Source organism: Dromaius novaehollandiae, chromosome 14 (genome assembly GCF_036370855.1).
Source record: "Dromaius novaehollandiae isolate bDroNov1 chromosome 14, bDroNov1.hap1, whole genome shotgun sequence".
Classification (NCBI taxonomy): domain Eukaryota; kingdom Metazoa; phylum Chordata; class Aves; order Casuariiformes; family Dromaiidae; genus Dromaius; species Dromaius novaehollandiae.
The window spans coordinates 8,437,433-8,686,088 of record NC_088111.1 but is presented as its reverse complement, the minus strand read 5'-3'; the positions used below and the strand labels follow the sequence as shown (position 1 = coordinate 8,686,088).

Below are 248,656 nucleotides of genomic sequence, written 5' to 3'. Positions count from 1 at the left end.
TTTGCTTTTTGTTAAAAGGTAAAATAATTATATTTTTTGCTGTGGTTATAGAAACTGACTGTCATTTTAAAATGCAAAGGACTTTAGTAGAGTAAAAAAACTAAGAGAGGAAAGGCAGTAATGGAGAAAAAAATACTTATGTTAGCACAAACTGTTCTTTTTATATAGTTTTTTTTCAGTGCTCCTCCATCTGATTCTTTTGGGATCGACTGTTTTGCATTGTCAAAAAATAAGTTAAAGCACAGGGTATGCTTTGAACAGGTTTCAAATTGATTATTTAATTGGGTATATAAAGACTAACACTATAAAATATCTACATACATATTCTCTGTTAGCACCTAAAAACAATATTACAATTTGGATAGATGATGATGATGGTGATGATGATAGATGCACCCAGTTTTGTTTCCACGTGTTTGCAAAACTTTATTCCCTCAAATATGATATGAAGAAACCTTTTGGAATCGTTCAAAACTTTGCATTTGGAATCCTAGTTGATACCTCTCTTAAGGTAAAATGCTTTGCAAGACAAATTGTTAGTTATGTGTACTTAGAGTACACTATGCCTTAATTATTTGTTTATTAATTAATTTTAGTATATTTCAGCTACATTTTGCTGCTTCTTTTTTGCTAACTAGTATGTAGTATACTTGGTTTTAAAGAGAAACAAATAACTTACATAGTGCTACAAATGTGTAACACTATTTGCAGACATTTATTTACCTGAGAATGTGAGAAGAGATGGACACAGGGAACAGGTTGAAACAGTGGTTTGTCAAAAGATAAGGAGCTTAGAATCAGAGAACAGTATGAAAGGCAGGGCAAAGGAGTGAAAGTTAAAAACAAACAATTTCACAGAGAAATATCTACTGGATAGATATGATTGCGCTGCTGAGTAGTATATAGAATACAGTTAAAAAGGCAGTACACAGAGGAGTTTGTAAAAAGAAAAGAAATGAATGGCAGTAATTGTAACCAATCTTTCCATAATTCTGATAAGATCATGAATCATAAACTTGAAGCTTAGATCAGTCCTAATTTTGATCCATAATCTATCACCCTATCTTTTCTTATCCACTACATTTTTTTTTCTTAGACACTGCGAGGAAATCATGATTGAATATTGTTTCAGACACTGCCTGAGCATGTGCATTGTGTGTGTGCTGGCACCGAGGGAGGGTTACGATCCTTTGTGGATGGGGAGTGGCAGAGTAATCACGCTGATGCAATGCTGGAAAGTTTTACTCACCATGACACAGACTATCAGGATTACAGAGACAATAATAATTTGCATTTTTATAGCATCTCTCATCCCAAACTGTTACTGTATTCTTTCACATGTTAGTTAATTAATAAAGCCACACAAATCGCTGAGAAATGGAGACACAAAGTACTATGCCTATTGTACATGCGGGAAAACACATCAGTGAAAGACAACACAACACCTAAGCGTGATTCAGAGATCTGTTCCCTTACACTGAGCTGACACTTCCTGCTGGCAGCAGCTCTGTTCAGTTGCTTTCAGCAAACAATGTTTTACGGCAGCTAAGTCAAAAGCAAAAGCCTGTCTTTGTTGATAGTGTAAAAACTGTTTTGGGGCAAAAAGCTGTATCCGTAGTTCACAGCAACTTGAAATTAAGGGTTGGGCTGAAGAAATGCAGGAGCCAAATTTGCACAAACCAAAGGTGAATTACAAAGTGTTAGAGGGTGGAATGAAGTTTTTAGCCTATGCACTCTTGCATCTTCAGATATTTGTAATAAAATCAAGAAAAAAACTTAGAAATATTTATCTTAAAAACTGTTAAAACTCTTTCTCTTAAATAGGATTTCCAAATGCTTTTTCATCTTATGATAGCTAAAAGAATTGTCTTACTTAAAAAAATGTACTGAAGACTTGATTTTATGCCCATTTGAGTTGTTGGTGAAAGGCACATGATTACTAATGTAGCAGTGGGGCTATAGTAACTGATGGAAAGAAACATGTAAGCACAACACTGGGCATCAGAAATTCCTTCCTGTATTCTACTTAGCAAAGTGACGCTATCTCTCATTGTAGAGGAAATTCAGAGCATCTTCACCAAAGTTGGGGAGATACAATGACAACAAAAATCATGTTAGAAAAGAATATAATCCACAAAAAAAGGTCTACGATTTTAAATATTCCAGGCAGACATTTTTGGCATGATTAGTTTCCGGAATCTTGAAAAAAGACCTGTACTAGCATGTGGTATGTGCGCTGTTCAAATATAGTACACAGTCTGCTCTAGAGGAACCAAAGCCAACAGTAAAAAAGGAACCACAACTTTTAAATGTCAGCATTTGCTGCATTAGGGAGAAGAGATTAAAGGAGAATGCAAATAAAATGCTAGTATAAAAAAAATCTAAATTAATAATGAAGCACTGTAAAATAAATGCATCACATTCATGTGATATTAGCATAGATGGTTTAGCTGGTATACATACATATACAAAAGAAACAAGTCCTTTATTTTCTTTAGGTAGCTTCTGATAAACACCTATTCTGTGAATAATTTCAGTTATAAAAACCACATGAATGTGGTTTTTATAAATGAGGGTAGACGTGTCTACCCTCAGGTTTAGCAAGCAGTAACTAACTGACATAGTGCTCACTGCTGTGAGAGCTGTTGTTCAGGACAGCGGGACTATACAGTAAGCGCTGTATATGGCTGTAAGCTTTTTGGATTAGGGACATGATGATATATTTATAAACAAGGAACTGAAACTTCTCTGTGTCACTTCTCTTTTTTATCGCTGTAACTCTCAGCAAAAATAAGGGAATAAGCCTTTTGCCAACTGTAAGCATCTCATCATGTCCTGAGGTGACAGATTGCCGAAGCGCAGAGATGTATAAGGAACAGATTCCCCTCAGCCTCTACCTATCTTGAAATCCAGCATTTCGCAGAAGAGGGTTTTAAAATGCTATGGGAAAGGATAAAGGTTTAACCATTACATAAGCCCATTCAGTATTGCTGGGTTTACTACCTTGCACTGGCCGATCATTTTTCAATGGAGTCATGTGAGCTACAGCTTGGACCTGGCGACCTGATTTGTTCAGAAAGACTGAGTGGGTTTTTTGCTCCAAGCTTATGGACTTGCTTATGGACTTAACAGGACTAGGACCTGAAATGGACCAAGTCTCCTGTGGTCAGTCTGATGGAGGGTAGGTGGAGCGATGAGAAGCCTAGTGCCCTCTTTCATGCTGCACAGCTGTAACTCACGTAACAACTAGCAACTTCTCTTGGACTGGAAGGCGAGCAATAAACAGTCATTGCTTCAAAAACCACATTAGATCAAACCCAGAAATTAAAATCAACGATTCCTCTTGTAACACAATGAGGATTCAGAACATAAAGGTATATTTATTACAGAAATAAGACAACTTTCAGAAAGTGATTATATATTCTGGATTCTATTTCTCCTTGGAACTGCTTGTAGAAATTATGAAGAACTTAAGAGAGAAATAAATAGCACAAATAACGATACAATAGCTTAATTTAGCATAAGTAGAATATAGAGCCTGTATGAAAAACTTCAAATTTTAAAATTATTTTATGCTGCTAAGCTGCTAAGCAACTATTTCTGAGGAGTACTTCAGAAAGAAGCTGTTTGATTTATTCTCCAGTTCCTAAAGATTACAAAATTGTTCTCTTTGCAGAACAGTGGTGACATCTAGTTTAATGACAACATAGGTTAATGACCTTCTTTACATTTTACCAAGAGATGCAATTGGGTGACTAGTATTTTAACTTACTTTTGGCAGCCAGTTATTCTGATTTAATGGTAGGCCCCACCTTTATTAAACTGATGAAAAATACCTCTTCAAATGTGATCTTGCATCTTTTTAATATTGCATATGTTGAAGTACTAACACTATTTAGGGCAAGCTGTATGCAACACTAAATGTGCTATAACACAGTAGCTTCTGCAAGAGTTGTTCATAGTATCAGTAGCCTAAAATATCTCTAATTATAACTTGACAACACTGTGTTGTTAGAAACCAAGATGTGTTTTACATCTAATTTTCTGAAAGATTTTGGAGGGGGGGCCTGTAAGATAGACAACATCAAAAACAAAAGAATAACCCGAATGCTTTTGTCACCAAGGACAATAAGGTCTCTGAGGGACGCCTGGTATTCCTAGACAGGCCACTGCTGGGGAAGGAAAATTCGACGTCAGCAGACAGGCTACCACAGCTGGTGACAAGTTTCTTTCAGTCCTAAAAAAACTACTCACAAGAAGAGGTTTGTTAGGGAACATCTTTTAGTCCAGAAGAGTACAGAAGACTGCAGGAACTGAAGAAAACAAAATAGCTTATTGTCTTAAATATCTGACTTTTCCCTTTCTGTATTTTTTGTTATGACCTCATTCTCTTATCAATCATTGTATGCAGTCATTTCTGCATACATAGCAATTGATATAAAAAGGCACCAGGAAGAAAGTACTCTAAGTTTAAATAACCCTAAACTCTGTCTCATTTGAAATATCAAGTGTTCATACTTTTTTATGCTATTATTATTTCATAGTTGTTTTTACAGAGAACTTTGGAGACCTGAGAGATGGGTCTGCCATTTAAAACCATATATATATATATGTATTCTACCCCTCCTGATCTCACAGCACAGGATTGTCCTGTGCCTCACACCGGAGGAAAGGGATGTCCCCTCCTAAAAGAGAGGACAGACAGATATAGTTAAATAGGGCAATACTATTAGATAACATTGGTCTATATGGTAGGCACATCAAAAGTGTAATTTGCTATTCTTTTGGAAATGTGGTAACAAAAGAGCCTTGAAGGAGAACAGAGGCACCTTTGCATATGCCTGTGAGGAGCCGCTCCTAAATACAATGGATATAAGTAGAGAAGCTTAAGAGTGCATTTTGAAAAAGTAACAAGTCAGTAATGTTGGCTACTGAGATTTTTTGATTGGATATAGGAATAAATATTTAAATACCTGAGAAGACATTTTAGGTAGAATGAAATAAAACATCAACGGACCTGAAAGATAAGGGTGTGCTCATCTGATGCAACCGAGAAAGGGGAGGCAGCTGTAGGAAGCAAGAACAGGGCACGATGGGATTAACAGGATAGAAAATGATCTCTGCTGAGATGATTACAGTGAACTGCAGCAGTCCCAAGTTCAAGAACCAGCCGTGAAGGAAGTGGATGATGGATTTCCGCACTAAGAGGAGGACATCTAAAGGCCTGAGATCCAAATGGGTTCCTCCAGGACTGTTCAGAGGTTGAATAAGGTTAAAAATTGAGTTACGACAGCTCCACTCCCTGGGTCTGCCATTTAAAACCATATACATACATATATATATATATATATATATTCTACCCCTCCTGATCTCACAGCAAGCACAGGTCAGGCTGGACCAGTCAGCTTGGTACCTTGCAGAGCTTTTTCAAACAGGCAGTACCTCCTCACCCCTCTAATACAACAATCCCTTAAAACACTGTATCCTCAAAATATCCTAACTCCTGGGAACACAAGCTAGCCCCTGTAGTTTCCTCAGTTTAATTTGTCCTGTTTACAGTTTCCAGGCGCATTGAGTTTTCTAGGTGTTTTCTGCTCTATTATGTAACTAATGGACAGGGCAAAACAGCATTATAATCAAAGGAATTGTGTATCGGCCTGGGAATACGCCCAGTCTTGTTCTGGGATTACTCTTTCTCTGTGCACCAGAGTGATTCTGTAGCAATAAAATAGTATTTTACAAGGAGTTTAGATCAAGAGATTGATTTTTGTTTCATTATACAGTTATTAGAAGTTAATTGAATGCAAACAGCAAAGACTACTGGGAGAAAGCTGGGGCTGTTTTATTCTTGTGTTTCATCGTCTTCATAAATGATGTTAGTCATCTATTAATTATTATTAATTGCTTGAGTCTGTTCCCTCTACCTTCAAGGTGAGCATCATGATACTGATTTATTTGGAAGAGCTTCCTAAGAAACGTTTGCAAACTGTTTTGGAAGTTTAAAGTATAACCTGTTCTTAAACAACAGGTTGTAATTGCAGAATAACTGAGATAGTGGCTTCAAAAAGCATAGAAAATACCCCCTTGTGGAAACAGCAAGCCTGTAGAACTGATCATCTAACTGCATAAAGAATAAACCAAAAAACCCCCCAACAAAGCAAGAAAACTGTTATCAACATTGACGGTCCCTGCATATTTTATTGAGACGGTTCAGAGGGCACACCTGGGTCAAGCCTTCAGGCTTCTCCTCCCCAGCTGAGAGGTGCTAACTCCACAGGCAACAGGTCTTATAAAGGGTCACAGCCGCCCTCCAGGGCTTGCCGCACGCTTGTGACGCCCGCGGGAGAGAAACGTGGCCAAGGAGAGAAGACGACCAGCACGCAGCAGAGAGGAGCGAGCTGAGGGGCGCAGGGGGCACGACGCCTCGCCTCAGGGCGCCTCACGGCGGAGAGGCAGCACCCGCGCGCGCCTTCCGACGGCCGCCCTTCCCGCGCTGCGCGCGCCCCGCCCCCTCGCAGCGCCCCGCCCCCGCCCAGCAGGTGGGCGGAGCCCCGCCCCGCCGCGGGCATGCGCAGCGCGGAGAGCCCGGCGGGCCGTTCCGGCGCGTCAGCGCGCTGCGGCGTCACAGCGGCGGCGCTCTGAGGCGGCGGCGGCTCCTCCCCGCCGGCGACACCCACCTGCGGGCGCGCGGCAGGGGGCGGCGGGCGGCCGGGGCGGCGCGGCGGGGCCGCGGCGGGCGGGCGCGGGTATATGGCGGCGGCTCTGTCCGCCCTGGCTGCCAGGCTCTCGCAGACGGCCGCCGCCAGGTCCTACGGGGTCTTCTGCAAGGGGCTGACCAGGACCCTCCTCATCTTCTTCGACCTGGCCTGGAAGCTCCGCATCAACTTCCCCTACCTCTACATCGTCGCCTCCATGATGCTCAACGTGCGGCTGCAGGTGGGTGGCGGCGGGGCCTGGCCGGGCGGCGCCCCCGGGGCGGAGCAGCGCAGGCTCTGCACGGCGACTCTGCGGGCAACGGCGCCGCCAGACGCGGCCCTGGCCGGCCGCGCTGTGCCCCGGGGGGAGCGGCCTCCGTGGCGCCCAGCGCCGGTTGGCCCCGCGATACGGCTGTGTGCGGCCGTGTCTGCTGCCGTGAGGGCGCAGCTGCACCGCTCGCTCTGTAAGTGCCTCATATACGGCGTCAGGTGAGGGTTAGTGCTTGTCACCAGGTCACAGTTAACTATAATTTTATCTTCAAGTTCACTTAATGTATGTGTTTCGATACCATATTCTTGAGACTTTCTGCAGAGCTAACAAAATCGTTGCCTGAGTTTTTCTTTTTTTTTTAATTAAGAACAATTATAGCAGGGAAAATATGTTTTCCAATGATAATGCCACTGCATGAAAAAACATCAGTTCCAATTTAACTTGCATCTCTTCCATCTTGAGCCCGCTTCCCCAAAACGGGCACTCCCTAAGCTAGCTGGCCACAGCACATCGAGAGTGCTCACCCTTGGCAGAGTTGGCATTCTGCTGGTTTTGTGATGAAATGAAAGCTTCGCTTTTAACTTGCAACAGAAGCAGGCTACAGGTCATCATATCTTACCAAAGAGTGGTCGCTTTCCTTTGGCTCGGATTGTAGCTTTAATGATGGTTTTGACATCTGGCTAGTGGCTGAGTGTTAAAGGACAAGCCTGGTCACAGGTTGTGTTTTATACAAGATAAGAGGGGCACTCCACATTTTAACTTCTTCCCATTTCATCTTATTTTTGGGACCCATTTATCCTGCAACTGTGAGGTTTAAAATTGAGCCATGCTGTTAAGAATTATCCATGCAGCATAATAACCTTGGTGGCTAAAAAGGCCTTCCTATTCCTTGTTATCTGTGTTGGCTTGTAATAATTCTCTTCTAACGACATCAGCTTGTCATTTGACTACAATATAAATGCTAACCCTCTGATTACGCTGGTGCAGCCAGTCTGACTGGTTCTCTTTGGGAAGCTCTGAACAATATATACTTGGTTTCTGGTGTTCTGTCTTTGATTTCAGCAGGTATTTTTGTTTACAGGAAAATGACTTTAACATTTGCCTTTCATGTTTAACCAATAAAAATGCAGGCTTTTAGTAAATGAGGTTAAAGAAAATTGTACTGTTACGCGGTGTATCTTTCTAGCTGCTGATTTGCTGACTCACTTTGCTTGTTATCAAAACAGAGTTCCTAACAGACTAAACTGAAACTACAGAAGAAAGCTTATATGAATATACCTTTTTTCCCCCCCTCCTCTTCCTTTGGATGTGCTCAAGCAGCTTGTAGGAAAACCTGTCTGTTGGCACTATTGCTGCTTTCTGGAGTTGGATTACTCTTTTTCCTTTGTTTAAGAAATTATTTTTCCATATGCTGGTCACAAAAGGAATTGGGATCTAGAAGAGAATTTGAGCTCTCTTTGAGATGAGTTTAAAAAAAAAACAAAACTGGGGTGGGAAATTAATGTGTTAACTTTCTGTATTCTTTCTTTTTAGGTCCATATTGAGATCCACTGACTTGTGGCTTGGTATGCTGCTTGTGTTCTATGTTGGGACTAAAGTCAGTCATGCTCTTCAAACTCGGCCTGCTGTGAAACAGCAAAGCTGTGCTTGTCTCCTGTAGGAATATGGAGAAAGAAGACTTAAACCAGAAACAAGTATATGAAAGTGGCCCGGGTCATTGCAAGGCGGCAACTCTCCTTACACACATACGTTCTTTCTTGAACAACTCTCAAAATTGTAGTAGCAGTTTACAAAAAGAATTACTTTATTTTAAGATCAGGAATTGTTCAGTCTTTAATACTATACCTCTGCGTTATATCGGCAAGGAAATGCTTCTGAGTTTGAGTGAATCAGCAGGGAGAAACTCAAGTACAGCTGCTTCTTCAAAGGATTCATTTTGTCTGCATTTTTCTTCTGAGAAAGACAGACTTGATAAGGTTTCTTTCTGCATCAACAGTACTTCAGTAGAGGGCTGGATGGAGAAAGCTTCTTGTTTTGCTAGAGACTTGAGTAGCTGGTGCTGTCCAGGAGACAACATTTTATGTTTTGCACGCTTCTGGCTGTCAAAGTTGCAGTATAATCAAAATCTGCAGTTTCTGGAATTGGAAATGAGTGGCAGCATACAGAATGAATTGCAGCTTCCATTTCCTAAAGAGTTGGAATTTGGTGTACTTTCTGATCTTTATTCTATTCCAGTTGCCTCACTGAGTGAATATATTATGGGACTCTTAAAAACACCGTTTCTGGTTGTTTTTCTTTGTTACTTAGGCCTTGTATCTTCAGAGCAAACAACTGGATGTAAGAAAATGCTTTCAAACATAAAATATGTGACAAATAATTTTCATATCATACAGCTAGTAATTTCTGTGCTAACTTTTGCACTAGCAGGTCTCTGGTGTGCAGTAGCAAGCATAAAGTACTAAAATTTTAATTACTGTTTTTAACATTAATAGAAATTTAACTGATTAAATCACAGAGACAAGGTTATAGTTAAGGTTTTAGTGAGAAGTAGACAGCTAAAGTAAAATTATACTTGTGTAATTGCTAGTAAAACTGGCTGTTGAATAACAGGGATTATTTTTAATATGGAATATCTGCCTCTGAGTGGAAAGAACTTAATCTTAAAACTGTGTGGGACTTCTACAGGTCTCCCATTAACACTAGACTAGAACTCACTTTGACTCTTTAACATGGATCCTTGGTTTGTTTTTGTATTTGCTGAGTGCTCTGGCTACTGTTTACAGTCATTTCTAATGAAACTTTCTTGTGGAACGGAACTCCCGCCTTGTGAACCCAACAGCAACTACTGGTCATTAAAACACTTTGAATTGGAAAGCTATTAGAAAAGATTGGGAGGGTGTGTCTTCAACATAGCATAATTCTCAGCAGTGCTTTTTTTTCAAATATGGTACTGCTCTGATTTAAACAATATCTCATGAACTTCATTGGGCTGCAATTAAATGGGCACACTATAAATTTTCTAAGGGAACATTTCCTTTTCTTGAAAAAGAGATTGTTATTGCTGAAGCCTAGTAATCATTTCTGGGTCTGACTTTGGCTTTGGGACAGATTTCCGCAGTGTTTGGCAAAGAATGGAGCAAGCCTGTTGAAATCAATAGAATTACTTGTGAATAAGAATTTGCAGGAGTATGTTCCTTTGGGCACTTAGATGGGGAAACTTAATGTGCAGTAGGTCAAACTTGGTGCCTGAAATTCTCAACAAAGGGAGTTAGTATAGATGGGCTTAATGTGCTCTGTGGACTTCCTGAAGAGGGAAGTATTGATATGGTGAGTTAGGATGCATTTCAGCCCACTCTTCACTGTGAATTAAAAGTGAGGACTTGATGCTGAGTAAACTTATGCTAGTGATCCATACACTAAGTATCCCTTTTGCTGTCTAGCTTACTTCACTCTGGAAACAGAATAAGCAATGTTGTATTGTCTGAATTGTGTTCACCTGGAAAGCCAGTAGTTTCTAGTGTAGTGTTTCTTTGTGTGTTAGCTCACTGCACAAAAGCCTTCTTTTGTAAGAAGCCCAGCGTTATGAAGATGAGATGCCAGTTATCAGTGTTATGGGGAGAAATGTTAGCATTTTTTTAAGCATAGATAAGTGCTGAAAGTAAGGTATGCAAGTTCTTGTGTTAAATGGTATTTTGTGTTTTTATTATCCCCATTGGTTGACTATTTCTTCTGGATGTTAGAAGAGATAAGCCATTTGTTTTAATTTAGACAATAACTTTTTCATGGGTATATGGCTCTCAGTTGTTTAACTTCTAGACTTTTGACCACGTGATTACTAGTCACAAAATTACCAGAAACCTCAGTGTAATAATGGATTATATAAGTAATTATTTTGATAGCAGGTTTCCTTGCAGTCAAGCTGTTATGCTGTTCCTTCCCCTCTCCACTGCTGCAGTTTATCATCCTTGAAGTGGTATTAACACAAGTGCTTGTATATCAAGATTGCTGAAGTAATGTGGATTTAAAACCCCAAAATGCCAGAAACAAAGACATTTCCAACAAAGTTTGTGGCTTATTTGAGTTATGGTGTTAAATTGTCCCTGTATACAGCCTGACCTTAAAAACAGCTGGCACAGCTGAAGGCACAGGAATGAAGGTGGGGAGGGACTGAAACCTATCTAAGCTGTCTTGATTGCTAAAGAAATCATTGTGCAACTGCATCTTAATCTCTGTAATTAACTATGCAGGTAAAGGAAAAGCTCTCTTCCTGTATAGTGTGCTTTTTTACCTTTGTACTTAAACATAACCCTGCCACCATAATTGATTTCTTGCATTTCCTCTCTAAAGAATCTGTTGGTGCAGCTGTACCTCTAGTTACTACTTGAGAGCTGCTCCATTCAGCTGAACAGCTTGGCCTAGAGTGCCCTCTTCCCTGATGTACATCATTTGGGAACTGTGTGCTTATGGAACCACAGTTATAGACAAAAGAAAGGCTGTAAGTAATATTGTTAGATTAATAAGAAGAGTAGCTGAAGGCATAAAAGCATTAATCCTGTTTTTATGCACTTATTGTTGGTGGTGATTTAAAAAAAAAAGGGGAGGAGGAAAGATAAGAGAAACAACCTGTAAATTAGAATTTAAATATATGTACAGTGGGATGTCAGGAGTTTTTTTATGGATAATAAGCCTTTTCAGGAGGGGATCTTGGAATGTCGGATTGTATTATGTATCACAGTCCAGATAATATAGTCCTGCCATAAGCAAAACTTGCATTGAGTGAGTGGCCTTTAATCACTATTACAGGATCACTTTAAATAGCTACAATACAGATAAGTAACACGATGGGTATTTGTGTATTATATGTATAATGAACATAGGTTTTAAAGACTATATCTCAAGTGAGTGGATTTAATCCATTTTAACATAGTTTATGTACTTTGCCTTGGATTTTATTGCTTAAAACCTAAAAGGTAACTTTCTAACTTGAACATTCCATGTGAAATTGAAATAAAGGATAGTTTAGTATGCTAAAATCTCACATAATATGTTGCACTTTAGCTTGGGAAGGTCGTAAATTGAAAGCAGTATTCTTGCACTAATGAAACTATTAACCTGGTAGAGACAACACTCAAATGACAGCTTTTTCCTCTTTAAGGGGAGAATAATGAACCAAAATGATGGCAATCCTTTGAAACTATATATAAATCAAACACAATATAGTTAGGCCACTACTCTCTTTATACAAATGGCTTGATGTTAACCATCTCAAAGGATGGAAAATGTCTCGGCTAAGAATCAGTTTGTAGGGAGTTTCATGGCTTCTGTAAGTGAGATATGAAACCAGCTTTTCTGAGTAAATGTGTCGTTAGGGTTGAGACTGACTTGGACAACTTACAGTGCAGAACAATAACATTTTTAATGGAGATAAGGGGCCTTTAAAATTAGCCAGGATTTGCCTTCTTTCTTCTAGTCCTTCTCTAATCATGCTGTTTTTATTAGTGTTGAAAAGAGGAGTTTCTAAGCAAAATCTAAGGGTTCTTCTAATCAACTCTAATGCTTTTTAAAATGTCATTCATCAGTGTCCAGATTCCTCCTGAGTTTGATTTCTGCCACTAGAAAACAAACAAAATTGAGTAAGAAAATATTCAGTATCTATAGAGAATTGCCTGTCAGTTTCCCATAAACATACATTGGAGCGTTACTATATGGTGTACTGCTTTACAAAAGAAAAGTGATTTTCAGTGTGTGTACACAGAGTCTGCATGGGGGTAAAACCCATACTATCACAGTATGATGTTGGAATGCTTATGCAAACTCTTACTTTCTGGCATTACAATGCAAAATGCAGTAGAGATGGTGGTGTGCTTCTCAATGTGGTACTAGATAGTGCAGTCTTAATCATCTGTGTACATCATCATGCATCATGAAGCAGTTATCTGTAGACCTTTTTTGGCCTCTTGCTTTTTCAGAATGTCTTTCTTTTTTTTGACTGTAAAGACTGCACTTAAACTCTTACAAAGCTTGCTTTTTTTCTTTCATCCTCCCTTGGTCCTCGTTGTAGGTACATACACTTAATTTTTGGAAGGAACAAGCCCATAGTTTCCATACCAACTAATACAACAACTTATTGTCAAGTGTATGTTTTTCTGTCCCCGTCCTTCCCCCTCACCCCCCCAAATTATGGCTTGGGTCCTACCTATTTTATTTCCCTTCTCTTCCCTTCCCACTATTTCTCAGCATGTGCTGGTGGTCTGTTCCCTTTCAGAAACGCTCCACAGTAATTCCATACAACACATTGACAGAAAACAGAGATACAAGAATCCTTACTTTGTCAGATATACCATTTGTCATACACCCTAATGACAGAGTGGTTGGTAGCCAATGTGACACATGTTCTGCTTTCCCTCTTCACAGCAGCTGCTTTGATTAAAATTTAATATTTAGTAATCCAAACTTGTCATGTGTCCGTCAGCTGAGAATTCCAGCTAGAACTTGGGACTTACCAAATACAATGGAGTCAAATTTAAGATATTAGAGTTATGCTAGCTTCTGGACTGTTTAGATTTTTAAGTCATTAACTTTGAAAATTTCTTATAAATATACTCTTAATATTTTAAAATCATTTTTCCAAGAATGCATTGAATAAGATGTTCTGACACTTCTGCATGTTTTCTGTGCTGCAGTCAATTGAACGAAAAAAAAATTTTAGTTAAAATATTTATGATGATTCCCCTTTTGAAATTTGAGACTACAAAGCCTCTAATCTTCAATAAAGAACTTTGATAGAACTTTCAAATAAACAATTTGTTGAAAATAAAAATATTAATAGATCACATGACTAGATATAAGGACACATACCAATCTGCTGACAGTTGGTGTGAAAATAAGAATATGGAAATGAGCTAACATCATGCTATCCTCTACCACCATCCACTAAGTACACTCTACTGGTGTGTACTTTGATGTTAATCCTGTATTGCATCCTTTTGGAATTTGTGATACAAGATTCAAGCCTGTACAGATGGTTGTTTCATTGTTAATGACAAAATCCATCTGAAATCTAATCCATTTCAGAAGATGGCCTGAGGGACTTCCAGAAAGAAAATCTGCCTTGAAAGGATTCTGTTTATTTTGTTGGTCTTGATATATTTTGTTTTGAAAAATCTCTTCCTTCTTTGTGGGAGGTCAATACAGATATAGACTGACTGCAAGAATGGTAAATCTTCTAAAAGCAGCACTGTTCTTTAATCTTCTGGTTGTAGTCAATTTATCTATTATCAAATATAAAAATATCTGGATGTAATTCAATCTTTCATTCTTTAAAGTAGGTAAATCTAAAGCTTTAGTGTCTGATTCATCAGTTGAAGTTCATGAGTAGTCCATGAACTTGAAAATGGGTTCTACACCCTACTGGTGACTAACACTAATTTAAAATGCTGACATATATAATAGTTTCTGTGAACTGTGATGTTATCCATACAAAACAATTTTAGTCGACAGTCTTGGGCCCTAAGTGTGTGACTTGTTATTGTTTTTTTGTTGTTTGTTTTTTGTTTTAATTGTGAGAGATTGAGAAGTCTGGCACAAACCATCTCTGTTGCAGAGAAAGATGTTTACAACTTTGTATGTATTTTAGAACTTTATAATAACACTTTTTAACTTGTGAGAAGAGTTTCCATAGTAAACTTGAAATTTGTTGCCCTAATGAGGTTAATACAGACTTTTGAATAATATAGAATGCTATCTAAGTTTCTGGAAGCTGTCGATGAATTGTGATGCTGCTTGCTTATACCACAGGAGGGAGTTAAACATCAGTCTTTTGAATATTTTCAGTTATGGCATAGGTTCTTCTTAGTGCATTTCAGTTTACAAATACGCTGAATTTGACTTGTCTTATGGTTTGTCACTGCAATAGCGTAATGTACAAAATCAATACACAATGGTAACTTATTGTAACTGTTTACAATTGAACTCTGAATACCAGTTGATGGGTTTTATCAAGTTATTTAAAAATAGAAATAAAAGCCTTTTAAAAAAACGATCTGGCTGTGCTGAACAAAAGAGCTAGTTTTGGTGCTTCTCAATCCAATTTTTCATTCTACAAATTGCACAAATGAGATGTACAAATAACAAAGCTCCTGTTTTCCTGCCATATAAAGTCACAGGTAGACAGTGACTGGCTTTTTCAGAGATAAAATTTGGGAAAATGTGCATTTACCAAATCCTGTCTTACCAAACAAATCTGTGCAAGAATAAAAGTGCGGTTATGCTTAGCCTTGAAAATTTGGTATCTGAGCAATAGGCTAGCTCAATAGTATTAGCCACCAATGTTTATAGGCATGCTTCTTACACTCTTATGCCACATCTTAATAAACCAGCAAAACTTAATATAATTCCAAGGTATTTCCCAACAAAGTAGGTCTAATCTTGTACTGCAGTCTCATTGAGAAGGGGAAAGCAAATCACGCTAACTGTGCAGAAAAGGACACAGCAAACTTTAGATAACATTGCTGAGTATTTCTTTTGAGGGTTAAAATCACCTTAGTATTAACAGATATGCCAGAGTGGCGGTGGTGGGTGTTGTTTTTTTTTTTTTTTTTTTTTCTGAATAAGAATTCACATTAAAGGAATGAAATAAACATTTATTTTCTGCTTAACATTGAGCATGAAAAACAAACAAAAAAGCCCCAAACCCCTTAACCTTCAGCTCTCTCTTCTGAAAGCTGCTATCAGCTGATTTTTTGATTCTAGACTCAAAAGATGATTAACTTACTTTTTTTGTTCTGAGGGCCTTGATGCCACAAGTGATAAATGCTGAGGAAGTATGCTATTGTTGTTTTATGTGCTGTATTTATTCCGTAGAGAGATGGTGTTGACAACTCTGAAGCAAAGGCTGACATCCTGAATACAAATTAACATGTACTCTTTTTCTTAATGATAAAAGCTGAGTGTCATTTCCCTCAAAACACAATCTTAACAGAAACAAAGAAGGGGGGGAGAGGAAAATGAATAACAATCTAATAAGTACTATGAGGTTTTGGCATATGCTTAGACATCCACAGTTTATGAAGTGCATCAACTCTCTCTCTCCACTGTAGATTCCTTATTGCTTCTGGAATTTGCACGGTACATACTAAAGCAATATTTTGGCTGGATAGGACATTACAGCTAATTCACTGTCACAGTGATGTGACCTAGCCCTCATTATTAATTTTGCTATCACTTTCAGATGGATTATCAGTAGTTTTGTGTGTGTGTGTATATATATATATAGGCATGATACCTGCAGCACACAGGTAACTTCAAGGCGTTCAGAATACACTGGCAGATAAACTTGGGAAAAGACATGCTAAAGCAGGTGTGTCAAAATCTTCTCCTATTAGGCTCTGAAGTCAGATGCAAGGTGGTGGTCTTTGGCTTTGAGATCATCTATGACAGGCCATAAAAAACAAAGATTCTGCTGAAAACATCCACATCTCTTAAGAAAAAGATTGAAAAAAATACAAAGAATGCCTTACATGTCATTTAAAAAAAATGGATAGAGGTCTAATTATCAAGCACTGTGCTGTGCTTGTAAAAGCACACTGTAAGTCTTCTGTTGATGCTACTTCTATTTATTATCATAAATATTTTCTATGCATATCAAAATACTCCTTTATGTATTTTTAACCTCACAGTTCAAAGACAAAAATACATACAGGTATTCACATTTTGTAATTCTTTCAAATTTTATGCATTCTGTTGAAACTATCCCTAAGGACAAAGGAACAAAAAGTTAAAGTCAAATGCTCACTTCTTGCTCACTGAACAAAAAAAACCCAGCAGCAGTGACAAACTTTTTTGTGACAAGCTTTTTTTTTTTTTTTTTTTAAAAAAAACCCTCTCTTTTGGGCTAGGAGCTGGAGCCCATAATCACTTCATCTGTGAGTTATTCACAAATAACCCTTCTGAGCACAGTGATGCTGTCTGGCCACTTGTAATCAAAAAAATCTGCTCTACAGCAGAGGTTCTCAAATCCTTTCAAATCTTACCCTTGCATTCCAAGTATTGCACATTGACTGCATGCATGTATGACTTGCTCCAGAGTTAGAGCAGTTGCAACATTTCTAACTTCTGGTTTTTGCTCACAGTAAGAATTCCCTAGAATGAAAAAAGCAAACTGTGAGTACTATGTATTTTTTGCCATTCTAAAATGTAATCATTCTGATGTAGTTCAGAGAAGATCAAGTAGGTTCCTTCTGATTTCAATATAAATAAAAAGCCCAAAACAGAAGATAAACAGGTGTATTAATTTGTATTTCCCCCCTCTTTACATATTTAATAGAAATACTTTTTATGATACTGTATAAGACCGTTCTAAGGACTTGCTTGTGCATCTTTAGATATTTGTCATTTTAAGTCAGATTTGTAGATGATGAATTTTGTATCAAATCGGGCTGAAAATAGGAGACTACCACAGAAACTAGACTGTTCCCTAGACTACAAACTGTCCCCACCTAGTCAAGAAAGACTGAAAACTTTAACTTTTCAGAGTTAGACAGCCTTCTTCTGTTCCCCTCCAGCTGCCTTCTGAGTGATACTATCTGTACAGCAGGTTTCCAGTCCTTCACTTTGGTATGTGGCATGTTCCCTACAATCTGTTGGTTAAAATAAAAGCTGTCTGGTTTGTGTTGTCACTGTCAAACATGAGTTTCAGAGCTCTTCCTCACATTTTATTTCTGTGTTTATAATCATTAACTTGCAATTGCTAATTCCACTTTCTGTTTTCTTTCTATTTAGCTAAACTCCTTAGCTGCTAATGTCAACGATCTAGAAGTCTGTAGAGATTTTCATCATTGGATTTTTATGATGGTCACTTCATCAAGCTTCTTTGGCACTTGCTCAATTTCAAGTTTATTCTAATGTATTTTCATACAGTATCCATAAGGCACTGTAGCCTCTCCTGAATGGACTATTTTAGCAGTGTCCTTTTCTTCCTCATAGGAAATGCTTTTTTGTAGGCCATATTGAAATAGCATTGGCCAAAGCTTTAATTCCATGTTTGTATATACAGTTACTATAAAAGAATGCTTTCTCAGTGAAAATACCTCTGGTAAAGTCTTTGTTACTGATACATACTTGTCAAACCCAGCAGCTGATCTGCCTGGGAAGGAACTGAACTTCTACCTCCTAACAGATATTCCAGCTGTGATAAGTAATGACATATACAAGATGACCCTTTTCAAACTAACATGCAAAAGCTTGAAAGGTAAGGAATAAACTATATGCTGCTATATTTGGCATTCAAATGCTATTAATAGAGGCCCCACTTTTTTTTTTTTTAAGAAGTAACAGTATCTGAAATTGGCAGATAGAAAGCCTAAAATCAGAAACTGAACCAGTCTAATGAATTTAAAGTCAGCTCTTTATTAGAAAGTTTTTTTATATCCATATAGTTTTTTTAGATAGGCTTTAATGTCTTAATTTTTCCCCTGATACTAGCTGATGCTTTACTTAGAAAAAAAGACGAACCAAGAAAAAAAATTACTTTGAGCACGTTCTTTGTTTAGTTTTGATAGATCATTTTGCCAGCAAAATAGGATGAGAAGATGTGAATTACACCATGAGACAAAAGACAATGTAGATACAATCTGATCTTCGTTTATGACAGGAACTCTGTCAAAAAGCTCAGGCTCCCACTTTTTTTTTTTTTTGAGGTGGGGTTAAATAAGTATTAGAAAAGGGCTTAGAGGGAATAAAAAGAAAGAAGTATTTTGCATCAGTTTTACAGGAAAGGGAAATTATACTTTTACTATTTTTTCCTCAGTTGTTATTTCTGTTATCTCTTCAGTCCTCCTACACACACCTTATCAAAATCCAGAACTAGGAGGTGAAGTAGTCCATTCAAAATTTGAAGAAAGCAGGCAAGTTGATCTTTTTTGCATTTCAGAAAGTATAGTCAACAAGAAATCTGATACTAGGATTTATCTGTTTAAGTAAATTAAAGTGGTTTTAGGAGGGCAAATCACAGCTTCAATCCTGTAATCCAATCACACAAGATCAGTACTGATGCCTTGCCTTGTTGACTTAATTGGAGCCCTGTAAGCATGAGGATCTTCCTATGTGAACCAAATTGCAAGGTCAGGGCTTGTGCATTTTATGGGAGTGCCTTTAAATTTAGACTAGGTTTAAAGTCCAGGCCCACTGATAGTACAGTCAATGTGAATCTTCCCAATGATCCAAGGAAAGCATAGTCACCTCCTAGATAAATATTACATGGGAATACTAAAGGGCACAAAGAAAACAAAGCCACGTGTTATAACATTACTTAGCTACTTAGCATGATAAAGTGGTTTGCCAATCACAGCAACTTAAACTACTTACTGTTTCTGGTCTTAGTCTATTTTGTTGCCAGTAATGATAAATCAACTTCCCAGTACTGTAACATATACTAAAAATTCAGAATTCTACTAAAATACTGTATTTGCCAATATTTTAGTACATACTCACCTGATAATACTTCTGTTCCTATGTACACAATAAAGGAAAGAATGAGCGATTTAACAGTTAGAGCACAGGACTTGTAGTTATATTCTCATCTCTCCAGTGACTCATTAGGTGATCCTGGACCAAATACTTTTCATTTTGCTAAACAGGGATGATATCTTCCTGAAATGCTCTGAAATTCATTGCATACACTCCAAATATTGTGATTCTAGCAAAAAACAAAATACAATTATATTATTCTGAAACAAATAGTCAACTTTTAGCAGCTGAGAAGTAATAAAAATAAAATAAACAATGTCCAAAGTTACAGCACACCCCATGGCCTTCTACAACTCCTAGGAATCCTGTTTTATTAAATGGTATAATTTGCTACTTTTTTTAATGATTAAATTGATAACAGTTTTTGCTAACAATGTTTATATACCTTTAGTGCCTGGTGTTTTTTGATCACAAATTATCTCTCGGAACTGCAAGCAGTCATTGATAATAAGGCTATTACTGCCTTTTATGCAAAGTATGTGTTACCATTTTGTATTCCTTCCCTGGAATATTATGTTTTCTTTTTTTCCTCAACAACATATTGTTCATCTGGGATATGCTGGTATCTTGCTAGTTGTCTGACACTGATGCAACAGTTAAAAAATAAAGTTACTATTTTTAGCAACTATTAATGATCGAGAAAATATACTGGACTATTTTCTTGGAATGTTGGAATAATAAAGTTACACCAAATTATATTTATTAGCAAGTCCTTACAAAAAATTAGGATTGTTACAGAAATGAGTATGAAAAGTATTTTCAGGGCTGTTTTTCTTTCGATAGTTTAAAGCACAGCAAATTTTGCTTTCAAATTAATCTGATAAATATTGTCATTAAAAATTTTTTTTCTTCTCTTTACCAAATTGTTCTTACTGTATGGAAGAATCACATAGTCATTCTCTCCTTGTTATCCTATAGGGCTTTGTGACTGAGACATGCACATGCATATGCAGAGTAGAACTAAAGCCCTTTTCTGCAGTTTTCAGTTACAACAGGAGGCACCCTGGCTAGCAGTAAACTCAGTAATTCAGGTAGAATTTTACCTAAGTTGATGACATCTTTTTAGTTTGCTCTTATTAGCTGTGGGTTTACTAAAGAAGTACTGTAACAACTGCTGATTGTTAGCAGAAGGGGAAGAGAAATTGTTTTACTCGGCCAGACTCTACACTCCAAAGGGACAGTCTTGTCTCCAAACTTTTTGTTAATAGCCTCTGTAAAGGTGTCAAGAAAGAGTTCCAAGTAGAACTGATTATTGAAAGTGAGTGGCCATGTCTTGGTTCAAAACTGGACTGAAACCAATGTAGTATATCCACACCAGCTTGGTAGCAGCCTTCAGAGTGTCTTTTGCTCATTATACTCCTAGGATGCCTCTAATCTTGGGACCTTGAGATAAAAGACTCATTTGCATAAGACATGAAATGGTGTTTTTCTGACTGCATGTATACAAACATATAAATATTTACATGTATATGCACATACATACATATTTTTGCTTGTTTAGCTTGAGAATATTCTTCTGCTTAAGTTTTAATTGTTTTCCATAATGTATATGCACATACATACATATTTTTGCTTGTTTAGCTTGAGAATATTCTTCTGCTTAAATTTTAATTGTTTTCCATAAATGATAAAAATCAAGTAGCAAGGATCCATGCTACGTTAAGCACGGTAAAAACATACCTTTCTTTTCTGTTGCATTATTCTGGAATTAATATGGATCTTCCAAATTCCCAGTATGATGAAGCTACTGCTCTACTTGTTCCTACTGCATATTTTAAGCATTCTGACACAGTCTATAGTTAGAAGTTCACATTTCCTAGAAGACTGCTTTATATACATTTATCTGCCATTATCTGCAGTTTCCTAATCTAAGAAAAACAGAATATTCTCTCCCTTTTTAACAGTTTCAATATTTTAGCTAAAAAATATGAAGAATTTATCTCAGAATTTATCTCTTTAAAGAATATCTGTACATCACAGCATTACTAAACCAGAGTGAAATACAACATTTACAGAAAGGAGAGTTTTGTATAAGTTATGCAGAAAGTCCACACCATTTGATGGAAAAAGCAGTAGCCAGAAAAGGAACTGCTAGGCTACTGTTCTTTTCAAAGGATGGACCAGCAAATTTCATAGGAGCAATCAGGACACTGAGGATTTAGATACAAAATACATCTAAAAATATTTCACGGATGGATTTAATATATGAAGGAGATAACAGTTCTTGTCAACAAGTTACAGATGTTTATCACTGTGAGAGAGAGACATTATTTAAGAAAATAAATAGTACTCAGCAGTCTATCAGCAGTCTTGAAAATCTGATCAAGATGTTGAAATTATTAGCTTTATCTGCCACCTTGTTTTTCAGGTTTGGAGTCCTGTATACATGCAGAGTTCGGGAAAGACCTTAGAGATGGGCACAGAGAGTAAAGGCATGGTTTTGTTAATCATGAGAATTTAGCTGTGCTTATTATGCATCCTCTACTGAAATAATTTCTCTTCTAGCAGGAATTAAACCAGAATGGAGGCCTTACCAGGCCAGAGAGAAGAAAACGTCCTTGCAGAAGAGAACTAATTTAATTCCCCATAACTGAACTAGCCCCCTCCCTTAGATTTTCATGTGAAAAGTCTTTCAGGAGCAACTGTCTGTCATTTGCTAAAGCTCTGGATTTTTCCCCACAGAAATATTTAAGCAAATGGAGAAGTTACTCAGCATGAAAAAGCATTCTTTATGCAGTATGAAAATGTTTAGCAGTCCGCATTTACTTCAGTAGCTTTGTGGATTAAAATTGTGCAGTAGATGTCTAACATAGTTGAATCATTTTTCTATAAAACATGCTTAAATAGTTTTGATAGTGACAAAAAAAATGCTCTCAAATATATTTTCAGCATCTTTGTTTAATTTTGAATACTTGGAAATCTGCTGAATGCTGCTGAATTACAAACCTGATGCAGATATCCTCAGAGCAGAGCTAGCATCTATACAACTACAATTTCTGTGTTTGAAAATATAATCAAGCTCATAAAGAGGCACATAAGAAAGGAAACTCAAAAATAAAATGCTTTCTTGAATTACTTTGTAGGACATTAGTTTTTCAAACACATACACTTGGCCAAAATTTTTTTGCTTGTTTTATCTGAAGCATGGCAATCTGCCAACCTTGGCTTTTAGTGATAAATTCTGCTATTCAGAGCAGAAGTTTTATATCTGAGGCCACTTCCTTCTGCTATTTTATCATCTTCCTGGTTTTGTCTGTTTTCAATAAATGCCTTTGTATTTTCACATCTTTTATATGCATGTATACACAGATCCTTTCCTCTGTATCAAAACTGACAGTTGCAAGTTTAAAGGATAAAAATCAGACTGTTGACTTCAATTTCATTGCACTAATGCACTGAATAGCTGTTTTTAAATTACACCATTAAAAGATCTTAATATGTTAATTTTAAAAGTATTTTCTGAATTGGGGGGGAACTGATGTTTCATAGCAAGGTTTTAAAATGAAAAGAATCACTGGTATAGCTGTATTTGAGTACTCAGTTTGACATATGAAGGCTGGGTTCTCAGAGTGAAAATGAGTTATTTTAAAGCATCTCAAATTTAAGCATACTGAAATTTAAAATCTAAAAAGAAATTATGGTGAAGTCCAATCATCTCTCCTTCCTCTGTCCAAAGCAGTTGAGTTTTTGCCTGAAGAGAAGAACCTAGAAAACTCAGAAGTAAGGAGAAACCAGAGGAGTAAGGAGAAAGACAGATCAGAGATCTCTGCACACAGTGCAGCCAAAAGACTTGGGAAACTTGAAGGAAAGAACAACGGAATTAGAGGTGGTCAGAGGAGGAGAACGAGATTGGAAGAAAAAGTTAAAGATGCAATAAAGCAAACTGGAGAAAAGCTTTTGGCACAAGAATAGGAAGCTATCCCTGATCTTACTGCCCATTCTAACAATCTGTCATGAATTCTTTCCCACAAAAAACTGTTGCTGAGGATGTAAGCTGAAAATCATCATGCACCAATCTTTTTATAAAGCCCTTTTTTGTTGTTGTTCTCTGAACCTATTGTTCTTTTACAGTTATATTAACAGACTAAAAATAACGAGAGCAGTTCTATTAGGCTTAAATTACAATTTTGTTTCTTAAGGATGATTATTTTATACTTTGTTGATTGAGATCACAGGAATCTTTTTCTGACCGCAGAGGAACTATAAGGTACCAAATTCATTCTTTGTGTAACTACACTGAGGTAAATGGAATTACATCAGGAATTAATTTGACGAGTCTTATCCATTTCCTTGGGAAAATTCTTTGTTTTAGTGCTTGCCAAGTTTTAACTTTGGCTTTCCCTTGCTTAACATCTTTATTTTCTTTAAGACCGTAAAGAGAAATACAGCATTAGAAAGACAGTTAAGGTGAAGATCTGTTTTTTTTAAATTAAAAGTACATTTCTTATGATAAAAAAATACCAAGACATTTTTGTTTGTCAAGGAAGTGTATGGGATTACCTTATTCTTACATCTATAAGGATATGAAAGGAATAAAATATTTGGTGTAATCATGGGAAGGAAAGGATTTAAATGATGTTTTTCTCCTTCAGATCCTGTCTGTTTTTTTTCTAACTATACCGGTTAGAATATACTAGGGACATTTCTTAATTAGAGACAGTAGGAACTTAAAGTATTACACATCACATTAACAAGAAAGCACTTTCCCTTTTGCACCTGAATTCAACAGGAACTATATATTTAAAAATTAACCTACAAGAGAAGCTGAAGACAAGCTCTCACCAGAATACAACTGCGATTCCATGACTTTCATAAATTCAGTTTTAGGGTCATCACATGGCACAAAATACTTAGTACAAACTAAATCCACCAGTTCGAATTTGTTGAAGAAAAAAACACAATTCTGAAGGGTGGTTTTACCCCTGACAATTTAATGGTAGAGTTGGTATCATCTGTCTCCCTACTGACAGTATAAAGCCAGGATAAAACCTGGTCTAAATATCGTAATTCATAGTTGGCTAATCTTGACAGGAATGCAACTACATGCTCATATCTAAACTGGATCAATTCAGTACCATTAAGTGATATGGTACTGCACAGATCACATATTAATAAACATATAAACCTGGCTATAGGCACAGTTTAAGACAGGCTGAGCATGAGGGATCAGTGAAACTGATGGAGAGCCCCTGAGATGGTCTGCAGCTCAGAATAAGACTAGGGTTGCACAGGGATCTCATCTCCACTGACAAAATTTAAGAACTCATCCACCGCCCTCCCTTCCTTCTTCCCGTGTCATCTTTGTGTAACAGTCTACCAATGCTGCAATTGTGCCAATGCAACTGTTTGTGGAACCAAGATGTAAACTTAATCAATGGATTAATTCAAGTTAAAAATGATTATTTTAGGATTTTTTAATCTGTGTTGATCTGATTTACAGCATGGCTCCACAAACAGTTACATCAACATGATTGAGAGGGCACTTAGAGTCACAGTCATTAGTTGCCAGTTCCTACTCCTGTCTAAATTTATGGTCCAATATTTATTAAGTCCAGATTTATGCATTCCTGACTAGCCAGCAGCACAGATTTGAGCCAGCTCATGTGGAGATATGCAATTGTATTTCAGATGCTCACTGCTGAATCAACAAGAGCACCTGATCTAACCCTTCTAACACTATGGTATGAGCGAGCCCGGCTTGTCACTTGGATGCCAGATGTACTGTGGGATGCCAGCCCAGGCAGCTGCCAGCCCTTGACTGGACCAGAGAGAGTGACATGTAATAATGCGTTTACACACTCCAAGCTGGAGTTAGCCAGAAGATGTGAAATCACATGCTACAGCTATTTCTCAGGGCAGGAACAGAGTATAGTCTTGGGTAGTGCTTTCTCTTTTGGAGAACAGGCTTCCACTTACTTTACATCAAACTCTTTTGTTTTCCTTAGTTAGGAAAAACCCTCTCAAACTCAATACAAAATCCAACTGATGATTGGTTTCATTCCTTGCCCTTTGAATCCAAGTTCTCCTTTTCTGTTATTTTAGGTACAGCTCTCATACTGGAAATCATCCTGTTTGTGTCTGGCAGTATGCGTAATGAATACAGGCAGAGCAAGCTCTAATGCAAAATGTATTTCAGATCACAGTGTAACAGAGCTGGTGGACCTCCACATTTTTTTGTGTGTTTCGTTTTTCTCTCTGGGACACTCTCGTGTTCTTTACTCAGTGACTCACCAGCAGCCCCTCTCAGTGTTACACAATGGAAACCAGCACTGATGTCCAAAACCGGTAATATTTGATGCTACAAGTAAATTATGTCCGTTTAGAAGTCTCAAAAAAACCTTAAAATATGTCAAGAATTGTAATTTGAAATAAGCTGCAAATAAAATCCAGGACATGATTTAGAAATTAATCTGGAAAAAAAAAGTGCAAGATTCTTAGAGGAGAGGCATATTTAACTTTGTTTCTTTGACTATTTTAAGGGCAAGGGCTTCTTATCCACATGAAGAAGCACCATTCATAAAAGATGTTTGACTTGCTAAGCTTGAACTTTGATGTTCCCCCAAGCAATACAAAATACTTGCACGTAAAATTTATTTGGACTAAATGGAAGGTGCAAACTCTTTTGGAACTGGTAAGACAACCCGCAAACAGGATTTTCTATAAATGTATTTTTCCAGCAGAGATAAATATGATGTGTGTGACAGCATAAAAATTTTAAGAAACAATACATGGCTAAAACTCATCTGCCAGACAGAGGAAGTCAAAGAGTTTGCCTTAGGGGTTCAAGAAAGTCAGATTATTCAAGTACTGATAAATAAAAAATGAGGGCAAAAAGACATGATGATGGACTAAGACTTTCCTGCCTGGAAACTATCAGGCAATGCTTCTGAAGATATAAAAGTGTTTTAATTGTCTAGATCTGAAACAAAGCTATTCTTTAATACAAATACAATGGCTGAGTTTCAGTGACAGCCACTCTGATTATCAACAGGACATTGTCTTGGGAAATGAAATACTTGCATCATTTTTCTAAACACGTGAGTATCTAAATGAACAAGTAATATAATCAAACAAATAATTCTCATTTACAAAATACTGCAGAACATCTGTATTTCCTTTAAGATGTATCTTGTTTTTAAGATATATCTATATTCTTTAAGAATATTCTTACACAGAATAATATTTTATATTCCTTTTTTTTAATATTTAATTGTATTCTTATAAAATACATATAGATGTTTTTCATATGAATTGGTCTCCTTACAGATAACAATAAAATCCTTCTTATCAAATCTAATGCAAGTGTCAATAAACCAGACTTGCAAACGAGCAGTGTGTTGACTGAGGACATATGAAAGGGCACTACCTGCATATGGGACGACTACCACCTTAACTAAGATCTGAATGATTCTTTCTTCCTTTCAACAGCAAGACACATTACTCCATCTCCCTGTGTCTGATGTCTACACCCAGTCTGATGGCACAAAGGCAATTACTTGATTTCTTTCTGTGTTACGAAATGCAATTATGAATTTTCTCACATCTTTTAATAAAATGTTACCATCTAATTCCCTACTACTGTCAATGTAATGAACATCACCATAGCTCATGCTTTTGATTAGAATTATAAAGTTTACAAAACCTATCATCATAAAACGAAGTTTTACATTAATGAAACATTTACATTACCAAAAGAAGAAACTTATCAAAGTAAGATTAAGCTTATTTCTTTCTACAAGTAAACTGAAGATGATATCAAGATGATTTCCAAAATTTTCATTAACTGATAAAGAGCTATACAGAGAAAAGGGAAGCCACTCTTGTCAAAGAAAGGATGTGATAACCAGGGGGGCTTTTCCACTCCTAAATTCTTTGATTATTAAAAAAAGCGGGGGAGAGTAATTTTCATTCACTATTTCTTGCTATCCAGTTTAAAATGCAATCTATAGCAATCTTGCTAGCTCAAGATTTAATGAGACCCCTAAACCCTGAAAATATCATGTGAGGGATGTAGTTGTCTTTACTGACCTTTTGTGTAGGGACAAATATCATAATAGATAAGCTCCTAACCCTTTAAAATGAAAAATCACATGATAAATTACTACTCAGTGGAAACTTAATCAAAAGAGACACCAAGCTAAAGAGGAAAATAAAGAAAGTGTATGACCTGAAAATTCAGCAGATAGCACCATTATCATTATGTAATCAACAGCAGTTTTTGAAGAATCTCTTATTTTTCCCTAAAAATAATTTAAATAGACCAGCTATTAGAATATCATTCACAGGAATGAGAGCCTATTCAGTTCTTCGAACACAAACGCTTAGATTTGCAAATCTAAAACTGACAAAACATACTTGTAGTAAAATTAGAGCTATGACGAGAGAAGAGACTGCAGGAAAGAAAAAAAGATCAATCGTTAGAAAACTGTTGACTGAAACCTTTATTAATACGGAGAGAGGAAAATCTGTATGTATTTTAAAACATAAGAATGGTGACAGTTCCCAAAGACAAAGTAGATGCAAGAGAATTACTCACGAGAAGAAAATAGTTCAGTGGAGCACGTCCAAAAATGTGTTGAGATTATAACCTGCCCTGCATCTGCTCCTTTTCTTGTAAGGAGCTTCCTAGTAAATAATAATAGTGGCATTGAATTAGCAAAATCTACAGAGTAGTTCTGGTATAGTAGAACTACTACAGTTACACAGTAGAACTATCACTGTAATTCTTTAGTTGATTTTGTACATTTACAAAAATCTATTCCTGTCCTAGTTAGGTTTATAGCCAGGCACATGAAACCTATTTTACACACAGGAAAATGAGGCAAAAAGGTAAAAGGTTTGATCTTACAAGTTTCTATCACACCTACATCTCACCTAAAGATTAAACAGCTCTATCCAGTAAGCACCTTATACGCAAAACTAAGTGTTACGATCTAGAACACTTACAGGATCAGATTCTTACAAAACTATGCATATTTACAAAATACACAATATGTATGAAAAGTTCAAATGTGTTAAGAAATTCCTGCCATCATTCTGGTGTCATACAACCTCAAATAAGACACTGTAAGTTTAACACTCTCTTGTATTTCATGTAATTAATAAGCGATCCTAATACAACAGGACAGAAAAGAATAGCTTTCATTGAGTGGGTACAGAATGATACATACTTCAAAGCTGCAACAGCATGAGCTACATATTCAACTATGCCAAATACTGAAAAATTAACTGTTTGTTCAAGTTATTAATTTAGGAAATTAATAAAGTTAGAATAAAAAACTTTTTTTATATTGCAAGTTTGGAATTGTCTGATTTTAGCATTGCATTTATGAAAAATAGCCCAACTGATCACTTCTTATAATAGGACAGTCATTTTTTCATATCTTGCATCCCTGAATCATTTTTATCTTGCTATTAATTATGAGAATTTTAAAGCCTAGTACCGCTCCTACTCAAGTCAATAGGAGTTTTGCCATTGAACTGGTGGGAGCAGGACTGTTTGCCATGGCTTACTGTCTCTGTAATTAGAATCAGTGATTAGGATATCATTTATTTTGCGCTAGAGTTTTCCTTACAGCAAAAGTATATTAAATTATACTGAAATTGTCTGAAGGAACAAAAAGAAACTGTCAAACAAAAGCAACAAAATAAATAAATAATATTTATATAAAGGCACAAAACAGTAGAGATTAAATGAAAAACAATCTGCAATTATAAAAATACAACTTTTCTCACAAACCCGATACCCATCTAATGTAAATTAAGTTCACTCAGTGTGCAAAATATTCAAAGCCCACTGTCAATTCATCTCTGCATTCAAACTTGTTTTAAAGCCATCCTGTAATTGACACACATTTCAAAATAAATCTCTTACCAAGGTAATGCTTCTGTTCTGGGTAATCATCTCCTTTTTGTACACAAACTTACTAGAATAATAACAAAGCTGATTTAAAATTTAAAATACGAAGCACAGAGGAGTATTTTAAAGGCTTGTGATGTTTATACAGTTTCTAGATGAGTTAAAATGCTTTATCGGCAGAGCAGCCGTCAAAGCCGAACCTCAGCTCCCCGCGAAACGGACTGAAGTAACCCCGAGGAGCAGCGGCGCGGAGGTGAGCGCGTCTGACACGGCCTCCCAGGCCGCGTGCTGTCCCATGCCAGCCTACAACAGGAAAATGAAAAAACCGATACTTTCCTGTTGGCTGACCCTTTCCTCCCACAGTTTCCTTTCTGAACAACATTTTGACACCAAAGGTTTTTAAAAAGCCCAGCGAGGGGGTGGCGCCTGGGAAGGCCGCTGCGTGCCAGCACAGCCCCGCTCACCTTCGGAGACTCCGCAGGCCGCCGCCGTCGGGGCTCCCGCGGTGTCTCACCGAAGGGCCTCCCTGAGGAGTCAGGAAATAGTATTTTGAGTCTCAAGACAGTGAGCAGGCAAAGCCTTCCCGTCACCGACCAGGGAACATGCCCCCCCCCCGGGCTATGTACAGAGACAGCCCCGCCTATGTGGGAGATTCCCGGACCCCCGTGCTGGGGAGGCGACCGGCACCACGCCAGGGCCGGCGACCCGCGCCTCGCGCCCCCTTCTCGACGCTTCGACCCACCCCGGCGCCCTCCCCGCCGCCGCGGCCTCGCCCGCCGCCCGCCTCCCGCCCTCTCTCCCGCTCTCCCCCCTTGAGGCAGTTTCAAAGTACGCAGCGGCTCCGCGGGGCTGCCCGGTCACCGCACGCCGCCCTCGGTGCCGCCGTTTCAGCGGCCTCGACGCCGCCAGGCCGCGCCGCGCGGCCAGGGAGCGCCGCCAGGGGAGGCGGGAGCGAAGGAGGCGCCCGCCCGCGGCGCGGCCTGCCCCGGGGGCGAGGAGGCGGCGCGGCGCTGACCCGCGACCCGGCGGCGGCGGGCGAGGCGAGGCGAGGCGAAGCGGCGGTGCGGGGCCGGCCGCGCCTGCCTACCCCCCTCCGCCCCTGGGCGGGTCACATGAGAGGGGCGGGCGGCTGGGCCGAGGCGGCGGTGCCGCCGGGGCTGAGGCAGGGCTGGGCGCAGAGGGACGGGGCAGGGCAGCGCGGCGGCGGCGGCGTGGAAGCGGCGCCGAGCGGCTGGAGCGAGCGCCGGGCCTCCCCCAGCCGCGGCCGTTGCGGAGCGCGCTGCCTGCGGCCCCGACATGGACGAGGAGGGCGGCGGAGGCGGTGAGTGGCGGGGCCGCCGCGGAGCCGGGGCGAGGCGGGCGCGGCGCGGGACCAGCCCTGCCCAGGCCGCGGCGTCGCCGGGAGGCTTCGCCCGCTGGCAACAATAGGGGCTCTGTGCCCGCGGCGGCCCCCTCCCCCGGGCCGGGCGCTGCCCCGCTCGGCGCTTTGCGAAACTCCCCGGAGAGGCGGAGTCCGGGGCGCGGAAGGCGCCTGAGCCGCCCCGGCGCCGCGGTGACAGCCCGCGGGGCGCTCGCCGGGCTCGCTGCGCTCCCCGTGCGGCCGCGCCGGGGGGGGGGGGCGGGAGGAAAGGGCGTTTGTGGCAGCGTGCGAGCAGTGGGAAGAGTCATTATGTCCGGCAGCAGCTTTCTGCGTGCGTTGTCTTAATGGAGGTCGGTGATAACCCGGGGCGGCTCGTCCCGCGTGGGCAAGGCGAGCCGTGTCCGAGGGCCGGTTAGCGCTGCGCTCGGGAAATCCGGGCTCGCGCCTCGCCGGAGCTCCCCTTCCCCGGCCGGAGGCTGGTTGCGCAGCAGCCCGAGCCGCGGCTTCGCGCGGGCTCTGCTCGCTTAATCCGTGCTCCGAGTTACCCGTTCTTCCGTGCCACCGGCGCCGGGGAGCGGCCGGTCCCGGCCCCTGCGGGTCCCGAGCACGCCGTGTTGGGACGCGGTGGCTTCTCGGCTGGGCAAAGCGACGGCTGAACCGCGCGTGATTAAGCGCGGCGGCTGCTAATTCCCAGGGTAATTGCCCGCAACTGGGAAGTGGAGTGGGTGCGGTGTTTGTTTTGACAACTTGAAAGAAAAATACCCAGGTGAATCAGAAAAATAGGTCTTCCAGCAGCCGTGTGCGAGCGGGGCCATTTCGCAGCAGTCACTTCTCCCGCTTGTTTTGCCAGCGATAGATTTAGCTCTAACAAAAATCTGAAAAGGGAAAACTGTGGCAAAACAGGCCAGTCTTCCTTTAAAAATTATCATCAGAAACAGTTCAGCGTTGTGAAGAGCAGAAAACTCATTCATACCTGAATTAATGTTATTTTTACTGTACCATGGACTTGTGTCCGCAGTAAAAGGAAGTTACCGTGCTGCTTGTTGGCACTAACCCGGTGTAAGGTAGTGCTTTTTCACATGTGAGACTTTAGACTTTAAAGTGGACCTGTTGCAGGATCAACCTTTCGTAAGGTGCTAAGTGTTTCAAAGTTGAGTTTTCATGGGAGAAGAAATACCCACAACCTCAGGAGGAATTGGTCTAGATTTAGCAAGACTAGTTGTGTTCCCGAAGAAGTCAGATTTTTATATACCACATCGTGTGTAAGTGAAACTTTTCCCTAGATTCAGGCCCATTCTTTCCCTTTTCTTTATAACTTCATATCACATTAATAAACATGTTGCTTTTTTTGTCAAATTACAGTATAATTTCTGTTGCTCCTTACTTGGCTTTGTAGTGAAACAGTCGCAGACTAATGAGACTAGTTTTTTTGCAGTCAGTGTATCTGGACTTTTACATTAGGTTCTTGTGAGTATTACATTTCTCTCAAAATAGAGATCTGGTCTGGCTTTCTCCTATAGCACACTATCAATCTGGAACACCAGGATTAGTTAGATCACTTCCAGGTAATGAACTGTTATTTTAAATTAGGAGGGTTTTTTTTCTTCTTTTTAAGCAGTACAGTGCATGTGGAAAGTGTTGATTTGACAGCCAGGCAGTTTTAAAATGCTTTAGTGCTGCTGCTGAGTCCTGGGATATGACATAAGTGAACCTGACCAGGGCTGTCAGTATTTTGAAACTTGATAGGACATTTGCAGGGCTCCCGAGATTCCCATTACTGAGTGGGAAACTCCTGGGGCTAAGCCTGCCAGTGTGTGCAGGTGCCTAGGAAGTGTACAGAATTATTTGAGAACTGCATAGAATCACCCTAATGAGAGACTTGAACTAGATAAGCATCTAAATAGCTAGGACATTAAACTGTGATTCAGGAGGTAAACTTCTGTTTCCAGGTCAGTTCTGCCTGCTGCTCTTCACTTTAGCTCACGTCTTATGTTCAGTTTCCTTATTTATCAAATGGGGTCAGTTATTTTACCACCTTTCGTAAAACCTGTGAATGAAAGCAGAGCTATGTGAAGTTAGCTGTTATCATTTTAGAAACATTTAATGGGAGAGAAATGTTAATTCAGGGAATTGTTCTTAGTACTGCTTTCTCTTTTGTGTGTGGAGCCTGAATGGGGGCATGCATTTGTATTATACAATCCATTTATGCACAGACCTCCCATTGATTGCAGTGGAGGCTCTGTGCATGGATTATCGATGTGATATGATCCAAGTCAATTAGTGTTTGTTTCAGCCTGCTTTTGTGTTCTGATTAAAATATCTCTGTGGTTCACTTAGTTCAGGAAATTTCTCCTCCTCCCTCTCCTCACTTGGTTGAATATCATGTCTTTTGTGATCTGACTGAGGTTTTTCTTATATGCGTGCTGTTAATGTAGGGATGGTACCATTGAACTGAGATGTTTACATTGAACGTTAATGTTGGCAGTAGGTGGTATGATTGTGTACTGCTAAATAGTAAGCAACCTTCTGTATCATTAAAGAATATATAAATAGTCTATGTGGGTCACTATATAGAAGACATGGCAGAATAGGGCTCTTCACTGTGAATTTTTTTTTTCCTTCTCTGAATTTGAGTCTAGTCATGCAGTGGCTTCAGAGTCCCCCCGGTTCAACTCGGTGGCCTTCCACTCAGAAACATCGCAAGATCAATCACTGATCAACTTTTGCGTGTATGCTTGTTTTAAACTAACTCTGTGAAGGGCTCTGAACGGACATGCAAAGAAATTAAAATCCTGCCTCTGCCTGAAGAATAAACAATGTTGTAGTGCTAATTATGGCAGTGCGTTTCTCTACTGCTCCCCAAACTCCATGCTTTCCTGCTGAATCCCGAAGCTCATCTGGGGGTGAGAGAGCGGTTGAGTTGCTGTGCGCTGCTAGTCCTTGGCTGTGCTTCCCGGCAGTGGTGCCAGGTAGGATGCTGGTTTCTGTTATAGAGGCAGCCATTTACTGGGAACTAGACTGCGAGACCAGCTCGTCTTGCAGAAGATTCAGAAGAACAGATTTGCTGCCAAAGCAAATTAAGCAATCTGACTTCTGTTCTGTCTGTGTAGCAAAGCCAGTTATCCATTTATAGGTAAAAGCTGGTAAGTGTAATAAACCCCACAAACTATCTTAATCAACTTTTAAAATTTTTTCTAAAAAGATATATCACCTGTAGACATGAGTAGCCTCTGGAGCTCTTCTGTTCTTTACATTGTAGCCTTTCAAAGATAGATGATAGAGTCCATATGGCTTTCTCATGGTTATATACATTTGCTTTGCATTTAAGTCTAAAATTGCATGTTTTGTTCATTGTGAAAGATAACATACATATCCTATTTAACATTCCTGTGTGTGAGCTCTTAACATATGTTTCACTACGTACTCATTAAAGTGGATAACTCGTACTCATATTTTTAAAGAGTTGTCCCAAAAGGTCTTTGGAGGAGGGCTTGTGGTTTTACAAAACATCCGAGGGAAGTGTCAGGAATAAAAGAGCACACCCGACTGTTAGACTAACCACCTGCGCTGGTTTTAGGGAGAAAGCAAAATAGCTGATATGAGACACAGTTAAAACAAACAAGTAAATGACAGAATCAGCAGAGTTTCGCACTAAATCTTTTTTTGCTAAATAAATACTTCTTCATGCTAAATGGGATATCTTGTATTTTTTTTGTAAAGATAACCTGTCAATTCAATAGTATCACAATTTTAGCCCAAATTGCAGTTAATATCTTATCACTCTAAGGGAAAAATGCCATAGTAAAACATTAATAATTACATTTTAAAATGATAACTATTTTTAGTGGTATCATATATGTTTTATTATGGAAACATTAATATTTTTCTCAGCCTAATGTTCAATATTTTTAGCAGTGACCTGGAGGAAGACATTAAAGTATTGCCTATAAAATTTCTAGAGGTTGCCAAATCTGTCATCTTGTGAAATAATGATATGCGGTCCCTTGTGCACAGCGATACAAACGGCATACCATGAATTGCAATACGACGATAGCATAGCATTTGTCTGTACTACTACATCTAGGAGGGGAGTTAAAAAAAAAAAAAAAAAGCTGTGGGATTTACTTACGGGAACAGTGTGTGCTTTGCAGAGCAATCTCGGCATCGTAGTAATGGCCACCTGAATGTGGGCTCCCTGTGTGCTGCTGTTGCTGAATGGATGTTGCAATCTTTTAACATCAGTGGAGCTATAGGATTCTTTACCATTTGAGGGGCCGTGCATCTTGAGGCAACACGCTGTTTTCCAAGACATGTTCTGCCGTTAAAATTGAATTTCTCAATCTCATCATGTTTATTGTATCCCCTTCTTTCTTTATTGGGTTTTGCATGTTTTTTTCAAGAGAAAACTGATGAAATACAGTATGAATTTCCTCCCGTTTCTTCTACTTGCCTTCTGCTTGTCCAGTAGGTCTCTCCTTTCCTACTACAACAGACAAGTTTTATCTCTTGCCTTTTAAATTGCTTCGCTTATACTGTAGCTCTCTTATCTGCTGCTATCTCTTGCTCGCTTCCTTTCCCTCCCAATACAAACATACTTTAGTCTCTTTATACCCCGTCTTGGCCCCAGTTACTTTATGAACTGCTGCCCCATCTCCCTTTCATGTCGAAAGTCGTCGAGGGAGCTGCTCGCAGTCGCTGTCTAGAAGAGTAGCTCCTCCAGGTTCATCCTAGGTCCTTTCCACACTTGTCCTGACCCCTTGTACTCCATACATTCCCTTCCTCCTCTTTGTCCTGCCAGCTGCCTCTGGTAATGTTTACTATACTTCTTATTTTTGAAATCTTGCTCTTTCTTGGCTTCTTTGACTGTTCTCTCCTCATTCCCCTTCTATCTAGTTAATCGTTTTTTCATTTGGAAGATGATCATTCTCCTTCCAACTTTTTGTGAGGATTTGCAGGACCCTACCCTTGGTTTTCTGCTCCTTTCTCCTCTACATCTTGTTTCTGGATAATCACATTTGCAAATAATAATTTGAAATATCGTGTTTAAGCTGATGACTCACAGCGTGTACTGTCTGCTCTGGATCCAGTACCATCTCTCCCAGCTAAAATGTTGGCTTGTTTGACATCTTAAGAGTGCATAATTGTCATCCTAAGCTTAATGAGTCTAAACCAGAGCTCCTAATGTTGTTTCCAGCCACTGCCTTTCTTGATGTCTGTGGACACACACTGACATCCTGGTTGGTTATTGACAAGTAAATAATTTGATGTTATAATTTATTCTTTCTTAAAAAAATAGTCTGCAGAAAAGTCATAGAAAAATGACATTAACAGAGAACACTTGCAATGCAAAAGTGTTGGAGTGGAACACTTTTGCAATCTCAAAGTTATGAAATAAGTTCTCTTTTCCTACGCAATATTAATTTTCCTGCTTGAATGCATAGATAGATTTAATCTGATTTTCTGTAAGTTTCATGGGGCTAGCCGGCAGGTAGGATAGTGTTTTGTGGTGATTGAGTGAATCTGTATTATATGATTTCTTTTTCCACCTCCCTTTTTTGATAAAGCGATAGTGAATAACGTGCTTCACTCTTTCGTTCTGTAGTTCTTGAGTACTTAAGCATGTACTGTCAGATTGCGCTCATTTTAGTGAAGAGTTTGGACACGTTGACCGTGGGCTTCATTCACGGAGAATAAAAATAAGTTCTTGGCAGCTACCTCACTGGGAAAGCCTGTCAACTTATACATTTGTAAGGCAGGAATCCTGTGGAAGTGAAGAACACATGATATTTTACTTCAATCTGTACAGAAGCAAAGACAGAATTGTGTGAACAGCCATGGCTGGCGTTCCTGAGTTCTTCGCTGTGTGTTCTCTTAAGCGGTATGTTGTACAGGAAAGGCATGTGACTTAGATATTAAAAGTGTATTTAATTATGCCATTTGTGTAACTTTAACATCTAACAAACTTTTTTAATTGCATGTGACTTCCTTCTTTTAATTCCAACAATTTCATGGGAAAACTTAATATTGCAAATTTTTTGGACAGCAGTGTTTCCTCTTAGTGGGATAGACGCACAAAATCCACTAGAAAACCATGTGTTTTGTGGTCCTCTGAGATTTGCCTGAAGAAGGAAATGGCTTGACCTATTTGGTTGCTATGAAGTAAAAACATTCTTTTTCTTTTTTTTCCTGTTTTTTTTTGGTCAACATCTGTGTCACATTTATTTCATTACTTTCTGAGGTTCTTTAAACCCATTATTTGATAATATAAAGTCTTATTAAAAGAAAATAAAGTGATACATAGCTGTTTCCACGATTTAATTGAAGTTCTGATATCTGTTTATACATAGGTGTGATATCAGTAGGCAGTTTTTCCCATAAAAATTAACGTGTAAAAAGGCAAACATATAAATGTTTTCTCAATATTTCCCAGAAAAAAAGTGTATTTGTTGGATCTCTCTTTCTCATGGGCTCCAGGTTATATTGATTAATTTCTTGTCTGGTCATCTTTTATTTGTCAAATTCAATAGGAACTTATGGAGCTAACAGGAAATGTAGCATGCTAGAAGCTTGTGAAAGCTAAATCTGAATCTCATATAGGATATGGACTGCTAAAGATCTCTGATCTGGTTTGTCACCAGGTCAGCTTTCTTTGCGCGATTTTACTAATTAGCCTCTTTTTCAGATGTTCTATTTTTTCTTATTATAGAAAGAAATAGTTACCTAATGCCAGAAGTATGGAAGAATTGTGAAATCGATACTGTCATTTAACAACCAAATGGAAATTGTACGAGCAAGGGTATGTTTTGCTGCAAGACTATTAACTAATAGTTCTTCTTAATTGCATATGAGTATTCTCCTGTTCAAAACAAGAATCGGGGATCAGTTCAATTGTGCAGGTTGAATCTGATTTCAAATCTGACTTTGTCCTGTCTAAGGGCTCAGATGGATTTTGAGCTGATGAGGGTGCGGTCTGTGGGTGTGGGTCTTTTACACAAAAGAAGAGATCAGTTGTTGATTTTTAAATGAAATACTTTTGAGTCTCAAACAAATGAAAATACCTGTGAAAAATGAAAATGATGAAACGCAAGTCGGTGGAAGCTGTCTGATGTCCTCGAGTCCTTGCCTTCTCCCATAGTAGTCCCGAAGCTTTTGTATGTCCCTGGCGACATACCACACATCTCTTTCTTCGCGGTATTCTATTTCTGGCTCCCCATCCCCTACGCATTTGCCTGAATAAGTAATGTTACTTTATGTGGCTGGATGGGAGCCGTGCTCGCGCTCATTGGCCAGGTAGGGTGTACGCGTGCGGATTAACCGCCTGGCTGCTGCCTCGCGGGATGCGGACGGGGCTGAACAGTAACTGTGGGAATTAATTTTAGAGTCTCTTCTCTGCCCAGCTACCGGTTCTCACAGTGCTTGTCGGCATATCTGCTCTGCAGTCAAATTAGATTGAATTTGACTGATACGTTTAAAGTACTTCGGGGGAAGAAGTAGATGGGTAGGAAATTAAGTTTATTCTGTCTTGCTCTCTTACTTGCTCTCTCGCTCTCACACACGTACAAACGCACAAAAAAGGCTGAAAAAATTGGCACGTGCAAGTAGGGAAATTGCTCCTTACCGTTTTTTCTGAGAGGAGCTGTGAGATGTAATCATTTAATGAGTCACGTCTACGTTTTTATACAACCACCTCATTAAGAGTCGGTGTAACTTCTAGCATGAAGGTGTGTATTTTGTACTATCTGATTCGCATTACAGAGCACTCCTCAGGTTGCTTTCTTGTTTAAGACCAAGTTCTCAAAAGTCTTTATTTGGTGTTACATTTTTTGCTTCCATATACTGTAAATATTGTGTTCCTTACTAATGATCTTTGTTTGGCTCATAAGCAATATTGTCTGTCTGTAGGGTCAAATTATGGCATAAACAGTTCCTGTTGCCTTACTAGGAACCTGCATAAGAGGGGGGGGAGCAGCCCAAAGGGGGCACTTGTAATTTAATAGCTAACTGCACTGCATATTACAAAATAAGGAATTGTCATCTCTTGAAGTAGTATAATTCGGTGGTCAGGTTCTGAGTACAATTTCCCTTATTTATTTATTTATTTATTCACTCCTCTTTCTCTGTTGCTCGGGGAAGTTTGGACTAATGAACTTCCTGCCTAGTCACTCGAATACAGCGACGAGGAATTTTCCCACCAGGATGCATGCTCTCCCTGGGTACAGTTGTGACCACTCGCAGATGCAATTTTTCAATTTGTAAAGCTGCTGCATGTTTTTCTTTCTGTATCTCACAACTGGCCAGCCAAGGGATGTGGAGCAAAGTCCCCCCCAGGAAACTGAGGTTAAACCAAGTGGCTGCTAGAGGAGATGGTGGCTCTCGAGCAGAGAAACTCTGCTCCTGTGGGAAGAATCCCGCAGGTTAAATGCGTTCTCTGACCATGAAGCTCCGAATGCAAACAGGATGGGCTTGGGTCTGCATAGGACCTTTCTGAGTCCAGCTTGAGAAGACCAAATGAACCTGACCCCTTTCTTAAACATATAAAGTGCTCAGTCATTTGTGATTACCGACACAGGGAACTACTGTGTGCAAACCTGATGATCCAGGTACTGCTCCAGATCCTTGCACTGCGTACGAGGCTGATGAGCCGTTGTAATACATTTATGGAGTTTATTCCTTGGGGCAGATGAATATGAGTCTATATATTGTTTTGTGGTTCTCTCTTTCCTTTTCTCTTTTTCTTATTTGTGGTTCCTTTATTTCTTATTTGTGTATTTATTTATTTTTAACTGAAAGATTTCTGCTTGGGACCCACCCAGAACCAGTACTTTAATATTTCAGGAATATACCTTCAAGAGTCTCTGTTAGGCTGAAGCAAACCTTTGTTTTGTCTTGTATTCCTAACCACAATATATGCTAGTTGGGGAAAACTCATTTTTCACTGGTTATTAGTCGCATAAATGCAGAAACGGGTAGTTGGCATTGTGCAAGTATGAGTTTATAGTCTCAAAATAACACTTTTACTTTGAAGAACCTTGTGGTTTAACTCACTCTTCTGCAAGTCAGTTTTGACGCATCACTTGTTTAGTTATCCAACTTACCATATTATGTACCTGCAACATTTTTTAAGTTGCATCCAACATTCATCTGGGGACAAGGAGAACATCTGGGCTTGTTTTCCCACAGTCTCCTGTGACTCGTGCTGCTATTCCTGAATTGCTGTTCGTACAGAAACTGCTTCTGAAGTGGAAGTTGAAACTAGTAGCCAACATTAGTCAGATGCACAGTTTAGAGAAATGACTATGGTGTCTAGGAAACCGATTGCAACCGCAGAAGGGAGAGATTAAAGGGTTTCAGGTATTTGACTGGTTTGTTGTTCCTCAGCGTGGGGGACCCTGACCGGTTCTGTAATCGGGGAATCTCAGATTGACTTTTAAGGCTATCTCCTGTTTATTACCTGAGATCATTTAGATCATAGGGCTTTTCTAAGCAGTTTGTGACATTTCAGCTTGCTGTGGATGTTTTAGTAAGGAGAGATAAATGAAGCATATGGCGTTGATTTCTTTTTGGCTATAGGAAGTGGATTTTTGTGCATTAAACACAGTAACTTAAAAAATATCTGAGAGGAAGCTTTCTTCCCCTGAAGTGATTTTTTTTTTTTGTCTCTTTTTTTAAAATCAAAATACTTCTAACTCTCTTCACTCTCATTTTGTGCAATGTAAGTTGGAAAAGCTACAATGTTTAGTCTTGGTCTTGTACCAATAAATGACTTAGTCTCACATGAATGTTTTAAAAGATTAGGTGATATTTTATAAGAGCAAACATAAAAAGAAGACTAGTTTAAATCCTTCCGCCTGTGAATTCACTGATATCCTAAGTATAAAGAGGACACATGGTGTCGTTGTTTTTATTTTGCTTAAAACTTATTTTCCCTTTGCATCTTCTACCTGTGTTGGAAGCCTGAAAAGGTAACTTGTATTATGAAGGGGAAAGGTTGGATGAAATTGGTAATCCAAATTAAATACAAATAATACTCTGAAGTTTATGGAGCCTGTGGGTGGGTGGACTTGGCAGATATATCCATTGTGGTATGTTAGACTTGAAAGACCATATGGAGCTGATTATTTTCTGGCATTCTGTAGTAAAGGTTTTGAAAGAGAAAAAAATGGCTTTTTTTTTCTTCTGGGGGGGAAAAGGGATGAAAAATTGGAAGTGCAAATTCAGTTTGCGTTGAATAGTTTGTTGATGTAGCATATGGAAAAGCAGTATATTCAAAATCAAGCTACCAAAAGAAGTTCTCCTACTGTTTTCCTATTGGCTCTCTCGTTCTGTGAACGTAGCCAAAGATCCTATGCAGCTGGGACTAATACAGGATCCAGCTGTAACTTTTTTATTGTTGTTCAGATGTCCGGTGATGGTCAAATCTAAGTTATTGTGTGGAAATTCAGTAAAGGAAAAGGGTAGGGTGGGAAAAAAGTGACTCTCTGTAAAAATATTCCAGTAAAAGCAACAGGAACTAGGAGTATCCATTTCAGAACTCTGCCATAAATCCCATCCTGAAACATTTAAGCGCCTTTGGATTTTGTTCTAGACTTTAAGTCATACAAGAGTTTTTGTTTTTTTTATTTTTTTTTTAACAGGAATGAAGTTGACTAATTGGAAAGGGAAAGCGGCCATGCTTTTAGATTATGGAAGAAGATATCCACTGATCATTCATAGTATGAGATTGTAATTAAAATGAAATTCTTTACTCTTTTTAAGGTATTGGTACAGTATGTAGTACTGCAAAGTGGAATCCATAGAACAGTTTTGACTTTGAGCTTAACTTATACTCTGTTTCAGTAAGTGAGTAGGTAAGGGAGGGGAGAGACCTAGTGTTTTTTTCCCTCGGAGTTTGGTCTGCCTTGGGTGTATTTTGTCCTCCCATCTCCGTAGAGGATGGTTTGGATTGAGATTGAACATTCTGAGTTCAACTAATTCACATTTAGATATGCTGAATGTGAGAACATCTAATGACAACTGAAATAACGGATCCTTTTTTTGTTTTGTTTCAAAACTTTTTTTTCCCCCTATGTTAAAAAGGTCAGATTTCTCAGTTTTCTTTACAATTATAGCCAGTTATCCTGTTTCTTAGTTACTTGAGACCAGTGGTGTGAAAGTAGAAATGCACTGTCCTTTAAGGCTCTGCTTCTTTTCTAAATCTTCCTTTCCATTGTAATTTGCGGATGGAATCCATCAGGTGACTGCCTGAATGTCACAGTTCTATTACGGAGTCTTTAATTTTCAATGCAGTACTCATGAATTTGTGATTATGCTAGTCAAAGTAATATAATAAGATTAAAAGTAATAGTATACAAATTATAGGTCTTAAGTGACTGGAAGAGCTAGCTTGAAATAACATAAGCTATTTATATTTATCAATTATAGTTAAAGGAATATTGTAACTACTGTCCAGAGCACAGTCCTGGGAAGTGTTAATGTATTCATTTACACACGCCTTCATTCATTGTTGATATTACCTTTTGTATTAGGGGAAAAAAAAAGAATAGAAAAAAGATTTGTGGCCAGTCTGTTGGCTTGGCAGACAGCCTGGTGTTTTGCCCCACAGAACTAAAACTTAAGAGGAGCAGCAATTTATTTTCCTTCCTGAGCTAGTACGAGCTGATCTGTGACTTCAAAGTGGAAGTGGACAAAACAGTATGCTTCGTAGGCATGACACTTCTAACATGAATTAATTAGAATATAAAAACTTCTGCGGTTGGTGTAGCTGTGTGAAATGTAATTTCAGTGAGAGTTCTTGAACTTGGTCACCAATGTGAACCGTAAGAACGGGGAAGTTTTGTTGCAGTGATAGGACTGCTGCAGTCTACGGATGAGTGATAATTAGTACAGTTGATTTATTTGCATCATGACTGAATTAATTTCCTATCAATATGTGTCTTGTGAACCTGCAACCAAATTTTTTTTTTTTTTAATTGGCATTTTCCTCTAGGCCTCCTCTTAGTGCGGCTTTTTTCCCCCCTTCTGTTTAATGAAGGAAATGACAACACTTATTTTGCTATGTTGCCCCATCGACCATGTATATTGTGTAGCTATGTTCTGTCTTGATAATGTTTCCTCTCCCAAACAGCCCTATACTTGTTTTTTACTACATTATTATAAATTATTACAAGGCAAATAGTTTACTTTTCCTCTTTTTTTTGACATTGCAGCAATTAAATAAGCAGCTACTTCATTTTATCTTTGTTTTCCAAGAATGGTATTTTAAGTCCTTTCTTCCAGTTTTTAAGGGTTCTGATCTTTGCTTGAAATGTTCAAGAGCATAAAGGAATCATTTTCAATATGACCGTCGTCTTGAAGTGCAGGTCAGGAATCTAACTTAAAGTGTGTTTTGCAAAATTGGTTTTACGTGGACTCTGCCTATGTCAAAGGCCATTAAACTACAACAACTAGAATAAGAAACTTTGTTTGCAAATTTACTTTAAGATGGTTAGCTTCATTCATGATCTATTTAAAGGAAATTCAGAAAATATGTGGTGCCTAGGGAATAAAATCTATGAGCTAAATAGAAGAAAGTAATATGATAATGTCTTGAATCACTGAGACAGATGCCGCCATGCTATTTAACTGTTACCATATTATGTTCTTTTCTGGCGCTCAAATGGATTTATGAGATATTTGCTAATATGAAGGGATAAACATCAAAAGGTCCTTGTCACATTTGAGAAATAAAAGCATGATAACTCTAGCAACGTTTTAGCTTTTCACAGCCTTTATTTTGCATTATGAAGGAAAGGTTTCATTCTGAACAAATACTTGTTAGCCTGAAAGCATTTTCTTGTATCTGAATTTTGAATAGTCAAATGACTCAATGAAAGTGGCTTCATCTGTGTTATAGCAGACATAGAGTAACATAGAATATGTGCATACAATAAACGTATTCAACTAATCAGTCCTCTTCCTTTCCCCTCCGCTCCCTCGTGGCTGCAAGTTCATCAGCTTCTGCTGCGGTATGTGACTTCCTCTCGAGCCTTTCTGGAGCAGAGTAAACACAGTGGTGGCATGCATTAATGAACAATGTGGTGATTATTTTCTGCGGGGCTGTGTAAGTTGTCATTTTCCATAGCCATTAATTCCTATGGCAACTATGTCATCTACTTAGTGTGCACACATTGTGTGCACCATGCAAAGTTGCATGCTCCAGTATTTAATGAAAATGTTGACATCACCATTAGATCAGTAGAAAATATTTTTGGATCTCATTAATGACCAAGTTGGTATTTAAAACAGAAAGCTTGTGATGAGGTTTTATTTGCATGGGTTCTTAGCTAGGACAGTAAGGGATAGCTAGGCTTCCGTTTGTAGTTGGCTTATAATTAATTACATTTTGTGGTTCTTTTGCATATATATATATTTTAAATACAACTGCAGAAGAATTCAGGCAAAAATAAAAATAACGAGGAGCTTCAATTTGTCTTAGCAGTTGTAAGCCTTCACAATAAAATATTTTTAGTCAGATCTAATGGAATCTAGCAGCCTGATGTAAATCTGTCTGACATAGCAATTTTTGACCTTTTTTTCTTTTAGGGATCAAAATACAGTCTTTCAGAACTAATTTATGAACATTTAGAGGTATTGGCTAAACATCTGTAGCTTCAGTTGGATATGGCACTCAGATGTTGCGGTCAAACTTCAAAAACTTCAAAGTTTAAGGTCTGATTTGTTAAGACATTGAAGAGATGGTAGGACAGATGCTGCAACTGGAAAATTATATAGAACTATTTTTTGTATAGAGCAGACTGTAGACCGCTTTCTATCTAGATGCACGCTGTCATTCTCAGTTTGCCTTTGTAAATGAGAACGTTTACAGTAACGAATAAGGAAAGCTTGTGCCAGGTAGAGCGCTGGCTCCGAAGAGCGAGATTAGCTCTGCAGAAACTTGCTTAGCGGAGGCTAAATATAACTGTGTTGTCCTGCGGAGCCGGCATCTGCACTTAAAGAAGCCGTGATTTGCTGTAGGTTTTACCCCTTTAGAAAAAGTGGTATTATTGTTACCTTTCGTGTAGTGTTGAGGGATAAGAGAACTAAAGCATTTGGTCCCACTCAGTTGTTTCCCAATCAACAAAAATGTTTGCTATTTGAGCATGGCTGAAGGATATAGAAATCGGAGTAAGGTTTGTAAATAGGGCCAGCAGGAGCTGGTGGATTTGGAAAGAGTTTTCGGGTGAGAGTTGAATGCCAGTTAATTACTTGGAGATTTTAAATCTTTCTCCCTTCAGTTTCAGGGGAAATGCTGAATTTTGCATGCTGTAAGTATGAGGCACTGAGAGTAATATTGCTTATATCTTTTTAGGTAGAAGTTGTAATGAGAAGCAAATTATTTCTTGTTCAGTACTTAACTGAGAAAATGATCAGATTATTTGAAACTAAAGAACAGAAAATGATAGTGCGTGCTCAGGTTATTTTTTTTCATTGATCTCTGGAAGGAGTGCAGTGATTTTTGCCAGTGACTGGGAAGGGACAAAACAGCTTACAAAGGGTATTGAAACATTTTAGCACATCTAAGTGGAATTATTAGGAAAACTTTAAATAGGGAGAATGTATTTATTCAAATTTAGATTTTGATTAAAATGCTGGTGGGAGTACTTAAAATATGCATTTTTTTCTTTTTGTAATATGGAACTTATTTCCATACTTAAACAAAGGATCCAAGCATATGTTCTGTCTGCTTTATTTTGAAAGTATGGTGAGCCAGACTGGGTATATGGGTATTTGGCCAAGGAAAGAACAGAAGACCAGAGTGTTAATCGCAAAACAAGTGCATCCATCCAGGGAACTTCTAGTCAGTGGTCCAAGTAAAAGGCTCTCTTCTGTCTGCCTTTGAGACCTGACAAACTACTTGTTTAGTGGTATGATGACAAACAACATTTCACAAGTGGTAAAGATGCCCTTTTATAAGGAATCTAGAAATGCTTTACAGGCTTAAACTAAGCCTTACTGTTCCTTCGCTAAGAAAACTGAGAATAAATTCCTGACATCTTTTAGTGCCTTGGGCTGCAGGGCACTTTGCCCATAGGGCTGTTGATGCAGTATCAAGAAGCTGGTACAGTTCAAGTCTAAGTTGACCAAGAGAGCAAAACATCTACAGTGCATTTCTCCCCCAGTGTTGTCATCCGCTGGTGAACAGTTTCCCCAGCAGGTATCAGGGTTACTTTTTTGGATGGGGCTTCAGGACCGACTTCGATGGCTTCCGTGCCCTAGGGCCACTGTGCATTCTGGCGTTCATCTTCCTGAGCTAAAACTGATTCAGAGGAAGGTAAATGCCACTGTTTCCAAGCAGTGATTTGATAGATGAGGAGTGCTAGTGTGGCATTGCGTAGGTGCCGTTTGGAAACTCTTAGGCGTAGATCAGAGAATGATTACTTTCAAAGCGAGCTTTGACTCTACCTGCGTTAGCATGTAGCTGATCTTGGAAACTGTATAAATGGAAAGCTTCTGCAATAAATACTGCGTCTGAAATCCAGCTCCAAAGCCAGGTCAGGCAGGAATGGGGGGAAGGGGAAAGATGAACTTTCCCTTGCATGTTGTGAAAATTGGATTAGTAGCCTTCAGAAAGGGCCAGCAATCATAAGTAACCGACTACTGCTCTCCACTAATGAGCGAAGCACAGAGAGCGGCTCCCTTACTGCCAAGAATAGATGTTACTGGAAATTTGTGACAGAAAGGCTTGCTGTGCACTGAACGTTTTGCAGGGAACGTGGTGGGTCTGACGAGCTGTGCCTGAATCTAAAGCAGGAGTCGAAGGTATTGCTGGCAAGCGGCTGCGGGCCTGGGCCCTGGCACCCCCGTGCAGCTGCTCGGGGACATTCCTGTCAGTTTTCCATACTGCTACTAGAAGTGGATCTGACAGGAATGCCTGATACTACACTGGGGTGTTTGCTTTTCAAGTCTTTTTCCAGGGTCTATCCCAGGAAAAAATGTAGGAGCAAGCCAACCAGCCATTTCTTCTCCCCAGTAACTGGGGATGCTGTGGGAAGCACAGCCCAAAGTGCAAAGCTGAAACACATTGCTGTAAAATCTGTTCTTCTCGTAACATCATTTCAAAACACCGAAGGGATCAGTGTGATCTTGTTTGCGTCTTCCTCGCCCAGGAGAAGTTGGAATAAGCTCTGTTTTCAGAGGGAGTTGTCCCACCCTTGGTCCAAGAAGCTTGGCTCCTGGAGCTGAAAGCTGCCTAGATTGGAAGCAAGACGTTTATGATTAGTCCAGTCACTCGGAGGAATTACTGGGAGTTGTGTGCCAGTGGGAGATGGAGTACAGCCAAATTAACTTCTGAAATAGAAGCTTCTGTCTTTGATGCCTTGAATATCCACGGCATTCAAGACCTCTCCCTGCTTTCCTTTTCATGCGTACGTACTCTGTGGCGTTGCTGGTGGAGAGAAGGGGCCCTGTTCCTGGTTAATGAAGGAAAAGGAGCTGACAGAGGAGGATGTGCTTTAGTCTCAGTAGCTTATACTTCTTCGCCTCACTGTCTTCTCTGCAGAGTTGCTAGGAGTCATCCCGTATGCTCTGAAGCGTGCATACAGCCAAAGTCTGCTCAGTGGTAGCAGTAGCTCAAGGCACCCAGCTCCCCGCTGCGTGCTGTCTCCCGTTGGCTTGACCTGTTTTCCCTCGGTGCCGTGTGCTGGTCGCTGGAGAGCATGCGCCGGATCACGTCTGCGCCCTTAGGGCAGGGGGACTGTGGTGATGGTTGATGACCTGGAGATGGTCAAGTTGCAAAGTGAAAACTCTCCATCATGCATAAAATGGCAATTACAGTTAGAGATGGGCATAAAAAGCAGATCCTTGCTTTAGAGGTAGAGATTTACAACCTTTGCTATCTGAATTCTTTGGGCAGAACCTGTTTTGAGTTTAAATGTTACAGCTTGATATTTTGATTGTGGAGGGGGAAAGGAATTTGTGTTTTTGAAGCAAGTACTAGTGTAAAGTAATTTGTTGTAAGCTCACTTCTGTGTTCTTATTATTTCCAGTAACACTATTTATTAATTTTACAGCTGTTTTCAGATGATCATCACTAACTGCCCTGTTACCTACATAAAGGCCGTTCAGAGGCCCAAAGATCAGTTAATACCGCAGAAATACAGCCACTTACGTCACAAACTCTAAAATTGTTAACAATTTCCCATTTTGCATGAAACAAGAATACAATACAACTCACAAAGGCAGGTATTCTTTGCTAAGTTTCTGATCGGGATTTAAACTAGATAATGTTTTCATGCTATATAGTCTAATACCAGTCTGCTGAAGACTTACTGGAAGTTTGTTAAGCCTTGCTGACCTGAAGATTTATATTCTTGCAGTCATTTTAAACTAAGGTGTTTTTGGTTTTTTAATTGTTGTCAGCATTGCCTGCCTACCTCGATCAGAAGTGAATGGCATCGTCAGAGAGATTAGACATGGGAAGAGGCTCAGTAGATCATCCAGTTTTCCTTGTAGAATTCTATATGGTAATACGTACTGTAATAAAATACACTGATTTATTAGGCAAAATGCTAAATGCCCCAAGTTAAAAGGTACATGGCATTTCTGTTCTGCAGTTTAAAAGAGCTTGCTCTTGGAAAGCCATTCAGTCTATGTTTTTTTTTATTTTCAGAATTTTCTCTTGCTGTGTTAGCCAAGTCTTATCCACTGATCTTTCATTGCCCTTTCTTTGCACTGTAATGAATGAACTGTTTCAATTAAATATGTGATATTTATCATGTGTCACTTAACTATGCTGTGCATACGTGGCATGGTGGTCTGTTCCTTTCACCTCCTAGGTAATGTTGAGGGGGAACCCTGATTTCCTTCCCAAGACTTGTTTTTAAGTGCCTGTTGTTCTGCATTGCAAGTGAATATGTGATTTGCTATCAGCTGTCGTCCATGGTTTCTCCTGGCATTATTGCTTGATCATTCTCTCACTCTAGGGTGCTAAGATAAGAGCCAAAATGACAAAATTTGTTGTGGTCTGAATCTTGCTATGAAAGTCATCAAAAGAATTTCAGAATTATCTCAGGCTTTTATTCTATAAAGGCCAAGTTTTGTGCTAACACATTATATCGTAATATGCTGAAAACAAAGGCTTTCAAGTGCAAGCATTAGAGAGAATGTGTTTGATTTCGGCTGTAACATTAAGCAACCTAGTTGTTTCCCCAGTCTTGCACATACAAATGCCCCATAGGGAGGAAAATATTACTGAGTTCTCCTTCCAGAATTATTTATCTGTGAGCTTCTGCCATGAATCCTACATATTGGGGGGAGGAAATCATTTGATTCTGTTTGACAGCATTTTGTTGATCCGACGCAGCGTAAAGGGAAGGCTTGAGGCCTTCTATTTTTGGCATGGTAGTATCTGCTGTATTTACACTGGTCGTGTTACAACTCCAAGCTGCTTCTGGTATTGCTAGTATTTTTTTCACCCCTTCCCATTATTTGTTGTGGGAAAAATAAACACAGTCATTTAGCTTAAAAGCCGAAAGCTGAGGAAGAAGATTTTAAGGTAATATGAATGTACCACTGTGCCTAAAACAGAATGGCAATGTGTGTTTTTGCTTTTAGTGCTTGCTCTGCAAGGTATTACATTTGTCCCACATTACTCTGATATTATGATTTGCTCTTCTAAAAGAGCAATATAATGTTAAGATGATAGTATAAGTAACAGTACACAGCTATAACACTGTAATCAGAAGGGTGATTCACAAGATTTCCTAAACTGTGGAATTTGGTAATGGATACTAATGGAGGTATGTAGTATTTCTTGTAGCCGTGCTAATAACTTTACAACCCTACCCTGAAATGTGTAGCTGCTGTATTGTAACCAGCTTCCCCCTTTATAGTTTTCACATTAGTCAGTGTAAAATTTTTCTGCTCTTCTTAAAAAATTCATGTCCATGCATATTTTAATGCTTAACATTATTAATGCCAGTATTAATTTATTTGGGTAAGAGACTTTGAATGTTAAGTTAACTCAGCTTTCTTTTCATATTCAGTAATTTGTATTTACATATTTTAAAAAGAAAAGTTGGCCTAGAAGCATCTTCTGATCTTGAAGCAAGAGTAGAGTGACTTCAAAAGAAAAATGCTCCTAAAAGGAATTCCACACTTATCTATTTTTAATATCAGGTTGAACTACTTTTAGGATTTAGAGAATCTGCCCTTTTAGGGAGGCGTTTCAGGGCTGAGCTAAGCCAGTTTTGCGGCTGGCTAACATTGAGGGGGTTCCTGCTCCCCGTACCTTCCTGCTGCCCAGGGCGTCCTAGTGCGTTGGCTTGGGCGCTTCTGCCGTCCCTCCGTGAAATGATTTGGCCTGCTAAACTGGCAGGCGACGAACCCGGGGAAGAGGGATCCAGGCAGGATCGTGTATCCAGGAGCAGCAAGCGGCAATGCGATGCCGGGACGCGAAGGGAGCAGGTAGGAGCGTGCTGTTTGCCAGGCTACCCCACTATCACAGTGTTGCTTGGAGCTGGTTGCTGGTTTTCTTCTTTCTTCCCAGTGCTCTTCTGTTTGCTTGGAGGTAGTTCTTTTTACTCTGTTTTTGCAGAACACTTGGTTTCCTAATGGAAATACATCTAAAGAATGGAATAAGATACATTGCTGAATAGAAGGTGTAAAGGAGATAAACGTAAGGCTACTGCCTGTTTGTAAAAGTAAGAGCATGCGTGGCAAAAGGAAATGCTCAATAACTTAAACACACAGTTTTCAAATAGCACATATCTGTGTCAATGGCATAATTAGGAACTAGAAAGTAATATGTCTCTTAAGTTGTGTCTGAGGGTATATCTGTATAGCAAGATGAAGATCTGATATCCGACGTAAAGTTGGGCCCACTTGTGCTTTAGTGCAGCAAAGCAGGGTAACTAATAGCAGCAAGGGCCAGTAGTTTGGATGCGAGACCTGTGGCAAGCCTTTATACTCTTTTCTTCCACTTCTTTACAACTTCTTATTATCTACTTACGTAGTTTGTAAAGATATAAATGCTACAGCTGCAATTTTGCTGCATATTCCTGTTGCATTACAGTCAAGAAATGCATTTATCATGGTTTATGCTTTATAGCCATAAGCGTATTTATGGACAACTTGCCACATCCGTTAAATGCATGCATTTCATCACAAGTTTCATTTTGGGGCAGGCTCACCTTTTGTCTGAAGTTGTGCTTTACAAATCTTTGCTAGTAGTTCCGTTTTTTTTTTCCCCCCCTTCATCTGCCATTTTTGAACAGGTCAAAAGAAATCCTCTTGATTGAAGTATAAACATTATGTCTTAATACTAACACATTCTTTAATGGCTTTCACTGTGAGCTTTATTTAGAGGGTCTTAATGAGACCAAGCCTATGGTACATCTACTGTTGTGTTCTAGTTTTGGCTTTAAACAATTTCTAAAATTACTTAGTGTTTAGAAAATGTGGAGAAAAAAAATCGTAGGTTAAGGATAATAGCATTTTGAAATCAAAGCAAGGCAGCACTCTTTTGTGTGTGACAGGTGAAACCAAATGCTGATTTTTGGAGGGCAGGTAGGTTTCAGAAATTAGATTTCCCCCCACCCTCCTCACCCCCTGAATAAGTCTTATCTAGACCCTCATTATGCCAGGCTCTGGAATTGCCTACTTTCTGCTTGACTAGGAATGTTAATAGAAATTAAATCTTTTCTTTTTTCCCAGCCAGAAATAGCCATTTACTCTTGCCTATTTGAAATCACTTTACAAAAAATGATTTTGCATTTGGCAGTACTGTTACCTGTCTGTCTCTTTTGTGGATAGAAAAGAAAGATATTCATTTTTTCCCACTTTTGTTCTTTAGATAAAAATGTGTTGAATGTGAATCACTGGTGTAATTAAATGTTTTCATGTAGTAGTAGAATTAATATTAACTTAGGCTTCCTTTTCTTTTTAACATATTATTAGAAGACCAAAAGGACAGGTATTTGTAAAATGTCTTCTTGTCCTAGAGTGAAAAGTGTGTTCAGCATCAACATCTGGCAATGGTGAGTTATCCCGTGGTTAAACAATTAGAGCAATGGATGAGAGTCTGAGGTTCTCCTGTGGGTTTTGCCACTAATGTGCTGCCTGGTCATGCAGCGTCCCTCATGACGGAAGAGTCTCAAAATAACTTTGCAAGCCGTGGACCTAGTCCTAAACTCCTCATTCCACTAACTTGTAATTTTATATTTGAAAGGATATTGGCTACAGAATTATTTTCACTCTTAACTGAAATGTGTTTGCTACTGTGCTAGAGCATGTTCAGCAGTATCTGAATATCATAGTATAAGTAAGTATATGTAAGTAAGGTAGTTAAGAGAGCAATGAAATCTTGCTAGTTTTCCGAGATGAACTTAATGCAATTATGTTTTGTTTTCACACAGTGAAATAAATCCCTTCAAGAGGATGTCTTCCTACAAAAACTTCTGTGGCATTTTCAGTAGCCACAAGTGGTCACAGCTTTGTTTATATGTCTTGTCTAAAAGCTGGAAACTATTCCTATGGTTAAGTTTAAAAAAGGGAGCGTGTAGGGGGAGAGGAAGAGAGACTGGCCTGAGAATATCCGTTGAGACAAATGTCCTGAGACAGTCAGATTTGTTCTCAGAGATGAATGTGTATTTTTAAAGGCCTGAAGAATTTAGTGTGCTGATTCTGTATATGGGCAAGGATAGATTTGTTTTCTTTTAAACTTTGCGTTGTGTAAATGTCTTCACGCTTCTAAGAAGTTTCAATTGCAGCTAAATTAAATCCCATGTTAATTGTTCTTTGCTTGAAATGGAAACGCTTCTAGCCCCAATTTGAGGCTGACATGGCGTAAGGAAAATATTTGTCTTTATGAAACCGAAAAGTTAGTTGAGTTAATAAGCGTCATGTTGCTTCATGAATGGGGTTAGAGAATTAATGTTTTATCTGTTGTTAGATATCGTTAGATACTTTCTTTCTGCTGGTTATGAATTGTTTTACTGTCATCTTGAGAGACTTAACTCTGGGATCAGTTGAAGTGGTGGAGTGAGATTGCGTTATGTCTTGGCCACTGAACGCAAATTGAAAAGCTAATAAGTAAGAGTTGTTAAACGTAGGAGTTGAGTTTTGTTGGTTCATATAGCATAATTGGAGAGGTGGAAATGCTTTAATTTTTACTACTGAAGAAGGGATTGGAGATTTGGACTTGGAAGGTACTGGATTTCCCTTCTTTAATTTTGGGATTTGCTCCTAATTTTCACTAACCTGTGGGACTTTCTTTCCACATTGGTCTGTTGCGGTTCTTTCCTGATCTGCAAAAGACTTTTGCTTACTTTTTTGGTGCCTGCTTGCTCAAAAATGCAGCATTTGGATTAATGCCTTTTACATAACGCCGAATTTATTTGCTTAATCCTTAACAAATAAATATGAAGAAAAAACAGTGAAGCAGAGTAAAACAAAACAATTGATGGTGTGAAGGAATTGTCAGGAAACATTGCATTTTGCAGCTGAATTTGTTTCCCCACTTTTTTTTTCTTTTTTTTTTTTTTTTTTTGCTATACCTTAAATGTCAGCACCGAAGAAGCTAATTGATTCCAGTGCTTTTTAGTGGAACTTATAGAGAGAAATAGATACTTACTGTGTGTTCATAAACTTTAAGGGGTTTTGGTTAATGTTCTCGTTTGGACACTGTGCTTGTGTTGTCAGTGGTGGCAAGCTTATTTGAGAAAGTGACATCACAGCTGAAGGAAAAAACACTAATTACTCTGGCAAAGTACATTGTTTGTTTGTTTTTTATTTTCTTGGTAACCCATTTACTGTTAAAAAAAACAACAAAAAACTATTAAATGTGCATATTCCAATAAGTGTTTGTTTAGAAGAAGTACGTTTAAATGCATGTAGACCAGTTACAGTAATTGAACAAAGATGGACCAAATTGGGAATATCTATTCAAATTTCTCTAACTTTTAGTAGTAGCAAAATATATATGAATAAAATATATATGCTGTTGTGTGTCTTCCGTTTTACTACTTGGCCAAGAATAGAATTTGTACTTGCAATAACTTTGTTCCTCTTTTATTAAAGATCAGTAATTAAATTGACTTCCTATTTAGTAGTAGCCGAAACGCTTTCCCTGTAAGCTACAAGGTTTGTCACATGAATGAGTCGCCTTAGAAACAGAACATTGTTTTTATTTAAAGACTAGAAGACATTATGAAAGCACGGTGCAGCCACAGCTTGTTCACTGTGCTGAAATACTTTTCCATCCAGATGATCTTCTTTTTTATTATTTAAATGTTACTGCTAACTCCTCCCATCCTGTCTACTTCATGTTAGAGCTGGTGAACCACAAAAAGCTTGGAAAAGACTCAGAGGAGGAAGCTAGAAAACTTGTCTTACAGACCAAATGTGTAATGTGCACTCTAGGAGCATTTCTGTGTGAAGGGTTATGTGGACACAAGGTTAAAAAAAGTTTATGTGCTTTAACTACTGAAGAGTCAAAAAAGTTGCTTAATGGGAGCAGTCTTGTCAGAGTAGATGCTCATTTATGTCATGCACCTGCAATGTTTGCTTATGACTAAGAACATTTTAACACTCTGCTGTTATATTTTTGGCCATATTTTATCTTATATTTGCTTCCAGTGGGTGTAAAATAAGCCTTCATATCAAACATCTCAATTTGTGGTTTTCAAGTTTTTTCGAATAAATACAATGAATACTTTTTGAATTGGAAATATTGGAAGTGCTTATTCCATTTCTGCTGGATACCTGAGCGCTGCAATTCCCCAGGTTTCCTCTCCGAAGAAACTGCTTTTCTGGCGCTCGCGGCGGTGCCTGCGCAGCGGGTTGCGGAAGGCACCTCAAACTGCCGCTGGACTGACTGATTGCCACATGGCTCTGGAACAGGCCTAATATCGCCGAAGCAATGTTTTATTTCTTTAGAAGTAGGACAAAGGGTTTTTTCTGTTTCCTGTGCATTTTTGGATCACTAGGGATCATTGAAAAGCAAAGAATAATTGAAGTGAAAAATGCAGCGTAGCTTCCTGTGGGCAAAACGCAGGACTACTGGTGCCCTTCTTGCACGAGTCGTTTTTAAGCTGCAGCTGAGTATCTTCTACTGTTCCTTTCCTTCCAGGTAAGGCAAGAATACCTTACAGTGCTGATGCTCGAAAACCCTTCACCGAAATAGAGAAACCCTGCTGTCGCATTTGAGCAGGGGAATTGAAACGGAGGGAGGCGGCAGCAGTGGCCGGGCTCGCCCAGCCTCCTGGGGCAGAACGCCGCGGCCCCTGAAGCCGCCGGCTGCACCGCCGCCCGGGCTGCTAAGAAACTTTTTTTTTGGCGAGTTCCTTTTCTGATCGCTCCGTTTCCTCGGGAAAGTGCTGGAGAAGGGAGGCGGTGATGGGAGGAGAGGGACGGGCACGCAGCAAACCGCTGCCATTGGGTGCCGCGTGCGGGCCGGCGGCAGGAGCTGCACGTCCCGTCGAGGAAGCGATCCGCGCTGTGGCTGCGGGGAGGCAAAACCCGACTCCACCACTGGCTTCTGGAACCCGAGCACTCCCCTGGCACTTCATCCTTATCAAGGGATATTAGTATTTTTTGGCTTTGCTGTTAAGACTGCAGCGTGAAGATGTCGTGCGGACGTGGAGCCGTCTCTCGGCGCTCTCTTCAGAAGCGGCGTCGCGGGAGACAGCACTCGTCCCGCTCCTGGCCGATAGAGCCTCGCTGCAGCTCCCTTCAGTTTGCTTGCTTTCTGTGCAACAGCATCGCTAATCGTATCGGGGGGTTGTGTCTCTGCTGCCGCTGTGAACTACCGGAGGAAATGAAAAAACCCAAGAGAGAGTCTGCGGGTGCTGCAGGAAAAGGGCTGGAGGGTTTTATTTGTGTTTGTCAGTGGACAGCTGGAGCACAGGCTGCCGTGGTGCCACTGGGGTTGATTCCCAGGAGAAGCTGAGCTTGTTCGAGGTGTCCCGCGCCTACCCCGATGGGCGCTAGCTGCCAAGCGACGTGGGGAAGAGAAACCGTGGTGGCGTCGAGCGGTGTCCCGCTGCGCAGAGAGCTGGTGACGGCAGCTGAGGCAAACGGCTTGTACCTTGAAGTAAAAATCAAGCACCATCTATGGTTTCAGAATCTCTAACACTTAAACATTATTGTCTGTTTAGGTTTTAATTTCCAATTGTGAATGACGGTGAGATTTGCCCAAATATCTGCTGTGACAAAACATTAAAAACCATCCCCACCCCCAAAAACAAGCAAACCCCCAAGCACTTCCTAGTACTGATACTGCAAAGTGTCATCTAATTTCACCTGCGGGTCTGGTGCTGCAGAAGTGCTTTAGGGATCCTTGAGTGTGCTTGCCGGCTAAGGGACTGATTGATTATACGCATCCTGGCATTTTAATAATCGGCGTTGGGTAACAGACTTCAGATTTTGGTGCCAGTTTTCAGTTAACTAACTGGAACGTCTTTGGGTATCTGTATATGCGTGGTGTGTGTATTGTCATAAAATCTCTTGAGTTTTGTCGGTTTAAAATCTTGGGGTGTACATGTAGGACAGCTGTGATGTCTTGTGTAGGCAAATATACCTGCAAGTTTTGCAAAACGAGTCTGTTAGTATTTGCGTGAAAGAAATGTTTGGAAATGGGTGAGGTGCTGGTGGGATGAAGGGAAGAAGCAGGTAAACGTATTGAAGTCTTGTATTCTTTCAACAAAAGACTTTGTCATTTCCTAGGCTGGCAGTAATGTAATCATGTTGGTATCTGGAATAGTTAAATTAGATCATTTGCCATAATTACTTTGTGTCTAACGAGCTGTGTTGCCGTTTCAATTTTTATATTTTGCTTAGACTCCTAGAAGGAAAGGAGGTTAATCATTAGATGTCAGAGTGAATCATTATATTTCGTTATTAAGGTTTGAACAGAGAATACGTTTCAAATGCGTCTTAAAATCCACTAAAACCTAAATCTTTGCTCCTGATCCTGTTGCTGGAGGCTGCTAAGTACATGCACATGAGATAAAGAAACAGCTTTGGCCTTTTCAAATGACTGTGGTTGTTGCATGTTTCTGTTGGTACAGAATCACTTAAGTATTTTAATTAATTTAGTTGTTCCATTTAGCTGATCTTGAAGGAAAAGCTGATCTATAACTATGGAGCAATTTCCAAGAAAGTGGGTAGCATTAAAACTATTATACTATAGGTTCATTGCAAAGCAGGTGATTATTTTTGGTTCATGTGCCAGTGCTGCATGAGTGAGTGAGTGTAGCCTCTCTCCTAGGAAGCTTCTTGTTAGGGAAAATGTAATCGCTCAGTAAAAGCTGAGGTTTTGCTGGAGCAACTTTTCATGCTTGCTGCTTGTCGGATACAGACAGCATGGTAAGGGAGCTGCTGCTAGGGTGAGTTACAGCCATAGCCATGTACAGAAATACGTTTGCATCTTCAATAGCAAGTATTTTTTTATCAACAGGGTGACATATTTGTTTTAGCATAGCCAAGAAGATATCTACAATTGACCTAAATACATCAGACTTATTTAAATGAAATTATACAAAAATATAAGCTCATGAGATACTGTGTTAAACAACTGATTGCAACTGTTTATTTGTAATGAATAAAGATGTCTGTCCTACTGATGGAAAGTAATTGCTGTTAAAGATGTTAGTGGTATTGTATTTATCTGCTGCACAAAGCAATCAAATAAAAGGGTACTCCTGAAAATGTGCTGTTGTCTGAAATCAGTACCAGGATACACATCTTTGTAATGAGCTTTATGTAACTTTGTTTTTTTTCCTGAAAAGATAATTGGGTGAATATATTTTGAATCATAATTAATTTACATGAAGAATTTTGGTCTGTTACTGAAACAATTGGAATGATACCAGACATGAATTTGGCAGTTTAACTGTAGAGCCAAATCTTATGACCCATTGTATGATGACAAGTTCCCTTAAATTGTCTGGCTTTCGTATGTCTGGCTAACTTTATGATTTCTACAGTAGAATTTCAATAAGTTGCATATTCCCCCCCCCCCCCCCCCCCCGAGTAATCTTGGCTAAGAAAATGCTAGGAAGTTTATTGTAAGCTTGCTTTTCTTAATTGACATAATCCAATATTCTGTTATAAAGTGTGTTTGCAAATGCTGAAAGACAATACGTTTTGCTGTATTTCAGTGCCCGATGACCTCTCCATAGAAGAAAGAGAGGAACTTTTAAATATTCGTCGCAGGAAAAAAGAACTGATTGATGATATTGAGGTAATTGATTTATTTGTGAAGATCCTAGAGGCCTGCTTCAGTAGATTAAGTTACAGTACACTGCAACATTTCCCTCTACCTAGTTATGAACTACAAGTAATGTTTTCAAAGCATTTAAATGGCTTAACCTAAATCTTCAGTAGGATCAATAGGGTTTATGCAGCATTTGTGTGTGTTTAAAAATGCTAATATCTGTATTTATGTAATATAGCATGTGCATATGTACACATTCTTGATTTGTATAATTAATAACATATACAGTAGATTTGTATAGAAGATAGCAATGAATGAGAAATTTGGGCAAAAAAAAAAATCTTGTATTGAAACTCATGAAAGAATGTGACATTGAAGGTAAGCAGTTGAATAATAAGTTTAAATCTACATTCAGAACAGACTCTGAAAGCAGCTTTTTGGAGGAGGATTCTTGGTCCTGATGTTCTGACCTGGGCACACACTGGGAGTTAAGATCTATGTGTTTAACAGTGATTCAGTGGTGATAAAATCTTTAAACTAAAAATCTAAGGGAGGTGCAAGATTCACTGCTTTTCTTCAGATGACTAGTAAATATTTTTTAAAAAAACAAACCCAAAACTAATTGATCATATTCATATATGCTAGCCAATTTCAAAAAGCGCTTTGATGTTGGTTAACTTACTTTACTTTCCTCTTTTGGCAGAGATTAAAATTTGAGATAGCTGAAGTTATGACAGAAATCGATAATCTGACTAGCGCAGAAGAAAGGTAAGTAATGCTAACAATATGGGTATGCTTCAGTAAGATGTTGGAACAGGTCTTTCAGGAACAGCAAACAAAAATAGCTTTATTATATTAAAGAAACATTTGGTCACCTTTTTTCAGTCTGTTATAGGGTCTTACCCCATTCAGGTGTGTCTTTCCTTTGGATAGGAAATGGTATGTTGGATAGAATGTGATACTTTCAGCTATTCTGTTGATAATGACACAGCTCTCTAAAGCTGTGATCACTTAAAATTGTGACATATTTTCCCCTTGTAAAAACTAAATGTCTCCCTTTCGTAACGGATATTACGAAAGTAGCCAAAGTACAAGTTAAAAGAGGTTAATCCAGGAACTGTTGTGTTGTATACAAGCAACTGGTAATCTTTTTGTTTCTTCCTTCTTTTTCTCCATATGTAGCAAAGCTACACAAAGAAATAAACAAATAGCTATGGGAAGAAAGAAATTCAACATGGATCCTAAGAAGGTAGAGTATTTTTTTTGCTTGTCAGTACTTGGGTTCCTGCTAGTATTGTGATTTATGGCAAATACAGACTGTTTTCTTTAAGAAAACATTTCTGATACTGTTAAATTCATATGCCTTATTTGTCTATCCTTTAACACACTAAGCAGGGGGTTAAATTAGGCATAATCATTTAGTCATTTGTCAGTCATGTATACTTTTTTCGCTCAAGCAGATTTTTTTTTGATAACAGAAAATATTTATCAACAATCAAATATTGAGCAAGCTTGCAGAAAGATTATTTGCACCTGATAGAGGTGTTCTATGTTGATACGCAAAATGTAATTTTAAAAATATTTTGAAGTTTGGTTACTAGTTAGGCCATACATATTGTATGCCCCTTTTTTCTGTTCTTTCAACATATCTATAATGTTTTTTGCTTTGTTCTCACATGGACTTTTATATTTGCATGTCTAAATTCTGTTTGTGAAAAATGCATGTATCTATATTTGAATGCTTATATATACACACATACACATATACATACCTACACCACTGGTACCCACCTGCAGGTATCAATTTCAAGAAGGCTAATATGTATTTAGCTGAACGGTAAAGTAGTTCATTTCCCTGCCGTACCTTTACTTTTCTTAATTGTGGTTTTACCTTGAGAAATCCGTGACCTTCTCATTCTCTTGTAGACTTCCTTCTGATACATTAAAAAGAAGTGTTCCATTGATATATTTGACTTTATTTCATAGATTTTTCCCTTTAACCTTTACTTTTCATTTTGCAGCTTTCTTGCTTTATGTTTTACTGCCTTCTGTTGTCTTCATTAGGATTCCCTTTTGAATTTTTGAAGGATCTTTAACAACTCTTTCAAAAATTTTTAATAAAGCTTTATTTTTCTGTGTTAATTCTTGACATGTTTTCTTTCCAGTCATATTGAATTCAGTTGTGTTTTGGTGGCTTTTCTGTAATGTTCCAAGTACATTTTTGGGGGGGCTATTTTCAGCTTACTGTAAACACTCAAGTGTTTTGTGATATGGAACTTTTTTTAAGCCATTGACCATACCTTTTATTTTTCTTCTCTGTTTTGGTGACTGTCTGACTTTGGTTCTTCTGAGGGCAGAATATCCTCAAATATCCTCCTGTTATGTTGTTCCCTCTAGCTCCTTTGCCTTGTAGAAGTTTGTGGTAAAAATCACAGAGTGATGTCAAATACTTGCATTGCAATGTTAGCTGGTTTCTATTGGTGGGCAAAATTATTTCTATAAATAGATGCTGTGGCCACATTGCTGCTGTAATATAATTTAAATGTGGTAAATAGACTTACAGTAGTAATTCCTTAATAATGTCTGTGAAACAGTGGTGGCCTGCAATAGCTGGCTGCTCTAAAGCTGGATCATATCTTTGTTAGCAGCTGCTACTTTGAATTACAGTCGGCTAAAATATATGTCCTTCTAACGTTGTTTGAGAGAATTAACTTGGGGTCATTGTGAAAAGGACATTTTTCTTTCCTAAATGGGAGAGAAGATGGTCTCCACAGTCAGGAATATGAACAAAATGGGATAACAATACATGCGTTGAATTCCCCAAATTATCTTCTTTAAAAATGAATGATTAAAAAGAGATCTAACTTGTTCTTATTGGCAAGAACATACAGAGCTAAAAAAACCCCTCCTCATTCAAAGTAGTTGTGTTTAATGTAGTTATGTGATGTAACATTGTGTAACTAGTTGTTTGCATTTGGATAGCTGGTGTGGAGAGAGATATAATGACAAAGTGTAAAATGCTTCAAGGATCCCTGTGCAGGGAACATGAAGTTGTGCTTGAAATTCACAGCGCTGGAAGCCAGTACTGTCTGGAAGTGAATTCTCTATGATAAAGATGGGATTTAAACAACAGTAACATTTCTAATTAAGTTACCGTAAAAACTATGAAATTCAAAGCATATTTCACTGCACTGACTCTCAGAAAATCTATGCAATATTTTAAGTGAATATTAAATATTGCTGTAAGCATGTATTTTGTGTGGGAGGTCAAACCAACACAGATATCTCCCATCTAATATCCGTCTACAGAAAAAATTTACACAGAGTCAAAAGATAGTGTAGGAGTAGAGGGTGTTTTGGCTAGCCTGTTTTACCGTTTATTCCAGACAGTACAGTTGTCCCAGACAAATTTCCTTTTCCTATCTATTTGCCTTGTGGTTCCTTAACGTTCTAAGAAGGAGGAAAAAAAAAAAGAAATTTAGTTTGTAGCATGATAAGGTGTCTGCTTCTGTGCAAAGAAATGTGTTTTTCCATGCAGCTAGTCATTTCCATCATCCGTTTCATTATATATCTTTATACTTTGAAAAAACTATTCTAGTCAATCTGCTTACATTAGACATGAGTAATGTGGTCCAGGTGTTGAACACGGCAACCTGCAACTGCTATTTCTGATGTTTGTTGGAAGGAACGTTTTCTGTCAGTTGATAGAGCTGAGAAAACTTTTTGAATAACTTACTGTTGGAAAAAAAGTTAAATTTCACTGTCAAATGAATTTTTTGGTGCGAGTGTTCAGTTATGAAGTAAATTTTGAAGTGATCATTTCTGAGGAAGGCTCAGCTATTTCTGCTTCACGATAACACTGATATTTTCTTTGCAACAACTTCATGTCTATTCTATAATGACATATAAGAGTATTAGGTTGCGAGAGTAAGAATGCCAGCCTGGCATTGAAATAAGTTTTCAGATGATGATAAAATTGTTTTGAGAAGATTATATTCTAGTTTTTTTTTTACAATTTTTTTTAATGCTTCAAGACTGGTAACATCACAGTTTGTTTTCTCTGCCAAAGTAGGTCAGAAAACTGACTTTTTTTGTCAGGCAGATGGTAATTATAAAAGAACAGAACGAACCGACCAGAAGGATAATTACTTTTTTGAGGGTTACAACAGGCCCTCATGTTTGCTGTGTCCAAAAATAATGGAAGTTTTCAAAGTTGGAATGAAATAAAAAATAAACATATTCCATTTGCAGAAAGTGAAAAATTTATCATTTCTAAAATTATCAAATGTTCTAATAGGAAAGATTTGGAATAACTTATTAAGCTTTTCTGTGAGTATTCTGAATCCAAGAAATTAATTTTGCTTATAGCTACCATTTCTGCTTTGTATTAGCATGCCCCTGACACTTTAGTGGAATCGGCAGGAATATTAACATCTTTGTTGGGGTATGGGGTGGAAGAAAAGGAAGACGTCTGTTCATGACCTGCTGAGTATTGGAATACCCTCCTTTCCATCCTTTTTAAAATCTTTTTATAACTCTTAGCCTCCTTTCTTTAGTGCTTTGCAGCAAGCTGTCTGGGCATCCCTAGGCCGTGCAAGTTGCAGGGTCAGTGATTCATGGCAGGGCAGGATTACAGGGGCTTGATCAAACACCCTCTGAATGATGGGGAAGCCTCTCCTCCTTGCTTCAGCAGAAGCTCCGTGGCAAAAGCTCGACTGGTTTCGGGGAGAGTCCTTTGCAAATAGCTCAGTTCAAGCACAGCCAGAAATCGGCGACAATCTCAGTGTCAGCAGTAACCATAGTCTCTTTAAACCAGTTTCAGTATCTTCAGCCACAACTTACTGCAAGTAGGGGCTTGATGTATTGGGTTGCTGATTGCAAATTATAACAGATGCTTAATTTTGTGTCATGGAGGTAATTAAGTTATTCCTGTATACCTCTTCATTATAAGATTTTAGATTATGGCTCAGCACACATTTGTGCAATAGGGTGAACAGACTAATTTGCACATTAACTCTAGAGAGCAATGTGAAATCATTATTCAATTAAAATAATATTTGTTATTTCTATAGTTGAGACATCTTAATTGCCACATAGTATTTCTAGCGTTAAAAATGCATTTTTTAAATCTATAAATTAATAGTGAATATTGCTTATGTAACTGAAAACATTCTTTTGTTTACTACTTTTTCTTAGTTTATAGACTGTATGTGGAATGTATGTCTGTGTCAATATATTTGTGCCAAATGTCATGAGCAATATTTATACAAATGTTTGTGGAAGAAAATGTAACGTTCCTTTTCCTCTGGATTTGCTCTTCCTAGGGAATACAGTTTCTGATAGAAAATGACCTCCTGCAGAACACTGCAGAAGACATAGCACAATTCCTATATAAAGGAGAAGGATTAAATAAAACGGTAATTGGAGATTACCTCGGTGAAAGGTAAATAAAAATATTTAAAATTTGTTTTTGTGTTTACAAAATACACCTAGGGATTTTTGAAAGTTACCCTCCCCTTCAAAGTATGCCTTTATCCTTGCTAAGTGAACAGTTTACTTGATTCTCTGGGATGGCAGTATACAGTAACCTTGGCATCTCCTCCTCTTCTGGTAGAAACCCATGATAAATCCAGCAAAGTTACCCTCTCCTCCTCCGTTTCAGGAGCTGGCTAGCACTCGGAGATCTATAAAAGCTATATTGGGAAGTGAAACTACTACCCTGTTATGATAGTTTTTGTTTCTGTTTGGTAGTTGTTTGTTTTAAATGGATACATTGTGGAATAATTTATTGTTTAATTCACTGTAACTTGCTGTTTTGAGAAAATACACTTAAATTTGGCTATAGCGAAGAATTTAATACCAAAAGCTTTTGGAATGTCCAAGAGTTGTATTACAATGTTTCCGGTAGCTCCTGATGCTCTGTCCAGACAAGGAGTGCCTTACAAGTGCTCATAATCAGAGAGTAAATAAATTACTTAATAAAATTGGTAGCACTGTGGAGGTGGTTGTAAGCAGGTATAGTGTTGCCTTCTTCCCTGCACACACATTTCCCGTAATGTTCCTGGGCAGTAGGTAGGCATCTCGCAGGGCAGCCGCACCGTACCTTTATCAGTTCTAGTGCAATTTTCCTTCCGTGGCTGTGCAGCTCAGGAGCTGATCTTGAAAACGGCTGTGGAAAGCGACAGAAGTGAAGAGTGAGTTGGAGTACGTGTGTATACATGCTTGTACGTGTTCAGGTTCGGATGCCAGTTGTGGAGGTTTAAAGCTGACTCATTTAGGATCCACTCCTGTAGTGATATGTTCTGGTAGCTCCCTTTTGAGACATCCATAATCTGCTTACAGGATCAGGGGCTTAATTTGTGCACAGCAATTTTCTCCTGAAATTGATACGTTTAATGAAAGTTTTCACTGTAATGTGTATATTTTGAAAATATATTTTCACTGTAAAGTTTCTCTACCATATACGTAGACATTTCAACAATTTTTATATGAAGCATTATGAAGTTTCTCTTGAATATTTGGGCTAACAGTACTGTACAATTACTTATGAATAGCTATATATTAATGTTCATACTTATGAAACTGTAAGAGAGCTTGTATAAAGCTGTCTCTGCTCATTTTTAAGAGAGCTGCATTATGTCATGGTATTGTGTCCTGAAATAATTCCAGTTTTTCTAGCCCTAACCCTCCAACCCCTTTATTCATGCAGAAAGAGGTCTTATCATACATCCAGTCCCACTGGAGTTATCATGAATAGTCATGTCACTATTTATAGGTTCACATTTAAAATTCAAAAATTTGTTGCTAGTTCTTCTGCATTCCAGACTGGACAGGACTGTGCTCTTCATCCACACTCTGAAAGCGAAACTTGAATATCTCCCTTTTATCAGTTCAAAAGTAAACTGAAAATACAGGGCAACCTTTGGTAATATTGATTAGGTATACTGATAAATATGCAATTCAATGATGTCTCTCCGATTTTTTTTTTCCCCCAAGACTTAACTACAGGCAAATATAGAGACTAGCACTGAATAGCAAATTCGACCTGGGGAATTTCCTATAAATCTATCAAGTGGGTGATAAAATCTTGGGAGAAGTGAGAAAATGAACATACTGCTGCTATTCTGCCACAAGACAGAAGCAGCGTATCCATTTTAAGGAGCAGTTGAAGTAAAAAAGGAATTTAAGATTTTTTTTGTTTGTTTTAAAAGAAGCTTTTTTTCAATGTATCTAGTCACTTCCATTGTTTTTGTTTTTTTTTTTCATTTCTATAAGTGATGCAATATTAATATAGTAATGGGAAAGCAAATAGTTTTTTTTTTTGCCTACTTTTTTGTATTAAAATAATATGAAATAGCAAGGGAGGTACAGCTGAAGAGACAGGGCAATTTGGTTTTCAGGAATGTACACAGATACATTTTAAATTACTAGATTATACTAATATATAGTATTACAGCACTCTGTAAATTAGGAAAAACTGAATGGCAAAATGAAACAAGAGAGTACATAAAAAAGTACAATAAATAAAAGATGAATTATGTCTTATAAAAGATTAAAGAGTTCTTCAGACGTGGATAATTCTTCGCTTAAAAATAAGTGGCTTTCTAGACCTTTTGTGGTATTTGGGCTTCAGTCTTTGGAGCTGTGCCCAGCACAAGTATCACCATTAATCCAGCCTACATTAAAACCTAAAAAAGCAAAAATTGGAAAAAAAGGCTAACGTTTGTTCTGAATTACTGCAGTTTTATGCACAAGTAAGCAAGATCAATATTTGGTTTATAGTAACAAAGTACCCCTATTGAGTGCTGTGTTTAGTTACACTGTTATGATAGGTTATTTCACTGCATTGAAAAATAGTCACACAACTAAACTGTGCATTACTAAATTTCATGAGTGTTGCTTTTCGCTTCACAGAGCTCATGTGTTTTTTCTGTAAAAAATATGGGGACATCCTAATGAATGAGTGGTTGGTTGTGAAATATTTCCGTGTGGATGTTACAGGTTGGTTACACGGAGTTAGTCAGTAATGCAGGAGATAATTTGTGGTGGATGCATAGCTGCCTGCTTTTGGGTGGAGGCTGATACGCAGCATTCTGTTTTGGTGATGTGTTTAAAGTACTCCCTAAGGATTATAAACCTTTTATGCAGATGAACTCGTTGATGGTGCAGACTAAATCCGTCTGCATCCAAATCCTTTTGGGTTCATTAATATTTAAATATTAGTTTTGCATTTAAACACCTTTGTGTCAGACAAAGTGTACTTTGACTCATGCTTTATATAGTAATTTAAAAGATAGGTGAGAGGAGGCCCAGTCAAAACATACTCTGCTGTTAGTAAACTTCTGTTTTAACAATGTCCATTGCAAAAATGGGCAAAACATTTGCATTAAATCTTAAAAAAAAAAAAAAAAAAAAAAAAAAGACCAAACCCACAAATGTGTGAAATATATCTGGTGATTTGATTCGATCAGTATTACTGAGTATTTGCTTGCTTGTTCTCAGGACAAAAAAATGGAGATAACAAAAAACCTGTCTGTTTCCATTTCTGTCTTTCATAGAGATGAATTTAATATTAAAGTTCTTCAGGCTTTTGTTGAACTCCATGAGTTCGCTGATCTCAATCTTGTACAAGCCTTAAGGTGGGTAAAATCTTTCTTTTTTTTTTTGACTTAAGCTGCCTTTATCATATTGCACGTTTGTATGAGTCACGGTGCTGACTTACTCATCATAAAGCTGATCTATAGCTCAGCATGATTATATGCTTTACTGTGCAAGTTAGCAGAGAAGACTCTGTGTTAATCTTTTCCAGTTGTTTTCATGTATGTGCCCTTGGAAGTGAAAACTAATTATTTTAGACAAATACAGGCAACTAAAATGTAGCCAGGGCACTTCAGTGTGCCTGCCAAACGTGGATATTTGAAGATCCATTTTATAGCTTAAGGTAGAGATAGGATTAAAAACGAACAAAACCCAAAGCCAAACAAATCATTTTCTTTGCTGCTCTCTCCTTTCTCCTCTCTTCCTGCCTCAACTTGTTCCTTCTGAGAGAAAAAAGTCCAGCTCACTGTGATCAGTGACTACGTTCAGTTGCAAAGAGCTGAACTCCAGAACGAGTAATTTCCTTCCGCTTTCCTCATCGTTTCCCTCTTTTCACCTAAAAAGTTTGGTATCTTAGTATACCTTTATCCTTGCTAAGTGAACAGTCTGCTTGATTGGCTGGGATGACAGTATACAGTGACCTTGGCATCTCCTCTTCTCCTGGTAGAAATCCATGATAAATCCAGCAAATTCAGTAGGTTTAGAGAGTTCTGCCGCTTTCATTGCCGCAAGCGGCTCCCTCCTGACACCAGGGAGATGGAAGTGCTCGTGCGAGCTGCGTCTCCAGCGCCGTGCCTCGAGACGTGCAGTCCAACAGCTTTGCTGTGGCGGAGCTACGGGGTGGTGGTAACTTGCGCGGCCCGAGGCTTCAGCTAGGGAAGCCTTTCCCTCTGGCTCCTGAAGCTTGCCTGGGATGCTTCGTTTTCCTACCTCCTTTACCCACTTTAACATTAGGCTTGACTTTATTCTTCCTTAGCAGCCGCTACTGTTAAATGTTTGTATTTTGGTAGCTTACCAAATTCCTGTTCTGGATTGGGACCTCGCACAAGGCAAGTAAAAGAGACAAACAAAAGAAGGCCTGTGGCAAGTTGATAGTGTCCTAAAATGAAAACTGATGAGGACAGGAGTAAATGGTTATTTTATTGGCACCCTGTGTGCAGAGAAATGGGGATCTTATTTTGCATGGCAGAGCATGTAACTTTGCTGTTTCGGATTCTGTTTTAATTTAGGTAATTCTCTTGCTAAAAAAGAAAAGAATAAGTGATTCTAGCTTATTCTAGCATTTTAGCTTTTTAGCTCCACAGTGTGCCAGAAAGTAGATTTAAGACATTTGTCCTGTATGCATTCCAGTGTACTTCTATGCAGAAATAGTAACCTGTGAAAGCCAAACCTCCTTTTTCAGTTCATGTTGCTAAACAGGAGCAAGGATCTTCTGCATAAACTAGAAAATTACTGAAATTATATCATAGGTCTTTCTTTTTAAGATCTGGGCAGAGTTTAGTGTAGGATGAACATATACTAGACAGGCAGAGCTTCTCTCAAAGCACTTTTTTTATGTTCAAGGAGTTCAAGTAATGTTGCTGTTTTTGTCTTCCTTGCTTCTATCCCCCACCTAAAACATTTTATGTAATGTTATCTTTTTACATTGTAAGTAAACTCTAGCAAAGTGTATGTTACTTTGAGTAGCTAGGAAGCCCTGGTAGTATTGAATTGTTTGTTTCCCCCTGTCATTATCATGAACAAAATGGGATGCATACAGAAGATTGTTTTCTAATATGGAAAGAAAGAGAGAGCCTCTGAATTCGAACGAACGTATTATCTTGCCTGATAGCACGCAGTGTTGCTGGCTGAGTTACTGGGCTAGCCATCTGTGCATGTTGCTTTATGATAGCTCCTGACTTGTGTTTTGAGAGATTGAGAACATATTTTTAAGACATTTTATATACATGTTGTTGATTTCTGTTTCTGATTATTAGCAATATATACTTAGTATATAAATATTGGAATGAGTCTAACAATTATTCTTCCCTTCTGTAGGCAGTTTCTGTGGAGCTTCAGGCTCCCAGGGGAGGCTCAAAAAATTGACCGGATGATGGAAGCTTTTGCTTCACGCTACTGTCTTTGTAACCCAGGAGTCTTTCAGTCTACAGGTTAGTCACAAAAAGCAAAAGCAGTTCTTATTTTTTTTTATATATACATATGCACACACACGCAGATTTTTTTTTTTTTTGGTCAGATTATATATCTTGTATATCTGGTGCAAGGAGAAGATGACCATTTTGGAAGTTCAGGATAAAATATGTGAAATGAGAAATAAGAAATTTCTAAGAACTGAGAAAATGCAACTGTCCAGTCCTACACTTTATTTTTCAGGAGGTGCAAGTTTATGTTCAGAATGCCTTTCCAGTTTTTTAAACTTTACTATATATCTAAGCCAATTGCATAGAACACGTCTGAGAAATATCACTGTAGATTTTTGGCTAGAATTTGGAAGAGTAAGATTCTAGTGTTGGACATCTTGCTACATCCCAGTAACATGGGATATTTCTAAGGAGCAGTTCCAGTGGTAGCCCAAGAAGATCTTGACCCTTTGACATTTTTCAGAATATTGTCTGTTATGTGTGCTGCAAGAAATGTAAAAGGAAAAGCCAATCAAAAGTAATACATGGTTGATGTTGGACAAACTGGGAAAGTTGGGAAGAATAACCAGACGGGAAACATGAATGCTTTAAAACAGGCATGCAGACCAGCAGCATTGGCAGGGCAACCTGTAGGAAGAAGGTTTGTTTGAAGATATTTAATGGTGTACAGACTTGGGCTTACAGGTGGAAGGGACCAATAGGTTGGGAAGTCTCTTCTGTCAATCATAAGCACTTTACATGTAATTATCTCTGTATCAAATCCAGTTAATATGTGACTGTAGTATATTACCTAGAAAGTCATCCTTTTTTTTTTTTATGCAGACTCTATCATTTCTTTACCGCTCTGCTCAGCAGTAAATTATCTCAGTTAGAAATGCGCCTCAGTTTTCCATTGAATTACTTGTTTTAAAATTACCCAGGTCATAAAAAGCAAATAAAACTTTGTGATACTGCATAGAATGTTGTGGCATAGGATACTTTTAAGATTTCATCTGTAAGTGGTGCTCTGCGGTGTTTAATAATCAAACTGACACCTTTAATGTCATTAAAGTTCCTAATTCAGAAGAGTTGAAGCCTGTTGGTCTGCTTAGCTATATACACACATAGCTTACTGTTGATCACTTTAATTAGAGGAACAAATAGGCCAAGAAAAGGATAACATACAACAGATCTGCCACAGCTGGAAGGGAGAATAGTTATTGAAAACAGAACGCTGAAGTTGCAAACATGTTTTTCCCCTACATAGTACAGAGATTTTTATCCTGCTTTCCCTTACCCAGGGTCTTGTACTTGAATTCTCAATTCTGAGAGAATCTACTAAACCGTAGCAAGAGGCATGAGAAGATCTCTTTTGTCATCCTTTGGTATTAACCAGCTAGCCACCTCATATAGGCCAAGAGGTTATGAGCCAATGTCATTTTCTGTCTTTTTAAATGCAGTTTAAATACTATTTTGAAGAGACTTTTCTTTCTCTGGATGATTCTGATAAAGCTTTTGAGGTGCTTTGAGTAGGAGTCTAACCATCCAAGTCTATTATAGGATCTACCAAGTTTGTTATAGGGTCGAGGTAGAATGTCTGTGTGCAGAAAACATAAATGACAGCTCTCTTAAATTTTGGCCAAGAACATTTCAGCATTTCAAGTGAAGTGTTGATTCAGAGCGATAGCAATTATTTGAAAGAGTTTAAAAAGCTTTTGCGTTTTCTTTTTGTATTGTTTTTTCCACTGGCTTTTGATTTGGATTGTTAGATGTTTTTTCTTCTTAGACTTATGTCTATAGTTCAGAGAAACATTTCAGGCTTTGCTTTCATGTATAATATTTGGGGGTTTTTTTGATTACCCGTCTCTCTTTCTTTATCAGTCAGGATAAGGTACATATTTGTTTCACAGGTTTCTGCAGTACCGCAGTACACAGAAGGATAAATCTTCTTTTTAATGATTCTTCTCAAATCTTATTTCAGATACATGCTATGTGCTATCATTTGCGATCATTATGCTAAACACCAGTCTGCACAACCACAATGTAAGAGATAAACCAACAGTAGAGAGATTTATTTCTATGAATCGTGGAATTAATGAAGGCGGAGACCTTCCAGAAGAGTTGCTACGGGTAAGTTGGATTGGGCAAGAAAAGGCATTGCTTTGTATTTTTAGTGGGAAACTTAGAAGCATATATAACAGTTCTCAAACTAATTTGTCAAGGGAAGTGAGAAGATCATTTTCTGGCGTGCATAACCATCCGAATAAGTGAAAGAAGCGCTTTGTGGTATTTGCAGCTTCTTTGATTTAATTCTCTCCTTATTCAGTGTTGCACGGAGCAGAGGAGAGTCTATGTATCTCTTAGTTTTGCTTATGGCAAAATTTTCATGGAACTGGCTTCTTATGAAAAAGGTAGTATCTCTGGCTAAGTCAGAGAAAGCAGGGGAAAAAATAGTAGAAATCATTGTGTGTCATTATTTAATTTCTCTCTCTTCCATGAATTTGTGGAAATTTTTCTCCTGTCCCTTGAAATATCAGTAAAAATATTTCTCTCTCTATATACAATATATCTATCTATAACACTGTGATAGTCTAAAGTATTTTCCAAGAACCCAGATTTGTTTGACAACACTTGTACTAATTGAGAACTGTGTGAGAAACTGAAACCTTTGAAATATTGACACCAGATTTGGAGAAAGAGGCGTCTTTGCTGAGAAGTGCATATAAAAACTGTAAAAAGAGACACTTGTTTATAGATAAAATAATTTGAAAGTAAACTTACTCAAAGGAGTAAACAATGATTGGGAAGAGATGGTACAAAATTATATGGATGATATTTCCTATAGTTTTTACATAAACCACCTGAGAAGCAGTAGGATATCCAGGATGCATTGCTGATAGACACTTGTTAATGAGGTCTTTTTCCTCTTTTTTTTATTCTTCTAGAATTTATATGAAAGTATTAAGAATGAGCCGTTTAAAATTCCAGAAGATGATGGAAATGATCTAACGCATACCTTTTTTAATCCAGATAGAGAAGGTTGGCTGCTGAAATTAGGTTAGTTATATGGGCAGTTTTGCTGCTGTATGTTTTGTTCGTTTGTAGCATGTATGCTGCTTCCCTGTCTGACTGCTTTGTTGTAAATCTAATAGGATTAACCTTGTAATTTATATTTTAAAATGTACAAACTAATAATAAGTAATTTCTTTCACGACTGTAGGTTGTTGTTTCTTATGTTACGTCTTCAAATTAGCAATCTTACAGACTTTGGAGTGGAGTTTTGTTTCTGATGCTTGAGAAATGAATACTCAGCAACAGAAAGGAAACTCCATGCGGTATTTACCGCGTGCTGTGACTGATAAATAACAACCAAGGCTCCATAAAGTCATTTCAGAAAACTGTGTGATATTTCAACTCAGTTTTCTGTATACAAAAAAGGATTTCTGTTCAACTAGTTATTTTTGTATGTCTTTATTTTTCCATATTATTTGTGAGTTTCTCTTGGTTTGGTTTTGGCTATGATTTTTTAATGAGTGGTTTAAATGTGCCTTCTTGTTTTCCTTATGGCCTATGACCTATCACCTTTCTGTTCTGTGACTGGCTGTCTCTGCTTATTCTGCATTAGGAGGTACGTATCTGATTGCTTTCCAGTCCCCTCTTGTTCTGTTGCTCATTCTTTTATTTTCTTCCTCCTTCTTCCTGTTTTCTTTTTCTTTGATTTTTTTTTTAAATCAAATTTATTGTAGCATTTTACTTTTTCACTCAGTGTCACTAACAGTATCATCAGTGGTACCGTCTCTACAAAAGACTGGCCTCTCACTCTTTAACTCACATGCAAGTATTTTCTGCAAAAGAAGAAAGTGTTTGTTTGTAGAACAGAAAAATAAAGGTGACTTTGTCAGCATACTTTTCACATTCATTGAAGATCATAACAAGGGGCGAGTAATTTCTGCTGAGAGTAGAACAGTTGTCTTATTCTTGCAATGACGGTCCAGAGCATATTTTGATACTTGTACATAAAACTTGTTAGTAAGTTGAAAGACTGATTACAGTTGAACTATGCATATATGAAGTCATTCTTTTTCTTATTTTCCTTTTTAAATATGTATTTAGCTTATTTTAATAGAATCTAAAATGAGCACCAAGTTTAGGGTTGCTGGAACCTTTGGTATTTACAGCCTTCTGGCACGGCAAGATGCTAGATATTCTACCTTCACTTGTGTAAAGACTCCTTTACAGTTGATGGGCTTTTTTTTTACTATATAAAATGGTCTCTGAAATTTTAAAATAACCTTCAGTACACGTTCCATTAGAACCAGTTGTTGTCAACTTCAAAGTGTAACCGCGTTGTAAAGTAGTGGGAACTTTGCCCTTCGTCTCTGGCACATGAGGTCAATAAAAATGATCTTTCATTGCATACAGTGTAAAGAAGACGTTACGCTGAAAACCCCACAGTACAGGTACACGTGAAAGCGCGTGGCGTTGCGCACGAAACTCCCACAGCGTCAGGGCTATTGCAATAAGGAAGTGCAACATGTCCGGAATCCTCCTGTGAATCAGGCTGCAAATATGTGAAGCTGCTCTGCCTTGAGGACTGAGTTTTCTTAGTAGACACAGACTGGTACAGACAAATATGTTTTGCTAGTTTAGATGCAATGACCAGAAATAAACCTGGTGGGTTTTTTTTTCCTTTCTTTTCTCTCCCTTGAGTTTTCTAGTTGCTAGGAGGCTTAAGCTCAGTATTAGTATGTTAGAGAGTGCTGTCTTGATCCACCTTGTTCCCAGTGGTACAGCCTTTCCGTTGGGAAACAATTATTCTGAAAGCGGCAGGGCTTTCTTTAAGTGCAGGAAAATGTGGATATTAAAAGTTCCAGTATTGCTGAAAAGCTAAGGAGTTTCTATTCCTGCATAAGACTTTAAGTGATCAGTTGTATTAATACTTGCTTGAATGTTGAAATAGGAAGTTATATATAAAACTATAAATACAACTAAAACAACCACTCAACCCTGAATATTTCAAGATAGTATTTTGTTTTTGGTGTTTCTTAGTCATTTCTTCCCTTTGGCTTCCCATTGCCCTCTATTTTGTATTACTGCTCACTTTATTGATTGCTCTGTAGGCTGGACTTTTTCAATATTGTGGAACTTTCATATATTGTAAAATTCACCCGTCCTAAAGACTTTCCCATCTATCACCATGCATTGTCAAATTGTCTTGGAGGACTCGTGGGTGCAAAATCTTGCTTTTGTGAAGTTTGCTGCTTTGAATCCTTCAGAGGTGACTTGGTGCAAGTCAGGCTTGCAAAGCCCAAGTGCCAAAACTGGCAGCCATACAAAAATTCTGGTTTTATCTATCTAGATTCAGTGAATGCATTTATATAGATGTCTCTGTCTTCATCTCAGTAAACCTGAATTAGCATTCAGTTTTACATCTTTTAAAGCATGGTATAATGAAAATTAATGCTGTAAGTAAAAACATTAAGGTTGCTGACAGCTAACGAATCCTCATTTACATCAGCTCAAGACATTATTAGCTTTTGGCTTTTTCTGCATTGTAATTATTAGTGTTGTTGGTACCGTGACATTTCGTACCAGCCACCGTAAGGACTGAAGTTTTGGACTAAGTGCTCCATGTCCTAATGCCTCAGAAACAATCATTTTGCAGAAGGAGGCGTTTGCTTGTCTAAAACAGCTTCTCTTGGCAAGTGCCTTGGTTGGTGTAATATTTCCTTCTAGCTAGAGGGAAACTGTGACGCTATTCTACTGAACCGGAGAGGAAATGATTCAAGCTAGACACATGATTGTGTCAGTTTTTTTTTTTTTTCCGCCAGTCAGGCGGTTGCTCTGAGTGTAGAGATTTGCTTCCAGGCCTGTTCTCTCAGTGGTGCTTATTCCAAGTCATCGGTCCTTGAGAGGACGTCGTTTCCGCTCCCCAATGCGGGACAAAAGAGCAGCGGTCGATGATGGGGAACCTGACGTGTGCTTTCCTCTGCCTGTCTAGGTCTCTTGGTAGCTGATGCTGTTCTAGCTTGGAGCAGTTAATGCAGTTAAGACAAGCTTCTCTTGCAAAGAAACCTAAACTTTGATCTAATCATCCATGCTAACTGCATATGTGTGCAGCTTGAGTCGTTCCACCCAGTGGTATCTAAACGAACTGAGAAGAGAAAGCGTTCTCGATGTCTCTCTCCTTATTGTTTTCCTGTTCTTCTAAAACTTCACTGTAAACGTGCTGAAGATTTGGGTAGGATTGTCTACCTTTTGGCTCCTAGTTGCGTTGCTAGTTTTAAGACTCTTCTTACTGGAGTCCTTTCCAGTTCTTTTTTGCCTTTAATAAGCCTTTCTTTTACTTTGTTCTCTAGTTTGTACTTTGTCAAGAGTTGGAAAAAAAATGCCTATAATTGGGCTACATAGCTGAAGAAGATTTATATTGCCCTTTCCATAAGTTTTCCCTTTTTGTGACTTTTCCTTACAGTTTCTTTGTATTTCCACCTACCAATGTTATGCTTCTTTATTTTGTTGAGATGTCCTTTTGTTTTAATTAATTAGCTGGATTATGAGAAATACATCATGTACATCTCTCTTCATTTCTGTAAATGCATATGGGTTCATATTCTGACTTTTCCCAATCCTCTTCTGATAACTTAATTCCTTTAAATTTTAATCTTGAAAAGATTGACAGCCGGAATAGGATATGGAGCCCAGTTCCAAACCCTTTGTCATTATTTTGTGATCCTACCGTGTTCTTGGCCAAGGAAAAGAGTGTTTTGCTGTTGCTAGGTCTTACTCGTTAATCTTAAATGCAGTTTTTATGGCCCCCAAAGTCCTGTCAGCCAGCTTCTTGCTTTGTAACCCATTGTCAAGGCATATTAAGTGCACGTTACGTGGTAGGTGCTGTTGACCCCTGCAAGCTTGCTGAGTCCAGAACACCTTTTAAGCTTTATTAGAGTTTTTGTGCTGTTGACAGCTACAACTAAGTAATGTGTGTATTTGGGTGAGGGTATAGAGATTTATGTATGAGAAAATTCCTTATCATGCCAACCCTCCCCCACTACTCTTCCCCCCCGTAAGAGTAATTCGTAGCTTGGTAGAACAGGGACTGGAAGGTCTATCTCCATAACTCACGTGTGTGCCATAACCCAGCAAGCTACTGGCTGTTTTAGGGAGAAGGAAGCAGGGAGAGGGATGTCATCAGAGATATTTAACCTTCTTTCTGGCTTCAACATCAAACCTATCCTGGAGCTGGGAGATGTTTCATGACAAAAGCTTCATCAAAACTGCAGCATGATTACAAAAAGGTTTCAGGTTTGAGAAATCTGCCTCTTCCAAAGAGGGGGTTTTATGAGAAAATTTTCAACAAACTCTACTATCATTTGCTAGCTGGTGTTTCATACTGTTTTAGGAATTTTGTGTTTACGTCCATTGTTTCTGCCTTAAATTACAAGCAGGCCTTCTTTTAAATATATGGTTCTTACCTGATTTTTATCGTATTTTGCCATGATATAACAATTTATGAAATATTCCTTTGTTCAGTTTAAGCTGCCTCTGCAGTAGTAACCAATTTGCCTATTTGTTTTTTCTGAACCTTAGTATTTTTCTGCCCATTTCGCCATACCATCCTCTCTCCTACTGGGTTGTCTAGAACAGGACAAGCCACGAAATTTGATGTTAGTGGATATTACCCATTAGCCTTTAAAACATACATACAAAAAGCCTTATAGGGCAGACCATGATTTAAAATCATTGTAATGAATGTTGCGTTATATGAAAAATAGGTCATGTTACGGTGATAGGAAGGTAGAACTGCCCTGGCAGTCATCTTGACTTGGCTGCTGCTTATTCATTGATCCGGAAGTGAGTCAAGCTAAAGTTTATTGGCTTTTCCATTCCTAGCCCGATCCCTCCCCTGATAACTGAACCAGCTTTCAGTCAACGTGGTGGGAATTTTTCTAGTGACTTATGTGCAAGTTTGAATTTTTTTTAATCTACAGTGCTACATTACTATCTGTCACAGTGCTTATACTAAAACACCACTGGTTCTTCCCTCACTGTTCACTCAACCCTTCATTCTGCCATGGCTTCTGCACCTTGCACTACCTTGCCTTCTCCTTTTACTTCACCATATCTGCTTGCAGAGTCAATTTTTCTTAAGATGAGTGTGTGCATAGTGGAAATGTAAAATTTGAGTACGTTGAACATGTGTGTTAGCACTGTGTTATCATGTAGGTCATAAAACCAAATTAAAGGAAGATGCGAAAGGACTTGGTCTATAATGCAAACATTTAGTGGTCCAATGTCAAAAACCTTCGTGATATTCTGAGAATTGTCCTTTAACTTAATACGGTTTGGACCTCTGTATTAGACAAAAGCCCACTTATCTCAAGAAAAGCAGAAAGATTTAAAAAAAAAAAAAAAAAAAAAAAAGCTGTGGTTATGTTTTAGATTTGGTTATGTGACTGATTTGGGGGTTTTGTGTATATTAATGCACTCCTTTTATGCAAAAGTGTTCAATAATGATCAAGTCTTTTGAGACGTTGGGTTAATGAGATTGAATCACTGCTGAATGGATGATGCACAGTTGGTGACCTAATCCTGAAATCACGTAACTATTGTGGAACTAAGCCCATATATTAATAACATGTGAATTCTTTATCTACAATTGTCTTTCCTGGAAATGAGTTTTAAAAATAATGTAATTGTGAGAGATTAGAGACACTCTAATGCACTGCAGAACAATAGCTAAAAGGGCTGAGACAATAACGGGTGTTTCTAAAAGGAACAGTTTCCTCCAGTGTGACCTTAACAGTTGTAAGAAAGAGGGGCTCTGTGGTTTTTCTGTTTTCTAAACTGTTAATGCAGGAAAAACTGGCATTTTTGGACTAGCAGATATTTCTGTTCTCAGATGTACTCAGTGATAGATTACCCCATAAAGGGAAAATGTTTAAAAAATACTAAATTATGTAAAGTGATGGAAAAATGATGCATTTTGGCTTAGGCATTTCTAATTTGCTCCTTATTGATGAGGCATCAGAGTTGTTCTGCTTGCAAGTAATAATGTTTGTTAAGTATCTTACGCACTTGGCCTTAAATCTGAAGTTAGAGAGAGGTTCTTGACGATGTGTATGGTTACCAGTGGAATGAAAGGAAGGTCATAAAATGCCTTTAATTATATATATTTTATATATATGATATATATGATCATATACGATATGATATATCTATGATCATATACGATATGACCATATCATATATAGTATATATGATAATATATCCTATTTTATATATATATATGATGAGCTACTTCCTTGTACCGGACAGACTGAGGACAGGGTTGGTCCTGCTGTTGGGACCCAGTTAACAGTTTTGCTGGTGATCCACCTCCCTTTCCCATAGCAGCACTGACTCTGTGTTGCTGATGGCTATATAAATATTAATATTCTTGATGCAGTGAACAGATGAGACTGCTTAGACACAGGGAACAGATCTGACTTAAGAAACTCTTGTGTTCATGTGAACTGGTAAGAGAGAAGACATTTACAGTTTCAGAGCATAAAACTTTTGTGATTGGTCAGCAACACCATAGTTAATGTTGTCTCAAGAGTTTGATCTTAGTACAAGAAGAGTTACGGGAGCATATTCCTTAAATCTCAGCTCATCTGTGCCTGATCCATTTGCAATTCAGTTCTTAAGCCGTATTTTGAAAAAACAGCACAACTAAATTATTTTCTTGCCCATTTTTGAAGCCTTGACAGCAACACAAGTATAACTAAGCAAAACCTTTTAATTACAGGGGGAAGAGTAAAAACGTGGAAACGAAGATGGTTTATTCTGACTGATAATTGCCTGTATTATTTTGAATACACGACAGTGAGTATATATGACAGTGATCTTTTTTTGTAATCAAGGAATTTAAGTGGCTAGTAATGTCATTTTTTAAAAGTTTTTATTTATTTATTTATTTATTTAATTTATTTATTTATTTATTTTTAGGACAAAGAACCTAGAGGAATTATTCCTTTGGAAAATCTTAGTATAAGAGAAGTTGAAGACCCTCGAAAACCAGTAAGATATTTTCTTCATCATCATTTTTTATTTTTCTTAACAAGTATAATAAGTAAACCCTCTGGAACTTAGATTTAGTATCGAATGAAAATATTGGTCATTTTTTTTGATTCATTTCTTAATTTCTACCCTCCAGAACTGCTTTGAGCTCTATAACCCCAGTCATAAAGGTCAAGTAATTAAAGCCTGTAAAACTGAAGCTGATGGTAGAGTGGTAGAAGGCAACCATGTAGTCTATAGGATATCTGCTCCAACCCCAGAAGAAAAGGAAGAGTGGATTAAATCCATCAAGTGAGTTCAGAGTCTTAAATGTCTTTCAAAAATGAAGTGTAAACTTCTTTCTGAATAAGATATTAAAAAAAATTATGTTGAAACTTGTTTGAACAATTTTGGTGTGGCAATGTCCTATTCTTAGGATTAATGACAAGCTGCACAGGGCTGTTGGATCAGGATTTCATAAATCTCCTGTTAGTATGTGGCCCTAAGGAAATAGTGCTATCAACTCAAATAAGGAGAATGTGGAGGGGTTTTTTTGGGTTTTTTTGTTTTTTTTTTAAGCAAATGTAAAGCCTTGTGTGAATCACCTTTAACCTTAATTTTATGAGATTAATTCTTAGTTAACTTTAATAATTAAACTTCAGTGACATTTATCTTTAGTATGTTCATAGTGCATCTTTGAGCTTTCACAGCTTGACTTATCTTGTAAGTTATGTAAGGGTAAGCCCACACTTAAAGGAATAAATAGTGTTCAAGGTGAATATACGGAACTGTTACAAATCACAGCTGAGCAGCTATCATGTTTCTTTAAAGAAACGCTTCTGATGCTTACAGATCAACAATCCATTACCCTATTAAAGATTGGAGTCGTCCAGAAGGAAAAGAGAACAAAATAGTTCTAGTTTTCAAAACCAGATATTTGTTAAGCAAACTAATGACTCCTTTTCTCTCTTCTAGAGCAAGTATCAGCAGGGATCCCTTCTATGATATGCTGGCAACAAGGAAACGAAGAATTGCAAATAAGAAATAGAACTTGATCAGCAACTACTATACCTGCATCAGCCTATAAATGAGCATACAGTTGAGTGGTAAAGTAAAGTAAAAATTGGATAAACCAAATGACGATTATTGTAAATTGTATATATACACACACTTTACTACAGCATAAAAAACTTGGCAAGACCTTTCAAATTATATGCCAATAACTATTTACTCTGAAGTAAGCTTCAAATCCCAGAGGATGATTTTGTTGAGACTTAATTCAATTGAAAACATGAAAGCCTTGTTTTCACTTGTATTAGTTACAACTCCACTGTACTTGGGTTGGAGAAAAGGGAAGAAAGTACAGGCTACCATTAAAATATCTCATACCTGTTCCTCGAGCACATTGCCTATAAAGGAGAAGTGATTATAAGTACTTTCATCTCTCACTAAAATGCAGCACTAAGAAGTTGAGTACAGAATGATCTAGCACTTAATTTTTCTGTAAGAAAAAAACCAAAATATTAATACGAGCTTACAAATCTTGTGTGTTTTGTGGTAAATGAACAGCTGAGTGAAGCTTTCACTTAGAATTCTCTCTCCTATCTTATATGGAAATAGCTTTTCTTCTTCTTCAGAAGTGCAACTCAATGGTAAACTGGCAGCTACATTGTTAACTAGTTGTGCCAAAGGGTTTGGTTGATATGCACTGAAAAATACGCAGCTCCCAACAGCAAAGGTTTGAGTCTGTAGACATGACAGCGAATACAGATGTGTTTTAATACTTGCCAGTAGGCTAAAACTCGTTCCTGTCTGCTCATACACTCACAGTAAGCGGTAAGATTTAATGACTGGTTTAATCTGCTTTTTATATAATAACATCCTTCTTATTTTTTAGATATATTATAGTTTAATTAACATTAAGTTACTACTAAAGGAAAAAGATGACAGGGCTTGCATTGGTTATAAGGGTCTAGGTTTTGCATGTGAAAACATCTCCAGAAATTTCATATGCATTTAACTTTTTAAAAGTGGGGTGAAGAAGGTGTAATCTTCCTGTAAAATACAGCCCTAGTTAAGCAAGCAGGATTCATTCCTTTGCTTGATAACAAACTTTGGATGTACAGAAAAGTTCACTATTTTCATTATATTCTTAAAGGCGATTTTTCAGATCTGTGCTTCAGTAGTTGAAATTGAAAAACTGAATGGACATCCTTATTTTTACTTTAAGAACAAAGTCTTACACAATTACCTGATGCAACTATACTTTTCCCCTGCCCTTCTCTGTTGTAAATTGCTGAATGGCTTTCTGGGGGCCTCCTCCGAGAGTCTTCCAGTAACACGCGTAAGCTACTGCTGTGACAGATTTCACTGCAACACTTTTCCACTCATAGTGCACGTAAGTAGGTCTGCTATTAAGTTAACACCCCCCGCCCTCAATTCCACAGCGGGGGCAGAAGTGTTTTTGGACCCTACTGCTTCTGTTAGTACTCAGTTTTCCAGAAACTTGTTGAACCTGAGCCGTGCCTACTGTGCCAGTGAATGCTTTGGAGGCCTGATACTTTGTCAAAGCGATTTTGCTTCTCAGTTACAGATGCATCTCTGAATACATTTTAGGGAATTGTGCTGCACTGACAAAAATATAGATTAATTTGATCTATTTCAAATCTTATTTTAAGGGAAAGTCTGTTTCATGGTTCTTGTCTTACTAATTTGCCTTATTTTGCATGAGATATCAGCCTGTGTTATTATGTGTTTCTCAAGAGGCTGAGAGAAAAGAACGGAGTAAACTTTTTCCACAATTTAAACTTTCTCTAGTGTGTGTGGAACTGTAGTTGACTTAGATAAATTTTTGGATCTGAATGTTTATAAGGAATAAAATTCAGCCAAAGGGGTTAGAACCCTTTAATAATCAGTATGGGGAAGCTGTTGCTTAATGGAACCTACTTAAACTCTTCATAGACACTAATTAAGTTGTATGTCCTACGTGCATGAAGCAGTATGACTATACAGCTGCTAAAATAATGAGTTGTTTTGATTCTTCTGTTCTGCAACTTTAAAAAGTTTTGATTTCAAGCAAAGCATCCATCAGTTTTAGCCTTGACAAATAGATTTGTAATGCAAGTAGTGATAAACCAGAATCAGTGGTACTAATGAGTGTAAAGCTGAAATGCAGCGATTAAAGTATTTCTGGAGAAATGTGAGATTACAAAAGCATTAATAAGCCATGAAGCACTTTTGTATCCATTCTTATCTTCTGAAATATCACCTTCAAGAAAATCTATTTATTTAACCAGATGAGAATGTTTGTCTATAAGCATGAAGGAAATGCCTTGAGAGTTCATTTGCTATATTTAGTTTGAAGTTTTTATATCCTGCAGAAATAATACTTAGAGTAACATGTAACTGAGGATATTATAGCAGGAAATATATTATTTCTTAGCATTAAAAAGCGCCATCTTAAACAGTTATTTGTGGTGTTCAATGTATCTATTTACTACCAAAGCTAATGGAATAGCATTCTTGTGTGTGATAATATTTGATTTCAAATGTTCTTTGTAACAGTATTAACAGGGAATGAAATTGGCCCAAAATTTCCACTGGCCACGAGGCCAGTAAAACGAAGTGGCTTGTGAAAATTTTGGCCGAATCAGGTACTATCCGTGAGGGTGAAAAAAAAATCTCTCAACTTTTTGTTTGTTTGTTTGTTGTTGGGCTTAAAGTCTGGGTGTAGTTACTAAGACTAGCTGCCCTGGGGCCTAAAGCAATACTTGTTACAGTTTGGCCATGCTGAGGAAAAGTCCTCTGGGGACAACAGACTTCTCCCTTCCCATTGCACTGAAAAGTTCGTGTAGTTCTTCAGCTCTTTAACGTTGCCCTTTGACACTACAGGGGCCAGCAAGAGCCACTGCTGCTTCTGCCACGTGTACGGCTTTGCGATAGCTAAACCATTTGGCCACTAACGTCAGTCTTGTCGCCAGTGCAGTCAAGGGAGAAAACTGTACATAATACTTAAGCTCAGCTGGACTGACTTAAACTTTACAATATTCTGACAAAATAAGCTCTACGTCACTTAACATTTTGAACAGTTTTAAACTGGTACAAAACCGAACCTTTATAAACTGAGCAGCATTTATAATGCTTCATATATAAAAACAATGCATATTTTTTAAAATTTAATACATATCTATGTAGATATGCTTGCTGGAAAAGCTGGGTCTGTTGTAGACCAAATGCTACAAATGAAGACTTGTGGCTTACCAGTTTCATTTCTATATTTTCTTGGAAAATGTTTCTAGTTAGAGTTTAAATATAAAATGTAAATACTGTACAGATCTGTATTGATATAAGTATTACTTGGTGTACACAAGTGATCTGCATGACACATTCTGTATCAATCACTGTTAAAAATGTGATGTTCTATGTAAATCCACTGCGATATTAATGTTTTCATTTATCATTAAGACATGTTGCTTAAATCTGGAGATTTTCTCAAAAATAAAGTATAAACTATACTATTGTACAGCTTGTCTTTTACCAATAATAAATGTGAGTTAACTGCTCAAATTTTTCATAGGGATTAGGAATCAGTTTTACAGCATTGATTATAACTACTCTTTTAAGTAAAAATTTCCCTAATTTCCGTACATCTAAGCAGCACAGTAACTTAAATTACTAGGTTAAAGAGGAAAACCTTCAGCTGCAAACCAGACCGTTTCAGTAAAGTACGCTACTGGTACGAGCGTATACTTGCAGCTCTTGCTCCATTAAGAGCTGTTGTCCCTTAAGGACCACCCCAAATAGAGCAAACACTTTGTTAGTTCCCTTCCCTGAGTCTCAATCAAATATGAGTGACAAAAAATCCAATCTCTGCTCCTCAGGTAGCTGCAGTCGACCTCCCCCCGCCCTGTTAGGAATAGCCATCACCCAGCCAGCTTCTCCAGAGCTTTACCTGCCCTCCCTCCACTTGCTGCTCATTAGCTAGGTTATGCGGTTGTTGCTTCTGGAGCTCCGAAGTGACTAAGCACAGCACTCTACAGCTGAAGTCCTTTTATACATGTAGCCCAGAGTTATTCATTAGACAAGAGACGAGATACAAAATCTTGGAGCCAAAGGACAAAAGAGAAAAAAAAGCCAGATACAGGAAAGGTGTGTGTTTTCTTTGTCATGTTACTTTATGTAACGTCACATAACTGTTGCCATAGGAACATTATGCAGGGTACACTTATGGTTTGGCTTTACGGTGTTCTCCATGTACCAAAATATTACTTTAAGTAGTTAGTAAAACATTAACCTTGCTCCTTTCTTAGTGTCACATACAGTGGAAAGCTACAGCTGAGCTTTCAACCTTTTTGGAAGCTTTTAACTTCAAAGGAGAAAGACTTCTGCATTCTCGTCTAGGCAGTTGAAGTCCCAAGTTTACTTATCTTCTCTGGGTCACACCAACAGCATCTTCTCACCTACCACTGAAAGGAAGATCTGATTTCTTGATTATCAAACACACTCTGAAAGCTGTCAATTCACATGACATATTGCATGTTAAATAACTCAAGTAAAACTCAAGTAAAACCCATTTTAACTTTGCTGTATTTATATACTATATAAATTTTACATGCTATATATTTACAGTGGGGCAAGTGCTTTTTATCTTTAAAAAAACAAAGATCAAAGTTTAGACATCTCTGAACAACACAGCTTGTATAAACCAGACAGATTATTCAGATGAACTGTATTTAATACAGGTTCCCCACTCATCTCCTGATGCAGGACCAGTGAATAATAAGTGCATCACAGTTTGATAGCATTTAATAATAAAAATAAAAATCACAGTATGAATTTGTCTGTAACTAGAAACTTTAGCGGGACAAAACAGACAACTGAGACTAAGTCAAGACAAGTGACACTATATAAAAAAAAAAGTAATAAAAACATATGGGAGAGTATACAAATAGTCTGAGATACATTCAGAACAGTATATTCTGATCAGTATGTTTCACACTGTTGAAAACCAGAACATTTTCTTCAGATCTTGAATATAACTAAATATGTGAAGTAAATTAGTTTCTAGTGTCAGACATCACAGAAAAAAGATGAAGCTCTTGCAAAACTCTAGTTATTTGAGAGCTTGTGAAATTTTAAATAAGTCTTTAAATTAAATATACAGACTGTCAGTTGCAATTTTTATAATTCCGTGGTTTCCTGGTCTCTCTTGCACCAGATGTCTAACTTGGAGTAACATTACATGAATAACACACAATCAACCTGAGTCTGTAATTAAGCAGCATTTGAGATGTTCTATTCCAGGGCATTATTTTCAGTGAGATATTTACATGGTAATTTACAATGTTCAGCAGTTGTAGAAAGTTTCCACCCTTTTGGATTACAAGTACATTTTAAAAAAGAAAGTCTCAAGTTAAAAACTAAAAAAAAGTTCTTTCATGGTAAAATTCTGTACAGAAATCTGAAGCACCACTTATGATTGGGTTTTGCTTTGATGGTAATTTTATTGTTCTGATAATTTTTACGTTTTGATGGTTAGTATTGTTTTGATGATGTTTATTTGTTGGTTTTGATGGTAGGTTGTTGGTTTTGATGGTAAATAAGTTGTTGGGTTTGATGGTAAATAAGTTGTTGGGTTTGATGGTAGATTTAGTTTGAGTATTGAAGGCTTCCATCAGTAAGCTCTGCATCTGAAAAACAAAAGGCAGCAATGTCATTCCGTGTCGTGTTGTTCGATATAAAACTGGCTGGCTCAGTGGCTTCATTTCCAGACAGTGAAGACTTGAACCTGCACACAGCTTGATCTGCTCTGTGACTACAGGACTGAACTGACTCCAGAGGAAGGCTTCCAAAACCCTTGCATTAAAGCTGACTGCATTTCAGTAAGACTGGTGCACTGTACAGAAGATTCGGACAAAGCTACCTGCTTGAGCAGCAGCTGGTAGACCTTAGGTAATTTAAATATGGTTGAAGCTGTGCCTAGAGGTTTAACGCGTCAGCATTCTTGTTTTACTAATGATCTTGTGGTCAAGCTGACCAAATCTTATCCACAAAACCAGAAGCCTTTAGTAACTTGTTAGGAAAAACATGCAAGAATGCAGGAAATTAACTGCTTTAAAGCTGCTCCTTCTTTCATCTATCTGGATTTTCCTTAAATCAAAAGTTATCACTAGGCAATTTCATCCTTGTTAATTTATTCAAAGTAACATGAGTCCAGGTGAAAAGGCACAACCTCACAATTCCTTCTCAGCTGCTCCTAGTCTGTCCCTAGCTTAGCTGGGAGGTTCAGTACCCCCTAAAAACACACAGCCCAAGCAGCTTTTTTTGGGGGATTCGATCCCATCATTCATAAAATCCTATTTAAGAGACCCATTTTTTTTTTAAGACTCACCTTCCACAAGATGAATAAAGCTAATTAACATCCTCAGATCTGATGAAATACTAAGATTCTTATACTTACCATAATTGCCTTGCACAGCCCCCAGTTCTATCCTGCTTGTGTTGCAAGGGGGGGGGGGTATTACTGTTCATACGGAACATTTTGTTCACCTACACAGCCCAGTGATCTCAATGCACCTGACTTGTGTTACTGGATGTAAAACGCTTGCTTTCTTCCTACACTTCTGACTGTTTTTAAAAAAAACAAGTTTGCCATCTGCTGGTCAGAGAATTTATTAAAGCCAAAATAGTATTAGACCAGATGCATTTTTGTCTGTGCTGTTCCTGATTTATCATCTAGAACAGAGATACTTAAAATTTAGAACAATCAGGATTCTTTCTACAGCCTTATCCTTAAAAATGTCTGTATTTACAATACAAGTATTTGACAGACTTCATTTCACAAATGCCCTGCAATACAATTGTGCTGTTTTTTCAACAACTGCGCTTCCTCTTCGTCCTGAGCAAACTTTCCAGTGCAAGAATCTATGGTCTGACTGTGGCAATTTACCTCAACATGGGAACCACAAGGAATTTTTGAAAATGAAAATTTATTCTAAGATTGAACTTCTCAAATGTTGAAATGAATTCAGCTGTAATGCAAGAAGATGAAGTTCCTACGTTCTCTATGCTCGAATGAGCTGGACCATTAATAAACAGGATGGTCACTGGCAGTTAAACCAATTGTTAAATTCTGGGTAGGTATAAAACATAGCAAATCTAAGAATAAAACTTGCCTTTGGATAGTGAGCTGTCTTCTTCAGGGATTACTTCAGTTATCTATAAGAGGAAAATAGATCGTTGGGGGGGGTCTTCTTTGTTTTTAAGAACTGCAGTGTTGCCAATAATTTAGCTGATATTTTACAGAGTAGTGATATGCTATACAGGCAAATAAATATCTGGATTGTATATTAATATTATATTCAAAAGATATTGAGCTTTTAAAAACTCAACAGCTTTGTTGAATCTGTACATCTCTGTAACCCTATAAGTAAATCAAATAATGTTAAAAGATTGAGCAATTTATCTTCTTCTTATAAATGTTTATTAAAACATCTGATTAACTGGGACTGTGTCTTCATGTCAGCTAACAGGCATCTAATCTAAGAAGTCATTTTATAATACACACTTCTGTTTAGAAAAATTCCCCGGGAAAATGTTGTCAAACTTGATTTTAGATATTGAATTTATTACAGTGTGCAGTCTTCTTCATTGCCTAATTCTAAAAATAATAAATTTAAACTGTATTATCTACTGAGAGTCCAAGTCAGAACTATGACAAGCAACAGCAAAGAGTTCAGCATGAATTCAGTTAGGCACGCAAGCTTGTATTTAGTCCTTCTATAAAGAGATGTACCGAACTGATTTTTTTATATTAAAAACTGGGAAAGAGCTGTTTCATCAGCCCATTTCTCTGAATTTTTAAGCCTATACTACCAGAAAAAAGCACAAGTAAATAAAACAGTAGCAGGAATTTAACATACTCTCCAGGTGTTAAATTGCAAAGCGTCCTCTGGAGGGTTAATAACTGCAAATTCAGTGTGCTTAGGAGAAGGCAGATCTATATCTGAAACAAAAATATTTCAGTATTATCACCAACTTATGTTACTCTGAATAAGCAGTCACCACTGTTTCTATGTTATGAAATAGCTGAGCATAGCATTTTAATGAAATCATTTATTCTAGCGGTCTTTTTTGGAAGATGGTGTTTTGATATAACATTACTAGTCTGGGAGTCTCATGTCACCATCTCCCATGTTGACTACGGAACCTCCTGTCTACCTACTATATTCATTTTCAAGATACAGCTGCCTAAAATTAACCAGTTAATCAGACCAACGGCATCTTGCATCTCTCCTGCTGGTTCCCCACTTAACCATCACATCAAATTAAAATTACTTGCCCTTCAGCCCTTTGCAGTTGTATTTCAGACTTTCTTTCCTAGCAGTCATTCAAAAATGGAAAAAAAAGATAGCCTATCAGCTATTTTTAATTAATGCAGACTATTCGGAAGGCATGATATACTGTGCAGCTTGCATCACACAAGCTTTTAAAAACAATTTGAAATATTCTCTGTTTGAGTTAAAAAGAACCCTGTAAACTTCCTGTGGCCCCTTACCTTTCATATACTCGCTGGATGTGATGGAACTGTATTTCTTGCTTTCACCTGCACTGGAAGGCTTCCCTTCCTTGTGGAGTTGTTTACTGCCCTGGTTTCTGTATTGCTCACATAAATAGCCATCTGGAGGACGGGATTCTTCCTTCTTCTCCCGTGTTTTTTTCTGGAAACGAGGATCTAAGTATTCCAAGAAGCCTTTCAGTTTCCTGATGTGTTTCTTCTTTTTCTTCTTTTTCTTACGTTTGCGATTGTCATTGTCAAAGTGGAGCACAGAGAAATCCAAATCATAAAGTCTGAAGGAAACATGCAAGTTAATAATAGCAAAACAGATGTGGCACTTGATGCATATATGAAACTTTATTTATTTTACCACAGGTGACGATTTGCAGCGTGTCAGCTACTCTGTGGTAATTTCTGCACATCTAGCTTACTTTAGGTGTAGCAAACTTATGCCCTCAGAGATTGAAGGACAATAGGTCCTGGTGTGTACACAAATCATTACCCAGGGCTAGTTCTGGAATATATGCAATTAAAAAAAAAATTGTTGTAACCTAATCAAGAACTGCGTGCAGATGTGGTTCTAACTATGTGGTCCAGTTCTAACATTCTAACAGTTCGGCCATATCTTTCCTATCTTCACGTGATTGACCTAATGACATGATCCCCAGCCAGATTCTGCCATATAAATAATTTAGAAACAATGAAAAAGGGGAAGACATGAGAAATAACCAGAAAAGAATTAGGAAAAAATTGCTGATTATGCTGTAATCCTTGCTTACTTGTAATCCTTCTCTCGATGTTTATCTTTGGACTTCTTTTTCTTCTTGACCTTCTTGTATTTTTTCAATTTTTGATCACCTGAAAGCTCTTTTTCTATCTTTCTGCGTTTCTTTTCTATTTCGCTTTCACTCCCCTCTGCACGGGAATATTTTCTTTTTCTGTTTCTTTCTTTTTCATCATTCTGGGAGGAGTCCTCAAAATTTGAATGAACTGACATGGGTGGAAGTGCATGTCTTTCACGAGAATATTTTTCAGATTGCTGCTGAGGTACTGAACAATGATGCGAGTCTGCTCTGTGACTGCTAAAGTGATGCACATCTTCCTCTCGAGAGAGTGAATTGTGAAGCCATCTGCTTTTGTAATGATAATCCTTATGTGACCTGTTGTTGTAAGCTTGACTCGATTTGTCAAAGTCTTTATCACAATGAGAGAACTTTCTCTCTCTACCATCTCTCGTTGCATGAGAGGAATAGTAATCGTTGTAGTATCTACATTTTTCCCATCTCCGTGGTTCATCCTGATAGTATCTTTCTCTGCTCCAAGTTCGCTCCCCTTTGGAATGATAATACCTATTTCTGTCTTGTTCTGTTCTCCCTCTGCTTCGGGATCTGTAGCGAGGATATTTTCCTGAGCTTCTGCCATTATCAGGGCTGTTTCTTTCATTATGGGAAGATCTGTACTTGCTTCCGTTGCAGTACTCCTGCTTATGACGATTTTGCTTATTTGTTTCCACACTGCGAGAGCACCTCCTCTTGTGAGAATGACCATCTGTTTTGCTTCTGTTTTGCTTCTCCCTCTCTTCAGTGTCAGAGTGTTCTCTCTTCCTTCGGTAGTGCTCTTTGTCAGTTTTTTTAGAGTCATATATTTTTTTCTTATATTTTTTCCTATGCTTGTATTCTTCACATTTTTTATTACTCAGTCCCTCGCTTTCTCTAGAAAATTGACTCTCCAAAACTTTATCCAGCTTTGTAATTGAAGAGTCATTAACAGGCGGTACTTCTATATAGTTATTAGAAATGTCTTTTGTATCTTGGCATTTGTCTGTAATATCTAGAGATGCAAGTTTTTTAGAACTACATTCAATGTCAGACTTTATAGAGGAAGTTTGCCCTAATTTCTCTTCAGTCACAGGAGACCCTTTGATGTACAAAGGATTTTCTTTTGAAATGAGTTCAGATTCTTTTGATCTTCTTGGTTTGTCTTTGTCTGCACTCTCTTCAGACACACACTGCCCAAGGAATTCATCCTCAGCGTCCAAGGATCTTTTCCGGACCTTGTGCTGGCCATTGATATTGGGATGTGCATTATCAGCTTTTGTTACAATACTTTCAGCAACTTCTTCTTTGGTAGAAACGGTTTCAGAATCTGATTGAACAAAAAGATTCTCGACCTCACAGTTAAAGTCAGAAGGAACCTTCCTGGATTCTTCATAAACAAACAGTGCTTCCATCACTACAGTTTCCATAAGAGCATCATTCTCAGAAGATTTTTGAGGTCCAGGGACACTGCACCAAAAAAAAAAAAAGCATTTGTCACTTTGGCCAAAAAAGTCAATCTACAAGATGAACATTAAGAGTAAACTCCTGTTAAGTAAAGAACTGACAGCTACTGGAAAACTCTGAAAGACATTCCCTTTAGAAATCTATCTTCTGATTATTACACCTTCCTCAGCTCCCAGAAAAGAGGGTTTTTTTTCCTTACTTCTGAAAGTATTGCATTGAAAAACTATCTGTCTCTCTCCACTTGCTGCTCTGAGTCACATCAATAGCCAAACCCACCATATCTGCTCCTCCGTCACCTAAAAAACAAATAAGTGATTACATAGGTTTCCCTCTCTCTCCCAAACACAAGGGAAGGCAGATGGCAGAAATTTATACTTTACATTTTACATTCATGCATGCATCTACAGAAGTGAAAAAAAGGGAAAGAGGAATACAGACAGTATTACAGACAATACAACAAAACTGAAAAACATTCTGTGTGGAAACCAAGGTTTTCCATGAGGCATCAACATGTTTTTAATATCAGAATAATAAGCACGGTGCTGATCACTGGTTCTGTTCATAGCAGTGTATATGCAGTGTGGAATTCTCTCTATTGATTTAAATCTTTCAATTAAATGGTACTGGTAAATAGGTAAACCCATGATAAACTTGTATAAAATCTTATTTTAATCAAAGCATACTCATTTTACCTTATTTCCTCTGACAAGCTGTTCAACTGGCTGTATGTGAGGGATTCTAAGATGATTTCTTGAGGGACTGGAGGCAAAGCTATAGGCATCTACAATTAAAATACAGAAGTTAGCAGATAGATAGACAGTATCTGTAGCAGAAAACTACTGCTCGTAAAATTTCTATATTAGATGTTGAAGAAAGATTGCTTTGAGTGATATGCATTAGCCACATTTTAAACATAACCCCACCCATCCCCCCCAAATAGACCTTATGAAACTCTTATGAAGTATCATCTCAGATAAAGTTGTCTTCAGTTGACATGTTCTAATATATCAGCTCAGCTCTGCAAATTCTAATGGGATAATAGCACAGTAAGTGCTATGGCTAAATTTGTGCCAGTTATTTTCCTCAGCCTTTCACCTGAATTAGGAACATTACAATATTCCTGAATACATCATACGTGAGAAATTCCGGATGAAACAAACACAACTCACTGTTTCAAGCAATCCATTTGTTTTAGAAAAGAAAATCTCTGAAGGTTTAACAGGTTGTACTTGGCAAGTGGAATCATCAAGTTTCAGTCCATTTTCTTTAGATTCATTATCTAAACTAATAGCACCATTTAATGAATCATTTTTTGGCAGCTCATGCTGGGATCTTTCTTCTTCAGCATTCTGACAGGAAGAATGGGAATTCTGCAATGTACGGACTACCTTTCCAATCAAAATTCCATTAGAAGATACTACGTTGCAATTCCTTTTAAATAAGCCCTTCGACTCCTCCTCAGATTTTCCTGAAGATTCTGCACCGTAAGGGACTGTGTTATCAGAGCTGAGTTTAGGATTTCCATTCACTGCTGGCTCGACAAAAATTTCATCAGGAACTTCTTGTTTGGAAATGTTAGTAGCAACTGACATTGTAGATGCATTTGAGGTAGACTCTGCTGCAGAAGAATTTGTAATTGTGGATGAAGGAACAGGCTTGCTTAGATCCTCATCCTCCACAGCACTGCTAAGAGAGTCAGGCTGCGACACAGTCTGACGTGCAGGCAATTTATTGTGAATACTGATAGTGATCTTCTGTTTTTTTGAGGGATCAGTAATTGAAGGCCTGGTAATTGCCCAGTTTTGAACGCAAGCTGTTGGGGGAGCTGAAGATGGCCTTTTCAGGGTGACACCAACGGTATTGGGATCCTCTTTTAGAGATCCATTTCCATTTAAACGACTTGAATTCTGTATTTAAAAAGAAGAGATTGCGAGATAGGTATATGCAAACACACGGCATTTAAAATTCCAGAACATAAAACTCTCCCACTAAATAATTCTAAATTGCCTCAACACCTACATAGAAAAAACACTTCACTTTAATTATATATGCAAGTCCAACAAGTGGGTTTAATTCCTACTTTTGGTTTTCTGCAGATTTGCAGCAAATGAGTATCATTTTTAATATCCCATCCAAACAACTTAACGCTGATTACAGCTACTCCCAAATATATATGTGTATATATATAAATTTTCCCCTGAAAACATTCCCTGAAAACCCTGGAATAGTTGTTCCAGTGCTCAGGAGCAAGCCAATTTAATTTCACTGTATCAGCTAAAGTGACACTGCAAGAAAAAAAAAAATCTTTTTTTTTTCTTTTAAAATGATTTAAGCATTAGTAGGGTCTACCTAAATTGTCTCAGGCTTTAGGAATTTCTCGGAGCTTTAGGAAGCTGAGTTGAAAGAAAAAAGTAATGAAGTAGCATGGCTGCACAGCTTAGTATTAGCCACTATTTGAATGATTCTGGCTGAAATATGAGGGCTGTGAAGAAAGCTGCAGCGTGGGAGCAAAAATAAAACTCGGATGCTTTAGAAAGAAAACAAAAAAACCCAACAAACCACTATCAATTTGGAACGGTTATCTGCCCACCAAAAATTACCTTAATCATGTGAGGAGGAAGCCGTGGTCCCATAAATCCGGTCTGCTTATTGTTAGTCCCCCGCTGACCAAGGAATGAACGAGGGTAAGACGGTGCTGGTAAGTAAAAAGCACGTTCTCCAAGCGTCAAATCATAGCGCCTTGGGAAACAACAGTGATTGCAGTTTAGAGATGTTCTTTCAGCCTACTCTTGTGTTAAATCCCATCCTATAATTTTATAGGAGCAGTTTATATGACACAGAAGACTTGTATACAGAAGACTTAACCAACGCTACAAACTGAAAACTAGTTAATGGTCTTACTACAATGTCTGTCCCTTTTAGAGCAGTAACTCATCCTTACACTTTTCTTCTCTTTTCTAAATCAGCCAGCTACAGATAGCAGATAGGTAGCAATTTACACAAGTGCAGCAGTTTAAGACCAAGCAATGAAAGATAATAAATGACATGGGGAATTTCAGATTAGGTAGAACTGAATTATGAAAATAGTAATTTTTTTTTCCTAGCACAGTAAGAAAAACACTTAAGAGGAAGAAAAATATCAATAACAGGATCGTAAAGGTATTCTAAACACATTTTAATACTTGTTATTACCTGATATAAAAAAGCAAATAAGCTTGCTGACTGAGAACTGTTTTGATGTCACAAAGGACTACAGAGGCATCATTCATCTGGTACCAAAGTCCATTACCAGCCTGCAAATAAAGGCAGATGAATTGCACGTTTTCTAAATGAAATCAGATAGAACACTATGGAACAAAGAACACGCCAAAACAAATCAAACAAAATTTGCAACAAAACCTTTTCCCCTAAAACTGGTGGTTAACAAAAACATTTTAATGAAAGTTTGTCTTTCTCAGTACAGATTTTACCCTGTTAGAGATGAAGTTGATATTTACCTTTATGTAGCAGAAATAGTGTCCTGCATGACAGTTAACACCACTATGTACCAGGACTGCATATAAGGCATAGAGCAGTGGTTCTCCAATTGACTGAGACATATATGCTCGAAGATCCAAATATTCAGGATATTTTACATCCTAAAGAGAGACCAAAAGGATTCAAAGACTATCCTGAAATACCTTATGAAATAGCCTGAGAAAAACACTTCTAAAAAACACAGACTAGAAGTATATATTTTATGGCCCATTAAAAATAGGCCTTCCCATTAATAACATTTAGCAATTTAAATTGCGAAAACTGTTTTCTGTGAAGTCAGCTCTTTAAGAGTAGAGTATATGCTTACTGGCACACAGGAACTTTACTGGCACCCCAACACTAAAAATAAGACATAGTAGTTGTATTGATTTTTCTTAGACATCTACAGTCTATAGCTATTGTTTGCTGACATTAGCAAATTTTAAATGAGTATTCTGCTTTAGGAAATCTCCCATTCCAAGAAGATGAGGTTGCATTACAGTTGTATATATACCTTGTTGATCTTTCCACCAGTGAAATTTGCAAATCTTTTCAGGGATATTGTGAGAACATTGGAAGAACGATGTATTGTAAACCGCTTTGATGCAGGAACCATCTTTTTACACCTTAAAAACAAGCACAGACAATTGTTTAAAAGTGTCTTTCTTTTCCCCAAAAAAGTCAAACAAGTTTTCATGTCTCACACATGCTTATGCTATTTGAATGATATTTACTTGCATAATATGTTTTTTCTTTTCATAAATCCATACACTGCATTTCAGGTTTGCTAATACAGAGAAGATAGCAGGATATAAGAGGACAGCTCTACAGAACAAAGAATAAAGGATTTAGAACATTATCTTTTGATAGCCAAACAAATGTCTGAACATGTATCTTTGTTATGCCAAAAAGGAAGGCTCGCCAACAACTCATAACGCAGCAGGAACGTGAATCTCTCACGAGAGCACATTAGCATGTAACCCAAGGTGCACTTATAGTTACGCAAAAGTGGCTATGTCCAACTCATGTCCTGGATACATTCTTTCAGCTTTCTGCTGGAATACAAATGCTAAAAGAACTGTAAAAATGGAGCCTCAGCGCTCAGGACTAGAAACTGCAAAGCATTTCCAAAATGGATCATTTATCAATGTCAAAAAAACAATAGAAGCAAACAGTCATTCTACAGGAGGAAGACGTTTGACAGTAATAAGTCTTCATGTACTGAGGTTGCCTGGAAAGAGACCGAACCATCTGAAATCCTTTGAAACTAACAGTTAATTGTAAATATGTTACGTGGTCCACTCAAAGGTAGGATATACAGGGTAAGCAGGGAAATTCAACTACTACCACAGAGAAAGACAGACAAACACTGAAATATGTCAGTTTACACCATCAAGAAAAATACTGTTGATAGTTAAAATAAGTGGAAAGAATTAAATAGTCTCTTTTCAAATTCTGATGTCAAAATACAAGGCAGAAAACTCCAAACCCAGGGATAATGTCAAGAACAAAACAAAACAAAGACCAGGAACAACAAAAAAAAAAAGAAGTGTTTTATAATATTCTATTAAACTTATAATTAGATACAAAGTTTTGAGATGGCAATCTTTATTAGAAAAATTCATGGTAGAAAACAGGAGGAGAACGTCAATAATGTCAATCAGGAAAAAAATTAAAGTAACAGGATAGTTTACCAGAAATAGAAAAGATACTGCATATGTGCAAGACCTTTCTTTTTAAGCTCACTGAAAAGAAACAGAAACCTGTGGCTTGAAGTATGACTATACTGACCATACCCCAGAGATCACGCAATTCAGATGAGCTGGATGAAGTTCATACAGATCAGCACGTAAGATATCTTAACTCCATATGCTTTCACTGATGGTAGGTTAGGTTTACAGTGGCTCATTTCAGACAACAGTAGTCCACAGTTTTTACGATTCAGGAATGATGGCAGGATACTGTGTAGTGAGCCAGCAGAGACATTCAGTGTTAACTATCACTGAGCCTGTTCAGGTTCACCTAGACTCAGTCTAACTTTGTTCCACAGTGACAACTTCAGGAAGCTGTTATTGCCTCCCACTCCAAATCACTGTCCATAGCTCCCTGCTTCAGCTCACCACTACATATAGGATATGTCCTTAACTTCTGGCCGTATGAATATTGCAGTGTGCAGCTTCACAGTTTGGAAGATTGACCGCTCCCAGTGGAGACAATATTAGAAACAGAATTCTAATGTGACTCAATGTCTGCACTTCTTATCAAACAATTTCAGATATTCAAACAGAATGACAAAAATCACTGTCTTGGAAACAAATGTATTATTTTCCAAGTTTTGGATTATTTCAGCATATTCATTGGATATAAAAAAAAAAAAAGCTGTGTCTCATTACTGTGTTTCTAAATTAAGTCAAAAGATAACTTCTGCTCTAAGACATACAATACTTTAAATCAATATCCAGTATTAAGACGTAATTAGTAATAATCTTACTTGCTACATTTATAGCAATTTTCACCATCCAGCTGTTCAGGTTTCACAAATTGTTCTAGAGCTCTGGTGACAGATGAAGCTGCCTGTATGAGTAAGAAAGTAGAGCACTAAGTTACTGGAAATTCAAAACTGCAAACACTTACTAGTGGTTTACAAGAGGACCTTGCTAGCTCACACTTAAGAGACCTACTGCAAGCCAGTGAAGACTGTGAAGAAGGCAGAGCAGAGTACATTGAACATTTACCTCATTTTAAAATGATTTTACTTTCATAAAAATAACTTAATTGTGCGATACCACAGACAGTTAGCAAATCTGTCACATGCATTGTCATAAATAAAGAGAAAAACCATCGGTATAACAATTAGATGTACATTGAGGTAGTACAAAACAGTGAAGTATAATAGTATCATGTGTGTAGATATGATAATAATTATTTGTCCAGCTTAAAATCAATACATACATGGGAACCATTACATGGCTTCCACAGAAAGACAGACTTCACTCCACTTCCCATCCACCACTAAGCTGTTTTGTGTTAACAGCATACATTCTTAAGTAAATGGAGTTTATATTAGAAAGCTACAGATGCCTTTAAAATCTTGAACCATAGTGACAGAACATCTTACCTTAATATCCAAAGTAATATCAAGGAATGCCTCATAGGTATCCGAAACTGCTTTGCAGTTCAAGCACTTTACTGGAATCAAAATACAAATGCTTAACAATACGTGAAATAGATTAATGGTGCAAATTTAAATTATTAACACATTTTATTTTAGTCGCACTATAAGCTGCTTTACTACAAACAGACAAAAAGGCACAGATCAATTCTAAGGATAATAATATTTTTAAAAAGTACCTCTGGATCTTAGAAATCCTCCAAATATTTGATGAATGACTGTGGTAGCTTGAGAAGATCTGTCTAATCTGAAAATAAATTATAATCAGAGCTCAGAAGACTTGAGGCAGAGAGTTAACTCTTCAAAGAGTTTTTCTTTTAATGAAAACCATGGACATAGATTTTCATTTATAATAATAAACGAAGGAGTAAAAAGGTCTAGAAAACATTTAATGATAAATTTGTTTACACTTACTTGGTACTTCCATTCAAACACGCTTTCTGCATAGCATCAACGGTGTAGCGTAAGAATTCATGTGCATCTTCCTGACTGCCAAAACGGAAATGTTTTCCTATTCCTAATAAATAAGAAGTTTATGATATTTATCTCATGTAAAAGTGAAAGAAAACTTGTATTTCTAAATTCTCTCTTCCTTAAAATTAGACTATGAAAACTGTTTACGCACATTAAATAATCTTGGAAAATAAATAAATAAGTAAAAATAAAACCATCTGAAATGACTTACGTCTAAGGTCATTGATGACAGGTGTAGGTTTGATGGCATCATCAGAGCAACACAGGACCTGGTTAATGTGAGTTTCCATTGTGCACATCATGCAGAAGCCTTGCTCACGACCTGAAGAGTGAAGGAAGAAAGCATCTCAGTCTAGCAAATATAAATAGCTATGGAAAACCTTACAAAATCAAATCTTTAGGTTATAGGTACAATCTCCATTCTCCATTCTCTTCTCTTAAAGTGCCAATACTCCAAGATTCTTGTGATATTTTATTGCACAACACTACGTAGAATAAAAATATCCATTAACTCTGTATTAGAATGCATTTTCTGATGAGAAATCTAAATGACTATTGTAAAGTCATTATTTGCAAGCTGACAAGAATTTGAATTCTACAGATTGCCGAACGTATGAGGAACAATATTTGACATTGATGATGCAGCATTAAAAAAGAACATGTGTTATTTTCAGCTCACTGTCAGGTGAGCTACGTGATACAGAGATAAGAATCCTTTGGGAGAAAAGAAAGGTTAATAATGTATCTACAAGTATTTCTACTTTCCTTTATTCCAAAGGATGCTTAACTTAAAGAATTTTTCTATACAATGAGCATATGATGTTAAATTTCTGGGAATACATACTAAAATACTAGACTAGAAAAATTAAAACGTGCACAGATGCCTTTGTCAAAGAATCCATATATGGATACAAGAAGAGGCTACTAGGTTGAAATAAATTCAAGTACAAAAACAAAATTCAAAAAACATGAATTCAAGGGTGGAAAAATAAGGAATTTTATTTATGATAAAAATCAGTCTCAATTTTAATACAGTCCCACAGAAATTTCTATTTGATTCCATATGAGACTAGCTCATATGTTTTTTTTTAAATGGTTCGACAGTGAACATATAATTTATCACAGTACTAGTGCATTATACGGAAACTAGGCTGTGAAGGAACACTAAGAATCCATGATGCTAGCAGCCTAAATTTTATCACCTTCTTACCAGCAGGAAGCCCAAATGTCAAATATTCATTAAATGCATTACTTTCCAATGCACTTCATTATTCACATGAAGTAAGAAACGATCTTTCTTTGAAGTTTTAGGATGGTGCATTAAATGAACGAATGCACTACATAAGCTATTCTGAGCCCAACGTTAACACAACATTCAAAGCCATCTGCTACAAGTAAAATAGGAAAATTAAGAGTTTCTTTCACAGAATCACCAATGTTCTTTCACCTTCAGAGCTGTCCAGCAGATTTAAAATAAAGTTAAAAAGTACTCACATGATTGGGTGTGCTCAAGAGAAAGCATGTAATTGGCGAGAGGGGGTGTGTAAGTCAAACATTGTAAAGCAGAATTGAGGAAACAGGTATTGCCAAGGTTGTAGAGTCCAACTCCAACACTTTGTGTTTGCTGCCAATCCATACAAATCTTCTCAGGCGGAAAAAGAATCCTTTGCGGCGGAGCAATTCCGTCATTAACGACTACAAGAGAATCACATTTTAAAAGAGATTGTGTTATTTTGTTTTAAAAAGGGGTATTTTAAAAGTAGCGTTCCGTATCTAAGCACTCGGAAGAACCAGCTGTAATTTATAACACAAAAACACAATAGAGACGGCCTTAATACTGCCATTCAAATTTGCCGGTCAACATACAGTTTTGGAAAATAGTTTATTCATCTGTTTTAATTATTCTAATGTGCAAACTGTTACTCTATTTTCAGTAACTCTTGCCATGTTTCTTTCCATCTAGATTCATCAATCTGATTATTAACTTGATTATTGCTTTTTCCTTATTGTAACTTAAACCACTAGTTATAGTTGTAATTACATGGTAATAAGTGTAAGAACAAAGACAGAGAAATAGGCAAGTAACTAGCACAGATGGTAACCCTATCAATATCAGATCTTTTTCCAAGCAATGTTATCTTTCATAGACTTGTGATTAATGGAAACCACAAACAGCAATGATAAAATGCCTTTGTCCCCCGTGCAATAGAAAATACCTGGTTGAGTCTGAGTATTATAAAGAAAAACTCCCCATAATGCACTGTAGACTGTAAACACACCAAAATTAACTTTTGCAACACTAGTCACTTCAGTTGTCATAGGGGATTCAGAAAATTAAACTCTACTGTTGAGGTCTTTATTCACAGGTGTAGTTCCATTTTATACCAGTTCAACAAGAATGCAGGATAGGCCTGACATTTACTGTTTTTCCTTTTTAAAAGGGGGGGGGGGGGGGCCAGGAAGGCAGGATGAAAGATACAGTTACCTAGATCTCTTTGGGCAAAAGGTTTAGATTTTTCAGATGATCTACAATAAATAGCACCTCCAGGTCCTTGGTCCACGGAGACTTGGTTTGGATCTTCTGCAGGTGGTACCCGACCCCAACTGGCGGTGCGTGACTTCATTTTTTTAGTACGGGGTTTCTTTGATTTGCCAGACCGTCTGGAGGACGACTTTTTAGATTTTGAAGATTTTGGCTTGTTAACTATGGTCATTGTTCATATCTGCAACAGAGGAGAAAGTTCTGGTTGATGTAAGAATGTGAAGAAGCATTCCAGAAAGAAAAGAATAGTAGAAATCCTGTGACTTAATCTCAAAGGAATAATTTTAAGAACTGAACAGCTGATCTGAATGATTAAAAAACCCAAAAAAACAGAAACTAAACACACAGTCTTCCCTCAAAATTGGAGCAGTTACTTTTAACTACTGTAGAGCTGGAGACCGATGACATTTCTTTCAAAGGGCTTTAATCCATAATAACTTTGAAGTAATTTTTTACTACACAAAAATACACACGGCATTCTCTGAAGGGGATCAATAGTTTATCCACTGCCAGTGTTAGTAACAGAACACTCTTAATTTACAGCCATCGCTACTCTGTTTAGTACGGACAAAGTTACCTGCATTCGGCCGGTACTTTAATCACTTTCTTTCCAATGTTCCTTTTCTATCTCGCTTTCTACTGCATCAGTTGCAATGGGTTCCTTGTCATTCTATAACGTGCACAATTTTTAAACACAATTTTAATATCAGTTTGTGATACTGAGTTAATCTGGGAGGGCTATTGAACCTGTACCATGAGGTCCCTTCTTCCCGGCCCAGGGACGCTGCAAGCAGTGGCCCATGCAAGCCCGGTTCGGTGAGGTCCTGAAGGAGCAGCGTGGCCCAGCTTTGCACTCCCGGGAACCACGTACCTCAGGGATTCAGCGGATGGGGTATATCTCAGAGAAATCTTGGGAAAGGAGAGCAAGTAAAGGGTTGAAAACTTATTTCTGCCTGGGTTTCTTCTGCCCTTCCAACAAATATTTGTTTGGATACAATTTTTGGCAGTAATACTGGTGATATTTTTGCACCTGTCATACTTACAACTCTTACTATAAACTGAAAGATTAGACTGAAAAGCATCTCTATTTTTCAGTTCTACTTAGTGCAAATGCACTTTTTTCCCTCTAAAAAGCAACCGAGGAATGTAAGTTACAGAAAGGAAACAGTGGATGTAACCCCCCCCCCAAAGAAACCCCCTCCCAAAAAAACTCAACCCTCAAGGACAAAGACAACATTTGAAACTAAGTCCTTTTTAACTGGTTTATTAGATTTCAAGATGCTCCCTCTTTAAATAGGTGTAATTCTTAGAAGTTGAATAATGAAACAATATATTATCAATTTCTGCAGGTAAATTTTTGACAGAAGATTGTGCACTACTTGGCTGTACCATAAAGGGCCTTTTTTTCTAACACCCTAACCGAGAGCTTAAAGGAAGAGCTACAGTTTATTCTACTGAAATGACTGAGACAACAAAGCATAAACTGGTTTCAGATTTATGATGTAATGACTGATAAAAGTTAAGACAGGTTAAACAAAGCACAGTAAATTAGAGCACTTAGTCCCACCAATGACAAATTGTGTGCTCTTTAATTAGAGCTTTCTTCCTTTAAAATTTCTATTTAAAATCCCTTTAAAATCCATTTTATTAACAGATTATCAAACAGGTCCACTATGCTACATAAGGGCTCATCTGTTCCACTTCTTGGGTGATTTTTCCTTGTACTTGTTGACAGATTTAAGACAGTATTTGTAAATAGTTTCCCATTTCTGAGAAAATAATACACAAAACTGAGAACTTCTCTCTCATTTAACTGAGAAGTGAAGATATCCTTGTCCAAATGGAAGATTAAAGATGACACTTCTTGGGCTCAGTGAGTTTCAGATAACATCCAATCTTCAAATTGCAGCTACTAGTCAAGTGACATCTCCTTTTTTTAAAGGAAAGTGTTCAAAAAACTTTTTAAAAAACATATCTGAGGAGGGAAGAAGAAAGAATCCACACTGCAGTGGAAAGGAAAACAGAAGAACATTATCACACAAAAGCTTGAGTGTTATGTTGACCAACAAAGTAAGTTAATTTTTTGTAAAATTTATTTTTGACGATCGATACATCACCAGATAACCAGTACTATACAACAGCAATAAATCAGATCCAGCACTTTTTCAAAATATGTAGGTTCTTATGTTAAGGTAATGCCTAAGTTGGATATATCGTCTCTTTGACAAACAGGCGTAAAACTACAAGCACTGGTAGCGGTTCCCATCCCGCTGCCGGTCACACACACACACACACACACACTCCGTGTTCCTGTACCACCTTGAACGTGGCACCCGGGACGTACACCCAGGTGAGTTTACTTCCCTGCACACTTGTCCTTATACACTTTTCCTGGTATAATGATGAAAAGGAAAATAAGATTTCAGTAAAACAGATAAAAGTTACTTTCCTCCCAAAGAACTTTGGAGTTTTGCATCAAAACTATTTAGCCTTTATCTGCCGTTTCATCGCAAACCACTGCTCTAACCTGCAGCTAAATGCTCATGCTTGGCTTATCGCCCGCGAGGCGGAGGCCGGAGCCCAGGACCGTTTGCGGAGGCCGGAGCCCAGGACCGCTTCACACCCGATCGCTTCCACAGGGCTGAGTCCAGTAACGGCGCAGACATGGAGCAGGTATCTTCTTACAAAACAAAGATTTTCAGCAGCGATAGTAAAAAATAAAACACACACACACGCAAAAAACAAAGGAGCAACAGAAAGCTGCTGTGGTGTATGTATTAAGAGTATGTACATGTTTACACTGCTAAATTACAAACTGTGGCTACGTACTACAAAGCAAGAGTAAGCCAAAAAAAAGAAAAAAGGCAACACACTAGTTTTAGTTTAGTTAAAAAAAAAAAAATCCAGCGACCGAGCCAGGAAACACAGGATTAATTATCCCTTTACCCCTAACGGGCAGCCGGTCACGCCGAGCACAGCGCGGCGCTCACAGCCCGCCGGGCGTCCCGCACCGCGGCTCCGGGCGGCCCCGCGCCGCCAGCTCGGCCCGGCCCGGCCCGGCCCGGCCCGGCCCGGCCCGGCCCGGCCCGGCCCGGCGCTCCGGACTGCGGCGCCGCTCTCGCCCGCGCCGCTTCGCCGCCCTCCATTGTGCGCGCGCGGCACTGCCCCGGCGCCCCGCCGCACACAAGGGCTCCGCTCCGCTCCGCTCCGCCGCACGCCCGCTCCTCAGCGCGTTTTTGACACGGGAAGATAAAAGGCTGCTTCGCGGGCAAGACGCCAGGCGCCTGCACGCAAGATGTCTGCGCTCGGCAGCAGCCGCTCCGTAACGGGGCCCCAAGACACGCGCGGCGCAAAACCGGCCCCGCGCGGGCCGCGAAACGGCTGCGGGGGCGCCCGCCGCCTCCCCCTCCCCTCACCCGGCGCCCCGCCGCGCTAACGGCGCCCTCCGGCGCGGCGCGGGGCGGCCCGGGCCGGGGGCAGGCGCGGCGCGGGGCGTGCCGCCTCAGCGCCCGCCCTCCCCGCCGCCTCCCGCCTTCCCGCGCCTTCCCGGGCCCGGCCGGGGGCAGCGGCGCCGGGGGCATGGCCCATCCGAGCGGCCGTGGCCATGGCAACCGGGCGGGGAGGGCGGGCGGGACGGGCCTCCCCGGTGCCCCAGTGCCGGGGGCGGGGGGGGCGAGGCGAGCCGGGACCCCCGCGCGCGAGGCGGCGGGCCCTGGCGGCAGCCCCCTCCCCGCGCCGGGGCACGCGGGGGGCACGGCCGGGGCGCCCGCCCGCCCGCCGGGAAGCGCCGCCCGCTCCCCGCGCCGGCATGAGGAGGCGCGGCGGGAGCCCGGCGCCTAACGGAGGCGGCGGGCTGCGCGCGGCCGCCCCCCGCCGCGCCGGGAGGGGGCCGGTCCCGCCGGCCCAGGGGGTGGCGGCGGCGGCGGGGCCGGGTGCCTCCGCCGTGTGCTGGGGGCGGCGCCCCGCCCCGCCCGGGGGTCCCACCCCCTCCGGCTGCCCGCCAGCCAGGAGGGCAGCGGCCGAGTGCCCGGCCGGCGCCCCGGCGGGGTGGGCAGGGCCGGGCTGGGCTGAGCCGGCTGCTCCCGCCGGTCGCTTTCCCTTCCCTTTCCCGGGCCGGCCCCTCCCCCCCGCCCATTGATTTCCAGGGAGGGAGACGCACGCGGCGCTGCCGGGCGCTGCCAGGCCGCCGCCAGGCCCGACTCTCCCCCCAGCCCCATTACCTGGCTCGGCCCCGCTTGACTCGGCGCTGCCGGGTCCCCCTCGCCGCAGCCCCCGCCTCAGCCCGGCCCGCTCCGCCTCCTGTTACAGCCCGTCGGGGAACAATGACGTCCCTCCGCCGGCCTCTTGCATCCGGGGCCCGGCGCCGGCCGGGCAGGCGGGCGGGGGGAGGAAAGGAGGCGGCGGCGGCGGCGGGGGGGAGAAGCGAGCTCCTCCGGGTCAGACGGGGACCAGCACCGCCCCTGTGCCGCTGCCGGGAGCCGCTAGAGGGGGCTCGGCGACCCCCGGTCAGGGCGAGGGGCCGCGCCACCGCCCTCAGGGCGGCCGTCGGGCTTGGCGCAGCGGCAGCCGCGGCGCCCTTGCGCCGCTTCCCGGGGCGCGGCGACCGCAGGCCCGGCGGAGGTGAGGGTCTGCCGGACCCGCCGCGCGGGGCGACGCCGCTGCCTCCCGCCGCGACGCTTCACCACGAGCCCCCTCCGCGGCCGGAGCCCGTCCCTCCCGCCGCCTCTGCCCTCGGGCGCCCGCACGTCCCCGCCACCCCCCCCCAACGCTTTATTGCTCCGCGCCCAAGGAGCGGCCGTAACGCGGTGGCTCGGCCCCCCGGCCCGCCCCCGGGGAGGCGGGCAGCCGCGGGCACGGCCGGCCGCGCGGCGCCGAACGCCGGCATGTGGCGGGGCGGGGGCCGCGCCGCGGGGGCGCCCCGCGCCTCACCGCCCGCCATCGAGTTCCCTGAGGAGGGCCCGGAGCCGCGCTTTGACGGTGAGCGAGGCCGGCGGGGGGCCGGTGGGAAGGGGGCAGCGGCCGGTCCGTGAGGGGGAAGCAGGGTGAACCTGCCCTTGCCCGCGCCCTGAGGAAGCGGCGGCCGCGGGGCGGGGTGATGCAAGAGCGGGCGCCGTGCCCCGCCCCCGCGGGCGCAGCCTGAGGTAACCCCCCCCCCCCGGGTAGTCCTGGCCTCCCGCTTCACGTATTTACATACGCACTTATATAAATATCAGCCACATTGGGGACCGATTAGCGTCTTAAGCTCATGCTGAGCTGCTCGTGTGGTGCCAGGGGCGCGCGGGTGCGGAAGGGCGGTGCGGTGCTGCCGAGCGGGCGTGCGGGGAGGTGGGAGCTCGCCCTCTCGCCTTTCCCCGCAGAGTCGGACGTGCCCGCCGAGCTGCGCGTGGCCAACGGCTCGCAGAGGTTCGTGAACTTCACCTCCACCATCCAGAACCAGCTGCTGCTGGTGTCCCTGCTGGAGCACCTCTGCCACATGTACACGCACAACCCCGTGCACTCCCGCTGCCTCTTCCGCAGTGAGTACGGGCCGCGCTGCCCCCCGAGCTGCCTGGCTGGCCGGTCACCCGCGGCCGCCTGAGCAGAGCTGCCCTGCAGGGCCGTGAAAACGTTACGGGTCCATCCCCTGCGGCGAGCGTAGCTCTAAGGAGAGGGTGAATGCCCCTCATCGGCCTGGCTGGGGACGAGGGGCTGTGTTACTCTGCAAAATAGCAACTAAATGCTGTGGTAGATCCAGGGCAGGGCCGGTTCTGTTCCGGCTAAATCGCAGCAGATGCGTCACAGGAAGGGTAAAAGGTTAATCTGGGTAAAAGACTGCACTCACTCAGCGGATACGTTAAATCTGACCTAAAAGTACACATGAAAGAGAGGAATCTAACCAAAGTGTTTTTCAAGAAATAGCTGTAGCATAGTTTTCAACACATCTTTCAGAAGTATGTTGCATGGCCATCAGAGCAGATACTTCTGAAAGTCCTTTATTTCCAGGAAAATCTTTTGACATATCACTGTGAGCCTGCTTTCCTAGGTGTGAGGTGTTTCTTTGGAAATCTGTCTTTGGGTATGGGACTTATTCTAGGTGTTTTGTTTGATTAAGTGCATACTTAATGCATTTGGGAAATTACCTTTTTTCTTTCTTGGTATACATAATTCTAGATAATAAAAGTAGATCTAAGGTATTATTTGTACAAGTGAACCCTGTATAGTATCCAGTAAGAGCAGTGCAGACAACTGTCATCTCTTCCTTCTTGAGGAAATCTGATGTAGATGTTCTGCCTTGAGTCTTACTGTATCTCTCTATAAGTGATCATGTAAGTGTATAAATGACAATTTAAGTGTAAGTCACCCTATAAAGGCCTAAGCTGGCCTACACCCGTAAAGGTATGAGACAACCTATAGCCCTATCCTTATACCTGTCTACTTCATGATGGATCAAGAGATGTAAAATATTAAAAAGGAAAAATTGGATTGGGGAAGTTGGATTTTTACCCTATAAATTACAGTTTGCTCTAGAAAGGTAATGTTGACCTATACTGATAGACTGACACTTGCCTACTTTATCATAGATCAAGGAAATAAATAAAAAAAAATGGATTGGAGGAAGGGGCACTGGATATTTACCCTATAGAAACACTATAGTGATGTCCTAACACTTACCTGCTTTGATATGTTAAATAAATAGTATTTGGGGAGAAAAAAATTAATTCTGTAAAGTTATAGGCTGACCTGTACTGGTATCCTGTATCTAGCCACTCTATGTCAAAAAGTAAAACAGTCAAATAAAAAAGGAATTCGAGGGGAGCAGAAAAAATTTTGGATTGGGGAGGATGCTATATTTTTACCATACAGAAACACTGTACAGATATCCCTATATTTACTTACATTATGATATGTTAAATAAATAATAATTAGAAAAAGAAGTCTTGATTTTTTTTTTAACCTGATAAATTGAGTAAACTTGGCCTATACTGATATCCTATATCTAGCTACTCTATAAAGGTATAGAATGACCTATACTGATACCCTATATCTCTATATTAAATGTCCAAAAAGCAGAATAATAATAAAAGATTTGGGGAAGAAGGAGGGAATGGAAGGGAAAAAAAGGAATTGGGGAGGGAAAAAAGAAAAATTGGAAATAAAATTTTAAAAGAAATGAGCTTAATTACCCAGCAGGCTAGCCTAGCCCGAATTTGCTTTTGCGAGCGTGATCGCAAGCACCCTGGTAGAGCGTCGAGCGCAAGAGCTGCCGCTCCATTGCCACCTGTGCTGCAGCGTGACCAAGGGCTTGTGTGCGTAGTCTTACAACAACTCGGCCAATGAGAAGGCTTGTAGCATCCTAAAATTGTTTTTTTTGTTGTTTTATTTAGCCTATTTAGCAATAGGATTTTTGCTTCACCCAGGCACCTTCCATGCTGTGCAGCTGCTTGGCTGCCCGGTTTACTTCTGTAGAAGATGTTGTTTCTCCATTGGCATAACTTCAATCAGTTTCCCAAGCAGAATAAACCACACGATTAATAAAAATATATATATTGATGTAACCATGTCGGTTTTGTAGTTTTGGCTAGCGTATTTATGTTGGTGTGAGGTTTTTTCCCATCTGCAACAATCCTTACAAGTAAGTCTGTTTTAAGACCTTAGAACTCCTAAAAGCTTTTAAGTACATTTTTGTAGCATCTTCACAATTTCACCTGTTTTCAGTATTTGTTATTTTTCTATTTGCCATAGCTTTGTTTTCCTCAAGCTGAGAATGATGTGCTCCTTTGAGGGGAAAAAAAAAGCTGTCTTTATTCTTTATGGCAAGTATGTGCACAAATGTGTGAGTTCATATGTAAATTAACAAAAAAAAAAAAAAAGAAAAAAGGACACTGCTGCTTTTTGTTAGACGCATGTGTCTTCATAACTGTGCACATGTTTTGAACTTCTCTTTTCAATGAGCAAAATTAGTCCAAGGGAAACAAGTAGGTGAATGGGTGGTTATTTGTGTATTTTATCTGCCAAGATAAGGAAAAAGAGATACACTTTGGACTATGAAGAAGGTAGCAAATAACTGTATTCTGCAGAAGTAAAGGAGATTCCCACAAGAGTGGCTCTAGTTTGGATTTAATTAGTTTTGATTTAAAGGAGTGTGGGAAAAGGTGTTGGAGTAGAAGTGACTGAATGCGCGGTTTTCCAGACATGCTATCAAATAAAGTTTTCTCATTTAAAAAGAACACTTGTTTGCAAGGTCTTAGTGGCAGACTTTCTTTAAAGTGACCTTTTTCTATTCCTTTGTACAGTACTTCGTCAGGCTTTCACAAGAACAGGGTTGCTCTCTCCTTTTGCTTTCTGTGATGAATTTAGTACTGTAAGATTGCAGCATAATAGAGCCATTACTGAACTAATGAAAGCAGCTAATCGACAAATACTTAATGGGGTAAGCTTTAAATTTCTTTGGCAAGTTTTGTGTTAAGGAATTAACACATCAGTGTGTCCAAAGCAGCTTTTGCTTTGGGATTTGTTTAATATTGGATTGGGTATTTCAATGATTATACCAAATGGTACTTCAATTCTAACTTGGCTTTTGGGGCCAGTGTGAGGGAAAGTTCTGTATGGGAAGATGCAAACCAAAGCTTTAAAACCAGCAGTGTTTTATTCCTTATTAAATTAAAATATGCATTTATACATTTAAAACACAGGCAAAATGTTTTAAATATTGCAACAGTTTTTAAGACAATGGACATGCATCCTTTTCCAACTCTAACTGTTCCAGTTGATTGTATTAACACCCTGGTATTTATATTAGTGAAGGGCATAATTTGTGTACTGCATAATGTGCTTCAGGCTGAATCAGACCAGTTTGCTCATCAACTGTTTGAGCTAAGCTAGTTAATTTTGTCTTAAGCACATTTTAGTGCTCTCATATCTGTTCACCAACAGAACTCTAAAGGGCCATAATCTCTCCAGTAGAGAGATGTTAACAGATTGCTGGTGGGATAATAATACTTCAATTTGGTGGAGCTCTGTGCAGAGTGAATCTGTAACCTCATTTTCTTTAGGAACACAGTTGTAGTTTCTGTTTTGATTGTTTTGATTAAGCTGTTCGTGCTAATGTTCATAGTTATGGCATTGTAGAACTATTACTCTGTGGCATGTTTTTATGTTGGATTTTGTTGTTTCTTAGGAGCTTGATAATGGAGATTCTCATGCATTTGGGTATGTATTTGAAGTGTTTAGTGGGTATAAAAGTTAACTCCCTCTCTGAAGTTCTGTGCTCCATAAATAATCGGTTCTACCTACTCTGAATTAAATTAAGACTGCATTTCATATTTTGTCTACAAAACAGAACAAAAATGAGAATTTCTCTGAACTCTGTCAGTATGATCAGGGGAAAAGTTCTTCTTGAATATGAATTTCATAGTGGGACCATGCAAGAAAATTATCAGGCATAAACGTAAACATGTCATTTTAACATTTAGATTGACTTGGGACATGGATTTGTAGCACATAAATTACTCTCACAGTAACTATCCATGTGCGTGCTGTTGCTGAATCTGCTGGTTTTCACTATTCACTACAGCACTGTCAAAATATTTTTCTTCTTTTTATAATGTAATAAATATTTCTAGATTGTCTACACCTGTAGCTTATATAGTACCTTACTTATAAGTTGTAATTTGGTTTAATGTAGCCTAATTTTTTTGATTAGGGGAAAAGAAGTTCTCTTTGAATCACAGGCTTCACGATACTTGAATGAATTTGATGAGATTGCAAGGCTAGGAAAAGGAGGATATGGTAAAGTATACAAGGTATTCTTTACCCTCCATTTATAACTGATCTGTTAGTAGCTAGTTTTTCTTTAAATTTAGGATTATTGATTTGACTGGTTTTTTTTTCCTAATAGAAAAATAAAAATATGCATTGTCCAATAGAACAGGTACAAACCTGTACATCTAAGGGATGCTGGATTTTTGTTTCAAGAGATGCTTGGTGATGGTTTCTGTTTTCTGTTTATAAGTAGCAGGAGATAGAGCATATTTTACTTTTGTGTAATTTGACCCTTAACAATGAATTAAAACTCTTATTTCTCATATGGAATATTCTGATATATTGACCTAAAACAGTGACAGAAACTGATTAGTCCCCACACTCCCACATTCTGGTTGTGGCTGCTTAAAAAGAAAGCAGCATTAATTTGAATGTAAACTGTCCAACGCAATGATGAATTGTACCAAATACTTACACTATAGGGCCAATTTAAGGTTCCCCATGTGGTAAGTGCCATATGTAAATGGCAGCTCTTGTCTCACAGATGTATTGAGAACCTGATTAAGCAGTTACCAGGACCTATTAGCATTAGATGAGTGTGGGGGTGATTATTAGGACTTTCTTTTCAGAAGAAGGAAGCTAACTTTTTTTTTAATCAACCATGTTATTATAGTGAATGTATGTTTTATATCTCTAAAATATTAGAATATGTCAGATTACTCAAATCTGGGTCATAAAGCATGTACTTGGATTGTTTACTGGTGTTTTAAAACATTTGGGGGTGATGTTGAATTTGTCAACTTATTGCTAGTCAGGATATTTGGACTGATCTATGAATTAGAGCTGGAAATCAATATGGACAGCATTTTTTTAATTGATGGGAGGATAGGTGTAGATTTTTGTATTTCATGTAGATTGGATTAGATGATTACACTCCTGAAATGAGGCAAAAGCAGAGCGTCCATCTCTGGGACAGCTAGGGTCTAATCCCAGATCCCTTCTCTGATATAGGTGAAAGGTTACCTGAACAGAGAGCAGAATTTAATTTTTAGAAAATAGTTGGTTCTAAAGGATTTAATAACACATTAATTTAAATGCATTAAATTCTGATTTTGTCCTTTTACAATTGTGTTCAGGTCAGAAACAAATTAGATGGTCAGTTCTATGCTATTAAAAGAATTAACATTAAGAAGGCTACAAGAAGAGACTGCATGAAGGTATTATTTTTCCTGTCAATCATCTCTAACTCCCTGCGTGCTGTAACTGATTCTGATCTAATTTAGTAATGCAGTTAATGTTTCCCAAAATATTAAATGCAACAACTGTTTTACATAAGGTGTATTCTAAGTTTCTAAATATTTGACCCTAACTGCATCTAGTAGAAAAGAGTAATTGAGAGATATTTAAGTCCATTAAAAGAAGCAGATCATTAACTTGAATTTGATCATCCTTGCAGTTAAAAAACCGTAATTTGTCTTACATCTTCCAAATTTCCTCCTTTTTTGTAGTGATTGTATCTGTTCTTTCTCTCCAGGAAACGACTATGTTTTGTTAGCTCCTGGGTTTACCAAGCACTCAGAATAAAGGACAATCATATTCTTTCTTCTTGGTCGTTTTTTTTAGGTTCTACGAGAAGTTAAAGTGCTGGCTAGGCTGCAGCACCCTAATATTGTAGGCTATCACACTGCTTGGATGGAACATGTTCAAACAGTATGTCCAAAAGGGAAGTACAGCATATTGTATAATTCTTGCATCTGGCTTATAATATCTGTACTATTAATTTGCAGGAGAATATTAGCTTCTTTGATAAAATAACTATTTTTTCCTCCTTAAAACATGCAAACAAAAAACAAAGCTAGAAACAAACACCAGGTCTTGCTGTCCCTCTGTGTACATCAATCTCTAGTTTTTATAACTTACTTGTTATGTAATGATGAACTTGAAAGTGTGAAAGCGTTAGCTTCACTTTACTAATATTTGAAGAGGATTTTAAAATTGTGTGAAATTCAGTGGAATACAACAAAAAACTTTTAATGCACGAAGTAGTGAGTTGACTAGGAGAAGAATGAATCCTGGGGAACAAACTACTTCAGACATACGGGGAGAAAGTGCTATATAATGAATAGTAGAGGGAAAAAAATCCACAAATTTGCTAAGAGGTTTTGAAATCTTAAAGCTGTGGTAGAGCTAGGATAGACCTCCCACTATGCTCCTCTTCTTATCTGTCTCAGAACATTTTAGAAAGCAGTTTAGAAAAACTGAAAGAACCTGGACATAACTTAATGGCAAAAAAATAGAATGCCCTCCTATTTTGTTTTCCACAAGAGAGTTTTTTTTTTTTTTTTAAATGATAAATTCAGTTTCATAGTTCTGCAGTGGTAGAGCAATCTTTTTTTTTTGGATATCAGCTACTGCCTGAAACTGTTCAGAATTCATCTACTTTAATTTTCATTGTGTATCTTCTTTCCTGCTCCACTTCTCTCTCTTCAGTTTCTCTTTTCTTAGCCCTTCCCACACTTTGTCCTTTGGTCTCTTTCTAATCCTAATCCGTTGGTCCCTTTCTTTCTTGTACTCTTCTAGAAGTCTTTAGCATTTAAATCTTTTATCCTGTCTTAGTGGGAGGTTTGCTTATCCTGTATATGACTTCATTGCTTTCCAAGTGATTAACTTGACTCCCCCAGACTGCTATGAGCACAAAAGGAAATGCATAGGAAGTTGGTAATACAGTAAACAGACATGGCTTTTATGCTGATATTGAGAATGTTGAAGGATATAACTTAGTTCTAGGAGTAATTCACAGGCATTTAATGCTGATAATATCTGTACCTAACTAGATATATAGTTAGGTCCTGTGGTACTTATGGTTTCCTTTAGCTTACAAAATGGGTTATTTCATCTTTGCTTCTGAAATCTGTGTGCGCTAAACCAAACTGCTGTCTTTTTCGCATAAATATGCAATTCTAATGAAAATTATTTCCAAAATATCAGGTATGTCCAAAATAGTGGCAGGGTGACATCAAGGATCGTGCCTTACGTAGCTGCTTCTTTAACTCTGTATCATTATGTACATTATAAGCCCTGACTTTGAACTGGCTGACTTCTTAAAAGTGAAATCTGGATAAATGTATAAAAGAGCCCAGGACAATCCTTTCAGTGATCTCTTAACATTTATTTTCTTATTATTTCATGAAAAAGATATGAAAAATGAATGAGGCAGGGTTGTTGCTCAGTAGAATAAGGAATGCCTTTTGCAGCAGCAAAAATAGAGGAAGAGATATTTGCAGATAATGAAGTTGTAAGTTCAGTAAGATACTATAGCTTAAATGTTAATTTGTAGTAAATGTATGCGTGCTTTGATTTATAAAATACCATGTTTATCTTTTCATCCAATAGATAAAGCAATAATGAGCTTGCAGTCATTGTCTTTGGAACAAGAGAGTGGCAAGTAAGTATTATAAACCTCAATGATAATGTTTATTTGGCCTCGACATGAGGCTTGTTTTTAAATAACAGTAAAAGATTACAAAATGCAGCATGTATTTACAAAAGTGCTATTTACTTCCAAATTATAACCACATAAGTGTTAATTATCCTTGCCATTGTTTTCCCTTTCAGTTGCATGAGCTGAAGAATATTGTCTGATACTTCTGTGTTGCTTAGCTCTTTGGATTTCTGGGTGCCTGACTGTAGTACTGGGCTTCAAGTTTATTTCAAAAATTTTGTGCTATTTACCAACATTTGTTAATAACTCTGGAGTTTTATGAGATGGAGTCTCTTATTAGAAAGAGGCAGGGGGTTGTTTTTCAGAAAAATGTAGATTAGCTCCTTCAATAAGGAGATTGAGTGCAATAGGCAATTACAGTGTTACTAGCGGGAAGGGAAAGGAGATGCATCATCCTTCTGCCCAGTGAATACTGTGACCTAGGCTTGTACGTATCTATGAACTGTGTCAGATGTCAAAAATCTGTGCTGGGGGAAGGTATTAGAAAGGCTGGAGCCTACGCTGCTGATTATGTAATCAAAGTTTTATATGGAGTGGCAGCTGAACTCTTTCTCTGGAATGCATTTTGCAATTTAAAAAAAAAGTTTTGAGAACCCCATATCATAAATAGATGGTATAAAACTGTACATATTTTGATTTCTCTCCCTTACTTTATTCTTTTCAGTGATCACTGTCACATTCAGAGTGTGGAAAGTGATAGTTCGATTATCTTTGCTGACCATACCTCACAAGAAAAGGAGTCCCATGATAGTACCTGTCTTAAAAATCTGAATAATGAATCAGTGCAGAATATGGATGTAAGGAATGACTTTACTAACAGCAATAATGAAGTATGTACAGAACCAAATAAATGTGAGTTATCCATAGAATTACAGGAAGACTCTACAAGTGATGTTGACAGTACATCAAGTGAATTTAAAAATCATTCATCGCGTGGACCTTGTTCTAGTCTGGATAAAGAAAGTAGCACTGGAAGTAAGTCCTGCATTGAAGAAAGCTCTCGGACAGATGTAGCTCTATGTGGAGAGTTTGAGGTAAATGGAATCCTCTTTAAATATATTTACTGCTGTCTTACGATGTATGCAAAGTAGAATTAGGTAGACATAGGAATGATTTATAATAACAAACTTTATAAATGAAATGTCTGGGATTAGAGCCAAAAATATAGAAAATTCTTGCATTACAAGGAAGCTGACCAGAGGACCTAACAAAATTCAGCATGCAAGAATGGTCCCTGTATATCTAACATCCTGGGTCCTTTCAAAGTACCTATATGAATAGAAAAATACTACTCTTGCATAAAATATCATCAGACTTGAAAATCTTCCACATTTGGTAATAATGGTTAACCCAGATATTATTAAAGCATCTAGGTATGTAACGTGGTACTTATACAGTGTAGGATTAAACTTTTATCAGTTGGTGTTACTTGTGAAAGAGAGGGAAGCAGGAACAGGCCAGGGAATCACCACTCCGCTTATGCTTCTAAGATTTTGTTGGTATTCATACCACTGAATTGTTTTGTGTAACATAGCCAGCTCTGGAATGTTTCAAGCTTTTGCTATCATTTGGAGTTTGCTCTTGCAGAAATCCCAGATTTCAAAGATGTTTGCTTGAGTTGTCCGATTATCAAATGAACCAATGCATTATCATAAACAAAGTCACATATTCATGCTAATAAATCATAAAATTCATGTCAAGAGGTTGAAATAATTTTTTAGTCTTTTGTATTATTTACCTTATCTGTTCAGTATGTCTAGAAAAAAAGAACAAAAATAGTCTTCAGCTCTCATTTGAATCTTAAAGTATCTATCAGGCTGTTTCATTAGCTTTAGCTTTTATCAGAAGCTTTATAAACAGTTGTTAATATTTGAGGAGAAAGCAGAAAGCTAAAACAAGGTAGCAGTGTTGCACCTGCTTCTTAAATGCAGTAGATTAGTAATACTGTATTTGCTGTCCATTTGGTAGCTAATTATTAGTTTAAAAACTGAATTTTGTTTTTGCTAGCTTTAAAGAAAATGAGTAAGGAAATATTGTTTATACTACAGTGGCAAAATCATGGACCAGTATTTCTCTGTTAGGTGGAGTATCGTTTGATGCTTTATATTCAAATGCAACTGTGTGAAATCTCCTTGTGGGACTGGATTGTTGACCGCAATAAGAGATGCAGCGAGAGAACAGAGGAAACTTCCAGTAAGATTCATCACTGTTTTTAAAATTTACGAATTCAATATAAAGCAAATACTTTTTTTCCCCCCTAATTGTAAGTCCACTTACCTGATTTTGTATTTTTACTGCAGCAGTTTATCATATGGACCTTGATAATTATATTCTTCTTTCACTTAAACAAATAGCTGCTAGAGTGAAGAGTATGGAATCCTTATATAGTAAGTGTTGGTAAAAAGAGATTTAAGTTCACACATTTTAGACAACTCTTCAAAAAAGAAAGACTATATGCCTGCAGCATTGGTATTACCTGAAAGGCTCTGTACCTGGGTGATACTACTTATTTGGAGTATAATTTTAATTGAGAAGATCTGCTTTTTCTCAGTAAGCTGTTCAGATATTTGAGATTTTGTTTTGGTAGTAGTCTAGCTGCTGTAAAATAGAACTCAGCACAGGCTAATCTGGGGAAAACATAAACACATCCTCTGTTCCAGGGAGGCTACAACATGCTTAAAAGCCTTTAAGTTTGTTCCTGAGACTCAGAACCGCTACCCAGGCTTATTTGCATTGGTGTGAAGGACCTAACTTTTACTTTGAGTGGCCAGAGGAGTTCTTAGGTCTTGAGGTACCAAGCCATCTTCAGTAATTGTTGACATCTAGAAGAACAGGTCTACTGAAGCATTAGAGATATATTCCTTTCTCTATGACACTTTTATAAAAATGTATATGCTTAATGGATTGTAAGATGTAAAGTGTAACACAAAGATATTTCTTTAATATTTAATCATTATTAAGATGAAACTATTGTTCCACTCAGTCATGGAATGAGGTTTGCCAGCTAACTGGTTTCTCCCATCAGATGGCTTCCGTTCATCTCTCCTGTACTCCTAGTCTTTTTGGTTTTCATAAACTAAGAGATGATGTGCCCGGTCAGGGAATGATGGAACTAGTAGGGCATTTGACTTTACAAAATGCCATTTTCAAATACTTTCTACATAGGCATCATGAGAGGAAATGTAAATACTATATTAAACATTAAGAAAACCAAGTAGGAGTGAATGAGGAATGTTCAAACTGGCAACAAACTATGGTAGGTCTGAGTCTTTAGAGTGAAAAGTAGTATAGTTTAATAAAATAGTAGTTTGGGAAATGGTAAAAACAATGAAATGGTAAGTTTGCAGGTAAATTTAATTAAGACAGCTAGAGAAGATTTGGAAATTTCAGAGGGTAGCACAACAGTGGAAGGATTAGTATTCAAAAAAAGGGTGCAAATTAATACAGAAAGCATGACATCATGCAAACTAGTGTGGTTTTGTCTGGAATTGTATTTTCCCTTCCAATCCAACACTTTTATATAAGTAAAGAGTTCAAGAAAAGACAGTAGAAAGAGATTAAATGGAAAACCAATTTTTGAATGAGAAACAGCAGAAAAGATTGAGATTATTTTGGTAAGAAAGGAGAGAGGTAGAAGTAGATCTAGAGGTGTACAGTGAATACTAATCAGATGATAGTCATCTCTGACACTGTGCTCAGACACAGATGGTAATAAGAAGAGTCCATCAGTGTTTCACAGCATGCAAGACATTTATTTGTGTTTTTTTCATGATTTTTAAACTCATTTATTTTATAAGACAGAAAATAACCTGATGTCTTCTTGCTTTTAGTTTTTATATACCATTGTGATCCCATGAGACTGACAGGAATAGCTTTTATTTATTTATTTTTAATTAAATTCACAGGCTCTCTGAATTGGACAGAAATAATACAGTTTTACAAAAGGTGTGATTAGTTTATGGAAACCACTACCGTTGGTTACCATTGGTGCCTAGCAGGATTGAAGAGAGTCAAACATACAGATAGTGAGGGTAGTTATTTTAGAGTCTGTGATTGTTAAAGTCATAATCAAATAACTATCTTGACAGAGGGTTGAAGGAATCTTTCAGGCAGATGTGTGTTCGTGTCCCATAACTGTCCTCTTCTGAGTTTTGAGCTTAGTGACTCTTTGCTGTTTCAAAGTACTCTGTTAGGAGAACCATGGGAAGTTCCAGTTTTTGAACTATACTCATTCTGTTAAAAATTGCTTCCAGTTCATAGATAAACTGAATCCAACAAGACATACCACCGTAAACATATAAAGCAACTCAGCAAAATCAGCTGAAATAATTTAGTTTTCAAATTGTTTTAAGGTCCGTACCATCTGGTGGATGTCAGCTGGACCATGAAAATTTTTCAGGAGTTGTTAGAAGGAGTATACTATATCCACAGCATGGGAGTGATGCATCGAGACATTAAAGTAAGTTCATCAAATTATCACTTGAGGTTAAAGAAAGCAAAGATAACTTGAATTATGGGAGAATGAAAGCAATGTCTCAGTTAAATTTGAGATGACCTATGCACTTAGCATTTAGCTACATTATGTACAAAAAATATGCTCTCTCCTCTACAGAAGTACCATACTTACCTTACTATAAACAAATTACTTGATTACATTGAATTAAATGTAAATTCTGATTGAGCTCTGGCAGTGTCTCCTCCCTTGTCAAGCCATTTTTTTTGTCCTAAAGAGGAATGAACAGATTTTTTTTTTTTAAGGTAATTGTAAAAATAATCAGAAAGCCCCCTGAATACTCTTCAGTTTGCTAATAGTGAATCAGTTAGCTGTTGAAAATATGTTGAAATTGTGATTATTATCTTCCCCCCCCCCAGTTGCAAATAATTGCTCTCTTTCAGAATGGTTGCTCTCTCTCTAAGGAACTGAAATTGTAGGTGTCTTTCAGTGAAGGAATGAAAAGTGGTTTCATTCCTATTAAAAGTAATGAAGCGCAAACTTAGAAAAATACATTTGGAATGGATAAGAACAGGATGCCTTTATGTGTTCCTGTATGTTTTTTTCAATACTCTAATCATAAGAATAGTTTTGACTTGCTGCTGGCTTGAATTATTATTCATATCTTGCTTTTTCTTTACCTACTTCAACTGATAGACTCAAATAGCAAGGAATTAAATGTCTGTTTTCCTACTCTACTTTCTACAGAGGTTCTCTGGATCTGATATAATAGCTATATGAGGAAATTAGGGTAAAAAATAATCTTTTTATTATTATTATTATTCTTTTTAAAAACTCCACATGTGAAAATTTGGAATTACTTCAAAACACACAGTATTAGTATGCATTCTGGATTAATTTTAATTTTTTTACAGACTGTTTCAGGGTTAACATTTTTTTAGTTTGCTCTCCCGTTTATAGTGTCATCATGGCCTTATTTTCCAAAGTTTTGAGAAGTCCTGGTAGTTGTATAAAGAATTCCATACAATTACTGGAAGTCTGTTTTTGAGCCAGTACTTGTTCTTTTCACCATATATTCTTCTAATAGTGAAGATGCAGATGTCCTGCAGAGACAGTAGTTTCTTTGATAAAGTTGTAAGAAAGTCTTTCAGCATTTGAAATTCTGAGAACAGAAGTCCAGGGGGTAGACGTCCTTGATTATCTCTTAACCTCAATGGGTATGAGAGTCCTAGCAACTTGTTCAGCAGTGCTGTATATTTTAGGTTTGATCTGTGCTGAAGAAATGAAAAGAGCGGAGATTGTCCATCTCTTGTTAAACTGTTCACATCTGCTTTATACTCTAATAGTAGATCAACTATGTCCTTTCTGCCACCTGAGCAAGCATCATGAATAGCTGTGCGTCCTTCATGATCTTGGATATTCACTTTGGCTCCATTATTTAATAGTAAATGGATGCAATCTGTGTTGATACCTAAAATTCTGCTTGCTTTAAATGATGCTGTGCACACTGCAAGATGGAGGGCAGTTCTTCCACAATTTGGATTGGCAAAATTAACGTTTGCTCCATAGGCAATTAGAGTTGCTGTTACCTGTTCATCTAGTGACCCTGCAGCTATGTGAAGAGCTGTCCTGCCAAACTTGTCTGTCTCATCTATCTTGGCACCATGCTCAATAAGAATGGATATAGCTTGAAAGCCTTCAGACTGTTGGCCTAAATGTAGAAGACTGTCATTTTTGTGATTACTCATTTCAGGATTTATATGGTGTTTTACCTTGTGCAAGGTACAGAGACACTCTTCTGTATTATGTTGTAAAGTTGGCTGATTTCTCTGGTGTTTGCCTGGGATGGATGTCCCAACTGTGGAAGTCCTAGGCAAATTTAGTAGGAGAAGGTGAAGTGCTGTGTAGCCTCCGTTATTTCTGTAATATAAAGCGTTGTTTTAAGTTAAGATCTTTTTGTTAGGTAAACAGAATGTCTTATATGTAGTAAGTGTTTTCAGGGGAATATTTTGAAGGCTAGAGATGACTTAGATTAAACCTTCTGAACTGGTAGGGCATAACATAGTAACAGGTCCCCAAGGTTCAGTTCTTAGAACAAATTTTATGAGTTGCCATGACCTAGCCAAAGCGAGGTCATTAAATTATTTTTGCTAACCATAGCCCCTCTGTGTCCAGCAGGAGTGCATAAGGTGTTCGGCCTCCAGACCCTCTATTTCCCAGTTTTATAGCGTGAAAAATAAGACTTCATAGTTCAGCTCCAGGTGAGTGAAGGTCACCAAAGGAGTGTAAGAACTACATGAGGCAGGCAGAAGGTCCATCACAGCTGTGATGTGATCTGGCAACACTCGGGGGTCTAGATGAATGGATTATAGTGTGTTATGGGACAAATCTGTAGCCAGATTTGTGTTGCAAATCAGCAAAGTTTAGCAAATGCTAGGATTAATTATTGCCCTTTTTACTCTATTTTCAGTTTAGCTTTTTTTTTTTTTTTAATTATTGTAACAAGGCAGTTTGCAGCAAAAGAAATGTATTCAACAGCGATTACTGTTATGTGGCTGCATTAACATACAGTTTCTGATGGTGGTTCCTGTTTATATTAATCGAATAAAACAAAATTAAACTTTAAATTCAAAATGATGACTAGTGATTCCACCATATTAACTCGGGTGTATTATAGTTTGAGGAAAATAGTCTTAATAATCAAATGAGCCTATTACATGCATAGTACCATTCAAAATGAATGTATGTATATTCTTGATAGAGTGCAGCGTAAGTGTGTTTGTGGGCCCTACCTTATTTTTGGATCAGCACCTGATTCCAGCAAACATTGCAAACTTCTTTCTCTTCTGTACTTAGCAGCTAAGTGAATTGGAGAGCTAGCATGATCCTGCACAAAATGAAACAAGTTGTGGATATTGGTTGTTGTATTTCTGATGTACTTTTTTCTATTTCATGCTTGATTTTGAAGGTGATTTTTGCAGCCATTTTTATAGTGGTTATTTTAAGGTAAAGGCTCCTAATTTCCTCATTCAGCATGGGATTAAGGAAGGTTGATAAAAATGTAACTATTTGGTGTCTTCCACAAATTGTACTGGAAATCAAGTCAGAGGAAGGATCTGGTGCAATATTCCCTCTCTGATAGGGGCCAATACTGAATGTCTCAGGAACCATAAGAGCATGAGGAGCAGGTAGTGATCCAAAATATTTTGCCACCCTTCAGCCATTTGTTGCTAATAGACTTCTTGAACTACATGTACCATCTCATTTAACAGCCATTTATGGATATTTCTAGAATTTGTCATTTTTCTAACTCATGTGGACTTTAAGCAGCCATCCTGTGGCAATGTCTCCACAGTTTAACTATGCAGTGAGTGAGGATGCATAGTGAATTAGTTTTGAGTTGCCAGCAATAATTTGATATTTCATTTTTGGAAGAGACAGTGAACAGTGTTCCCTGGTTACCTTTTCCATTCCATTTAATAGATCTTTATCAAACCTAACAGTTTGTCTTACGTTTTATATTTATATGATCCCTTGAATAGAAGCCCTTCCAAATTTGAAACATTCATGTCACCCATCTCTGTACCTTTTTCCAGGTCTCTTATATCCTTTTTGAGATAGGAGGCTCAGAACTGCACGCAGTATTGAAGATGGCAGTGTATGAATTCGTATAGTGTCATAATGATGTTTTCTGTGTTATCTCTTTTCCCCCCTACAGATTGCTAACATTCAGTATGCTTTTTGGATCAGTATTGAGCGTTGACATTTTTAGAACTGTCCACCACTGTTGAGCAGTAACAGTCAATTCAGAGACAGTTGTTATACATTTAAAATTGGGATTGTTTTTCCCTTCGTGGATCATCTACATTTTCATGTTTATTTGCAATGATTTCTTTTGTCATTAAACTGCCTGCTTGCTAAATGCTGCAGGATCCTTCTGCAATTCTTTACATTCAGACCTCATCTTTCTTGCTATGAGTAATACAGTATTATCAGCAAACTTTGTCATCTCACTATTCACCCTCCCTTTCCTAAATCATTTATAAATACGTAGATCAGCGTGGTTCCCAGATCCATACCATAATCAGTTGATGATACCCTTCACTGCGAAAGCTGACCATTTATTCCTGTCCTTTCTTTTGTGTCTTTAAACCCATTTCTTATCCAGGCGGGGACCTTCCCTCTTACTGCATTTGAGTTTACTTGGTGAGGATCTTGTCAAATGTCGTTTTGAAATCCAAGTAAACGGATTGTCCATTGACCTCTTCAAAGAAGTATGAGATATTTAAGGCTTCTGTACTGCTCTGTTGGAGATCCATGTTGGATTTTCCACAGAGTGATATTTCTTTGTGCTGGCAAGCTCAGTGACTTCTTTTATGTTTTACTAAGATTTAGGAGTCTGATTTCAGGCCCTCATTTTTAGGAATTGCAACCACTTCATGATTTTCTTTCATTTTAAATAAATGTAGTAAATGTCTTAATCTAAAAGTATTCTTAATCACATAAATGATAATCTTGATAGTTACCTGGAAGGAGAGCAGATCTATGATGTAAGGGTCCTTCCAAGCACTCAGTGGTTCATTGATAGGATAATCAGCAAGTAGAGCCTTAATAGTGCTACTGTCATCTTCCATTATGGCTTCATATAGCTGTTCAAGGTGTGAATTGTTCCTCTGCCCACAGGAAAACAGAGAGCAAACAAAGGGAGTGGCATGTCTACTGGCTCCCTTGGTTATGTTGCCCATAGGCAAGGGAATTGTAGTTTTTGTGATGAAAATATGTACTCAGAAATAACAGATTTGGAATCTGCCACCTGAACAGAGCTGCTCTTTGTGATGTTGTGGAGTGTCAGGTTCTAGAACAGCTTTGAAATTACTTCATTATTCAGTGCAACATTTAAAAAGTACTATAAAACCAGCAAAAGCTTAAGAACGGAAAAAAAGACTTAGGCTCCCTTTGTTTTATTGCTAGTGCTAATTTGTATTTAGTGGAAAAATTGTACTATGAAATACAGCTTTCACTTCTCATCCAGGTGTAAATTTCAGCAACTTTGTGATATACAGACGTAAGTAAAAATAGTAATTTCATATTATTTTTTCTTCTACCTAGCAAGTATTTCTTTTTTCTAGATACATAAGGCTAACATTTCTTGTCCTGGTAGTCATACAGCCAAAATACAGAGATAAAACTATTTCAGTTTTTCCTCGGTCAGTGCTCTCATCAATTTGGTCTTTTTTCATAACAAGTTTCCCAGAACCAAGGAACATGTTGTGGCTGTGCTCATGCTATAGAAAAGTATATTTTGTTTTACATTATGCCTAGGCCACAAATACTATTTAGTCCTTCCTCCTGTTATATCAGTTGGTCTGATTTGCTGTCCTCTCTTGCATTATGTCTGTCTTGACTTTACTGTTCTGCAAATTTCCACTTCCTGCTGAGGAGAAAAAAGGTACTTTGTTTATCTTTCCACCGTCTGTTATGTTGCTCCTGTTCTGCTTTTCCTGCTTTTCTAGCTCCTTCATACGTGGTCTTTTTGCCCAAATGGTGTTGCTAACACTGAATTTGATATTGTCTATGAATTTATTTTTATCTCGCTAATGAAAATGTTAAATAATTATTGATTGCCTTATACCTCTGGAACACTGGATGGTATAGATTTTGAAACAGCCGAATGAAATTTTATAATCCTTTATATAGATATATTTAAGATTTATACTGTTTCTTTTTGTAGCCAAGAAATATCTTTCTATATGGATCTGATCGTCATGTCAAAATAGGAGACTTTGGATTAGCCTGCAAAGACCTTCTTTGGGATGATGCAGACCAGTGGCTTAAGACAAAAAGGATAAATGGTAAGTGAAAAAAGTTTAGTAGGTTTCAGTGTTTAAGTTTTTATGATATTAAAAACATTAATATTTATTTCATAAGTAAAATGGGAATACTAGTTGAGTAACTGAACTGACTTTTTAAAGGACTGACACACACTTCAGGAGTGGGTACTTGCCTCTATGCCTCGCCAGAACAATTGCAGGGATCTCACTATGATTTCAAGGTAGGGATTTTTTTTTTCCTTTAAACACATTTAAATGCTATTAAATATTATCTGATTAGGCACTGATATTCACATATAGTCTAGAGTAACATGCCATGTCTATCTGTGAAACTTCAAATGTAGTATTTCAGAAATGACCTGCTTAAGTTTAATAGCACTATTCCTCTACAAAGAAAGACTGAAAGTAAAACTGAAATGTAACAATTACTTGTTTCTATAGGGCATATTTATGATAGATTATAGGAATGAAACACAAGTCTTTCAGTAAGGAAATATATCACAGTTGGTAAATATTCCTCCTGCTGTTACTTCTATTTTTTTTCTGAAATGTGGATTTCAGCTTTGCCTTCTAGTTTGCTACTAATGCAAAAATTACTCATGTTTCCAAGATCATTTTGAGGAAACTATAGAGATTTGAATTTGAGTAGCTGTATCATTATATGTTTAGGAGAAAAAGAAATCTAAAAGAAATTTAACGTATCAGTTATCTCATAACTTCTTCTTCACCCTTTTTCTAGTCAGACATGTATAGTATGGGTGTTATTCTGCTAGAACTATTCCAACCATTTGGAACAGAAATGGAAAGGACAGAAGTTCTCATGCATTTAAGGAATGACCACATTCCTAATACTTTCTACAAAAAATGGCCTACTCAAGCCAAATATGTTAAACTCCTAACCAGTAAGATACCTTCACAAAGACCAACTGCTGCTCAGCTTCGTGAAAGTGAACTGTTTCACACTACGGAACATGTAAGTTATGCCCATAACCTCACCTCTTACAGGATGAAGAGAACTCTTTGAACTGATCTCCTTAGCTTCCCTGCCTCTATTATGCCCTCACTGCTTTTGTTTTTGTTTTTTTTTAAATAACTTAAGAAGATTATGTGATTGAGAGACTATATTTTTCTGGTCATTATGTTTGGGCAACTATATTACTGTTTCTGGCCTCTTAAAGCAGGTAAATGGCCATTAAGTATAGATAAATCAAGTGTCTAGTCTTACTTAGTGTTACAAACAGCTTGAGGGTGTGGGGTTTTTTTGTTACATTTGTCATAAAAGCTTTTGAAGCTTTTTGTCAACTTTGCAGGATCTTTTTATGATTTTCAGTTTCCTTGCTATGCGTTTTTGTTTGTGGATTATGTATGTAGTAACATGAAATACCTAGAATAACTGTGGTGCTGAAGAACAAATCTTGTTTGCGCTTTATTAACAAGGCTTTATGCATGTCTGTATATAAATGAAGTAAACTGACTCTCACTTTCAGGTTATTTGTAATCTACAGCAAAAGGTGAGACAGCAAGAGGAAGAAATTGAAAAACTGAAGGAAAAAATAAGATTGCTTTCTGAAGAACAAGATGAACATGAGAGACTTGGTTCTCCAGTTTAACTGTCAGTCAGTGTGTAAGAGGAAGTAACCTCTCTTGTACATTATATAATATAAAATTTTTACATAAAAATATTCCCATACATGTTGTCCTGTCTATTCTTCAAAGACATTCTTCTTTTTGTCTCAGGGCAAAGGTGTCCAGCCGCTAGAAAGGAGTCACGTGTTATGGAAATTAGGCTTGTCGGCCACCATAACGGGGCTCGACCCTAGGTTCCCGCAAGTAAAGTTCAGAGCCAAATCAAAACAAATTAAATTTTAATCACGTGCTTGCCGTAATTACAGCTCGAGCTGGGTGCCTGCAAAGAGGGACCCTAACATAAACAAATCCTGGGCAATTATAGTTTTTCCAACTTACATTTCCCACCCCTCATGCGGTAGTTAGACCAATAGTAATTTTTTGGCCGGGGGTCTCCTGCTCCTCGTTGGGTCTCATCGTCATTCTGAGGTAAGCTGTTTTTCTCCTTATTTTTGTTTTTTTGCCATCTCTGATGACGGTTGTACCTCTGTTTTTGTTGGGTCTTACTGTTGTGTCTCAAGGTCCGGAGGAGGAGGAGATTCTAAATCATAACAATTAACACTGCCCCAGCAGTGAGCTAAGGCTTTGTCCCTCAAGGTCCTAATACCCTGCACTGGTCTTTCAAAGCCTTGACACCCTCCCGTTCGGAGTGTGAGACGCATTCCTGCAGACACCCTCCCTTTTGGAGTGTGAGACACAGGAATGCAGACTGCTTGTAACTTCCTTATCTTCCTAGCTGGAACCAGCTCTGAGGCCCTTTTCTTACTGGACTAAGTAAAAGTTCATTATTTTATCTAAGTGCGGCCTAAGGCTTCAGCAAATTTAGCTACTCATGCTAAGCAAATTTTATATAAGTTGTGCTAAGCGGCTACCTCTAGACAGTTTCAGTTCACTATTCTTTAACATCACGTTGTACTTTAACTTGTGTAAATAAGCAAATTTTACCAAAGGTTTAAGTTACAGAGAAGACTATAGTAAGGAAAAGGTTCAAAATACAACTTTATTTGCATAGGACTGCTTTAGATACCTCTTAATCATTAGAATAAGCACGTTTGTCACACTTCAGTTACAAAAAAGGAAGATCACACCCCAAAGACAATTGTAATGTTTTTATTGGTTTAAGAATTCTGTCCAGTTGTAGAACGCGAATGCATCTCAGAAAGGACTCAACCGACAACAGCAGGCACAAGGTGGAATAATATTAAAACTACACCATTAAAAAGAGGACATGCTTACTTTAATAGCTTCATAACAGAGTTGAAAGGTGCCAAGTTCTCACATGACTTCATCCATTTTTGCACATTGGCTGGAGCAGCATTGGCGCTACCTGTCTGCTGAAGCGCACACCACGCAACAATGTCTGCTACGGTGAGTTCATTTCCCACCAACCAAGGTGCCTTGCCAAGGGCAGCATTCATAGAGCGTAAGACTGCTCCTTTTTCTTTGCTGCTACCTTCTTTTAGCTGGAAGATGGCTGTATCAACCCAACTGTCAATCAGAGTTGAAGTAACTGCATTGTACTTCTGGCCAAGCAGGGAAAAGAGAAATCTAGCAATGTTCCCCTCTCCTTCAATAGGGCACATTGTTTGAATGCTAAATTTCATCTGGGGCTTCAGAACTGAAATTAAGAAAAAAAAATATTAAGAACAAGGGATACCACAAAACCATAATCAGCATGGTAGAGAAGTCAGAAATAATGATAATATAGTGAGGCATTTGTAATGCCAGCAACATCATTAACCTCATTAACCTGATGACCTGTTCTCAGTTTTCTTAGTCTAAATACTTAGACTAAGGCAGGCACCTGGCACAAAAAGCTCATTTCTTGCAAACTTCAGCCCAAACACCCACCTAATTTCTATTCTAGTAAGCTCAGTTATTTGCAGAAACTGTACCCACAGGTTTTTGTATAGAAGTGTTTTTCAAGCAACCATCTTTCAAATACTATGTTTATTCTAAGAGCAGTGATCCATAAACAAGAATTTTCCTCCTTTATGTCCACAGCACTGTTCACAGCTATAAAAATTAAATTTCATGCTTGCAAGAAGAGCAAGAGTGTTATATCTACAGTACGTGTTCATCATGTGTCAGCAGAAAAATACTAAGGCATCTTTTTTTTCAAGGTTTTATAGCACAAGTTTCATTTTCTTAACTATTTTAAAGTATTCACCTATAATCTAAGATAACTTCATACTTACCATCCTTCCAAATTAGAGTAAAGCCCAACTGATATTCTTGACGTGGTTGCTGCTTAGTCTGCTCACCAAAGCATTTCAAGAGGTTTTCTGGCACACTCTTCACCGATGAGTGTGTATGAACAGCTGATAACATTTTATAGCGTTCGCAAAGCAGACTGTGTAGTACTAATAATGACAACGGAGGCAGAGAAGGATTTGCATTGATTACGATATCTTTCAGGGCACCATAATCCTGCAAGCAAAGTAAAACTTTCAGCAGATAAGACAAATACACAGATGAAACAGAAACATTCAAGAATTGGGTTTTTTTATTTCACACCAATATGTATATAACCATGCCTGTGTGTATCTGAAATTCTAATGATCAAGTTTTGACATTTAAGATTTACTTAGACATCTTCCTTCCTCAACAGTAATATAATTTTAGAATATAGAATGTGATTGGCTTAAATTCTAGTCCAATTTGAAGTCAAAGAAAAATCTCCAGTAAGTAACAAACAAGAAATCAACTGTCGTAATTTCAAAGTTAGCTATTCTATCTTGGATTTATAATCTGGATGCCCAAAATAAAAGAGTAGTTATAGGTTATCTGTAAGAATATAAGACTTGTATATTGAGTCTGAATGTCCCAAGTTTTAATGCAACCCTTTCACCCCTGAAGATCTGAGGCCAAAACAAATATCTACTGATCTATATGCTAAACTAAACTTACCTTTCCAAGCATCAAATCTAAATCTGCATTTGCTGTCAAAGGAGAACATTCATCAGTTTGAATGATATTAGTTACATCAAAGTCAGCATCTGGAGTTTGTATCATCTTTGAGAGACCATCAACAGCACTCTTCAGTTCATACAAGCGTTTTAGAATCTCTTCTTGGCGAGATTCAAGTGCTTGAAGTGATGGGTCAACTTCTTCCTATATGGGGGGAAAAAATGACACATTCTACTGTTCACTCAACTCAATGTCAAAATAGTGCACAGATCACTTGACAATAAGTTTTGAAAGAATTTAAATGTTATTCAAATCACAAGCCCACATCAGGGGATATCATGGTCTTATCAGTTATCTTATTAGTATCGTGGTCTGTTAGTTGTCCCTCTTCTTTCTCTGTATGAACATGGTGAAAGATAGGTTATGGCTCATTTAAACAAACTTCCAAAATCTTTCTGCTTACATTATCTTAAAAAAAAAACAAAAACAAAAAACCCCACACATAAAAGTGACTCCAAAACGTACTAAAAATCAGACCGCAAACACAGAACTACACAGTTTTAAAGTTAGCACCGAAGAGCTAATCAAAAACCTAACAGGCCAAGTTAGCTTGTCAGAACTCTTTTTAACCAAATAAGAGAAGATTGTACGTTGAGGCTGCAAAACACAAACTTTTTTGGCAACTCTGATATTTAATATAAGTCAAAAAAATCTGCAAGTTTAGATGGGTAGTATATTGTATGAGATTACTCCGTAGAGTCATTCTTTGTTTCAGAGAATAGAACTTTCAGAGAAAAAAGACCATTGATTTTGGGGCATTGTTTCCTGGAAAGAAATTAATTTTACCATGTGAGTGGCTTTGTCTATAATTGTTACATGCTAATACCAATGTATCTTTTTGTTATCTCAGTTTTCCACTTAAAAGTCTCCTATCTTACAATGATACCTCTTTAAAAGATGGAAAATACATTTTTGTGGAAGGTTTTAGGTGCATGAACTTATACTAAAGTTAAAAATCTTTTAATCAATTTCCAAGCATCCTAAGTAAGGCCATTAAAGAAAAACCCACCCAACCAAACTTCCTTCTTTTTGTCTAATGGATAAAGAGATAACAAGTAAGGTATCTTAAGCAAAACTGTGATACTAGCTTATGCAATATTCTTATAGATAGGCTACGGAAACGCTTCCTAAGTGAACGCTATTTGTCAAATACACAATTACGTGAAATAAAAGCCACTCGCAAAGGAGAGTGGCGGTTGACGTTTTGCTGTTGCCAGTGGGAGAGCAGCAGCGTAAGCGTTCCCTATGAAGTCCTGCCCCACGTCTAGTCCTACTCAGTATTTTCACTGACAACTTAGATGATGGCATTTTTTGAGTGCACACTCAAAAACACATGATGGCACAAAGCCAAAAAGGCCCCGGAGCACTCTGGGAGAGAAAAAACAGAATTCAAAGCCTCCCTGACATCCGCGTGAGAGACTAAAGTCACCTAGATTAACGTAATGGACTATTCTGCATTTTTGACCTCTTATTTTTTATTTTTTAAAGAGAAAAGAGGACTCGGGGCTACAGCCGGAAGGTGCGCAGCTGGCTAGTCCCTATCTCCACAGGGGAGGAGAAGCAAAGCAGACCCGCGCCACGGGGTGATGATGCAGCAGAAAGGGCCGGCGCCTGCCGGGAGGCCGCAGCGAGGCGCGCAGCTCCGACGCAGGCCGCTTAGAGGTGCGTGTGGAGAGAGACGAACCGCCGCGAGCGCGGAGAAGCTAAATGGCAGTTATAGAAAGCTGTAAAATAACATTAAGAAAACTCTGGAACAACAGAGCTTATTTAGCCGTTAAACGGGCCGCTAATGAGCGGCTGCGAAAGGAAGAAGCGGCGAACGCGGGTCCCCCTCGCCGGTGGCTCCTCTGGGCCTCCCCGCGCGGGCCGGGCCGGGCCCGGCGGTCACCCGGCCCAGGCCGCCAGGGGAGCGCTGCGGCGAGCCCGGTGCTCCTACCTGGTGCGGGGCCGCGGCGGGCGGCGGGCTGCGGTGCAGGTTGGGCAGCCGGTACATGCAGGCGGGCAGCTGCTCGGCCAGCACCGCGCCGGGGGCCCCGTGCAGCGGCCGCACCTTGTACATGGGCATGGCGGCACCGGCCCGCCGCGGCGCCCCAGCCGCTCAGCCAGCCGCCGCGCCCGCCCCCCGGCCGCTTCCTATTGGAGCGCGGTGCAGTGCGGCTCCTGACTGACTCTTCGGTTACCCAATCCAAAGCCGTGTCTCCTAACCGTCGCCTTGTCTTCTTTCTATTGGCCAGCGTGAGCCATTGATTCGTTAAGCGAATCCCCATAGGGCAAGAGGTTGCAAATCCTAATCCTGAGTGGGTAGTCCTATAGGCTAATCGTGAGCCAGGAAGATGAAAGCTTGCTGAGGATTGGTCGGAGCTTTTCTCCAGGGACCAATGACTGAGTGAGAGCGGCGCTGGCAGAAGAGGGGTGTCTGAGGGGAGAGCGGCGCTGGGGAGGCGTTGGGCCCGCCGGGCGCGGGCCGCTGCCGCCGGGAGCCCCATGGAGGCGGCCGCGCCCTGGTGAGCGCCTCTCGCGGCGGCGGCGGTGGTGGCGGGGGGAGCCCACCCTCGGGCTCCTACACCGGGGCCGCCGCCCCCTCCGGCCGGTCCTCACGGGAAGCCTCAGGCCTCGCTCCGCTGCGCCGGGCCTCTCCGCCGGGTCGCGGCCGCCGCTGGGCGCTCGGCTCTCCCGCGGCAGGGCCGGGGGGGCTTCTTGGAGGCTCCCCCCCCCCCCCCCCCCAGTGTCAGTTGAGAGGAAAGGACGAGCGCGAGTGGCGGCCGGGACCGCCTGCTTCTCACGCCTTGTTTTTTGCTTCCTCTGCCCTCTTCCAAGCTTGGAGCCTGCCAAAGCCATCCGGGCCATAGACCGCAAGTCCGTGCATCAGATCTGCTCGGGGCAGGTTGTCCTGAACCTGGGTACTGCCGTGAAAGAGTTGGTGGAAAACAGCCTGGATGCTGGAGCTACCAATGTTGGTAAGCTTCTTTTCACCATAATGTCATCAGAACGATGCTTGATATACTTAAACATATATATATTTTTAAAAATACATATTTTTAAAGTATGGAGCACATATTAACAAAACTGTGTAAATATTTTGCATTTGGGCCATGCGATTTTGTCATAATTTTACAGCTCAGGTAAATACAACACTTAGTTTCCCAGGCTCCAGCTGAGCTCTTAAAAGCATGCGATTTTTGTCTGCATTACTTTATTTGTAGCTCGTTTAGTAGTGGAAAAGGGTAATGTGGCCTACACAGCTAGGACGATTGGGCATGGCTACCGCCAGTGCTGGCCTCAGGCTAGCAGACCATTAAGGTAAGGTTTTAGTTTCCAGAGCTGCCCTGATGATAACTATTATAATCGGAAAACTTCCTTTAAGGCAAAAATATAATGAAGCCCAACAATTTGAAAGTGCAGCCTGATTTGTGTTAGGTTGCCCTAACTTGCGAAAAAGTTTTTGTATTCAAGCTTGATGCGGAAAGTGGTTGTTGAATAAAGTTATTTGAATTATGAACTTAATAGTGAACGTTGTTTATGAACATACAGAATTAAAAGGCTTTTTATTAATACAATTTGTAGATATAAAACTTAAAGATTATGGAGCAGAACTGATAGAAGTTTCAGATAATGGAAGTGGAGTGGAAGAGGAAAACTTTGAAGGCTTGAGTAAGTTGAACCTTTTTCATAATCTGTATTTGGACATTCTGAAAGTACTCACATATATATATATATATATATTTTTTACAAACTGCCTAATTTTAATAGATATTTGACCTTTATATAATGCCAAAAACACCAGCATGACTTGGACAAAACTAGACTTGACTTTTGTAGTGTTTGTGTGGTCACAGTACTTGTAGTTTAGAAGTCTTTGATTTGATTGCATATTTAAGTGGAGCAAAGAATAGCCATAATTTTGGAAGAGAAGGTCCTAAATGTTCTTTTAGATTGACTCATGTTGAGTTATCAATCAGTCAGTCACTGAAGGTGTCAAACTATAAAAGTAACTGATTTTGAGGAGTGTATTAGAAGCTTGAAGATGTGCTGGAAGTGAGCTTGGCATTGCATGCTTACCTGGCAAATATTCCATTTGTTTACTTAAAGTCGTGCAAAATCTGGGAGCAGAAGCAATGTTGTATGACAAATGTAACCAGCCATTGCAACAAAAATACCGGTGTTTCTTTTGTTCATTTAATGATTAGGGATCATTTCAGCACAATGTACTTATTCTATAACTTTATGTAGTCACGGTGTTTGTATGATATGTGATAAACTCATTGTCTCTGTGTTCCAGCACAGTGCAAGTTCAGGGGTGCTGTTCCTAGCTCTGTGACCGCGCTGTGCTGAGGCACCCGCGGAGCTTGGTGGCTAGTGCTGTGCTGATGGTGTCAAATGAGTCTTTGTTAACTGTGAATGTGGTGGAATAAACTTACACCTGTCTGCCGTACACCACGCGCAGCAGGAGACGGCAATTGTTTTCTTGCATGGCAGCATCTGTGACAGGTACATCGCTGTCTGGGGCAGCTACCCTATACTGCTCTATCATAATACTATCTGCTTTGTTAGTTTCTGGTGTCAGTATGGGATGCATACCAAATCTACTTGCATAAATCAGCATCATTGTAGGCAGAAGTGAAATTATATATTTTAAATATCTTTTTCCAGCTCTGAAACATTATACATCAAAGATACAAGATTTTTCTGATCTAATACATGTTGAAACATTTGGGTTTCGAGGTGAAGCTCTGAGTTCGCTGTGTGCATTAAGGTAATAGTATTAAATTTCTTATTAGTAGAAAGTTACTATAAGCACGGAAATAACTGAAGCCAACTTTTCAGTTTACCATTATTGATAAAATGAGGCTTCCAGTTCTTTGTTAGCTGTGTTTTGAGCAGTAGGTTGCATGATGTTCTTTCCAGCATAAATTATGCCACAATTCTAAGCATCTGATTAGTCCTTTTATATATGAAATCCAGCATTACTTGTGTATGTAAGTCTCTGCAGAATGGGACTCTTGTACACACAAAAGTCTCTGATCCTCAGATGTAAAGCACTGTAACACTGAAGTGCTGTTTACTAGTCTGTAATTCATTAAAACTGTATTTAATATCCTCCCACCCAAACTCTATATTTGAAATAGTACAGCTTTTGTACACAGTCCTGTGCATCAAGAATATTCTAGTGTAATGTATTAATATGAAGAATGTAGTGTCCAAAAAAAGCCAGACTTTAACGTTGCATTTTACATCAGAAAAATGAAAGAGATATAAATAGCATTTTTTTCCATTTTAGCTAGGAAAATTAGACTGTTACCTAAAAGCATACCTGGAGAGTACTGTATCTTTATGGTGAAGAATTAGCTTTTATTAAAGATGCATAGTATTGGTGTAATTTCTATGGCTGATTGGGTCATGAGGAGTGGAAGAGAAAATACAATGTTCAGTGAGTAATTCTGTTCCCTCTTTTCCCTCCATCAGTGATGTTACTGTTTTTACCTGTCATAAGTCTGCAAAGGTTGGGACTCGTTTGGTATTTGATCATAATGGTAAAATTACTCAGAAAACTCCTTATCCACGACAACAAGGAACAACTGTTAGCATACAACAGTTATTCTATACTTTGCCAGTGCGGCATAAGGAATTTCAAAGAAACATTAAAAAGGTAGGTTAGATCAGAAGTTATTATTTTAAAGGAGTGTGATATCCCAGATTTTTTTTCATTACTGAATGATACATGTTCTCTGTGGAAGAAATTGATAATATTTTTATGTCAGACTATTTCATGCCTATTTTGTAGCTTTGTAAAACAAAACCAGTCTTCCCATGTGCTCTCCTTTTCTATTTTGCAAATGATCTGGTTTAGAGGGGCAATCTCAAATCTTCAAATGTTGAAAAGATTTAAGATCCTGATCACCTTTGCACATTCTTAAATTGGGGAATGCTGTGTTGTAAACTACTTAATGTTAATCTTGTAAAAAAGTTGTTTGCTTTTAAAGAGAGTATTTTTCACATACAATTTTTTTTTCTAATCTGGTTTGTAAAGGTTTTGAAAAGATGAGTCCCTTTTGGAGACAAAGCTTGTGTTGCATGAAAAGACAGAATGTCCTGTTCAGACTTTTTTTTAAAGAAACATTTCATATAGATGTGAACATTTTTGTTTCTTTAATAGGAATACGCAAAAATGGTCCAGATATTGCAAGCATATTGCGTTGTTTCAAAAGGAGTTCGCATTAACTGCACTAATCAAGTTGGCCAGGGGAAAAAAAGCTCTGTGGTATCCACTGCTGGAAGTCCTAGCTTAAAGGAAAACATCGGAGCAGTATTTGGGCAAAAACAGGTATTACTTACTATTGAAAACAGAAATAACGTAGCTGGAGAGAAATACTTTTAAGATCTATTTAAACAGAGAGGATGCAGGAAACTGTTAGAAGCAGAGGAGGCTGGAGTATGTGTTGTATTCCAGCACACCCTACAGGTTGGAAAAGGAGAGACAGTGTAGTCTCTCTGTGTTCCCCTGGCATTTCTGAATCTGCTTAGAGGAAACATGTTCTAACGGAAGAGAAATGATACAAGAGATAGGGGTAATGCTTAATATCTCTCTGAAGCCAGTTTTATAAATTCTTATCGTGGTCTTTGAGAAGCGAAGGTCCTTTGTCTGTGCTTTTGAAGATCAGGATGAGCACAGTCTGTATGGCATGAAAACAAACAATTTAAAAAATCCTAAAAATGTTGTGATGCAAAAGTCTTAAGTAGGGGATAGAGAACAGAGGTTTCTGGCTTTTGCAACCCTTTCCTGTGAAACTAAGTTCTTCTAGTGTTCTGGTTAACCTTTAAATGGGAATTGCAGACAGTCCTACTAGAGGTATGGACTGTGATGCTTTCTAAATTATAGCTTTAAAAATAATTGTTATTCTCTAGAAGAATGCAGAGGAGTAAGAGCAGTAAAAACACCCTTCCTACAACCAGATAGTACAGCCATCAAGCTTATTGAGTGGTTGGTGGCTACCTGCTGGTAGTTAATAAGAGTTCCTCCCTTTGCAGTGCCCATGTAGTGATTTCAAAGCCTATTCAGGCTGGGGCTGAAACACTAGATGGAAGATGCAACTTTGTATTGCCTAACAGTGACAAGCATTGCTGAAAATTCAGGATTATCTGAATAAAATACTTAGTTTATACCCTGTTTATATAATATAAAATACTTGCCAAACCAGTAGAAGGTGCTCTAATGACAGAAAAATTAATACTGGTGTGATTGGGAAAATACAGTAAACACATCTATGCTTGGATAACTTGTAATTCAAATAGCATATCTTTACTAATAGTATTAATGTTATTTCAAAATAAACTTGTATCACTCTTCTTGCCTTTTGGTATTGCATAAAACTTGATTGGGTCATATGTAGCTGGAGAGTCCAGACTGAACTGATCATCTAATTTTTCTGTCTAAGTACATTTTAGAATAAGGGTCTGTGTGAAATAATTAAGCTGGAAAAAGTGATATCAAAGGATGAGAAGAGGCATTCATTAAGGCTTTGTTTCTGTGGAGGCTCTTCAGCAGGGTAACTGTCTTCTGGTAGGTTAGATTTGAGTATTGGATAATTTGATTTACTCAGCTAACCTAACTTAAAAATACATGGTTACTGCTGTATCATATTAAACATTTATATATATTTTTCTGTTCTGTATTATCTTTAAAAATAATTGCTTCACTGTGGGTGAATAAAATTTGAACCATGGAGAAGAATAAATGGAAAGCCTATTGTTTAAATGTACCTGATTCTAATCTTCTTATATTAGTTGGAGTGACTATTGATGGTGTGTGTGCTTTTTTCTTTTTTCTTTTTTTCCCCCCCTCTCCAGTTGCAGAGCCTCATTCCTTTTGTTCAGCTACCTCCTAGTGAAACTGTTTGTGAAGAATATGGACTCAACACTACTGACATGCCACAAAACTATTATAGGTAATTAGAAAAGTACAAACCATGCTTGCCAGTGATATTTTAACATAACTCAGCATGTAAAAATATATGAAAAGTATGGTGGTTAGTAGTAATAAAAATAATGGAGAACAGCATAGTGGATAATCAGTATGCAGTTTGGAAAAGAATATCACTTGGAAAAAAAAATCAATTCAGAACTAAAATGTTGCTAGTTAGATCAGAAGGCATAGCAGAACTGGTATTCTGTATGTCCTAGCTAGTTTTAGCTTCCTGTAATCTTCTGCTGAGTTAGTCACCTCTATTAGTGCTCTCAGTAACTGTAATTCATGAATGAATCCTTGGTTTATACTTGTATTTCATCAGTTGTGTTATTGGGAAATGATGTGAGATAAATGTGAATCACTTTGTGTAAATACCTTTCACTTTCACGTAGTGCGTGTCTGTCTTTTTTTTTTTTTAACTCACTGTACAGGAGATTTGCAAATAGATGCATCAATATCTGGCCTCTCCCTCTTTAGAGGAGAAAAACTATGAATGCAGCTTCTTTTTAAATCAGACACCTTTTTTTCTACTGCCTGATGGCCTGTTAGAGCTGAACACTAGCCTTTGTTAGCCAAGGAATTGGGCTGGGGGATACGTATGCATGCTTGCTGATGCTGTGTAATAGTGTTGCTTTTAGCCTGTATAAAGTACCCTTCCCTAAAATATACTCTGCCTCAGAAAAGTTTATCTTTTGCCTTCCTCCTCCATTTTATCTTACCCTTATTATACTATTATTCAACAGTATCTCGGGTTTCGTTTCTCGTTGTGATCATGGTGTTGGAAGGAGTGCAACAGACAGACAGTTTTTCTTTATCAACCAACGTCCGTGTGATCCTGCAAAGGTGCAATTTATTTGTTTTACAATAGCAGCACTGACCTGTTTGATATCCTCTAGAAATCACTGGATTAGTAGCTGAGGTACATGTTTTTGGCTTGATGCTGCTAGTTACTGTACTTAAAGTTTTTGTCTTTGTTGGATTCATTGGGTGAAGAAAAGCTGAATCATATAAGTTAGGATTTAGTAGATTAATTGTTTTATTGAGGGTTAGATAACACATACCGGTGGGAAGTAGAAGATAGTAACTTTTATGTATGTATGTATGTATGTATTTATTTATTTATTCCCACTTTCTCTACAGGTTGCCAAGCTTGTGAATGAAGTTTATCACTTATACAATAAGCACCAGTATCCATTTGTTGTTCTTAACATTTGTGTAGATTCTGGTGAGTTGTGAATAATTTTTAATAACTTCTGGAAAGGCCAAAACTTAGTATGAGTAATATTGATGTTAAAGGTATTCTTGAGAATGTCGCAACCTTTATTTATATGAATGCTTACTTATTGCAATGTGATTTTGGGGTTTTTTTGTTTAATCTACAGTTGGTGATGGGGAGACAGGGTCTGGCTGTGGTTTCACTTTTTCTGTACTCAGGAGTAACTAGCGAGAAAAAGACATTCTTGTGGTTAGCTTAAATACAAGAAAATGAAAAATCATGTTATTGCATTGAATTAAATTCTCTTTTGTTTGCCGGAATGTTGAATATGCAGAGATACTGTGAAAGTTAACTGTGGCTTTATTTTTAATCTTGTGAAATAAAAATGGAGGGCGATTGAGCAGAAAACGTTGATCCAAGGGTGGAAGAAGCAATTTTATTTATACGTATGTATGTATATGTACATGTATATTAAAAAAAATTAATCTCTAATGTAGATGATTTTCTTTTGATTTTAGAGTGTGTTGACATCAATGTAACTCCAGACAAAAGGCAAATTTTACTGCAGGAGGAGAAACTTCTATTAGCAATTTTAAAAACTTCTCTGATAGAGATGTTTGGTAGTGATGTTAACAAACTGGATGTCAATCAGAAACTTCTGGATGTTGCAGGTAGGATTAATGCAAAATGTGAAAGTCTTTTTTGTATGGTATATGCTAGAGAATTTGGAATGGAAAAATGTTTTAAAAACATATGAAGAAATTAGGAAAAATATCTGGCTGTTAATTGGCACATCTGTCAAGGCAGATTTCTCATGTGTTGCTTACATGCTGGTTGTTATGTTATTATCAGCATTAAATAATAACAGAGGACTGTAAGTGATTTACAGTCAAATTTAGAGGGAAAAGCTAACACAAAATTAATTGATGATGTTTGGAAAAGAGATTCTTCTGAAGATATTGGGAAAAGACCTGTGTTTCAGAGGAGGGAGTGGGGAGTTGTAAACAGTATTTTCCCCTGTCCCCTCCACACTCTTGCTGTGTTCTGTTTTTGGCCATAGAAGTATCTTGAATGTCACACGTGACTTGTTTTTTTTTTTTTTTTTTTCTTTCTTAAAAGGATGCCCTTTTGTGTGGTGGGGGATGTCAGGATGCTTACTAAGAGCTCATGAGCTGACTAAAAAAGCTAGAGTGAGGAATATTGGACAGAAACATTGTTTATTTAAATGTCCTTCTGGCAGAATGGTTAAAGTCTCATCAACAAAACAAATAAAACTTCAGATTTTTAAGTACAAGTTTCTTCTTCATTTTTCAAATTTCATTGTTTTATGCTAACTACAGAAATCACTGATTCTCACATCAGTGTATTATTTTCCAAGATGTGTATAATACTTTGTAATGACCCATCATCCTCATCCTGCTTTTCTTTGAACAAAGGTTTCTCTAGTTTCCTCTTTTACTGATGATGTATAAAATGAATGCAGCCTGATTCTTACTATTATTTTAAATTTGCCTTTAGTAAAATTAAGTGTTGGATTCATAGTCTTTAACTGAAGTTGCCAAATTATCTACAAATCACGTGTACCACAGGTATCTATTGTGCCAGCTCTTTGATTCCTTCCAATGGACTTTTATAGTGACCATTAAAGTGTAAGAGCAATTCACCTTTCATTGTCATTCCATCATTAAACTCTTTAGAAAATATAATTAAGAGTTCTGATTGGATTTATTGCATTTCCAATTTAAGATGAGACTTCAAATTCATTCACACAAATACCATAACGATGATCACAACTTCAGTAGTTTTAGTTGCTAAGAGACTAGTTGCCCGTTTGACAGTAGAAACTTGATTTTTTTTATTTTACTTTCTGGAAGATGTAACTGCTCATCCATCAGATAGTAATGTATTTCAGTCCCACACTCAGTCGTGGTCTGAAGCTTAAGAGCTCATTTGAGGAGTTGGTTATTTTTCTACATCTCCTCTTGTTCCTTTTACAAAAACACATCATTCAATTCAATTGTTTTCTCCAGTTATACTGAAGTTAAAATCTTAAAATATTCTTCATTCTGTTTTTATTAGGCAACTTGAAGAGGACTCTTCATGAAGAGACAGAAAAGGCTCAGGTAGAAATGCTGCCTGACTCTGAAACTGAAAATCCAAGCAGTGAAGGAAACAGAATGATGACTTTAGCCAGATTAAGGGAGTCATTTTCTCTCCATCAAATGACAGAGAGTAATTTTCAAAGCCCTAAAAAGGTAAAACGGCAGCACAGCTCCCCCAGACAAATTCCATCAGTTGATACCACTTTGAGTCCTGTAAACGCTCAAAAGGCTGTCTTGAGCGAGGAGTCTGAGAGTGGTTGTGAAATGGAGTCAAAGGTGTCAATTACAAGCAGACATTTGAGAAAATTAGATGATGATACAGATTCCGGATTCTGTAGCACCTCTGCTGAATCAGATGTTGGGTATAATATGCCAAAAGCTGGGAGCTGCATCAGCAGTGAAAGAGTGACTAATTCTCCTGAAGAATTCTGTAACTCAAAAGAGGAGCTTCAAAATGAATGTCTTGAAACTGTTGGACAGAGTGAGAAATCACTGGAATGTGATGTTCAGTTCTTGGGCACTGTGCATGAGTTAAACCGAGTGAATGACTGGAATAATCCAAATAAGTTATCTCAAGTAGCCAGTAGTTCTTCCCCACGCAAGAAGTGTTTCAAAAGTCAAGCAGATGATTTAAAGGCAGATACATGTCCTGAAGAGAAGAATACTAAGAACTGTGTGGCAAATGTTGATGTACTGGTGGAGGTTAAAAAGAAAACTGTACCACTTGCATTTTCTATGAAGGTTTTAGCAGAAAAGGTAAAAAAGGTAATACAGCAGCAACAGAAAAGGACAGAAACACAGAATTATAGAAGATTTAAAGCAAAAATTAGTCCTGGAGAAAATAAAGTAGCAGAAGATGAATTAAGAAAAGAGATCAGGTATTTTCACCTTCTTAACTTGTTATATTAACCAACCAATTACTAAAAATAGTTGAGGAAAAATATAGGAACTGTCATGAGGTGGTGGGGAGGAAAGGCTTATGTCTACTTGTTAATTTCGGATACATCTTCTATGTAATATATACCATTAAAACATAATTTTGGCAACTTCTTTCACCTGACAAAGGTCTGCAGCTGATTGAACTAAACAGAATGTGATAAAAGACAATAAAAAGAAGGCCCCAAACATCACTGATTTGGTTTAGTTAACACTTGTAATATGGTGTGTGGTCAGAGAAACATCAAATTTCATGACAGATAAGAACATGCTGAATAGTTTTTATAACTTGTATTTCTCCCTTGTGTGAAATTGAAGTTTGGTGAGATGTGGCTGTGAAAATACATTACATTCAGATGGTTAGTGGACAGTAAAGGTGTATGACTCATGAATCTTGCTAATAAAATGAGTGCTGTGAAAGGTGCCTTTTTGCAAAAAGAAAGCGTGTCAGCTGCCTTAATTTAAAACCATGATGCTGCCTTCAGCGTTATTCGTTTGGACTATCGCCATATTGCCCATTCCTAATTTTATCATCACCAGTGGCTGGGTGAAAAATGAGAGAATGCTGAACAAGTCCTGTCTTTATGATGGGTCTGTTCAGTTGGAAATGGCATCATCAGTGATCTGGAATCTGGTGCTGCCTGTTCTTTTCCATGTTCATACCCTGCTTAAAGGAGTCCTTTCTCTTTTATACAAAGTGTTTTCAGCAGGGGAGAGAAAGATGTTTTAAAGTTTTGTACTGTCTAATATGGTAACTCATGAGGTATAGCTTGTATTCTGCTTGTATTTCCTGTATACAGTAAAGAAATGTTTGCAAAAATGGAAATCATCGGCCAATTCAACTTAGGGTTTATAATAGCAAAGTTGAATTCTGATCTCTTCATAATTGACCAACATGCTACTGATGAGAAATACAACTTTGAGATGTTACAACAGCACACTGTTCTCCAAGGTCAGAAGCTGATTGTGTAAGTATTTTGAGTGTGTCAACAATAATAACTTTCTAAGTTTAATTCAATGTTTCAGAAAGATATTTATGATTATGTAGCACTTCACACATTCAAAACACTTAAATATATATAAAAAATCTTGTATTTGTCTTATACCTAATGTTTCTAAGAGTCAACCTTCACATAAATCATAGATAAATTACAGAGCTATAGTCATAGCTATGCAAGAAGTCAGTCATCAAACAGATTTCATGTTGGGTTTTTATGTTAATTGCAATTTGTTAAGCATGGAAAAACATAGTTTGGAGACCAACTATATATAGATTGGAGACAGCTGTGGCAGCAGGGAGTGCTGTTTACTCTGCTGAGTATCACTTAGAAGCCAAGTGATCTGTTTAGTAGTGAGTGTTTGTTTGTTTTTCACAACCAATGAAGTGAAATGTTCCCACAGAGAGCTCTGTATTATTGTCGCTGGATTGCTTCTGATACCTAGCTTAAGTGGTATGTACTATATACCTGTGCAATACCATATTTTTTCCTCCCTCTTTTAGGCCTCAAAATCTTAATTTAACTGCTGTAAATGAAACAGTATTGATTGAAAACCTGGAAATATTCAGGAAAAATGGGTTTGATTTTGTCATAAATGAAAATGGTGAGTTTGGACCAGAACTACTGGAAGTAAGAAAGTCCGTAGGTTTCCTCCTCTCTCTCATGTAAAAATTCATTATGGTAGTTCTCAGAAATTTTGAAATAATATGCACTTAATATAGTATAATGATTTTGTGACCTGTTACACATTGATATTGTAAACTAAGAATTTCTATCAAACCAGTTTGATTAACGAAGTTGATGTAGACTCTTTGCATCACTATATGACTCAATAGTATTTTTTGGATACATTACATTAAAATCCTTTTGCTGTATTAGTAAAATACTTGCTGGTCCCAGCAGTGTTAGAGGTAAGCAAATGATAAATCTAGTAATTTTAAACTAATAGATACTGCTAATAACTTAATGTCCTTTAGCTTTCTTTATGGTTTAGCATTGACTTACTACATACTCTTGAGCAAATTGCATAACCTGAAAGCTCCTCACTGTGTCTCTTACAAAGTAGGAACAATACTTGTTTAACCCACAGAGCTTTATAGGAAGGGATTGTGAAAATACTGTGTGTTACCGCTTTGGCATTTGGGAAGTCATGATGGATTTTTCCATATTACTTTTTAATTTCAGAATTTCTACTTTTTTGCTTAAAATGTTATTAGGTATCAACAAAAAGTCCAAATCATTTTGTAGTCAGCATAACCTCAAAATATCTTTAGCTGTTTGAAATTGAACAGTTTGTCAAAAGTTGGATCCATCTGCTTTTAAGTTTGCAAGTCATTTCTTCTGTATCAAAGTAGCTTCTCAATTTTTCTCTCAAAACAAAAGGTCATTTCTTATGATCCTCTGTTTGCTAATCTTTCAGCTCCTGTAACTCAAAGAGTTAAATTGCTTTCCTTGCCAACAAGCAAAAATTGGACTTTTGGTCCACAAGACATAGATGAACTGATTTTCATGTTAAGTGACTGCCCGGGAGTCATGTGTAGGCCCTCCAGGGTCAGACAGATGTTTGCTTCTCGAGCTTGCAGAAAGTCTGTAAGTACTGTGCTTGACGTTTATTTTCAAATAAATACAGCCTATTCCATTGAACTATTTGCTGTTGTATCTGTATATACATATTGCAGGGGAAACATTTACTGTTTGGTGTCAGTAGCTAATATTCTCCTTCCTTGTGTTTTCGTCTAATATAAATTGGGGACAATTTCTGGTAGTTTTTATCCTATTTGTTTCAAATTGGTGCACTTACAAAGATAACTATTTATATTTTGTCTTCTGATCATCTTGTAAGTCTTCCTACTTTTAATGCCTTGCACATTATTTATTGGCTGTAGTAGTTGAAGCGTAGCTCCTGTCTGTGCAACAGATGTCAAAATGGGGAAAGCAAACACTCATTGGGGTTTTTTTTTGTCTTTATTTGCAGGTGATGATTGGGACTGCACTGAATATACAGGAGATGAGGAAACTGGTCACCCATATGGGTGAGATTGAACATCCCTGGAACTGCCCCCATGGAAGGCCTACGATGAGACACATAGCCAGTCTGGATTTGATTTCACCAGAGTAACAGTCAGCTTGTGCTTATTAGCACTCCCAATTTTAGTTGCTTGGCAATACTTCGAGATTTTATCATGACTGTTTTACATTGACTAAAAAATTTTAGCCGCTATATTTTGTACTTGAAGATGGGAACAATTGAAGACATTCAGCAAGCTTTTGCTGTTACTTCTATCAAGCCAACAATTTGGATGTACTGAAATGTATGTGTAAATAACATTTATTATGGTTTACCTTGTGTATTACTTACTTTGCAGTCAAGATATTTTTTAAATAAATCTTTATATATAAAGATCAAGGCTAGGTGAACCTCATTTGTGGCAAATACACTGCTTCTTAAAACTAAGTGAAATGTGGATGGGGAAGTCTTTAGTAATGCTATAAAGCAGACATTAACTTTCTGTGGTTATACACCCTGAATACCATCTTTCTGAAGAAAGTGTAAATTGTATATAAGTGAAAGTACTGTTTTTTTCCTTATTACTGAAGTTGCATTATATTTTATAATTACTTCAAGCATTAATACTGCCTTTAATGATCAACTCCTGGGCAGCTGTGCTTCATGCGTGAATTGAATAGAAGAATTTATCTGCCATGGTTACTTTTTAATTATCAATGTTTATATTCTTACCCGAAACACTTTTCTTTTAAGAGTGGGGCTTCCTTTTCGGAGAAGGAATGGAAAAAGGGGGCAGGGGCTGCTCAAGGTCAGGGCAAAGCCTCTTTCGGTGGGGCCGGGGGGGGCCGTGGTACCGTCTCGGGACTGAAGTGAACCGACCCAAGGCCCGGCCCCGCCGCCGCTGCTGGGGAGCCGCGCGCCGCGGTTGCTATGGTGACGGCGGCGGGCGCGGGACTGCGGCTGCGCGGGAGGGCGCGGCGCGGGCGGTCCGGGCGGCAGCAGCCCCTCTCGCGTTGCCCTTTCCCGCCGCCCCGCGCAGGTGCTGAGTGCCGCTGGGCGCCGCTGTCCTCATCGGCTCGGCGCGGAGGAGCGCGCGCTGCTGTCGCCGCGTGACGCGGGGCTCTGAGCCGCCGTTGGGGGGGGGGGGGTCGCGCCGCGTCGTCGTCGTCGTCGTCGTCGTCGTCGTCGTCGTGGTGTCTGGGCAGAGGTGCGATGGCGGCCGGGCCTTCGGGCTGTTCTGTCACTCTTGTCGCACTTGTAATGGCCTTATTTCTTGTAAGCGGTAATACTGGGCAGCAGACGTCCCAGGTGCATCTGCAACTTGTAACTTTAAAGGCAACTTAAAATCCAAAATACTTCTGCGGCTGTGACTTCCAGGACCCTCATCAAACTCAAGTTTTCCTCATCTGAGAGAAATGGCTTTCAACTTTTCTACATCATTATTTCTAGACCCCCAAAAATGCTCACGTAAAGATGCAGACTGCTGAATAGCAAAACTAAGATATCTGACAGCAGCCTTCCCTGTTTTAGTGCTTTTCGTGGATTTCTTAGTAATTCACGGGTGTCTCTTCTGCCTAAGCCTAGGGATTACGCAGTACCAGCCAAAAGCATTTTATTGGGGAGTTGTTGCTGCTGTCAAAGCAATAATTTAAAGTACTTATATGCACTGTAATTAAGAAAAAGAATTGAAAATCTTCACATCTGTTTTATTTTTTATCAAATATATTTAGATCGTGGGGAAAAAAGTCTTTACATAAGAAGACAGTAGATATTCAGGAGAAAAACACAGGTTGAGACAATTCAATAATTATGGCAAAGGATAAGAAGAAAGATGGCAAGAAATCAGAAAAATTTGTGCGTTCTTCTGCTCCTGCACAAGACGCTGCAGTTGAGAGCAGCTCGGTGAAGCCGGCAAGTCTGCCAACCTTGGATGGAGGAGAAGACCCACAAGCGAATCCTTTGGTACCGGACGAAGAGCCGGAGGCAGTGGAAGAACCTCCAGTCCAACATGTTCTTCCACACCCCGAGGAGCCTCTTCTTGCTCGAATTATTGTAGAAAGGTATGTTTGTTACAGCCACATCCATTAAGGCATCAACTATCTGGTATACCACGAGGCATCACAGAGGCGGCCCTTAGGCTGTTTAAGGTAGGAGTAAGAACTGCGTGTACATGTCTTTGCTGACAATATCCTTTTCTCAAGACCTGCTGTCCAGTTGCACACAAGCTGGCTGTACAAAATGTGGTTGGTGCAAGGTGATAAAAAGGATGGCAGTAGGAACTGGGAGTTAGATTTTTGTGGTTACTCACACCTAGTAGCCATAATAACGTGTTAGTGATACGCATGGAATTCTGCCTTTCTGCACCCAAGAATGTGCTGGTACTCTCTGTACCCCTGCCAAACCCCCCATTCCTTTGGCTTTGCTCTGGTAGGGTGAAATTTAGTCTTAAGCAGACAGATAGTTTGTGGAGCAAATAGATCTGTGCCATTTTCAGTTGTTGCTGCCCTTTAGTGTTTCGGGCCGCTGGTATCTGCACGAGTGTGCAGACTGCAGTAAATTGAAGGTCCTTTATTCTGTGTTTGTCATGACTTAATTTTACTGATAGCGACTTGAAGTGTTCATCTTTAGTTTGTCATCTTTGTAGGTATGAAGGAGAAAAAGTCCATGGACTGTATGAGGGTGAAGGTGTCGCATATTTTGAGGGCGGGAATACATACAAGGTGAGTGTATAAATTTAAACAAAAAAAAAGTGGATCAAGTTCTAGAACTCTTTTAGGTGTAGGTGGAGGCTGAGCAGTTAAAATGTGAAAGCTCTATTGGTTTCTGGCATTAAAACTCGTCTTTTGAAACTAGTAGTTGAAGGAGATTTAATACATTATTTCAAAATCTTACAGTCACTATAGGCTTAGTTGTGGTAGGAATAAATTTGAGAACAATACTGTTTTCTTCATTTTGAAGGGCATGTTTTCTGAGGGACTTATGCATGGACAAGGGACTTACACATGGGCTGATGGAGTGAAGTACAAGGTAAAGTGCAATAAAGCTTATGAGCGAACACTGCTGCAGCCAATAAGATGTGCAAATTCAAGGAAAGTAGGTAAGTGACAATAATTGGCATAATGCAGTGGCAACTGCAGAACTATGGCAGTAATTTCAATCAAGCCTGGGTTCTTCCAGACAGTTGGTCTTACCTCCTTTGCGTTAAGCAGGAACATTGAGTCACATGCCTTAGTTTTTCTAAATGTTGCAATTTATTCTTTTAGGGGACTTTTGTTAAGAACGTACAGATGTATAATGGCTGTTATACATGGAGTGATGGCAGCACGTATGAAGGATCAATCAGCAATGGCGTTAGGCATGGATTTGGACTGTTCAGAAGTGGTACACGTCCAGTTTCTTACGCTGGCTGCTGGTGTAAAGGCAAAAGACAAGGAAAGGTAAATAGAAACATCAAATGAGAGCGTTGTCTTGGGTGAGTAGTATCCAGAACAAAAAGCACTCTTGTACAAACATTTAGCCAAAAAGTTTTGTATTGTTGCATTGGTCTTTTTTTCCTAAGGATATCCTTTTTTTCCTAAGGATCTTCTCTGCAGTAGTGTATGCTGATTAAAACTAGTGAGGTGGGATGTTTTCTGTAGTAAAAGGGCTGAACGGTATGCCAAGAGTAATTGGTAACTTGTGTGTCTTGTCTTTGTTGCTGCAATTAGAGGATGACAGAGTCAAAACTGGCAACAGCATCAGTAGCCACATTTAGTACATTTCTGACAGAACGATTAGCTTATCACTAATGACAGAGTGATCCCACCTCCCAAATGTGGAACACAGACCAAGTATGATAATAGCCAAGACTGTCCTATGTACTATAAGTAACATGTTCCCCTTTTTAAAGGGAGCTAGCTTTTATCTGTCTCAATTTTGTGCATCCAACCTGAGACACTCTACTGGGCCTGACATTTTGAAGGCCAATGCTCGGCATGTGAGGAAGATCAGTTCTAATTACATGTTGTGAGTTTTGTGTCGCTAATGGGACACTAAAATTACGCAGGCTGCTGTGGATGGTCACCAGTGGAATAGTCTGTCTGATTCATTGTCAGAGGAAGCAATGAGAGAGGGAAAAACGGAACAATTAATGCTGTACGCTAGTTGCATGATTGCCTTCTGAAAGAGGTAACGGCAGACTTAATGTTGAAAATTGAATTCTGGATGAGTCAGAACTCTGAAGGGTAACTGTGCTTAAGTTGATGAAGTTAAAATCTGTGAAAGTATTTCCAGCTGGGTTGAGAAATGTGGTAGACTTTGACATTATGTAATATGCTTTGTTTTTCTTTCAACACTTGGTCTTTTTTAAGGTCTTAACTAGCATCTGTAGAAAGAGGTTGTGTTTATATTTAATTTTAGCTCTTCAGTATTTTTAGCATTCTGTTTATATCAAAGTGACTGTAGGTAAGAGTGTGATCATGTCTGGTATAATTTATATGGAATGTTTTATTAAATGTAGATGAATATTTAGCTATTGATTTAAATTGACTACACTATTTGTTGCAGGGTACCATTTACTATAACCAGGAACATACCTCTTGGTATTCAGGTGACTGGGTAAATAATAACAAAGAAGGATGGGGAATTAGATGGTAAGTGTGATAACATTTTTGTTCTTATCTTCAGAATTCTTATTTTGCATGTATTATCATACAGATTCTCCTATTATTTAAAATGGGTAAAGATGCTACCATTTCATTATAGTATGTATTTTCTGTAGTGGAATAAATAATTCTACAAAGTGCTCGATACTAATAAAATAGACCTTCTATATGACTTAAATTTTTATGTTGGTATGTTTTTCCTGATCGTTCCCACAAAGAAAGTCATCTAAAGACAAAATAATCAAAAATGTAATTTGGTAAACCACAAATTGTCATGTTAAATCAACTGAATTGATTTGAATAAATGAAGCTTCTTTCATGAATTAATGAATTATTTGATGGAATTATATATGAAAGAATATTTTGACTAGCTATGACAAAGATTCTTTGGACAAAAAGAACTGGTTTATGTTTTACAATGGTTTGTCAGTTAAAAATGTGAGGTAAACAATGAGTACAATCAAGCCAGTGTATCCATGTCACAGTGAGCCAGCTTTCAAATGAATGCTGATATCCACTGAGGTTTTACTGTAAACCTTGTTTTCATAAGATCCAGTCAGAATTCAGTTTACATATACTGAATTATATAAGTGAATAATTCAGACAGTTGATCAGCAAAGTTGTACATGTTATAACTGGGATTTCTTGATCCAAAGTACAGACATAAAAATCTATTGGTTATCTGTCAGTTACAAAAAACATGTCAATTTACTAAGGACTTGTCAGAAAATTGATATGTTGCCGCATTGTTTTAATATCTCATGGACATGGTTCTCAAATCATGCTGAGCTTGTTTGTACTTGTGCTCTAAGAACTTTGAATTTATTTGTATCTTAAGATAATTACTTTATCTGAGATGGGTAAATGGCCGACTGGGAATCTTTTCCTTGTAGATAGTCTATCTTTTGAAGCAATGCATGAGTCAGAATTTAGCTATCCTAATACAGAATCTCTCTCCTAATGTGTTTCTCTTGCCATCCCTCAGCAAAAGACACCTAAGTCTCACTGATGACCAGTGAGAGACAAACACTTGTTTATCATTTTTTGTTTGTGAGAGCCTGTTTTACTATTTTCTTATAGTGGCTAAATCGTTAACTTTCTTACTGTTTTCCTGCAGCTATAAGTCTGGAAATATCTATGAAGGTCAGTGGGAGAAAAATGTACGTCATGGAAAAGGAAGAATGAGGTGGTTGACAGCTAATCAAGAGTATATAGGACAGTGGGAACATGGCATACAGGTATTAATTCCTTTTCCAACAACGTCTTCACTTTGATATCTGCTCATTACTGTGGTACAACTAGATAGAGAACTTTGTGCAGTATCAAAGAAGCTTTATATGATTTGTCAGTTGAGATAGTGGGAATGTGCTGTTTAGTCCTAAGTTGATTCTCATGTTGTTAGCTATATTCCAGTTTTTAAAAGTTAGCTGTATTCATTTGTAGTCTTACAAAATGGTAATTTAATTCTCTAATGGGAAATATAAACCTTTTCATAATAAAACATTAAACGTTTGCAGCTATGCTTAGTTTGAGATATGACTTCAGTAGTGAGACTAAGTGGCATTTTACTTCTTTGCCATCTGTAAAATATTAAACCGCACTGTTCCCTCTGGTAAAGATTTATGAGGCAAGGAGATTTCTGGCATTTTCTGTTCCTTGCCTTTATTATTCTGTTGAAAAAGAAATGAGAGCTACATCCACAATCTTTTCACTCTACATAAAATTGTCAAGGAGTCCGGCTTCTGGAACACCATGGGTCTCCATCTGGCATGGCGTTCCTTGGGTGGCTGTTCAGCATTACAGTCAAAAGGATTCAGACAGGAAGGGCTTCTTTAGGCCAGTCCTGTTGGTAGAGCCTGCTTATGTACATATTGATTCAGTGTATCGTCTAAATGCTGCTCCCATCCGTGCGTCTTGGTAGAATAGTTGTACATTCAGTTTGAACTACTGCAGCCAAGCGCTGGTGCTCTTGTTTGAGAGATTTATCAACAGTGACTCTTAGAGATACGTAGGCACATCCTCTCCTTTTTTTAAATCTGGACCTGTAGCAATGGTATCTCTTTTGGTGACGTCTCTTTTTCTTTTTTTAAAAAAACATTTCTTTTTCAGCACGGGTTTGGCACCCACATATGGTTTCTGAGGAGGATGCCTTTGTCTCAGTATCCTTTAAGGAATAAATACATAGGTGATTTTGTAAATGGGGATCGTCATGGACATGGGAGGTTCATATACGCCAGTGGAGCAGTGTACGATGGAGAATGGGTTTGCAATAAGAAGCATGGCAGGGTGAGTGCTGACAAATAGCGAGAGAGCATTAAAGACGACATGAGAAGAGGCTTTAATTCTGTTCTGTATAGTACATCTCTAGATTTCTGTACTGAAAACTACATTAAATTTACATTGTATCCCAACATAAAGTACACATTCCCCTGAAAGCAGTAGGACTTCTTCCAAGGACCTTGCTGGGCAACAGATTTGATGGGGGTTAGGGATGTGTGTGTGTATGGAAATATATTTTACAATGACATTTCAGTACAGTAGGTGCGTCCTGGGTTGTTTTTTTTTTTCTACTGTTGGTTAGTGCTTTCACTGTATATCATCATATGAGCTAGTGGATTTCACACAGAGTAAACACAGAAATGTCCTTACATTAACAGACTGTTTTTAACACTGTGCCCCCAGAGGTTTTTTTAAAGTATTAGGAAAGACTGTGGACAGTCCTATGTGAGGGAAAGATGTTTATTTCTCAAATTATGTTTCAAAGTAAGATATTTAGAAGTTCTTCATCCCAGCAAGGTAATTAATTAACAAGTGACAAAGTAATGTGTAAAAAAGGGTAAGAAAAATTCTTTGCTTTGTGTTATCTCATATATTGCATTTTAACAGAGATTCTTATAAGGAAAATTAATTGAGAGCATTTGTGTTGTTTTTGCTGATTTTTCATTAAATGGGAAAATTTGTATTGAAATTAATCAAATGAGTCTGTCCGTAGGGCAAGTTTGTCTTCAAGAGTGGGCATGTTTATGAAGGAGAGTTTATAGATGATCATATAGCAGAATATCCTGCTTTTCAAGTGGATACATTGATTGTACAAGATCTGAATGCCATTTGCACACAAAGTCCTTTTGGCACTGGTAAGCAGCTTAAGAAAGCAATAAATTCTACTTCACATTTGTTAGTTTTTACCTTTTTTTTAAAATAACGTCAAGCTGTTCATACTTATTCAAGAGCCAGACGTAGTTCTTCAAAGAACTTAGATAAAGAGGAGAGTTATTTTTATAATTAATGCATTTTGTTCCCATGCTTCTTTTTTCCTGTCCATGACACCTTGAGTTGAGTGGCGCATTCATAACACATCTTGTTACAGTTTTGGAACACTATAGCCTGGAAGTTTCATAAATATCAGCGTTTGTGATTTCAGCATTTTCTTTTGGTTAGTAGTTAGATTTGCCTAAATGGCTTTTTAAGGGTTATGCTGTTGATTATTAAATATCTACTTATCGCTTTAGAAGTGTCTGTTATTCTCCTTTTGAAGTCAGTAAAATAAAAAGGAATAATATGTTCTATTTTGCTTGTATATTTTTGAAGTTTTGAAAATTTCTTTTCTTTCTTTTTTTTTTTTTTTTTTAACTTGCTTGTTAGAAACCATCAGAATAGTTAATGGTTCAAGAAATACTTCTCTTCTGGGACCAAATATTGAATTAGATATATCTTCACTGCTTGACCTCTTCCCAAAGGAAAAAAGACAAGAAGAAGTGAAACAAGTAAGAGCCTATTGTCTGATGTTTTCAGTTTTTTTCCACTGATATGTTTTACATAATTTTAATTTATTTCTGGTTTATGTGCATAAAGTAAGTCTTTGCATTCAAGAATTATCCAAAATCTGAAGGCAATGAAAACATAAAAGCAAAAAGAATGAAGAGACAGTATTGTGTATTCCTGAGCATTCACTAGAAGGGAATAAAAGATATATTTTTCAATCTGGAGGGGCACTCATCATCACTGTTAGTTACTGTGAGGTCCGGACAGGGTCTCCACTGATGCGTTCCATATGCTGAGTCCATTGTTCCTAGGAGAAAAGGTTTTAATTTCAAACCTTTCAGGTGATTTTGTCTTTTATTAGTACAAGGGACAGCAATTCCTGTTGGATGCTTTCTGTTCAAAAACTACACAAAATTTTCCATTTGTCTGCATAAATACTGCTACTGAGCTGTATCATGCAAGTTGCTTCTCGCTCTTCTATTGGTGTCTTTTACCTACCTTGTGCAGCAATTTATGTATTTTTTACTGTGACTGGCAGTGTTTATTGTTAATGGGGCTGATGTGTAGAGAGAGATATAAAGGTTTATTGGCAGTCAAACTTACTTTTATCAGTCATCGAACAGTATTTATTGTAACTACATTTGAGTAATGCTTTCATGAAAACTTAACCAAAAGTGTGCTGTTGGAAGTTAAGAGATAAAAAATATTATGTGCTATTATGGGATCGGTGCGTGCTGCTCCCTACTTGCCATGAGACTATACTGAGAACTTATGCTGCTTTGTTTAGACAGAATTTGCTGTGTTGAGACATATGACGGAGCTGAGAAGAATTTACAGCTTCTACAGCAGCTTAGGCTGTGATCATTCCCTTGACAACACCTTCCTGATGACTAAGCTCCAATTTTGGCGATTTCTGAAGGACTGCCAGTTTCATCACTGCAACTTAACTCTTGCTGAGATGGACCGGATCTTGAGTGGTTTGTAGTTCTGTTGGCTAGGGACTAGAATTCAGGAATTTTAATAGTAAGCTGTGGGCAGTTGGAGTGGCAAGTTCTACTGATAGCACAACCCTGGTAGTTCAGTGGCCCTGAGCATGTCCCTCCTGTGCCCCTGCGTTCTTGCTGGATGTATTTACACTTAGCCAGGCACTTTGGGACCTTAGGTGAGAAAATGCAAAATAAAAATACACTTCAAAAATTGTTTTGAAGATTCATCATTTCAAAAATTGTATTATCCTCTGGTCTTGCCATTAATTTACTTAAAATGTTTAAAGAATCTGAGAAAGAAGTAGAAGAAAAATAATCGCTGTATTTTTTTCAGTGGTCTTGAAGTTTCTTTTATTTTTTTATTTTTTCTTCTGTACAGCCAGTAAATGAGTCAGTTCCACTTAGAGCTGCTGTGGGCCTTTGTCACAAAGATGTACTTCAGTGTCCCTCATATATGAAGGGATTAATTCCAACTTCACTTTCCCTTTGATTCCCATATGCTGTGGGTATGCATTTACAGAAAGAGAACTTAAAATTCAGTTTTAGGTGGGCCGTGCTGCCTTGCCCCGCTCAGTTGGAAGCGGTACTGTGTCTGGTCTGATTCTTCTAGGAGTGTTGTAACACTGTGGTAGGTAGAGAGTGAGAGGGTAAGAGAGTTTTATGGGCCCGTGTCAATATAAGCATTTTAACATCAGTGATAGCAGTAGAAATGATTTTTTCAATTCTTTTTAGGTGATAAAATACCACTGGAAGAGATACATTCTCCATATGAGACCTTACTGTTCAGAGCATTTTTATCTTGCCTTATTCGTCTAGCATTTCATATCTATCATAAGGAACACAAGTAAGTTCCATCTTTTAGTGAAATGAGTTTCAGTGTAATCAGTTAGTTTCTGCCAGGGCAGCCTCTCCTTTTATTCTCCTTTGCCCAAGGCATCTGCTTGCCCTTGCACTCTTGCTCCTTCATTCCCTTTCTGTTGTCTGTGCTGATCCTATGCAAAGTAGAGTCCCAGTGATAACTTCAAGAGTTTCATTCTGCACCTCTGTTTGGTACAAGTATTTTTTTGCAGAAACCATGCTGTCAGTATATTAGTGCTTTTGGAAACTGGTTTATGTGTTTCTAATACGTAACTGTATATATTTTTTTATTACTCTGTATAAATTGTAGCAGATAATTATTAAGAGAAAAGTAGAAAAGTAGACTCAGAATTTCAGTTGGACTGTTGATCCTACTAGCAGGGGCTGTTTTTGAAAATTCTACTTCATATCTTTTACATGAATTGTATAATATCTTTCATACTGAGCTTACATAAATACGAATCTTCTCTCCTTGATTCCATATAAGAGGGTAGCACTGCAAGCTGGTCTTGGGAAGGACTCTGCAAGAGAGTCCTAAATTTCCCTGAAGAGTTCAGCTGAGAAAAATCTATACTTATAAAATGTACTTGTAAAAATAACTCTCATTGTACTCCTTGTGCAAAAGAAAAGAGTATGTATTTTTGTTTCAACTGTAGAGAAGAAGGTCCTTATCTGCATAAGTGTTTCTTAGAAATGATGTGCAGGAATGTTATTCCCACTGCCTGTCATACACAAGGTAAGTAATGATGTTTTTTCTGTGCAGTTCAGAATTAATTAGTAGTAAATACATCAGAGCTTTAGAGTAGTTGTTATTTTTTCTCAATTAATTTTTACAGGTATTTTATTTTCTGAACGTGCTGCTTGTGCCATGAGCTACATTGACAAATGCTGGGAAATATACAGAGCTTTTTGTAGACCAAGTACCAAGTCTCCATTTGAACCCACAATGAAAATGAGACATTTCCTTTGGATGTTGAAAGTAATTATCTACATTGTTTTTTTATTTTTGATCTGGCTAAATGCACATTTGTTCAGTTTATATGGTAATTTTAAAATTCTCCCTGTAGCTCCTGTGCAGTCATAAAGGTATGAGTAATGTTATTTGTATGAACTGTCCAACAGATGTTAAAGGGACAGTTATTATGGTGAACAGTGGTCCTTTTCAGGACCATATTCTGATTTCTTATTTGAAATCAGTCTTAGACAAGTACTTCTTTTTTTAAGTGAATATAAATAATTTTGCTAGCGATTTTTTTTTTCTTCCCATAAAATTTATGCATTAGAATGTCATATTGGTAGAACTCAAGATTGGCAGCTCTTGAAATAACGCATTAAAGCATTTTAATAATTTATTAATTTAAAGTATTTGCTGCATCGTGGACATGAGATTCTTTTCTAAAACTCAACAATTCAGGGACTGATCCAGATTACAGTGAAGTCAGAGAATGACTCCCATTGGTATGATTGTGTTTTGGGGCAGGCTTTCACTGATTAAATCCAAGCCTATGTATGCTGCTGGAAAGGTGATGCCTCTTTGGCAGGCCTCTTTGGAATAAATGTCTTTTGATTCAGTCATCTTTTTTTTCCTGAAAAAAATAAATAGATGGCAAAATTGTAGTATTTGCCATGTTTGTTTATTAGCTTTCACAGGTTCTTGCTTAGCACTGTTTTTGTCATCTAGGAAGAATTCCTGTTGATTTCAGCAAGGCCAGGATTTTACTCTGTCATTAATTATGTGCTGGAGGTGTCACTTGAAACCACTATAAATTTTCACACAGGCCTTAAAGGGAGTTCGATTAGGTCCATGTGGGAATGCTTAAGTGTTGTTAACATGTAACATTTAATCTTACACAGGATTTCAAGCTTCTAAGCAAGCAATTAACTGCTCCAAGACTTGTGGAAATACTTGTCAAAGATCATCCCTTTCTGTGTGATGGCAGTAACAGCAACCTGGAGCAGGAGGTGTGTATGCAAAAAAGCACGTAATAGTTTATTGCTACAGGAGCAACTAAAATTAACTTTAGAAAATGCTGCAAATACTGACCAGAACAGGAAAATAATGTAATTTATTATGAAAAAAATACAGTGCAAACTTTAAGGCTCTTTTTAAATCTTCTTTTGCTCTGCCTAGTTTCTCTCTCATACTTCCATGTTTTGCTAGTTATCTTGCCCATCTTTGTACACTCTCAGCATCCCTGTGCACTGACCATACAGATAAGCCTCAAGAGTACTGTGACAAGCAGAGTGAAATTCCGTCTCTATGAGACTACTGCTAGCAACAGTTTTGTTTTTGTGGGGCAGTTGCCCCATATGCAACCCATGCATGTGGTGGCTTTACAGGGATGAGTCTCAGCACTCCCAACTACCAAGGCATGTGTAGGAGATATAAAGATGGGTCAGCAGTTAAGGTGTGAGCCCACTGATCCTGGAAATCTGGTGTTCTGAAAAACCTCATGAGGGGTATGTGAAGTGCTGCATCTTCGATGTATAAGGTAAAGGAGTGACTGTAGAAGACTCTTGCTCTGCCTAGCGGCTGACCTGCTATAGAGGGCCTTCACCCTTAAAGAATTAGCTCTTATGCAGTGACCATCATCCGTAAATGTTACGATTGAATTTATTTTTGTTAATCAGTATCTGATAAACTGAATACAAAGTGTAAGTATTACTAAAGGATGCATCGTACACACTTTGTTGGGGTTTCTTGAGGTGTTGTGTACAATTAAACTATTTTAGATAATAGCAATAACTTACTTATCACAGAGAAAAAATTCTTGTAATTCCAGCAAAAATCCATGCAATGTTTTATTTTAATTTGATTTGTGTAAGGCATAACGCAGTGCATCACCTGCTGATTTTTTTGAGCTTTAGCCATTTACAAGTTTTCTTCAGAAAGAAGGATGTTTGAGAAGATGTGGCAGAAAGAAGGATGTTTGAGAAGATGTGGTGATGCCAATGCAGTGATGCCAACGAAGCTCAATAAGTAGCTGAGAATTCTTTACTTGCTCAGACATCTGCCCATTATGAAGAGATTTTACAAAAATGAATTAATTGATGACTATGTTTGTTTTACTCTAGTTGGTTTTTCTTGAATTTGTTGAAGCTCTTCTGGATTGTGCACTGGTGTATGTTACCAGGGATGTGATTAAGCAGCAAGTAGATCATTGTAGTCAGAAAGGAAGTAGCTTTAGAATTGAAAATCTCTCCGAGGGAACCACAGCTATGTCTCAGTACCCAGAATGTTCTCTGTCCCAGGTAAAGTTGTTGTAGACCTCATAAACACCATTATTACGTGTCCACTTCCAGAGCAAAGCCAGAGAGACGTAGAAACTGAATTCCTCTTTTCGCATAAGCAGTCATTTGATTGGAACCTTTTCCTGTTTTTTGTTCATTGTTACTTCAGACTGTAACATCACTCTAGACAGTTTTAATAGACTTCCAAATTTGCCAAAGTAATTATAAATACATGTAATGTACTTGGAAGCCTTCTGATGTTCCAAGGAGAACTGACAAATTGGTTGACTGGTGGAAGATACGCCTTTCTTGTTTAAAGCTGAATGTGTAAAATTGCCCTGTAAAAATGACGTTGCAAGAGCTGTACATGACAAGACTACCCCACAGGGTAGCTGAAGATATGATTTAGTCCGTAGAATTTCTGTTACTGAGAATTATGCACAAGTTGAAAGTATTTTTATTAATTGGCAGAGCATTCCCAAACACCTAATTTCACAGTCACTGTAAGCCAGCAATGCTGCCTTCCCCCATTCTCTGGCTACTTGGTCCCATCCTGTAGGACCCATTCCCTTGTGTCGTTACTAGCGTTTATGTAGTCCCACTGTGAACTGATCCGGTTAAACTAGCAGTGTTTTCTGAGGCTAATCTAAAAATCATCATCTGAAGTGCATTGAATGAACAATTTTTTCTCATGGTTATTTTTTTGTTAGACCATTTACAGCAGAAGTGTAATTAGTAGAGACATAAATGATGAAATTTCTCAGGCAGCTGAGCCCTACACTTGCCCATGGTTGTCTTCAAGCAAAAGTGTCCTATCAAAAGACAAAACAAAGATGCATGAGGTAAGTAAAAAGCTCTCATTGAAAGGTGGAGTAGAGGTTTTGCCATTCATGAGGGATAGAGAAGCCAAAGTATTTTGAGGTTTTGAAAGGGACCAGAATTTCACCTATTACTAACTACAGTGCGCTTCTGAGCCTGGATATGTGTATGAACCTGAAAAATGATGCATTTCCAATGCTAACAAAGCCTTTGCTCCCATGCATACCTTCCACTATTTTTGTTTAGGCTATTAGGTGGTATTCTATGTAATAATAAGTAAAGCAGAAGGCAGTGATGAACAAAACTACAGATATATGTTTACTGGCAGTGTAAGGAGTGAGTGGATGAAAGCTGGGCAAAGAGACTTGGTAGCACTGGAGAAGGTAAACCTAATGTTAAGGGTCTTTTAATATGTGAAAGCGTGCCTCATACTCTGAGTATATTTAGCTTGCTGAAAATGAGGCCTCTTCTAACTCAGCGTACTTGTGACTTGTCTGCTTAATTTCTAGAATAACCTTTTACTGATTTATTTTATTTTATTTATTTATTTATTTATTTTGCTTCCTTGTGGAATTAGAGTGCAGACAGGCGAATAAACTGGAATGTATGTTTTCACACAGGAGGAATTCGTAGAAACATATTCCAAAATTAGAGGCAGGTTCTTTTTCCAGCAAACTTTTAAACTTCACTGCCTTTACAGTTTCATACCCAGTAAGGTTGTATTCTTTCAAACATGGGTAGAATTGGATGGTGAAGTAAAGATATCTGCATATGACTGTCATAAGACTCTTGATAGTCTAAGAACAAAAATGCCCTGTTTTATCTCTATGATTCCAGGGTAAGATAATAAAGATAAGATTATTATTTTATCTTGGAATCACAGAAATCAAACAGAGAATTTAGAAACTTTCTGACATTTAGAAAATATACTGCTATTTACAAAACAGAACTGTGTTTGACCCGAGTTGTTAAGGGACTTAACTGTCACTTACCCCAAAAGAATGGTATCATCAGGCTGCAGAAAATGCTTGGGAAGAAAGTAGAAAGCTTTTCAAAGCTTCCTTCTCGGACATACTATTGAATGCTGCTCTCCTTTTCACTGGATATAATTCCTGGAGTATATTCCTATACTCAGGAAGAGAAATTCATTATCGTTTCCTTCGGAATAGATGACTTATGGTGTCAAGCAGAGGAACATATAAAAACAGAGAGACATGTCTAAGAACAGGAGCTTTCATTTCTCTGTACTTCCTCTGAAATAGGATAATCCTACTTTTTTGGCTGGTGTCAGAGGGAAAGTGCACAAATTTTGAAAGTGTGAAATACTGTCATAAATAAAATATTTTGAAATAGATATAATTGCAGAATGCACTTGCTTGGCAGCTTCTTGTCTTTCAGTGTAGTAGCTGGTACTATTCCAGAATGCTTTGTGGATAGAAATTTGCATGACTCAGACAGTGTGATTTCAGTTTTTAATTTAAACACAAGCCCAGGCATTTTATAACTGAATTCAAAACTTCTTGCCAGTCACTGAGACGCTGTGAAGACAGAGGGCTGTCTTTTCCAGAATTTCATATGGGTGAGTACTGGAGTTTGTTCTATAGCATCTATAAGCAGTGGTGCTAGAGTAAACTCACTCTCGCTACAGCTTTAAAGATAATTAGAAAGGTAGGTGATCATTGGAACAGTTGTACATGTATGGAGGGAAGCAGCATTCAGTTTTGCAGTTACAGCAAGGTTTAACTCTTTACATTAATGTTCGGTTTCACACACCTGGAATATTTGGTGAGCTGGCCAAGTTTGAATCTCTGAACTTATGCTGTGAGGATTTCAGAATTGTTTCTCCCTGTTGAGATCATCTATTTGAATATAATGAGTGGTTTTTGTTAAATTTTTAGATCTAGGACTTAATCATGTGAACACTCACAGGTTGTTCTTTCTTGTTACTAGCTCTTCCTGCCTCAAACTTTATTCAGTGTGTGTGTCTAGTCTAAACTGACTCTCCATCACTCCGCTTTCACCTTCTAGACAGCATCTTTGGATTCTGTGCTTCTACTATGAGCATGTGGGCACAGAAGGAGGAAACCTGAGCAGATAAGAGGAGGGGTCATGATGGGTTGTTAGGAGCAGTGGCTGTGTGCTGGCTTAGCTGGAGCTGAGCAAATGCTGTTGACTGTGAGGTGTGGTGTGATAAGAAAGACTGTTCAAAGGAATTCTTCGATTTTACAGGGAAATTGCCCTTTGCAGTTAGCTTGCTATGACTTGCAATGCTAAAATTCACACTCTTCACTATGTCGCTCCTCCAGGCAACTGAAGGGCTTTATTCCTGTACTGACATGCTGCTCGGCTGCCTCAGTCTGTTTCCTGCATTTTCCTGTTTCTGTTATTGGCACTTACGTTCCTTCTAGCCCATTGCTACATATCAAGAAAATGGGCAGATAATGGTACTGTTAATATATAAATAGCAACAAATTGCATTCACTGTCAGCTGGCTGCCCTTTTGAGCTCCTCCTCTCTCACATCCATCAAAAAGTTACCTGTAGTATTCAGAACCAATCCCACTAAACCACACTTGTACAGGTATCATCACATCGTTAATGTATATAAGGAATAACAATGCTAGAATCTTGCAGTAATAATTAGTGCTCACATGAATACTATTGTTGTAGGCTGGTTGTACATAGTGAAGATGTTAGTTTGAAGGAGGAGAATCAGAAGATAAGATGTTACACAGCACAAATTCATCAAACCTGGTCCAGCAGCAGAAGCAACTCAGCCATATTAGGCAATTCTACCCTAAAGCTAACAAGCCTTGTTGAGCTACTGGAAGGGGTAATAAAACATACGAACCGAGAACGAGTCTGGATTTTAATATGCATAATTAGTATTTTTACTTATTTTCTGATAACTCTATTGGTAGGTATACATTAGAACAATTTCAGGCTGATTTTTTTTTTGGTCTGTCTGGAGGTCTTTAAAGAATTTTTTAGAGAAAAACCATGCATATATTTAATGAAAGCTGGACTCATATTATTTCCGAGCTTACATCACTGATCATACTAATATAGCTAATATAGATTTATTTGCTGGGTCTTTTGCAATAACACCTTTGGATAGTTTCCCAATATTCTTGTATGACAGCCAAATATCCACCCCCCCCCCAAAAAATCCTCCCAGTGCAATTGTGCAGATGCATTGTGTATCATTGCATAGTGTATAGCATGAAGAATATTTGTGCTCATAAATTGCATCAATAAGCTCATTTCTAGTGACAGGCTATAACACTTCCTTAAAAATAACTCAAAGGCTTTTTCAAAATAAATTCTTCCTGCTCTGTTGCACTCATTTTGGGATAGAAACAGGAAGTTGAATTGAGCAGTGTTTCTTCAGTCTTTTCATAGTAATAAACGATTTCAGTCACAGGTCTACCTGATACATCTCATGACAATTTGTATTTTTTTATACTGAAGACCAACACTGATGTTTAATGCACAGAATTACAGATAAAGTCATTTTAATTTTCTTTCGTTGCAATATTACTGTCCTCTTATTCCACGCAGCACATGCAGATGTCAAAGATACTCGGTCATTGTTCAGCTGGGATACAGAAAAAGGACAAGGTTTCTGCCCAGCAAAGGAATTGGCAGGTAAAGCCGTCGTTTTGAAAAAAATGACTTGTAGCTCTTGATTTGTAACTCTTGAACTGGAATTTTAATCATGCATGCTGATTTCAGCTTGTCACAAGAGGGCAGTAAGTGAACATTAATTCTAGAGGAAATTTTTTTAAGAGAAGGAAACTTAATAACCAGTTTCAATGAGAAGTTTTAGTACTTTTTCCTTTGAAGTTTCTACAGTTTTAAAATGCCACTTTCTATTTGTAGGGCATCTATAAATTTTAATTTGTATTTACTCTATGGAAAGATGAATCTGCAAGCCTGTTTTTCTCCTTCCCTTCCTGCCCCCCAGTAACTCTTAGCCAAATGAAAGATATTACCACTATCCCTTCCTTCTTTTACTTAGGATAAGAATTATTATTAATTGTACATTCAGGAGTGATCTGTCACTATTAGCTGGGACAGAATGTTTTGCCTTATGACAGGCCTGCATTCATGCGGAAGAGAAATCAGTAAGACCATTTTCATATGCAGAGGTTAGGTGAGAATAGTCAGAATGTTACCTTTTATACAGCTTCCCTTCTGGCTGATTGGCCAATCTCATCTCTAATCCTCTTTGTGCTTGTTAATGTTTCTACAAATAAAGAACCCCAGTCCAAGAACATAAGTAGACAATGTGTTCTTTGTGTGGTCATCAGCTCTCTCACTGGAATCTGATGACTGAGAAGTTACAGATCAGAAAACATCATTGTCTGTTAAGCAACCAGCAGATGGGCCCCAGCAGATTAGCTGTGGGAAACATTGCATGCAATGATTTTTTTGAAAGTCACACATGCTTGCATGCGCTTAGGTTGTTTCACATAGTTATGTTCTTCCCTCCATTCCCCCATGTACAGGAGTCATAGATGCTGAATTGTCATCAGATTACTATGAAATTAAGATATTTATGATAGGATTAAAGGGGAACGTTTATGTTCTGGTGCCATGCCGAAACCAGTAGCTCTGAAGAACCACAAAAAGGCCTTCCCCTTTCACACACGTCAGTTACAAGTTTCTCACATTTGGCATATTCCATACCATGCAGAAGCAAGTGTGCATCACCCACAAACATGGAGAGGCTGGGAACACCATAACCAGCGCAGCCAGACTTTTCCATTGCAGAGTATCGGATCTGAAGGATTGTAGCCCAAGAAGAGTTTGAAAAGAAATACCTTGTTAAATAAACTGTGTAATTTACATGTTACAGAAAAACTAGAAGACGACAAAAATGAGCAAAATGAGGAAGTAGGTCTGCAGCTGTGTCAGGTGCAAATCTTTTTTATCAGTAAGTTCTTTCCTGCCTACCAGCATGAACAAGTGCTGAAGGAAAAAATAAAAGAAAATCGAATTCGGGATGCTGAAATAGCTGAGCTGAGGAAACTAAAGGATGAGGAGCTGGCCAAGTGAGTATTTGATCTTGAAGAGATGGCTTTTCCAATAAAACTTGTGTAATCTGTCTTAGTGAAAGTGTATAGCATACCATAACTGATACAAATTATCCAGAGATAATAAGCAATATCTGGAAGGTAATTCATGTTTGACTGCTTATAAAATAACAAGGTAAGAAAATAATTTCTCTTCATTTGTCATAAGAGGTAATGGATACAGGAAGCCTTCAGGTTACAGAACTATCTTGCAGGTATCTGATGAGTGCATTTCCTAGCACTTGAGTCTTGCTTCTGTATGAAGCAAGTTCAGCTGAAGATATTTTTGTATAGTCCAAGTCTGATTTAAAGTGGTAACTAGATAGGCTTTTCACTTGTCTAAAGTAAAATATTTCATCCTATTCATACTGCAAATACAAGTCTAGTTGCTTAGCCAGTATAAATCTTTGTATGTACTTCACTATGAGAGACTTTAATAAATTTAAGTTTTGTCTGCTTAGACTTGCTGCTGGAAGAGAAGCAGAAGAGGCAAAAAGACAAGAAGCTGCAGCAGAGAAAGCATCATCTGAGCTCAAGGATGCAGTAGTTCAGGAGTCAGAGTCTGTTGCACAGTTAGCACGTCCTCCAAAGGAAGAGGCACCCATTGTACCACCCCCAGTTGTTACCAAGGTGGCTGCAGGGACAAAGAAAAAGAAAAAGTAGATCATCTCATAAGGACTGCTGAAGCTTCAAGTACGTGAGTACTTTTTGAAGAAAAAAACCTACTTCCAGTAGTGCCTAAAACACAAGTGCTATAAAAGCTATTTGCATGAGATTTGCCAATTTCAGGCTGAAACAACTTCACAGTCAGCCATCTGCTCTTACTCTAATGGCCTCAGGTAACTGGCTACACATGAGTATAACCCTTTACATAAATAAGCAAGGCTATTCCAGAAGTGAGTATTGACTCCGTTTGCTAAAAATGCCATCACTGTCAGTGATACAGCTATGAGATGGGATGTCCCTTGTAAATAGTTTCTGCTTGAAATATGGTCTATATAATTTAAACACTGTATAAGCAAATATTTCTTTGTAGTCAAGTGGTTTCAGTTGGGGATTACTTTTATGTCAGTATTTGACAACAAAAAAACCAAAACAAGTTGAAGCAAGACCTTCTAAGAATAGGTGAAACCAGAACACATGAAATTTTAGTTAATCAGACATAGTCAGACATGCTTTTGTAACCAGCACTGTAGTTTCACATGGTAAAAAGTTACTAAGTCACAGTATGATGCAAATGAACACAAGGAAACAAAAAGATGCCCTTAAAAGTGTAACAATTATTAGTTTTATTTTCCAGTAAAATATTCACATAACAATATCAGAATGGAATGGTACAGATGAATTCAGATTGGTTTTAATTAGTTTGCAGATAAACATTTTTAAAATCTAAAAATTTTATGATCAGTTTACAGATTTTAGTAGAAATTTGATTCTTACAAAGCAAGTATTGCTTTACTATTGTCATTATTCCAGTCAATAATATGACTAATAACTTTTCATGTTGAACAAGTGTCTGATGTTGACATCTTCAATAAGTCAGCCCTTTGCAGATCAATCCAAGAAGAAAATATTATTAAACTGTGTTGCACAAAGTTTCTTCACTTCTTCTGTTAAAAAAAAGAAAAAATCAATACAATATTTTACAGGAGCCTGTGTAAGAAAAACTCTTGGGATCATCAAGGAGAATACAGTTAAATTTAAATAGGGAAAAAAAAACCCCTAGAGTTCAGGAAATACACCTATCAATTCTATTGTCTTCAGTAAGAGAAAGCTGAGTCAAGTCTGAAGTTTCAGACTGAAAACCGAGTTGTATTTTAAGTGGCTGAAGTGTAAATGGTGACTTCAGTTTGCTACTGGGCCATTCATCTTGTCAAACCTTTACACTGCAACAGCAGAAGAGCTAGCTTCCACACAAGAAAGTACATTTTTACCCTTTCTTCAGGGGAGGGAAGTATTGGAGTGATTACTGTAGCCTGTTAAAATCAGTCACCAGAAATTTTGTGTTGTGCTACTTAGCAGGCAGTATTTCAAGGGTAGCAGTACTTCCTAAGTCTATCAGGCACAGAAATACTATTTCTATACAGCAGGTTTGATCCTGAAAGACAATTAGCAGTCATTAAACAAGTTACCTCACCAGATCCTCTTTCCAAAATTTAGGTTACTAGGCTTTCTTAGAAAGATACTAATAAACTCTTATCTCATCCTCCAAGCAAGAGCATTAGCTTCTGTTAAAACACTGAACCCTCTACCGTTGCAAGTAAAATAAGACCCAGTCACTTTCCCCGAAAATCAGTCTATTTAAAAGCTTTTGCATCTTAATGTTCATTTGCACTTTTAGTCAGAATACATTAGTCTTAAAACAGCATTAGTAATTCCACAGTAATGAAATGAGGATCGCTAACAGGAGAAACACGTTATGTACAAAAAACCTACCCATGGATCACTGACCAAAAAAAAAAAAAACCCAAAACAAAACACCTAAGTCAGATGTAAATATACTCATCTCTCACCTGTAATACACTTCATTAATTACTACTAAACGAAACTCACAGAGCACTCCTCTATTATTTCAAGGAGGAAGAATGCCTGATTAATAATTAAGATTCTCCACTAAATATTTATGTTGTTCTTTCATAGCTGCTAGAAGACAGACTAAAACCTTATGCAAACTTACCTGGTCTGTTATAGATCAATCCCTCTCTAAATTTCTCATGAGATAGATTTTATTACTTCTCCAAGGACATATATTTTAGTAGTAACTGTATTTAAAGGATAATAAAGGACAATCCTTACCATTAACTTCAATCAGATTTGCATTTTTTTGATTCAAAATAACATACAGTTCTCGCTGGTCAGACTTTTTCCCAACTACCCAGTAATCACTCATTGCCTTCACAATAATTTCCTCATCTTCATCAACTCTGAAAGAAGTTTCAGAAAGCATGTGTTAAGAAAAGTGTCTCAAGAAGATGGCAGCAAGTTGGTCTTTAACAAATGTAAGCTCTTAAATAATCCAGAAGTGAACCGATGGCCTGATGTCAAGAGCAGCTGTGGTTGTGCCACACCAAACAGACAGAGTACTGAACTTGGATGTAATTCAGCATAGCAGGATGAAGACTTCCTAATCTATTTGGAAGAATTATATCACCAGTTGAGTAAACTGTTAATTTGTCCATCAGCCAAACACTCCAGTGCTCTGAAGAAAGCCACCTATCCTCCATAGAGTTAAGGAGGCATTTCACAGCGTTATCTTTTGCTACACAATGACCAAATAACGGAAACTGCAGAGGGTATGAAGATACTAAACTCTCGCCTATCCAATTGTTAAACCTAGAACTAAACCATGCTGAACAACTTGGTCTCTTGTATAAGGCTGTCGCTAATCCAGTATTTTTATAATATGATGAACGTTTTTTTTAATTTATAGAGAAGTTAAAACCTTATCCTTATACAGAGCAAGACAAAGTACTAGTCGCTAGTTACAGACACCACGTTCATGCAGCATTTACCTGTTAAGAATTTCTTTAGTGGTAGAGGGTCTCCCCCATCTTGAAATACATAGCAGGATACCATTTACAAGCAGCCAGTTACCTTCTCAATCAGCAGTACTGTAGTAACTGCAAGGTTACTATTTCAAGTATTGTCCAATCCCAGAAAGCAGCCAGGTGTTTCAGAGGAGGGTATTATGATCCCATCGTAGGCAGAGGCAGGTTTCCCTGTCCGCTATATTACTTATTCTGAGATAAGACGACGACTTAAGTGCAAAAGCACCAGGCTTCAGGTCCCTTCTAAGTTCATTATGGTATCGCTGAAGGTTTCCAATAGATAAAATATTTTTATGGCTATCAAGGTCCTAGCCCAGTATTTTGTAAAAGGACAAGAAAAGTTTTGGTTACATAGGACAGACTCTTCTTGTAAGCAACACACAATACTAAATATGACCTGCATGTACAATTTGTCCTACAGGCTGTAAACAGCCTTCAGTAAACAAAAAAAAGACATGGAAGACTTTGGTCATTTGAAAAAAAAGTTATTGACAGATAGAGTTACAGACTATTTAATAGTTAAGCATTACCTGGAGAAGTCACTGTTGATGTCACCGAGAATCTTCATGAGGTCAGGGTGGACAGATGCAAGTGATACACTGGGTGTCTTCCTCATGTGAATTGTACTCTTCTCTGCCAAGTTCATGTGATTGAAATAGATAAACTTAAACTGAGGCTCCTTCTCAGCCCTAGAAAGATTCAAAGAAAAAAAAAAGTGACTTGCAAACCTCAGACATCTTGAAATTACCTTCACATGGAAGAGACCAAGTGCCCTAAGACTTGTGTCATGATCAGACTTCATTTTAATAATAAAAACTAAAGAGAAAAAAAAAGCAAGCCTCCAAACCAAACAGTTTTCCCCCTTTCTGTTGCTTAGGCTCCTAGTAAGTAAAAAAAGAGAGGGGAATCTAAGGGTCTTGTCCCACATCTCAGCAGTAGTTTGTTCATATCTTTCTAATGAGCCATTTTGTCTCTGTCCCTGTTTTGTTTTCTTGCTGCCTTCCCCTGTCAGACAGTCCAGTGCTGGTTTGAATAGATGGTGAGTCTTTAATGTGATCAGTGAGGAATCTTCCACTCACATCTTTGTTACATTCTAGACAAAGAACTCTTCCTTGACCTAGGCGATAAGATCTTCCCCCGTCATTTTTGTGGGCCAAATACGAGAATATTTCCAAACTTCTGCCTTGCTCCTCCTCTACTTTCTCTTTTATTAAGGTAATATAAAATCTTTCACTTACAGCTGTAATGTTTGTGGAAGCCACAGAAGATTCAGATTGGCAAAAACTGGCTATAGCATTTGGTACTTCAGGCGGAGATACTGTGATGACACCACTCACCTTAGCAAACAACTAGATACCCTTGCTCTCTGTCACCCAAACGCATTAGCGTCAAGAAACTGTATCATGTTTTCAGGACACCATGGCATTAAACTTTAAAAGAGTTAAAGCAGCTAAAGCCAGTCTTACTAAGTCCCGGGTGACATAAAAAACAAGTTTAATGATTTAGTAGATTGACACGATTTCAAGTGCATCCTACACTACACCCTGCAATTTTGCCCATTTGGGGTGCTACAACTAAAGTCAGTACAAGCAAACGTCAGTATCTTTAGTTTAATTCCTCTTTTGTTGTCATACGTAATTGCTGTTCTTGCTCCCCCGACTAACAAATCCATTAAAAAAAAAGTTTTTTTAATGGCAATTCTACTACAGTTCTAAGTGAAGTAAATTTTCCAAAACATTAATGTTCTTTTTCATTTGACATTATATTTAGCCGGACTACGGTAAAGACTAAAAAACCCAATTTTTTCCTCACCCATTATACACAGCAGCACTTCAGGAAGCACTAATTTTGGATAAACGTAAGTGACTCTAAAGCTTGCATTGTAACTAATATCTAATCTACTCTGAGAAGTCCCTGTTTCAAACTACTTGACAAAAGTTGTTCTAGTATGTAGAACTTCACTTTCTTTGTAACATAGACACACACACAAAAAAGAAACCCACTTCAGCATCCCAAATAAAAACTGGGATATATGTCAGCCTGGCAGAGACTATGGCAGTACATGAATGTTATGCAGCGCAGATTTGGACAGTTAGGAGACGAGGAAGAGGGGACAAGAGTTGAACCTGCAGGAAGGGAGGGGAGGGGGTAGCCAAACCCCACCCACTCCACCTCCCAGAATAGGTAGGGAACTATGAAATCAAACAAGACCAGGCAGATGAGAAAACTGGGGACTCTTCCCATTTCCCTCCCAGGGTTCAGAGCTAGGAAGCAATAAGAGAAAGGAGATCACAAGAACCTGGGCCCAAGGGAATATCTCAACATTAACAAGCAAAGACTAGAACTTCAGTCCTGTTGAAGCCACACTCTTTGTGCATGCTAGGTACCCTGAAGTAGACCACACCGGACCTTTCTAGGACTCCCCCCAGGAGGAGCTGGGTTAATCAAAGCCCGCTCATCTGATTGTTGGCTGCATCTTAACTTGTTTCTAAAGTACCACCACCATGAGCAGCCCATACACCCTGACGTGCAAGAAGTACAGTACTTCTACAAATGAAAAACAAATAAGAAAATGAAGCTTCTGAAAGGTCAAACTAGATTTCTATTTCCTTGTCTCAGTCGAGGACTTATGTGAGAAGGCTTTTGCCCAGGTTGTCCAACAGACATGTAGCATGAATTTGTAACAAAGAGTTGCATAAACTCTGTCCGTGCTGTGAGTGCTTGAGTGCTTGTGTCTAATGCAATATTCAGACAGAGCTGTCATGCTCTACTTTAAGTGAAAAGTAAAGTTTTCAGTTATTTTGCACATTATACAAGACAGCAGTCTTGGAAAGCAGAAGTCAAAGGAAATCAGCAAAAGAATGGAGGTGAGCACAAAGCTACTGATGTTTTTAAGACTCAAATGCACTAGTTGCCTGAAGGCTATTTGTGAACGTTATGAGATTCTGTTTTTCCTTAAGAAAAGTTGAAAGCATAAGATAAGTTGAGATTTTGTAATGTACTATACTTCAACACAGGACAACCCCCCCAGAAAACTACCACTTCAGCTACTGCGTTTTTGCCAGCATGTAACTATTTGTGCAAGTGCAGTAATCTGTAGAACTGATAACTTCCAAGGATCAGCTAGTTTCAGGTCACATATGAAAGCAGCAAAACCCAGAAGTTCCACCTGCTGTATCTGAGTACGCAATCAACATTCATTTATAAATTAACAGTATGTATGTTGTTACTTCGGGGAGACCTGAATATGCAACAACAGGCACTTTATAAATGCTTAAGGCAGAGAAAGGTAGATTAACATCATTTAAGGTGCACAGTTAACTCAATACTTTCAACGTTTGGGCTCATGTTACCATTATTTAAGCAGTCCATTAAAACTAATTTTTAACCACCTGATAAAGGACTGCAATAGGAAAAGAAGTGCAGTACAAACCCTGATATTCTCTTGTTGATGTTGTATTGTTCACATATGTCTGATGCTAACACGGTGAGTTGAGGCCCAACGATGCTGTCCAGTTTACGGCAAAACTCCAGTGTAGGTGGAATTGAAGCTACATTGCAGTTAAAGGAGAGAGAAAGAGAGAGATGAGATTCTCCTCCAAAAGCAGAAGTTAAATTTTTTGTAGCTGCTTTCTTTAACCATCAGTGAGAGTCCTGGGACAAATTTCTCCCTTAATTTTAGCTACACAGTTTGCAAATCATCCTGATGGTTAACTGAAGCAATATTTAGTCATTTTAGCATGTATATACCACTGGAGCAGAACAAAAAGGCCGATAAAAGCATTCATGAAGAACAGACTCACGTAAGAGATAAACCTGAGTATTTTCAAGAGTAAAACACATTGTAATTAATAGCATTTTGTATTAGCTGTGTCTTCCAAAAAAAGTGATATTAATAGGTACTTACCATCAATCATAAAGCAGACAGCTGCACTCATGGCCTGGAACAAAAAAGTTAAAACAAAAAACCATTTACAACAGGTTACCTCAACTACACAAATACATAATGATACTTCAGTGAAGTCACACACAGACAAACCAGTTAAGTTCCAAAATTTTGTTTAAAGCCTTTCAATAGGAAAATCTCTTTGCAATCCTGCACAATACAGGATAGTTAAGATTATAAACTGCAGCCCAGGTAAGGATTTCAAGTTGTAGGGGAAAGATTACATTTGCTAAAAATGCAGAACATATGTATGCACAAAATTTGCATTTCATTAAGAAAAATTAAATTCTTAGTTCCATTGATTAATGCAATACAAAAGCAAGTGTGAAACCACTTAAAGCAATTGAAGGCTGGTACTTTTATTTTGATAAAACAACTGTTTGCTTTGAAGAGGGTCCAGGAGCGGGGAGAAGAGGATTTGTGTTTTAAAGCTGCTTGCTACAAACTCCAGAGTTTTCCTTCTCTTTGCTCTCATCTGATCCTATCGATGCATCTTTTTATGCAATTCATAAGTAATTCACTGTCTTCTTCATGGCATAGACATGCCTAATACTAAGGAATAATCACCGAGAAAAATGTAATTAAAAAAATGTACCTTATAAACAATTAAATGAAGTTCTTCGTAAGTGTCATCAGTGTTAACAAATATTTTGGGGAATCGGCATTTTGCTTCTGGATCATTAAGATTTAAAGGCCCAGTAAGGAACCTAGAAAACAATTCAATAGGTTGGATGCGATTAATTCTTATACTTCATTTTTTCCCTATTTAACAGATGTTCTTGAAACTAGCAATTACTTGCATGCATGAATATATTTGAATACAATGAGTTTTCAGCTATCCAGATAGGCACAGAACCCTTCCTCTTTGTATATTCTCTCTCTCAGTACTTGTACATTTTCAAAGTATTATTTACAGATATGCTCCAAACAGTTCACAGGATCAGAAAGCCCACATGAAAATAATACTAAGGAAATGAACTGCAGAGATCATCAGGAGAACAACAAAACCCCTTCAACATTTGAGACATGACTTCCTTTGAAAACCCTTTTCATGCTACTGGAAGAGCATTCTTCTTTTGCTTTCCAACTGTATCTTCAAATTAGTTTCTGGTAGAACAGCGATGCACTATAAGCACCTGGACTTTGTGAGAAGTAGAGGAGCATATGCCAGTGTCCCCATCCCAAGAGAATACTCTAAGTCAGGCAAGAGGAATTAGAATGATTAGAGAAAGATGTCAATAACCATCGCTTGTTCAAAATAATGTTGCCTAAGTGCAGAATCCTCCCCCTCTGATATACTGAGGACAGGTGGGGGGAAATCACTAGACCCATTGTTTTACCCCTCCGTATGAAGCATCTGACTAAAAGGAAGAGACTGGAGCAGTGCTGAAATTCTTCATGCAGTACATTAAGAATAACAGGGAAGAAAAATAAACATGCAGTAACTTTAATGAAGCCTCTTCTCTCTTTCCCAGGGACCAAGTTCTACACTGCATCGACAATTGTGCAACCTTGTGGAGGGACTGTGTGTGGAACATGGACCCACAATAAATTCACTCCTCAAACATTTTTCCCTGGAGAGAAGCAGCAACAGATGATGACAGTTAATAAGAGCTACCTTCCGTAGTGTTGCAGATTTCCTGGCATTTCAGCACGTATTGGAGAATCTCTTCCTGCTAACTGAAGCAAAAAAGAACAAGCACAGAAAGAAAACTGCTTAGAGGTATTTTCTATTTTTTTTGTGGGCTGTCTATAAATTATATCCAAGGAAGCCAACTGCAGAAAATACCATTCATCAAGATATATACTGTTTGTGTAACATAAACAAGGAAGGCTAAAGTGTAAAAAATACAGACAGAACTGGGCATTCTGATTTTGTGTTTATTAATTTAATAACTTAGCCTATGGAGCTTTTTCTGGATAAATAACTCCCTTTGGTGTTATGGTTCTCTTCATGTATTTAGCCTTTAGCTAAAGTAATTCTTTCGCTGTAGTGAGTACAGTCAGTACTGTGAAATAGGGAAGTATCTTCACTACACAGGTGTGAAACTGATGCACTTGAGTTCTTCAAAGTGACACTGTGGGCAAGACAGCTGCATTCCTTGCATCTGCTATGCTCAAATCCTATAGTAGTAACACAAAGAACAGACAGTGCTTGAGCACTAATATCCTGTGTTCAAGTGTGCAGAAGCACATGCTCTGTTTCAACTTATGAGGCTGTGCGACACTGCTTACATGGCTACCTGCAGTTATTTATTGAATGCATCATCTAACCAGCTAGCCACTTAGGCTCACAAGCAGCTCACTGAAATTACTAAGTATGTGTTTATATGATCTTCTGTTTATTTATCAGTTATTCCACAGTACTCTCTCCTGTTTTTAGTTGGTTTACAGTGAGAATCAACTCAAACTGTTAGCACTGCAAATGTAAATAGTCATCTGTGGGAATGATTCCTTTTTGTTCTTAGCACTGAAGCTTATATTCTGAGGTGGAAAAATTCAAGTCAGACCTAAGGTTCCCTCTTCAATTGTGAGCATCAGATAACAGCTATTTAAATAGCTACACGTATAGATTTTTGGAGCTCTGGGAACAATGGGCTTTCCCAGCTTCACCTTCACATGCTAGGCCACTGATGGCTGCAACAAACACACTAAGTAGAATGGCCCTTCTCTGAAAGGCTCGCTAAAAGTATCTGTAGACACTTACTTGATTCGATTATGGGAGAAGGGCCTGTCAATAACGTTTCATGATTTTTGAAATTCACTTCAAGCAGTGTGAAACCTCTCTTCATCAAACACTGAGCTGCTGGACAGACGCTCTGAAGTCAGTTACTAGGTATTTGTGCAGTGTAAAGAATTCCTAAGATGTATATCAAAAATGGTGTATTTGATGACTGCTTTACTAACCGGAAAAATAACAGACAGTCACATGTTTAAAGTCTTACACGGCTTCAAACAGTAACATCATACCCATCTTCGGTAGAGCCAAATGCATATATTTTTAAATCATTTCCTTTTTAAATAATACTTTCATAAAAATGCTGTTTTCTCATGATGACAGAAGTGTATGAGGGGCAGCTAGACACATAGCTTATTTCAATCCTATTGTCCACTAGTAATAAAGGATTCAGTTCTCTACACAACTCAGCCTTGAACAGTTTGTAGGCTTTTTTTTGAAGGTGAGAGTTAAGTCTATATATAATATTCACTGAAGTTTTTTCAGAAGGTCTCCACTGTTGCTATAGGCAATTATCAGGTATTAACCATCAGTAAAGTCCATATCACCATCCCATACTCAAATTACCAAAAGAAATCATACTCTAAATGATTGGTACAAGTATTACTGAGCTTAGTTAAGTGCTCCAAAAGCAGTAAATTTCACACTGCTAAACTGAGGTTTAAAGGAGAAGGGCAAAGAGATACTGCTCTTTGATATTTTAGAGCTAAGTGTTATAAGGCTGAAAAAAACAAAACAAAAAGCCCAACATACCTCAGGCTCCATGTGCCTTGGAAACAGGGATGTTGTGAGATACTTGTACAGAATTCTCATGTCATCTTGTTCCAGTCCACTCCTAGAACATCAGGGAGAGTTAGAAATGCACATGATGTGTATGCTACAGTTCTCAGATCACCCGTTTCCCCCTAACCACAATCCAGGCAATAAAGCACATCTCCCTGCTGCACCACACACCAAACTGAGTGGTAATCTTTCAGTGTCTCAGTACATCCGGTCCTAGAATATTCGTTTTTAATAGAAAGCTAGTTCATTTGCTAAATTCAAGACATATCTAACATAGCTGTAAAATACAAGAGTTATATCTCCTGCTATTAATCCATATTTGATGTCATAGTTATGTAATGCAAGCACAGAGTAATGGGACTTGTTAAAAAAAAAAAAAGTCTTCCACAAAATAAACAAAGTTTCTCATCTGAGAGACAGTGCAATTCTCTTATGATTCCTAAGAGCCTTTGAATAAGATAATGTTGTCCAGCTACAAGTGAAATAGTATGCCATAAACAGTTGTGCCATGTCAGTAAATACCCTAAAAAAGTCTAAAACAGCTGAACAGTTGCTATTGATTTTGCAAACTTAAATACTCTGTTAAAAATACAAATTTTGTTAATGTTTTCCACAGAGGGAGCTGGGACATATTAAAGAATAACTTTAAGTAAATCAAACATGCTTATTACTTTTAGTTGCCTCTGCAAAACCAAATATAGAGTTATAAAGTAGTTCTTTTGCTAGTTTTCCTATGGAAGCCAGGGTTATACAATACACCTCCTGTCTGTCAGTCTCCTGTTCCTTCCCCAATAACTTTTGAATCCACTTGCCATATTGCTACCTAATTTAAGAGTAGCACTGATAGCTCAGAACTTTCACAAACTTCATAGAAGACTGCCATCTTCAGCAGTTCATTAAGAGCAAGATTCACATCTACATTCAATAAATATCTGGCAGAATTGGAAGAAGCTAGAATTATTGCAGGCAGGCAGGAACTGATTGATTTAAGAGAAGCATAAAATAGAGAACTATAAGAACAGGCTTTGCTAATTTCAAGGCTTAAGCAACAACCTTTCCTAGTTTAAAAACAAACAAACAAAAACTTTCTTTTTAAATAGCAGTTAATTAGAATAGTTATCCAGCATCCATACTGAGCCATGTTCCTTGTTACATAAATTCTAGTAATGTACCTGTTCTGGCCAAGAAGCTTCACTACTTCGTTTTGATAAAGAAAGAGAAAGCTAGATTTCAAGTATTCTGCCACTGATCATTTGCACTGTAACAGACTAAAAAAAACATGCATGTGGTCATCTAAAGGAGCAATATGTTTTTAAACTGCCCCAGTAGGGGGTTGAGAGCTCATGTGAAATCAAATGAATCATCATCTTTGGTTGGGGGGAGGGGAGGGGTAGAGAAGGAAAGGCAGAAAATAATGAAAGAGGGATTATTATTTTTTGCATTAATTTTAACTGTCATTTCAGTTCTAGATATATATCTTCTCTCAAAAATAGGAACAATATTTAAACAAACAATGATCAGGGTGCTATTCTTAAGTTCCTCTTTTCATGCAACCCTTTCACTGTTTCAGAAGCTTTGCTATTATGGCACATACTTATAGGATGAGAAATTAAAGACACGGAAAACAAATTATTGAAGCACCTACCAGATAAGCTGATCATTGTAGAGAAATGCAGTATACTTGACTATGCTCAGACTTTCTTCCATCCTGTTAATAAATGACTGAATTTTCAAGTAAGTCATTTTATCCAATGGAAAGAAGCTGATTCCACAAAATACATCCAGCAGGTCGCAAGACTGTAAGTGCAGTGTCTGCAAGTACTAAGAGAAAAAAGACAGTTGTTTTTCAGAATTCAGAAAACTTCTAACGTGTAGATTTAAATGACAAATCTGACTCAAATCCCCTGTAATCCAGACTAACAATCCAAGTATCCCTTCCAGTTGTGCATGTATGAAGTGCTCCTTCACTAGAATGTTTGTCTGTGATTCCAGATGGCAACTTACTATTATTTAATCATAGTGATAACAGCTTTTAAGGCTAGCTCAAGATCTTTTGAGAGTATAAGAAAGTACAGCCTTTCATAGTAATATTTAATTTCATAAGTAACGCTATGGAAGTATTAGCAGATAGATAAATCCATTAGCTTTCAACGCGTAGAGAAAAAGATCCCTTTTTAATGTTTTGTTTCTTCATAAATTTTAAGCTCTACCATGAGATTTTAGATGCACTATCAAATGCTCTGCTCTGTGAAAGGTGAATTATCATGTGGCTCCCTCTAGAGACAGCTGTACAGTCATTTCGCATTAGCAAAAACAAGTAGTAAAGCACGTGTCCCGTTTTTGAACTTCAGTGCTTAGCACTGTGCACAATACCATACTAGACTAGCAGGAAAAAGCTGACAAAAATTTGTTTCATACACACAAGGCAGCATAGATAAAACAAGTTATTTCTTAAATTAACTCATTACAAAATTCTTTGTATACCAAGTGAAAACTTGCATTCAACCAAGCACATGCATTCATTCCTTCAGCACTGATCAGATCTATCTATTCAGCTTTGTAGAATAATTTTATTAGCTTAAAATAGCTAGAGCCTATGCAAATCTAAACTGAACAGAAACATTCTCGTTCACATTTACGTATTTACGATACTTGCATATAGACAATATGACAAGCGTTTGTCACAAAGAGTTTATAACCTAAGGCTCACTTCCTGCAAGAGGTTCAGTGTAGTCCAAGCCTGGGATCAGCATGTAGTGAATTCATTCAATAACGTTATAACTAAACAGCTTGCACAACCAAACTTTCTAACCACTTCTAATTCCCCAGTGAAGAAGAGAAACAACTTTTGCTTGGATTTCTTTCTGCTGTACAGATCTGTAGCGATTATTGTTTTATCTTCAGTAGGAACTTCAAAGAAAAGCAATGTTTTAAAGATCAAAATCTATTACTTCCCTTTTTGTCATGTTCTATTTTTGTATTTAGTATAGACAGAAGTATATACCAGCTAACCAAACAAGTATTCCTTGTGCCAGCGGGGTTCATTCTAGGGCTATGATGGCCTTAACAAAAATCACAAGAAGGCTGTCCTAAAAATCAGACTGAATTGTACCTTTGTTTACACCGAAACAACATTAATTAATTATTTTTTTAAAAGCCGTTAGAGAACAAAATTTTCAACACCAACATATGCTTTCTACACTCTCACTATTCAGAGATACCAATATTCAGATCTCTGCCACTGGAGAATTAATTAACTGCTCACAGCAGTCCCATTTCCTTCTGTGCAAAGGAGAAAGAGGAAGGCAGACAGGCATTTGGTTGCCATTTCCCAAAGCTAGCTTGAAGGAACTTTTCATGCAGAACTCGAAAGTTCTGCTGCACATGACTACTCAGTTACTTTATGCAAAAGATGCATGAATAGTATTTGGTTGACTTTCTGCTCAGAAAGAGGTTTTGCTTTCCATCTTTTTACTAAAAAAAGCTGCTTTTCAAGATTGAAGTTCAATAGTTAACCACTGAAGTCAAGTTATAATAGAAGTACATTTCCTGAAACTTCTCAGGCATGACTAATTCCACACACAAAAAGATCTATAATTAAAAATCGTAATTATCCATCACTTCACAGTACTATGGGACTTCGATATCTGTGCATGCAGGTCGTGGAATCTTCACTCTTGGATATATTCAAGACTCAACTGACAAAGCCCTGCGCAGCCTAGTTTGAATTATCCTGTGTTATCCTTCTTTGAGCAGGAGGTTGGACTACATGACCTCTCAAAATTCCTTCCAACCTGAATTCTATGATTCTATAACAGTTACTCAAATATGTCTGTACAGAATATTACCACACTAATCAATTAAATGTTAAAGTGGAGTTTTCAAAGAATGAGAATGATTCCATCAGAAAAAATATCCAATGACTAAGCTGTTCCACCAAGCCAATGTCTACGTTTTTAGTTCAATGCCATTTAAAGAATCTGCCATGATAGTAGGAGACAGGAAGTATTTGCGAAATGAGTAATCAGAATTTTCATCTTGCTGCTACATCTTTTCCATTGCGTATGTTTTAAAATCACACTACAGGCATGCAGAGAAGAGTTTGCATTTTCATTCCAAAGAAGCAGCACACACTATGTACCTGAAAAGTGAGGTCTTACCCGATGGAAGAATTTCTCTAGTCTCTCCTTTAGAACTTTTACACCTCCATCTTCCATGGCTTTCAGGAATGTGCCATTGAAAAGCTAACGGTTAAAAGAAAAAAAAATTCAGTCAGTTGGATAATTAGTTACATGAATTTCTTGTAACTCAACTATGAATATAACTAGATTACAACATAGCTTATTTCTCAGTACCTCAACTCCACATAGATCCAAATTTACCTCGTCTTCATTGAGAAAGCTTGCCTCAGACTTACACAGTCCAAGTACATACGGCAGTAGTAGCAGAATTAGATAGCAAGAGCAACTTCTTTACCATTAGAGAAGTTAAACCTGCATTGCTTAAACCATCTTACACTCTTGCTTTATAAAAGGAAGATTGATGGCCTTTGTCCAATATTGTTTCTCCAATACCTAATGCATAATGCCATCAGAATCATATGCTTATTATTCTAAGAGCACATGAAAGAAGAAATCTGGACTTCAGAGAAATTAGAAGGATGAAATTACAGTGAGCTAATGAACCAGCACTGGCAACTGCAAAAGCATTATCTCTTCCATCACCCCTATTACAGCTGCAGGAAGAGAACAGACAATAATAATGAGACAAGCATCTCAAAACAATGATGAGCCTGCATATCCAAGTGGTACTGTGAAGCTCTCTGTTCTCCCCAGAAAAGGAGCCTCTGTATGATTATTAACTCTACCTTGTACATGCTGTAGCACTGCTGCAAGACTGAACTATAAACCTTGTCCTGTAGAAAAGAGAGCAGGACATTAGTATAAGCAGAGGCAGATTTCAAGTATTTTGACTGAGCTACACATAATACATGTTTTCAAAAAGGTCACACACAAAAATTAGAGAAATCAGTCTCTAAAAGATAAATAATATTTTCAATCAGCACCTAGGATTTTCTTCGTACTTATAAAGTATTATTTTAACAAAAGGACTCCTCCCCCACCTTTTCTTACATTTAATACCAAAAGCTTTATCAACTCATGCATAAAATATCAGTTACAAACAGTGTAGTTCCCTAAGTGCTGTGGTCAGAAAGAAGTTGACATTCGTTGAATGGCTTCCTCTTCATCCTGTCCTAAGGCTAAAGGAGGTGGGACACTAGAGCAAGTTGTTATTTGGCTGGGATCTTAAATCAGATGGAAAAAGGCAGTTTTATTGTTTGTTTGGGAAAAGAGAGCAACTACAACACCAATCCTTTTCTTTGGACACAATGAGGAACAGAATCTAGTGCACACACTGTAGTGAATTGAGGCAGCATAAGCAACTGACTTTTTAAATGTTACTTAACCTGGCCAATTATGTTCCCTGCACACAATCAAACTGACATTATGATACCGTACTTTGGACAAGAAATCTCCTGACAGTTATAAGCTGTTTCACTTCCCAGATTATTAGTAGATTACCAGTATTCTTAAGAAAGTAACAACATATACTGTACTTAAACATAACAAAAGATAGATTTAAAATCTTACAAGAACCTTATTAAACAAAGAGATCCTAAGTTATATTGGCCTATTCCAAGCAAAAAGCCTTGCAGCAGTATATTTCACTACTGTTTATTAGGTCGTCTTGAACTGTTATCTGGATAATTCTCTATCTTGCTCTCTTTAAGCTTTATTGCAAAATACTTTGCCCTAGGCCTTTTCCCTTTTGTGGTCATATATATATTTTAAGTCAATTTGGCAGCAGCTGAAGAAGAATCAAACTGAAGGTTTTTTCTGATGGTACTCTTAAGATACAATATAACCAAAAAAAAAAAAAAAAAGAGAGAGAGACAGGAGACAGACTGGAAAGAAGAGATTAGTATTACCAGTAATTCTTCTTCCTGATATTCATAGACTGGCTTTCCATCTTTATGTTTTTCTATTATGGGGTTCCGTACAACCTAGAAAGTGGAACAAGCTGGTATTAGACAATGCAGAATGCATTGAGAACATTCTGAAATCATGTTTTAGAAATATGCATATCATGTGCATAAGTACCATGACCATCCAGAAGTTTTCTTCAGGTTCATGGAAAAACTGTCTATTCTTCTGCGTATGTAGGGATTTTGCAGGTTTCGTTGGACTAAAGGTCCTGGGAAGAAAACATTATATATACACACAAAAAGAAAAATAGGATTGGGAAATTCTAAAAGACAGTGTTTGTGCTAATTAAATGAGCCATGCAATCATACTTTATACCTTGTAAATTGTACTATAGCTTCACATAGTCCCACATTTCTAATTTTTTCATTCTTTTCTACTTCATTTGGGTGATAGAAGAGAATCTTCTTTTCTTCCTAGAATTTGAAATAAGAATCAAGGCAAAAGTATTTCAATAGAATTAAAGAACACACAGTTTGCGGTTTGCTTGTTTTTCACTTTAACCCCTTAATTTCCAGGCAGAATTTTATCTTATATCCAACAGGCTTCTGTAATAATGGATAAAAGGCACGATTTAAGACACTTTAGCGGTCAGTCATCCAAAGAGATCTCAAAATGCTGTATAAATTCCAAGGCTATTGAAATCATAGGCCAAAATTGCTCCACATCTAGTTCAAAGCAGGGCTAGCTTCAAAGGTAGCTCAGATTGCTCAAGGCCTTGTCCACTCATGTTTCAAGCGAATCTCCAAGGATGGAGACTTCACAGTCTCTCTGGGCCCTCAATCTGGTGTTTGACCACTCCCTTGTGAAGAATTTCTTCTTCTATCTCATTGCAACTTCCCTTGCTGCAACTTCTGTCCATTCTGCACCTGCGAGAAGAACCTGGCTCCATCTTCTCTACGACCACCCATTAGGCAGCTGAAGGCAGCGATTAGACCCCCTCATAAGCTTTCTCTTTCAGGCTGCACAAAACCAGTTCTCTCAGCCTCTCCTTGTACAGCATGTGCTGTGGCCCCCTGACCAGTTCGGTGGCCCTCTCTCTAGAGGGCTCGCTTCAGTATGTCAGTATCTGTCTTACACTGGGAAGCCCAAAACCAAACAGTACCCACAGACAGTCTCGTAAGGGTTGAACAGAGGGGAGCAACCACTTCACCTGACCTGCTTGTTACGCTCTAACACAGTCCAGCATAGGGCTGTTTTCCTCGCCACAAGGGCACACTGCTGATTCATGGACAAGCCCGTGTTCACTAGGACTCTCTAGTCCTTTTCCGCAAGGCTGCTTTCCACCCAGTGGCCCCCGGCCCGGCACGCTGCATGGGATCGTTTCACTCCACATGCAGGACGCTGCACTGGCCTTTGCTGAACCTCACAAAGTTTGTTAGCTCATTTCTGCAGCTTGCTGAGGTCTCTCTGAACAGCAGTCATGACCTACAGCTTACCAACAGCTTCCCCCAATTTGGGGTCACCGTGAACGTGTTGAGGCTTCACTCTGTCCCATAGTCCAGGCTATTAAAAATGCATGATAAATACACTTACTTTAGTATTGCTCTGTGCAAAAACTCTATTGAAAACAGAGATTATCACACGAACCATACAATATACTATTATCTAAAAATATAGATTATGGCTTCTTGAATTTACTTATAAAAGATCACAATAGCAAGGCAATACTAGCAATAACTTGGATTTAAGTAAGATAAACACCGAGTTTTCTTTCCCGTTGTAGGCCAGTCGGCAAATTAACTGTAGAAAAAGTTGCGGCATCGGTATATAAAAAAAAAAAAGTTGCTAAGAGATCAACTCCCCATTTATGAAACGTAGGAAACCGCAGTCACTGCTCCCTTCTCCCCGACCCCGAGGCCCAGCTGGCTGCAGCGCGGCCCCGCTGACGCGGCAGTTGGCGGCCGCGGGCAGAGAAGGCCCCAACTCGCCGCCCGTGGCGGAGCTCCGCGGGAGCCGGTGGCCGCTCCGCCGGGGAGAGGAGCGCTCGTGCCGCAGGCCCACGCCGCGGCCCACGCCTCGGAACGGGGCGGCAGAGCCGCTCCGGGGCCACCCGCAGCAGGCGGAGCGGAGCGGGGCAGAGCCGGGCCGGGGGGCGCCCCGAGGCCCCCTCCAGCCCCCGGCCCCGGGACGGGACGCGCCGCGCCGCGCCGGTACCTCTCCCTCCTTGGGCCCCAGCTTGGGGTTGTAAATGAAGAAACTGAGCAGGATCGGAGCGAGCTGCTTCTCCTGGCCGGCTGCCGCCGCCGCCGCCATCCTGGGCCTGAAGCGAGCGCGCCTGGAGCCGGCAGCCGCCACACACCATGAGGAGGCGCAGCCCGGAGCCGCCGCCGCCGGCCCCCGCAGCGCTTCCGCCTTCCCCCGCGGCCCGGAAGAGCCGGGAAGCGCTCCCCGGCGCGGCGCGGCGCCCTGCAGCGCCCCCGCGGGAGCGGAGAGGAACGGCAGGGGCCGGGCCGCGGCTCCGGGCCGCCAGGGCCCCCCCGGCCCTGCCCCGGGGCGCCTCCGTGAGCCGGGGGGTCGCAGGCGGCTTCTGGGGGGCTCTGATCCCCTCTCCGCAAGAGCCGGCGGCCCCGCTGCAGGGGACAAGTCGCCGGTTGACTGGAGGGTGCTGCTGCGCTCAGTCACCGTTTGACCCAAACGCCCCTTTTCTGAAGGGCAAACAGTGCTGTCCAGTTCCCCCCGACCCATTCCACGCTGCCCGGGAGCTGAAAAAGTAGAAACGCTTTATTCCTATGGGTAAAAGCCAGGATTTGAAAGATGAGACCTACAAGTTTGAAAATCTTGAAGGAAATGTCATCCCGCATCACTTAGTGCAGGTAATCCTTTCCTCATAAATAAATACATTAAATGTATTCTGATTATTTGTTCTTTCTTCTTTGTCTGGTACACTTAAGTTAGTTGTATTTAACTAGTAACATACTTGAAAAGCTCTTTTTTTACTTTTTAATTCCAATTTTCATCAAAATTCAGCGTGAACTAAACTGTAAGTAGAAACAGGTATGTAGTAAGAGATGTATCACCTTCCTTTCTTATAAGAATATGAAGCTTAGGAATTTGAATACACTTAATCTATGTAATTGCTTAAATAAGCAGCTAGATAAAGATATAATCAAGATTTCATTCCACTTGGTTATTTAGAAAAAGGTACTGGGAAGCTTCCTTAAAGTTGTGCCAGATTAAGTGTGAAAGGAAGGGATATTTTCCTGATTTTTTTTACTATTGACGTTTGGTATTATTTCAGCTTACTGTCGCCGCACTGCTCGGTTATACTCATTGCTGATGCCAGCGGCGTAGTTCTGGCTGGTGCAAACCACGGCCTCAGCAAGTGCTGCGGAATAAAGCCTGTGTGCAACGAAGGCGCTGTGAAACTGCCGTAATGTAATATTTAATCAGTCTGTACCCAAAAGTGAGTGGCGTAAGCAGAAGGGAGATGAGCGCTATTTCCCTGGGCTGGTGGGTCGACGTGCAGGTCTCTCATGCCCTGCTGCGACGCCACGGCTGGAAACCCCGGTTTAACCACCCGGCCTGAGCCAGGGGCTGCGCTGACCTGGGCTGGGGCCTGGCCTCACCCCTCTCCGAGGCTCTGACAGGCCCCGAGGCAGGAGCCGGCCCTCCCCAATCCCACGGATCCCTGTCCCTCATCGGGGCCATCCGCGACCCCTGTCTCAGGAGATGGCCTGAAGGGAGCAAACGTGCTGCCTCCTGTGAGGGGAAAAAGAGGAGCAAAATGGAGAGGGCTGCCTCCTGTGAGGGCAGAGAGGCACGAAATGGAGGGGGCTGCCTTCTGTGAGGGAAAAAGAGGTGCAAAATGGAGGGGGCTGCCTCCTGTGAGGGAAAAAGAGGCACAAAATGGAGGGGGCTGCCTCCTGTGAGGGTGTGGAGGCACAAAATGGAGGGGGTTGCCTCCTGTGAGGAGAGAGGCACAAAATGGAGGCGCGGGCTGGCTGTGAGGTGTGGTGCAGCAAGCGAGAAGGGCTGCGTGCTCAGGCCTGCCGAGGCTGGCTTAAGGTAGAGACTGAGTAAGTGAGTTTCTGTTAACGTGTGTGCGTACAGACACGCATGCAGATTTCATTGCCAGCTCACGCATCACCTTTCATGCCTGCACTTGTGGTGTCTAACCCAAAGCTCCGAAGACCTCAGGAGCACCTCGCGTCATGTTAAGGACTGTGGGAAGGAGAGGACAGGTAGGGGTGACACAATATGCTGAGCTGTAGCAGCAGACCCAAGACCAGACCCAGGCAGTGCCAGCCAGGTCGTAAATGGCTGTAGGAAATGTTTCCAAAGCTGCAGGAGTCTGATTTCTAATTTAATGCAGGTGTTGTGGAAGGGCCAGGACTGGAGATGACCTGCCTCTGTGCAAACATGAGGAAGTGGGGCGAGGAAAGCCCTGGTGTCCGCCGGGCTTCCCAAAGCCCAGGCTGAATAAGGATCAGGCTGTGCATGTCCGGCTGAGGCGTCCAGAATTGGCTAATTCCAGCTTCCTGTTCTGTGGCTGTGAGAACTCAGCTGTGTGCTCAGATACACCATGGAGACTTATGCTCTGTCCATTTGACAGCTTTGACGCAGATGAGAGAGTTTCTGAGAACATCCAGGCAGTACTGAATATATTAAAAGAAAAAAAGGAAAGGCCCCCCCCCCCCCCCCCGGTATATTACAGGTAATGGTGATCAGGACCAGAGGGGGAAATTAATTTATACTACTAAGTTAAAACATGGAAATTTTTCAAATTGGTTGTGTTGATAGTCAAGTTTACTCATTTCTTTCCAAAGAAGTAATAAAACAATAGTGACAGTGGATTTTGGCTTGTGTAGGGATAATCCTTTAGATCTGTGTTAGTTCAGGATGTAATACAACTGAGATCCTGGTCTGTGACTGGATGCCTGTTTACTGCTATAATAAAAATACTCTTGCAAGGGATACATTGTGGAGGCATGGACAGTGGATACTTACTTTAACTGGTGATTGCCAGGAAGGTGTTTACATGCCAAAGTTTCCCTAGGAAGGGAAATTGTGTGTGTAGTGATTGCTAAAATAAAATTTCCCTCAGTGCAGTCTTGTCGGTAACTTGACCCCTTTTTTTGGTGGAAGCATTTGTGAGAATTTACAAAGAGTATGTGATAATAGATTCAATTAGTTTAAATTATTACTTCTTTAATGCCCATATTCACAGGGCAGGAAGAAACTTCGATTGTGGTTCCAATTTCATCCCATCTTCTTAATTGTATGTGCAGTAACACCACACCTTGACATTTGCAAAGTGACATCAGATCACCCTGAGTTCGAAATGTGATTCCCAGCCAATGATTACATAAAATTAAACTGCTGCATAAGTTTAAAAGTTACATTTGAAATTTGACAGAGGATAACCACTACATGAAGAGACAAATAATTAAGAACATCATTAGTGCCTTCCAGTTGGTTAAAAAAAATTAAGTTGGAATAAGAAAGAGTAATATCTTCATCACTGTGTAGCCATACCTTCTGGTTTGTTGACCCTACTCCTAGGTACTATTTTGAGCATTTCCATCAGCTGCATAGTAGCAGACTTAACAAAAAGATAAACTATAAATCACTCTGGGTGTTAGAGCTGACAGCTGTAAATAAATACAGCTGACAGATCAAATAGCTGTTCATTGACAGTATGTGGTCTAAATGTGTTAACGAATGTGTGGACTCAGCAGTTTGGGATTAGTTTAGCAAATAAATCACAAAGTAGTGCTGTGATCCACGAAAAAAGGACAATGCCTGTGTATCCCTAGTATGCATTGTTTGTTAATATTGTAACAGGCCATTGTAGCGCTGTGTGAAAATAAAATGTTGCATCTAGTTGCAGGGGCCCTGCCTCTAAGTGTGAGTATCATTCATCTCTCCCAGATTTGCCCTTAGTGATGTGTCAAGGAATGTGAGCAGATTTTGACTGCTTGGTGAGTAGAGATGATTTAATAATAGATTTATATGCTTGGCAGAATCAGAGGCTTTATAACAGAAGATAGTAATTTTACACTAGTTTTGGTTATAATTAAGGGTACAGCATCACTGAATAGCAATACAAAACTGCTTGCACACCAAACTTGAGATATATATGAAGTTTTCAATGTTTTCATTTGTTTAATGTGTTTAACAAGAATGCCTAGACATGAAAGAAAAGTTGGCAGCGGAGAATGAGAAAGAGGCTAGACAGTTAAAAAGATTTCAGCTCTGAAGATGGACTACAGTAATATGTTAATTATTTCCCTGCTGATCACAGTAAGAAATGAGAGAGAGAATGACATGAAGAATTGTGTCATTTTTTGACATATTGAAGGCACATCATGGTTTTCTGTGCTGGAAGGTTGAATGGGCCACTATTTTTTCTTTTACTTTTTTATTTTAACTATTTACAGACAGGGAAGTGTGGAACCGGATACTATAGGATAAATAATGTGAACTTGAAATGGAGCTCTAGAGACTCGTATTCTTTTTGGAATCACAAGTATTGTATTTTGCAAGAATGCATTTTTATAGTTGTTTTGTCTAGTAAATAATTTTAGGATACAATTTATAAGTGGCAGTTCTTTTCTGAGAACTAGTTGCATCTTTTGCTGCAATTTGTAAGCATAGTTGTCAGTAGTAGCTGATTTCTGAATGCTGTGTCTCATATCAAGTCTTTGTACTGTACTGAGTGCATTTGATTAATGCAGTCTTTATTTTCATCCCATTCATTAAAAATAAAATGATTATAGAGACTGGCTGTTCATTACCTTCAGTGAGCACTCATATCCGTGTGTTAGATGATACGACATGTTGTATACTTCAAATACAGTAAATATCTTTAGTTTTTCCTTCCTCATCAGTCAATAAAGCCCTGCCAAGAGCTTTCTCAGTTACAGATCTCTGCTTGGAAATAATGGGAATTCTGCATACTCAGTGTCTCTAGAATAAGGCTTACTGATGACCTTTTGTTTTAGGCTATGGGTGCAGAGAGGTTTCTCTATCAATGAGCAAATGCAGTTTGAGTTACCACCATCACCTGTTTTAGAGACAAGACCATCAGCATTTGAAAGTAGGATTTAGTTTCAAGGATTCCAGGAAAGTGATAAAATAAATTGATCTGACTTTAAAAGTTTCACCCATTTCAGAAATCAGAAATCCTACAAATCAGTGAGTTTCCCATTACTTAAAATACAAACTCCTGTGGAGAACAGTCATGCCTCAAAATGGCAGCTTTGTACTATAATTTTTTGTTGTTGATAGGTCCTTTTTTCCCAAAGGAAATGCACAGAAAGGTTCCTTTAAGTGCGATACTTTGGATGTTGCAGATAGACTATCTCAGTTAGAACAAGTGGGTGCACCTTATTTAGTGCTCTAGTGTCCTACTATAATATATATTCAATAATCAGCTATAAAGAAACACTTGAGGCATATTTTGAGTTGGTAGTGTTGACCAAGATTATTCTAAAGACATTACATACAAATCTGGTAAAAAAGGCAATGTGTCAGGGCGATTGCTAAGAAATTCTTTCCTAGTCGTCTTGTTCCTTGCCTCTTTATTGTACCTAAGTCTTGTAGTTCGGCTGTATTACAGGAACTTATGATGTGAATAACGGTGATATATTCCTCTTTTGGGGAAACAAAGACAGTTCTGATTCCCTCTAAAATTTGTTATGGACCAGGGCACTGTACAATTCTTCTGTCCACCTACTGTCCAGTGACCTGCTCTAGTAAATGTGTTGCATCTTAGCGGAGAATAACAGAATTTGTACTTTACCTGTAGGTTTCCTTGCCGAAGTCCGTGGTGTGAGGGCTGAGACACTAAGAGGAGATAGAGGTGGGAGTATAGAAGCAGCTGGAAAATTCTTTATTTTACATGCATTTGCTGCCTAATGTAATATGAATAGCGAAGGTCAGGGCACTTAACTGTCAGTGAAATGGAGAATTGTTTGTTACTTACATGTGAACTAGTCCAGGACCCTTCTGTCATCAGGCTGGCTCCATTGCCAAGATCACACTTTATTTCTTGTGAATATCCTGTGACATCCATCTTACGCTATGAACACCTCTATGGGCCAGATCCTCAGCTTGTGTAAATCCGAGTAGCTCTTGTTTAAGTCATTGAAACTCCAGTGATTTATGCCACGTGAGCATATTTCTTAAGGCTGAGAAATATTTTATTAATCAAATTCAAGGTTCATTTTTTATCAGTTTATGTTAGTATTATTTTTGCACAATAAGAAGAAAAATATGTGATGACCTTACTAAATGCTCACATTTGTACCAAGTGTCCAAGTGTGCAAACAAGTAAATGAAGCTGCCTGAAAACGTTTTGAAATGGGACAAAAATTCTGTTTTCAACCATCAGCTGTTAAGAATTTGGGGTTAATCTATGTATGTTTGTTTAAAAGGCATTCAGTGGTTTTTGGCTGGTGCTCCCTTACTCTTCTCCCAAAGGAGATGCCTGCAGAGAACGGATAAAGGTAAAAAGATGGATCATTATAGAATTTGTAGTGGTGCTGCTGCCTAGGCTGTTTTGGATGATGAAACTCCAGGAACTTCTTTTCACAATGCGTAAATCAGAGATTTAATTTATTTAAACGCTTGTGCTTCAATGATGAACACATTTCAGGCCGACAGGAATTTTTCAATTACTGTTATTTTAGACCTGCAAAATACAGGTTGGGAGAGAGCAAAGGGCCCAGCTTATCGAAGCGTTAGCCATTTGAACTCTGTCTTTGTGACTTTGTTGCTGTGCAAGATATATAGTCCCTCCTTTGAGTGCACTCAGATTCTTTAGTCTTTTCCCCAGCAACAGCTGGTTATGTCATAAACAGTTCAGGTCTTTTTTGGTGCTCTTCTCCATTATTATTGGTATTTGCAGAGACTTACGAGAAGAAAAAATGCAGTTCCTTTTAAACATACCATTTGCAGCAAAGGAAGAGACAGATTGAAACTGCAGCAACTATAAAGCATTCTTTCCTTTACTGAGATGTTTTGTATTGGATTCCGGTGAAGTGCCAAAATTGTGACTGACGCTAGAGCTTGGTTCCAGTCTTGTACTGATTTTAAAGGTAAGGCTCTCTTAGTACCGAAAGAAAGGTAAACCCGTACAGTTCAAGACGTGTATATATGAACTGCAGTTTAGAGCACTTATTAATGCTGTGAAAGGAAATGAATATATAAATACTCCATCAGAGTATCAGAGCATCTTTTATAATGACTGAATTATTGTTTGTTGATTTAAAAAAATAAAACACATTTCTTCAGCATCCCCAGAGATAAATGCTTTTTGTGAAGGACATTTTTTAATATAGCAGACGCAGCCTGTAAATACCTAGTGGAATATGCTAGCACTTTGTCAACATGCATTTCTATAAGTTTTTCCTCTCTGTTGAGAAGCCTAGAAACAGTCACCAAGGGGAAGGTGTTTTGCTTCCCCTCTGATTTTTTTAAAGCCTCACAGTTGTCTGAAGCCTCAAGCCCATATAGGTTTTCTTTTTAATTTTGTTTTCTGAAGGAGAGCTTAGAGTTTTTTTCTTGTTCTCTTAATTGGTTAATGTAATAATCAGTTTGAAGCTGCAAGAGGCTCATGCAGAAACCATTTCTAAAGCAAAGCCTATGACTGCTTTTCTCTTGAAAGACTGAAATTTTATCCTCATCTACTTCCCAGCTATAGCTGAGCCCTTAGACTTTGACTAAGAGCTGAATGCCTGAGAACTTCAAGCTTAATCCAGCTAGACTTCTGTAGACAGAACTTCCACTGATTTCAAAAGATGAGCTGTATATGAAGCTCTAGTAAGATCAAGATCTTTGAGAGATTAACACTTTTAGTTTAAGAATTCACACATTTCAGCTTAGTGGTGAGAAAAATAGACACATGCTACAGCATATGATTAATTTTTATTGGATATTTTCAAGGGAAGTGTCTGCTGAAGTAGAGTTTAGAACATTGTAAATGGTCCACACAATGAAAAAATCATTAAGCAGCATTTCAATATGTTGCTAAAGCAGTGAACAAGTAACAGACACTGTCAAATAAATAAATAAGGGACTCCTGATTTTCAAAGTTTTAGAGTTTCTCTTGCAGATTCATCCCAGTTTTATCTTGTTTGTTCCCTCTGCACCTCTAAGACTGCACCAGTTCCTGGAATTCTGCAAAAGATAAGAGAATATTTACAGTAGAAATAGTAATTTAAGAGGATTGGAAATAAAAGATTAGTGGCTTATCAAGAGATTTAGAATAGGAATGAACACAAAGCAGTTTGCTGACAGATGACCAAAGGGGAAGAAACATATATGAAAGAAAGACATTGCTCACGCTTCCCGCTCTAAACAATAGATGGAAAAGTAGTGCTTTGCTAACATTTGTAAGGAACAGTAAGATGCCCGTGGTAGTTTTAGCCTACTCCGCTTAATAGTGATCTTGGGCAAAAATAATGGAATGGCTAATACGGAATTTGTGAAAGAAGAAATTAAGGACTTATAAGAATTAAAAGTGACTCTGTGTTTTATAAGCTGTTCATAGTGCTTCAGCAGTTGAGAATTGTCGACTTAGAGCATAATCAATGTTTTGGAGCCAAAAATGTTTTGGAGTTTCAAGTAGTATGGCATTCAAGCACTGTGTTGTACACTAGGACACTGCTTTTTAGAAGATCTTCTAGTTGTTTGGTTTGTGTGAGTTAGAGTATCTGCTCAGTCCCATCACCGGAGAATTTTATTGGTACAGAGGTTGCTTCATACATCATGTGTTTTTATCCTGGCATAAAATATCCTTTTCCTAAGGAACTGAATTTAATACCTTCCAAAGAAACAGAAGAGTTCAGTCCTCCCCCTCGCACAGTGAGCTAGGGTATCTGCACACCAGTACATCCCCTTTATGCTCTTCCCTACACCCCTTTCATGCTCTTCTCCTCTACAGCCTGCTTCTCATGAGAGAAGTCGCCATTGTCTCCAAGCCTTTTTATGTGTGTGTGTGCGTGTAAATGGAATTATGAAATCAGGAGGTTTCTGCTGCCCTGAGCAGCCATTAAATCACATTAGCATTTCAATGGAGTTGGTGCAATATGATGTGTCCTAAAACAACCATTGCTTCCTGTCAGATCCTTAACCCAGCACTGGAGATAATAGCATCCAACCACATACACAAAGCCTTTTGTGGTATCTCGTGCCTGGGATAATGATACTTGATCATTCTTTCTTCTGTATTATGCAAAACATATACTGGATTACATGCGTCTGAGCCTTGCATATGGGGTATGATTTCACTGCTACTAGTGGAATTTCTGTTGGGAGATCCTGCTGTAAATCAGCCGATGTGTGTGACAACGTGGTGATCCTGCTACATAGAGCTGGTTCTTTTGTTCTTGGTTTTGCATTTGTGTATTACTAGTGAGGCTGGTGCTGCTTTACACCAGAGGAAATGGAAGGAGAAATAGGCTACTGTTCCTTGTGAAACAACAGGAAATTTGTGAGTGAGTGAGCAGCAATGAGAAGGTTCCTTAGGACAGCCTGGGTAGGCTTTTTTGTTTTGTTGTTAACCTGCTTGTGCACAAGGAGTTGCAGGGATGAACCTGTAAGATCAGGGACCACTTCTCCCTTCACACAGGTTGCTACTGCAGGGGTTTCAGCAAATACTGGAGTTAAATTAGTGTACAATCAACATAAAAGAGAAGAGAATCACCCGTTATTTACAACACAACCTGAGGAGCATTATGGTATCTATAAATAAGTTAATACCTTCAGCCCCAATTTTACCATCCCCGTCATGATCTGCAGCTGCCAAGAGGGTCTTAGTTTCTGAACTGGTCAATACTCTGGCTCCACATTCAAACCTCTGAAGAAAATATCTAGAAGAAAGCACCTTTGGTTATGATTTTCATAGAATAATATTCTTTTATGCTGGCTGCATAATTAAACTGCTCTTCTTAAAGAAATTATTTACTCCGGTAGCGAAGTCCTCCAAAGGTTGCTTTGTTTGACAAACTAAATCTTCATTATATACATTTCTGCTTTGTAAGTGCAGTCCTGATACGTTTGATTCTGCCCACTACCAAAATGTAGCCCTATGAGTTATGTTTTTGCTGTAATGGGCATTAAAGTCAGTTACTTAATAATACGGTTCATATAAATTATTAAATAATTTGTATTATTTAATACACCATTTTACACCATTCACAATCTACTGAAGGTTTGGTCATGTGTTTAACATAACTTGCGCTCACCTTTACAATACAGTTTTGAAAACTGTTGATTTTTTGATAGCTAGTAGTTAAAGCAACACAGAAAATCCTTACTTGAGCTCATCTTCCTCAATAAAGCCACTTTGATCATTGTCGAGAATCCGGAAGATCTCCTTGAGCTGACTGCTACTCTTTTTAGACATCCCACTGATCTGAAAGAATTTTTTGGGACTAAAGGAATCTGGAGCTGAAAATAAATTAATAAATAAATTAACCCCAGACCACTGCATTCACTGTTCCTGAATGGTCTGAGGATATTGCTTTGTCACATTTTAGTTGTTCTAAATATGAAAGGTAGGTAAAGGCTGTCAAAGAATGAATTTTATCATACTATTCCACACCTTCGTAAACGTCAAAAAAAATTATATGGTTGTAAGTTACAGACTCAAACTACTGACAATACGAAAGAGTCATGAACAAATATACTGAAGCAGCTAGGTAAAGAGACAACACAAATTGGTTTCCAGTATGCACCTGTTCAGTACTCCTTTGGGACTGAGTTAAACTTGCCACGTATCTCACAAAATAACAGATTTTTAGAGTTTTAATTGTTTTCTCACCTTGGCAGTCCCGCAGAGCAGCAGCAATATCAGAAGGGCTTAGAATGTCCGTGATGCTCATTTTAAATCTATTCAAAATAGGATATGACAAACTCATGAAATGCAAATGCATTTTAAAATAAATTGTTTTTTCAAAGCTTCAAAGAATATTGTAGTAATTGGTTAGCAAGACTCCTGAAGGTAGACAAATCCAATTAGTCAAACTGACATTGCTGCTATTTCTAAACAAATTATAATACTTAGCACATTATTTCCTTAAAAAGAGCAGTGCTGAAATAGCTTTTTAATGAGTTTGATTATGTAAATGATGTTGTGAGTTGGTGACCAATTTTTTATCTATTACCTGCTTCCTATTTAAGTAGAGCAGATTTTTTAGACTCTATGCAACAGTTAATCCAGTCATTAGTCTTACTGGAATGCATGGCATTTGGCAATACAGATAAGAAGATACGCAGTGGGAAAAAGAAAGTCAAGAAGGTTTGCTTTTGTTTTCTCCCCCAACAACTCCGAAGAATAAAAAGAAAACTGATACTTATCTACATAAGGTCCATCCATATGTAATTCCAGCAGTTAAAATCTTAGAACAATGGTTATTGTACTTACTACTGGTACAGCCCTGCACAGTAATTTCATCTAATTAATCCCTGGTCAGCTGCTCACCTTTGTGGTTTTCTCAGCTAGGTAAAGGAAAAATAGCTGAGGAGATACCAGGCAAAATAGTAATGTTGGCTATGGCTTGCCACTCTGGCTTATAAAGGATTCAAAAGGTGACAATAACCACTACTTAGGTTACTGTTTCATGGATCAAATGTTTGATTTGAGACCTAGCTCAAATTTCTTCCCTAACTAATTAAACTTTTCTTGCTATTTGTATGCTAAGATAATATGGACAAGAACAACAGTTTTTTTAAATAAATCCACTTGTGCTTAATTAAGTACAGCTCTGCCATTAAAGCATACCTGTTTAAAGCTTTTCAGTTAACCCCTGGACTTCAAAGTCACTCACTGGAAGCAGTCCAAATCCTTATGCAAAGAAACTAGTTTGGCTTCCCTGAGCCTGTTGATCCTTTGGGGTTTATAGAGAACTTGGAGACGAAAGATCCGAGGTGACAGTATGTCATTCTGACGAAGATAACTTGTCACTAAGATAGAGGAAAGCATGGCATCATTTGGGGTGATCTTTCTGCAGCAAGCTTCATTTTGCATTTCCTAACCATTTGCAAAATTACAGTCCTATCCCTGATCAGGGATGGAACAGAAACCAATGCCTTTAGTGAGAGCAAAACTCAGAAACTAGGTAAAGCTAAGTAAGATAATCTTGTTAACTGTATTGCTTGAAAGATTACATATACTCAGATGGCCTGCTTAATCTATTTTGAATATTTTAAGTTACTTGAAATCAATAATAAACTTACTTGTAGGAATAATACTTTCTAGTGTGGAGATAGATTTATATACATGTTACAACATGCATACATACAGTTTCTTTCCTTAATGTGAAATTAAAATTGCAGCTATGCCTTAGTGGATTTTTTTTATATATTTCATGAGCATTAATTTTAGAAAGAAACCTAAAATTGAGTTCAACAGATTAGAGGTTGTCCTTCTCAGACAAAAATCAACTTCCATCTTTAAGGTGATTCACGTGGACAAGATTCTGGGATGAAGACCCAGTAAGAGAATTTAAAAACACATTCATATTTTGATTAGAGTTTATTGTATAACAGTCTGTTAGGGTATGTAAAGTAATGTCCTCGTAATATGTGAACATTGTTTTTTTTTAATTAATGGAAATGGCATGTTATGCTGAACAAGGAGTATTTTTTCTGGAAGCGGAAGTTACAAATATGTGTCGGCATAGAGTAGTAATACGTTTAAGTTTCATTTTTTTCTTACGTTGGTATAGTGGACTTCAGTGGATTTACTCCTGGTTTGCTTAATATTAGTGAGAAAAGTATTGACCATAGCAATTGCTCCATAGCACCTGTGTATCTGAATTAGGATAAAGAAATAAAAGGTGAAATTAATGTAAAAAGCAGAAGATCTGGTCACAGCTCTTCTAATGCTCTTTCTGCTTATCCTCTTTGTTCAGCACTGTATATTCATATTCTTTCGTACCTAAGATTTGCATGATATTACAATCTGTCAGGGAGTGGAGTGCATATACTGTGCTTTCTACAGAATCATCCTGAAATTGTTCTCATCCTTGTAGATAGATTTTTACATTTCATTGTGAATTTTCTCCTTTATGATCATCTCAAGTTCACATGAAACCTTACAGAAGGCTTTCTTACTGGTTCTTGACATTTTTTACTGCCAAAATGTTTCTACACAGAAGGGTTTTCTTAGATCTCCGTGATAGTGCCATCTCAAGGGCCATTTCAAGGGCCATTGATGTTACTGAGAACAGAATTTTACTTTTGCTCCTACACACTGCTTGGTGAACTGCTTGCTTTGTTTCAGTATTTGATTTGTCATACAACACTAATTATTAAAAGCTAATGACAATGAGGAAATTTAAATCATACAGGGAAAATGGCAAGATCAAGGTGGGCATATAAGATGCAAACTCAAAACAGCCTGCAACTAATAGAGACGTATTAAAATATAAGGACCTAATGCTCAAGAACAACATCTGGCGATCTCGTAAGCTCTGACTTCTTGGGAACATAGGGTTCGGAACAGTTTTTACTTGTGGCAAAGTATTCAGCAGCAGTAAAGTAAATGGAATGAATGTTATAGTAAAATAATGATCTCAAATAAAAGTACACTAATAACTGCAATAGGTTCACTATCAACACTTACGAAGGATTCTTTTAATGTTTGAAATTCAATACTGACATCAAAAGTGAGGCTGATCCTGGCTGAAAGATGGTTTACAAAAGCCTAAAAGAGCTGAATTTCAGAATCAAGTTGATGTCATTGTATAATGATACAGGTGAGAATCTAAGGTTACTTGTATTTATTTATTTATTAATGCCACTTCATCTGAAGTACAGGTTTCTCTTCTCTACAATTAAAGTGAAATAATCCAGGATGAGTATATTATATAAAGTGATATTTTAACTAGATAATCTACTTCACAGCTAAATTATCTGTTTGTTTTCCTTACTTCTGGGGTATACGTTAACTCAGGTGATTACAGCTCTAGAGGTGCAAAAACTGTGACCTCCAAAAGAACTTTAGAAATTTTCTAAAAGATAGTATGAAGGCAATGTAATGCTCTAGAGAAAATACCTAATAATTCAGCCAGAAGAACAACAGCTAGGTAACAGGCAGTTTATACCAGTGCAAAATGTGGTACCAAATCAGAGTATTGTACAGTTTCCAGGAATATTTAGCACTTGTTCCAAGAAAAATTATTATTTGGATTTTTCTTTTTTTGTTTACTAGGGATGTTTGAAAGTGCCATTGAATTTTTCTTCTGAAGAATTATATACTTGCATAATTTTCCTTCTGTTGTTTTCCAGCACATTCAAGAATATTAAAGCTACTTTTCTGGTTTCAGACTTCCAGAATTGAACTGGAAAACGTAGTTCTGAGAAACACAGAACATTCATACTGATAAGTTCTTGCTAGGACTTTTCTACTTTTCACCTTGAAATAAATCTCTTTTCTGTGAAATCTGACAAGAAACTTTAAGAGAGAACTATTTTCAAATCAAGTACCTTTAACTTCTCTAATAAACAGAGGAAAATTGTGTATTGATAAATCATTGACAGGTTGTGGACTCTTCTTGTGCTCTTTGTGTTTTGTTTGGTATAGAGTTAATTAGTAGTGACAATCAACCAAAGACATGACTTCAAGCACATGCAAATGAAACTTCAGCAGTAGCCTCAGGTGAGACCAGAGGAAAGGTGTTAACCTGAGACCAACTACAATAGTGTAAAGAGATGCTGTAGCTGCTGTTCTAAAAACCATACAATTCTGTCTTTCAACTGTGTTAGTATCAGGGCTAGAACCATTGTATCATGATCCTCGATAACAGATTCTGCCTTTGTAATGAGTCTGGAAGTGACTAAAATAGGAATTATATCCTGCCACTTCACCTGTCTCTCAAGGGACACACTTTAGTCATATAGAAATAATTACAGAATCGAATTCGAATGGTTGCTTGGGCAATACTCTTTATCGTGCTTAACAGAGAGGTTTAAGGACAAATGATTTAATGTTTGATTTTTCTGTACTGCACATTATTACAATGAAGGGTGAAAACAGTGAATTTCAGGCATCAAAACCCTAAGTGACGAAGCTTTCTCTCCTTGCAGCAAGTAGGTATGGGATATTGCCCAGAGCATGGAGCGGACATCTGGACTGTAGAAACCATGAAATACAGGATACATCCTGCAGCACTGAGGGACTGGAGCTAAACAAAGACAGGTACTTCTCTTTTGTGTTAGGAGAGATGTCTTGTATGCTTTCCCCAGGCTAAGTTATATCCTTATCATGCCACGTAAATGAGATTTATTTGTCAAAGAAAATGATAGCAGAATAGACTGACATAACTTATTAATAGCATAACTAATTCAAAGAGATTTTTCTGATCAGAGTGCTTTTTCGCTTAAAAAGTTGTCCTGAAAGATGATTTTGCTAAGTCTCTGCTAGCATTTGATATGCTGTATGTTTGTCTTTAAATGCACTAGCAAGTGCTTCCATGACCCAGTAACACAGTCTTCTGATTCTGACTCTACACATAATTGTCCAAGATGTTTCTGGCTGCTGTCAGCATGCTAGATAGCATAAGATGGAGGGATCTTTGCAAGTCCAAATCCTTCAAGTTTTCTCTGTATTTTAAGAAAAACTTTGCCATAAGGTTACAGGATGTGAAAGAATTTGTATGCTGCCTTTTGTGATGTGTGAAAGATAGGTACAGTGGCACTCTACTGTTACCAAAGGCTTTTTACACATGGCTGCATTTCACGATGATCCACAGTGTAGGAAGCCACAGTAAAATAAAACAAATAGCACTGAAGTCATTCCAACTGTTTCCATATTTACTGCCTGCCCTCATTGAAGTCAGTGGGATTTCTGCCATTGATTTCATCAGTAGGAGGATGTGAAGTATGAAGTAAAAAATACTCTATGATTGGAGTTAACCTTATCATAAGTAACCATCGAAAGTCACTTATTTAACAAAATGGCCGCCTAAATAAAGGAGAAGCAGGTGTCTAGATTCAGCAAAGCATTTAAAACATTTGCATAAAGCCTTTTACAAAATTTCATGGAAGTTAAAGTCAACAACATAGTTATGGACTCTGGTGGGAAGGGTTGGATAGGAACATTTGCTGAATATGGGCTGTGGTCTCAGGCCTGCATACTTCTCTTTCTAGAAACGCTCTCTTCACTTTAAGGAAGTTTTATGAGAATGCGTGTATATGATCATGCAGAGTTCCTCCCAGCTGTGGCTTCACAGGCACAATTGGAAGAGCTTTCCTAAAGCACAAAGCAGTTACAGACATTTCACAGTACCTGGCAGCCTCTGTGAGTGAGAGACAGAGAGTGACAGAAAGAGAGTTTATTCTTGTAGACACGGATAGCACTTTCTCCACTGATCTGCTCAGTGATAATGCTGAAAGAAGGAAAGGTCTAAAAACCTTTCTAGACCTTCTTAACTTGCTGGAATGGTCAGCTGAAGCTGATACCAGATCTATCTTGTCATTAATTTTTTAATGTCCTTCATGGAATGGTAAGTGGTGAAATTGTCTTAGATTTGTATAGACCTAGCAGGATAATCAGTGTGGAAGTAAGTGTGGTTCAATAAAGGAATTGTCTGCTAACTCAAAAATGATCTGAGCTCTCTGTGCCTTTCTCTCTCTATTAGCCATTAATGCCGATAGAGTGCTTTGAGATCTACAGGTCACCCATACTGCATACCAAAAATATAAAACAATGTTTGCTGAGATATATTGTATTTTCTGACAATAATGATAGCTTTTAGCTCTGCGATCATACTGCAGTTATTAATTCCTCAGAATTTTCCTTTGTTTATTGCTCTCCTGAAATGACACTGAAATCATATGTATGGATTTGGTTGATGGATAATTCTATTTCAGTGTTCAGGGAAGTTCCACAAAATTAGCACCCAGTTCATTCATTAGAGTTAATGGAAAGACATCTTTTGGCTAATGTATAAGGCGTGAAACACATTATTGAGTGTTCCTAAAAGGCATATAGATTGCTTTAATTTTCTGCAATGATGATGATTTCCCCAACATTATATTGATACTAATTGTTTTCTTCCTTCTCAAGAATGTCTGTCCTGAATGTGTTATGGATCAGTCAGTATCACTAGAGCATTGACAGATAATTTTGAGATGAAGATTTTTAATCTGTAAATATGTGAGACAGTCATATAATTTTCTGCAAGATTAATGCCCAAGAACTTAAAAAAAAAAAAAAAAAAGCATAAAGACTGCAGTGTCAGGTTAGGTCATGTTAGCAATTAGTTCATCAATGCAACCTTAATTTATTGCTGTGTGTGTTTATATTATGATACCATCTTAATGACATCATCACGCTATTATTTTTCGACCAGAACTCTAGCTTAGTCAGTGCATAAGTTGGATGAGGTTCAGTTAACGATCAACTATTCAAAATTTTGCATTCCCCTCATTCCTTGTTTCCTGCTTGTTATTCTAATCTGTCTCTAAAGAAAAAGTGACTAATTTGTTGAATTTTTTTTTATGGTGCTCTTCACTTCACTACTGTTGCCTCACAAACATTTATGCATTTATTTTTACAGTGCCGTGAGGTGCGGACATTATGTTATCCTCAGTTTAGAGATGGAGAAAGGCGAAAGAATATTGATTAAATTGGGACAGTATGCCCCCGTTTCCTAATATGAAGCACCAGGGACTTGATTTTTCCAAATGCTTTTAACCCAGTATATCCAAAGCACAGATTCCCTTGCTTTCAGGTGCACTTGTTAGGGCTGGGAAAACACAGTTTCCAATTAGGCTTCCAGGCAAAATAAGCAATTTATAATTCTGTTAACAATTAATACTCTTTACGTTAATCTTGCAAGAAATCATTTTGGCATAGATAGTGTTGATGTGATTAAGACATGCTCTCTGTATGCAGACCTGCAAGTCTCTGACTGACAGAGAGAGGAAGTGCTGGCTCCTGGCTCCCACCCCTGTGCAGGTGGACCCCTGTCTTGCTCCTTTGTTTCTCTGTGTCATGATGTGTAACTTGCCAGGTACAGCTGGTATGCTCGAGACGTAATCCACTGACCAACCTGTCCAGCACAAGGAGTCAGGGCATAGGAAAGGGCCCTGCACCTTGCATTTGCCACTAAAGGGAAATCAGTGTCCAAAGCGGGCTCACCAAAAGGCATATTCCCCAGTTGCAACACAGCATCACTGATCTGCCTCTGACCTGGCAGCCATGTCCTGTCCTTCCTGCTCCCAGGATCTAAGGCACGGTGTCTCATCCTTTGGAAAACAAAATTTTAGTGATCTGTGGTCATGGATAATTTAATCTGTCAATATTGATTCATAAACAGAAGTGAACAATAGGGATACTAGAACTATTCTGACTTGGCTGGGTTCAAACAGATAAAATACTGTTTAAACTTCTTGTAAGTGGAACAATAGTGCCATCAGGTGGGCAGGCAGGTGAGTGATTCCTTGGAGAATTCATAGAACATCCTGTTATGTGTATTTTGAATGCATTGCAATATCAGTAATATGGGTTCATCTTGGATCCAGTTGTTTTATGTTAAAACTAACAAGTCAATTAGCACTAGGTCCTGCCATCCATATAGGCTACGTCATCACTGTGGGGTGTAGAGGCCTACCAATCTTAATCAGTGTATAAAATGTAATCCATTGCATAAAGAATGACATAAAAACTTACAGAGCATTAAGTACACATTTTACTTATACAAGTATAATTTCACTGCTACCTGTTACCATGATCAGGTTTTATACCGTGATACTTTATTCAAGATTTTTACAGCAGGTGCTAGCTATTACGCAAATATTGAAAATAAATGGCCCACAGAAATGCTTTTAATTTCTCCTTCTCTTTATATTTTTACTAGAATCTCTAAAGTCCAAAATTCAGATGAGCAGAGTGGCTTCCAGTTTAATCTTCCAGTGATATAGAGACGTTCCGCTTAGAACATTGAAGAATATGATTCAAGTAGTGCGTTGCACTACTTCAGACATTTTCTAACAATATGAAGTCACTTGCCAGCATTTGTTCATGATCTTTCAGGGTACAGAATGTATAAATAAATAGTAGACTCACAGTAAGAAAGATTTTTTACAGTACAGATAGTTTGGTCTTTATCTTAAATGCTTTTTAAGATTTGACCAGGGCTTGAAACTCTGAAAAAGAAAGAGAAGAATAGTAAAATTGGACCACATTTTTAATATCACAGTCAAAATAGTATTTTAATTTTTAGAGTTAAAATGGGAAACAAATGGTATTTTGTCCAATAATCATTTCTTGAAGTTTAGTGCATTCTATGCTGATAATAACGGATACTTAAAAGAAGTGTTGCATTTAAGTATTCACGTTGTATCAATAGTTCAAAAGTAAAAATCAGTGAAATGATATACTAAAATTTCCTAAATATATAAATTTTGATTCCAGTCCTGAAAAATCTCTGTAGATAAAAACTGGGCTGACTACTGATTGCCCAGGGCAGAATATAGACAGGCTCCTGTGTTAGGCCTTTTCTACAATAGGGAGCAGAGCTGAGCACCTCAGAATTGGATCCATAACAGCCAGCCTGTGGAGCGGGGCAGCTGTCTAGAGCTAGACACTAGGAAATGCCAAGGGCAAAAAATTACTCCATTTCATAAAAGGAATCTTACCATCCACTCCAATTTTACCGTCTCCATCACTGTCACCTGCTGCCAGGAATGCCTTGGTCTCAGCATCAGTCAGAGCTCTGGCACTGGCAGAGAAGTTCTTCAGGAAGAGTCTGTTAAAGATGAGAGGACAAATTAGCAAGAAATATTCAGTACTAGAAGCATTTAGAGTTTGTTACTGATAATAGCTTTAAAATTCCAAGCTTAATTCAATCTTTGAGACTATATCAAAACCTCTTTGTGAAATCCTGTTGAATTCAGTGACAAAACTTCCTTCTACTTCAGTGAGAACAAGACTAAGAAAGAAAGAGGTTGTTGCATCATAATATGTAAAAATCCCTTGATGACATTTTGGCTTCACTGGACTGAATAGGTAAAATTAAAACTGATTCTCTAGTAGCAAGATTCCTCTTCCCTCTTCCTTATCTTCCTTCGTCTCTCCTAAGATGTAGGTTCTTCATAAGAGTGGCAAGAATTTAGCTAGCCTTACTTTTTAACTTCCAAGTCAGATGAATACGATCTGGGAGGTAGAATTCAGGAGGCAGGAACCAGATGAGAGAACGATAGCCCTTTGAACTCAGTCTAGTAAAAACCTTGCGATAATAAAAAGCAAACTCTAGCAGAGCTGCTATTTTTGTCTTTACAGTCTGTCACTTATCCATACATGAAATAAGTATTTTCAGTGCTATTGAAGTTTTTTCTCCTTGTGATCCACCTTTTCCTTCATTATTTGTCTTGCAACCTCTTTAGCACAAGCACAGAAAAAAAATTGAATTTGTTCTAGAATCCAAAGAGACAGAGAGAAAGGGAGTATTTCTCATCTTATCCTGCAGACATTTTGAGACAGTAGAATGAAAGCCTGTTGGTAAATCCTTTCTTTTTTTTTCTTTTTTGGATTTACTTACTTCAATTCATCTTCCTCAATAAAGCCGCTCCTGTCCTGATCAAGAATTCCAAAGACTTTGGCCAGCTGATCTTTGGACTTGGAATTAAGACCCACTTTGACAAAGAAAGTTCTGTAATTGAAGGAATCTGCAGCTGAAATAAATAAGCAAGAGGCGATGAAGAAAAGTAGTTAGAGATCTGGCACCAAAAAATAAGCTTTTTCTGCATAAAGGAACAAAGTGCTCTGCAGCACAGCGAGAGTCATTACAAACTCCATTCAACAATCTTTTGTTTTCCTCAATTTACTTCAGGTTAGTAGGATATTTCCATTAATGGTCTCTCAAACCTAGGAAGAAAAATATCGACTATGGTCTTCATCATGTAGGAGCATTAAATTTATCAGTAGATACTTCATTCAAACATCAACTCACAGAACTTGGTGATGGAAATCCTGCTTGCATTGAAATCAGTAGGGGTTTTATCATTAGTCTCCAAGTAAACCAGGATTTCATCCTCTCTTTTTTTGTACTTAAAATTGCTAAAACGGACAAGTGATGATAGGGTCTGTACCTTGGTCGGCACAGATTAAAGCTTGCATCTGTTCCATTCCCTTGTCTCCTTTTTCTCTCTTGGGTAAAACAATTAAAGCTGTAGTTTGCAAACGAACATAACAACAACATCTTACCATATACTCTGGAGATGGAAAAAGATGTTACATAATCTCATTCATCCCTTCAGCTTTTTCTGTTTCCATTGGAATTGGGGACTTGGGGTAGCGAGGAAAGAGGAATTTGATAGATAAACTGAAAAGCCGAGAAGTTTTCAAAAGGTAAATGTTACCTTGGCAGCTTTGTAGGCCAGCAGCAATTTCAGCATCTGTCAGGATACCAGCAAGAGCCATGTCCAAGCTGCTGTAAAATAGAAAATAATACTGGATGGAGTTAATAAAAACAGTGATAAATATGGATACTATATGGAACTATGGGGGGTTGATGCTATGGTGGGAGATGTAGCAGCAGCTGTAAACAATGATCCAGCAGATCCACTGCATATTGATCTTGCTTTATCAGCCTTTGATGCTGCCTGATGAGGGCGGCCACGTTTGGTTAGTGGGGGCAGTCGCAACATATGTCCCACTGCTAAAGGGAAGCCAAGGGAGCTGCCCTGCAGGAGCACTGACTCTTCCATCCTTTTCTTCAGACACATGTAGTGGATCGGCTTTGCTGTTATCTCTGGTTAAGGATTTTGGGTGCACAGACTGAGGACAAAACCAAAATAGAACTGCACTGCGTTTTGGGATCCTTGGTTATTTCCATGCTTTTTTTTTTTTTTTTTTGAGTGGATTGATGTGATAACTACAGAAGCTCCCAGAGGAAAGATTCAACTCACCTTGTTGCTTTGTTTTCCCCAAGCCAAGAACAGAAAAAATTATAAAAGATCTACAGAGTCCTCTTGACTTAATTCTTTCTTAAATGACAGAGATAATGACTTATATAGACCTTGGTTAAGTCCTCCCGACCTTTTACAGAAGCCCTGGAGCCACGTGATGGCTCAGACACCCTAGAGGATAAGTTACTGTAGCTGACAAGACCTGCTAGCTAATCAGATTGATATTTATATCTCAAAGGAATGTGCATGGTGTTTTAGACAATATATAAGGTTTAGTGCCATACAAAGTAAATCCTCTCAACTTGGGCCTATTTTTAGTCTAGCAAGTGATATTTGAGCTGTGGATGAAAAAGTTTTATAGATTTTTTATTGCTTAAATGCTAAGTACAAATAGACATCTTCATGGTGGACTTTGACTTCTGATGGCCCAATCCTGATAGCAATTACCCATGAAGTGTACTCCTGTAATCTCCCTAGTAGCATTCAAGTGATAGTAATATTGGTGATATGTGTGACAGATATACCTGACATACAAGTAGAATCTCACATAGATAAAACTTTTCATTTTGAATGATCCCAAATCATTTTTAATAAGCTGATATGCAGGGTTCAGTTCTTCAGTTACTGAAATACATACTTGAGAATATAAAAATTGAATAGCAAAAGACATTTGCTCAGGATTAATTCCCTACATGATGCACATTTTAAATAGTAACAGTAGTAAATGTGTCCGTTTATATAATGAAGGCTGTCAGTTGTTCAGCAGCACGCAGCATTACGCACCAATTAAAGGTAAGGCAAGGAGTGAAACCGAGCAGTGAAATCAGTGATACTTGTTTTCCTCTTTTCTGTATTGAAAAGCTAAACTTCTGTGAGGATTCGAGCAATGACTAAGCACAAGCAGCAGCTTTTCTCTTTGCAAGGTATTAATAGGACCCTCAGCTTGGCTATCTCATGAAATCTGTAGGAACTTAATGGCTTTGAACTGAATGGCTGAAACTGGCCAATGTAAAAAAAAAAAAAAGCAGGAGAACATTTTGAACCCACATATATGTACACATCCATGGAATATGATAGTAGGTCTAAATGATATTTGAGTAATGCCATTACATTTAAAATAAAGTCCAACACTTGGTCAATGTAATATAAATCTGCTGTCTTTTCTCTCAAAAATTGTATACATCAAAATACAGACAAAACTTCATCTTGCATGCCTTAGTTTTTCTTGATCATTTCTTCAAGTGTTGCTTAAGAGAAGAACTAATTGTATTATTCTAAACCTCTGTCATATGGTAAATTGAACACTGTTAAAACAAAGCTTTGTGGGCTTTGTAAAAGCAACCAGGAAAGTTACTTTTAAAGGCATTTTATCCTGAACTGATGGGTATATAAACTTAATGATCCAATCAGTCTTCCCATCTGGAAATCTAGCTTTGTCTCTGTTTCAGATTCCTACGAAATAATTGAGAATATTGCCTGGTATCAGAGAGGATCTGATAATTGTGCCAGGATTTAATGAACATTCAAGAAATAACTCCTTGTCAGAAGACCACATTTATCGTTAATGCTTCAAATGTTGGGCATTTATGTGGCTAACCAGAGCTTGCCTGTAGATGGCACCAAAGACAATCAAGTCCAGCCGTGAGATCTGTCTGGGGACTATTTAGGATGAGAGAGAACCGAAGAACAAAAGTGAGAACAGGTCCAGGGGATGTCCAGGGGACTTTTTTTTTTAATAATAATGAGGAAGAATGGATTACTTCAGCTAGATATGGAAAACAGATTTTCCTGTGTTTATGCTGGCTAAATGTTACAGTCTCTCAGGGAGATCATTGCAAATATGAGGTCAGTTTGTTCTTTAAGCCCAGGAGTTAGTACAGAAAGTTAGTGTCTGGGAAATACCCGCTGATGAATATCTAGATTTGATGAAACCAAAGCAATTCCTTTTGAGTCAGATATTTGTACATTCTTAATTTGACATAAATTTCCATTTGAACTGTAGGGTCAATAGTGTCTTTGTAACTCCAGGGGAAGTCATTGTCTAAGGGCACCTTCTCTTCATATTGTAATTGATGTGGTAAGCTGATTGATATACAGAAGCTGCTGTTTTCTTGTTTTCTTGAGTGTAGGACACATTGATGAGCAAATCCAAAGTTACTGAGTATCCCAGTCGATAGACAGTTTGCTCTGTAGGCCTTTAAGTCCATACTGATGTAATGTCATCTCTGTGCTTTCAAGCAAAAGTAATGTGGAAATGCAGAGAGTTTCATCAAATGAGAGACTTAAAATTAATTCAGATTCCACAGCATCTACTTACTAAAATGTTTTAAAGTATACAAACGACTAAGAGTGAAAACATTAGGTATATCTCTGTTTGGGGATTTAATCAAGATGTATCTATTTCAGTAACCCATTCCAGGAAATCAATCCTGCCTTGGCCCTTCTGCCCACACTGTTTGTGTGAAGAGCTTCAGCCGTCTCTGATGATGCTGCATCAAAGATTTTCCACATGGGCTGGCTGCTAACTCAAAGAAGAAACTTTACCAGTCTGCCTGTAATGAATGTTCTGACATCCCCTTGCCCTTTCTCTGCTCTCTCACTCTTCTTATTAGAAGATGAATGCCAGATTTTGAAGAGTTAGAGAGCTGAAATTGAATTTGAAGTTTATAAGTGGCTCAAGGTTGGGATTTCTACAGGAACATAAAGGTATCTATTCTATTGAATATCAGGAGATTTTATCTTCTCATGCATCATCCTGCTCTTTCATCCTTTCTTTAGCAGGACAAACCAAAATTTTGGGTTGAGAGACATGATGGATTCAATAGCTGGAGCAGTAGTTTGGGTTTGGGATGTTGGGTTCAAGGCCTGGGCCTGCTATATCCTTTGTGGAAGAGCTTGTGTTTGACAGTTTCTTTGTGTTCAGTTCCCACTATGCAGGGTTCATAGTAAATCTTTATTTCAGAAGAAGTGTTGGAAAGATTAGAGATTAAACTGCTCACATAGGCTAATGAAGAGCCTGTTTATGCATCTGAGGTATGTGTGAGAACTTACAATCTCTGGGCTCTGTGGAAGGCTCTGCTGTTCAAATTTTGGGTCACTCTTTAATTACCTTAAGTAAAGGTAATTAAGCTAAAAGTTTGTGTACATACAACATTTCTTTTATCCTGGGAATTATGGAGCTGTGTTATACTGATTAGGATGGCCTTACTTCATAAACTGAGGACAAGATACCAGTGTGATATACAGGATGTTGCTAGATCCTTTCTGCTTTGGTGTAGCATGAACAGTTTATGGTAGAATCTTGGGGATTTCCTTGTGTACTCAGTTTTCATAAAAGTCTGATTTAAAGGCTTTAATTCCTAATTAGATTGCGCAGAGAGATTGTAGAACATCCATCATTGGAGATACTCAAACTAAGCTTACAGCAGTCTGCTCTAGAGTTGGCCCTCTGATTCAGGGGTTGGACCAGAGACCTCCAAATGTTCCCTCCAGCCTAAATTACTCTGTGATTCTGTTCCTTAATTGGGATGATACTATGCCTTAATTGTGGTAACACTGATATCACCATATGTCTCATTACTACTTCAGATGGCATCCAGATAGATATGCTGTAGTCAACAGGTTTTCTCTAACACTATGACAGCATCCCAGTTCAGAGAACAGTCCTTGCTGTTTCTTTAGAAAATTGAAGGCTACCACTGGCTTAACTTAAATTCACTTAAAGGACTTCCAAGAAAACTTTCCTTTAGAGATGTTTTTATGAATTTCCATAGTTCTGTGAGTGAATGACAGAACCTTTCCTCTCACATCTGCTGTTTGCTTTATTCTGTGGCAATATGCTATGACAGGATATGCATTAAGGGACAGTTAATACATGCCTTCGGTGCTTTGTCTGGAATGCAGCATAAGGCTTAGTCATGTTTTTTCAAATTTCTTTGTAGCTGATTGCTGCAGGCACTTACACACGTATGTGTAGGGCCGTAATTGTTAAAATATATCTTTAAATGCAAAATGAGGTATATTATTTTGATTTGTTAATGCTTCCGTCACACAACAGATTGAAATTGTTCCCTCTTTATGGAAATTATTCTTTCGGCTCTAAAAATGTTGACCCTAGTGTGAACGTAAGACTTCACAGAGAATAAGTGTTGTCTTTGCAGACCAGTCAGGGAGTGGGGAGTTAGAATTGGGGCTTTTTGGAGTTTTACTATAATTTCTTACTAGGAAAGTGGCTGGATGGCTTTAACAAGATTTAAAACTCATCTTGTTGCCAAGAGTTACTCTTCAAAGAGAATAGATTTTCTTACGAACAAGATTCTCTAAGTTTTACTTAGAGTTGCAACATATACAGGAATTGCCTAATTCTCAGAAGTACTTAATACCCACAGAAAAAAATTCTGTGGCAACAGACAGGAGAGACATGCAGTTGCCTAGCCTCTCTGTAATACAGGATGGGTCGCTATATGGTCTTGCATTTCTTGCATTTCTTGCATTCCATATTAGACTTTTAGGTGTGCAAGGAATGCAGTATCAGCTCTGTCACCTATGGTATTCCCGTGCGTGCCAGCTGCTTTGGAATACTGACATATTTTAGTGATTTTTAGTGTGAGGAGCTAATGTATATAATGTAGTATATCTGTATATTGCTGCAGATCTGGGTTGCTCTGGATTTTTTCTTCAGTGGGTAGGAAAAGGAAGAAGGTAAAAGGAACCGATAGAGTCTCTTCATTATGCAAAATATTTCACTGTTGCAATTAACACGAGCTATAATTTAAACCCAGATTTAACATCAAAGGAGTTGGGGATAGAATTAGGATTTATATTCATGATAATTCTCCCAAGGCTTCAGTGAGACTGATTGCTAGAATTCCTCTTTTGCATTAACAGTCTTAAATCTGCCAAACAGCTCTCTTGCATGCTTGGGTATAAGTGAGCTGTACTTGCCTCACATAATCATCTTGCAATTCATGGAAATGCCAACTCTGTATCTTACATAAAAGTTGCAGAAGGCTTTGTTTCTTCTCTTTTTTGAAACAGCTGCCAAATTATGTTATAATTATCCAGTTTCAGCAGGGAGTATTAAAATGGTACTCTGCTTGTGAGCTGGAACCATGTCATGGTTGGGATGGGAAGGAGACGACTAAATGTTGGGAGGGAAGTTTCCAACCCACTCAGCCAGAAATGCACAACATCCACTCAGTCTGCTGAGCCCTGCGTTTAACCGTGAACATTATTTACTTTGTGCATTAATGAAGACAATGCTATAGCTAGCTCTAAACCCTGTATGAGACTTAGCAAAAGAAAGAATAGTTCTTAATCATTTTCAGACTTAAGTAAATTGCTAATGTTATAGCCTATATTGATAATTATTCACTATAATAAATGGGTTGAGTAATGGCTGTTATTTAACAGTATAACATGAATAGTATTTTTACTGTTTGGTATTAGATAATCAAATAGCAAGACTGACTATTGTATTATCTGTAGCAAACATAGAATTTTACAAATGTGGCAAGGTCTTATAGTTTTATAGGTATTCAGAGATAATAAGCAACATGCTCGTGATTAACAGAAACCCCCCAGTCCTGTGGCCTGTGTAACCAAGGGCCTGTGACTTTTGACAGTGGCAGTTGGGATTAGAACCTTCTCCCCTATCTCACAGCTGCCTTGGATTTCATGAAAGATAAATCTTCCTAAGGGAGAGTTGCATTTTAGGCCATAAACACTTTCTGAGGATATGTGCTGTAGCCTAGTATTTGATTTTTTAAAATTACCCACACATTTATTCTGTGCTTTGAGCTACATGTCAACTCCTCTTTTTTTTTCTCATAGTCTCAGCACTGGAACTGAATATAGATTATTTTTAGCTATCTTGTTAGCATCTCTTTTCCTCAAGGATCAGAGAATTAAGCAGAAATAAAACTCCACCAAATCAGGACAGTTAAGCCTTAAAAGATGTCATGTTGTTTAACATCATCAGAACTGTGTCTATGAGGTGAAGTGGCGAGTCAGTATGGGATAGAAAACCTAAACAGAGAGAATAAAAAAAAGCAATTTTTCCCCCAAAGTTTTTTTTATGTTTTTCTCCCTTCTTCCAGCCAGAACTTCAACAAAAATCACAAAGTGCCTTCTTTACAATGGAAATGTAACAATACCACGCGACCAAAACATTTGTACATGGCAAGATCTCTCCGCAATCCTGGGTGTGGAGTTGATACATGGGGATTTTGCTAATGCCTTGAAACAATATAAAAATGTACAAACACATGCTGAGTGTGAGGTGCTTGTTGGAGGAGGTAATTGGAAGAGTCAGTCCAAGGTTGCCTTTGGTCTAATGCTGTTTATGCCTTCACCAGAGACTGGAATTCTGTTGACGAAAGAAAGTGAGAAAGGGAAAAGCTAGATGAAAGAGGTTTTTAACATCTTTAGAAAAGATAGATAAAAATGTCCTAAACTCCTAGCCATGGAGAGCTCCCAAAGTTATTATAACACTGCACAAGGTACTGCTAAACTGAGATGCTGGGGGCGTAACAGATTTTTCACTCCTTGAAAAGAGTATGTGCTGAGAGGAGGAGTGCATCTGTAAATTCATATTCGTAGGAAATCCTGAGCTAAAGCTAAGCTGTCTTTAACCCGTTACAAACTCTGACAATAAGCAGGGTGGCAGAGAGTGAATTAGGACAAGCCTATAGCTTTCAATATGGATTGTTTTGGTTTTGTTATTCCAAAGAAAAAATATTAGTAAAGATATAATTCCAGAATGGGAAATTGGATGGTTGAGGGCTAAGGTCTGCATAAATAATGTCCTATTTGGGCCTTATAAACAGAAGCTGCAAAATCTGCTGCTGAAGCAAATTCCTTCAACAGTGTATCTCTCTCTCCTCCCAAGCTCTGGCTAAGATTAGCACGTGTGTCTGTTAGAGTTATTGCCACCTGTCCCAGTTCAGCTGAGACAGCCCAGTTTTCAGTGACTTCATCTCTAATACATGATGCATAATGTCCTATTTTCCTTTGGTGCAACCTCTAAAAGAAATAACCTGGCCAGTCCACATCATTCCTCTGAGGTTTTCTTAAGGAATTTGATTTAGTTTCTCGTAGAAGGGCTGCCCAGTGAAGTTTGCACTGATCAGATAATTTTCTGGCACAGAATTTTGTGGTGCATTGCAGCAGTTCTATCCTTCAAAAGCATTACCAGACTTATTTTAGATTACTGAATTATCCACTCAGTAATATTGGCCAGCCTTTGACAGATGGAGAAATAAGTACATCTAGGTGGTAGTGTGCTTAGAAGCAAAGTATCACGTGGCCAGAAGCATCCACTGCCAGAATTAAAATTTGGAGAACGAATAGGTGTTCTGGATGTTTTAAAAGTCTGGCAGGCTGAGTCAATGGACCAGCCTCACTGCAGAATTTAACCACAGAGCTGTCATTATGGGCTGGAAGAACAGGCTCTACACTGGGACTAAATGTGGTGTCATGGCAACAGAGATCAAACAGGAATAAAGCTATGACTATGAATTCGAAGGCGTATTTGCTAGTGTAAAAATTGTGACAGAAAGTACCAGGCCAAACTACTTGGATGAATTCTTGGGTGCCGCAGTTTAACCGTAACTCTAAAGGCATGCGTTTTAAAATACCAATTTGATCAAGTTTCCCAAAATCCTACCTTCCACTCCAATTTTGCCATCGCCATCAGTATCACCTGCAGCCAGAAAAGCCTTGGTCTCCGCAGTGGTTAGGACTCTGGCACTTGAAGAGAAATTCTTCAGAAACAGCCTGAAATAGAACAGGGTAGTGTACTGTGCTTGAATTTTATTCTCTGAAATTTCCTTGGCAACTTGGCATTTCTGTTTTTCTTACTTAAATCCAGGCCAAAAAATATGGTTATGTGTAATGCCTGCACTTAGTATATGAGGAAATCCACACAGATTCAGTGAAAGACAAGATGCTGCATTTTGTTTAAAAATAGCAGCAAGTTTCTTCTAGGGCATCAGGCAAGTTCAGAGGCCGACATTGTCTAAAGGAACACAGAAGCCGAACACTACTTACTGAAGCTCTTCTTCTTCAATGAAACCGCTCTTGTCCTGATCAAGGATTCCAAAAACTTTCTTTATCTGATCAGGAGTTTTGCTAGATAAACCAACCGTGGAGAAGAAAGACTTGTAATTGAAGGAATCAGCAGCTGGAAGAAACAAGAAGTTGTTTAAGTGTCTTCCCTTGAATTTGCTATTGCTGTATGTATTCCTTGGAAATATGTATTTCTTTTCTTTAAGTATCAGCCTGCTCCTGTTTCTCTTGTTTCCCAGTGCAGCAAAATATAATATAATATATGCTTTCCCTTTTTAATTACTCTGTACCTGTGGTCATACATCCTGTCAGCCAGTTTGATGTTTTCTGCTACCATGCACATTCTGCTAAATCAGGATTTTTGCAGTGTGTCACATGCAATTAATGATAAATGTTTAGAGGATGCAACTGTGGCTTAAGGACCAATTCCTGTAATTCTTATTTCATCTCCATTTAGCCCTTACTTTGGTGAAGGATTTGGTAGAAGATTAAGTAATCCACTGTCTTTAGCTCATTGAGCATTTGGAAAATTTTTGGCTTTATCCTGCCAGGGAAGAGAGCAGAGGCTGTTCATCACTTCAGAAATGACATTTTTATTCTGCAAGCTCAGACTTTTTGTTGACATGTTGAAGGAGAAGGCTAAATATTTAAATCTAGGTCTTCAACTCTTTTAAAAATTAAAGTAATGTTTAGAGTTAAGCCAGCCTTATATCGGTTAAAACTGTTGCCCTTTAACTGCTGCTTTTTCAGGGAACGTTACCCACAAAATAACCACTTGTAAGACTTTCTGAATTCATGAGGTTATACTGTAATGGAGATACAAAGAGATCTCACGGGGAAGGAATCTAAAGGGAAAATGATAGGCATGTCATCTTAAGATGTAAAAATGATATGCATCTTCTGGTTGCAGAGAGACCATTCCTTACCCTGGCAGCTGGAGAGAGCAGATTCAATATCTTTAGCAGAAAGGATGTCAGTCATGGCCATTGTTGAACTGTAAAATAAATTAAATGTGAGCTACTTAGTCATTAAAATGACTTCCCTACCTCTTTCATGGCTCTATTTGAAGTTGCTGCTGTGACAGTATGTGATAGGGGAGACATTATTCATCTAATTGTAAGCGGCGCATACTGTAGCAGATGTCTGCAGCAGGTGCTTCCACTTAAAGCTGGGTAATGAGGGAGGAATTCTGCATGCCGGAGCGTGGGGCCTCCGGAAGATCTGATGCCTGTAGTGCGCTGGGAGAGAGCGAATCAAAGGTGTCTAGCACCACAAAACTTCAGGCCTTCTGTGTGGGTTTTCCTGGAGGTGGATTATTGCTCAATTAAAATAGACGTGTATTTACAGCATACAAAAAAGATAGGGCCAAATATATCCCCTGGAACTATATCTGGAACAAATTAAACTAGAATTTTTTAAAGCTAGTATTATTGTCAATAAATGTAGTGATCTTTACAAAGAATGAAAATAATAGCATAGAATAAATAAAATTATTTTTACTCATTTTAAAGAAACCTAAATTGATAAAGTTCCTCCTCTGTTTAACTGCACACAGTAAATGTACCGTACATTAGGCCTGCTGGGCTACTGCCTCCAAAAAGACTTCATTTCATGGCAGCTTCATGAAAAACTGCTCTTCATAACTAAACTGTGGTTTTCTTGATTCAGTGTAGATTATAGTAAGCAAGATTTTTATCCAGATTTTGGCATTTCAAAATACTGATGTGCTTAGAATAGAGCTATGGAGACTTAATACTTGTTCCTGATAGAAGGGAGGAGGCATTTTCTTCTCATACGGCAGCCTTTGACAGAAGATACTCTTTGTCCCATTCAACCACCAACTGTCTCAATAGTCTTTGCCAAAGCAGTATATATTGCTTAAGCAAACGCTACAGGCCTGAATTTCCAGTCAATTTTATTAACGTGAACTTAGCATCAATGCATTTCCAGTTCTAGAGTACACACCAACGAAGGCTGGTTAGAAATTAAAACTTGCGACATTACTGTGAGGCAGCCCCATGTTAGTTCAGGAAGGGGCTGAAGCATAGAAAAGTTATTCTTGAAAATCACAAGAGAACAGAATTCAGATTTCATGGATCCCAAACTGAGTCTTCAACAATATCATCCTTCCTGTCTAAGTATAGAAAGCAGCATTCATGTGAGAAGGAAGCCAGTGTTGGTCACCATTTATGGTCTATGCACTGAGGCTGAGATCTACACAGAGGTTGAAACTTTGCCCCAGCAATCGAACGGCTGCCTCAATACCTGTTGGTCTGCAACAGAGGAAATGGTCAGTCATTTCAGACTCCTTTTGAGTATCTCAGAAGGTGCAGGGAGACAATGGGACAAATTCATGCTGATGGCCGTGGATGTTCCTCCAGCTAAGGCAGATGAGTTACTTCTGTTTTGCCATCAATTATTTTGTCCCAGTGGCTTCTTGTGCAAAGTATTTGCTCTCAGTGCTTGGCGAGATCATTTGGAGCTCTGCCATTCACCTAATTCTCACTGCTGACAGGGTTAAAAACAGAGGGGAAAGTTGGAGGAAAACCTAAAAACTGCAGCATGGTCTCATTTGCTGTGAGGTGAAACATCCCTGTCTTTTTCCATCCTGTGATCTGAATGCTGATTCTATTCTAGGTTAGATTGTAAAGGTATGGCAGACCAGAAGCTGTTAGAAGAATATATATATTTTAATTGCATAGGTGCTTTCCATTTAGGGAGCATTTTGATTTTGTGTTTCTTTTTCTGAAAGCAGAGATCTAATCAGCTTACCTTTGCGGTCTTCTTGACTGGATAAGGAAGCAGTCTGGTTATGAGGAAAGCACTTGCTGTGTGTCTCCACCAGAGCTGAGCTTGCATATATATACTTTAAGTTGTATACCATATACAGATTTTAGATTTCAGCGTCACGAAGGGGGAATGGTGTCAAATGAACTTGCCTAACTAATCATCTTGCACTATTTTTATCTCAAGAGAATACATATGATATTTGCAAACGAAACAAGATAAGTGGCTAGATACATGAAAAGGACTGAGTCGTATTGGATTTCTTCTGATTTAAGCAGAAAATACCAACTTCTCTCTATGATGTAGGGCAGAAAGAAAAAAAAGCAATATCTGAGACACTTGATCCCAGGACTCAGATGAAGTGAAGCAGTACTAACTCCTGAAGCGATGCCTTTAGTGAATGTTTAAATATGATAATTTGTTATATTATCTGTAGATACTGCATGTGATAGAGGCTTAATCATTTGAGCACTGAAAGGGAAAAAAAGAAGTCCTGTTCAAATATTGTTTGCCTAACAAACCATTTAGGGAAAATAATAGTCATGTTGTCTCCCAAAATGTGTGATCTGTTATTGTTTTGAAAAAAAACAGTGAATTTGTTGCTACAGGAGGTAAAACAATACTCGGTCAATCCCTTGGCGCAGTTGGCGGGGAGGATGCTGCGTCTGGTATGCTGCCCCAGAAAATCCTAGACTTCTGCCGGGTCCTGCCGTCCCCGCGGCCGCCTGGGCGGAGAGCCAGGGACGGGGGTCTCCCAGCTGCCCCTGAGACAAAAGCCCGAGCCCTGCGCGGAGCATCTTTGCTTTGAGAACGGAGAGAAAATTTTGACGGTAGCATCACTGCGGGGAAGCGTATGTGAGGATTGCCTTTGCAGTTTTGTAACCTGCCTTCTGATCTCTGTTATGTAGCTTTTTTTGGTGTGTGCAGGGGAATTTTCCCCCGTGCTATTTTTAAATATTCTGTTGTGTAGTTTATTTTTTCTTTAGATAACATAGAATTGGATCATCTCAATTTTCTGTCATGAACTGTGTAGCCTAACAGGGTTAGGAACCTGTCAGCTTGGATCTCATTTGTGGCTAAAGGCAGCAGAACAGCGAAAGACGATTCATATGGATGACAGCACAAGATGGTTTTGTGGCCAGGGGCAGGGGATGGCATCACACCTTGAGGTGGTGGTACAGTAAGAGGTGACAGTGCAGAGACTGTCTTAATGTCAGAGGCAATATCAAGGCATCTTTTCTCAGAAGCGTTTCCCTCTGAGGCAGAAGGCAAACCTACCCAAGCAGTGAAGCCAACCACGAACAAATTACTGCAAATTTTCTGGGGCAGAAAAGGAGGCAAGTGAGATATCTTTGGGACCTTAGTCCATCCAACATTGACAGCAGCTGATGAAAAAAGAGACAAAAGACTATTGCAAAAGATACCAGGGGATGGGGCTGCTATTTCAGTTACTTCATATAAACACAGTAAAAAAATTTTGCTACAAGTTTTTTTTTTTTCTCTTTACAAATACTGTATGTATTTCCTCCATGAAAATGTTTCACATAAAGGTAGTTCTTGTGATGGGGAAGAGCTGTTGGTTAAGAATGGCCGTGTGCAGACCGTCAGTTTTCCCAGTTTTCTGAATGGGATATTGACCAGCTGCTGCTGAAAAATTTTAGGAAGAATTTAATGGGTAGATATCTGATCCTGGCTCTTGTTGCCACTGATGACATCTGGCAGAAGGGATACAAATGTCACTTTCTCCCCTCAAACTGTTCTAAGAAATGACTTATTCTACATGGGAACAAATTTCCTCTCCCCTGCACACACCACCCTTTCCCCCCCACTCCAATTCGGAAAATTGCCTACATAGTGCCAACAACTGATGTGAAGTAAGTAGGGCGTTCAACATAAAAATTGATGGCATGATATGACCTAATGAAGCTAAGTTAAGAGGAAGGCCAAATTCTGCTGAAACTCTTGGACTGCAGGAGTCTGCATGGGAATTTGGGCTCCGGTGTCTATTTCAGAGAATGCATTTGATTTTAGATGCAATGGCTTCTCATTTTGCCTAGAGCTAATTCCACATATGTTAACCCCTCGCCCCCACTCTTCCTTTTAAAAATAGCATTGATTGCTGTTATTTCCCTTAATGCCTGTGGACTGTTGCCATTAGTTTGAACTTTTGTATGCGAATCACACAAGGATGTAATCTTTAGAAGCGTGCTGTAGCAGAGTGATTCCTTTGTTTTCTGAAATTTTACGCATAAAGCATGAATGTCATATGATTTATGGCTCCAGCCTGTAGAGCTGCATTCAGACTCTGGCAAATTTTGCAGCCACTTTTGCAGTGAGATTGGAGGCACTAGAGATCCAGAACACGTGCACTGGCTGGGAGGATGAAATGCGCAGGGATCATCTAGCTCTATTTACAACCAGCCTCCAACTGCCATTTTAGTAGCAAGCTCTACATTAGAGATTGCAAAAAACATCTGTCTCTCTAGCCATTTTTACTTTCTTAAATCAAATAGTATTAGTAACTTTCCGGATGCCACCCAACTTGGCAGGGAGAAGAACTGGGGAAGCAAGAAGTGAGGGAAGTAAGGAAGTAAGGAAAAGCTATCCCTTTCAGATGGTGTGGTTGACACAGTTAAGCAGTTTGACATCCTGGGACTTGAGCATTTCAGTTTGCTTAAGTCTCATTGCCTGCTAGAAGGTTTCTTCTGTAATGCAATGCTGTAAATACCACTCTCATTTTTTCTTTCTAAGCCTAAAGTTACCTCTCCAGGTTGACAGGCTGTATTTTAGGCCATCATAATTTTCCATTGAGTTTTTCACTTCCATTCGTGACTTACATTCCTCTCATTCTTTGCGTGCTGAAGTGATTCATGTGCGTAATAGAATAATGGAAGTGCACCAAACAGTTGTGATTGCCTGCTTTAATTTAAAAAAGCCTGATTTGGTTGCCCTGTTTATGTTTGTGGTTTTCCATGAACGCTCATGAGATGGGACATGGGAAGTGGGGTCTTTAGTCCTGAACGGCCTTTCTGTGCTAGCGCTGAATTTCACTGTTGCGCATTCCACTAGGTAGAATTATCCACACTCACTAGTCAACGCAAAGAAATCACCTCCTGCAGTGTATTTATCCAGTCGTATGTAACCGATGGCATGTGAATGGGGAAAATGGAATATTCGTTCAGCTTGTAATTTGCTTTGGGAACATACGAGATGAAATTGTGTGACTGTAATTTTGTGTAATTGTATCAAGGCATTGTGCTCTTGTCATTCTAGGAACATAACTCTTGGAGTGAGCTGGAAATATTTGTGAGTGGTTTTAGGTATATATTACTAAATATAACATCTACAGTCGGCTTGTAACTACATTGCATGTGGAAGTGTTTGTGTAAGGATATTAATCCCCCCAATAAAGTGCTGAAAAAGGGAAACACTGAAACAGCAGCTCTGTGGTGAGGAAGCTGCACAAGGAAAATGTACCAAATACCATTTGTTTAATTTTGCAAACTTTAATGAATTACAAAAATTAAGTAATTTATTTTTTCCTAGCTATCATTCTAATATCAAGTGGCTTCAACCTCTGAGGCGGATTTTCAGAGATTCTAAGAACTTGATGATATTTTCTGGTTTTGCATATAGGAAATTTGTGAGAGGCAATTTCAATTCTGATTCAAAAATTCGAGAGAAATTTGATCCAGATGTAAAATTTATGTAAATGATATACTGTAGCAATAGAACCAGATATGACTGTTCTGCAGTTTCAGATTTTTGAATCCAGACTATTTCACTTCCATTTCTAATTCATTCTGACAATGTTCATGTATCAACGCAGGGAAAAAAAGGCTTTTTTGAAAGAAGAGAAGCTCACACAGAATGACTTCTGAGCTGATAGATTCCTGAGCCTGTTTAATCTGCTGGAATCATTCATAAATGGACAAAGCACTTTAACCTCTGGATGACTCTTTCCATAGTTTAAAAATTACATGTAGCAGGGGTCAGAAGGAATACAGAATAAATAATTTTCCTGCTTTAGTTCCGTAGCAAAAAAGCTTACCTATATTTGAAAGTATCCTAATCTAATTGCCAATAAAAACCTGTGTGCAGGATAGTCATGTGTTATGAGTAGAACATAAACGCAGTTCTGTCAAAGCAATCTTCTCTAGCTGAGTTAGAAGCGAAGCTACATCCTGAAAGCAGGAGTTCTGCTCAGCATTTCATCTGCTCTGTTCTGTTCTTGTAAGTGTTACAAAACTCTTCAACTTGAGACTGGTAACAGCCCTGTGGAAGGACCTTATTCCAGGAACTGTCTTTGGTCCGTGTTTTACCCTGCGTAGCCCGGTGGAGTCCTGGTCCATGGCTGTGGTTTTAGGCACTATAAATAATCATCAGTCGCAGCAGGCTTTCAAATATATTTACATTTGAAATTAACTCAGATGTTTTTTGAGCCTGTCTGTATATTCTTATGTACTACTTGCCACACTGTGTAAGCAGTGTATTCCACTAAAACAAACAACTCCATGCAGTTATGTAGCTACAGGAGCGTGAAATAAGAGTCGAGGCATTATTCATGTGTATACTAATCCGGTACTGATATTGCTGAAAAAGCAGTGGCATACATTCTTCTTGCAGTTACTCGTCAAGGATATATATATATTCTTAGATTTCAAAATAAGCAAATGCTAACCAACAATAACATTGACTCTTAGATAGGCTTTTCCTGTGCACAAAGCCCATACTCTGATTTATAGGTGCATGGTGAGGTGTGACTTAACTCCTTGCACCTCCCTTTGCTGAGATCAGGAACTGGTCAAAACTTGCCACCGCTCCAGTCCAGCCTGTGTGCTTGGCCTTCTTTTCTATGGAAACTGGAGCGTGATAAGGGGTCGATGTGTGCTTGGGTATTGTCCAAATGCGGAGCTCGTGTGTCCGTGACACGCACCGAGACCCAGGGACTCAGAGGCATTCCCTCGTCCCTAGTTTAGACATTGCCAAAAAACAGCAAAGCACTGACAATAATTAGAATGAAGACTATGGAAAAATGAGCTAAATTAATATGGAAATTGGTACTAGAGACATAATGGCATTGAATATGAAAGCATTAGGTCTTTAGAAACAAGAATTCATTCAGCATTTAAGAGCTAAGCCTGGTTTAATCAAATGGTGCATCAATAGAGCGATTCCACTGTTTAAATATTTAAAGGATCAGTGGGAAGAAAAGACAGAAAAGGGCATTGTTCTCCCTGTACAGTGCTGTGTTTGTGCTGTAGCTCCTGAGTAATACCAGCTGCATTAGTGTCCAGATATTCCAGTGATTTCAAGCTTTATTAGATGCTGTAGAATAATGCAGACAGAAATATGAGTCCATATTATTCAGTTATGGACAAACTACATTATAATCACTATGGATCCTATCAGCAAATTGCTGCGGTCAGTAGGTGTCAAGTAAATTCGTCTTCAAATCTGTTGTTCTGAATGAAGAAATGCATTTATTGTATTCCAGTAATAAAGTCACATAACAATCTTTCTCTAAATTATGGTGGCCTCCAGCTGAGCTGGGTTATAGCATTGACTGCATTTTACTGAAAGGATACATTTTAAAAGGAATTTTACTAAATCGGAAACTTTAGGAGCAAAGGAACTCTAGGGCAGGAAACCTGTCTCCTTCTTAACAGTAATTCAAATATGGCTGTAACTAGTTAGCTGTTACGATAGAAAATGTCCTTGAAATGCTCGGAAATTGGCCCGGGGCTCCTGCTCGCACACAACAAGCCCCGCCAACCACAAATGGGAAATTCTCTTACTTTCGCGATAACCCCAGAGTGGAGCTATAATCTGTCGAAAACAAATAGGTGGACAAACGAAATCTTGAGATTCTTGGATCAGTTTTAGGTTTTTGAAGCATCTGACTCGTTATATTTTAACATAGCATTTGGATATACTGAATAACAACCTCCAGATTTGCAAATCCAGAAGGTGAGAGCAGAAGGTATCTCGCCGACTCTTGAGTTCTTCCTATTATCTTGTCCTTTTTTGAGTAGAGGTGGATGGAAGCAGGTGTTGAAGTAGAATATATTTTAAATGCTTTGTTGAATTTGAAAAGTAAGACCAAATTTTCTCTAATATATTTTATGTCCTATGCAACACTGAGCTGGGCTGCACAAGCTGTAGTTCTGGGCAAAATTTGGCGCTTAAAATTGTTGCTGGAATGTTAATTACTACTGTGAAAAACAGAATGTTACTGAAATTTGATTATCTTCTGAAATCTGAAGCCTTTACTAAGCAGTGTTCCAAATCAGTTATCTCAGAGTATCATGGTAAGGTAATTTCAAAATACCAAATCCTCAGCTATTTCCTGAAAGATCCGGCTATATAAAACTTTACTTAACAGTGATGTTGAAAAATGCTTGCTAATCAGGGCAGATGATTTTCCCCATCACATAACTTTATAATTGATGGTGTCATCAGGAGCATAGGCAGTCATTTAAATTATGAGTGCTTCTGATTATGAAAAATGGTTTTTTTGGAATAGGGATTAAAGCATATGCGTTATTAGAACTAGTAGAAGAATTTAAGTCATGCTTTGGAGGAAAGTACAAAATCAGACATAAAGTTCATGAATATTTGGGTAACCGAGCATATTTTTTCTATTAAATTTATTTAAAATTTATTAGATTAAATGTAGATATTACGAAACAGGTGGAGATGCATCCATTGAAGGACCTTCTAAAGTTGTTTGAAGCCTTGTTGAAGTTAGTATATGAAGCCACTGCCCTTATATTAAAATACCTGTAAGCGGTCATGTAAAAGCCCGTGTGGAAAGGGGCAGCCGAAGCAATGAGCCTTGTCTTTGTCAGCGTGGTCCGTTTTCCCCGGGGTAACCTGGGAGCGCGCTGGTGAGTGACGGGCAGATCTGCGACCGAATAACTTCCGTAAAGGGGTGGCCAGCTCATCTGAGGTATGTGCCTTAATATTTTCAAAAAGCTCATTTATTTGCAGAATACACTTCTGCTTAGACCCCAGGTATCTCGGCAGCCTTTAGCTGAAGGGTTACTGACAAAACAAAGGGAACCACGGGAGCTCATCCTCTGCTGGCAGGGCCAGCAGGTCACCCTCTGGGAGGAGCATTTCCTCTGGGTGAATGGAATTGGATTTCACCCAGTTTTAAAACTACAAGTGTGAAAGACATGGTCTGATAATCAGGCATGACTTTCACTGTATCTTGGTGTCCTAATTCTGCCAGTTCTCCAGTGACCCCTAGTCTTCCAAGGAAATCTGTGTAGACAGATTTTTAACAAGAACAGCAAAAATATCAAGCCTGTCAGCTAGTAAAGAAACAAAACCAAATGGTGAAATGGAAGACAGAAGTCCTATCTTTAGAGGTAAGCTAGAAATGCCACAGTTGCTTTTATGCTATTCCGCTGGTGTGACACATGGATAGACCTACTGGCCGCGGCACCCTGGTGCGTAGGGATATTCCCGGGGAGGTGAGAGTGCGCGGCCAGGGCGCTCTGGAATTCCCTCGTGATTGCCGCCGCAGCAGCCCCCTCCGAGGCCGCTGGCACCTCGTGGAGATTGCAGCTGGCTCAGGGCAAGGCAGAAGACCTTACACAGCCCAACTGAGCTGCACAGTGTGCCCAGAAAGAACAGCCTGAAATTCGGCTCTTTCTCCTAAGAGCAGAATCTGCTTGAGCTGAGATACTGTCTCATTGCGTATAACTGAAGAGAGGTTGATCTTTTTCTTGCTTATATACAACGGTCTGGGGAGGCCCCATTGAAACTGAGCAGTTGTTTGTTTCCCCAGGTGACCTTAGGCTGTGCACTTCAGAGTGCAAGCATGGGACGATAGGCCAATTGCTGTGACAGTTTTACAGTCTAAAGACTAAATATCCTAACCTGCTTGCTTGTAACGACATGGCTTTGGTGTAAGCTCCAAGCTGAGCTAATATAGCTGCTAACCTGCCTGTCTGTGTCCAGGGAATACTGAGTACAGTCAGATTAGATGGGCGAGGTTTAGAAAGCATAGAATTATAGCTGAGTAATGCTCACAGTTAAAGTGGCAAAAGGGAGATTTGTTTGTATGTCTCTTACTGATTATTTTCAAGTGTCAGGGTGAAAATGGCTTACATATGAAAATGGCTGTTAACTCCATTTAGAATCAAATGAGTTTGACTCCAGCAATGCTTTTCAAAATGATCTTCCCTCCTTTCCCTGTGCTCCAACCCCAGCAAAAGAAAATCGGTATGTTTAACTCCACCGCTTAGTTTAGGACCATTTTAAGCTGTCTGATGAATTTGATAATTCAGCTTGTCCTCTACTGTTTCAGCTACTAAGGAAATTCCAGTTAGGATCTGCTGGATCAGATATCCTGTGTCTCAGCTGACCCAAAATCCCCATGATGGCTTTAGCACCATTCTTAAGAGAACCATGCAGACTTAGTGACTGTCAGACCTGTTTACCTGATCATGGAAGAGAATTTAATTTAAAAGATAAAGGCATCAATATTAGAAACCTCAGAATTAAAGGACAATGCCCTTAATATTCTTAATTTTTGCTGTTATCTAATGTAATTCTTAAATAGGATTGAATTAAGCAGAAAATATAAGAAGCTTAATGGATCCTTCTTATTTTGGGGGAAATTTTCTCCCCCAAAATTAGAAGTGAAAAGTAGAAATCTTTCTATGGCCCTTAAAGGGTTTTCCCAAAGCTCTGGTCTCTAGGGATCATGTACCTTATCCCCGCTGTGCCTATACTGAGCAAAGCTGCATAGTACTGTAGTAAATACTCCCATCTAGCCTGTGCTGCTGCTTACAACACAGAGTGCACAGTCTTGGTGCAAAGGCAACAGTGCAAAATTTAAAAAGACCACGAATATTACTGCAGCCCATGGGGTTTTCTAAAAGGATAGGCTCTCAGGCGAGCCAAACAAACGTAGTTCATGTTCAGACTGTTTTTGTGGATCTCTGACAGGGTGTAAAATTACAGATTGGTCAATGCAAATAAAGCTGACACATACTTTCAAGCATAGCAAGAGTTTAGGGCTATATTTAACGAAAACGCTGAGTTCTGTGCTTGGGTAATACACTCTGCCTCCATACCTCAAAGTGTTAGTGGAGTCCAGATTCTCACTAGCTTCTCCTGTTGATTACGTCCCACATGCTGGATTCAGAATTTATCAGATTGTGCTTGTTTGGGGAAAGAGGTATGGTTCTGAGATGCAAACACTGAAAACATTTTATTTAAATGCATCCAGTTTTTTAAGACTCAAGGACTCCATAGTGTAGGCAAAGAATCCGGTGAAAATGTGCGAGTTTGACAAGCTAGGGAGAGGGGATGTCTTCTGAGGGGGATTAAAGCACATCTTTGCAGCGCAGAGCTAAAACTGTGTCTCCTGCACAACATGCACAAAAAATCCCTATTTTTGCTGTAATCTCATAGTTGATGACATTAGACCACTAGATTTAGGGGTTTTGAAGAGCAGTGTTTTGAATGGAGCTCTAAAAATCTGTGCATGCATCTGTCCAGGAGAAGCTGTGGAGTACACTGGAAAACCTGGGCAAAGTGATTCCTCTGAACATTGAAAATCATCCCCAGTCCCCAAGCTAGTAATGCACTGTCTGTATTTTGCCTGTTTTCACATATTTTCAGTTTATGTTCTGAAGTCCGTTGCTTTGAATTATACGTGATGGGAATTTTTCCCTGCTGATTGTGGCTATTTCTGTTGGAGGAACCCTGAGCACTTTCCAGGTCTTTCTGAGATGGTTTGTATCACCCCTGACGTTTCTGCAGACACGTTGCGCAGTGGTGAGTTTGATTGTAAATCCTACAGCTGTAAAATTATAGGAAACATCAGTTCTGTCTTTGGCAAATTTCTGAACAGGTCTCTGATAAGGAGTACATGGAAATTTAGTGAAGAAGGATTGTGGAATCAATCTCCTAATTTGTTAAGGGGAAAGTCTCTATATTCTTGAGCTTTTTTTTTTCTTTTTTTTTTTTTTTTTTTTTTACACTGATTTGGTACATATGACAACACTGGCATTTGTTATGTAGTTATGAAACAAAACTATGTCTTATAAAATGTTGTTTAGAGTCATTATACAGCCAACCTGTTCCTGTTTATAATCCTTCCCTTTACTTTTCATTCTTACAAAAGTTTTGTTTTTTTCTGCATTGGAGATGTAGCCTCTTAACTTAGTATTGAAATTTAAATCCTTTCAGCTGAACAACATACAAAAAGAATATTATCCTTTAAAGTCAATAACACTTGGAAAGGATTTTCTCCTGTGCACAGAGAGACAGGCTGTGTAGGAGTCTGCTAGCTCTGTCAGATCTTCATTATGGGTTTTGGTATTTATAGCTTTATAAGAAGGGGATGCTCAGAAAGCTGCACTTTATAGCAACTGATTGTAATCAGCTGTTTGTGACCTGCATTAATGAATCCCTCTTACCAGAAATAGTTTTTCTGGGTAATCGAATCCAGTTAAAATCTCACTGCATCTCAGCCTGGGTATCCCCATGTCTGTCTGAGAAGAGCAATATCCCTGTATCCTGCCTCTGTAGACTTGCGTGTAGCACAGTGAGAGTCCTTTTGGCTGGTGAGAGCTGGCCATAGCTCTTCCAGAGGCTGCTGCTGTCATTTCTGTGTTGGCTAGTGAACAGATGAGACTGCAGAATGAAATTAACTTTCCCTTATAGGAATAAATACAATATACAGCCTACACAGTGTTCCCAGATCCATGCCAAGGAAATTCCATTGCTTCCTACAGGGAGTGCAGCGAGAGTCAGTCCTCCAAGCAGAGCAATCATTTATAAATTATAGGGACAAACATATGATATTTATAAATGGCTACTATACAGAGACTTCCTGTTTCCATTGAAGTCAGTGGCAAAATTCCCATTGACTTCAGTGCCAACAGAATCTGGACCACAGGCCTTAAAACAAATGTTTCTTGTTAAAATCATGATATAATTAGCATTGGGGAGCTGCTTAATGAGCTGGACCTGATAGCTCCAAAAGCTGTGGATCATTAGTCTGAGTTGAATCTTCCCTTGTTTCTCTAATATTTTAATTTAAAATTAAGTAGCGTCCTTGTTTTTACCCAGCTCTACAAATTTTTCCTCATGTACCTTATCCTGGTTAAAGCCATTTATTATTAATATTAGTTAAGTCTATTTTGTGGACTGTGTCTTTGCCAAAACAAGGGGAAGTTTCAGTCGTGGCAATGTGGTCATTGTTAGCTGTGTTCTTCAGAATATTAGCCATACTGTTCAGTTTATTTTTCAGTCAAGAGGAGCAACGTAAGGTCAAAGAAAGACACCATAATTTTCAATGCGAGGAGGAAACAAACACTTTCAAGGCAGCAATGACTGCAGGATCCCCAGCAATGGTAGCGGGTTAGTGTCTGGCTGAGTTGTTCCCATGATGGGATTCAAGAGTAAGATCCCTACTCTGTTACAGTAGGGATCAACAGCGAGTACAGGATTGGACCGCACTCCTGTAGGTGCTGTAGTCTTTGCCACCAGCTAATTTCTATCTTTATATTTCAATTATTTATGCTTATCAGAGACATACACAAAACCCAGGGTAGGATACCTGAATTCTGACGTTGGTATTGAGCCTCCCTGTGGCCCTGGACAGTTATTATTTATTGGTTGTCACAGACTTGTGCCTTATAAGTAAAACAGGGCTAATCTTTTTAATTGCTTTAGAAGATGTTATATGAACTTGCTAGTTACCATTAATTAATTCTGGAGATGAAAAACTGTACTTGTTAAATACAGCCCATTTTTTTCTTTTGAGTTTTTCTGTAAGTTCTTTTTTCTAGTAAAAGCAGAATTTGGCTGTATATTAATATTCAAATTAATCCTTAATCCTTGCTTATCCCTATATTGGCAAAGCTCATACTGGAAGTCAGTTGAACTGCCTGAATTAGGGCTGATTTATGATGGAGAGATTTGGTCCATGTATGAATTTTCCCGGCCATCAAGATGATAGGTGTTTTATTTTGAACCAGAATACTCCCATCTGAGCTAATATGCAAGGTGATAACACAGCAAAATACTTCATTCAGAAAAGAAAAAAATTGTATTTTTTCTATACTTCATGTTGTGCTGTACAGTTCATCTTGGGTTGGAGAGTGAAACAAATATTGTTGTGGAGGCAAAGAAACTGTGCAAATATATTTATATATTTCTAATTTTGTCTTTGGGTGTTGAATTGCCCTGGGTTAAGTTGCATAATGATAAGTAAAGTAACTGGACACAATCCAGTGCAAAGTGATGCATGAAACAGGCACTTTTCCCCCCTAGTGCGTGAAAATTTGTATCAGCAAGAAACAGATAGTCTAACTTGTGTGTAGTTGGAGACCTGCCTGCATTTTGATACCTACGTTCTTTTAAAATGAATCATTCTTCAGTGCAGACACCAGATCCGCAGCTTACTGAAGCTAAGAAGTGACATGCTGACACTGGGCTGCGTTACCCCTCCATCCGCACTGCCCGCTGTGTACTGACATGACCCTTGTCGGTGGTGACCCGAGGGGAGCTGTGGTTGAAGAAGGGCAACCCAGCACAGTACTGCAGATTGCAAATTTGTATGGGAGCCAGAGTTAGATGTGAAATCTGCTAACATCTTGTCATAAACGCAGTACACCGATTTGCTCTTCACTGGTACTTCACCATGCGATTGCTTGGAGTGGCCTGGCAGCAAAACTCGCCATCCTATTCAACCACTTCTTCTCCAGAAGGTGGGCGAGGTGCTTCCTTTTTCCAGAAAGGGCCTGTCACCACATTTCTGCGGGTATGCAGGTAACTCAGTCTTTACAGGCTCAATACCTATCTGAAATAAAGATGCTTGTGAAATGATTCTGTTCTTTAAGCATCTGCCACACTGAAAACCTACCACATAACTTCCGACCGGCTGTGTACCAGGGAACACTGGCGTGTGAGAAAAGCCTGTGGTGTTAAAAGGAAAGTGCAGTTTTTAATAAATAACATTTTTAAAACAAACAAAACTCAGCATCAGATAAGAGAATAGTTTTCTCTATTTTTCCTTATTTTAAAGTAAAAAAATCAAACCTATTTTTAGGCAGCTGCCTATCAGCTACTTTTAAAGTATAGAGTGACAATATTTGTGTGAAAGAGAGAAAGATTCAATTCTAGAACAAAGTTCCTATTTGGATCTGGTTCTTTCAAAATCTACATTCTCTGCGAGGTAGCTGCTGTATTGAGATTTGGAGCAGTGCAAGAATAAATATGTAAATAAGTCAGATTATTTTCCAGAGTAGGGAATGTTTTAAGTAATGTTGTAAACTAATCCATCATAGAAATGTTGGTATTTTGACGGCTGCTCAATCAGAATTCCACATTTACTTTTTCTCAGTGTGTCTCCTTTAAAATAAGGCACAAACATAAAAATAAATTGCAGCTGATTTATCTTACTTCCTTAGGATAAGATTTGGTGCCTAATTGTGATTAAAGGTAACCATTTATGGCTGGCGTAAAGACCTCCCAAAACTGAAACTAGCAATGGGAAAGCATCTGTCCCTACTGTGCTAGACACCGCTCAGCACAGGAGGTACAGGAGACTGTTGGGACACTGCTGGGAGTCTTTGATTGCTGTGATCATTTTGATTGACAAAGGGGCAAGGAATGAATGGCAAATCCTCATGGGTACAGAAATGCACCTCTGTGATCTCTGAAGGCCACTTAAAGATTCAGGGCTTGTTCCTACGTGACTGCAGCATTGGGGTGGGAAGTGAGGTCTTCCAGCTTTTTGTAGCAGATGCGCGGTACTTCTCTTTTGGAGGGAGTATAATTTAAGATACGCGGTTGGAGCAGTGAACGCTCTGGAGCAGTCTGCTCTCACAGTGGCCAGAGGTATACGGTGTGTTGGATAACTGTAGCTGGAGCAGTAGAGGGATCAACCTGGGTGATTGACTAGTCTCAGTAAAACCAAAGGGGAAGGAGAAACACCATCTCCTCTAGCTTAGTTGAAGCATTCAGCGGTGGCTCAAAGCTGTCTGGCAGTGCTAGTGGGCACAGTGCCAGCTGAGGCTTTTTAATGGCTCTGATGTTGCTGCGATATTCTGTTAGGATGGTACAGAGCGATGGCAGTGGATTTTTGTATTATTCCAAGCATGCGTCAGCCTTACGCTCCATTATACTTCTGGGTACGTACCAGTCAATGACTGGGGAACTAGTCTTTGCAAAGATGACCACCGTGAGTGAGTTCAATGAATTCTTCACCCACATGGCAGTCAATCCTCATGGATGAGATTATGTTTGGAGTCCTCTGTGGCCATGGAGCAGGCAGGATTTTGCCCTGAGAGGAAGTGTTGTAAGAGTAGGATGAAAAAGAATGAAATGAGTTGTTTAAAGGCATGTACTGGAAGGGTAGAAAGGGTAATGCACTAATCAAATTCTGACAAGGTGTTAAGGAGGAAAGAAGGGAAGGCATTTTTGAGCTGTCTGCACTAAAGCTGGATACATGAAAAATAAATCAGAAGTTCTTATGTGTAAACATAATTTTGATTTAGTCGGCATTACCCAGGGAAAAGTCATACAATTATAGCATCTGTAGACAGCAGTGCATGCAGGAATGGGCCTTACACATGCTGGTGATGCCAAGGAATCAGGGAGATCACCTGTTCTGAGATGAGATGCAGTAAGAACAGAGACAGGTACCCAATCTTGCCCACCTAGTGTCAACACAGATAGCGTGACTCCAAAAGACGTTGACATGGTTATGTTAAATAAAGCAAACATGGTCTGACCTGCTTTTACATAAGAAATGTAACTAACAGGGTCTGTGATCATAATCAAGAACTATTCAGGGAGAGCTCTTCACTGCGCTCAGTGATGTCTAGTTATTCTTCTTTCGTTGTGAGATTTATATGAAATGTCAGTTCTTCAAACAGAGGCCGCAGTGAAAAGCCAGTGATCCATCTGTGAATTGCATGCTGCAATATGGCACGGCTGCAGCCGTAGTGGCAAAGATGGAGAGACCAAAGCTTTGTGCGTGGCCAGCGAGGGGATGGCTTGCTGAGTCCTCTTCCTTTACGTTTTCTGTAGACTATACAGTAGAAGTAGAAATGGGAGAGACAGGAGACTGAAGAGAAATAAATGGACAAGGAGAAAGGAATGAACAAGACAGGAAAACGTAAAGTGATCTAGATACATAAAAATCTAATACAAGTGAAAATTTGAACAAGAGCTTGTTCATCTTGTACTACACATTTTAGGCTATCTTGTCTTTCCCCTTTTTGCTTCTGTTGTCTGAGCTGTGCAGGAAGAATAGGACAAGGTGGTAAGCCTGTAAATACTAAGCTGTAAGCACTGGTAGGATTTATATCAATATGTTAGGATCTTTCTTGGCTCCTCAGTTTTCCTTCCTCACATCTTACCTTTAATGATTGTTACACTTGATCAGACTTCTTAAAATGTAAAGCCTTTAAACCTGGAGGATTTGCAAACACTGATGTAGAAAACACTTGTCCAAGGACCCAGATACGTTGTGAAGTATTCACTCAGCTTGGCTCCCAGCCACTAGACTGTCCCTAGCCTTACTCAACATCTTGCTGTTGAAAATTTCCAAGCTCTCAGTGCATCTGCAGAGGTTAATGAGCACCACCTTGTGGCTACTTGGCTGTGGACAAGGCCTCTGGCATTGCTGGGGAGGGGATGATGAACGGCTCTTCAGTTGCAGGAGGCAGCAGGATCAGTTTGTGAGTTAAATGCATTCCTACAGAATGTAATGCCCAGCAGGATGCTGTTGGGTATTATGTACAGTGTGCATGCAAGCTGTACAGACAACCTGAGGCCCAAAATACATCAAAATACAAGCTTGTAAAAACACTTGTTGTATTATTTTACGCAAAAGGGTACCCCTCTTACACTGCTGAGTTAGCTGTGAGTATGAGTAAGAAAGGCAGGCTTACGGGGATGTATTGAAAAGTCACTAAATCCTGCCCTGCAGTGCAAAAATCAAGAGAGAAAATGTTAGCACCGAAGTCAAGGAAGTTTCTCATGCTGCCCCTTCCAGCTGCTCTGTTGCTTTTTTCTTCTCTGTGTTTCTTCTGGTTGCCACAGGCAAGCATACAGCTACCATTATTCTCTGTGATGACCCAAACTCCTTTCATCCTGGTAATGAATGCATCTTGTACGTGAGCCTTCATCCCACTGACTTCTGTGCTAGAGCAGTTTTCCACAGTGGAGGTTCAGTTCCCATTCTTTTAACACCCTGTCTTCTCCAGGAGTCTTGGTTTTCCCATCAAATTCTGAATAGCTCCCATTAGCTTTGGTAGCTGCATCCCATCCACACATGATAAACCTTATGTAGAACCCCTCTATTATGCAGAAATCTCAGAAAGTGGGTCCTCCTATGAGTAAAGGACCTACTTTCAAAGACAGCAGTCTTTAGGGATTTGAAATATCCTGCAGTGCAGTATCCTTCGGGACACAAAGGAGCCCAAGGGCACAGTAAAACCTATTGGAATTATTAATATTTATACCAGCTTTTGAGTAAAGCAGTATCCTGACAGGCTACAAGTTACAGAGGATTTAGTGAGTAAATCAGAATTACTCATATCAATTTCATGTATTGATAAATCCAGAAAAATACAAAAAAATCCAGTGTGATGGACAATCTCAGTGGGCTACATGAGAGCTCTTACAGACAGTTTATGATCTCATCAGGAAGGAGTTTAAAAGGAACATAACAGAGTGAGTTCAAATCATGGTAAACATGTTGTTGTTACTGTTATTAATACTATTCCCATGAATGCCTGTCCTAAGTACTTCTCAGACATACAAGAAAGGATTATATTTGCCCAGGCAGTTTACAGTAGGATAAGAACTTTTTTTCAGTTTGGCATGGAAACAAATAAACAGAATATTGCCAATTACTTTGCTTGATGTCGAGAGCATGTTATGTAACTATTCTGGCTTTCTTTCCTCTTAAAATAGGGTGGGGAAGATGATAGCTGTAGCGAAAAGAATAATGTAAACACATTCATCCATTCTGCAGAAGTTGAGAGAATCACCTTTGGAAGGTATGGAAGTGGTGTCCTTGAACTTACATAGCGTCACAGCAGACTTTTAGAAGTTTTTTTATCACATACCATACTTTGATAAAAGAGGGAAGAATCAATAAAGCAGAGACTGTAGACTGAAGAGCTGATGTTAAATAAAATTCTTAGAGGACAAGGGTATTTGAAAAGAAAATAATAAGCAATACAAGTTTCCCAAGCCCTCTATAATAACCCATGTTGCAGTTTTAATTACCAAGGGGGGCTACAGGAGGGTTACTACTGGTTTGTACCAAGCTAAGTGAGAATAGAAAAAGCAAGCACTTAAGGAGTGAACAAATCTAAAGTTCAGGCGTAAGGTGTAGAGGATGAAATGTCAAACCATAATTAGTTCAGGCGATGGAAGAGAGTGGAACTTGTTTGAAAAGGGAGTGCCAGGCTGCACTCTTAGTTCAAATGTGCCGCTGCACTGGAGCCAATGCGTCAAAAGGGGAATGGAGAATAGGAGCTGGTCTCATGAGGTCCCACCCTGTGTGTCCTTCTGCATATCAGAACCCCTAGATACAAACCACAGCTGTCTGAGAAGGAAAAAACACCCGCTAGTTCATGTAGGTCTATCTCAGCCACTGCAATGTGTGCTTCCTAGGCAGGTGTTTTCTTTCAAACATGAAACTGAATCAACAACTGCCAAATCTGCAGTGTTTCAGAGAAAGTGAAAAAGCCCCTAGAAGCTAACCCGTGCAGCAATGGGGAGCTACTAGGAGGAACACATTGCTTCTCCTGTTAGTGGCACCCACTGGCAATCAGAAAATTCTGTGAAGCATGCGATCCATACACAATAAATACAGAACAAACAGAGATTTGGTCTTGTTTCAACCCCCTTTGGGTATACCCAAAACATTTATTGAACACAGACTCATTTGCTTATTTAGTCATACAACTCTTCCATGGGTACATGAAGTTCCATTTTAAAACTATTTAGGTTCCTTGCTCTCATTGCTCTATTTGAAAGATCATGTCAATATGTGAATTCCTTGAATACTTAGAAACCTTTTCTTTAGTTTTCAGTCTAAACATACTGCTGATCAGCATATAACAATTAGATCTTATGATCATATTAACCTTTAACTTAGTTTTTTTCTCATATTATTTATTTCAAAATCTATTTATAAAGAATTTGCATAGCCTCGTTCCACTATCACACTGAACAAACCGTGCTCTTTTAATCTCTCCCTAAGACTGATACTCCATTTCTGTAATCATTCTAATAGCCAGTCTGCACTGATTCCAGTTTAAGTTAATCTTTTGTGGACACTGTTGCCTAGAATTGTATAACTCTTTCAAACAAAATGTTACCAATGAGGTGCATAGTAGTACCAATATTTCCTTCTCTACTAAAAATCTCACCTAACCCATCTTAACGTTATATTCTCTGTCTTCACAGCTGTGTCACATTGGCAGCTCTGGGGCACTGGCAGTCTGTCAGAACACTCAGATCTTCTTTCTTCTCTGTTGCTTCCAGCTGATGAATCCCAAGAACATGACTTTGCACTTCATGTTATTAAATTTCTATCACTACAGTCAAGAAGGTCATGTAATTCCAGTGTGACGATCTGGTCTTCCTCAACATTGGCAATACCTTCCAACTTAGTATCACATGCAGTTTTTTTGAGTCCAGGCCTAGACCTTATTCCTAGGTAATGAAGGAATACATTAAATGGGATTGCCCCAAAGACAAATCCCTGAGTAACACCATCAGGAAATTTGCTCCATTTTTATTGCTCCTTTTTTATATAACCTCTTGATCCTTGTTCACTTTACTTTTGTATTCATCGCTATCATCTCTGACTTTCAGTAATAATGTCTTGTGGAGTGCTGTGTCTAATGATTTGTTTCAGTTTCAATAGCTTAAGTCCACTGCATTAATCAGGTCTAAAAAGTCAATTTTCTTACATAAAATACACTATCTTGGTCTGACATGCTTTACTTTGATAAACCATGTAATTTATTTCACATTGTTTGCCCCCCTACAATTAATTGTTCCTTTTTCAAATTTTGCTCTAACACTTTGCATTGTGCTGAACTGAAAAAAATACCTTTTAGAATATAGCCATTATATTTGCTATTCTTGAGTTCCCAGTAAACTTTTTATTCTACAAATTAATTGAAAACTCTAGCCTTTTGCAATTTCATATTCCAGTTCTTTCAGTATTCTAGGGAAGAGATTTAATAGATCCCTCAAGGTTTTTCACATTAAGAAATGGAGTTCTGTTTCTCCTAAGATACTGTCATTTCTGTTATCCTACTGCCATTTCCTTTGTATATCATTCCTACCTCTCATCAGTCTTATTGCAAGTCAAAGCAAAGGTCCTCCCTACTCACTCTGAAGTAGCACCATCTCTTGTTAGTTAATTGATTTTTAAAGAAATCCATCTTCTGCCATGTCCATGTCCGTGATGGAGCTCTGCCATCGTTAGTGTCATTTATATTCCAATTTATGTCTGGAAATTCCATAAATACAGAATATTATTTTCCCGTGATCCTACAACCCTTACAATTTATATGCAAGTTTGAACAAAGAAAAGAATGACCTTTTACAAGGTCTTGTAAAAAATCCTCAACACTATTCTTCTGGGGCAATTTGCATCGTATCTTATACCAGTAGTTTCCACCCAAACAGAATCTATTTAACCTGTGTGATCACAATGGATTTCTTTACACTCAGCCATTTCCTTAACATTCAGTGATACCCATCCTCCTCTCGGTTCTCTCATTTCTGTCTTTCCTAAAGAGCTCCCTGGACAGTGCATTAGTAGCAATAATCTGACCCCAGTTACAGTGCAGGAGGCATCTCCATGCTCCAGCAGAGTTGTATCTAGGGCTTGGAGCTTCTGATTTCTAATCCTGGTGTTGGCATTGCCATACTGTCTGTGCAGGCTTGAGCGCTGAACAATTGCAAGACAATTTTCAGAAGAGGAAGAGCACATCCTGTCTGGGGCCTGCAGGAGAGCAGCTGTGTAGTGCCTGTGGTCATCTGTGCTATTGAATGTGGTCACTGAATACTTTTCACAGTCAAAGTTGGTCTGTAATAGACATTTAATAATTTAGCTTCCAGTCTGCACACCCTGACTCTGTTGGCACCCAAGGCCCTGTCTATATGCTCAGGTCTTAAGATTATCAGAGAGAAGTAAGTATTAATATGAAGTTAGGTTATGTAAACACTGTTTTCCATGCTTATTGAACTGCCCCCCTGCGGATGCTGTCCTTTCAGTGGCAGTGAGAACAACAGTCAGGGCACTTCCTACAGAGAGGTCTGTTTGAGGTAAGCAGTCGTGTCCAAGTTTTACTTGTTCTTTGCTTCTTCAGAGGAATGATTTCAGCCACATCATGAAGGCTTTCATTGAGATCACAAGTTTCAGCAGGGCCAGGGGAGAAGTGCACTCACACATACCTGATGCCCTGAATCCACCAGAGATTCGCTTCTCAGTGCAACATCAAACAGAAAATAAAGGACTTGTTGAGAAGTGACATTGGTGAAATTCTTTTCTCCTGAGCCACTCGTGCTGCACACACCCAGCTGCTCTTGATGGGAGCAGCTCCAGACACAGAGGTCGATGATGCAAAGCATTTTTCAGATGTCTACACAATGAAGAATTGCCTTGGTGGGATCAGGAGCAACTGTTTTAACGAAGTAAATACTGTGCATTGCTATGTTAGATAGTAACTAAGGGCAGCATGCACTGTTGCTGGAGCCTGAAGGGGAAAGTGCAGCAGTGAGTGGAAAGAGATAACTCTTGTCTCCTGAATCAGGATGAGACCTCTACTGTGCAGTGCAAGTAATGTTTTCCCTTTTATCTGTTACTACTGGATTCAGTGCATCATGCTTAATTTTTCAGAGATGCAAAATTAAATTAGACAGAAAAAGGGAGAGCAGCAAAAGGTTCAGTGAACTGGAGGAAGAGTAATAATTTTGTGTCTGACTTATTTTCAAACCATTCCATCAGATCAAAAGTAGCTCAGCTCCTCTCTGAAAATAATTACCAGCAACATTCACCCCAGCAATTGCATATTGTTTACAAGTTAGTGGCTCCGGTCATGAACTTTGCATTTCTCCATGTAGCAGGAACTTAGCCTTCTTTAACTGCAATGTTATTAGTTCAGATACAGTGATTCTCCTGACTACTAGCTGATAACACATTTTAACGTTGTTTCACTGTTGCTGTGCTCATACCTTTCCATTGTGGTGTCTTACTTACAGAAAGGATTGGATCTTACCTGCCATACTGCATCTGCAAGAAGTTTTAGTAGGTCTGAATTAATTAGTAGGTCTCAGAGCATATTAGAAGGTCATTTCTCAATAGAAGGACAGGAACAACAAGTTTAACATTGAAACGTCTTGCTTGTATTTCTGTGGGCTCTCTTTGACACTGGGACATTTTTGGAACAGAAGTTTGGTCAGAATCATGTCTTTTGAGCAGTTTGGGGATTGACTACTACCAAAAACCAATATGGTTTAAAGGCATATCACAAATACAGGAGTCTTTCTAAGATCATAGAATGGTCTGCAAAGAGCTTTTGGTCTGCTGAAAATTAATTTGATATGCCTTCCTTCTGCTGGCTGAAAGGCAGTGGCTTCAATCTGAAGTTTCCTGTGTTTCTGGTTAGTGACGCACCAGAAAGCCTGCGTGAGGCTCTGAGAGTGAAGCCATCTAGAATCAGCCACCAGGAAACAGACACAGAGCTATAGGCTGAACTGAGGTAAGCTGAACCTGGAGCTGGCTTGGTAGCAGTGGTATTTGTTATATTGCACAGTGTTACCCTGAGATTGCTCTTTCATGGAAGGGATAGCCAATGTGGAATTTGTACTTCAAGTGAATGAGATTGGTGATGATGTAGATATGAAATGATTAAGAACTTGAAGAAATGCTGAAATCTATCTAGAATGCCATAGGTGTGTTGGACAATGCCAGCAACCTTCTTAACCCTCAGGAGTGGCTTGACTGCTAAGCAGATCTGCTACACAAACTGAAGTCCTTGTTTTGCCCTCTGATAACTAATTCATTAGGAACAGAAACATCTTCTGCCTGTTGCAACTCCATTGAAATCAACAGATTTGCATGCAAGAGTCTGGGGCAGAGGTTAGTCTGCCGTTTGTTGCTTTTCAGCTAGCTCTGCTGATTTGTGGGTGAGACAGGAGGCTCATTTCACGTGGGGGAAGAATTACAGATGGGAAATGGCGGCTGAAAGAAACACTTGGTCTTGTGTCTACAGTTTTAGGATCAAAAGTGAACATGAGTCTTACCTAAGGTTGGTGGGCTACATCCAGCTTGTGTGATTCATTTGAGTGATTCCATGCAGTCTGTAGTGCTGCTTGGGTTGTAAGCTCCCCGGGGTAGAGACGATTTTATTAATGACTTCAGCTCTTAGGCACTATGCCATTGCAGACAGGACTATTACTAAATATTGATAAAGAAAATGGGGCAAATGTGTGCTCTGTATCTGAATATTATCTTTCAGCTCCAGCTCAGCTGAAGTTTTGTACAGGTAGCAGTATGGTGTGATAGTTTAATAGAGATGACAAAACAAATCTGAAGCATCTATTATTTTATGGGCCCAATTCCATTCTATAAATTATGTTTCTTAGTGATACTTGTGCAAGTAAGTAATAGCGTTAACAGTACTAGCATTAATACTATTTTTATTTTAATAATTCACTCCCTACATAAGTCTCAGATCCAATTAGGGATGACTGAATGTTTTAGAGAAACATGTAGTTTCTGACCCTCACAGTCAAGGCAGTTATCGGTTCAGCTATTTGTGAAGTCTACAGCATCAGTCCAGAACTGTCTACAGTACTACGTTGTTTTTATGTTATTAACACATTATGTTTTGTCAAAGAACTTTGCAATGGGATCTTTCATTCTGATTTTAACTCTTTCAGGCAATATTTCCAAATCAGGATTGTGATCCTGTAAGATGCCTATGGGACCTTCTACCCATATGGATAAAGTCCTTCTGATTGCAGAATCAAAGAAAAAAGACTCCCAACTCTAACTGACCTCAGGGGTAGGGAAGCCTTATCCAGTATCTCATATCTTGTTCTATAATCTGAAGATAGGAAATATGAGTTTCCAAGGGCTTTTTCCTCAGTAGCTAAGCAGAAGGAAAGATCCTACCATACTAGCGTATGACTGTACTTCACCATAGATTCATCAGCAGTTAGAAAAAATGTTTCATAAGTGATCACATATTTGCTTATTCAAAACCATATTGTAATGTGAACAGCATGCCAATGAAAATACAGAATAGTCCTACCTTTTCCAAAGCTACACAGTCTAGACCTCAGTTTCCCCAGTCTGTGGTGTTTATTTAGAGCTTTGGTTTTGACCTAGATCCAGTTCTCATTTCTGAGTGCTATGTGAAGTTATGACTTCCTGCAGTTTTCTTCTTTAGGTCATTAATGTATATGTATGCAAAACTGAGAATTTCAGCCTCTTGTCATATGAACTATATCATGTTTTCAAGAAGAATCCTTGTTTCTATTTAAAGATATTCACACAATATTGTAGGCAGGGAAAAAAGATTGGGCCATACATATTTCTTATTAATTGCTTTAACTTGACTTATCTGGTTTTATAAGCAGCATTGGCAGGGGAGCTAATTGCGTCGAAGTCAGTGGAGAGAAAATAGAGGAAAGTTCCTACTCACAACAAATTAAGCTTTAATACTGCAAAGTTGTCATTATGAGTATCAAAGGCTGTTGAAAATCATGTTGCTGGGAATAACTAGGGGGCTTGTTAATGCGGCCATGATCATCTCTCTGACAGAAGCTCACTTTCTGAAATTCAATGTGCAATTTTCCTTAGGTTCACATCTCATTCCCATACTGTGGTTGTTTCATTCTTAGTCTCCTTCTTCTTTTATCTCTCTGTTAGGAACGCATTGTTCAGCGTCCACAAAGCTATGCAATGGATGATGAGCAAGTCTGAAAGGAGCCTAAGTGAACGCGAGCTCCTGGCTTCCATATGAATGGTACTGGGAACTTGGGTTCCCTCGACTAAGTTATGTTGAGGTCCTTGCATACATACAGCAGATTTCTAATTTCTTCTTCTCATGGGTCAGCTTTGAAAGACACTGTTTTTTCCTACCCTGTCCTTGTTTTAGGAGAATAAGCCCTAAAAGAGGAATATTTCTTCCTTTCTGGTAATCTCTAAAATATCCTACCTTTCCCATAGGGACTGACCCTTCAGTCTGCGAATGGTTGGAACTGTTATTGACATCTGTGGCAGTTTAAAAAAGGACAGAATAACAGAGATATTCTTCTGGAAGTTTAAAGGCTCACAGAATTTGTAGCATTAATGTAGACGTGTCTTCAGGATTTTTTATGCTTTCTTGTGTATGTCTATCACATACAAATGTATATGTGGAATTTGTTTTCTATTGTTCCTCAGTAATTCTTTTTTTTATTGATTTTTTTACCACATATAGTAACATTAAACAAAGGCATATCAGTAACAATGCAGTAGGCAAAGAACCCATGTATGCCTGCTCTACTTCAGATGTTTGACCTTGTCTCATTTATGCTAAGATTGCTATACACTGATCATGCAGTAAGTAAGCATTTATACCCAGTTTAAGAGCCTCTTTCATTTCCAGAGTGATGTAAATAAACATGACTATAAATGATAGCTGTTTCCACTATTTCCTGGGCCAAATGATGATTTGGGCTCAAAATTATGTATACAAAATCCATGACCAATTGTGTATTTTAATTTGTAATTATCACAAGTGCACATGCTAATTGCTTGTTATGCAATAACAGTAAATTCAAAAAACCGTTTCACTTTTTGTAGCCCAGACATTTGCAGTGTACAATGATTAATTAATTGGGAACTTAAGAATAAAATTCTCTATGTGAATGATCTCTATATATCTATAAATAGTTACATGCAAGATTCTCTCAGCACAGCAAATCCATACATTTTTGTGTAATCAGTCAGGTAATTACATACGTACTGTATTCCAAATGCTGACCTTCATATCTGTGTGTTATTTAGCTTTTAGCCTCTTTAGCAGTGGGCTGAGAACTGTATTTTCATTGTAGTGCACTGAGTATGCTTTCTCTGATACTCTGTGGTACCTTGCAAGTCTATACAACAATACAAAGCTCCTCTTAAAGGAAGCAAATGTCCAGAGCCATCTGGACACGTACTTAATTTTCCAGTGGTGGACAAAAATATGTTTCAGACAAGGGCAGGAATGGCAGAGCAGAAGGCGGGTGGTTAGAACAAATGGGAAAGCATATCCACTGGCAAGCTGTGCAGACACTAAACTGATCCATGTCAGAGCTTGTCACTAAGAATTGACTCCAACTACAAGGAGAATTGTGCCCCTTAATTGGGCCAGCTGCTTAAGTGCCACAGCACTTGAGCCTAAGAAGAGGGTTAACTTGGCTCGAGCTTTATCTGGTGCTGTTGTGCGAGTCATTGGCAGATGATGGTGGGATGAAGACAAGATCTCCTGCCTTTTAATGTTCATCTTGATGTTCTAGGGACCCTCCTCCTCTACTTTCTCTGATACTAGCACTTCTTCTTCAGGATCAGGCTCCCACTAGATGAGACCAGGAGTCCTCAGCATGGATATTTCCTCTCCAGTGGGTCTGCACATGCCAGGAATCTAGGTCAGGATGGAGAACGTTAATAGGTCGTTGCCAGGTTTGTGTTTGCCAGCTGGAGCAAAGCACATTGCAGCAAGGACATGTGTATAAACCCATTCCCTGTGGTGGGACCAGCTAATTGTTCAATAGTGCCAGTGAAGAGGAAAGCTCTTGTAACTCTTCTGATCTCCAACAATTGCAATCAAATACTAGGCAGGAGAAAAATCAGACCTGATACTCTGATATTTCTGCTTATGCACAAAAAGCAGTGGAGAATGTTGGTATAAGACAGGAGAATTTAACATGCATAGGAATTTAGTATGCATTGTATTAATTTGCTTGATGAAAATAACTTTTTTGTTACCTACATTCAGTGATTCAGCATAGTCGAGACAAGTCTTCAAGTAAAATAAATGTGTCTAGAGGTTTTTTGGGGATGAAGATTATATTTGAGTCAAATTAAAAAGTGGTCCCTACTGTGGTGGATGGTTAAGCTGTAAAATTTAACCAATGAGGGGGTATAAATGATAACCTTGTTTCTAAAATACCAGCTCAGCTGTAAACAGAGCAGGTGCAAGCCATGTTTAATCCATGACCCCTGGGAAATGGTAATGCTAATTTCTGTTGTCTTCTTGTGCCAGATGCCATCCTCCCTGAATTTCTAATTGAGAGCACTAGCTAAAAAGACTGATAAGGCGCAACTGAGCACCTGGGTCGCATCAAAATGAGAATAGCTTTGTTAACTGCTGCTCATTGTAATGTCCCACTGTAGGCTACACCTGTGGTATGACTTTATAAATAGATAACCTGATCCTTGTTCACACAAGGTTAATTCAGAAGTTGTCAGCTTGTTGGGCAGCTTTCCAGACACCTGCTGATGGCACATACTAATAACACAAGATCAAATCAAATTTTATATGCTTAATCAACGTGGTTTATTAAGACTTAAAGTAGCTTTTTTGTTATCTATAAAATTTCTAGTCTGCTCCTATGTTAAAATGAAGTTTCAAGTGGAAATGGTTTCAACCTTTCCTGACTTCTTGCACTTTATACATCACCTGCCTCCAGTTGGAGAGACTCCTAACACATTCTAAAACATCTGGATACTCAAAGTTGCTTGGATCTGATTATGTATACTTGCAGAGGAATTAAAATTTTGAAAACGTTAACTGTTTTCTCATCTAGTTCAATATGTTAATATGCTTTTTGTCAGGCTACAGTGACAGGCGCAATACCCCATGGAGTTTACAGCATTGAAACAGCACATCCTTTTGTTATCATACACAGATCTGAACAAGAGAGCCTTTTGCTGAACATCCTACAGTCTTTGGATTTTAGGTTGATTGTGGATTTTTAGACTGAATTTCCTGCATGTTCAATTATCTTACATTTGGGAATTGCAAAGAAAAAAATACAACTTCTCAGCCACTCCTTGTTCCTACTTACTCAGCGTATGTGGATTCAGAAATAGTCAACAATTTATCATCCACCCCCTCGGTACTGTTCAGAAGTCATTTCGATTCTATGATGTCTGATACGCCATAAGCATCCTACTCGGGTGCATCTGTTGATCGGTACAGTACTAGATAGCAAAGGAAAGCACCAGTTCTCTATATCAATTAATGCATTTTTGCTTTGGAAAGTGTATTTCTTTCCTGGATTGGAGAAAAATTGATAACTAGTAACATTTATTGAAAGAAATTAGACCTTTTCAGATAGGCTTTGAAAAGTAGCAAAGGGGTGAGCATTTTGAAAAATACCGTCTTTTGTGCTTGAATGGTGGCTGCTCATACAACATGGGATTGTTGCCTGGATTTTCCTGGAGTTCACTGGTAAAAACGTGAGGCTCATTCCTGCATATACAGGCATAATGAGTAACATCAGTCACATAAGCAGTCCTGTTCCCTTGTAGGTTCTGTCCAGAAGTCTGTAGCGTGGTATTAGAGGCCGTGCACATGCTGTTACGATGCTGGGATGAGGGGTAAAAAAAGAATATTCCACGCAGTGAGTTGAGCTCATTGAGTTGTTAATATTGGGGATGGAAACCCAGTTGCACCAAATGTGATTCTCACTTAAGTTTTCACTGTCTGTCTGTAGTTCATAATCTGATACTAGTGTCAGAGCAAGTTCACCTGTGAAGACTAAAAAACTTTTTAATAGTTTTGTTTCTGCTGGATTAGTCGTATTAAAATGACCAGGAAGCGATTGTGTAAGATGAGAGGCCTTTGATTCTTGGGTGATCTTTAGACACTCAGACTGCAGTGGTAAAGAAAATAAGCTGCTTAGTTCAGGTCTGTTGTTTTTGTAAGTAACCAGTTAAAATTAATATGTAAACTTTTAAGGTGAGACACTCCTTTAATAGTGCCAAGGTTTTTCAACATGTGTCTGTAGTTTTTCTTTAGCACGTTGTCCTCTGTCTAGAGCATTAAACTTTCTCATTGGTTTTCCTTTCCTTCACTGTAATAACTTTCCTTTGAGTTTTTTTTATAATGCTTTCATCTTCTGTTCTGATTACCAAATACTATAGAAATTTATGTCCAATTACTGCCTTCAATAAATGCTTCTTGTTGTGTATATATATTTAAAATAATCAGAGATGGATGCAGTAAAAGTCAGATTCATACACTACGTAACATCTGAAAAACTGGAATAATGTCTGAAGTTTGTGGTTTGAACCCGTAACTATTAAATGAAAATATCAAAAGTTATATTTGCTGGTGCACACTTGCTGGATATATTGATTTGTGCTCCTTGCTCTAATATTGATTTCCTTACATACGTCTATGTCATTCCACAATTGGCAAGATTCTTCCTAATCCTGCTTAATTTGTTTTGATTCATCTTCGTTTATCTTGGCCTAATACTTGCAGCTAGTTGGTCATGTTGAAATTTCAGTGCTTCAGAAGGCAACAGTCATCATTATAAAAAGAGTAAATAAGATCCAAAGCATCAAAATTTCAAACCAAGATATATCCCTTCTTCCTCGACAGCCCTTCAGCAAACTGTCTTCCTTTAAATCTTGAATCCTTGTTTTTTCTTCCAGGTGTGCGGTTTAGCTTAAAGCATCAAGGACACCAATCTGTATGTTAACAGCTTGCTTATTGCATGTTGTCCCCCTTCTGGATGTGGCCTCTAGATCCAAACATGCCTCTTTTAAATTTCTTCTGGCAGTATTGTCAATTATTTCCTAACTGGGGTGAGCTCTCCCCCTATATGTAAAGTGGTCCTTAGCCTGAAGTCTTTGCTTCTGCTCTCACTAGAACTGAAAAGGAGAAGGAATGCAAGTAGTCTGAGATCAACTTCTGGTTTGATTTTAAGCTTTAGCTTGCTCAGGTGTAAAAAGGAAATAATACTCGTATGAGGGAAGGGGTTAAATTATTTTTTATAAAGTTACCTGAGACTGTTAGGTATGAACGCCTATGAAAATGGAAAATGTTACATTAATGGGCAGGTTGATCAAGAATACCCTGTTTGATAGGGCTCATGACACAGCTCTGAACAACTCAATTCTCTTTCAAACAGGTGGCACATTCAAGTGGTGATATATATTATTTATCAAATTTAATTAGTATTAGAATTACTTTTTAGGGGGACATGCAAATCATTTTATATCCTCTGTTCAAATGTTTGCCTTCCTTCATTGAAAGGATTTGTGCTGAAGAGATCCATGCCCATCTAGAGGACCAGAAACTGAGATGCTGCTTTTTTGGCAAACTTGCTTGAGCAGTGTTTTGCACCTACAAGATGCTGATTTCACAGAACCATGGAACGGTTGAGGTTGGACGGGACCCCTGGAGATCATCTAGTCCAACCCCTCTGCTCCAGCAGGGTCACCTCGAGCACATTAAACATGGCTAATTACAGGACTGTTCACTGCAGCCTGTAGATGAATCATTCGTTGTCAAAAAGGCCCTGATTCTATAATCCCGAGATAGTTTTGCTAAATCCTTGTACTTCCAGCTAAAATTCCTTTGCAGGAGCACTGTTCTTGTCATATTACACCTACAACGTAAAAACACCTGAAGCCTTAAGCAATAACGCTTATTTGAGTAGTCTCAAACCGGACAAGTTTTTGAGAGTTGTTGAACAGCTTCGACAACTACTGCCTTAATGAAAGTACTGCATGAGTAAGGACTGGATTGAAGCCTCGTTGTTTGATCTGTTGCCTCTTGCTTGGTCTATCTGTGAGAATAATCTTTATGTTTTGCTTTTTTCTTTTTTTCTTAGCACAGATATAATGTATATTTAGATGAGTACTGCATTAGACATTCATGTGGTTAAACACTTTCTCACTGTATTGAAAACTGTTTTGCTGCATCTGGAACAAAATTTAACTGAGCACACAGTTTAGCATTTACTAAAAATAAATAGGAAAGAACAGAAAATAAGCAGGATAGAATAGCAAAGAACTTCTAATATAGCTTTGACAGTTCTGCAACAACTTCTTTACATGGAGGGTCATCACTGTACATTTCCTTTTGTGTTAATGGAAATTACTTAGCTAAATCTCCTCTCTCTCACTGAGGAGAGAACAGACCCACATAATCTTTCTCTTAAACAGTTGATGAAAGGTTCTGTAGGAAGCCTGGGAGACACATGTATTACTACATATGTCTTTTAGTCCAGTGTTAGACAGTGGTCTGCAGCATAAAAAAAAGTTTCAAAATTGGCATTAACTGATATTTTGGCTGGCAACATCATCAGAGTGCAATACACAGGGAAAGAAAATTACACACTTTTGAGTGTAGTTCTTCCAGCCAGGATGGAACCCTGTTGATGAGAAATTTATACTGATATTGGCAATTCTTATGCCTTTTAAAGAGGGTACTTAAATGTTTTCACAAAAAGTAAATTAATTCATCTGATATTTATTCCATAGGATGGCTCAGTGGACTAAAGTGAAATCAATCTGATTTAATAAATAAAATAATAAAGTTTAACTAAGTGGAATAAAATAAATCAAATAAGACACATTTTAAATTAAGATCCAACTCCTTGTCTTCATGTTAAGATCACTTGTTTGAAGACAAAAGTAGGTAGCACTATTCCAGATCAGACCCACCAGAATACAGTATGTATTTCTGAGTCAACAGAAATGAAATTTGTGCTAAATTTTCTGTGATGTTAGTGACAGATGCAAATCCAAATCTGAAATATTTCCCAGCAAGCATGTAATTCCTTAAAGCATTGTGCCAAGAGCCTTGGGACCATTATTTAACTAATTTTTAAATTAATGTAACATGAATTTTCAACCAGTGCTCAAAATATGCTGCCTTATTTTCAAGGGTACATGTCTGTATGTGCAAGGTTAAGCATTTGTGGGAGCAAATCAGGGAATTCTGTTCTAAACCCATTCTGAAGTGGCAGATGGAGACTAAGGGAAAAACATTTGACTCAAATAAGCAGATTTCCTTTACCGATTGTTTTAAATATACTTTAAGCATTTTCCTTGAGAGCTATACAAAATCATTTTATACGCCACAGTATTGGTGCAGTAGTGAACTGAGAAAGCTAGCCCCAGTTATATAAAAACACAATTAGGTCACTTACAAGTGGAAGTGGATTTTAAAATCAGTGATATTTATTTTGTCTCTATTTAAATCAGGTGGAGAAGCAGATCACTTTGTTAAAGGTGTAAGATAACATGAAATAAAAGGTTATATATAAAATAATGAGAGGGTATTTTTTTCCCTGTGGGGGAAATTCTTGACATTCATATATAAGGAAGCTAATCTTTATGTTTGATACAGTGACCTGGAAAAAAGGAGCCCTGGGTTCTGGTGTCAGTTCTGCCCCTGATGCTCGGTGATACTCTGTTTTATACTAAGAAAATTGTGAATCTTTTGGGGCTTTATTCACAGTAACGTTGAAGACCGTTAACACCCCTCTGGCAACTTGCTTAGTCTGCTAGACAGTATTCCTTCCACACCAAAAATGTTATCAAAAATATTTAAGAAAATCAACTGAAAATGAAACCGTCAACATCCTTTAGTTGATTCAATTATCCCTCTCTAAAAAAAGGTTTTAACACCTCCCACACAGAACAGCAGCTTCAGTAATTTGGCAATGTTAACAGTGCATAATAAAGAAACATGAGGCTGTGATATGTGGTAATATATCCCATTTTGTGTGCAGGAAGATTTTTATTTTATTCAAGTAAACACATTTTCTTTGTAAGTACCTTTTGGACTGTTTGGCCTTATGTTGTTCATCCCATCAGGCTCATATAATTGCTACAAATATTTAACCACAGAAATTGTAATGGGTGAATTGTAACATTGCTGCTGATAGTAGAGAGGAGGATAGGCTTTGCATCTTTGTTTTTGTAATGTTCATGATGTATTTGAGGCTAGGGAGTAGCTGTGACTCACATGCAGAACAAAGGATTGCAAGGTTTGGATATTTAGCTTCTGCTCCTGGTTCTGCCAGTGACTGATTCACTGCTGACCATAAATGTACCATCATTATAAAATAGTACTCTGACAAGTCCTTTTAATGATATGCTAGCATAACTTCCCAGATGATATTACAACATGATTTTTTATCAGTGAAGTAGATCAAAGGCCCAACATTCAATGATGATAGGGTTGGTTGTGAAGTAAAGCAGTCTGCTGTGTTTAAAATGCACTGCATGCTTTCCACTATTGAAATGAGAACCCTCTCACATTGCAAACCCACTGATAGGCTATAAATGAAGCTTTAAACATTATGTATGTTGCTGGCCTGAACCTCAAAATTATTTCCGTATGCGATTTGTGTGGTCAGTGATAGATGTCAGAAATACCTTAGACTCTAGATGCTGTAGTAATAGGTACGTTAGATTTGCCCATGCAGTCATACAATAAATGTGCTGTAGTTTGGATAAAAATGTGGATGTAATGTCAGCTAGAGGGAGACACATTCACTTGCAGGGGCCTCAGCCATGACGTCCATCCTCAAGGAAGGGGGTTTGATGGAAGTCCACTGAAGGACTAAACTTGATGTTTCCAGAAATATTTCAGAAGATATTTTAGTATATCTAGACAAAGACTGCATTTTTACATCAGTACCAACCTGTTTAAATTGAGGTTGTGGTTGCTTGTACATGAAAAAAACAATGAGTAATGTATTACATATCACTGATTTTAAATGGAAAGGATCAAATTTGCCTTTGTCCATAAAATCTACAGACAGCCAGACAAGGAATACTTTGGAATTATTTACTATTTTGTATTGCTTTTTTTTTCATTTTCACAATAAGCACATGCATTAATAATAGTTTATTAAACCAACAAAAGAGAAGCTTGTCTTCTATATCACATATCAAAAATATTTCCCTTGGAAGAAAAACTAATTAGAACACCTTAAAAAATACGGGTCATTTGATTATACAGATAATCTTCAAGCCAGGGAGAGGATAGCTGAGCATAGACACAGACTTGATAACAGAAAAGTAGTTATATTTTAACTAGATTCCGGGGGTAGGGGGAAAATTACCCTAGAAAAAATTTCTTAAAGTCACAGAAGGATTTAGGTTTCTGTGTGTGTCTTGCTGGACATGGTATTCTGAGGCCTGCTGTGAGCGCGAGACTTTCCTCTCACGAAGCCCCAGGGGTGCAGTCATTGCACGTTTCTTTGGACAATTTGTTCTCTCAAATCCATTATATAATCTTGACATAATTAGCCTTTCTGCTAAATTATTGGGAAAATGGAAATCTAGTTTGTTGGTCAGGTGATACTTCCCTGTTTCCTCACTATATGGAGAGACCCACTGCCTAGGATTAACGCTTCCCTTCATGCTACTTAAAACCGTTACGTTGTTTCACGCGCTTTGAGTTCAGAACTACAAAGCTAAGCCTAACCCAGCCGAATCTCTATCCCCGAGCTCTGCTCGTGCCGCTCTTTTGCCGCAGTCGCTCCCCCGCTTGGAGGTGCAGAGATGGCGGAGGGTCGCCAACGCCCCTCAGGTCGGAGGCTCCTCGTGCCCCTGTTGCAGAGGGGCGTGAACGGCCGAAGAAGGAGCCCGGCGCGGCTGTGGCCGCTGACGCCCTGGGGCTTTGTGGTGGTGGCATCTGCCCTTTACTGGTGCCTTGGACTTGCCTCTCCCGCTTTCGGCCCGGAGTCGCGCTCCGGGTGCGGAGGGGACGTTAAACAAGGCTTCACCTGGCAGGGAGCTGGGCCACGGCCCTGCCGGGTCTGTCCCCGGCGGGTCCCGGGCCGGGCGGGGGTTTGGGCCTGTGCTGCTCCCCCGGGGGGGCCCGGCCGACGGGCCCGCGGCCTCCCGCCGCGCCATGGCT

The 248,656-nt window shown here is 38.6% G+C and overlaps 10 protein-coding genes and 2 long non-coding RNA genes across 23 annotated transcripts; 5 read left to right on the top strand and 7 right to left on the bottom strand.

The window, feature by feature from the left end:
* Positions 1–15,587: 15,587 nt before the first annotated feature.
* On the bottom strand, positions 15,588–30,458 carry LOC135329929 (uncharacterized). 3 transcript variants are annotated; one of them, XR_010391602.1, is made up of 5 exons: positions 29,815–30,441; positions 28,028–29,653; positions 19,456–19,660; positions 16,998–17,106; positions 15,588–16,395 (listed from the first exon to the last, which is right to left on the bottom strand). It is a non-coding gene; the product is annotated as an uncharacterized LOC135329929 (long non-coding RNA). The 3 variants fall into 3 exon arrangements; XR_010391601.1 differs by lacking the exons at positions 15,588–16,395; positions 16,998–17,106; positions 19,456–19,660 and having other exon boundaries at positions 27,909–29,653; positions 29,815–29,876; positions 30,183–30,206; XR_010391600.1 differs by lacking the exons at positions 15,588–16,395; positions 16,998–17,106; positions 19,456–19,660 and having other exon boundaries at positions 27,909–29,653; positions 29,815–30,458.
* On the top strand, positions 30,377–83,173 carry CYTH3 (cytohesin 3). Its single transcript, XM_064520251.1, has 13 exons — positions 30,377–30,671; positions 57,848–57,930; positions 58,607–58,671; positions 59,086–59,152; positions 63,228–63,346; positions 66,462–66,542; positions 68,539–68,651; positions 70,603–70,751; positions 71,567–71,678; positions 78,409–78,485; positions 78,609–78,680; positions 78,817–78,971; positions 79,635–83,173. Exons 1-13 carry the CDS (start codon positions 30,647–30,649, stop codon positions 79,705–79,707), a joined length of 1,191 nt encoding a protein of 396 aa, XP_064376321.1. The 5' UTR covers positions 30,377–30,646; the 3' UTR covers positions 79,708–83,173.
* A 1,054-nt stretch (positions 83,174–84,227) lies between these two features.
* On the bottom strand, positions 84,228–104,554 carry USP42 (ubiquitin specific peptidase 42). Of its 5 annotated transcripts, none has more exons than XM_064520246.1 (19): positions 104,422–104,554; positions 100,145–100,382; positions 99,154–99,354; positions 97,871–97,981; positions 97,600–97,702; positions 97,365–97,432; positions 97,132–97,202; positions 96,505–96,587; positions 94,528–94,639; positions 93,995–94,135; positions 93,690–93,790; positions 93,098–93,236; positions 91,667–92,404; positions 91,190–91,278; positions 88,995–90,500; positions 88,216–88,508; positions 87,581–87,663; positions 86,834–86,876; positions 84,228–85,348 (listed from the first exon to the last, which is right to left on the bottom strand). In XM_064520246.1, the coding sequence occupies exons 2-19, from the start codon at positions 100,371–100,373 to the stop codon at positions 85,308–85,310; spliced, it is 4,152 nt and encodes a 1,383-aa protein (XP_064376316.1). In that variant the 5' UTR covers positions 100,374–100,382; positions 104,422–104,554; the 3' UTR covers positions 84,228–85,307. The 5 variants fall into 5 exon arrangements, with proteins under 5 accessions (XP_064376316.1, XP_025971889.2, XP_025971888.2 ...); XM_026116104.2 differs by having other exon boundaries at positions 100,202–100,382; XM_026116103.2 differs by lacking the exon at positions 104,422–104,554 and adding an exon at positions 100,779–101,324.
* EIF2AK1 (eukaryotic translation initiation factor 2 alpha kinase 1) lies at positions 104,509–125,418 on the top strand. 2 transcript variants are annotated; one of them, XM_026116209.2, is made up of 15 exons: positions 104,509–104,821; positions 105,559–105,717; positions 108,475–108,611; positions 109,359–109,390; positions 109,884–109,983; positions 111,079–111,159; positions 111,566–111,665; positions 113,336–113,387; positions 114,109–114,478; positions 115,526–115,637; positions 117,797–117,903; positions 123,629–123,749; positions 123,870–123,949; positions 124,468–124,701; positions 125,216–125,418. In XM_026116209.2, the coding sequence occupies exons 1-15, from the start codon at positions 104,524–104,526 to the stop codon at positions 125,336–125,338; spliced, it is 2,106 nt and encodes a 701-aa protein (XP_025971994.2). In that variant the 5' UTR covers positions 104,509–104,523; the 3' UTR covers positions 125,339–125,418. The 2 variants fall into 2 exon arrangements, with proteins under 2 accessions (XP_025971994.2, XP_064376320.1); XM_064520250.1 differs by lacking the exon at positions 104,509–104,821 and adding an exon at positions 104,856–105,178.
* Positions 125,419–126,448: 1,030 nt separating this feature from the next.
* Positions 126,449–130,475, bottom strand: AIMP2 (aminoacyl tRNA synthetase complex interacting multifunctional protein 2). The gene is made up of 4 exons (XM_026116158.2): positions 130,261–130,475; positions 128,265–128,468; positions 127,553–127,784; positions 126,449–126,972 (listed from the first exon to the last, which is right to left on the bottom strand). The coding sequence occupies exons 1-4, from the start codon at positions 130,387–130,389 to the stop codon at positions 126,587–126,589; spliced, it is 951 nt and encodes a 316-aa protein (XP_025971943.2). The 5' UTR covers positions 130,390–130,475; the 3' UTR covers positions 126,449–126,586.
* Positions 130,476–130,654: 179 nt separating this feature from the next.
* On the top strand, positions 130,655–143,946 carry PMS2 (PMS1 homolog 2, mismatch repair system component). Of its 2 annotated transcripts, XM_026116157.2 has the most exons (15): positions 130,655–130,828; positions 131,142–131,281; positions 131,889–131,975; positions 132,975–133,077; positions 133,788–133,971; positions 134,479–134,646; positions 136,170–136,267; positions 137,031–137,130; positions 137,428–137,512; positions 138,022–138,174; positions 139,583–140,483; positions 141,342–141,509; positions 142,043–142,143; positions 142,960–143,129; positions 143,515–143,946. In XM_026116157.2, the coding sequence occupies exons 1-15, from the start codon at positions 130,809–130,811 to the stop codon at positions 143,656–143,658; spliced, it is 2,622 nt and encodes an 873-aa protein (XP_025971942.2). In that variant the 5' UTR covers positions 130,655–130,808; the 3' UTR covers positions 143,659–143,946. The 2 variants fall into 2 exon arrangements, with proteins under 2 accessions (XP_025971942.2, XP_064376319.1); XM_064520249.1 differs by lacking the exons at positions 130,655–130,828; positions 131,142–131,281; positions 131,889–131,975 and adding an exon at positions 132,668–132,812.
* Positions 143,947–144,688: 742 nt separating this feature from the next.
* On the top strand, positions 144,689–172,282 carry LOC112992866 (radial spoke head 10 homolog B2-like). 2 transcript variants are annotated; one of them, XM_064520243.1, is made up of 22 exons: positions 144,689–144,754; positions 145,278–145,607; positions 146,192–146,267; positions 146,506–146,574; positions 146,811–146,984; positions 148,093–148,178; positions 149,308–149,428; positions 150,300–150,476; positions 151,183–151,324; positions 151,833–151,954; positions 152,740–152,929; positions 153,671–153,782; positions 154,453–154,532; positions 154,633–154,775; positions 155,651–155,758; positions 156,872–157,048; positions 157,738–157,869; positions 159,374–159,425; positions 161,407–161,493; positions 162,707–162,902; positions 163,385–163,616; positions 171,893–172,282. In XM_064520243.1, the coding sequence occupies exons 2-21, from the start codon at positions 145,357–145,359 to the stop codon at positions 163,584–163,586; spliced, it is 2,697 nt and encodes an 898-aa protein (XP_064376313.1). In that variant the 5' UTR covers positions 144,689–144,754; positions 145,278–145,356; the 3' UTR covers positions 163,587–163,616; positions 171,893–172,282. The 2 variants fall into 2 exon arrangements, with proteins under 2 accessions (XP_064376313.1, XP_064376314.1); XM_064520244.1 differs by lacking the exons at positions 163,385–163,616; positions 171,893–172,282 and having other exon boundaries at positions 144,710–145,607; positions 162,357–162,731.
* Positions 164,184–182,361, bottom strand: CCZ1 (CCZ1 homolog, vacuolar protein trafficking and biogenesis associated). Of its 2 annotated transcripts, none has more exons than XM_026116152.2 (15): positions 182,139–182,361; positions 180,300–180,397; positions 180,099–180,192; positions 179,927–180,001; positions 178,805–178,852; positions 178,098–178,181; positions 175,583–175,758; positions 173,908–173,989; positions 172,036–172,097; positions 171,013–171,124; positions 170,379–170,412; positions 169,905–170,022; positions 167,002–167,160; positions 165,720–165,847; positions 164,184–164,533 (listed from the first exon to the last, which is right to left on the bottom strand). In XM_026116152.2, the coding sequence occupies exons 1-15, from the start codon at positions 182,235–182,237 to the stop codon at positions 164,478–164,480; spliced, it is 1,425 nt and encodes a 474-aa protein (XP_025971937.1). In that variant the 5' UTR covers positions 182,238–182,361; the 3' UTR covers positions 164,184–164,477. The 2 variants fall into 2 exon arrangements, with proteins under 2 accessions (XP_025971937.1, XP_064376315.1); XM_064520245.1 differs by having other exon boundaries at positions 164,184–164,530.
* On the top strand, positions 182,352–246,078 carry LOC112992845 (uncharacterized). Of its 2 annotated transcripts, none has more exons than XR_003261620.2 (3): positions 182,352–182,797; positions 197,022–197,133; positions 240,322–241,979. It is a non-coding gene; the product is annotated as an uncharacterized LOC112992845 (long non-coding RNA). The 2 variants fall into 2 exon arrangements; XR_003261621.2 differs by lacking the exon at positions 240,322–241,979 and adding an exon at positions 244,028–246,078 and having other exon boundaries at positions 182,354–182,797.
* On the bottom strand, positions 189,885–192,814 carry LOC112992843 (parvalbumin, thymic CPV3). The gene is made up of 4 exons (XM_026116117.2): positions 192,754–192,814; positions 192,248–192,380; positions 191,691–191,800; positions 189,885–190,106 (listed from the first exon to the last, which is right to left on the bottom strand). The coding sequence occupies exons 1-4, from the start codon at positions 192,812–192,814 to the stop codon at positions 190,081–190,083; spliced, it is 330 nt and encodes a 109-aa protein (XP_025971902.1). The 3' UTR covers positions 189,885–190,080.
* Positions 200,725–203,379, bottom strand: LOC112992844 (parvalbumin beta-like). The gene is made up of 4 exons (XM_026116119.2): positions 203,301–203,379; positions 202,481–202,613; positions 201,579–201,688; positions 200,725–201,086 (listed from the first exon to the last, which is right to left on the bottom strand). Exons 1-4 carry the CDS (start codon positions 203,359–203,361, stop codon positions 201,061–201,063), a joined length of 330 nt encoding a protein of 109 aa, XP_025971904.2. The 5' UTR covers positions 203,362–203,379; the 3' UTR covers positions 200,725–201,060.
* Positions 209,932–214,725, bottom strand: LOC112992842 (parvalbumin, thymic). Its single transcript, XM_026116116.2, has 5 exons — positions 214,689–214,725; positions 212,843–212,910; positions 211,899–212,031; positions 211,516–211,625; positions 209,932–210,216 (listed from the first exon to the last, which is right to left on the bottom strand). The coding sequence occupies exons 2-5, from the start codon at positions 212,901–212,903 to the stop codon at positions 210,191–210,193; spliced, it is 330 nt and encodes a 109-aa protein (XP_025971901.1). The 5' UTR covers positions 212,904–212,910; positions 214,689–214,725; the 3' UTR covers positions 209,932–210,190.
* Positions 246,079–248,656: the final 2,578 nt, after the last annotated feature.

Coding starts and splice junctions, on each gene's coding strand:
- CYTH3 (XM_064520251.1), top strand. CDS start 30,647: ATGGACGAGGAGGGCGGCGGAGGCG. Junction 78,486..78,608: donor ATTATTTTGAATACACGACA/GTGAGTATATAT, acceptor ATTTATTTTTAG/GACAAAGAACCTAGAGGAAT. Junction 78,972..79,634: donor GAGTGGATTAAATCCATCAA/GTGAGTTCAGAG, acceptor TCTCTCTTCTAG/AGCAAGTATCAGCAGGGATC.
- USP42 (XM_064520246.1), bottom strand. CDS start 100,373: ATGACCATAGTTAACAAGCCAAAATCTTCAAAATCTAAAAAGTCGTCC. Junction 91,279..91,666: donor CAAATGGATTGCTTGAAACA/GTGAGTTGTGTT, acceptor TTTTAATTGTAG/ATGCCTATAGCTTTGCCTCC. Junction 88,509..88,994: donor CATCGAGAGAAGGATTACAA/GTAAGCAAGGAT, acceptor TGTTTCCTTCAG/ACTTTATGATTTGGATTTCT.
- EIF2AK1 (XM_026116209.2), top strand. CDS start 104,524: ATGACGTCCCTCCGCCGGCCTCTTGCATCCGGGGCCCGGCGCCGGCCG. Junction 111,160..111,565: donor CAAGAAGAGACTGCATGAAG/GTATTATTTTTC, acceptor CGTTTTTTTTAG/GTTCTACGAGAAGTTAAAGT. Junction 111,666..113,335: donor TCAAACAGTATGTCCAAAAG/GGAAGTACAGCA, acceptor TTCATCCAATAG/ATAAAGCAATAATGAGCTTG.
- AIMP2 (XM_026116158.2), bottom strand. CDS start 130,389: ATGCCCATGTACAAGGTGCGGCCGCTGCACGGGGCCCCCGGCGCGGTG. Junction 127,785..128,264: donor TAGATTTGATGCTTGGAAAG/GTAAGTTTAGTT, acceptor CTTTGCTTGCAG/GATTATGGTGCCCTGAAAGA. Junction 126,973..127,552: donor TACTCTAATTTGGAAGGATG/GTAAGTATGAAG, acceptor TCTTAATTTCAG/TTCTGAAGCCCCAGATGAAA.
- PMS2 (XM_026116157.2), top strand. CDS start 130,809: ATGGAGGCGGCCGCGCCCTG. Junction 131,282..131,888: donor TGCTGGAGCTACCAATGTTG/GTAAGCTTCTTT, acceptor TACAATTTGTAG/ATATAAAACTTAAAGATTAT. Junction 133,972..134,478: donor TTCAAAGAAACATTAAAAAG/GTAGGTTAGATC, acceptor TTTCTTTAATAG/GAATACGCAAAAATGGTCCA.
- LOC112992866 (XM_064520243.1), top strand. CDS start 145,357: ATGGCAAAGGATAAGAAGAAAGATGGCAAGAAATCAGAAAAATTTGTG. Junction 148,179..149,307: donor GAAGGATGGGGAATTAGATG/GTAAGTGTGATA, acceptor GTTTTCCTGCAG/CTATAAGTCTGGAAATATCT. Junction 151,325..151,832: donor ACAAAGTCCTTTTGGCACTG/GTAAGCAGCTTA, acceptor CTTGCTTGTTAG/AAACCATCAGAATAGTTAAT.
- CCZ1 (XM_026116152.2), bottom strand. CDS start 182,237: ATGGCGGCGGCGGCGGCAGCCGGCCAGGAGAAGCAGCTCGCTCCGATC. Junction 180,002..180,098: donor AAAACTTCTGGATGGTCATG/GTACTTATGCAC, acceptor TCCACTTTCTAG/GTTGTACGGAACCCCATAAT. Junction 165,848..167,001: donor ATCAACAGTGACTTCTCCAG/GTAATGCTTAAC, acceptor AACTTCTTTCAG/AGTTGATGAAGATGAGGAAA.
- LOC112992843 (XM_026116117.2), bottom strand. CDS start 192,814: ATGAGCATCACGGACATTCTAAGCCCTTCTGATATTGCTGCTGCTCTG. Junction 192,381..192,753: donor TGCTCTGCGGGACTGCCAAG/GTGAGAAAACAA, acceptor ATTTATTTTCAG/CTCCAGATTCCTTTAGTCCC. Junction 191,801..192,247: donor ATTGAGGAAGATGAGCTCAA/GTAAGGATTTTC, acceptor GCTTTCTTCTAG/ATATTTTCTTCAGAGGTTTG.
- LOC112992844 (XM_026116119.2), bottom strand. CDS start 203,361: ATGGCTCTTGCTGGTATCCTGACAGATGCTGAAATTGCTGCTGGCCTA. Junction 202,614..203,300: donor TGGCCTACAAAGCTGCCAAG/GTAACATTTACC, acceptor TATTTATTTCAG/CTGCAGATTCCTTCAATTAC. Junction 201,087..201,578: donor CGGTAAAATTGGAGTGGATG/GTAAGATTCCTT, acceptor TTTCTTTTTCAG/AGTTTCAAGCCCTGGTCAAA.
- LOC112992842 (XM_026116116.2), bottom strand. CDS start 212,903: ATGGCCATGACTGACATCCTTTCTGCTAAAGATATTGAATCTGCTCTC. Junction 211,626..211,898: donor ATTGAAGAAGAAGAGCTTCA/GTAAGTAGTGTT, acceptor GTTCTATTTCAG/GCTGTTTCTGAAGAATTTCT. Junction 210,217..211,515: donor TGGCAAAATTGGAGTGGAAG/GTAGGATTTTGG, acceptor TTTCGTCAACAG/AATTCCAGTCTCTGGTGAAG.